This window comes from Pungitius pungitius, chromosome 6 (genome assembly GCF_949316345.1).
Source record: "Pungitius pungitius chromosome 6, fPunPun2.1, whole genome shotgun sequence".
NCBI classification, from domain to species: domain Eukaryota; kingdom Metazoa; phylum Chordata; class Actinopteri; order Perciformes; family Gasterosteidae; genus Pungitius; species Pungitius pungitius.
In genome coordinates, this window is record NC_084905.1 from 3,727,578 (window position 1) to 3,949,182 (window position 221,605).

At 45.2% G+C, this 221,605-nt stretch overlaps 17 protein-coding genes across 35 annotated transcripts; 10 read left to right on the top strand and 7 right to left on the bottom strand.

Moving 5' to 3' along the window:
* The first annotated feature begins 23,979 nt into the window (after positions 1 to 23,979).
* LOC119196432 (protein FAM180A-like) lies at positions 23,980 to 27,404 on the top strand. Its single transcript, XM_037452114.2, has 3 exons — positions 23,980 to 24,123; positions 26,819 to 26,916; positions 26,997 to 27,404. Exons 1-3 carry the CDS (start codon positions 24,003 to 24,005, stop codon positions 27,324 to 27,326), a joined length of 549 nt encoding a protein of 182 aa, XP_037308011.2. The 5' UTR covers positions 23,980 to 24,002; the 3' UTR covers positions 27,327 to 27,404.
* Positions 27,405 to 28,028: 624 nt separating this feature from the next.
* slc23a4 (solute carrier family 23 member 4) lies at positions 28,029 to 35,253 on the bottom strand. Of its 2 annotated transcripts, XM_037452113.2 has the most exons (13): positions 35,060 to 35,154; positions 34,645 to 34,698; positions 32,426 to 32,566; positions 31,944 to 32,101; positions 31,015 to 31,174; positions 30,338 to 30,519; positions 29,961 to 30,081; positions 29,714 to 29,870; positions 29,362 to 29,615; positions 29,081 to 29,245; positions 28,891 to 28,999; positions 28,705 to 28,800; positions 28,029 to 28,510 (listed from the first exon to the last, which is right to left on the bottom strand). In XM_037452113.2, exons 3-13 carry the CDS (start codon positions 32,516 to 32,518, stop codon positions 28,248 to 28,250), a joined length of 1,758 nt encoding a protein of 585 aa, XP_037308010.2. In that variant the 5' UTR covers positions 32,519 to 32,566; positions 34,645 to 34,698; positions 35,060 to 35,154; the 3' UTR covers positions 28,029 to 28,247. The 2 variants fall into 2 exon arrangements, with proteins under 2 accessions (XP_037308010.2, XP_037308007.2); XM_037452110.2 differs by lacking the exon at positions 34,645 to 34,698 and having other exon boundaries at positions 35,060 to 35,253.
* A 4,076-nt stretch (positions 35,254 to 39,329) lies between these two features.
* LOC119196172 (intestine-specific homeobox-like) lies at positions 39,330 to 41,805 on the top strand. The gene is made up of 5 exons (XM_037451669.2): positions 39,330 to 39,673; positions 39,773 to 39,829; positions 39,926 to 40,074; positions 40,669 to 40,782; positions 41,095 to 41,805. The coding sequence occupies exons 1-5, from the start codon at positions 39,454 to 39,456 to the stop codon at positions 41,251 to 41,253; spliced, it is 699 nt and encodes a 232-aa protein (XP_037307566.2). The 5' UTR covers positions 39,330 to 39,453; the 3' UTR covers positions 41,254 to 41,805.
* Positions 41,806 to 43,257: 1,452 nt separating this feature from the next.
* Positions 43,258 to 67,458, top strand: bicd1a (bicaudal D homolog 1a). Of its 5 annotated transcripts, none has more exons than XM_037451489.2 (10): positions 43,258 to 43,532; positions 57,044 to 57,256; positions 59,490 to 59,642; positions 60,314 to 60,802; positions 62,015 to 62,407; positions 63,077 to 63,829; positions 64,188 to 64,339; positions 64,457 to 64,667; positions 66,339 to 66,424; positions 67,170 to 67,458. In XM_037451489.2, exons 1-10 carry the CDS (start codon positions 43,317 to 43,319, stop codon positions 67,372 to 67,374), a joined length of 2,871 nt encoding a protein of 956 aa, XP_037307386.2. In that variant the 5' UTR covers positions 43,258 to 43,316; the 3' UTR covers positions 67,375 to 67,458. The 5 variants fall into 5 exon arrangements, with proteins under 5 accessions (XP_037307386.2, XP_037307388.2, XP_037307389.2 ...); XM_037451491.2 differs by having other exon boundaries at positions 66,349 to 66,424; positions 67,170 to 67,307; XM_037451492.2 differs by lacking the exon at positions 66,339 to 66,424 and having other exon boundaries at positions 67,170 to 67,305.
* Positions 67,459 to 69,791: 2,333 nt separating this feature from the next.
* On the top strand, positions 69,792 to 107,154 carry fgd4a (FYVE, RhoGEF and PH domain containing 4a). 9 transcript variants are annotated; one of them, XM_037451494.2, is made up of 18 exons: positions 69,792 to 70,046; positions 91,390 to 91,470; positions 98,023 to 98,175; positions 98,678 to 98,888; positions 101,096 to 101,543; positions 102,232 to 102,321; positions 102,460 to 102,605; positions 102,792 to 102,948; positions 103,179 to 103,317; positions 103,391 to 103,449; positions 103,556 to 103,702; positions 103,954 to 104,126; positions 104,357 to 104,387; positions 104,497 to 104,577; positions 104,665 to 104,790; positions 105,121 to 105,258; positions 105,355 to 105,495; positions 105,578 to 107,154. In XM_037451494.2, the coding sequence occupies exons 1-18, from the start codon at positions 69,971 to 69,973 to the stop codon at positions 105,845 to 105,847; spliced, it is 2,667 nt and encodes an 888-aa protein (XP_037307391.2). In that variant the 5' UTR covers positions 69,792 to 69,970; the 3' UTR covers positions 105,848 to 107,154. The 9 variants fall into 9 exon arrangements, with proteins under 9 accessions (XP_037307391.2, XP_062419075.1, XP_037307392.2 ...); XM_037451495.2 differs by lacking the exon at positions 69,792 to 70,046 and adding an exon at positions 74,520 to 74,683; XM_062563092.1 differs by lacking the exon at positions 69,792 to 70,046 and adding an exon at positions 81,779 to 82,010.
* A 345-nt stretch (positions 107,155 to 107,499) lies between these two features.
* On the bottom strand, positions 107,500 to 122,209 carry nup205 (nucleoporin 205). The gene is made up of 42 exons (XM_037451487.2): positions 122,091 to 122,209; positions 120,739 to 120,881; positions 120,442 to 120,613; positions 120,097 to 120,241; positions 119,830 to 119,989; positions 119,447 to 119,675; positions 119,163 to 119,327; positions 118,855 to 119,030; positions 118,629 to 118,745; positions 118,242 to 118,379; positions 117,929 to 118,079; positions 117,401 to 117,606; positions 117,130 to 117,312; positions 116,694 to 116,744; positions 116,202 to 116,411; positions 115,840 to 116,077; positions 115,553 to 115,742; positions 115,211 to 115,331; positions 114,723 to 114,804; positions 114,467 to 114,631; positions 114,239 to 114,363; positions 114,023 to 114,137; positions 113,623 to 113,772; positions 113,345 to 113,419; positions 113,022 to 113,179; positions 112,854 to 112,934; positions 112,567 to 112,758; positions 112,105 to 112,306; positions 111,894 to 111,992; positions 111,611 to 111,759; positions 111,290 to 111,481; positions 111,079 to 111,200; positions 110,639 to 110,771; positions 110,326 to 110,452; positions 110,130 to 110,203; positions 109,893 to 110,021; positions 109,566 to 109,692; positions 109,225 to 109,397; positions 108,961 to 109,090; positions 108,494 to 108,622; positions 108,296 to 108,372; positions 107,500 to 108,165 (listed from the first exon to the last, which is right to left on the bottom strand). Exons 1-42 carry the CDS (start codon positions 122,116 to 122,118, stop codon positions 108,013 to 108,015), a joined length of 5,982 nt encoding a protein of 1,993 aa, XP_037307384.1. The 5' UTR covers positions 122,119 to 122,209; the 3' UTR covers positions 107,500 to 108,012.
* Positions 122,210 to 122,548: 339 nt separating this feature from the next.
* On the top strand, positions 122,549 to 126,038 carry agk (acylglycerol kinase). The gene is made up of 14 exons (XM_037451496.2): positions 122,549 to 122,818; positions 122,919 to 122,958; positions 123,075 to 123,154; positions 123,264 to 123,339; positions 123,436 to 123,561; positions 123,641 to 123,735; positions 123,877 to 123,946; positions 124,203 to 124,282; positions 124,368 to 124,425; positions 124,726 to 124,873; positions 124,980 to 125,077; positions 125,206 to 125,276; positions 125,365 to 125,449; positions 125,559 to 126,038. Exons 1-14 carry the CDS (start codon positions 122,709 to 122,711, stop codon positions 125,691 to 125,693), a joined length of 1,272 nt encoding a protein of 423 aa, XP_037307393.2. The 5' UTR covers positions 122,549 to 122,708; the 3' UTR covers positions 125,694 to 126,038.
* A 994-nt stretch (positions 126,039 to 127,032) lies between these two features.
* dennd11 (DENN domain containing 11) lies at positions 127,033 to 134,367 on the bottom strand. Its single transcript, XM_037451634.2, has 9 exons — positions 133,404 to 134,367; positions 132,838 to 132,937; positions 132,560 to 132,718; positions 130,780 to 130,933; positions 130,512 to 130,650; positions 130,161 to 130,292; positions 129,898 to 130,048; positions 129,669 to 129,737; positions 127,033 to 129,510 (listed from the first exon to the last, which is right to left on the bottom strand). The coding sequence occupies exons 1-9, from the start codon at positions 133,792 to 133,794 to the stop codon at positions 129,315 to 129,317; spliced, it is 1,491 nt and encodes a 496-aa protein (XP_037307531.2). The 5' UTR covers positions 133,795 to 134,367; the 3' UTR covers positions 127,033 to 129,314.
* On the top strand, positions 134,361 to 138,570 carry wee2 (WEE2 oocyte meiosis inhibiting kinase). 2 transcript variants are annotated; one of them, XM_037451631.2, is made up of 12 exons: positions 134,361 to 134,471; positions 134,728 to 135,066; positions 135,161 to 135,369; positions 135,644 to 135,701; positions 136,045 to 136,214; positions 136,340 to 136,461; positions 136,537 to 136,683; positions 136,773 to 136,877; positions 136,955 to 137,040; positions 137,188 to 137,358; positions 137,482 to 137,630; positions 137,730 to 138,570. In XM_037451631.2, exons 2-12 carry the CDS (start codon positions 134,737 to 134,739, stop codon positions 137,890 to 137,892), a joined length of 1,710 nt encoding a protein of 569 aa, XP_037307528.2. In that variant the 5' UTR covers positions 134,361 to 134,471; positions 134,728 to 134,736; the 3' UTR covers positions 137,893 to 138,570. The 2 variants fall into 2 exon arrangements, with proteins under 2 accessions (XP_037307528.2, XP_037307530.2); XM_037451633.2 differs by having other exon boundaries at positions 137,482 to 137,598.
* Positions 138,571 to 138,671: 101 nt separating this feature from the next.
* On the top strand, positions 138,672 to 140,557 carry bida (BH3 interacting domain death agonist). The gene is made up of 4 exons (XM_037451635.2): positions 138,672 to 138,956; positions 139,087 to 139,348; positions 139,684 to 139,817; positions 140,114 to 140,557. The coding sequence occupies exons 2-4, from the start codon at positions 139,096 to 139,098 to the stop codon at positions 140,306 to 140,308; spliced, it is 582 nt and encodes a 193-aa protein (XP_037307532.1). The 5' UTR covers positions 138,672 to 138,956; positions 139,087 to 139,095; the 3' UTR covers positions 140,309 to 140,557.
* A 1,168-nt stretch (positions 140,558 to 141,725) lies between these two features.
* Positions 141,726 to 153,593, bottom strand: bcl2l13 (BCL2 like 13). Of its 3 annotated transcripts, none has more exons than XM_062562806.1 (7): positions 153,434 to 153,593; positions 152,301 to 152,501; positions 150,922 to 151,008; positions 149,515 to 149,671; positions 148,571 to 148,643; positions 148,320 to 148,448; positions 141,726 to 143,150 (listed from the first exon to the last, which is right to left on the bottom strand). In XM_062562806.1, exons 2-7 carry the CDS (start codon positions 152,440 to 152,442, stop codon positions 142,188 to 142,190), a joined length of 1,551 nt encoding a protein of 516 aa, XP_062418790.1. In that variant the 5' UTR covers positions 152,443 to 152,501; positions 153,434 to 153,593; the 3' UTR covers positions 141,726 to 142,187. The 3 variants fall into 3 exon arrangements, with proteins under 3 accessions (XP_062418790.1, XP_062418791.1, XP_062418792.1); XM_062562807.1 differs by lacking the exon at positions 153,434 to 153,593 and adding an exon at positions 153,102 to 153,122; XM_062562808.1 differs by lacking the exons at positions 150,922 to 151,008; positions 152,301 to 152,501; positions 153,434 to 153,593 and adding an exon at positions 149,791 to 150,434.
* A 271-nt stretch (positions 153,594 to 153,864) lies between these two features.
* Positions 153,865 to 157,801, top strand: atp6v1e1a (ATPase H+ transporting V1 subunit E1a). Its single transcript, XM_037452092.2, has 9 exons — positions 153,865 to 154,087; positions 154,517 to 154,582; positions 154,677 to 154,786; positions 155,547 to 155,613; positions 155,872 to 155,961; positions 156,050 to 156,118; positions 156,276 to 156,370; positions 156,494 to 156,581; positions 157,295 to 157,801. The coding sequence occupies exons 1-9, from the start codon at positions 154,055 to 154,057 to the stop codon at positions 157,355 to 157,357; spliced, it is 681 nt and encodes a 226-aa protein (XP_037307989.2). The 5' UTR covers positions 153,865 to 154,054; the 3' UTR covers positions 157,358 to 157,801.
* A 25-nt stretch (positions 157,802 to 157,826) lies between these two features.
* Positions 157,827 to 164,447, bottom strand: slc25a18 (solute carrier family 25 member 18). Of its 2 annotated transcripts, none has more exons than XM_037452090.2 (10): positions 164,084 to 164,447; positions 162,672 to 163,047; positions 162,351 to 162,476; positions 161,468 to 161,523; positions 161,200 to 161,290; positions 160,767 to 160,882; positions 160,387 to 160,585; positions 159,723 to 159,886; positions 159,284 to 159,359; positions 157,827 to 159,196 (listed from the first exon to the last, which is right to left on the bottom strand). In XM_037452090.2, the coding sequence occupies exons 2-10, from the start codon at positions 162,689 to 162,691 to the stop codon at positions 159,055 to 159,057; spliced, it is 990 nt and encodes a 329-aa protein (XP_037307987.1). In that variant the 5' UTR covers positions 162,692 to 163,047; positions 164,084 to 164,447; the 3' UTR covers positions 157,827 to 159,054. The 2 variants fall into 2 exon arrangements, with proteins under 2 accessions (XP_037307987.1, XP_037307988.1); XM_037452091.2 differs by having other exon boundaries at positions 162,351 to 162,473; positions 164,084 to 164,446.
* Positions 164,448 to 168,328: 3,881 nt separating this feature from the next.
* LOC119195552 (chromatin remodeling regulator CECR2) lies at positions 168,329 to 199,721 on the top strand. Of its 2 annotated transcripts, none has more exons than XM_037450555.2 (19): positions 168,329 to 168,600; positions 181,004 to 181,098; positions 183,213 to 183,396; positions 184,171 to 184,298; positions 184,541 to 184,624; positions 184,988 to 185,046; positions 185,174 to 185,334; positions 187,969 to 188,058; positions 188,269 to 188,422; positions 189,373 to 189,502; positions 189,590 to 189,627; positions 189,719 to 189,810; positions 189,936 to 190,062; positions 190,796 to 191,175; positions 191,263 to 191,394; positions 191,523 to 192,309; positions 192,776 to 194,777; positions 196,947 to 197,015; positions 197,237 to 199,721. In XM_037450555.2, exons 1-18 carry the CDS (start codon positions 168,454 to 168,456, stop codon positions 196,996 to 196,998), a joined length of 4,842 nt encoding a protein of 1,613 aa, XP_037306452.2. In that variant the 5' UTR covers positions 168,329 to 168,453; the 3' UTR covers positions 196,999 to 197,015; positions 197,237 to 199,721. The 2 variants fall into 2 exon arrangements, with proteins under 2 accessions (XP_037306452.2, XP_037306453.2); XM_037450556.2 differs by lacking the exon at positions 168,329 to 168,600 and adding an exon at positions 171,868 to 171,936.
* A 918-nt stretch (positions 199,722 to 200,639) lies between these two features.
* ada2a (adenosine deaminase 2a) lies at positions 200,640 to 207,182 on the top strand. The gene is made up of 10 exons (XM_037450560.2): positions 200,640 to 200,766; positions 201,215 to 201,542; positions 202,377 to 202,596; positions 203,137 to 203,350; positions 203,431 to 203,558; positions 203,644 to 203,734; positions 203,840 to 203,948; positions 205,910 to 206,067; positions 206,170 to 206,372; positions 206,456 to 207,182. Exons 2-10 carry the CDS (start codon positions 201,236 to 201,238, stop codon positions 206,544 to 206,546), a joined length of 1,521 nt encoding a protein of 506 aa, XP_037306457.2. The 5' UTR covers positions 200,640 to 200,766; positions 201,215 to 201,235; the 3' UTR covers positions 206,547 to 207,182.
* Positions 207,183 to 207,416: 234 nt separating this feature from the next.
* On the bottom strand, positions 207,417 to 209,739 carry ribc2 (RIB43A domain with coiled-coils 2). The gene is made up of 7 exons (XM_037450561.2): positions 209,462 to 209,739; positions 209,294 to 209,375; positions 208,812 to 209,108; positions 208,614 to 208,732; positions 208,084 to 208,290; positions 207,844 to 208,010; positions 207,417 to 207,701 (listed from the first exon to the last, which is right to left on the bottom strand). The coding sequence occupies exons 1-7, from the start codon at positions 209,576 to 209,578 to the stop codon at positions 207,632 to 207,634; spliced, it is 1,059 nt and encodes a 352-aa protein (XP_037306458.2). The 5' UTR covers positions 209,579 to 209,739; the 3' UTR covers positions 207,417 to 207,631.
* Positions 209,740 to 209,915: 176 nt separating this feature from the next.
* LOC119195555 (probable polypeptide N-acetylgalactosaminyltransferase 8) lies at positions 209,916 to 215,850 on the bottom strand. Its single transcript, XM_037450559.2, has 11 exons — positions 215,235 to 215,850; positions 214,109 to 214,433; positions 213,841 to 214,007; positions 212,994 to 213,180; positions 212,540 to 212,737; positions 212,225 to 212,339; positions 211,320 to 211,505; positions 211,062 to 211,199; positions 210,823 to 210,915; positions 210,514 to 210,684; positions 209,916 to 210,370 (listed from the first exon to the last, which is right to left on the bottom strand). The coding sequence occupies exons 1-11, from the start codon at positions 215,482 to 215,484 to the stop codon at positions 210,251 to 210,253; spliced, it is 1,950 nt and encodes a 649-aa protein (XP_037306456.2). The 5' UTR covers positions 215,485 to 215,850; the 3' UTR covers positions 209,916 to 210,250.
* Positions 215,851 to 221,605: the final 5,755 nt, after the last annotated feature.

Genomic DNA, 221,605 nt, shown 5'->3' on the forward strand with positions numbered 1-221,605 from the left:
TTCCTTGACTAGAAGCTGCACCCAGTACCAGCCACTCTTTCTCAGGCTGAAAGGGATTCACATTAATGATGCAATTATGCAAATGAGTTTTTTTTTTCTTCTTCCAAGCGGCTCGTTTGCATAGTATCAATCTTGTTAAGGAATGCAACAGCGAAAGCATCGCTGTGCAGATTCAGAGTGTACGTTTGCCCATGAATCTGAGGTTTCCTGAGAAATGGCAACAAGTGGCTTGGAAAGAACTGTTTTTATTGTCACTGGACACGTCCTGCTCACGTGGATTGGCCGTCAATCCGGGAGCCTCTTCTGGGGATCCAATCAGGTTTTTGGCTACGCAATGATTCATTTAAGATTGACTCTGTGATTTTGATTTATTTTGCGGTAGCCACAGAGCATTGTTTAAGCTATTCTGGTATCAAGGTGCGTTTTCCTAAAAACAGTGGCCAAATCTAGTGGCGGGACCCATATTTTCAATGGCTCTTCTTCATGTAATAGAGATGGGTGTATTTGCTGGATGTTTACAGGGCTTTGGGAGTACTGCTGTAGTTGGAAAACACCCTTTGTTGCCTTATAACAGGAGGCAGCGCCAGTTGGAGCAGAAGACTTCCAGTTTAAAAAAGAGAAACATGGGTGTTGTTATAGAATTTAGTGACCAACAGCTCGCACAACATTAGCCACAACTATCGTGGCACCGAATCTTTTATCCTTTCGAGGATGTGGTAACACATTATTTTTGAACCAGATAAAGAGCAACTGTGGTATTGCAATCACATGACAATCCCATAAGCTCAGGTCAGTTGCTATTGTTTCTTTTTTGTTTTGGAATCATGTGAAAAAGTCGATTGCCAAAATGCTCACTGCTAAACTAAAAATCCCTGTTTCATTGCCTTGAGAACATTCTTTTCTGGACTGTATTTTGTGTGGAATGATGATGCCAACAATGACTATTCAAGCGTCTTTGGCTGAGTACCACCCAGACATTGTGAGGCTCTGGGGTGGTTGTGGTTTGATTAAAACTGAGAGAAGCAGCAATTATAAACCATACACCTATGAGACCTTGCATAATAGCATTCCTCCTCTTTTCACCAGAGAAAACGGCCTCTGTGAGCCTGGAGACAAATCTGTGATTGTTTTGCTCCGATGTGCGTTATTACACAAGCAGTGCACAAAAGGGGCTCTTTTCGTTCCTTATGGTATTTGTGTTCATTTCGTTCTAACCACTGTCACAATACATATCATCTAAAAGCACAGCACACAACCTTCACAACAAAGGCAACCCGCAGCCTACAATCAGTCAGCGGAGGAAATGAATACTAACTAATGCTGGACAATCCTGTCTGTGTCTGAAAGGGCTTGTAAATGTGTGTTGAGGAGGGGGGGGGGGGGGGGTGGGGGTGGTGGTCTGTTCAGGGTTCCCAGGAGATTTCCCTCCCTTCAACAATGCCGTGGCGGCCTCTGAGTGTTTGCTCTTGTCATTCACCTGCCAGATGACGCCAGAGACGAAGTATCTTGAGTCAACTCCAGACTTTGATGAGTCGCTCTTCCCCTTCTGGCTGCTTCCGACGCGACGAGAAGTCACAGCAAGTCGAGCGGGTTAAGAAAGCGCGGCTGCCTTTTGCGGATGGGATGCTTTTGCAAGACAAATGCAGGAAAAATACTGAGCGTTAGGAGCATCTTTCAAATGTCTTAATGTGGCTGTGATAAATCACATCAACTTTAGTTTTACTCCCGTTGAAAGCGTGGTGAATAAAACTCTTCCTGTTTCCTCACACAGAGACATTTCATGTGATATATTGGAGGTAGAAGGCGAAACATAAAACACTTGCACAGGGGAAACAAGTTTCTCCCATTAATGTTTCACTGGATCATTCTTCTTCTCTTGAGAGGGTTTTTTTTTTCAGAGTAATTAACTTCCCCAGCAGAGCAACCAGTTAACAACTGAGGTTATGCAATGGCCCGTTAAACCATTGATATAACATTTAATAATTACTTGGGCTGCTGTTCGTTTTAAATGAGGAAATAAATATACACATGGGGTTACATTTAAAGGGTCACTTCATGTCGCTCGAGGTAAAAGAGTTCATCATCTGGGGACCATGAAGGTCCGTACCCAGAAAAACACAGAAAGCCTTCCAATAGTGGTTGAGATGAATCAACTACAGACCAACATTACTCTCCTTGGAGCCATGCCATTGGTACGTAGCGGCTCTCATGCGGCAGACAACTCAAAAGTCCTATTTTCTTTCCCTCAATCTTGTGCCCCCCTCCCTCTATCATGCGGCCAACATGCCCCTTGCACCACTGACGTGGCCGGTTGGAAAATTGACAGCAGATGAAAAGGCTGTAATCGAACCCTTCAACTCAGTAGCTCATCATCTAAATCCCACCGGCTTTGTACAAGGTCCACCAATATATAAAACATGCATTCCTATATTTAGATCATATTGTGATTAAGTGTCCTCCAGGAGCTCTGCGCTCCTTAACAGAATAATACATACATTATACATACAAGTTCTCCTTTCAGAGCATCCCTCCTTTTCTCTTATTTTTAATAATAAAATGTATATATTTATACAAAACAGGGTGTTTATTGACCACCTGATTTAGATCATAGACTAACAAGACGCCTTCAAAGCCTTTGCCCAGATCTTGTATTCACAGGCAGTCCACAGTTTGACTGATGAAAGACTTTTTCTGTTTTAGTGAAGCGTGCAGGTTCTGCCGTCTGCACGTCTGTCATAGCCTCACAGAGAATGTTTGGGGTCACAAACCATTTGCATGGGGAGTCTTTCATTCATGAGGAAAGCACAAGAAGTTGATGTCCTTAATGCTAAACACTGCTTAACGGTGCCAACAGGTATTAAATCTCATATTATGTATTACATTGTTACACACAGAAATGTTAGTTTGGACCTATGCTCACTAGTTGTTGTATCTATCCACCATCAAGCCAACAGGTGTATCCATGAAGAGGAATAAAGACCCTCCTCCCCCCCCCAGTGCAGCTTATCACCATGTGTCCAATGTGGGTGAGCGTACCTTCTCCCATCCTGTCACATCCTTTCCTGTCCTCCTCAGACTGTGACATTTCAGTCATGTCCCCCATAACAGAAAGACGACCTGGATGCTGTGTCCTGGGCCATTAATCTCCCTAATTGAATAAAGATGAAGAGGAACCACTGTGATGAGAAAGGGCAGGAGAGTGTCTGGGCTGTGATTTAATGACCCAGGTGATTCATGGCGGAGGATAACACCCTGCTTAGGACTGCACGGGTGGCGTGTCAGAGGACAGCTTGCAAAAAATGCCCTTTCTAGTGGTTCTCCCTTTAGTACTTCGAGGGCAGACTCCCCTGCTGGTCCTCGGCGTGGGAGACTTGGATGAGGAGCCGGTGAAAGATGGAACGCTTTATTTGGAGATGAAGGAGAGGAAATAACACGAAAGGAGATGGAAAAGAATGCAAGGTAAAATAAAAAGGTGAAAGGGCCAGGCCAGTCGTCATGGGTCGGTTCCGCTGAATTCCAGCATTAACTTGACAAATTAAAGGCAAAACTATGTGGAATCTGGTCCCTTTCAAGGTGCATTTGTGTAAAATCTGAATTTGTTTCACGTGCCGCAGGATGAATGGCTGCTGAAGTAGCGACTGGAAATCTACTGTGTGATTAAGACTTTGGCACAGGCTACCTCCTGGATTCGGCTCTGTGATTTGACTGATTTCATCCGAATTACGAAAACCACTGACACGTTGCAGTCTCTGGTCCCAAAAGCCGCTCAGGAGCGCACGTGAACGGAGAGGCCTCCTTCCCTCCAACTCCCTTGCATGACGGGGGGGTTTAATGACATTCACAGACGCAGCGTGATCACATGGCACGCTCCTGAGGACAAAGTTGGGGTCTCAGGCCGAGACGGGGGATTCATCTTACGGCAGGGGCAGCATGACGCAGGTGTTGAACGCGACCACCGCCATCTGCCCGGAGAGTGGCCGCTCCGCACGCCCCTGCTGGTGAGTCGGGTCGCACCACCGGCTGAAGTTCATAATGAAGCAAAGGGTTAAACGTGAGCAAGGACATCCGGGCAGACACACAGTGGTGTAACTGCACACGCAGACTTAGGCTCCTCGTTCACACACGAGGCCAAATGACTGCAGGTTGGTGATTAACGAGCTTCTCAGCATCCCTGAACCTTCGGGTGCGGTGGAACATTAGACCCTCAGACACAGTGGAAACTTTAAGGGGTGTCTCGCTGGAGGGTTTTTATGCAATGTCACGGGTGATTGTGGAGTCTTGTTTCAATAAATGTGACTTTGCTTTTAATTTGTTTATTGTTCCCTTTAATCCAACCTCAAGACATCTGGGCTCAGTCAGGAAAGATGAAATAAATTGAAAACAAATGCATATATTTTTAAATAAAGGCATCTCTTTCATCATTCAAGTTCCCAAAAGTAATATTTTGGAGTAGATGTAGGCAGCCTCCCCGTAGTGACGCCATGCCAACAAGGGATCAAGGGAGGAGGATGCAGCAGTGGGTTGTTGATGTAAGAAAGCTGGAAGATCTTTGAAACATTTGCTAAAACTGGAACATTTAGCAAAGCACAAGGCCGTCTCTGCAAGTCTCCCTTGGACCGTCTCCAAATAGTTGACCAGTCCAGTTTACGTATATTTCCCACCAGGATCAGGTTACATTTGAACTCATCCTTCTGCGGTCCGTGGGGAGCCCAAGGAAAAACTACTGTAAGAAACAACAAACATGGTTATTTCCTCTTTAAAAAAAATGTTTAGTTATTGATTTTATCTGACGACTATTATTACTATTTTTGGAAGCAACAGTGAATTAGCACATTTTACAAAGTAAAAAAAAAAATAGACAAAAGCTAACCCACTGTTAGCAAGGTTAACCATTGTTACCCTTGGTAACGGCCCTATCAAAACCAGTTAATAACCGGACATTCCTTCATTTTAAGCTTCCGATCATTGTAGCAACAGATAGACGTTGCACAACACCGTTTGTAGGGCTGATTTAATAAGAAAATGAACAAACAGCTTTTTGTTACAGCTTGTTTACTGTTTATGTGCATGCAGTCCATTTGGGTTTTGAGTTTGCAATTTGGTGGTGTTCTTCCCAGGTTGGAAATCCCACTTCAGTCAACAGTCAAGATCCAAATATCCAACTGGGAACTTGAAAATTCCAGCGAGTTGAAACAGTACACAGCAGTAGATGTTCCTCACACTCAACTTCAAGCAAAAAGCAATCAGGCCTTTGAAGTCGGCACACTTCATATATGCCTTTGACGCCCTTTAAAAAACATCTGGCCTTTGTATCACCTCTGGCGTCAAGTTATTTTTTTTCTTTTCCATTGTTTCAGGTGCTGTTTTTTTCTTCTTTCTTACTTTTTTTCTTCTTCTTCCTCCTGTTGATTTGAACAATGTCTGGCTCTGAAATTAAAGTCAGTTGTTGAAAGGAGGAGAGGAGCGCTTCAGGTCTCAGTGAAAGCTGATGCAACGAATACAGCACAAGACGAAGCAAACCACCTGTGTCTTCACGTCTGCCCCATTACATCCCTCGACTGTTTCATGACAAAACAAGAGAAGCCAGAAGCCAGAAGCCAGAGAGTCGTCACATTCACAGGTTTTTACTGGAGCTTGTTTGATGTCGCATCAAACATCTCGAGGCCTGACTGGAGTCAAAGCTCTGAAGTTCTCCATCAGAGTAATTGCCCCTCAGTGGCAGCTCTCGCCTGCAGCTGCACACTCTCTCGGAGTTCACATGTATTTGGCCCCCTCTTTGCCACATTTACATAAAAAGGAAGAGAAGAAGGCCAGACTGCGTGGGGACTGACAGTAAGAGCATCAGATGAGGGCACACCAGAGGATTTAATGCAGTCTCTGATGCATGTTAATGCAGAAGGAACACATTGCTCTCATTATTCTTACATGATGTCTTAAAGGGGGATTTGTGTATTCACATACTGCGTATAAAATGAATTATGCTCTCAGGCATAATTGAGGGGACATACTCTTGCTAGCGACAGGGGAATGCTGCATGCTCTCCGAGTCAATTACTGAGTAAGTCAGTGAGATGTGGAATAGGAGCGGCTGAGCCAAAGATTTAGAGCAGAGCTTTTGCTCGTATCTGAGATTAGAATTTAAGATTCATTCAGAGCAGGTGTGTGGTAACAAATGATGTGGAACATTCTTTAGCTATGCAACTTGACTAAAAAGAGTAAAGGTTGCACCAATGATGTTGCTGTTGGAGGGAAGTTGTTCTCATACCAGAATCTAGAGATAGAGATCTGGACTTGGACAATACTTGGATTTGCAACCAATTACTTGTGAGCATCTCTAGCTTCTCTGGGTTTGGAGAAGATTATAAGCAGCCATTAATAAGAAACCCAATGAATTATACAATAGCATTGTACTATAATTTATCAAAAAGGTTACAGTAATGATTGCATCCCTAAGCAATACTTTTCTATTATCCTCAGAATCATTGTAATCTATTTTTCAAATGACTCATCTGGTTGTAGTGATCATAATGTGCCCCAAGTCGAACCGTCCAGACGCCATTCAGCCGTCCCCGTTTATTTCTGATGTCTAAAGCAGAACCAAACATTAAAGAAACGTTCCTCATTAAGAATAGCCTTTCTTGTCTCAAGTTTTCAATATGGAAAACGTTTATAGTCTCTGGCAAAGATGATAACTATATAATTAATTATTTATCAATACTAACCCTGCAAATAGCTCAAAAAAACATTCACCACGTATAGTATATAATGTAAACAATGCAATAAACCCCAAAATAATACTTCTCTTTGTAATTAAATGACAATATGAACAGACATTTTAATCTTTTAATCAATGGAAATGTTATACTAACTAGCAGACATCTTTTGAATTACTTTTTATACTAATCATATTTTTCCCTCTTTCATGACCTTGTAAAGGTCAAATAGATTTAAAAAGCAACCTGTTTTAGCGGAGGCCTTCCTCTGTGATGACAGCAGCCCTCTTACAACACTCCAGAACTCAACATACCCTCAATGATGAAAATCCCCGCCTCACTTTGACAAATGATGATCAAAATGAAGCCATGAGCTACAGTGGCAGTCTAACTTTTGGATTCAGTCCCACCACGGATCAATCCAAATCCCTAAATACTGGATGCTTAAAGTGGTAAGCTCGCCTGAAGTCGCCGCGACGCGTGTGCCCATCTATGGACGTCACGCTTATTGAGTAAGAGGCTTTGAAATATTAGCAGCATTCAGATAGTCCCTTAGTCCCGGTAGCTGAAGACCGTGACAGACTGACGCCCAAAGGCCTAATCCCAGGTTCCGCTTTCATTGATCTATCAATCTATGCTGATTCCATAATGTTGGAATCTTGTTCATCTTTTCGTTCCCTCTACGTTGTATATGTGCATCCCGGTCTATATTCAAATGCTCTTTTTTAAAATGCAGAATTATGTGTTAGTCGAAATTTCATGTTTGTGTTGCAGCTGTCTCAGCCAGACAAGTGCCGAAGGCTCTAAATTATGGACAATTCTTTCTTGAATTATGCAACTGCTTAGATTTTTAGAGCAAAGACATCATTGTAGTTGTTAATATATTCTATAAGGAAACCTCTGTGTTACTTTCCAACCCAATGCCGTCTTACACTTATCAGCATTGGGAGCTAAAAATGGGAGATTTTTATATCAGCACCTATATTACATTTTCTCCTCTGCTATATGAATGTGAGGCTTCCATCCTTCAATTTTCTATAAGAGGAGGAGCACAAAGGTCCGGCCATCCTTCTTTGACTTGATTAAAACGAAAACTCCCTCAAGATAAAGCTGAAGATGGATTCCTTTAATATCTTTATCGCAACCCCACCAGGACACCTTCTCCTTAGCCTGCACTTCTCATAAATATCCTCCAGTCAAAAGGGATCTCAGCTCTGTGGTAAGCGAGGCCAGCGAGGTGCCATCGGAGCAGCTGTCCTTTCTCACAGGGCTTCATGGGATGATCGATGGTTTGTTGTGAGGCCAGAGTGGAAAAGGGCAGGATTAACACATGGGGCAACAGTTCTGGTTAATATTTGATGCCATTCAACCGCACCAGTCCATCAGGTTGGTTTGTCTACTTACAATGCAAACATGGAAGCACCCAAAAAGTTGAGAGGATAACGGGAATTGTGCAGCATTGATCAACTTCTTGGGTTGAATTCAGTGTTAGGTGCTGTAATGCAGATACTGAATGTGATGTTGCTGCGTGTACATCAGGCCATTTGATGGTTTCAAGGGTTCTAGCAGTAGACCTCAAGTTATGCACGTAGTTTTAACCCATGTTTTTAGTTAATGCGTACATTCTTAGCATGAAGAAACAACACCAAGGTTAAACTGGAGCCAATTGGGCTTTTCACAAAGGTCCAACCAGCTTCTTATCTTCAGCAGTTCTTTTAACATCTTTACTCCAAACGACAGAAATGAAGAACCAAATATTATGCTTTTCGATCTGATTCTGCCAAAAAATAAGATATGCATTCCACGCTCGCCATCACTTTGATGTTCTTCCTGCTCCCTCCGCTGCCCCCTTTTCAATTTCAATTATATTATGAAAACTGCTCACCAACAATGTCTATTAGAAACAGCTTATCACAAGGGATTGTGATCATTTTAAATGACGTACTTAAATGAACAGCATGCTAAAATGCTCATAACAACTAAATTAACATGATGATGTTGAGCAGGTTTGTTATTGTCAACATCTTAGTTTTAGCCAACTGAGCCAGTGACACTGAGCCGATGACGAAATGGAAAATTAAGATGTTACAATTGATCTCGGGGAAAAATGAAGGTCTGTTGGTAATACATCAGAAATGTGGCCCTTTAAGAGTAAGATAAGGTTTAAGAGGAAGATTGTTGCAAATTAAAGTTAAAAAAACTAGTCAGAAATATTCAATGTTTTAATCTCTAACTATTCTTCTTATTCATTTTCTGTTTTGTGTTCGTGGCACGTAATCAACCCAATAAGCCCACATAGCTTATATTTACAATTAACTCAAATCCCAAACCGGTTGGACCAAACACAAAAAAACATTTCTCCCCCGCACTTAAAAAACGATTTCCGAGCATCAAGCTAATGTTTGGGACATTCCACAATGGTGATGCGGTTGAAAACATCCTGAAGCTGCTCTTGGGGATGTCTTGGGGGAAGATGTTAAATCTTTTTTTTTGCCACTGACACACACAAGACTAAGAGCCTCTTCCTCCACCACAAGAATGTAAGTGAGCAGTGTGTTTTAACCAGCTTAACCATGGGCTGCTTCATTTAGCTGCGTGTCTTTAGGACTCTGCATATTCTCCTATCCAAAGAATGCAGTTGTCTCCGTTGTAGTGTCTTATTTTGAGAAGCTAACTGTTGATTCGTGGATTTTTCTTTGAAAGAAATATCTCAAGCAAAATCAGACTAAATAAAAAGAACTGCAGCAATTATGAAATCTGCTCAACAGTATCGGTGCACTCATATTGAACATGAGAAAAGATGACCCATTCATAAAAATGGTATAAATTAGAGTCATATGGAAGGCCCAAAAAAAAAAATATTGTTTACTTGTCTGTAACAACATGAATACAGTTTGGTAGTTTTTGCTTGGGGACAAAATGTGGGGTTATAAAGGTTCTCCAAGCCTCCCAAAAACTACACAAGCCTCTCTCTCTCTCTGTGCCGGATGGATATTTTTAATTATTCCTCATCTGAAGGGAGCACAATGAGTGTTTTTATGCTGGTCCACCCAGGGGCTGGTTTTTCACGTTGTCTATTGCCGGGTCTCTTGAACGTAGCTGTCAGTTTGACTCTGGCTCATAGTTGGGAAAGTGGCCACCTTCTCCTAGCAGACATGCTGGCTTGCCTTGGCTTGGGTGACAGCGGGCTCCCAGTTCCCAGTTGCCAGTTCCCAGTGCCGCTTCCTGCTCTCCGTGGCGAGCCCGGCTTGCTGTGCAGCCTGGGAATGGAGGTCGAGAGGTCGGAGTGGGGACAGAGAGGAGGGAGCGGAGGCTGCGGGGAGAAAAAAAAAAAACGCCCGGGATATTTCCTTTCAAGGCTTCCGCTTCTCTCATTTTCTCCCTATTATCAGGATGACTAGTGCCAGACCTCCAGCTTGATCCGGCCGAGGTGAGAGATGAAATACAAAGTGCGGGCGAAAAGCGTAGCAGCTGATCATTTTAGGATGAATGGAAAATGCCAGCGCCGGTAGCAAGGCCTGCTTTTAATTAGGTTGTTCCCGCGTGGTTCTCCCACAAGGAGGAGTTAAAAAAGAAGAACATAGCCCCCTTGATTTAAAAAAAAAAAATACAAACAAGTTATTTATTCATCTACCCACCCTCCCTTTCCTAAAACCTCCACTAGAAATCAACTCAATTCTTCATCAGTAGCTGACTCCCGTTCACATCTCAGCGTGCGCTGCACCCTCCTCCACTTCCAGTCGATCCACACAGACCCAACAAAAGCCCGTGCGCCCCCACTCACATCCTCCCGCAGTCTATCGGCTGTGTCATTTACAGTGCGCACTGCAGCTTTACGTTCACCGGCGGGGCTACTGCCCTCCTCCGCCAAAGCCTCAACCTTTGTTGGCAGCCGGGGACACGTTGTGCAGCCGCAGCCAGGCCCCCTTCATGCGCTGCCAACGCATTAGGATGTAAATGTGCTATAGGCAAAAGCCAGTCTGCACGGCGGCTGCTGGTTTGTGTGCCACGGGGGGGGGAGAGAGCGTCCAGCACACATGGGCATTCCAGACGAGCACATGCATCGCCACGGAAACCATCAAACTCTCCTCCGTCCGGGTTCCTTTTAGTCAAAATGAGCAGAGGCAGATTTGATTAAATGATGGCTCAAACTCAAGTGAATATACGAATATACAAGTATGCAATCATTAGTAAAGTGATTTAAAGTTGTAATCAAATTTGGTTTTCATCTGAAAAAAACGTCTAGACGTTTAGACGCTTGCCAAGCAGCTACTTTGTAGGAAGAACAACGTATGTGTTTACAGCTCTGCTGAAAAAACGGCCTAAAAATTTCGAAAGAAGGCGCAACATTTAGTGGCTTCATTAGATTAAGTTCAGTAGAGTTTGTGGAAAATGGAGCAAACAGTTATGCTGATTATATTGAGCTGGAGCACATTTGGTGTTTCTGTGCGTTTAAATCAGATAAACAATCAGCAGAGATTGACGGACTCCGACTATTCAAAGAAAAACTTGAACTTGATTCGCAATTCATTGCAACGTATTTGCTTTGGTTTATTGCTGAGTAGACGCCACACATGGAGGGTAAAAAATAAACATATCCTCTGGTCTATAGTATATATACAAGTCACAGTTGGCTTATTATAATCCAAATAGTATGCAATATACCGAGAAAATAGGTAAAACAAGTGTGTTAACATTATGGAAAATGTTGAAAATGTTAGTTTTTTTCATGGACACATTTAAGAGGATTGTTTGGATGTGTTGTCAAAATAATAATGGTACTAGAGTAAGCGCTGCCAGACCTAATCTCTCTCTCCGACTGTGTTCATTTTAAATGCAGTAACTCCATACGTATCCTTGGCAATCCTTGGTTTTCTTTCAAATCAGAACTTCAGCTTCACTGCTGTGCATTCGCCGCTCTCTATTAGAATGGATTGTGTGTTGAATCAAAAGTGACTCTCAGGAAAACAACAGAGGGAACCTGCTGACAGCTTGTGTGAGGACAAAAAAAAGGCTTTATCGGCTAGCCGCCACTTACAGTCCATTCGGAGGTTTTAAAAGAAGTCTTTTCTCTCTGGGCAACGTTAATGAGGTTCACCAAACTCCGCCTGTGGTATCCAGTGCTAATGCGCACGTGATTATTTAAATCCTACGAGGAGCATCGTGGATCGGGTAATGGTGTTTGGCAGAGATGTCATCAGCCACGAGACTCCAACTCGTGCACATCCGCCTTTGAGACATTGATGTTTGACTGTTTAACAGCAGAGCTCCGGCTGAACGCTGATCAGAATCAGTGAGATTTCTGCAGCCATTCCTGTGTCCCCTTCGCTATAAGTCACTGTCACTGCATTTGTGCCTAAATATATACGCCAGTGGAAAAACTCACAGTCTGGGAGTCACATTAAAGGAGCATCAGCGGGGATATTTTGCAACACACACACACACACACACACACGCTACAGCGAGAGGCAGAAACTGGAGAATACGCTCATTATGCTCTGTTGACCTCTGAGGTCAGGGACAGGAAAGACGCCGGCGGACAGAGCGCAAACCTGGAAAAGAGGTATTTTTCTGTTTTTACAGATAATGAGATTTATTATGTGGAAACTTGTTTATAAATGGTGAAGTATGTATATATATATTGAAGAGGTAACCCTCCCTATACTGCTTACATTGTGGGAAACATCTACAGTGGACAATAAAAAACATGACTTAAGGTTGACAGAATTCTTTGGGAATTAAAGGACATCCAAAGGACAAGATGGGCCGGTTGAGGGAGAAGACGAGAAAAATAAGGCGTGCACCTTTTATTCTTGCGTGTCTATTATGTGTTTCGTGATTCATAAATGATGGATTGCCCGTTTTACACAAACATGATGTAGTAGAACCGAGACTATTTACAGAAGAACATTAAATGTGGGATTGACTCAAGATAAACTACAGAGTCTACTTCAATGGTTATGAGGCAACATGTCATGGTGTGGCTGACTTGTACGTGATTTGTTTGTTTTAGATACAGAATGTGACAAAATCAGGACAAAAAGTATACAATATTCCCACACTTTCTTCCATCATGCTTTGGAGATAAAAGCCTTGGAACCGCTGCTCTTTAAATTTGAGTTGAAAATGCGATACATCCTTCATTCTGGTCTAAAACTAGTGTTGTGAATACAGTGCCATGAGCGCAGAACAAACCCACGTGTTAAGCATATTTATTTGTGCTACAATACAAACAGTCAGGAGATCAGCACAAGGCCGCACACACTGAAAACAGAGCCAGGGATTTACAGTAGAGACTAAATGCACATGTCTTGGAATCTAAATCATTGGTTTGTGAACTAAAAGTATTTCTTTATTGCCTGCAGTGGTGAATAAATGAATGTAAACTGGTTGCACCTCCCCTGACTCCCAACATCCGAGTCATCAGATGTGATGAAGCTTCGCTGGAAGGACGGAGGGGAAAAACTAGGAAGGGACAGAAAAGGGGGGGGGGGGCGGGATGAGTGGAGGGGGAGGAGGGAGGATGCAGTCTAGAGAGAGAGAAAACACTTTAGTGGAAATAAGACTGACGAGCATTGGGTGGGAGTCATCGTCTTATGGGAGAACTGGTGCGTTTCCCCACAACACAAGTATGGAGGACAATTCTCATGTCTTAAGACAGACAGAAGTAATCTGTATAAAGGTACCAGGTTACTACGAAATACAGTGAATATTATATTTAAAGGCATTTATGTCTTAAGTATTAACAGTCATTGGGTCTGTTTTAAATGATACAGAAACATGAGGTGTTTTTTTTCTCCAATACTGACTTTGCTTTGTCTCTCGTTTTTTGTGACTTGTGACAAGTTGTTATAATTAACCAAGACCAAGGATTGTCTTTGAACAACATGAAAGGTCTGCTTTAATGTACTATTGTTTTGTCCATCAATTTGGATGATGGTATAAATGAGGGTTATTCGAAAGGTATGGATACCACACACAAAATGTACTTTCTGCTGAAGTAACATGTTAAAGACGTCACCATGCTTCCAAAACACATGCAGGGAATTTTCCTGAACATTTCAGACGTATTGCTCGTGTGAACGGGACTGGAAGTGGGGGATTCTTTAGCTGTAGAGATATTATCACTGGCTATTAACATAATTTTCAAGTTCTCAGCTGCTCCTCCCGTAGTGACTCTGACCAGCAGAACCTTCAACACAGACAAAAGTTTACATTTACATATGTTTATTTACTTTCTTACTCCATCTCACGGTCACAGGGGTCTGGTTTAAGTCCCAGCATGCACTTGGTTGGAGGCCAAGTTGTGGCAGAATTTGATTTAAGCAGCGGGAGGTCTGAATCTTTATAGCATTCTGTGTCCAAACAGACAGGGAAACCTGTGTAACTACTTCCTCCCAGACTTCTTCTGGGACAAATTCTACACTAATTACACAGACAGTGTCCTTAAATCATTTAAATGGTTCAAATCTGCTGCATCATTTGATCAGTTCTACACAGAAATGTACATTTCGTGATTCAATTTAATCATCTAAACACAATTTTTTTTAAAAAGGGTGAAGTAACTCGAGCCTGGTTCGGGTTTGACAACACAATGTTGCGAGGTGATTCGTAACATCATGGTTGCTTTATCACCCCTCTCTGTGACAACAGCTGCTCCCTCACGTGACCTTCCACTTCCACACCGAAGGAGGGGCTCCGTGGGCCGCTGACGTCCACGTAGACACCGTCAGGGAGGACGGGGCGTGGCTCCCCCACGGTGGTAACGAACAGGTGAAGCTACAACAACACGCAGGAATCCTTCAGTGACACTTTAGTGAGGCGCTACTCCCTCCCTCCTGACAAAGCAGAGGAAATAATTCAATGCAAGTAATTCCATTGGGTATGTTCATCCACTTGTTCTGGAGGAGGCTGAATCATTGGCTTCATTCGTTTGTTTTGTACGTATTCCAATGACATAATCTTTGTCATTACCGGCGTCCTAGACAATCTGGCCTTCATTTTATATGGAAGTATGTTTTGAAATCATTATCTTAAGTATTCCACCCTCTTAGGAACTAACAACCTGTCCAACTGCACTGCCTAATGAGATTCTGCATTAGATGAGGCCATGAAACAAAGTAAGTGCTTTGTTTGTTTATTTTTTCCAGACAATTGAGTTACAGTTACACAGTATGCAACGTTTGGAAATTGGCAGAGTGCGAAGAGGAACTATTGCCTCTTCTCCGTTAAAAAAAAAACACATAGAGAGTAAATAATTAGCTACAAGCTAAGCGACGGTGGACGGCAACCAATTTCTATTCAATAGTAACAGCAATACTTCAAGATCTAGATTTTAGTTTGAAGCATAATGACACGATTGCATTGAGCTGTTTCCTCCCAGTAGAGATTTAACCATCTAACCAGAGGTCAGATATCCTTTTCTTACAATCAGTCTGTTGGCCATATCCTTGTTTCTACCATGAGTCAAATTACTGACCATTTAACTTTTACGCCCACCGGGAGACCTGTTAGCCAGGGTGTCCATCTGCGATTGCGTATAACATCGTTTCAATATCCCGAGTTAAATCAAAAATGTAGTTGTTATGCGTTCTATATTCCTCGTTTTGTTTCCATGACGCATACTTCACTGACACATGACAATAGAAGAGCAAGAAAATGACTAAGAGTGAAGTACCAAAGCATCCTTTTAGTGCGTGTAAGAGGTCAGACCACAGGCAGAGTGAGGCATCCACCCAACATTCCCGTGGACGGGAATAGTGTTTTGATTGAAACTGTGTTGCATGTGACGGAGGAATTATTGCTGAGATTGCACAAATCGGATTCCAGTAAAACAATGAGTTTAGCAAAAAGCCTGTGCAGTCATCCATGTGAGGCATTTTCATTATTACCCATCTACCTTTGATTGCTTTGGCAGAACTGTAAACTTCTGGTACAGTATTGTAGGCATCAACAATCAACAGAGGCAGAACATCTACAAAATACTGCAGTTTTCCACCTTTTATTTACTCTATGCACTGCTGTTACTTGTAAGTTTAGATTTCAATTTGTTGTGCTTGATACATTGTAACTTGGGTTATTGTACTGTCTCTGTCTCCCACTGATGTCCAACCGGGATACCCACACACAGAGGGGCAAGAAACACCAGTGCAGCAGTCACCTCGTCGCTCTTGCTTCATTGTGGCTGGATCCCTGCGCTTAGCGCCGCCCGGGTCCATGATTTCATTACACATGCTTGATTCAATACTAACAACTCGGGCGACTTCAGGTCAATTACTCAATGACAGCGCTGCAGGCAACGCCATCAATCACCTGCAACCAACCCTCATCTCATCTCGCGTGTAGGCTGCAGCACACCTTGGCCCGTTCACTGTAACAGATCACTCCGAGAATCTCCCCCCCCCCCCTTTTCAGCGCAGCTCGTCTGATACTGTACATAACGCTCACTGCAGCCCAAAGCACAGGCGCCAAGTGCGCAGCTGTGAAAACAATCATTTCACATCTCTAGCCCAATTCCACAAGCTTAAAATCGTCCCTGGCGAGGATTGAACCTGTACGTTCTCGCAGGAAGGTCGGAGTGAGTTGCCTTCTTGTGTGGGGAAAGACAGCGGATTGACTAGACAAGGCCCAAGGTCAGAGACTCAGGAAGTAAGACTCTGTGGAAGAATATGTGAAGAAAGACCAACTATAGCCATGCCAGCGTCTCCTCGGGGCCATACGCGGGCCTCAAGGACGTTTTTTTCGTGTTAGACAATATTTTGCACACCGGTCTTGAAGGTGTGGCTGATGAACACGATAAAATAAGCGACCAAAATAAACGTTTTTCAAAAAAGTCAAATGACAAGAAAATATATATATTTATTCTTTCTGTGGTGCAGCCTGATGGTTGGGACCTTTGCACGCTAAGCACGCTAAGCACAAAACACAAAAGGAGTGGCATATCCAGTCCATATTTCAGTTCTGACTGATTGAGACGGTCTCCTATGTCATGCCACTAGCATGGCAAGAAAGCAGGAGGAAAATGGAAGAAAAGAAATAGAGACAAAAACAGAGAGAGCTCAGATCAAGTGGATTAAAGGTAGAAGTAAGAATGAAGGAGACAATAAATCAACAGAGACAAATATTATCTCCATTAGCCTGAAAGAGCCCATATAGGAGATCAGTAGCCTTAATCGTAACTTTAATGATTTAATGATAAATCCTTAGGATATTGATCAACATGACAAATGAACTGGGGCAACATAAACAGTGATGCTTACTTACTTACTTCTAATATGACCACCTTTTTCAGTACCGAGTAATATAACGCATTAGTATGTCCAAACCAGTAATCAGTAAAGTATTGTTCAATATTGCCCAAAATATATTATAATAATATGATCTCCTCAGTAGCTGCTGTGCTTCAGCCCTTTCCTCCACGGAATGTCTGTCTATCATTGTGTTTACAATAAATGCCCATCGAATCCAAACCGGTGGCAGAAATGTCTCATCAGTGTTCATTGAAAGAGCCATTAACGAGGAGTTCTACGGATCTGGGTTGACGCTTTGGTTTTATTTTGAAAGTCCAGACAGGAAGTAGTGTTGTATTATACTCGCTGCCTCTCGCGGGAAGTGAGCGTAGTTTGGGCTGCATGCCTGAAAGTACGCAGTCGGTGCTGCAGGAAAGGCCGCGCTCATCTCACATCTGGACGAAGGAAAAGGGGGTTAGCCGGGTTTTACTTTAAGTTACCCTTTCAAAATGGGTTTTTACTTTTGTACAGATGAAGCAAATAAGATGGCATGTCCAAAAAGCCATAGAGGGCAGTTGGAATGGGCCAGCTGTTTCTTGTCGTTAAGTTAAACTCCGCTGACAATGTCTCAACTCCAGCTCTCACACACCCAAAAAAGCACTTCTTCCAGCCAGGTCCCGGCGTCCCGCCCAGCTGAATAATATGTGGTTTCTATTGGGCAACTCTCAAAAGGAGGCGTATGCAACAAATTGTCGCTGCTGCCCAATACAATCAGCTTCTGGGTGTAAGTTATCGATGGGTTTGACAAAATCTAACTGAATCCTGTTTAGAAAGGCATGCATGATGATAACCAAAATGAAAATCAAGAAATCTGTAAATTAACTAAGTTACTTTTTAAAGGAGTACTCAGTAGTCAGTAATCAGATTTCTTTTTCAAAGTAACCGTGGCAACACTGAACGTAAACACCAGCCTCATAGTCTATTTGATGGTATTGATATTTCATTGTGCTTGTGTGACAGTCTGCCGGCTCATTCTAAATATATCAAAGTGTGTGAATGTATGAAACTATTTTACTGTGTACCGAGCAGTTTTACAGACCCTTATTTTTCTTTGTAATATTTTGTTTTATGATTAAATAAATGATTTCCTTTTTGGCCCGTATGCAACCAGACCCCACTTCCCGGCTCCCAGCAGGAGTCGCAGTTAAAACAGAGGTAATGGCCTTGAACTGCAACGGCCTCCGCAGCCTGGAACAGATCCCCATGGTCACTTGCCCAGATTATAGAGCCATTACTGCAGCTCAACTAGCAGAAGGAGGTGAAACCAAGCTTGCTTCAAAGGGATGGAAGTCAGCTGGCTGTAAACCAAAGTATTCCCTTTTCAGTACCAAAAGAAAAATGAAAAAAAAAGTGTTTTTTGTGTGTGACTTTATCGTCATTGTATCAACAGCCCCGATGTTTGATTCCTCTGATCTTTAAGGAAGATGGTTGAAGGTGGATGGTAAATGTCAAGGTCGAGGCCGATGAACAGGGATGAGAATGAGGAGGTGTTAGGGTTCTGAAGGCCCCTCGAGGGAGATGGCACTACGATGAATCAAAAGAGTCACCTGGCTCAAATTTTAAAAACCAAAAAGTATTTAATAACTAAACAAAGTGATACAATGTGATACAAAAAGGAATACAATTTACAAAATGAAATACAATGTGAACAGTGATGTATTTCGCGAAATAGAGAACTGGTATTTGGTATTTTGAAAACTCCCGGGGGGGGTTATGTTTTAGGTGCATTCGATTTGTCATTAGCTTCTTCTTCAAAGTGTCTCCTCCCGGTTCATCTTCTTCACATCAAGGTGTGAATCTGCTGCAGTAACCTGAAACCTCTGTCTTATGTCTCCCTCACAATCCAATACACTCTATGTAGAAACATTTGGCTTTATGCCTCAATGAGTGAATATAACATAGCATCCAGTTTGTCTTCATCTTATAACTAGTACACTTCAATTACAACACAACATAAAAGATCACAGTTCTTCATGGTTTATCACAGTTTATGTGGTGCAGTACTTTGCCTCACTCGGCTGTCTTGCATCCAGTTGCCTATCCAATACCTGACAGAAGAAAAAACTCCCCAAAAACCCTCTTTTGGGGATAAAATTGGGAGAAATTCATAAAGGGCGGAAATTCGCTTCTGTCCCCAGGTTTTAACATTACATCGTGACAGGATGTTAATGTGTACAGTATTTATATGATTTACATGACTATAAATGGTTATTGATTATAATGCATTCACTTCATCTAACATACAAATGTCATATCTACTATCTAACATCACACAAACTACAATTCTACACTAAACATCACTACATGTAACATACTTCCCACCACTAGGTGTGCACTTCTACTTAAATCGGTAACTGAGGGAAAGAGGAACTTGATGTGTAAACGAGGAATAAAATACCGTGAAATTAAAAGGAGAAGGAGAAGTGAAAATCCACACCGAGGGCTGAATGCGAGTGGTGAGGGGCACGACTGAGGCGCTGCAGACAGCTCACCTGTTGTCCTCGGAGATAAGGGGAGGAGATGGGTCCAGAATTTGGAGGCAGAGTGTGTCTTTGTCTGCAGCCGGAGCATGCAAGACCAACATCTACGAAAAACTTCAGTGGATGAAACAGTTTGCTTTGAGGATTTGCTCGTAAAACATAATGTGTGGAAGTTCTAGACACGTTTAGTGTAAAGAGAGGCCATGGAGTTGAATTCAAATGGATGTCACCCCATTTGTGAATGGAACTGCGTGTGTCAAATAAAAATAAAATGAAAAGCAGATGTCGGATGAAGTTTTTGTTTCCTTATGCTGATACTAATCCCCAGATGGCGTGTGCAGTGATGAGCTTCATGAAAATCAAACTGTAAGGAAGAAAAATACATTTGTAGTTTGTATTTTCACATACGTTTATTTGTTTTTTGATTACTTAGTTTTGGCATTTGTGGTGTATTGTTTTACATAAAAAGACTCTTTCCTGAGGAGCATACTACTTACATACAATTACATAAATTCTCTGCAGATTTCAACCAGCTGTTAACTTATTCCCACACAAAGCGCTGCTAAACATATATTTTCTTTCTTGCTCTATCTGTCTTTGTGTCTCCCTAAAACCCGAGAGACAGAAAGACCATCAGACCATTTAGATTTATTCTCATGGCTCTGAAACAATGCAGTTTGATGTCCTGGATATTTCTTGCAACTTAAACCCCAAAAGCAAAAAACACAGGTCATTTGTCAAAGCCCCGTAAATGTCCTCTGGTCTGTTTCGTTCCCACGTCGCTATTTTCGATGCAAACTGTTACACAAAGTCACGTTTTGGCTGCAGCTGTGGGGATTTTTGAACTTCACCATGCAGTTAATTACAGTCATGGCTGTTCTCGCATGCTCTGTGTCTACGAGGAACAGATGGACAAAGGGATTGACAGTCTAACTCTGTGACACATTGCTACGCCAGCAGGAAATCTTGTCGGGGGGGCCGTGTCCCAGAAGTCAAAAAATGATAAAGTTAGTGTCATTAAAAAAGCAAGGGGGTGGCTGAACGGATCATAAACTGGGTTGGCCTGAAGACAGCAGAACACAATACAACCTCGTGGTGAGGACAGATGGTCTGTGGAAAATCTGGGATGTCTGCAGTACCAGGCTGTGAAATGGCCAATGCCCAGGATGTGTAGATATCAAATAGTTTGCCATGAGTATGTGTTTTTGAGTTAAGTGACTCAAGTATTTCTTGAGTTAAGTGATTGATGCACGATCACATTGTTTAATCATTTTCATCTTTATCTTGTTGGTTTTTGGGTATTCTACGTTTTTTTGCCAGGCCCCCCCCGTAAGTTAAAGAAAAAGTAGAGAAATACGGCCATCTAGTGGATGGGTGTGTATATTACATATGTAAGGATTTACTATTATTCTTTTGAGGTTCAAAGGGGGCATGTGATTTAATGTTGTGTTGCATTGTGGGTTCTCAGTCCAATATCGGCAAAGCGGAAATTCTTTGAAATATATTTTGTCACACAATATCTGACGAATGCGCAATGAGTTGTAGTTTCAACAGGGTTATTCTGATCCATAAGGAGGTCAAGGGTCAGTTGCAAAACATGTTTTTAAAAACGAGTTGTACTCCTCATGATGAGTAATCTGAGTAGCCTGTGTAAAACTGGTGAAATGCCCTTTACTTGTACTAAAAAGAGGAAAAATTAGGATATACAATTATTTTTTTAAATGCAAGGATGAAATTCAGACAGGGTACACCCTGGATCGGTCACCAGAAAGGCCACTGGGTGGAGTTGAATCCAGGACCTTCTTGCTGTGTGTCGACAGTGTTAATCACCACACCACCAGGGGTAGGAGGTTCAACAAACTCTAAATCAAGCCCTAAACTCTGACTTGATTTACCCTGATATAGGAAACTGAGTTTGGGGTTTCAGAACAGCGGTTTTGAAGTTAATTCAATCAACTCTGAGTAGGTTGACTCAGAGTTGAGCGCGTGCAATGAAGGCGGCATGAAAGGAGCCATGAAACGACGATTTACCATGGCAACGACCTCAAACAATCGGTCAGGATGCGTCACCCCAGTTGAGCTGGAAATATTAATGCAAGTGTACGGCGAGTATGAACCGTAATTAGAAAACAAAGCAACACGCTACGGCAGCAAAAGACAGAGAAACGTGGGAGAAAACTGCTGCTCGGGTCAACGCTTAATTTCCAATAAAGTGATGTCAGTTAATATTTAATGTTCACACTAATCATAATCCATACGTTTTACTAATTCCCAGGGGGAAAATTACATTTTTTACACTGTTAGAATGCCACATTCGAAAGGCCTATACAGATTAACTCTGGGTTTGTTGTCATACAGTCAGCGAATGTTTAGTTTGTTATATCTATAAGATGCTAAAAAAAATGTTAATGATTATATTTATAAGTATATTCAAACGTCTAAATTTACTCATTCGACTGACGGATGGATAGCTAGAATTATCCTGCCAGGGGCAGCCAATGGGCTGGAGCCGGCCCTGCCTGTGGATCTCCTCTTAATGTGTCTCACTGGTTTGTGTCCAGGGAACGTTTAAAAGACGTTTCAAACTTTATTTTGCATACAGGAGCTTTACTAATATTCTCCTTCACTGATGTTGTAAAGGAAAAAAACATAATACTAGGCAGACAATGTGCTCGGATGTGAGAGCATGTCCACGATGAAAACCTGCTCCCGAACCAGGTTAGGTTCACAGGCTCAGTTACCATGGCGACTCACCCTGATGTTTAGTTACCTCCCTTTCTGAAACAGACGACCCAGAGTTTCCCTCATCTCATGGTGAACGAACTCTGAGTTTCCACTAAACGTGCTTCTTGGAAGGTCATCCTGGCACCAACTCTTGTCACCAAGGTGTCACCTAGTATCACGTGTTGTACTTTGATAATTATAAATGTCAGTAGACACACATACACAAATACTACATTATGTTCGTACCAAAATACTGTATGTCTCCATAGCATATGTGATTTTCTCCAAAAAACTAAATATTTTTAGTTCTACAGAATGAGCCAATGGAAAGCCCCACCAGTGGTAAACAGGCCACACAGCTGCCTCATTAAGTCTTACTGGATTAGACGGTGACATCGCCGTGCTATCGACTGCAGCCAAGCCCTGTCCTCTTCTCCTGCCTTTAAACTTTTATTACCTTCCCCACTGCAAAAGAAGAAGTCCAAGTGTGACGTTAAACTGTAAACGTCCAACCTCGGTCATCATTGTTACTGGCACATTATCACTAACCACCAGACCCTTCGATTTCCATCTCAAGCTAATCAAAGGCGCGGTCCTGTCCCAGGGCGCCACCAGAGTCACTCCTCGAGCACACACACACGCAGGAGAGTAAACGACTCGGTGTGCAGCCTAGAACAACTCCTTCATTGAATTTACCGAATATCACGCGTTTGTTCAAGTTGAGTCTGCTGTAACTCTCGGAGGTTTCCCAGAGGACACGGCCTCTCTTGCCCCGTTCGGTGTTTGCATTCCTCTGCAGCAGCGCGACCGCAACGTCTCAATCTGAGGGCACAGCTTCCGTCGATTATCATCCCCACCAACGGGCACGGGAGTTCCTGAGAGCCAGCAGGATGGAAATGAAGCCTGTCGTGTTGCGTTCAGCCTGTTTGCCCAGATGAAAAAAAAAACTTTAAACTGGTGTTAAATACAACTTGTTTCATTTGGCTGCACTTGTGGTAGCTGTTGCTAAAGCTTGTGGAGAGGCTGAAATGTGCCAGGACGGGAACAAAGTCTCTCTTTGTGTTCTTTCTGAATATGATTTCTGTGCTGCACTCAGGGTGTGACAGTTCATTTTCCACATTCGGCCTCCTGCACAACATAAACTAAGCTGGTTGCAGTAGGTCATCCTGGCACCAACCCCCTGTGGGTAAAAACCAAAATGACTTTGACCTATTAGGTACACAAGCACATCCCCAAGGGGACAATAAATATGCTGTTTTAACCGAACAGTTATTCAGCTCACAAATGACAGCCAAGCTAAATCGGTCCCGCGTTGTTTTTGCACTTGATGCAGACCAAACATCAGCTTCTTCCAACAAGTGTACTACGTTATTTCCACAAGTGCGAAGTGATGAAATAACAAGCTACATTGAAAAAGCGGTACATGTTTTAGCCTTCACTGAAGGAAAAGGGCTCATAAAGTAAGACCTGTGTAAAGAGACAATAAGTAGATGGAGTATTTTACACAAAGACTCATCGCCACAAAAGATGACATACTGTAGGTGATAGACTAAGGACATAAGTGCCATCAACATACGCCTGTAAATAGTGAACCTGATCACAACCAGCTGAAAGCATTAAGAGAGTCAGCTTTCAAGAAGCAGAGAGGGGGAGAGAGAGAGAGTCACATCAGCTGTGGACGGGAGGGGCAGAGAAGGACGTGAGGGAGTGAGGGAGCGGCAGGGATCGAACCGCTGGACTATAAGAGGAGGGAAGACATGCGAGAGGAGTGTGTGCAAACAGGCAGAGACACAGTGGATGGAGAGGCTGCAGGTCCCCGTCGTCGAGAGAGTGACCGCCATGCTGCCCTGGAGGATGGCCATCGTTGGCCTTTTCTACTTCTGCATCAGAGCAGGTGTCACCCAATACCACAATAAGGGTAAGACTTGAACTGGAGCTCAGTATTTCAGTGCAGAGAAGAGAAATGTTTTAGTTTTTAACATTTTCTGGATTGTTCTTGTATCCACCTGTTTCGTAGCTTGGAGCTTTGATGAGATTGTAGCCATTTGATTCAGGGTCTTTCAATATAATATTTAAATAAAATGTTCTGTTTATAGAGCAGTGATTGAAACACTCTTGAATGTAGTGTTTTTTGGTTTTGCTGAAAAAAAGCAATCCTCGTCACTTTGACTTCCTGCCAAACTCCTCCCCTGTAGTTTTTACTGAAAACAAGGATACCAATGAAAAAACATTTTACAAGCATGCTCTTGTGACAGGAATGATGTCATGCATTAGACTCCAGAACATCCCAGACATTTCACTGTTATTCAGCAGGGCCGAAGCATGAAATTCGCTTGGTTTTGACGAACCAATCGCCTTTAACGGTGAAAATACTAAGAGTAACATTTGAATTGAATTGGACCAAACAGTCAGCATCTCACACTGACATTAATGCCGTGTCCTTTTAGGACTTTCCTTTTCACTCTGGTACAGCAACCAGATTCAGACCTCATCTGCACCTGTTTCTAATTCAAGGGAGGTACCAAAAGTGATGTAAGAGGGGAAACTAATATCCTCCAGTGAATGAAAAGCATACTGTGAGATATTGGAAGAATTCCTTTCATCTCAGAAGGTCGGCTCTTTTGTGATTTAGTAAGTTAAGGTAAAACCGTCCTAGTGGTTGCCTTTCTGGTTTTGGCAACAGACGTTTCCCCATTGACAGGAGTACAAATTAAAGAATTGAAGCAGTAATATAACAAAAAACTGGAAACACCAGTATTTAACAAATGTTTCCCAAAAAATGACCTCTCACTGCAAGCTGGGGCTGCCGAGCACGTGATTTTGCTCATGTCCCATGTGATCCAAGCACAGAGAACTTGTGATCTTCATTATTCTCTTCTTTTTACCACTTGGATCCACAGAACACGAGCTCTGGGATCCGCTCACACTGTGTGATTACAGCTGGGCTCATCCAATTTGCAACAAATACACTCAAAGTAATTTATATGGAAGGTTGATCTAATAAAAGATGTTTTCAGAATTTATGATGAGCATTTCATCACTGTGCTTCAAGGTAATAGAATGTATTGAATCATAGTTTAACAGACACAACAAAAGGAAAATATGATCAAATAGAACGAGCCCTTTTGACCTTTCTGGATTCAGATTACAGGACATCATGAGCAGCAGGGTCCAGCCGCGTCACGCCGCCTCGGGCCCGAGTTTGTGCCGACAGGTTCGCTTCCTGTCTGTCTGAGTTCATTGTTTGTTTGAGTTGCTCTTCTCTGCATTCCTACCTCCATCGTGAAGAGATGCACTGTGTGAGCCTCCAGGAAATCTGCTTTGATTCACCCTCTTGTTGACACTGAGTCAATATCAAACAGCTTTTATTTTACCGAACCGACAATGAATGAATTGTTTGTTTTTGTTGTTATAATGAGTAATATTGAATAACTTTGGTTGCCTTTTCCTCCACTTAAAATGACATCAAGTTTCAGGACAGGCAATAGGTGTATAGCATCAACTCTAATAGGAAAGGATAGTGTGTTTAAATCACTTCTTCCTAGAATTTCTGGTATATGCCTAAAACAAAGTTGCAATTTATGAAATGTAAGTCTCTGACTACGTCTAATCAAGATAATATGAGGTAATGATCTGGACCATATGACATACATGTTACTGGACAGTAATTGAGAACAATTGGTCAAAATCTCTGAAGTCTGGATTGGTCACTTGTGCGGTTATTTGCTAAATTTATGGAATTGATTTCTCTGTCATATAGACTTCCCCTCGATATTTGTCGTGAAATGATTTCATTCGTCCAATGAGCAAATACCCTGATGCATTACAAGGATTTGATATGGGAGATGTATACTTTTGTGTATGTTGACATATGGTTGTACTTCCTCGTGCTAAAACCAGCAACATGGGAAAAGGCTTTCGCCGGGGAGATTCCTTGGACCGCATAGGATTTTATTGTGCTTCCCCCATTCTGTGAAAATAAGCCTGAAATTCAAAGCCCACGTGCGCTACACGCTGGAATCATCTCCACGCTGTCGTACAATCCGCGTTGAAACACCATCTATCACTCCGCTGCTGCCTTTGAAGTCCGAGGTCACGTCTCATCGCCTGCAGGTAGAAGTCATCTGTAAGGTCAGAGGTCACAGAGTTTTAAAAGCACATCGTCGGCTCAGTCAGTGGGGCGACTCAGGTAGTGTTCTACCCAACGACTCAGAAGGTCTTTCATCCCAGCAGAAGTTTCCTTTTTGAAAGAACACCTTTAGGTTTATCATCTTTCTGATGTCGATCTTGTTTTATAAGGCATCTTCTGGTCTCGTGTGTTTCTTGTCCGTTGTGCTCTGTGGACTGTGTCTATTGTTCTCTTTCCCACATGGGGAAACTCATAAAGGTTTCTAATCTAATCTAAACTGCGGTATCTCCTGGTGAGAGCCCGATGAAGGAGAACAGTGTGCTCAAACACTTCAGTTAGTTCAGACTGCTTGTCTCGGGGATTGACAGGGTCTAGAAGCGCTTTGTGTCCACAGCTGTAAATTACCAGACACAAACGTGGAAGCTTTTGCAAGAGAAACCTTTGTATCTATTGTACCTGATTCTCACTCTCTATCTCTTTTTAGCTCTATTTCCAGCTGCAAGGAAAATTAAAAGAGGGTTGACCAGTGTGGCGATTCCCACCTTCCACAGCTCCTTCAAAGACGTTCATCTCTTATTTGAGGTGAGACACTTGAATCCACGAATGAGTGGCTGAAGTGAAATACAGGATAATACAACCGTTGACTTCCTTTCGTCTACCAGATCCTGCTGACCGGCGCTACCTTCGAGGCAAGCGGAGAGTTCTCGGTGCAAGACGCTGAGCTGGCTTCCCTACGCAAGGCTAGAAGCCTGCAAGTCATCTGCGAGGAGATCGTTCCCAAGAAGCTATCCGACGTATTCAGGCTCATCGCTGGCCTTTCTCATCACACCGGTCACCTGCGTCAGGAGGACTTTGAGCGCACCCTGCTGACCTTGGTGTACACCTCCCAAGCGATGGTCAATTCCTCCGATGAACACCAGCGGCGCATGTGGGCCGAGTCTTTTGTTAGTTTGTACAAAGCCATCCAGCTGGATCTGACAGGGAATAGCTGAGTGGATACAGATGTTGCTGCCCAATGGCCTCCTGTTTTCAATTCTGTTTTAAAGAGATTAGAGGGTCGTCTTGGTTTGTGCACCCAGAGAAATCTTGTTAGAAAATATAATAAAGCGTTAACAAATAAGTAAAAGTGAATTTATAAACACATTGTTATTGAAATATTACATTGCATTACATGTCATTTAGCTGATGCTTTTATCCAAAGCAAAGTGCATTTTAACCATAAGGATACAAACTCAAACTCAAAAGAATATGTACTGTCCAAGTAAAGTTAATGAAAATATGAGGCATTGCATAAACAATAATTGTAGGATTCATATGCTAATTGCAATTAAAAAAAAAAAGTGAGGATTGTGAGAAGACCAAATACATCCAATATCAAGGAAACTAAAGAATACCTTAGCTTTACTCAGGTGGTATGCTCTTCAATTCAAATGTTTGTAAGTTTGTTATATATACAGTATATAATTGATAATAATTATTAATAATCAGGTAGGCTACTTACGTAACTCCCAAAAGAAAACCAAATCTTAATCAGGTTTATGCCAAGTTCTCTCCATAATCGTTTTCATTTATGCTGAGTTCACACCAAACGTGAAACGAACGCACAAGTTGAAATATTTCTTTAAAAGCAATTCATCCGCTTTGTTCCTTTTCCCTCAAACGCGCCGCGTCTTTTGCGCCCCCCCCCCCCCCCCCCCCTCCCCCGTTTTTTAAAATGGCCTCATTCGTGACCAGACGCGTCGGTGCATTGACTTTGCATGGAATCCACTCGCGCGAATAATTCCCTTCGCTTTTGGTGTGAACGCAGCATTACAAGTGTCACGAAACAAGGGAAATCCGAACTGAGGAGCCTATGATGCATTTTGGGTGAATTCCTAATTGCTGGAGGGCATGCTGCGTGAGCAAAAAAAAACTCACAGAGCAGCCCCAACAATGATCTGGGAAGGCCGTTGGGGTCCAAGTTGCTGCTTGGACTCCAGGGCATCGAGGTCTGCTCCGTCCAAGGAGTCGGGCTTACCAGGAGGGCAGAAAGGGACGTACCGGAGCCAGGACGAAGAAGACAAGTAAGAGCTGATACCAAAGGGCAGGTTGTAGACGTCCCCGCTCTCCAGCGTGTTGCTGGAGTCGTCCTCGTGAGCTTTGTTCCACGCCACGATGCCCCGTTCATGCTTTGATCCTGTTAGACACGTGATGAACGTGTTAAACCGCGCTAATGCCCGACTACAAAAGACGACACTTTGACTTTTGTGCTGGATCTCTGGCTTAATCACCGATATGAAGTGTCGCATATTTTTGCTGTTGGAACATTTGTCCTTCATTGATAAGACGATTTAGATTACTTAAACATAATACTAATACATAGAAGGTTACCTGGAATGGTGTTGTCTAATATGAAGCCAAAGAAACCTCCCACAAACATACTGGTTGTCAAAAGCACCTGCAGCACCTGGTCGAGTTCAATCACACCTGAACACAAACGTTTCAATGAATTGAGTCCAAAACCCGAGTGCTTCATCGACAACTCAAAGATAATACAGTGGGATTTTGTTCATGTACCTGTAGCTATAGCTGTGGAATTTTTAAATATCCAGTTGGGAATGACCAGACCAGAGAACATGGAGAAGCCAAAAATGAAGATGTTTCGAGACGAATTCATATCGACATACTGAGAATATGGGGGAAAAAAAGGATTAAACCAACATTTAGGTCAAGTTAAATGAAACGCCCAAGATTTCAGAGTGTGTACCTGCAGATTAGAAACTCCTGCTGCAGCGATGACGCCGAACATAACCATGAACATGCCTCCGACCACAGGTGATGGGATCGTGGTGAATATGGCGGCCACTTTGCCAAACACCCCCATAGCGACCATTAAGACTCCGCTGGCTACAATCACCATGCGACTGCCGACCTGCAAAAAGAGAAGGTAGACAGTAAAAAGGCTTTTAAACAACATCAATAAACCCAGAAATGAAATACATTGGTTAAACTTGAGAAGTCTCCACATTTACTCATGGCTTGTCTTACCTTTGTAATTCCGAGGGCTCCGACATTCTCGCTGTAGGACGTCGTGCCGTTCCCTGTGCCCCAGGCTCCGGCCAGCAGACAGCCCAGTCCCTCAATGCCAATCCCCCTGTTGATGGCGTGTTTCGGTGGAGGTGGAGCCCCGGATAGCCTGGCGCAAGCGTGGTAGTCTCCTACAGACTCTATCATGGAGGAGATCACACCGGCCAAGATGCCAACCACCCCTGCCAGGCTCACCGTCGGCACCCCCCACTGACCTGAAGTTTGGATTATATTATAAGGAAAAAAGAGAGTTCAGAAACTGCAAACCGTTTATATTCTATTCTTCTTTTGTTTGAAAGTCAGCTGGGGTTACCTGGGTACGGAAAACTGAACCAGGGAGCTTGGCTCACAACATCTCCCTTTACATCGGTACGGGCCAGGTAGCCATACTGGTTTGGTTCAGTGGGAAATACGTTGTAGATCGTCAAAAGGTAGCAAATGAACCAAGGAAGAGTTATTCCAAGAAGAACCTGGGGCCACGAAGAAAAAAAGAACAAAGTTGAAAGACAAAATTCTTAATTCACTTCTTACATCTCAACCACGTGCTTGACGTTACTTACGGGGAGAATCTGAAAGACGTGAACACGGGAGGTGTGCAGCTTTTTCTCCTTGCTGAACGCAGGGAAGGGCACAGGTATGTGACGGAGGTACTGGGAGAACAGAATGATCAGGGCGATGGTCCTGGTGAGACAAGGACATTAACAGAACTTATTTAGGGCATTCAATTTGCATGAACTTCTTCTGAAAGAAATCTTCTTTAAGAGAAAACTTCATTTTCCTAAATGAATAATGTTTGGGTTGCATGCAACCTAATCAGAGAGTGATGATAAAATTAGAAAAACAATAGTAAGTCAGACTGTAAATGAATTGCTTTTATCTTTTCTGTACTCTGAAGCCTGGACTCTAAACTGACACTTTCTGAGGGAATGTTACCCACATGCTGGAGATGCCCCAGTGGTTCCCAGCACTGGATCCAGCTGAGTCAAACAGGGACAGTCCAATGAGAGCGATAGTGGGAGCGATGGTGAGAGGTCCAATGAAGCGCATGAAGAGGCCGATCAGGCCGGAGAAACCAACAAACACCTGGAAGAGTGAGCCCACCATAATGGACCCCTGCAGCTGTGGAAGGACAAGCACGATGACACAATATATTTGCAAATTACAGATTCGATAACTTTTTAGACCAATGGTGCTTTTGAATTCAACATTTAATTCATATGACAGGGCAGGTTTGAGAGAAAGCGATTACTAATGAACTTTACACTACACAATATTAGAGTCGGGTGTTTTCAATGGTTACAACCTTGTAAATCTCTGAGTTCCGCAATAAATGTATAAAGGAACACTACATTTGGTGGGTCAGTAATACAAATTTTATATAATTACAAGCAAAGGTTAGAGCGAATGCAAAACTCAATGTAACTTCTCACAGAGTGAATGCTTTACAACAAAAGGGAAAACGCTGATGTACATCAATGCTTGAGTCATTTTTGGGGAAAGACCTCTGCAGAATAATATTGTTGGGTGCCAGTGGCCTTTTTACAAGTGAACAAAATAAAGTTACGCCGTGGGTCGTTAGAACAAAGATCAGATGTTTTTGTTTCTTCTTCTTACAGCTCTCATTCGACTCTGCCACACTTCTATGAAGTCCGTGGAGGAAGTGTTGACTAGGCTGGCATTTTGTGTCCAAGCGGGACATGTCCACTCTGGCATGGACAGCATGGCCATTGAAGGAGCCAGCAGTGTGAATGTGCCACCTTGGAGGATGGGAAGTCTGGAAATGTCAAAGAGATATCGGGAGTGAGTTGAGAGAAGGGAGCCCGAGAAAAAGATAAGGAGGATTTCTATATCATTCTTACGCCAGATGTAACGATGTTAATCAACAACCAGAATCCTTTTTTTTTTTTTTTTAAATGAAACTTGCGAGACAGGTGCCACTCCTCCCAAGTCCACATCAAGAGTCTTCACACAGTCCTGATTACTTACACTCATAGGACAATATGTTAAGAAACAGCTTTCTGTTTTCATCTAGAAAGAAACCCAAATGCCGTTTAATAAACCTGCTGTTTTCCTTACAAGTGACCTCCAGGTATTTGGATGAAGAAAAGAAAGCAACATTGGTACTGTGCCAGAGAATGTCGATTTAGCAATAGCTAGACTCCAAACATAATAGGATTAAAATTCCTCCCGTAATCCCACTGTGACACCAATATTCAGGCAGCCTGCACACACACAGTGCAAATCAGAGCAACAAAACATGGTTGGAGTTTGTAGGTCTCTCTAGGAAAAACCCGCCATTGCATCATTTTCTAATGTGTGTGTGGTCTCTCCACAAAAGGGACACATCAGTACCCATGTGTAAGTTTTCCATTTTTCCTCTGGCCATCCCATAAATAAAATCTGTGATTGCTAACACAGTAGGATATTATCTTGCCCTATAAGTGAACTCTGACAGAAGAGGTGTTAAGATCCTTTTGATCCTTTGACAGTTATCCCCCAAACATTTTCCTGCTTGTTAAAATACCTCTCCATTAGTTCCTTACCTGACGCCGAAAGTAACTTGCAGCAGTGTGCAAATACCAGAGACGAAGAATATGGTGCTGATGAGGTGGCTCTGTGTGAGGCCATCAAACTGCAGACACAATCCCCTTGACAGGATTAATGGGATTGCGATGATCCCCCCAAACGCCGTCAAACAGTGCTAACAGGGAAAAAAAAGAAGGGGGAAAGATCATGATCATGTCTGATGAGTATAAGGATATTTACACAGTCAGCGGACGGCATAGAGAATTGAAATGACTGATGACGAATGCCGTAATGGAAAAGAGAAATGGAAATGTTTCATGTGGGCAAGTACAACTATGTCATCTCTTCAAAGAAGGTCTGAAAGATCACAGCTGCTAAACACACGAATCCTGTTGTCATGTTTGCATTGTTACATAATAATCAGAAGCTATGATACGTCTCCGAACAAGGACACGGCCTCGTTGTCAAACATGCCTTTGAAAGGCCGTTGCCGACGTACCTGGATGCCGAGGATGATGCACAGGTACCAGGGAGGTACGTCCGTCACACAATATACAAGCTTGTTGCTTTCCTCCTCCGCGGACGTGTCCATTTCTTCTCCGCGTTTTCTGTCGGGTAGATCGCAAAAGCGGCCCTCGAGCTTCAACGGGTAAGACGGAGATAGAGTGAGGCCAATTAAAAACACACGAGACATCAAACATGAAAATGCTTGGTTTTGCATTTTTCCCCCCCATGCTGCGTTCTCTCCCCTCTGCTCTTCTCCCTGTGCACCAACAGCTGCACCTCCAGTCACCAGTCCGTCAAGCTCCTGAGGTTAGTGGATGACCCCACCCTCATTGGACTGATCTCTGGTCAAACTTTTACTTTTATTTAAATAGTTTATTATATCCCCTAGCCCATAGCCTAATCTGTAAAACGGTATATTTGTAAATTGAACATGCCATTTCTATTTCGGATCTGTCTTGTTGTCATTGTCTTTGAATCTCTATTGAATCTCTAACATATTTTGGCAATAAATGTTCATGATTCCTGATTCCTGGTTATGTCCCTCAAAATGTGGAAAAAGATTGCAGTTGAGTGACACTGGAATGTAATTTAGTAGAAGAAAGAAATGTTTGGACAGGTTGTCTTACAATATTAGCATCCTCTTTTGTTGTACATTTGAGTAAGTTCCTCTATCATCACCAATGTCAAAGGTCACGTTCATCCTGAGTAGACGGTGATGTCCTTGATAAAGCAGGAGTCCCATGGTAACCCTGGAGGTGGACAGAATCAGTCCACAGGACAACTAGTAGCCCTGTCCTTAATGGACGAGTGGCAAGAAAAAAGCTGCTGTTGACAGCACCATAAGAAACCCTTTTTTCGTTTGAACGAGTTTTCCACAAGTCACGTGGGAGACACACCCAACATGAGACATAAGACCAAAACTGAACAGAAAACAGAACTTTTTGACCTGAGTGCCAAACGCTGTGTGTGTGGGACACCAAACACATCCCATCCCAACAAGGACATATGGTGGTCATGGCATAATTTCACACTCTCTCTTACACTGTATTTGACCTATTTACAAGTAGACGAAAGAGATAAACATCACAAGTGATGACAATGTCTTGTAACATCAATCAGGCATTTGAGTCCATCTTGAAAAATGGTGGCAATTTATTGAGAGCACTGTCCAGCAGTACACCAACATCTGGTTAAAGCACATTCCATCTCTGCAGCTTCCTGGTCCTGTTGGTGCCAAAGTGTGACTCTCATGTTAGTGAGTCCACATCTCGTTGGTGCAGCTGCATCCGGCTTTGCTGGCCCAGTAACGGAGGATATTCTTCCTTAGAATAAGAATTGAAGGACGAGCGAATAACATGGACACAATTTAAGGCTTCATATTTTCAAAATACTAACAGATTTAATGGCAATATAAAATTGAAGTGATTAGATCTTCTCATCCTTTAACACTGTTAAATATAATTCGATCTATGGTTTATATACATGGTTGCACGGTGTCTGTGGCAGGCAGTGGCAGAGCCGAGTTTTTCCCAGAAACGCCTGTAAATACACCTGAGCCCCCCCGCCCCCGTTTTCTTAGAGCAGGAGTGTTAAACTAATTTTAGGTTTGGACCGGATACCGCCCACTTCGATCTCAGGTCTGGGGTGGGGGGTCCGTAGGTCGGGGGGAGGGTCGTCAGGGAATTGCCACTGATTTACTGGCGTTTGCCACTCACCTGCCACTGCCTGCCACTCACCTGCCACTGCCTGCCACTGGCACTCACTTGGCACTGCCTACCACTGGCACTCACTTGGCACTGCCTGCCACTGGCACTCACTTGGCACTCACTTGGCACTGCCTGCCACTGGCACTCACTTGGCACTGCCTGCCACTGGCACTCACCTGCCACTGCCTGCCACTCACCTGCCACTGCCTGCCACTGGCACTCACTTGGCACTGCCTACCACTGGCACTCACTTGGCACTGCCTGCCACTGGCACTCACTTGGCACTCACTTGGCACTGCCTGCCACTGGCACTCACTTGGCACTGCCTGCCACTGGCACTCACCTGCCACTGCCTACCACTGGCACTCACTTGGCACTGCCTGCCACTGGCAGTCACTTGGCACTGCATGCCACTGGCACTCGCTTGGCACTGCCTACCACTGGCACTCACTTGGCACTGCCTACCACTGGCAGTCACTTGGCACTGCCTGCCACTGGCACTCACTTGGCATTGCTTGCCGCTGCCTCAAGGAGGATCTCGGCCCCGCTGCAGCCTTCACTGAAGTGGAAAATAAACCAAGAGCCAAGAGAGTGCGCTACTGTTGCTGTCACACAATCCAGCAGACCAGGATTATTTATTCATATTCATTCATCAACTTTTCTTCTAATGTTCCCGTGGTTACCGCTGGCAGCGCAGGCGGGATGGTATTTCCGTATTTGCGACGGTGTTTTTTTTACGGTGAGAGGAGCGATTAAAAGGGTACAACTGGGCAACATTTATAAATACGTCTCCACACCAGCTTACGCACTTTAAAAAGGAAAGCATCGGATTGTAACTTCACCTAGCTTTGCAATACACGTTTGTAAAAAAAAATTCTCAACATTTTCCGGATAAAGAATTAAGCAAAAGTTATACTTACTGCAAACGCGTCGATACCATGACCATTACTGTCCCTTCCTAACGTCATATCAAACCAAAGCCCCGGGAGGTGGTGTTGTGGGATTGCAAAAAAAAAAAAAAAAAAGTGAAGTGAAGTGAAGTGAAGTGAACAAACTGCAGCGCGAGAGGAGGGAACACACGCAGAGAGACGTGCAGGGTCTGACACGGGGAGCAACAGACTGCAGGGAGGAGGGAGCCGGGAACAGGGTGGGCTGCTCCTTGGTGAGTTTCGTTTTGAGAGCGGCTTCGGCTTGTTGTCGGAAATGAGTCCCACCAGCAGCTCATGTGAGCCCAGTTACGACGGTTACTGCAACTGGCCAATGCCGGGGACCACATTGTTCCTCGTTCTCGGTTTTACCTCAATCACAAACCTTATCTAATTACACAGCCCCTCTGAGACACTAGAGCATGAAAGGATGCAATTCATGTAGGGGGGGGATTTAGGAGCACAGCCTTCAAGGCAGTACACAAGTCAAGTCACATTTTGGGAGAGATAGTGAAAAGGGGAAATCCAGTCTCCCGGGCATATGCACCTCTTGCTCTTTCTGGCTCACTTTCCTTCCAATTCCATCACCTGATATTTATTGTATAGCGGACAGACCTTCCGGACTATCACATGTTGTCACATGGTGCAAATCTCTAACTGATGATGGGTCAACGGTCAGTGAATGTTGATTTCATTTATTCATTAACCATAAAGTTCTACTTCCCCTACAATGTACCACATGCATTCATCAGTCCACATTGGGAGTTTGATAGCGGCCCACAGCTACTTCGTTAAGGAGGCCGTGCTACGGCGGCAGGAAGCTCAGATTTTAACCCAATTGGCATCCATACACCATTATATCCGCTGCATGTTTTCTTGTTTCAATGTGAAGGTCCAGGTGACAAGCAGGCCGCTGCATGACCCCACGAGGAATACGAAACGTTTAATAGGCTACTTAAGATTAAAGGTAATTAAAGGAACAGATTAATCCCAGAGCTGCTGCTTATCAAGTTTAACGTTTTACCATTTGTGGATTAGTACTGCAATGACCTATACAGCTTATTTCATCATTGTAAAAGGGCATTTTAGATAGGCCTAATACATAGTTCACAGAATAACATTCCTTGGGCATGTATCACCTGAATAAGATGCTGGTCTATAACATGTTACGACCTAAAGTAAACTTCAATCATAAAGTAATTTAGGAAATATAGGAACTTTGAGGGTTTTTTTCATAATAGAACTAGCTTCTCCTTCTATTTAATACATTATTTTTTGCAATATATCATTTTATATATTTAATTAATGAACTTGGTGTACTGGAAAAATAAGGACCACGTGGTCGTGTTTTAGCTGCAAAATGTTTCTTTCAAATTGATTTAATTGTTGTTGAGACATTTCAATCCAAGCGACAAATGCCACCCTATTAGTGGAAAGGTCAGGCCATCGGACTGAGTAGATTTCTAGCACTGGAGACCATGCTCATCAGAACAGAGTTTCATCAAACCCATCAAAAAGCTGTCAAGATGTTTCTGTTCATAGCTGACTATTTGACAGAAAACAAGCAAATCATTTTCAAGACCTTCATGCAAGCGGAAACAACAAATTAATAAATATCTTTAACATTAATGCTCTCCTCAAAAGGTCTGTGCATAATTATACACACTATGACAACATCTTATAGAATTCCTAAAATAAGGAATGGAAGCTTTAAAAAAAGGCACTTAATGCAATAGAGAAAGGAAATTGAGTCAACATGAAACTTGCAAACCATGAGTGAAGCGGCACAGAGACTTCATAAGTGCATCTGCTCTGAGAGCATGTGACTGGAGGCAGAATCCTCGACAGGGACCCATCACATGGAATGGAGTGAAGGCCCGGGATGGCTGCTTTGTGAAAGCTTTGTTTCACTTGGAGGAAAATGGATCTCAAGAGTGAAAGTAAAGAGTTTAAAAAAGAATCATGTTTCCTGATTGACAAAACTCTGATGGCTACTTTTGAATAGTTTTGATCTTTTTCTTTGGTTTCATGGTTTTGGAATGTCTCTGTAAAAAACAGAAACTCTCTGTATGAAGTTGTGAAATGGTCCAGGAGGCTGAGCGGTGAGTCACAGCTACAGAGTCTGTGTGCAGCTGCAACGGAAAACTTTCTCCATTTCCTTTGGACAACAACTTTCAGCTTCTTCCTTCTAGACGGAGGTTTTAAAGATAAAATCAAGCCAGAATACTGTTATGCATGTGTATGTTGTGCCATGAATGTTTTTTAAACCCACAACCGGTAGTTGAACTATGAGTTAAAAGCTGCAAAGCCTTGTTGTGTGCTGGTCATTACAGCTTTTCAATACTATATGTGTAAACATGAATCATGTCACCAGTCACTCAACATAGCCTTTGCCGTGGGGAAAGAAGGAGAAACGTCCCTTGTTTCTTTCACCCGATCTGGGTTGAAGCGCAACCTTTTTTTTTTTACTCACAACAGTCACATCTGAGTGTTTGCATCGAGCTGTAGCTCAGAGTCACATGACCACATGAAAGCTCAGAGACGGTGTACTTTTTAAATGTGTGTCTGTGAGACCACTGCGTAATCAAATTGGGATAAGGTCAACGTGCAATCAATTAGTGGGTGGAAAGGAAATAATGTGTTACACGTGTAAGCAGGTGATGAATATTTTTTTCCTTTAGAGGTCCTAATGTGAACTCAGAGAAAAGGCATTTTCTCTTTCTCAAAATTAGTTTTTAGCTCCTTTCTGTGAGCATTTCCTTAAATATTGTTAAGGCTGGGAGACTCTTTTAATATTTTTTGTTGATGAAAAACAATATCATCCCAATAAAGCATTGATACTTTCACATTTTTGTAAGAAAATACAATCTTGTCCTTTTTTTAGGAAGATTTGTACTTTTCCTTTGCAATAGAATTTTTTAATATTATAATTACCAGAATCTTTTCAGAGCCATGTTGTAGGAGGATACTCTGGTTGCTTTTGATCACACTTTTTACAAGACCTTTATTCTGAAAAATAGACTGTTTTGTCTTGTGTATACATAAAAATATGTTGAATGACTCATGGACAGCAGGAAGAAAATCATTGCTATTTGAATGATTAACCTGTGTTAAAACGAGACGAGTTAAGACAAATGCAGTGATTGAAACAAAACTGCACCACTGAAACAGCAGCAACTAAATAAAGCTATTCATCCTAACTGGAGGAAAATTGCCCGAATCCAAAAGTTTTGTTTCTCAAAGTGTGGTTTATCCTGATTCTGTGTCTCATTGCATCTCGTGGCCATGCAAATCTTCCAGAGAATGCATCCATTTCCATATTTAAACCACTGTAGTGTGACAGCACTTAGTTTGCATGCAGACCACAAGAGACACATCTGGGTCACATTTAGTGACTCATGAGAAACCAGACAAGTAGAGAACAGCACCATTCCACATGGTAAGAGTGAATATCTGTTGTTTTTAGGCTCCGATATCTGCATGTGCATTGTGTGGATCAAAATCAAATATTTTAATTATATTCTTATATGTTTCACCTGGAGCTCTGCCAAATTAGGAACATTTTTTTTAGCTTGAATGAAATGTCTTCATGTCTTGAAAAGAGTCTACTTAAATCATCTTATCCTTGAGGTGACACGACAGAGACCCTCCTAATGTTTTTAGATGATCACAGATGAATGCACCATGGAGCCAACACCACTGGATGGAGACACTGTCCCCCACGCAGCACAAGGACTCCCTGAAGCCTGTTCCCAGTGCGAATGAAAGGTGAACTAAAGTGCAGGAGGGCATGCAAAGGCCAAGGTGATAACGTTTAGGATACCAATAACTCTGGTGATAAGATAGAGAAGCAGTTTAAATCGTTTTTTAAAGTTGAATTTTATCCAGGTGTTAATCAAACTCTATGCCCCCACAGATGTTCTGTCTAAAAGTTTTTTAAACTGGTCAAAATAAAGAAACAACTCAGTCATTTGAGATATTTTGTGTGTGCGTACCTGTGTGTGTGTGTGTGTGTGCGTGTGTGTGTGTGTGTGTGTGTGTGTGTGTGTGTGTGTGTGTGTGTGTGTGTGTGATAAAGGCAGATAATATTATCAAGTGTAAACATTTACAATGAGCACGCCTCAAATCAAACGCTCCTGCTAGACGCTGAAAGGAGGGAAAAAACCCTAGAGGTGAGGCAATTACACATTCTGCCAGTGGCTCCTCCCTGATAATGACCATGTGATGCAGGTCAAACACAGGATGACAGAGGTGGGGGGGGCAACCAAACTGTTCTCACCTTGCAGAAAGTGTAAGAAATATTCCAGAGCGGAGTAGAGGGTGAAGTCTGAGCCTGGGACCTGGTCATTGGAGGATATTCTAAGCTCCTGAACACTGGCGAGGTGCTGATGACGGGAGATACGCTTCGGGAAATGGGGACTAGAGGAGACGTGGAGAACGAGTCTCCCGTGGATCTAGAAATGGAATCCCAGCCACACAAGAGATTGTCCCATTCGATCGAAGAAATTCTAAGGAGGCCCACGTACGTCAGAAAAGAGAAACGGGTTCATCGTGACTGGTCCGTCATCACAGAGAACACCACAATATCCAACCAGCTCACGCGAGTAGGTACGTTACTCTTTTCTTTTCATGCTCCCGAAAGGACTTGATAAATTGTCATTAAAGTGCGATAACAAAACAAAAGATTGCATTTCTTCTTGCCAATAGAAACCGCACAAATCAGACAACTCGAAGAGCCTCCGAAAGTGACCACGGGAAGCTTATGTGAGTCTTATCACATCTGAAATAGGAGTAAAAAGAAACATGACAAAATATTATAATGATACTGATGACAAAGCAATGGCGTCAATGTGTTTACAGGTCAGAGGAAGAAAAGGCAAACCAGGGTCACTTTCACGCCCTTCCAGGTGCAGGAGCTGGAGAAAGTCTTCGAGCACACGCACTACCCAGAAGTCAGCAGCAAGGACCAGTTGGCCTCTCGCCTGCACCTCTCCGAGGGCCGGATACAGGTCAGCGCTTCACTGGTGGAACTGTTTGGCTCTTCATGTTATCCACCAGTCTTTAGAGAAGATGGTGTTCACGATGATTTAATAAAGGAATCCTTTTGGCTGTATTAAATATGACATTACTTATCAGGATATTAAAGTGAGGCAGGGTTTAATAATGTGAGATTATACTGTTGTGCAATTTAGCTTTCCTGGTCGAACCAGGATCCTCATTTTATTCATTTTATGATTAAGTTTGTGTCAAATCAACAACCAGCGACGGTTATTCACTTGTTTTTTCACTTGTAAACTGTAATTTACAATGGATATTGGGTATTTATTGGCTATAACAGTTTTGTGAATGTTCAGAAAGCAGGCTGATAAACAAAATAGTCGTCAATGGGACGAGGTCTTTAGTCAGCTGCTTAGGCCCCTCAATAACGATAAATGACACTTAACAGGATAACGGGGCTGACCAGAACATTGATCCGCCCCTGATGATTATTTGATTTGTCCTCAGAGGACAGAGTGATAACAAAAGCCTGTGGGTATTTTTTTTTATCTGATACTTGTACATGTATGAGTTGTGTAATTAAACGTGTTCCACGCGTGTTTCAGATTTGGTTCCAGAACCGCAGAGCCAAATGGAGGAAGGCCGAAACGTTGAAGGATATAGAACTGATGAGCAGACGGCACATGGCGCCAGCCAGTCGTCCCCTGCTTTATTATGAGGTAACACAGGACTACTGCTATTCTAAATAGTGCATTGGACATAACGATTGATTCAAATGCACCTCATATACATCTGCATGATAGTTCCATGGAGCATGGTCCACGTACTGTAAGTGCTGAAAATGTAAACTATATCACAAATCATTTTAGAAGGAGCTATGTATGCATATGTATCAACAATCAGCACCACAACCAGTAATGTACACAATCACATGCCAACTGAAGAAAAGTGAACATCATCAGATGATCATCAGTGAATAAATAAGGTGTTCCCCAGTTGTCGTGACTTCTCATCCGTATTTTCCGGCGCAGCTCTTGCAGAAGGCGGCGTCCTGGCTGCCGGGCGGCTCACCCCAACCCCTTCAATCGAGGCCCTTCCTCAGGGCGACAGGAGCACCCGGCGCGCCGACCAACACACATTCCCCGGATCACAGGACTCTGTATCTTTACCCGCCGCAGACAGACAGATAGCGACTTTTACTAGTCTTCTTAGAAATGATGACACCACTGTGTATAATTACATCAAGTCGTTTGTATTCCGGCTGATCGACTCACAAATGTCTTGCATGAACTGTGTTGACAACATGAACAACTGTATGTTAATGTTAACAACTGAACTTTTTTGGTTTTTAACACAATTAATGTGACTTTTAATGCCCACTGACAGCAGTGGGTTATTCTCAATAAAGGACTTTGGGATAAGTCTGTGCGGATACACCCGAATTGAGTCACAGTTTGAGGAAACCTGGTACAGTTCTTAGTAGAGAGCTGTGTTTTTGTGGGGAAAAAGCATTTTGATATTGTCATGACACCACACTTCCTTGTCAGAGATAAGATAAGGTTCTGCCATGAACTTTTTATCTGTTTGACTTTCTGACAACCTGTGCTTATCTTAATTTGGGCTGTAAATCCGTGTTACTGGGAGGTCAGTTTGTGGAAATTCAAGTGGGGAATCAAAGTGGAATATCAGCTGAAGCTATAGACAACTTATATGTGTCGGTGTTATAAATGTGTGTACATAATCGTGACGGATCACAAAAAGTACAAATACATGTTAATATTATTAATCTTTATTTATTGAGCAAAACACACACATCAACTGTATCCCCACCATTATGATGTAACACCACATGGACCCACTTCTTGTCACAGTGGTATTGTTCTGTTAAAAGGGTCCAACCATGACGGGACTCATGTCCCCTTCTTTCTGAGAAGTGTTAGATACGCATTCCTTCAAATAATCATCAATTATAGGAGCGATAACGCGGCATCGCCTTCACTATCAGTTCCATAACTCACTGGACAGTAAGTGATTAAGCTGCACAAGAGCGGTTCAACTCGTCCCCCCCCCCCCCGGTATCTGCTTTTATTGTGTGTGTCTGCTGTAAAATGGACTGTGCTCCTGGCTGCAGGGGCTACGGTTTAAGCAGAAACTTGTGATGCTGCGATTACAAACCAGCGTGTACAAACAGTTTAGAAGGCCACACAAACTGCTAGATGGGATATTTATCTGGAAGATATTACAATGTCCTTGAACATCTGAAGCAACAATCTTTTTCCAAGGAAGGTTGACTATACATTCAGGAGCCACACATAACCCATCTGATATCACTAAAATAATGATACACAGCTGTTGCTATCAGGGAAGCAAACACATATTAAAAACTTTAGCATCTGTTGTTATCATAGTTATCATTACTTTTCTGCTTATTATCTTTTGTAAATGTTATATTTTAAGTTTGTAACTGGTTATGGAAAGTGCTTTATAATGTAAAGTATAGTATTTTAAATTATTAATTTAGATATTTAGTCATTGTTATGTCTGTTTATCTCAGTAATACATTTAAAGACTCCGTAAACGTAATGCTTGATAAATACAATAGTAGTATTTGCAATTAGGAAAACGAAAGATGAGATAAAATATATACCACATTAAAACCGCAAAACTACTTTCCATTGAGGAATTATTATAATTCATGTTTTATCAAATGGTTTCGGCCGTAACCAGTGCAGCATGTTGGTAAGTGTGCTAACTAGCATGTGAAGCTATATTTCTCTCGCGCATATAATGCTAGTTTCTTACTATAAAAGGCACGTGCGTGTCATGTCCCGCAGCGGATGAAAGGTGGCGCACTTTCTCAAAGAAGGAAGAAAAACACGCTGCTCTCCGTCTTGCTGGTGTCCCTCACGAGACCCGATTCCACGTCGCGCCACTGCTTCCTTGTGTGTTATTGTTTCCTTCATTTACGCGCAGAATATTATTTTTATTTAATTTGACTCCCAGAAGAGGGAAAGGGAGGTGGGGGGGGCATTCAGCATCTCTCAGCCTCCGCCCGCCTCCGTGGCTCTCTGTCCGAGGCGACGGAGAGACCGGGGCGAGGCGCACACCGACAGGAGGACAGACAGACACAGAGAGAGACAGAGACACAGGCAGGAGAGAGAGGGAGGGAGAGAGAGATAGATAGAGAGAGAGGGAGAGGGAGGGAGAGAGAGAGAGAGAGGGAGAGGGAGGGAGAGGGAGGGAGAGACGGGCGATGGCCGCCGATGGAGTATGCGGGGAATCGATGGAGCAGTACCGGGCCGAGTTGGAGCGGCTCACCCATGAACTGGCCGAGGCGAACCGGGAGAAGATCAGGGCGGCGGAGTGCGGGCTGGTGGTCCTGGAGGAGAACCAGGTGCTGAAGCAGCGGTGCGCGGACCTGGAGATCGACCAAGATACACTCCGGACGGAGTTGGAGCAATTGCAGGAGGTAAGAGAAGAGGCTACTGTTGCTTTTTTGGGGGGTGTTGTTTTTTTTTTCTTACACCGTGGTAAGCGCACTGCGGACAGGTGTGAGATGAGCCGCATCGCCTCGGAGGGGGGACGTGACGGATGCTTTGTTAAATGCGTTCATGCTCATTAGGAAGTGGTAACAAGCTAAATGAGATGGTTCAAGACGTTTGATTTATTTCACTATCCGTCAATGGATGCCGATTCCCGTGATGCTAAAGGTTGCATCCACTATGAATAAGTTAACGCCAAAAACTGAATAATGTATGCTGTTTTTGTGCAGTGGAGTCATAGATAATGGCTCACCGCAAACATCTGTTTCGTGAGCCAGATTCCTTCTTGTGAAACCCTTCAGGAATTGGTTCTTCAAAGCAAGTGGGCTACACTTTGGCTCGGTTGTCCACAGATTCAAATGTCAGGAAGGTTGAAGTGTGAGAAGACACAAGGACACGTTCTGTGATGGAGGTTTTTAGATTACACGCGCATTTGCTGCCGTACCGAAACGCTGTGCTGTTTGAAGGCCGGCGGTCAACAACTTCACAGGTTGACATTACAAGAATAGTGCTACGTGAACAATAGGCCTACTGGCCGCGTTAATACATTCAGTCACTAATGCATACATGCATCGAGTAACAAGAGGCGGATGCTGACAGGTCTCACAGCTCAAGGTCACTTATGGTATGATGCTAGAGCCAAATGTCCAAGAAAAGAGGAAGCTGAAGGCTGTGTGTGTGTTTGTGTGTGTGTGTGTGTGTGTGTGTGTGTGTGTGTGTGTGTGTGAGAGAGAGAGAGAACTTCATTTATCTTTCATTCTTGTCGTTATTTGCACGTTGTCATCCCATGTTCATGTGAACACCGGTCAGTTTGGTATTAAAGATTTTAGGTGCCAGAAGATGCTTGACAAGGCAGGTTATTGTATTCTTGCAAGTAATCGTGTGTGTGTGTGAAAGAGAAATGGCCAAATAAACAAAAAAAAACATGATGCTCAGCCTATGTTATTGTGGGTGCATGATTTTCCACTTTCTTCCTTGTGCTCTTTTATTGAGCCTGCTTTCTGGCTCGCGGCTCACAGCAGCGTGCTGAGACAAAGAGACGGCAGCAGAGCACCGTCTAGCTGATACCTCACACTTATGGATTGTTATGGATGAGGGGCGATGCAGCGGATGACATGCAGAATATGACGAGGCGGAGAGGAGAAAGAAGCAGAGAGAATAAACATTTTAGCAAAGTATTTTGTATCCATGGTAACTAAGTAGTTCATATTGATAATTCTATGCCAGACGACGAAGCGACGATAGGATATCCAATTTCCTCTAAACTTTAAGATGCCACAGAGTGATCACAATGACCAGACAGGTGCATGTGCCTGCCGTACTGTGCCGGACTTTCCTGAGGATCCTGGAGTCACTTAACACACCATGTGGTGCTTTGACCCTCTAACAACAGTCCACTGACCTTTGCATCATTTTTCAAACCTGTGTAGCAAAACGCTAACTGTCAAAGCTGTAAAAATAAATGTCAGCTGCAACAGCAGCAGCTCTTTGCTGGGATCTGTCATCCGCTAACATCTGCACCCAATTGTATGCTCTGCTCCCCCACCTGCCCGTCTGTCTCTCTGTCCCCGCCCCCTGAGAGAGGGAACATTTTCCCGGAGGTGATATTACTTCCAGAGCAAAACACGTTGCGCTCCCTGTCTGTCTGCCGTGCGCTCAGGAGGGTGAGATGAAGCGGCAGAGTGCAAACCTGCCACTACAATAACATCTACAAAGGAGAGGCGCATTAGAAAAGGGGATGGAAACTGCAAATGGATTTTTGGAACTGCTTCTGAGACTGAGTGGCCTTCTCAGAAGCGGTTATTGTCTTGTTATTGTTATGAAAGTCTCATCGTTCTTTTTTTTTCTTCTTTTAGAATAGATTGACTGACTTGCATGTCTCACTTACTCGTACTCACCCCCCCCCCCCCCCCCCACACACACACATATAGAGCTTGATACATTTATATATGGTTAAGCTATTTAATATCAGCCACAATTTTATGACCATACAGCGCTAAAAAGGGAACAAAGAAGCCAACATCTTCCCGTAGAAAATGATTTTCCTGGTTGATACACAGATTGTTTTCCCCTTGCACAATGATTCAAAGCCCTAAGGTGATATTTTCAAATAGAGTATTATGTTTGAGGCAGTGCAAAAGCAACAGAGGGTTATTTCCACTTTTTCTGAACTGAACTGAAGAGTTTTCAGCCGTTTTCTTTGTCTCCTGAATCCCCATAAAATCCCAACCAAGAAGGAACAAACAAATATTTCCTTGATTTGAGGTGGTCTTCAGTGGATCTTACACGCCCATTACGTGCATTTTAAACTTTCTCTGTCCCTTAGTCCCTTAGAATGTTTGTCTTACTTTTAGAAGTTATTTTTTGCACAGCGTGTTGGTTCTGAAAGTCATTTTCTACGTATTTTTCCCTCACCCGGCCTTTACACTACGTCCTCCTCTCTCTCTCTCTCTCTCTCTCTCTCTCTCTCTCTCTCTCTCTGCCCACCGGCCCCATCGCTCTCTCTCGTTCCTCGTATCTCTGTGTCTATGTCTCTGGATCGCTGCCATTGCCCTGGTTCTGGCTTGTTAGTGCTGTCTCTGGGCAGATCAAGCCCAGCTAGGACACGGTAGAGGAGGAAGGAGGAGGATGCACAGCGGGGAGAGTTTTCATATGGCTCACATCGATGAACACTGTCAACAAGGCTCAGAACCGTCCAAAAATGGATGAGAGCACTAGAAGAGCGGCATCGTCCTCGTGTAGTCATGTTATGTTAGGATTATTTATTTTGTACTACGAAGTCACTGGATTTTTGTTTGAAAGTATTCCATACTCACCAATTCGTTAGTCTTTGTCTCTGCAACTCACAGGTGGAAGGAGGAGTGTGAAAAAGGAAGTTCTTCACGTGGTCGTAACTGAGTTAAAAACAAGCAGTTCACACACAACAGATCAGTTACGTCATCAAGACTTAAGGCTGAGAAAGAGGCCAAAAGAAATATTCCTCAAACTCTTCACATATCTGAAAAGAAAGATTCAGTCATGATTTATCAGATCAGTGTGTTCCTTGCAGCTGTGTGTCTCTTCAACACTTTGAGCACGTCCAACGTTCTCGTCTCACAGTATTTGCAGCCATTGAACTCTGTTGGCTGCAGCAAACATGCTCATCTAGGATTATTTCTAGATGAGATTAGACTCCGTGGAGTCACTTCGACAACATACTTGAGATAATGTGTTATTAATGAGTTTAGGAGGTTCTAGCTGGTAAATTTAGTGAGGAGGTGAATCCTTTCACTGTTAATAATACGAATATATAAGTCGAATATTTGAAGCACCAACGTTTTATTGTTGTCATTTAACTGAACAATGCATCTACTGTACTGTGTTTTAACAGTATTTATTGTTGTATTACAGAACATAACTGTATACTTTTACAGTATATCACAGTATTTGAGGCAATTAAATCTGTTATGGCCTAGTAGTATAGTAGGCAGGGGTAATAGTGAATATTTTACATGAAAAGCACAATTCCAGAATGTCATAATAATCTGCTACTAGATTCTCAAAACCTAAGAATAAAATCATTACTACATTTGCATTTCTTTAACATTACAGTTTGCATCACTAGACGCTGGCGTAGACATCCCAGGATGCAATACGTTCATAGCACAGTTGGGGAAAGCTCTGTAACATCAATATTTTAGATGAGCTCAGCTCACTAATTGTCGGCTGGTGTCGTTGAGATTGGCAAAGACTACAATGGTTGCATGTCTCCAGCCGGCAAGGGGGCTCTCAGGAGATGATGTGGTGAATAGGGCACATATACATATATTTATATACAATCTTAACAAGTAAAACCAGATAACCAGAAACATGAAAATCTATGCAAATCTTTACATTCCAAAGTGTGTTATAAATGAATATTATCGCCAAGAGGCAGCTGTCAAATCTGCAACAACAAGCTTGACTGTCCTGTCGGTGATAAGTTGCCGTTCCCTCTGGGACTCTCTGCACAGTAAATATCACGTCACGTCAGGCCAACATCACGCGACCGCTCGGCCATTGTGAGGAGCGTGTTAAGCTGGTATTGGACATGAAGTCCTTCAAAGTGAATATTGACGTGCAAGAGGAGGACCTGACAAAGTCACACTGGTGGCCAAACCTTCCGTGTCTTCACAGTGTAAGGAACAATGCAAGCAGAATGCATTAGAGATGAGGAACCACATTTCCAGGTGTTTCATATCTTTTCCCCCGGTGTGTTCGAGCGAGCCTCTAATTCAGGGTCAACAATTGCGATAAAGACAGCTGCTGTGGTTGTAATCCAGCCTCCCGGAGCGAGGAGAAAAGGATACTTTGCAGTGTTCCCTCCCCGCTGCTTCTCCTTTTGCCCCCGCTTCATCCTCTCTTACATTACCTGGGGTTCGAGGGAGGGCAGTTAACCTGGATGGAGGGAAAGAATCAATAACCAATGAGATCGCTGGCGCTCCTTCCTTTCGGTATTTGTGCCGCCCACCGCTAGCCCACCATCCCCCTTCCTCAACTCCAGCGACGCCCCCCCCCCAGCCTCCACTATGATCCCTCCCTGGAGTGAGGTTATGCATCGATCTCCTTCTCTGTGAGCTGAGCTGCACACTATTGTGCCAACTGTAGCGCGCATGGTGAAAATCAGTGCAACGTAGAGAAAAGCCTTTGAATCAGTCACAGGGCTCTTATTAGAGGGGACGCTTTTTAACGCAGGTGTCTGTTGGAAATAAAAGCCAATCAGGTTTAACGACACTGTATTTACCGCACTCAAGCGCGTCGTCTCTTAAAGTCATTTAGCCATCAACAGATGATTGTATTGTTCTTTCAGTTTGAATTGCGTTGTTTAGATTATAGGATCTGCAGGTTCGGTGGGTTGACCTCTGACCTAAGCAACAGGCTCAGGGAGGCAGTGGAGCTTACAGACGAGGACCCGTCTGCTCTCCTTTACGGGGCTGGTTGATGTGTGTGTTTTGTCAGGACCTGAAGGGAAGGTCATTTGTCTTTGTAGTTGAGTCACACATGAGGACCTCTTTTACTGCATGCGGGGATGGCTCCTCCTCCTGTTTTTTATTCCCTTCTGTGTGTGCATGCGGAGCAGGAGGGGTGGGGTTCGGCTGCGGATGTTGTGATTGAGACCGGAGAGGGGCGGGTCGAGTGGAGAGTGACTGGTGGTGAGTGACTCCGCACAATCAGTGTGGTTTCTTTGTTGTTTCAGGTTTTTATGGGTGACTTGACGCTGAATATAAGAGGATTTACACAACAGAGCTAAAAAAAAAAAAAATTCAAAAAAGGATTACAGTTATTTAATTATGACCCTCGTGATCCTCACGCAGGAGGTTTAGTGAAGCTGTTCTCTATGCGCAGACAGACCCGCCCGGCCCAACATAGATTATGTTTTTCAGAAAGCTCCTTTTTGCTGCAGTGAGGTACAGTAGCTGGTGAGAGGAAAGAGGGAACAGGACTCCCCTGCCTGCAGACTGCTGTATTGATTGGTTGTTACTCTAGCTGTCGGCGTCGCACATTGTGAAAGGAGAGCAGAAAAGGACGCTCACCTTCTAAAGAACGCTAGTTCTATGCAATCAAAAGATCTTTGACGAACGAATGGTTGTGCCTTCTGCCGTGTACATTTTTTGATGTTGTCAAGATGTTTTTGTTTTGTTTACCAATGAGTTCTTTAAAAGCATCACCGGATTCAGTGTCTAGACAATGATTTAAGCTTCATCTTTTTTCATGCCCATCAACAATTCATTGGTAAAGAGAAGCCACCCGTCTATGACCTGAGGCCATTATCCAGCTACAATGTAGAGCAATGACGAGCGCTATCCTCTGAAGCCTCCCCCAGTATGTGCACATGCACATCCTCACTGGCATGCAGGAGCTCGTGCACACTCAAACATGCACTAACAATGGGTGTGCGATGTGGTATCAGGGTCAGATGATCAGTCTCTGTCATCTCTACACTGTTAGGGGAAGTATAGGACTAAGAGGTATTAAATCATCCCCTAATTAACGGATTTAATTAACCCTATGCTGCATCACAAGAGACGTGATGTCACGTGAGGTCATGAAATGGAAAGAGCTGAGAGGGAGTAATATATATATATATATAATATATAGGTTGTTGTGGGCCAGCTTTTGAAAGGTTCTGGAAATGCTGAAATAGAACAAAGGAGTAAAACTGAGAATTGCAGTGACCACGCCTCCATTCTTTTGTATAATCAGCACAGCAATTATTTTCACCATCAGATCATCTGTCAATTATTTATTATTATCTTAATGCAGGAAAACATTACATTTCAATTCCCCCTGAACTCTAGGTGACAACACATTATTAATGCAAATGCAATCCTTTCACATATTTGAGAGTTAAACCAACGCGTTGAGGACATTACACTCAACTCTACTTCATTTGAAAGCCAGCTAGCAAGTGTGCGCATGCTAACATGCACAACATCACAGTAACCACATTTGAATCAACACCGTTTTGGTATTATTATTGTGAGCATGTGAGCATATAGCAGTTATGGGTTATAACAAACCATCGGGCAGATTAGTGAAAGATCTGGCACTCTCCTCTGTGAAGGAAGACCCAGATAAAACTATAAAATGTCCAAAGGATCTTACATACCCTTTGAAAATCAATATATTTCTAGTTGAAGAAAAAGTAGAAGGAGGAGGAGGAGGAGCAACCAACCTGATTGGACATAGATAACAGAGATAAACAGAGCGGGAAGAGCGTCGTAAAGACATCGTAAAGACCACCGACCACCACTGACCTTACTTTTATCAGTAGAGCCTCTGGGTGTGTCTGCTGCTACTGCAACACTTTTTACCTTTTGCATTTCTCAATGCTGTGCTCATTACTCCCGCACCATATCATGTTTTGTTTCTTTAATCCTTCCTTGGGCCATGGAGTTCTCCTTCCATTTAGTCAAAGAAAGGGAGGAAGGAGGGAGAGAAGGGAACATAGAGGAAGCAGAGTGGGTACATTAGCGCGCTGGACCTCCATCACCCCGTCCCTGAACACGTGACTCGCGGTGGAGACTCTGCACTTCGCCGAAGCCCATAATGGAAACGGTCCATTGTCCATTAAGGAGGACTATGAAGGAGGAAGAAACCACTTAAAGGAATCTGCACAAGGATGGAAAAAAGGATTTAACAGAAAACGTGCTTTGTGCTTCGAGAGATTAGAAGCATGAAAAAATAAACATACAACAAATTAGATGATGGGAGTGAAAAAATAAGTAACGTTCTGTTTGGGATTATGATCTCAGAAATCTACCAAATCTTCACCTTGTTTGTTCTGCTTTTTGGGGGTTCCTTCCTTCCTTTTGTCCATATCAAAGGCATTAAAGCCTCGGCTCCTCCTTCTCACTCTTTTTCTCCCGTTTTCTAGTTTTCCACTGCATCCCGATGGCTGTTGTTCTCTCTTTAAACAACTGGCTGGAGTTGGGGATGAATTCCTTTATAATGTGACTCCTATGTTTAAAAGGTATTTGATGTCCTGACAAAATGAACATTAGGTATAAGGTATAAGGGCTTGTCTTCGAGGCAGCACTGACTTTGTGTGCTGAAATTATGATCGTGATAAAGACTCAGGAGGGGAGGGGCATCGATTTGAGAAGGAAGGACAGGAACCAAAGAGACAAATGGGACAAATCTTCCCCCCGTGCACCCTCTCTGTCGACCTATTCCACGTCCCTCCATCCAGGCACAGCCTCAGCAGCACACATGAGTGATGGCATCTTTCTTTCAAGAGCAGACGTTATGCAAATGTAATCGCTTTAATAAGCCCCATCTTTAAAACAAACCGGGCCTGTGTACTGGCACACGACATACACGCATTGCGTTGGTGGGAGAGCAACAGATGTTTCTGTAACTGGAAGGGACTTTCCTTTATAAAGCACTTATTCAGCTATTATCCAGCAAAATAGATGTTACTTTCCTTGAGTGTCAGCATAATAGAATATTGTTATCAGAGAAATATCAGGCTTAGCTGTGCTGTATTACATTTCAACAAGGAGGAACCGAAAGCAGGACATTTCTGCTTGCTATAAAATGTGCGCATCACTCTAGCTCAATGTTTTTGTGGACTGTGATTCATGAAAAGAGGGCTTTCCACCAACTAAACTAGGATTGAAAGGGCGCTGTAGATCATGCCTTGGCAGTCAGCTTCGCTATGATACATGATAAACATCGCTGTTGCTTCATTAGTTTGACACACACACTCAAACAAACAAAGCAAAGCCTGTACTTTAGCAGCTCATTTAAAACATTGTCTTTGATAGTTGAACTATCTTGTGATTATTATTTAATCTCGGCCTCACAAAGGACACTACACTACATTGTGTATGCATACACAGGTCAGATTCTAAACATTGGTTTTGTTTAAGATGTATTTTCTAATCTGTCTATCTGTTTTATTTGTGATTTTTTTTGTGAATTTTGCCAATGCGACTGACCTCCATCCTTGCTGTGCTTTGATTTCACAGCTTCCCCTTGATTGTGAGAATGTGCCTGTGCGTTTAGATGACAGATCTCTTGACTTGGCACTTTTCCCCAGTGGCTGAGAAGCACAAAAGGACATTTCTGTGTCCTTGTGAAAGGGCGATGCACTGTATCCCAGGGCAAAGTTTCCCATAAACCTGCTTCAGCGTCGCCTTGTCATGGATGCAGGGTTTAAATACATCAAGTAACTCATTTATGTAGCATATGTAATGGAAACGGCATTAAGAAGAAGTCCTTTAATTATATTTTCTGTGGACGTGAAGGGAGCTTGTCATTGTGATGTCATCTTAGGGTTATTGACTAGAGTCACTTTAATTTAAAGCCTGCTTGACTGACAGGAAGTGTGAAAGTTGAAAGAAGTCAGTCTCAAATGAGAGACACTAACAGGTTTCATTGTGGGAAATCTTTCTCTCTAGAAAAGAGTATTGTTTACAGATATCTACATAATTATCTTGCAAAAAATAATGATAAACTGGGGAAATATAAATAATCCTTTTAGTTTGTAAAAGACAGAACACTTTTTCCTACAGTTGTGCCATTTTTTATTGCACTGCAGTCAAACACAATATTGTGTGCTTGTGTTTACTCCACACTCCTCAGGCATATGTGTGTTCGCACGTGTTGTCTTGTTAATTAATGATAGATCAAATGCTGCTTTATACTTATGTCTCACCCATTTGTTGGGCTCTTGATGTGATTTTTTACTAGAATTATTCTGATTGGTGGTCTTGTCAAATCCTTTTTTTAATGGATTTTTTGGCTTGGCCTCGAATGATTGCGATGGCGGTGTTGCATTTTTTTACAAATGATCATCAAGGAAGTGAATGACAGCAAGAGTCTGTCTGCTCCCACCCTGCTGCCCTGCACGCAGTTCTCCTCATGACGCTGCATGTCTCTCTCCATGGTGCTGAAATCCCTGACGTGGTCTGCTGGGCTGGCCATCTGGACGGGAAGCAACAGTGTGTGTGTGTGTGTGTGTGTGTGTGTGTCTCTCTCTCTCTTTTTGTGTATATGTCTAATCGTGTATGTCTGAGTTTTTCATTAGATTTTTCCCTGAGTAATACCCTGATTTCTGCTTCCCCATAACTTATCAAAATGATGTTGCTGCAGACAGAGATTAGAGCTCTACAAGGCGGCTTCTGGTTGATATTTGAATCAAGCCTGTGATCCAGATTTAAGGCTGTTGTGTCAGAGCTTTGATGAATTGATGAATAAAAGTGTCTCATTTCTGATCTTGTACTTTCATGAAATAATAAGACATACAACATAAAATTACATTTTTTGTCCACTGGACAATATAAAATCTGACTGTACAGTCATAATCGATAAATTAAAGAAGTGTCAAAGTGATTATTTTTATTAGGGAATCCTCTAATTAAAGTCCACATTAATTCTAACTTAAATACACAATGGCACATTAGTGAAGTTGCCCTCTGACCTTGCAAATGTAATCAAGTCTAAACTCCTGCTATTGTTAACAGTACTTTAAATAAACTTAACAGTGATTTTCAACCAGTAAGACCGTGTTTGTCCACTTAATCCTGTAAGTTCACACATTCCCTGTTAATGTAAAAATAGTTCACTCTTCCTCTCCCTTTTGGGATAAAAATAGATATCTGCTGTATGTACACTCACTGACAGGATCTCCCCTGACTCCTAATTAGGAGCTGCAAGATGCAGGGAAGGAGTTCAGGGTTGCTCCTTTCACACTAGTGCAGCGGCCGGTTTGTTCCCTCCGTCTACTCCTCTTTCCCTTGCCCCAGGGATGAATTTCTATAGAGTGGGAGGCTGTTGTTCGGACGTCATCCACTGAGTTACAGGAGGCCGAGGAGCCTCGAGGTTGAATGCATTACGGCGTTTTCACTCATACACAAAGGAGCAGGCTGCCAATCAGGGACTCAATCTTAAAATCATCCCGAGGAAATGGAATTACATTTTTTATTAAAAACACTGTTCTTCGCATGCTATCTGGCTTGAGTAAGTGTGCGATGCCTGCCAATCAGGTCACAGATGCAGGTCTGATAAGAGAGCTCAATGCCATTATAATGATAGAGCATGCAGTATTGTTAGTGACGTTCATGTGAATAGCCTGAAAAATGCAGCGCTGGCACGGTGTTATTTTTAGCCCACCCTGATGCTGTGGCGCACCAGCACCAGGAGGGCCAGAGCACTCTGTGTGCTTCTTTCCGTGTGAAAGCTGAGCCTCCGTCACCAGAGTCGCTCGCTGGGACTTCCCGCAAGAGGAGCGGTGGGCAGATGGAGCGAGCGCACTTTCAAGAAGCTCGGCTCGGCTCACGAAGGCGGGTCGCAATGAAACCATCTGCTTCACTTATGCATCCAAGACCCCGCCGTTCTCTGCAGACGAGTTGCTTCTCGATCACTGCCTGCAAACGTGGCAGTTCTTCTGTGTGTGTTGATTGGCCTTTGAGTCAGATGTCATGTTTATCAGGCCTGAATACTCAATTCAATTTCATGAACTAAGGTATACAGTTTCCAAAGTGCATTTTTTGTACACCTTTCATTTTGTGAAATTTTATAGGTATTATATTACAGAATATTATAGCTTCGGTGAAGCACCTTCCTGAAATACTGGCATGTTGCCTATGAAGCTCAAGAATCCTGCAAATACACTTAGTATGTTAAACCAGGAAGATGAGACATACATCGTTTATTAGTGAGATTTAGAGATTTGTATTTTGTCATCTTTGGACAGAGCAAGCTAACCTCTTCATCAGTTTTTATGCTAAGCTACCTGGCTTCAGTCCACAGCTTCACATGCAGGGCCAATCTTCTCATCATCCCATCCACAAGAAAATGACGAAGTACACACCTCTGCAAATTTTACAAAAGATATGTTTATATCCCTAAAACCTCTAACTAGCCTTTTCTAATTGGACCCCAGTCATTACAGTAAGTAAGTACATCTTTTGCTTTCACCTCCCACTTCATGGTGCTAGAAATCCAAACAGCTGGACACCGTGGGTCCAGATTATTTGCTCGTCCACCTGCAGGGTTCAGCTGTTGCTGAGAGGCCTGCTCGGACGCTGACGGCCTCCCAACCGACACCAGGCCGTGAGCTCATTCAGTCACACTGTGCTCTGAATTAATCAGCTTTTTTGTTCTCGAGGCCCTCCCTCTTAATCGTCCACCACAATCACACTGTGCCCCCCACCCCCCCCCCCCCCCGGAGAGCTAAAGAGGGCACGGGGGAGAGGGAACAAGAGTGAAAGAGAGCAGGGAATAAAAGAGAGGCAGTGAGGGAAGGAAAGTAAGACACGATTCAAATGCAGCATTTGTGCATGAGTGCTTTCTACTCATTATAAAGCAAATCCTTGAGGACAGTTTTTGTGTTTGAGGGCAAAATAGTCGGTATTCACAGCCATTAGTGGACTGATTATTACGGGCTCTTTCATATGCAAACTGTCCCATCTGCATTTCAGAGAGGACATCAAATTCAAGTACACGTGTGTGTGTAATTTTCCTTTACTTTCCCCATGTCCGCTCGATGGATGGCTGGTGTAACCCGCGTCTAGTGTTGCTGTATCCAAAACCGCAGGCCAGGTGTGACAGGGGCAGGTGGTCAATTGAGCTATCTATGTGAAATGAAAATGAACTGCTGGTCAATCAGCTTATCTCATTCATTCACACAGCCACACACACCAATATAATTAGCAGCAGCATGGAGGTGTGGGCGTTACACCATTTCATAATGGCTGAACACTCACCTCCTCCTGAAGCCGGAGCTCTATTTACTCCAAGTAGACTTCTGACTGTAATGAATTGCCCTCGTCCAACAACGGGACCTCAGCAACTCCCCTCTGCTTACATAAGCAGTCAAGTTCACTCATGAATTTTGAAAGTTGGTAGGAAGATTTAAAATGGGCCAATGGGAAGAAAAAGCGCTGCACATCGGAGCTCATGTTTTCTCCAAATAATGGATGCTGGTACCGTCTAAATGATTCATCCCGGGAGAAAACAGAAAATGTTTTTATTAAGTTGAGGTGAGGTTGGGAAGACTCTCTGTGAATTAATAATAATCCAGTCCAAAGTAAAAAGGCTCCATGGGGGATTTAGGCTGCATTGAACATTTGGACGGGTATAAATTGATAACTATACCTGCTGAATTGTTTAAAGTTTCATGTGGCAATCGTAGACCATAAAAAAAGAGTTTTCTGCGACAGCATTATTGATCAGTCATCTCTCTGAGGGGCCGCTGTGTGCAACATTTTATTTCAAGCTGATCTGCTGAGAAACTGAAGAATGGCTCATAGTATTTATTGAACCACCAAGACAGCTGCTGCGTGGTTGTTGCGGAGTGCGGCGTTACAAATCCTTAAAATTGTGTCTATATTTAGGTATCCTTGTCAAGGGTATAGTGCCATATTGCACGTTCATATGATATGTTAGTCCTTTAACCTTGCGCGATGTAACTGAAACTGAATTTCCCTTGTTGTTAGTCCATGCAGCTGAGCTCGGTCCACCACTATTCTTGTACGGTGGACTTTATAATCGGAGGCTCGTTCTGCTGTTGACGCGTGCTTTGATCTTCTTAATCAAGCCTTGGCTCCTCCATCATGACAAGTCAGCGCTCGGTGCCGTGAAAACCTGTGTCAGGAAAATGGGAACAGTGTGTCTATTGATCGGTGAAACATCACCTCGCATAGACAGGGGGCAGGAATTCTGGAGGGCCAGCCTCTGCACGTGTGCTGTCAGGGCAGCCGGTGGTCTACAGCACAGCAGGGGTACGCCTAGTGGCCTAATGAGCGCGCTGGCTTTCCTCTACATGCCCGCGGGTGCAAATCCCCCACATGCATCGGGATGTTTGTGTCCTGTGACACGATTGGGATCAGTGTCACTTTGAATTTCACTTGCCTAAAGGTAATAATTCCGACTTTGCTTTTACTCTAACCCTTCTTTTCTTTGACTTCAGGCGTTCGGCCAAGCTTACAGCAACCAGCGTAAGGTGGCGGAGGACGGGGAGAGCAATGAGGAGACGTTATTAAAGGAGTCGGCCTCCAAGGAGGCCTACTACATGGGACGTATTCTGGTGCTGCAGACGGAAGGCACCCTAAGCCGCTCCGTGGCGTCCAACGCCCAGGCCGAAAACGAGAGGCTCAACGCTCTGTCACAGGAGCTACGGGAGGTGAGCTGGATGTGTTTCATTTGCTGAAGATGTTTTCGTAATACGGTAGAAACTATAATGTGAAATGTAAGATGAGCAGGATGCATCTAGGTTTGGGAGTTTGAGTAAAAGATCTCCTCCATGGTTGTCACCAGCTATCGGGATGAAAAAGAAAAAAGTAAATCAGCATTGTCAGACACCGACATATTTCCTAATTGACACCATTTCCCACAATCTCATGAATGACTGTCCATTGACCTTCATGAGACCAAACGGTCACAGTGTCAGAAAGGGGATCGGACCTGACAGAAAGACGTGCGTACGTGCACCCCGAAGCGTACACAAGCGTATGCATTCATGCACGTCTGCAGCCACTGTGTCAGGCTGCGCAGGAGTTCGATCAGGGGTCAGACTGCCCCCCGGCCACCACACCATTGTGGGGGGCAAATCCGGCGCTAAGCTGGGGAATAAGTGAAATGCCCTGAGCTCGGCACATGTGTCCGGCCAGAGTGAGCCGGGCTGCTCTCGTCCCACAACAACCGCAGGGCCCACTTTCATTCAATCAATATCACACACACACACACACACACTCACACATGTCCACTGTTTGCATCGTGGTTGTGGCTCTTTGATGGCGTGTCCGTCGATGGCTTTTGCCTTTCTTTGAAATCCTCATTGCGCCGTGCCCTAATGAGGAGGGGTCGTCTTTTCATCTTGAGAAGCACGTTTTGCTGCTGCACCGGGGGACCAATCGAAAGGGTCCAAGCCATCTTTCACAAATACTTTCAACATAAGCAGATTTCCCAAGAAGAATTTATGCAAAAAAGTTACTGGTTGTGTGGTTTACTACCACACACAGTTTTTCATTTGCTGTGTTTCGTTGGTTTGAAGTTTGAAGCATTGAGTAAAAAGAATTAACCACCTAAAGTTTATTTTCACGTCTCATTAGCGTATAATTTTTGATTATATATTTTCTGTATTAACTTCTGAGTTATCACAGCTACAGTGGTGTTAATGATGAATGACCCCCACCATGAATCCAATAAAGCTGTAACAGACCCAGTCAGTGCTGTGAACTCCCGATGAGGGGTGGGCTGCCCCGCTGGGCTCATTGCCACGATGTATTGTGTAGTATTGTTTGCCGCACTGTCCCCGACGGCGGCATCTGTAGCCCCCGATCAGCTACGCCTCTACAGAGCCTCGCTGACGGATTCTTTTGGCCTCTTATCTATGTTCGCTTCAAACACGGCTCAAAGTAATTCCCTGCATGAACACGTCAATGATACGTCATCCAAATTGTACGATTATTTCTTTAGGCTATGAAGGGTTGTTCTTAAAATGTCGCTTGGCTTCTTTTATATTTCCCAGAGTTCTTCTAATAGTGTTCTCCGTGCAGTCGTACTGTACATCGGTGCACTTTGCAGTTGAGGCTCCATTAGCTCGAAAAGTATAGGAGCTGCTGTCAGCTACTGTACGAATCAGAAGATTCAGTGTATCATAATGGTCTTTAGTTTCACTCCAGTTGCCAGCTCTAAAAGCACACAAACTTGTGGAGGCTCAGAGCACAGAAGAGTGTGTCTCAGGTGTCTGAGCTCCTGTGAGTTTACCCCACCGGCTCTTGACACTGTGGCTCAGCACTTCTGCCATATGTGCTGAGCGCTGCAGTGAGACACATTCACGATTTATTGTACTTAATACAGTCGCATCGTGCTTTACGCATTTAGTCCAACGTGTTTTAACGCCGTCTAATCTGCTTGTTGTTACCGGGGCAGAGTCAAAGCAATGTGCTGCAATCCTCTTACATCATCACTGTCAACAATTAACTAGACTTGCTAGTGGAGAGGATATCCATCCGTTTTCCTATCCCGTGGTCTAAAACGCACAACTACCTGTTGTAATTGTGACAGATGGCTGTGCTCAGGTCTCAATGTATATTCCCAGTCCTACTGCTTAGGTTTATGACTTCTGTTGCATGTTGATGTTTCTATCCGTGCTCAGCAGGCGACCCGAGATATGGATATGGAGTCTGAACATGCTGACTCGTTGCATTTTAAGATCATTAAATGGTTTGATAAGCGTTGTCACCCTCGTGCTATCAGATAGGAGAAGTATCTACAGCCTGGTTCAGAGAGTGATCTGATTTTGAGTAAACAATGTGTAAGTTATAGCATAGTGCCCCCCCCCCCTCCTCATTGAACCCATTTTTGTGCCCCTGCTTTTTTTTCTTCTTAATCCCATTTTATCTTTGCTCCAGAGTAACGAGATGCTGGAGCTACAGAGGAGCCGGATGAGGGAGGAGGTTAAGGAGTATAAGTTCAGAGAGACCAGACTGCTTCAGGATTACACAGAGCTGGAGGAGGAGAACATCACGCTGCAGAAGCTGGTGTCCACGCTCAAGCAGAGCCAGGTCAGTGTCAACTGAGTCGACCAACATCTCAATTACACCACCCATCAGCAACTCTGCCTCAGGCAGGCGTGTCATCGCCTTCAATGATGAGACGCCGAGCCTCTTCTCGGTGGGGGGCGGATAAATCACTTCCCGAAACCAGCTTTGAATGTGGTCATCTTTACGTTTTTAGTTTCCAGGAGGCACTGAGTAAACACAGCGCTCTCATCTCGTTGCTCATCCTTTATTTACCTCGAGGTGCTGTAGTATCCTCTGTCCAGTGACACAGAGTCAAACAGTGTCTGCGTGGGACATGGCGTCCAAAAGAGTGACGGGTCGAAATGAAATGAAAACAAAACAAACCAAAATAACCAAATAAAAATTCATTAATAACAATTATTTTCTTACCACATCAGCTGGCTTGTTGAATATTGCGTGGAACCACTAAGTCAATCTACTACTGAGTCAAAAGAAGTTACGTTTTTGGTTTAAGTCGTCAGAGTTTAAACATATTTTCATTTTTAAACAAAGCGTTTGAAGGGAAAAACTCTTTTAATATCCTTTGCCGCTATTTGTGTGTACTCACTTCTTATTTGCGTCCCGGAAAGTGTCCTCATAATGCTTTAGAACATACAGTAATTAAGAATTAAATGCCTTCTAATTGTTTCTTTCCTGCTCCTGCTGTTCCTCAGGTGGAGTATGAGGGACTAAAACATGAAATCAAGGTCCTAGAGGAGGAGACTGTTCTGCTCAACAGTCAGCTGGAAGACGCATTACGTCTGAAGGACATTTCTGAGGGTCAGCTGGAGGAGGCCTTAGACGCCCTGAAGAGTGAGCGCGAGCAGAAGAACAATCTGAGGAAGGAACTGGCCCACCACCTCAGCCTGAGCGACAGCGTCTACGGAGCAGGGGCCCATCTGGCGCTCACCGTCACTGGCGTTGAGGGCCTCAAGTTTCCAGAGGAGACCAACGGAATCAACGGCAGCGCCATCCCCGCTGCTAACGGCAACAATGAGGACAGCAACCGCCGAAATGACCACGTTCACACGGGCACCGGATCGGGCAAGATGAACGGGGACTACCGACCGGGTCGCAAAGGAGAAGGCCTCCACCCCGTGCCGGACCTGTACAGTGAGCTCAACCTGTCCGAGATGCAGAAACTCAAGCAGCAGCTGCTGCAGGTGGGTCCTGAGGAGCTCCTACAGTGAAATAACCAAGAACAACCTCAGTAAAAACCAGCCGTGTTTGCTTTCTTCTTCCGTGTCATTAAATATTCATTTCATGATCAGCACTGACGCCACTTGAACGCGCGTTAGCTGTGTGTGGAGTTACAGTCTGAGGGGCTTTGATGCTGCTCCCGACCGACGTTAACCCCCGAAACGATGACTCGCTGTATCGATCCACAGTTTACAGTCCATGGGCCAGGGAGGCACCTCAATTGTCCTGCGTCATTTAAAAAACACATTTGTTAATTATTTTAAAAGCGACAGACCACACCTGTTCCATGATTCAGTGTCCATGCCTGGATGAACTGTAAATCAGAGCCCTGTCGGGGTGATTATCATCCAAAAGCCGCGGGGAGCAGGAGGCAATAACTAACTAGAAATTGACATGCAAAGACAATATATATTCCAACAATAGCTCCAACTTTGCATTGTTATAAGCTATTTCCCTTAAATAGTGTATTAATTTATAATATAATGTATTCATATAATGAAGTAGAGGGACTATATTTCTCAGTGCAACACGCACTCATACACAGGCCCATCTCACAAGTGCGCACACAGTGTGTTAGAATACATCAAAATCAATGATAGATTAGATCCATGCTAAAAATCTAATTAGGTTCATTTTTGTCCATGAGCTCCTCAGGGACACACACAATCACATGAAGGGCTGCTATATTAGCAGTGTGGCTTTCACTGTAAACACAATTACTCACTAATCAATCTTCTCTTTTGGGGGTATATTATTCTTTGTAAAGATGTCAACGCCAGCAGCGGCAGGCTTCTAAATTGCCTGTTAATTTGTCTTCTTTCTCAATATACAAAGAACATAAAATTGCACACAATTCTAATTTGAGTTTTCACTGTAATCATTTTTATTAGCTGAGCAAGTATTTGCTTGGCTTCCTCTCAATAAAGGTTAATCCTTTCAGCGCCGGGGGGAGCACACTCCGCAATAAGCATCTAAACAGTCTTTCAGTCCAAATACATGCTGCTATTGTTCTTATTTTTGGTGAAGTTTACATATATTTGATCTGCTAACATGACGGATCACATCCACGCATTACATAAGAATACATGATGGTTTTATGAACTTGTATCAGATATACAGCTGTACATTCTTCCCTCACTGTCTCGAATGCCTCTCGTGCGTCCGTGGTCCTGCAGGTGGAGCGCGAGAAGTCGGCACTGCTCATGAACCTGCAGGAGTCGCAAACCCAACTGCAGCACACACAGGGCGCCCTGACCGAGCAGAATGAGCGGGTCCATCGCCTCATGGAGCACGTCAACGGCATGAAATGTCTCAACGGGGACAAAGAGCTCGCTGACCCGCAGGACAGCGAGAAACCGCACGGTGGCTCCTTCCCGCCGCCGGCCAGCGGTCAGCACGATGCCGATGTCCACGGCTTCGAGATCCTGGAGTGCAAGTACAAGGTGGCTGTGACGGAGGTGATCGACCTGAAAGCAGAGCTCAAGGCCCTGAAGGAGAAGTACAACAAGGCCGTGGAGGGGCAGGGCGACAGCCACGGAGATGACAGGGTCCTGGCACTGAGTGAACAGGTTTGTCATCACAATAAGGGTTTTATTTAAGCAATAAGGTGGGAGAGGCTGTACTTTATCATCCAATCGTGTAACAGTCCGAGTCCGGGTGTTGTTAGGTACCTTAGTACCTTATTGCTTTTATAACACTGTTACCAGGGAAATTATAAATTGTAAGTAAATAGCTGCCTTTAAGTACAAAATAGTTTTAGCCACCAAACGTTTTGTATCACATTTCATCAGTCTAGAGAAAAAATAGTCCCTGTACGTGCATGTAAACAGCATTGGGTCTCGCACCGGCTCATTCATTCACATCGCTCATGACGTCCACCTTAATTGTCCGGTTGCGAAAGCTCGCAATGCCCGAAAACGATCATTTGTAGGATGTTTCTCCCGCTGCCTTTACTTTCAGTGCACAGCGATAATGGATCGCTCGGGTCAAGGTGAACAGCAACTGTACATTATCGCTCATCAATGCACCCACCGTGGCTAGCTCTCAACCAATCAGAACGCTGGATTTCATCAACCCGTATTATAATAATAATACTAATTATAAATAAAATCAAATACATAAATAGCAACGTCCACCTTTGCAATATTTCTTTTTCATATTGGACGATGTGACCAAAGCAGGTCTGTTTCCCTCTGTGTGATGTTGCAAATGTCCGATTGGACATTTCTCCCAAGCAGGTGACACACTTGGAGCGCAGCTACCGCGAGAGCAGGGACAGGGTGACCAACCTGGAGGCCGAGCTGCGAGCGGCCGCCAGCGCCGCCACGGAGGGCCAGGGCATGCTGAACGCAGCACAGGACGAGCTGGTGACCTTCAGCGAGGAGCTGGCGCAGCTCTACCACCACGTGTGTCTGTGCAACAACGAGACCCCCAACCGCGTCATGCTGGACTACTACCGCCAGAGCCGCGTGACACGCAGCGGCAGCCTGAAGGGCCCCGAGGACCACCGGGCCCTGCTCACGCCCCGCCTGGCCCGCCGCCTCGCCGCGGCGTCCGCAGCCTGCTCCCCCGAGTCCCCGCGCAGTCCCATGGACTCCCCGTCCAGGGACGCCCGTCACAATGAGACAGCGGCCATCGCGGTGGACTCCTGTCACAGCAGCCCGACCCGCAACCCCACGGGCCCCCCGGGCATCAGCGCCTCTCCTTGCCCATCCCCGGTGCCCTCCGAGGCTGGCGGGGACCTTCGGAAGGAGCCCATGAACATCTACAACCTGAACGCCATCATCAGAGACCAGATCAAGCACCTCCAGAGGGCCGTGGACCGCTCGCTGCAGTTGTCCAGGCAGAGGGCCGCAGCGAGGGAGCTGGCGCCGATCCTGGACAAGGACAAGGAGTTGTGCTTGGAGGAGATCCTCAAGCTGAAGTCTTTGCTCAGTACCAAGAGAGAGCAGATAGCCACGCTCAGGCTCGTGCTGAAGGCCAATAAACAGGTGAAAGAGAATTTTACTTTCTACGAGGTCTTTGACCTCGAGTTTTTCAGAATTGGCCTCTCAACTGTTTTGCTCTGGCACTGTTCTTGAGACTCGTAGAGAGAGATAGTAAATTTGTTTTGTACATCAGTAATCAGTCAGAAGTTGTGGTGCTCATGATCTTCCCATATTCGGATAAGGTGACATTTGTCAGTGTGACTGGTTCAAAGTGGTTCCTAAATCATCCTACAGAATACATATATATATATATATATATCAAGCAAACTCTGTTCCTTCTTTTTAACAATGAATCTCCTGATTAATGATTTTACACCTGGCATCGAGTAGAATTTGTTCTAACAAAAATGTTACCCTGCAGACAGCAGAGGGGGCACTGGCTAATTTAAAGAGCAAGTACGAGAATGAAAAGACGATGGTGACGGAGACTATGATGAAGCTGAGGAACGAGCTGAAGGCTCTGAAAGAAGATGCCGCCACCTTCTCGTCTCTCAGGGCCATGTTCGCCACAAGGTAAGAGGGGAAGTATTAAGGCCTCGCAGCTGCTAAAGTAAAAATGTGATATACAGTACAGACTGAATCTGTGTTTCTTCACTCTGTGTCTCTCTCTCTCTCTCTCTCTCTCTGTAGATGTGACGAGTACGTTACACAGCTGGATGAGATGCAGAGGCAGCTGGCGGCAGCAGAGGACGAGAAGAAGACGTTGAACTCCCTCCTCCGCATGGCCATCCAGCAGAAACTGGCCCTGACCCAGCGGCTGGAGGACCTGGAGTTCGACCACGAGCAGATTCACCGCGGCCGCGGCGCCAAAGTGCCCAAGATCAAGAGCAGCCCGCCCAAAGTAAGTGGCAGAGGCGCCTTCACGGCTCCCTCCAGCCCCACCAGGCTCCACAGCCCCTCCATTATCACCACCCACCCCTCCCTGACCCTGAGTAGTCCCCCCTCTGTAGAACTAACCGCCTGTCCGACCGCGTCGGCGTGGACTTCGGACACGCTTTCTGAAACAATCCAGACCGCGGCTTTAACTTTCCCAACCGACGTCAGTTACCCTCACGTGTCTCTTGGCCCCAAGCCCAACATGGCCGACGCCGAGCGGTTGACCCTAGAGTTCAGGCGACTCATTTACTCGAGGCAGGACGTAGGTCGCCTGTCCCCGTCTCGCGGCGTCGGTAGCCCCGGCTCAGTGTCTCCTCACGTTCGACGGAGGCGGTGACCGCAGCACCGAAACCCACCCAAAGCTCACAGAAGCCCCCCCGGATTACATGGGACACAGAGGGGAGGGGTCCTGGTTTCACATGTCTGTGGTTTGAAAATGCAGCAAGGAGAAGAGGGAGCTCCTGACAGCTTGCTCCATCGTCAAACCAGCACTCAGCCCTTTTCTTATTCTTAAGGTCGGACTGCAGATACTTTTCTAAAGGAACAATTCATCAGTGTGACGTCTGTCTCTGCGTCTGAATAGCGGCTAGTTCAAAATGTGACATTAATTACCCTTATTTTATCCAACCAAGCAAAAGAAAACAGCTATACTTGCTTCAGTACAGCGTGGCTCACAGCACCCCCTTGTGGCAGAGTCTATTGGAAATGTGGTATAATATTTATATTTTACACATTTATTTAAATGTCATATAACTGCTCTATTCCCTAAAATTTTGTGTGTTTTAAATTACATTTTCTCCAGTTTATTATTGCATGACTATTTTTACCACCTTACGTTTTGTCAAAAAGCATTTGACAGCTCGAAGGGTGCTACTTGGTTGTCGTGAGCGATGTGGAAACGAGTCAGACCTCCTCTCTGTGTCTCAGCCCCGGCATGGGCCTGAGTTCCCCCCTCCGCCTGGTTCACACTAACCAAAGAGAAGAACACAGTTCTCCCCACCAGATGACAGCCTTTGAGTACATTTCTGTTCTTTGCTGTCAAATGCTGATTGACTTCCCTCTGTCTCTCTTTCTCTCTCTCTCACTCTCTCCTACCTCAGATTATGGTAGAATGCATTGCATTTACAACATTTTTGGATAACACAACGCCATATAAATAAACAACGTTTAAGTGCAACAGACAAACATGACTGGTGGAGTTCATGAATATAAATGACTAGCAGCATTAGTGTTGAGCTGGACTGGATTGTTTTTGTTCCTTTTTCTGTACTAATCAATATGATATTGGATTTGTGATTGTAAATATGTCCATACTTGTGTGTCTTTGTTTCCATCTCCAGTACTGATTGTCTATTTGTGCAGAGGCTGCTCCCGTCAAGACAGGTCTAGTGACCTTTCAACCATGCAGACATGTGCTGCGAATGTCAGGCGGTTTACTGTTGACATCGTTGAAAAACACTGATTTCCACAGCATGAGAGAAACCAAATGATCATCCCTTACATTGTGTTAACCTGTTATTGTAGCCGCAAGTTGTAATCCCCGACAAGACCTCTCCCTGTGTTGTCTTTCGTGTTTTCTCCGTCCCGTTGTCTAACCCGGAGTGTCCCCGCTCTGTGCATTTGTCTAATTTATCAGTTTCTTGTAGATTGTAAGCAGCCTGCTGCCTCTGTACCGTCACTCTCCCCACAACTAAGGCGAGGGAGAGCCTCCCTAGCCCGCAGGTAACAAGCTGTGCAACCTGCTACAAGTGGACTCACGTGTCCATCTATCCACGACACGCCATCATGAACACGCCGGTTAATGCACGCATCTTCTGTTGATTGCACACCTGTATATCTGGAAGATGGATGGTCCCAAATCAACTCCGTTGGTTACCTATGAACAGGTTATGGCAGACGGAGGGAATGTAGAGGGTTCTACACCCTCTTTAACTGGATTCATTTAGTCACAATTCAACTTTTTGGATTTCAAATTTTCCAAAATGAACAATGTAGTTTCATGAGTTCAAGGTTAACTCTGGCGCATCAATGTTGGAGTTAACCGTCATGTCGGGCCAGATGTTGGCCACTAGGAGACGGCGGACATGTTTGGTTTCAGTGATGCTACTTAGCCAACATTCTCCAAACACGTTTCTCAACGTTCCGCTTGTCTTGAAATTATTTAAAGTAACCACCCCGCTTGTTCCTTGTTTCCTTGTGGTATTAAAGGAATAGTTTCACCTTTTGGGGAAATATTTTGGAGGTGTTTTTTGGAATGAAAGCAAAGTGTTTCACCAAAAAAAAGTTGAAATTTTCCTTTGATAAAAGCCGGCTCTTTTGCCCTCATCACATGCTGCATTTTCTTTGGTTTCTTGGTTTGCTGCAACCTCATTTCTAACAAACTGTTCCCGTGGCTCGGTAGTGTTTTTCACTCAAATCTCATCCCCCCCCCCCCCCCCTCCTCTCTTGTCTCTCTGCGTTCTTACAGTCCTAAATTGTTGGCAGAACTCCAGCGACACGGTACAGTCCGGTCCGGTAGCGGTAGTCTTCTCTCCCCCTGCGACCCTCATAGCAGTCCGGCCCAGCAACCGCGGCCCCCCCGGCACCTAACCTCGCTGCTCCAGGCCAGACTCTGGCCTCGGCCTGGAAGGAGTCACGCAGAGACGGAGACACTCTGGATGGGGGTTCCCTGAATAAAACGTCCTCCAAACTAGCCGCCCCACATGGTGCTTATTGGACTCTGTGACACCCCCCTCCTCCCCCCCCCCCCCCTCGACCCCGGCCCCTTGGCGCCACATGGTTCGTCCCTCAGTAGGAGGCCTCCCGGTTACCCGGGTCGCAGAAGAGGAGGAGGACACTCTCTTCTTCTCTGGATGTCATGTCCTGGAGAGGAGTGAACTGATGTGACGAATCATGGGAATATAATCCCCAATGCTTATTTATTGATTATTTATTTACTCTATGGATTATTTATTTACAAAATTCAATTGAAATATTTATTACTGGAATGTTTCTCTTCCTTCGATATGGAAACCAAGACGAGTTTTACTGCTGAGGTGTGGTGGGGACTTCTGTGATCACAGACAGATTTAACACACATAACACTGAACGCGACGATAATCCCGGACAAAGGAAAACCAAAGTCAGCCAACCAGAAGTCCAAAAATGTATTTCTGGCGTTTAAAACGTGTCTACCCATATCACACGCCATCTAAAGTGTTACAAATAGTCAGTATAATAATCAAAACATATGTATGACGCTTTTACATATAGTAAAAGTTGGGTTTGACTAATGAAGGTAAACATTTTATTACATAAATATTGTTTCTTGTGGTGGTGGTGGAGGTGATTGGTGGATTTCAACTACCTTTCTTACGTCACTAGTCTTTCCTATAGGTTGGTTGGGGTTATTTTTTATACTGAGATTCTCTTTTTTTGTGCAAAGAAAGACATTTTATACCTCCTATTATTTGTATTAACCTTTAAAGCCGACTCTAGCGACGTGGTTGTGTCTGTTATGTAGCTCTGGTCTCTTCAGAGACGGAGATAGACGAGCAACTGAGTTTTTTTTTTTTCTCCTTTAGAATTGCACAGGTTTAAGTAAGTGAACTGACTTCCATCTTTTTAACATTAGTTAAGAGGTGTCACTGTCAACACTGTATTCTCCCCATAAAGCTTTAACTCTTTCACTGTATTGGTTACCACTCCCCAAAACTGTTGTCATCACCTTTAGCGACTCGTATTGAAGGTGGCAGGATTTAACATTTTCTACGTGTTTCTGTCATCTTGCCCTCGCTCAGCTTCCTTCAAACAGTATGCAGTTCAGTCCAAGCACAATTATGCACTTTGCATTATAGCAATACGTAAAGTCCCGGTCGTAGGTTGATCTGATAAAGATTGACTCAATCTTTCAACCATTTCTGCCACCAAGAACTAACCAGCAAGCTCACAAGAAGCGCACGACAGCAAGAGTGTCACCGTGACACAATCGAGATGTTTCCAACATCGCGGAGCGGTCGGATTGTCCCACTGATGGATGTAATATGTGAAGTTTGTGGCCTAATCGAAGTATCATTTCTCAGTCTTTATACACTCATTTTAATGTCTTTGATGTTAATGTTCTCCTTGCTGCACTGAATACATATTATTGCCGGGTGGATATGAAATGGATTAACTGAAACGACATAGTCAGTATAGTGTTGGAATGACAGATAAAAGCCTTTTTGTTCGATCAACAATGAATGAGTGCTCATTGTGTTCTGTCTTTGTTAGCAGTGTGATACTTTGCAACTACAGAGCGATGCAAATATGTCTGGTTGAAAAGTAGCTTATGAACCCACGCAGGCTCATTGGTGACATAATGCTCTTGTTTGCACAATAAAGCAGTAGATGGAGGGAGACTAATCCAGTGAAAGAAATAAAAGGTTTAAAAACAACAACAGTTGTACTACAGTTTCTTCTCCATTTAAGACCATTTAAAATTGGTAAATAAAAGGCCCGTCCTTCCATTTGTATGGGACTTTATGTGTGTGTGTGTGTGTGTGTGTGTGTGTGTGTGTGTGTGTGTGTGTGTGTGTGTGTGTGTGTGTGTCTTTTTCTCTTAACTTATCAAAAAACTACACCGAGACATTCAATTTGTATCCATGCATTCACATCAAACATGAATCATTACCATTTGTTTTGTCCAGCCATTTACACAAAGTACTGTGATTCTGATTAGTACAAAGGAACAAAGCAATATGTTGCAGGAAAAGGAAGAGGTAAGAAGAGACATCCGCTTACTATATCTGATAGTAAGAAGATCATTAGTGTGTTTAGTACACTTAATAAGTCGTCTTCATGTTGGCTCATTCCTTATTAAATGTCTCTCCTTGAATCGCTTCACCTAGATTTTTTCCTACGACGCGTTTTACTGTAACCTCCAGCCATAATAAACTATTCTCAGTCTCAACTATCTCAACTATTCTCCAAATAACCGGAACGTAAACACGGGGGTGGTTGGGCGGGGCGGGGCTTTCGGAGATCACCTCCAACAAGGTGACTTCGCTCAGAGAGAACTTTCCGAAGCCTCGAGTCCCAACAACACATGTGCCGCAACTTGTGTTCACATAGCTGTTACTTATTGACCCGCGCATGCGCACACGGGCGGCCCGCGCGCAGCCGGAGACGAGCGACACCGATTTCCCGACGAGGAGATGACCGCGTTTCTTTCGATTCGTTCCGGTGGCTTTTGAACGCGTTTCACCTCCGCACCTCGATGCTCCCGGGGGCCCGGGTGCTCGCGACAGAATGGACGGCTTCAACAGAGTCGCTTTTCGCAAGAAGCCAGTCTGGGGTCTCGACACCGCGGAGCCCGAGGAAGCAGGTGAGTTCATGTGAGGAATGCTGGACCACATCTCCCAAAACTAATGCAAGCGACTTGAAGAACTATTACACAACCCCCGCGCGCCGCCTTAATAACACACACACACACACACACACACACACAAGGGATCCCTTATGGAAATGTCCCTGTTGTCTCTCCTGTGCAGTAAGAGCCTGAGTAAAAAGGATTACTACAGATTATAGGACCTTGAACTTGGCTGCTGGTGACTCAGGGTTCTGGCTTTTATCGTTGGGAAAGCGTGAAAATGGCCAGACTGCAACACACCTACAGCATAGCCCTTGTTTACGCACAACACGGCAGGAATGAAAGTCTCAAATGGCGAGCCCGGGCCTGTCGGCGCCGGAGGGGCCCTCCTTTCTCAAGTTCGAGGAACTTCTTCTTCTTCTTCTTCTTCTTCTTCTCAGGATGCAACTCGCAGGAACATCTTCTCTGACAGGTGCCCGTTCTGCGTCTCCCTCCTGAGTTCTGTGTCCCTGCGGGCTTTCGGGGGGGGGGGATCTTTTCCCAGCTACAACTGAACGTTTGCACAGGCTTCAATCCCAACTCTCGAGTATATGAAACGCTCCCAAAAAACAAGTCAGCACTCCTGCCCGCGCCTGCTGTTTGAGCACGACTGTGAACGCAGGGCGCTTCGTCTTATCTCGCAACTCCGAGGACTGCTCGTGGCGAACACGGAGCCGAGGGCACTTGTACCACGCTGGCGGTGCGACGTGACCTTTGCCTTGTGTTTGATAGTGTCCCTGTTTGGGATTAAGGGGAGGTGCACCCGGGCTCGGGACACACGCGCCGTTTTGCCAGCAGTCAGCGTGGGTCATGACCTGAGGGTTAATGAGCTGTGCCTCAGGAAGCGAGGTAAACACGGCAATAATCCTCGGATGTCGGCGTACACTGCGTGTTACCAAGATGAGCCTCTCTGTGAAGTTAATGTGCATCATCATTAGTACAATACATTGAATCGCTGATGCTTTGTGCACAAGACAGTATGCAGTGCTGCAGTGTTGGCTTCATCAGATCTGTGTTCTCTTATCATAGAGTTACAGCTTCTACCTACCTGCAGTCATCCCATTGTTTTTGCTCCACAGTCTAAATGTGAATATGTGAATAAAATATTGTGATGTTTTTGTAGAAATCAAACGGACTGCAAAGTGAAACTCGAGGTTCAAAGACAACTTCAATGATCCGTCTTGGCTGGCCTTTGCTGGCATGTCTCACCCCCATGGTTTCAGTAAACAGGCTGCATTACATTATTGGGTCTTTAAGCCTCCTTTTTGTGTTGACAATAATACGTTATTATTTATATCTATCTCGCTTTATTTTTCCAGAGCAAATGTGAAATCCTAAATGTCAAGTTTTCCCATTATCACTCTCGTGTGGAGTGGCACTTCCTTCGTGTTTGTAACACAAATAGCTTGGGCTTCGGTATAGTTTTGAGCCGCTGTTCTTGTGAGGAACGCTGTGTGTCAGCTTACGACAATGGCTCCGTTTGTTTTTCAGTCTGCTAAAGACAAAGGCAGTGGGGCTGAATGAACGCCGTGCGGCCTGCTAGCCTACCGCTCCTGCTCTGCTGTTCTGCTGCACTGGTGCTCATTCATGGCCAGCTGAACCCTTTCCTTGTCCTCGACTGGCTTTAACTGACTTGAGTTGATAGTGGCTCCCCTGTGCAGGCCAGTTGATGACGGATTAAAGATCGATTGTTTTTACATGGCCGTGTGCATGGCTGTACGCCATCAGTACCCACCCATCACAGCCCGGAATAGAGGGAACTCATGTGTGGGCGGGTCGGCCAGCAGAAACGTCTTGGCCCTTTAAAAGGAGAAGTTTAAATTTAGTATGACATGGCAACTTGGCGGACTTTACTCTATAGAGGGAACTGCAGTGGTCTAGAATTCAGCCTGGATGTGTTTCAGCTAGTTAGCTATAAACATACACTCACCGGCCACTTTATTAGGTACCCCATGCTAGTAACGGGTTGGACCCCCTTTTGCCTTCAGAACTGCCTCAATTCTTCGTGGCATAGATTCAACAAGGTGCTGGAAGCATTCCTCAGGGAGTTTGGTCCATATTGACATGATGGCATCACACAGTTGCCGCAGATTTGTCGGCTGCACATCCATGATGCGAATCTCCCGTTCCACCACATCCCAAAGATGCTCCATTGGATTGAGATCTGGTGATTGTGGAGGCCATTTGAGTACAGCGAACTCATTGTCATGTTCAAGAAACCAGTCTGAGATGATTCCAGCTTTATGACATGGCGCATTATCCTGCTGAAAGTAGCCATCAGAAGTTGGGTACATTGTGGTCATAAAGGGATGGACATGGTCAGCAACAATACTCAGGTAGGCTGTGGCGTTGCAACGATGCTCAATTGGTACCAAGGGGCCCAAAGAGTGCCAAGAAAATATTCCCCACACCATGACACCACCACCACCAGCCTGAACCGTTGATACAAGGCAGGATGGATCCATGCTTTCATGTTGTAGACGCCAAATTCTGACCCTACCATCCGAATGTCGCAGCAGAAATCGAGACTCATCAGACCAGGCAACGTTTTTCCAATCTTCTATTGTCCAATTTCGATGAGCTTGTGCAAATTGTAGCCTCAGTTTTCTGTTCTTAGCTGAAAGGAGTGGCACCCGGTGTGGTCTTCTGCTGCTGTAGCCCATCTGCCTCAAAGTTCGACATACTGTGCGTTCAGAGATGCTCTTATGCCCACCTTGGTTGTAACGGGTGGTTATTTGAGTCACTGTTGCCCTTCTATCAGCTCGAACCAGTCTGGCCATTCTCCTCTGACCTCTGGCATCAACAAGGCATTTCCGCCCACAGAACTGCCGCTCACTGGATGTTTTTTCTTTTTCGGACCATTCTCTGTAAACCCTAGAGATGGTTGTGCGTGAAAATCCCAGTAGATTAGCAGTTTCTGAAATACTCAGACCAGCCCTTCTGGCACCAACAATCATGCCACGTTCAAAGTCACTCAAATCACCTTTCTTCCCCATACTGATGCTCGGTTTGAACTGCAGGAGATTGTCTTGACAATGTCTACATGCCTAAATGCACTGAGTTGCGCCATGTGATTGGCTGCTTAGAAATTAAGTGTTAACGAGCAGTTGGACTGGTGTACCTAATAAAGTGGCCGGTGAGTGTATATTACCATATTAATAGAACACAGAGGTGCTCCTTTGTGAAGAGGTGCAATACTTCATGTAATATATTGTGTCGGGATTACTTTCCAACAGAGGATAGCGGCAACGAAAAATATTGTGAAATTCTACAAAGTATTTTAAGTGAAACCTAAAGATACTCGTCGGTTGTGACTGTTCGTTCGTCGGCTGAAACGGCGCCACGCAGCTGAGTCTTCACGGACTCTGCACTCAGCAGGAAGAAGCAAATACAAACTGTTTGTTTCACAAACAGCAGTATTTAGGATCAGGTCTGCTGTGCTCCAGTTTGCTCCAGTAGGTGGAGGTGCAGGCTCAGAAATGTTCCCCCCATGGGTCAGAGGGCGTGTGAAGGGGACCCATGCAAGGGTCATGTACCCCTTTGCAACAAAGCAACCATCCACATACACAGTAAGGTGGCATGATGTTGTGCTGCTGTGGCTTCCAAATCAATAAGAAAACAATCAACATTCATCAGTTTATTTTTAGATAAAACAGATGCTTTAATTTCTAATTCCAACACTAATGCATGATGTTTAAAAATGATGACCAAATGATGCCTGCTGCAAAAGCAGACCGCTTGTGTATAAACGAGCAAACGTCTCCAAAAAGAACCGAGAGGTAGAAACCAAGTCTGTTGAAAAAAACTCCCCGAAAGGATGACCCCCATGTTGTCACCCCCAAACCTCGGCTCGGTACGATACACTGGTCAACACTGTCAGGGTTTACTAGCCCAAATATATCCATCCAGGACACGGTGCAACAGCTTCCTGCCTGCCGTGTGTATCCTCCCCCCCCCCCCCCCCCCTGACTGGCATTGTTAGCCCATGAAGCTCTTTCCAGAGAGCTACCGTACCTCACGAGCTCGCTCCGACCTCCGAGAAATCTAGTCACGAAGGACTTTGGGGGAAGTAACTTCACCGAGAGGAAGATGTGGGGCAATGTGTTACCCAACCTCTTCGTCTCACCTTTGCGAAATGACGGGCTTCCCATCCGCGAGAGAAGAGGCTGACGCGAAGGTGTTAGTGGTTGGATGACTCGTCTTCCTCTGCAAGGCGCCGTTTTAATACCCTTCAGCGGTAGTGTAGCAGGTCTCCTCAGAGTGGCCGAGGTGTCGTCACCTTGGGTCGTGCGTCCGCGCCCTTCACCCCCTCCCACTGGTCTGGTCTCTCAGGCGTTCTGCCCCTCCGGCTTCGGGACGCCGCATGGACTACCTGGCCGCTGGATTCCGCAGGTGCCGTCTGAAATACGTTGCCTCGGGTAGGTGATGTTTACAGGCTGGACAACACAGTGGGGATGAACACTGTCTTCAGTCGGTTATATATGTTAGAAGAGGACCTTTTACTTTGTTTTTCAAAATAAAAGACAGTGAACTGACAATGAAACGACGACGCAAGTACTGGTTTTGGAGGCGGAGAGGTAAAAGCTCAAAGATGTGTCTGCTCTGCTGTTATGGTAAGACATTTGAGACTCACTGTTTGGTTTTTCACTGGAAAGTTATGGAGGATGATGCTAAATTATGAAAAGGATTTTTTTTTAATTCTTTATTCTGCCAATCCGCTTAGTGAAGTGAGTCATTTCCTATCACGACTTGCTTCATCGCTGCTATTCTGTTATTTTAGTTTGACAGGCATTTTAATTCATCTCTACTTTCTTTAATTCATCTCTACTTTCTACCAGTGAGCATACAAGTTATCATCTTATCTGACTGCTTATTCCTTATTCATTTTACACTGATATGTTGCAGTTAAACTGTAAATTATTGAAATGTTAAAAATTACCCGAAATACTTATACAGTATTTGTGTGCATTAATATGTTTTAATTAGGGTAATCGGTCAGTGGTCCACCAACTCATTGAGTGTTTAGTCAATGCATGTGTTTCAGTATCACGCCCCAGATAGCATGAGCATACTGGGAGTGAAATCACTGAGGCGCAGCTTCCGTCTCCATGTGGACCGGCCTGCTGCTGTGTGAGGAAGAAAAAAAAAAAGAAAGTTTTGTTCTCAGAGGCCTGGGAACCGTTCCCCCCCCCCCCCCCCCCCCGTTAAGACCCTCCCAATCTGGCCTTTTGGCAACGTCTCTGATGGCGCGTTGGCCAACTACGTTTGTTTGTGTGTGCCTGGAAGCAGAGTAGGGCATTGGATGTGTGATTCTGTGTGTGCTGTAACACTGCAAACCCTCAACCGAGCACCTTCCTCGGCGTGCTGTGTATTGTTGGTGAGCTGGGGGTGGGGGGGGGGGGGGGGAGTCGCTCCTTATTTATTAGCAGACGAGAGGAAACACTCGGAGGCATTCTGCTCTTATTCTCATGGGCAGGAAGGAAAAGGCTGGGACCACCGGCAGGCCTCAGTCCTTTCACCATGCTCATTGTTTCAACGTGGGAGAGAGGGGGGTCACAAGCACCAGGACCACAACCTGTCCCTATCAGTGTCTATGCATTCATATGTTTGGATAAGTCTTTTTTTTTTAACTTCTTTATATTTTAGCCCTCCAGCAGTTCGGGGTTGGGTGTGTTGTTGTCTTGCACCTTTTGACTGAATTGCTCGTGTTGAGATGCGGGTTGTCTTCATTTATTTTTGGATTCTTCATAATGTGAGTGAAGGTTTTTGGATAAAGCGTTTCCTTGCAGCTGTGTGGTTGTCAGCTTCTTCAACCGGAGGTGCCTCCAGGAAGTCTTTTCCTTTCTTTTCTCCATCATATTTTCTAAAGTTTTCTCTTCCATCCCCCGAAGCTTCTCTCTCTCTCTCTCTCTCTCTCTACATTGGTATGCATTCCTCCTGGAAGGCCTGCACCCTGACATCCTGCTCAGAATGTTTTATACTAACAGGTGACATTGAACAAAAACAAAAAAGACTCAGAAGGCATCATAGGACCTGTCATTTTGACTGTGGCCACCTGAGGGCAACCTACCTGTGCTTAAGAGCTGTTGTACGGATCTGTTGCACAATCAGCTTTCACATCTAACCGTAATGACCCCTTATGATAGCCAATCTCAGCACAGCACCGGTCTGAATCACTGGAAATAGACTGTGAACATGAGAGGCCACGCGGCTAATAGCAAGCAGCATTCTCCCCCTCGCTGTGTGCACTACGTGGCCTCTATTTTTGCTCCGGTATTATCGCTGCATCCGGTGCCTAGCGCCGCTCCTAAACAATTGTGATTGGTTTAAAGGAATACAAAGAGCGCCATAGTGTTTTTTTTTCCCCCAATACCAGAATGATAATGTGGAGGTTGCGCCCTCCAAATGCACGGCAAACGCTGTGAGACGGAACACAGCATCCGATCAGTCTCGTCTGCTGGGATTGCCCTGTACGAGCGTTAAATGATGTAGAGGGGAACGTAGTTAACCCTTTTAGGGTTAAACAAATGCGATTGATTAGGCACGCACAGAATATAATTTATTCAAACAAGCCGAGTAGAAAGGACAGGAAATCTAAGTCTGTGCTGTGAGTTCTTAAAGCACTGTCTAAGGAAGGCACATAGCTGATGATTGTCTTAAGCTACATGTTTGCAATGAGACTTGACTTGATGAATCTCCATCTTACAAGGATGGCAAAAACTGTATTGTAATTTAAAGGGCACTTGCTGTAGCTCAGACCTCTGCCAAGGCCGTTCTCACAGGTGAAAAATAATGCGTGTATGCGCCCTGTGACCTGGATCTGCTCCAGAGTGTATTGGGTTTTTTTTTCCCCTCTCGGCCCGTGAAACATCCTTCCAACAAGTTTTCTGCAAATCAGGCGCGTGCAGGCGGAGGTAACCGTGTGCAATTCATCCTGTGTGTACTGTGCACACATAAAAACACACACACACCCAAACATGAAAATAATAAAGTACGTGTCAATCTCACTAATCACCCTCAAGTGTTATAGCGAAGTCAGGGTGGATTATAGCTTATAGATTTCTTCTGTGTGTTTACTGCGAGGAAAGATGAGAACGATGAGGTGGGTAATGAAAGCAGCCAAGCGTCTCCTGGGCTGAGATGGTAAACTAATCGTTTAATCCATTTGGTGTCTCGAAATCATTATCCACCTCGCAGTGCATCTCAGGACCGACTGCAGCCAGCGTTCAGTTTTTGGCAGGTTGATTTTCATTTGACAGCACAGACGTCTCGTTGTGTGTCTGTGCTCGTCTGCCAGGCTGTGTGTGGGAACCAATCCAAGGTGGGTTGTTCATTTGATGCGGTTGCTGCAGCCGATGCCTGCTCTGCCCTGATGACAGGTGTGCCCTGCTGCTGTAGACAGAGACTAAGCCTGTGTACCTAGTTTGCTGTGTCTTTGTAACTTTTGTTCTCGTGTGTGTGTCTATGAACACGTGTGTGTCTGCAGACAATACCCGTTATTCATCATTGACCTTCATAATGTGCATGGCGTGGGCGGGGGGGAGTCAATGAAAACGGCCAGGGCTCAAAATGCGACGCGTGGGTGTGTGTGTGTCTTTGTGTGTGTGTGGGTGTGTGTGTGTGTGGGTGGGTGGCCTGTGGTTCTCTGCTTATAGAGATGTGATGGGCAATGGCCCCGAGCCATGCTGCTCTCCTCCTCTCTCCTCTCTTAGCAAGCCAAGGAGAGTGTGAGGGAGGGAGGGAGGGAGGGAGGGAGGGAGTAGAGTCACAGAGTAGGTGGACGTGTGAGAGGAGAGGGAAATGCCAGCTGCAGTATAAGGAAGGTACAAAACAAGTGTACAGTGGCCGTGACAGTGTGAGTGCGTGTGGTGAGTGGGAGGAAGGTGGTGAGACATAAGGAAGATATATGTACATATATTATGTTGTTTCACGCTTGAAAGGGGGCTGACTTAAAGTCAAAATGGACACTTGCAATGCACTGGGATTAATATTAAAGCCAAATGGACTAAATTAACAAATCTTTAGTCCTTTGTTTCTTTCTATTAACTTAAGACTAAGAAATATTAGAGGGTTCAAATGTATTGAAAATAACACTCATCAATGTGCAGAACCACACAGGAGCAATAAGCAATGAGGCTGTGAGATTTGTTGATTAGTATCTCCTGAAAGAATCAGCTATTAACTCGTTGAAACTTAATGACAGCGAGGATCAGAGTGGTACCAACACAACTACTCAAAGTATTGACTACACCCCCATCAGTAAATATATGTTAAAGTAAAATGTATTAAATCCAATGTTTGATAAAAACACAAGACATAACCCTGAATTACATATACCGGTGTGTGTGTGTGTGTGTGTGTGTGTGTGTGTGTGTGTGTGTGTGTGTAGTCTTAATCACATAGACACTCTGTTTTTATGGTATAATGTACTCTGTTGGTTTGCTTGATGGTCTGACAACCCTCTCCATGAAACTAATGTAAATGATTTTAGAAATGTTACAATGATCAAAAAGTAGAATTTATCAATGTATATAAAGGGCTCAGTTCCCAGAACATTTCTAATCAACGCAATAATTGCCTGAAAATAGTAGAATTTATTGCCAGTAATGATGGTAGGAGTTTATATAATGATTTAAATAATAATTCCCTCTTAGATTTGAGTTTGATTTGATAAACAAGTTTAAATTATAGTGGAAATGTTTAATTAGATTATACCCTCATAGCTTAACAAGCCTGAGCGAGTCCATCGAATGCGAATGCACTGATAAGTGACAGATAAACCCTCCATCTCTGCTGGAACTACATCCACCCCGTCAGAGGCATGAGGCTGTCTGCACGTCGGAGCATGTCAGACCTCCAGGGTCACCCGAGTGTGAAGACGACAGTTCCATTCCGGCAGAAATAATTAAGGTGCAGAAAACTCGACGCGGCGATCGCACATGATCGCTTGTGAATCCTAACCAGGTACCGGGAGGGAAGGCGCTTGACTTAGGGAGATTGTGAGACGTTTACAGCGTGTGACGACTGATTGATCTGTGGTTGTAAAAAGCACAGATCACCATGCAGCGTGTGCGTTAACTCTGCCTGTGTGTGGTGAAAACACAATCCATGCATTGTCTGGGCTGTCCTCATGTGCTGTATCCCAACCTATAGGACTGTAATGGCTGTGTGTGTGTGTGTGTGTGTGTGTGTGTGTGTGTGTGTGTGTGTGTGTGTGTGTGTGTGTGTGTGTGTGTGTGTACGGTGCACTCACGTCAAATTGCCCACTGTATAGAGAATACATAAGTGGGTCCATTACTCACTGTCTGAAAACCAATACCTCTGTTAAGCATCACTATGGAAACAATAAAACACATAGATAGTGATCGCCTCATAAGAGGTATAATTTGCTTGCATGATATTAAACTGTTCACCAGATGCAGGATGCTCTTTTCAAAAGTATTTCCTGAATAAGAAGTGCTCAGTTCTATTATTTGCATTATTGTGTTTGCATATTAATTGACCCACGCTGAACGTTACTGGAGCTTTTTGCTCTCTCTGCACATCCTCTGCAAAAGGCTCAATATTATAAATTATGCAACTTTTTAGCACCAATTAGACTGAAAGGCTGACAGGGACAGTGCATTAAGATCTGTTCAAGGGTTTCTTGTAATATTCTCACATCTTACTTTTGGTTAGAGGTCACCCTGGGGTTAGAGCACAGAAAAAAAGAGAATACAGACACAGAGGAGAGTTTCTGCAGATTCAGACCCCGCCACAGACCTGATTGATGATTGAGACGGCTTATTATTGCCTCAGTTTATACACTGTATTTTCGGGAATGATACTTTTACTTGAAGAAACCGCCTTGCTGGTTCCCGTTGTTAGATTCATGATGTCCTCTTTTTCTTTGGATAACCTCCTGAACCCCCACTACACTGTCTCCAACCCCCCCTCGGTAGATTTCATTAATCCTTAGAGCGGATACACACAATAGGCGTTAGACATGACACGACATGACAACCCATTACTACCAATAATTAAAAAAACATACATTACTTCAATAACTCACTGAAGGAGCTGCATTAGAAACCCAGTGTAATGGCTGACCTGCGACCTTCTTTTCAATCTTGTCCGTGTGTGTGTGTGTGTGCGCGTGCGTGCATGATTGCAGGCTTTCTCACAGCACTGACCTGTCTGTAGTAATGGCTCTGTGGGATGCAGTTATTTCTGTTGCCCGTGTGGTTTGAACACGCTCGCGGCCCACGTAGACATGCAGCCAGCGCACAGGACGCTGCTGGTGGTGACGTGTGGATGTCCTTACCTGCCTCGCTATGTGCACAGACTCGCAGTATGTGCGTTGCTGCAATCACCGGCACCGTAATGAATTTCCAGCTGCAGTAAAACACCAGTAATTGGGAAGTGAGAAGAAGAACGTTGAATAATAAATTAATGTTGAGAGATAAAAAGGACATTTGGTGACAATATAGACGCAAGACTATAAGACGCAGACTGCTTGCCACTGTAACACGGGGGCCGGAGGTCATGTTCACAGACAGGTTTGTCAATTTGGTAACAACCGAGTGCTCTTTCTCACCATGTCCACACGTCTATCGTCTATCGCTACCATGGCAACGTGCTCTCTCTATAGCAATACTTTGACAACGATCTTTATCAGGTTTAACGATGGCATGTTCACCATCTGTCTAGTTAACATGGTAGCATTTGGTTAAGCTGAGCTGATAGTGATGGGAATATCTCAGATTTTTGAAGGTATTTGGTCGAAAAAATAAGTATTGGACAATTTTCACTTTGTTGTCCAGTTGATGATGGCACTCTAAGAAAAGTGAGGAGCTCCTAAAATGTATTACAGTTCATCACAAGGGGAACATGGAAACGTGCACCAAATTTCATGGAAAACTATCCAACGGTTGTGAAGACGTTTTGCTTAAAACAATGTCAACGTGATTGGATCACTAAGGGCTCCTCCTCTGGAGGCCACGACTGTTAATAAAACTTTACTCTAGCGATCCATTGAAACGTCGTTAGATATCGAATCTCTTGTCAAACGGGCCAACATTGCCGTGCTAAACGCTAATAAGAAGCCATCTGGCGGAACTTGCGCAGCCTCGTGCATTGAATTTTAAATTGTGTCACCTATGGTTTGAATTCAAGGGTTTGAGCTTTGTAAAATACAGAAATCAACATACATTTGAAAGCAAAGTTTCTATAAACACGCCCTTCAGGCCGATACTTTGTAACACACACACTCAGCAATTCTTCATCATCTGTCTCACCAGATGCCTTGTCTTTTTGGGTGTGTGCCCCCCCGACTCCCCTCTCTTCGTGGAGGGGGTTGTTTTTGTGTCACGCTCAGCACCTATATCTGCAGCAGCAGCAGGGACAGCAGATGAGTACGGCCATTGGCTTCTTCCCCCATCACTGGCCCTCCCCTCACCCAACACAATGGGACTGATTGTCCATGCGACACACACTCACACACAGAGGGGGCTTTACTCTGGGGCTAAAGTGTCGCTCCCCCGCCATATGCCCCATCTCCGCTGGAATGTGACAATCTTCCGTTTGCCTTAGAGACGGAATGAGGAAAAGGGCTGAAAGAAGACGGATAGCATCTGAGAAGGCAAGACGGAGCTCGGTCCGTCACTGAGCGCGCGTGTGTGTGTGTGTGTGTGTGTGTGTGTGTGTGTGTGAGAGAGAGAGAGAGCACAAGAGAGAGAGAGAGAGAGAGAGAGACGAGGGAGGATGCAGCCAGCAGTTTAACAGAAGCCTAGACCTGACTGTGCGGGCGGCACAGAGAGAGAGACAGAGGGAGAGAGAGAGAGGAGAGGGAGAGAGAGATAGGGGAGGGAGAGAGATCTTTTCTCTTCAGTGTAGCCGTGGATTTTAATTCCTTCACTGGACTCCACCTCGTTCCTCTCACCGGACTCGACCTCCGCTCAGGTTAGTGCCTCCTCCTCTTTAAAGACCCGCTTACCGGTCTCGTCACGGAGAGCCCGGAGTCATCGAGTGCACAATGCAGCCGTGGGGGGGGGGAGGAGCGGCAGGGAGAGGGGTGGGGGGGCGGCGATGGGTTTCAGAGATGAATATGCGGGCGGTGCATGAGACCACAGAGAGACTGAGAAGGCGTTTGCTGTGCTGCACAGACACACACACACACACACACACACCCACGTCTCCTGCTGAGGCTGATGGTTAACAAAGAGAGGAGCTCACATCACAAAAGAGAAACCCTGGATCTCACCACAGGATGTTCTTCTGCCGGCCGCTGTCACTGTGGAAGCAGGCGCTGGTAATGTGTGTGTGCATGAACTATGGTGCGTGTGTGTGCTGCAGGTACTCTAAGCAGTAGGGGCTGCATTGGCTGGAGGCACTATTCATTTTGTCGAAGGCGTTGTTTGCTAAGCCTCTCGGCTGCAGGCTATTCACATCTGAAACTCACACGCAGACACACACACGTCGAGGCCACCTCAGTTAACTCTGTTTGCCATGATGTGCGTAATCGGCCTCAGCTGTCCTTTAGTGAGCTGTGGGAAAATATGCAATCTGTGTGTGTGTGTGTGTGTGTATATTGTGTCCTGGTGTTGTTGAACCATCTGCAAACTATGATTTAAAGTCACCTTGTCATTACAGCTGTAATACAATCTCCTTATGATAGAGTGCTCACTGCACGCTATCTTGGCTCCGAACAACATTAAAGCAAAGTGGCTTTGTACGTTGTAATTATAAAACAATAAATCGCTGCATTAATGATCTTTTTGAACGTTTGCCCGATGCTTTATTTCTCGTTAAGCTAAATATCCCGACGCGATCGCTGGAACTCGTTTGGCCAGCCCCCTCTGCAGCTGAAACCATTAACTTTATCTGCAGCAATATATTTTTCTGTGGTGCTCAGCGGTTGCCTCCGCTGCCGTGAGCTGGCCTTCCCCGTAACCTGCGGGCGGTGGCGGGCGTGTGACCCTGCTGTTTGGGCTCCGACGGAGGCCCCCGCTCGGCTCCCCACTCGGCCTGCGTGGTGCACATCATCCCGAGTGGCCGTAACGAGTCCAAGAGCTCCGGATGGAAAGAGAGAAGTTAGCAGGAGGAGAGGCCTTTGTGATTTTAATTAAGGGGAGAGTCATAAAAGTTGCCATGGATGTCTGGGGCTTGCTGTCAGTATTGGTGGCTGGACTTCTCTTTCTATCACATCCATTTGTTTCTGGTCTCAGTAAATGAATCGAGTGCCAGCCAGCATGACAGGACTGAGGCTCTAACTCTAACATGTTTTGATAAACAGACCCCAGTGGATTCGTGTACAAATGCAGATTCATAACATGTCCCTTGCAGCGAATGAAGAGAAAAAAAAGAGTAACAGCAATTAAGACTCAGCTCAAAGAAGCTAAAAGGAGGAAGGAGTGCTAACGGACTCATTGCAATGAATACTAATGTGCACACAAGGAAGTAAACATCGGGTTCCCAGAACTTTCTCACAGTGTGACTTGTTCTTTGTATTTTTTATCAGTTTTGTTGATGGTGTGTCTGTAAGCATGATACATACAGCTTAATCACTCTGGGATTCAGTCTCCTCATCTCGCTGCTTCCTTTCTCCTCTTTTATTTTTTACCCCATGGCATATTTTGTTTATCTTCTTCTCTAAAGGCCATAGTCAAAAATGCTGTGTCATGGGAGTGTGTCTGCTGCGCCTCCCGTGACACAGACCACAAATGCTGATACAGTTTGACACTTAATTCCACCAGGACGTGTCAGATTAAATGCTGTGTGTGCAGACGTGTGTGTGTGTGTGTGTGTGATGCAGAAGGTGACTCACTGTGGGTTTAAATGTGTAGAGCGAAGATCTGTCTTAAGGGAAGATTTTTGATATCCGTGGCAACAGAAATGAGGAAGCGAGGACATCATTTGAGTTCACCTAAAAGAGGAAGTTTCGGTCATTTGAAATGTTTTTTGTTTTTTTTCTTTCCCTCTCCCCGCCTCATTAGTGCCATGAACTTGGCTGCAGGCTCGCCTGAAGGCCCGCTTTCGTTTTCTGTGCATTCCTGCTCCGCGCTGACGATATGGGCAGCAGTGCCTCCGGTCAGAGGGGTTCATTCATACCGAGTACAATGATCCCGTTTGAGCCACAAGCTTTTACCCACGCTGTTTGATTGGCATTATATTCAGCATCTATTTACTTCTTCCATAATGCATCAGGTCAAATCTGTTCAACACTAATGAATCTGTGCTGCTTACTGCTTCTTCAACAATCAAATGAATGAGATAAACAAAGAAACATTTAAGGCGACTCAAAGCAAAGGATTAATCAAGAGTTTGATGCACCAGGCCTTATCAATACTGTTGATTTAATACTCCATAGTTCATTTTTCAGACCATGCCAACAACTGTGTTCAATTTTCCCCAGCGGTTTCAAACAAGAACTCAAAATTTCATAGCTACAATATTAACATAGGAGCTACAGAACCTTCCTTGTTAAAGGGCAAGACGTCCTAACGTATTCGAATACTACATATACAGTATTTTCATGTTTCTTTTACGTAAATTCAAAATGCTCAGAGGGAGACTCTTCGTCTTTGGAAGTAACCTTGATTCTGACAATTAGCAGGCCAAGCTAACATTTACAGCTCACATTGTAGCCTTATACAGTCTACGGTTAGAACAAATAAACATACCGTTTATTCATATTTTGACTACAGTCCCATGTGCATGACTTCAACATGTACAAAAAACATAGCTAAGTAACCGTTGCCACGCTACGATTGGTCGTTTGCTTTTTTGGGAGAAGAGCTTAGCCGGTCTGAATGGTCATGGTCATGATTACACAGTGTTGGATATTAGATGGTAAATGTGTTTGATTAGGCATGTTGTATTGAAGCATATTGTGTGATTATTATGTAATCAAAAGAGTGGAATGTAATGGCAAAAAGATACGTAACCCTTCAAAACGTTTCACACAAAGTTATAGATTGCAAGTGCTGGGATGGTGTGACTGAAAAAGACTTGCGTCTTGAGTGTCTCACACTGATAAGATGCCAGTCTCCTGGCTGTAGAGACACAACATGTTGGTCTGGAGGCCACCTGCAGGTAGAAGAAGCGCCTGGCCCTGTTGTGACGGGAGGAAGGCTCTTCACAGTCTACTGAGCACGTAGCTGCTGTGACCTTTTTTCCCTCGCAAGGAAATTAACGGAGAAAGACATATATGTGACTCAGAGCCTTTATTCTTATTTGCCGATTTTCTGTGCAAAACCTTCCACAACAATGGAGAAGAGAAGAGGCACGTAACGATGATTTCGGTTTTTATTCATAGAACAATCAGTGAAACCCCTCCAGCGTACAAACAACAGTGAGGAATCCTCATCTGAAATGTTTCTAACAATATATCTGTCCACCTCGACCACCGCCTCACGCTGTCACTCCTCTAACATCAGAATATCACCAAGAGCCTTCTTTGTTGGTTTTTTCATCTTTAGACTGCGAGAGTTGTTTCCAGCTTTAGATAGCAACAGCAACCCACTCGTCAGCATCAGATTTAGAGATTTCTCACGGGGTTATTTTTGGAGATGGAGCTTTTTTTGAAGTTCAGAAAGCCATTTACTTTTACTGAGAAATTTGAATAGCTATTTCTATTTCTATAAACATGTTGCCTAAAAACGGCATGGAATGGAAACTCAATTATGGAAACCCCCCCCCCCCCCAGTCTCCTCACTGAATTAATACACACACGAGTGTGTGCAGCAGGTTAGATTGAGTTGACTGTATTTTATTGCTTTTATGGAATAAAAAAGCACATTATGATTTCATTTGATTATTTTACACACAAAGATGACTGGTCTTTTTAAGCCGGACACGTCCCTTCCGCGTATCTGCAATCGATCTGTGAGACCTTTCAAAACCATTTGCTCCAGTCTTATCATGAAAGGGCACGCCGTGGATAAGCACTGCGGTTCATTTGTGAACAGAGGCCTGCTGGGGCCCAGTCAGACGTGGTGATCGGGCTGACAGGATATTGATTGACACGTTTGGGAGCTCCGGCACAGCAGCTGTGAGCTGTTGTCCAAGGTAGACAGGCAGGTCACATGGGGAGGGGGGTTAGAGGGGACTGAAAGAAGGATAAAGAAGGCGATAGAGAAAGCAACACCAGGCTGACAGAGAAAAGAAAAGAGGTGACAGGAAGTAAGGGAGATGGAGGAGGAGCCGCATGACTGGACCGTCATTGCATAATCTACTTCCATTAAATCGATCCTTTGCTCGGTTCCCAGTGATCGAGAGTCCACTGTTCCCACACTGCTGTTTGGATCTATACTAAGGGACTTTCAACTTTTCTCTCCTTTATTGTTGTTTTTTCTTAAAACAATTCCCTGAGGTTTCATAACCGCTCGGATCAGTCGAGTTACTAAATGCGTTTGCCTTCTGATCTCCAGAGCTCGATGAGATTATTCCTGCCGGGGTCATCTTTCTCTGAGTAGTGATTGCCACTGCAGTGAGTACCAGGCTGCATCTCATCTTTCTCTGCTTCTCCTTTTTGCTTTTGTTTCGTGTTCCCGGGCAGAAAGCACAGGATCCCACTGGTCCTGCCCTCATTAGACATGGGCCACAGAGCATGTTCAGATCATGCTAGAAGCTTATCTTTGCATGCTGAGGCAGAATTTGGGAGCACGCTGGGAATCGGGGAGTAGATGGACGGTGTCTGCACACAATGTACACATTTCATGAAGCACGAGTTTTAAGTTTGGCGGAGTGTGAGGAAGAGGAAGCGTGGTTATTTCTTTCTGGAGGAATCTTGCACTTGCTTTGGAAGACCGACACACCAGATAAAAGTTATTCAACATTTTTTGTACAAACATAAAAAGTGTGCAGGACAAAAAGAAAGCAAAAGCGAAGCAGAGAATTAGTTATGACGAATAGTGCTGTTACCCTTAGCTCTACTGTGTGTATTGGTGTATTTTCAACTACAGTATTACCTATGGATTTTTACACCATATAAAGTTAGTGACCAGCTGTTGAACATAGAGTAGCATTTAGAAGCATTCAGCAGAAAAGAAACCAGCTATTTCCATTGTCAGTTAGTAAAAGGCATGCAAAGTGTGAACATTGGACTTCTACACATTGCTGCTGCTTGTGTGCATGATGTATGTATATATATAGTCAATAGTTTGCCAAACATTTTCAAATGTCATTTTTGCAGCCTTTTGTGCTGCAATACTGCTTGAAACTAACTATAACCAATATTTTTATTTGACCTTAAAATGTGAATTATTACGTGAAAGGGTTTGATGAAGCCACAAATAATTACCATCTCATTCTGCACTTCATTATGTAAAAATTATGTGATTTATCAAAACCGGTGATAATGCTGACTGAAGAGCCATATACTATATATACTTTGCTATTATTTGTATAATAGTATATCTGGGAGCTGAAATGTTGAATGGAGAGTGAACGACATCATATGTCTATGTTCACTCTATGAGCTGGAGACAGAGGTCTCATCTGGTTGTCTTTACCTCATAAACCTCTACGAGGCCTTGTCATTTTCACTCGATTATGTTTGTGGCAGAAAACCATGACTCTATAATAATTGTCCATTATGGAGGCACAAGAGGGAAGGTAGAAGAAACGCATCTGGTCTCATTCAAAAGCCAATCTCTTCTGTGTCCAGCATTAAAACCCTGAGACATGTGCTCGCTCTCTCACTCTCTCACACACACACACACACACACACACACACATTTTTCCCAGTAAGAATCTCACTATGATTAAAGAGGTGTGTCTCGGCATATTATTATGTCCTTTCCTTTCCATTATTTATGAGTTACATTTGAATAGTGATCACAATCTGCCACTGCCATGCAAATGAGCTTGAGGTTACTCAGACCTTTTAAACAGAAAAAGCATTTTTTTCGACATTCAGCAGCCTCTGTTTCTCATGACAGGATGATAAGAAAAGACTCTCTTCTTGGATTTAGGTTTTTTTTCTCTTCAGAATCTCATCAATTTCTGCTGCAGTATATGAGGCTTGAAATGAGGTTATAATTGGGCTTCGGGTGGGGTGATTCACTCCGTCTGATACGGTTAGCGTGTGAGAACATGTCGCAAGGATGCACTTGCACAGGAGCACAACACAGGCAAAGAATAATGTGGATCATCATGGTAGAAATGTGTTAAATAAGGGGCTGTTAGACTGTTTGGCAGGGCGGCAGATGGTTAATTATTAACTTTTATGGCTGCTTTATTGACATATTTGTCTCGACCCGTTCCTCTCCCTCCTCTTTTGTTTTATCTGTTCTCTTGCCACTCCCTCCTTCTCCCACCCTGGAATGACTTTGATAGCTGGCTCACCCTCAAAACCAAATATTATAGAAATGATTAAAAGAAAGCGTGAATCAGCGTCTTCAAGAAAAACGTCACCCTCCTTCCTTCCGGCTCGAGTTTCTCCCTCACCTGGTGACTCTGGTTTCAGGGGAACCGGTTGGTACAGTCACCAGAGAGGCACTCCAAGGGTTTGATGGGTAAATACAGACATTAAGTAACCAGGCGACGGAGGAACTCGCGTCTGAAGAAGGGACTTCCATATTTTTTTCATAGACGCTGATGACAAGACCTCATTCTGGGATGGATAAACGGAGTGTGGGCTCCAGGATGGCAGAAAAGCAGCTGTTCTGGATAAGAGTGCTCGCAGGTACCGTGGGGGAGGTTTCTTTCTGTCCGACAGCAGAGCAGCTGAAAGGCATCGGGGAGGTAGAGCTGGTTTTGATTTCAGCCAATCGGTCGCTGCATCTTATCGGTTGTGGAGAAATGACTCGTCACTTGTGGAACGATGAATGACAAGTTTGAATTGTTATACTTGTAATCGAGTCTTAAATCCCAAATCTGGATTACAGGGATAGCAATTTAGGATAAGTATTTATTGGAAGAAACTCGACTAGGCAGAGCATTAATACAGCTGCGCACAACCGTCATCAGTGCAAATATATGGTAACGTATCGTCTACCTTCGTTGCATTTATAATGATTGTTAGTAGGATCAAATAATTGTGACTTTTCACAGGACCTGTTGACAACTGTAGAATTGTGTTTTGTCCGATGCTTGTTTTTTTGTTTGTTTTTTTCTGAGCGCATGTGGTGCGGGGGAGTACTTCCACTGCAGTGTAGACTGTTTCTGCTCTGGCTTGCGTCTGCTTCTACCAAACACACATAATGTGTAACATGTTAAATGGCTCCACATGTCTAAGCGGCTGAAGTGAACTGTTGAAGTGTAGCGTGAGGATGTATTTCTATCGGTTGGCTGAAGGTGAGGCTCGTGTTATAACTCAGTTGGTGTCGGGCGCCGGAGTCTTTAATTAGAATCATGAGAGGAAATGTGTCAATACCTTTTACACCCGTGCAGTCTGTGCGACGGCACCTGACCCAGGTGTGAACCCCCGAGCTCATGCCTGAGGTGCACGTTGTGTATGTGCACGGGATTTCTGTCGGTTTCTCTTTTGAGAGTTGGTCTGCTTAGAATTGAGGCTGATTCTAAAATATGAAAAACAGGAAGTTGACAGACCGGAAGAGGAAGTTGAGGGTCAGGCCGGTAGCTGGACCAGTAGAGTCTCCCCATCCGATCGAAGTAGGTCGACCCCTCTCAACAACACATTCTTTTGACCTTTATATCCTTCATGCTTGTCGTCACCTGTGTTCTGGTTGAGAGTTAAGATCCTCCTTGTGTTTTCAGGGCTGACACATAACACATCCCCCACTTCAGGAAACAATAGGCCCGTCAGGATTCTGGTCACGTGGCCAAGTTGGGGGGGGGGGGGGGGGGGGGCACAGTTGACGTGGTGGGTTGTCTCAATAGAAAAGCGTCTGATATGGACGTAATGCTTTTGATAAGCTGCTTACGTGTGTTGCAGAATATTCTGAAAAGAGAACTTATATAACAGATTGAGGTACAACGGATTTAGTGTTTACGCGCGTGTGTGTGTGTGTGTGTGTGTGTGTGTGTGTGTGTGTGTGTGTGTGTGTGTGTGTGTGTGTGTGTGTGTGTGTGTGTGTGTGTGTGTGTGTGTGTGTGTGTGTGTGTGTGTGTGTGTGTGTGTGTGTGTGTGTGTGTGTGTGTGTGTGTGTGTGTGTGTGTGTGTGTGTGTGTGTGGACAGGCCTGTCATGAGGAGTCCAGATGGTGAGTGGAGAAAGCCCTTCTTTAAGCTCTGGATATTATACCCCCCTTCACACAGACACACACACACACACACAGACACACACCTCCCCACAACAGTTTGCACAACCCAACACTGAGTTTGTTCACGTGTCACACTTCAAAATGTGTGTAAATCACCCCATAGCATATTGTAACAAGTAAACAATTGAATGTCTGGACAAGACAAAGAAAGATTCACGTCAGGAGCGCAAGGACTAAATTGACCCGTCATTGGTTGGTTTGCATTATCAGATGTTGTGGTCATTTATGAAGTCATTTCAAGCCTTAGTCATACACAGAAGATGATAGTGAAAGTGACACAAGCTGCGTAAACTAAGTCAATCTATCAGATTACATGATCATCGTCTTTTAACATTTTCCCTTCCAAAATGTGCACGATCGTCACTTAAATGCATGTGCAAGGAGAAGAGAGCCTAACGACCCTCGCACACGCCAACGGAGACCTCTGCCTGGTGCGTGTTTTTACACACGTGACGGTTTGGGGCGCTAGTAAATCTACAGTCATGCTAGAACTTCCAATAAATAACAGGGCAAGACAATGAAACCGGTTTTTGGCTGTTGTGATTGGTCGGTGAGCTGTCATCATCAGTTTGATGTCATTTCCAGCACAGTGAGTGCAAAGAAAAAGAATTGGGATAAAGTCAGCTCAACCTTAATTTGCGGGAACAATCGTGCAGCTGTCAACAGATCATCATCCTGCAGCTTGGATGCTTCATGTTAGATCAGACAGAGCGTGTGCGTGCGTGCATTTATGCATTGGGCCCTTCACTGTTCTTACTACGTTCCTATTTTCTCTTTAATCTTTTATGTGCATATTAAAAGGCTGTGTTGAAAGAGCGTTGGCTCTCCCTACAGACTGTGCCCTACATATCACAGACAGACCAATTAGGGTTTCCATCTCCGAGGGGACTGATATTCCTCTTGGTTCTCAAAACAAACACAAGTCCACCCCTGATCTTGATCGGTGCTTCAAAAACCGCCAATATGTCTAGCGCGCCGTCTCGGCTAGCCGAAAATAGACGAAGCTGCTCCTGCTACACTTAAAATGAAACTTGGGGTCGCCTGAAACTCTCAGATGTGTATTCAAGGCTTCTCTGGTTCTTTGGTGACTTGAGTTGTGTTTTGTTGTTGCAGAGAAGAAAAGCAAGGCTGACTGTTTCCCGTCCAAGAACGCTGAGGAGGCCTGCGTGGCGGTGAAAATTGAACACTCCCGAGGTAAGCGGCGCCCCCGTCCCTCCCCTCGCTGCTGCCTCCCTGCTTTTTCATCGCGTGAAGCAGCTCTGCGTGTTCAGCCTGTCGCATGTGACCTGTTTCTGTGGCTCGCTGTCTGTTTTTGATGCACTCCATGGCATGCAATGCTTTGTTACCTGTCAGTTCTCTGATTTCCCAGCGGGGGGGGGGGGGCTGCAGTCCTTTTCACTCTGAGAATTTGAAGCCTTTCAGTCATATTTCCTTATTTTATTTGTCCATATTTGCTCTTCCACTGCCGCAGTGAAGTGAACTTTAAGCCAAAGTTGATGTGATGCAGGATGATGCTGTGAAGGGCACCGCCCAGCTGCTGGTCTCTAAGCTATTGTCATATCACACCTGTGTGTGTGTGCGTGTGTGTGGCTCTGTGTGATAAATGGACGTGTTCTTCCAGCCCCCAGTGTCTCCATATTTTTGTATTTTTAAGAATATAGAATTTTGTCTCCTCTGTGTGTGTACCATGTCACTCCCTTTGTATCCTTTCACTGGTCTGTCTTCTATGTGTTGGTTTATTTCCATCGTGCTCCCACTGTGTGTCTCACAGTGTGCCTTGAGGTCATGTCTTTGAAATAAGAATTTATTTTTATTCGATTCCCAGTCACCAATTTCTTTCACCTCCACCATCAGAAACCCCCAGAGAGTTTTGTTGCCCTGTTTTCCCTCCTGGTGGTTCATCACGGAGGGTTCTAATCTCACGCTGGCCCTTGGATTAGAGGATGAGGCAAGGGTTAATCTGAAGAAAGTCTGGGTAGTTGAACACAAACCGCTAATCCCCCATGCCTGGTGGTGATAGTTATCTGTCCCCTTGTCTGTCACTCACACACACCGCCTGAGCCAACGCCATGGACGCAATGAACGCTTTGTGTACAAGAGCCTGACAAGAACTGTAACTACACACTATAATCTCTATGGCACCAGAAATAGTTAGAAAACCAGTTTGTGTGTGTCTGTGATTCTCTGTGAGTGACTACGTGAGGTGGGAACTTAGTGTTTAGTATCTGGTATGTGCCTCTGAAACTCGAAATGTGAGGCGTGGAATGTATTTTGTCTCATTTTTCTTAAAATGTTTGTTGTACCAACACACAGACACTTTCTGCTCTTCGGGATGCTCCATCTGTGACGTGTTCCTTCTCCCCCCAAATCACCACTACTCCTTATACAAGGGAGAGAGACAATTCATTCAACAAGATGCAGCTGAGGACGATTACACCTCATTATGTGTGTGTGTGCGTGTGTGTGTGTGTGACGGAAAGGAAAATGTTATTGTACCTAAAATAGACAAATCCACTGAAAATGGATAAATAAGCCACAGCTGGCTGATGATCCTCTCCTCTTCTTAGGCTCTGTCCAAATGCTCTGACAAGAAACACCTCAAAGCAGGGTCAGACCTAAAAAAAAAAAAAAAGATTTCGCAGCGTGAAAATCAAGGTTATATTGTGATTACATTTCCAGCATTTCCTGCATAACAGACAGAGGGTCAAAGGTTGCATGCCGCTGGCATCAACCCTGATTGATGACACGAGTCTTCCCTGAATGGACGTGAGACTGAATATTGCTGCACCACTGATACGTGTGGGCGTGAGACGTCAGTTTCGGTTCACCCTTGCACAGCCAACTGGGCAGTTGTGTCATCTTCGTTGCTTAAAGCGTCCACATTTTCCCCATTCATATCTGAGCTCCTGTCCTGCTGAACGTGCTGGTTGTCTAAATGGAATTTAAGGAACGGAATTTCTTTCCCGGTCGAACTGGTTTACTGGAATGCCTCGTTCCTTTTAATCCTCCTTGGTGAGCATGTGAGGCCTGTAGGAAAACATCATTGTGCGTGAATACATATATACGCATGCAAAAACAAGCGCACACAAACAGCGCTCACCTAGTTGCAAATAGCAAGGTGACTATTGAAGCCATATCAGAGCTGCTACAGTTAAATTAAGGCTTCCTGTCCTGCTGTAAGTCATTTCGTGCAACCTTCCTATAGCTCAGAGTTGGTGTATTTCACTACAGCAATAACTCCAACGAGCTAACTTGACCGTCTGAGATGCAAAGAGCCATTCTTCTCACAGCGGAGAAGCAGAACAGAGTCTGAAGTTGCACTTCCCCTGTAATGACTTCTGCAAAAGGTACGTGTAGCTCTTGGTGATAAGTGGCCTGCTCTCTGTGTCCTTTCCTGTCCACTCGTATGTTGTCGGTTATCAGAGGCCTATTCGCACACCTTCTCACTTGTGCCGTCCTGCTCAATTTGCGGACGGGTTTTTCTCGGTTTTCTAGTTTTAGTTTTCTTGTAATGTGCTAGAGGGGGAGAAGTTAATGAGGGGATGATATCAAACGATAGAATAGAGCCTTTGGGCTTCATAATAGATTCAACAGGCAGGTGAGAGAACTGGTGCGTCGGGCTCCAGGCTCGTCAATCATTGATCAGACTAATCAAACAGAAGGAGAAGTGAAGAGGGTGTTATAAAAGCTGTTTGTACACATACAGTTTTTTTAAAACGTAAATGTGCAGAAGCTACCCGTACAGAGGCACGGGGTGTAACCTGTGGCTATCTGTCGATTCCTCTGTAGCTTCTTTTTCTGTTGAAAGTCTCATGAGTGAGCGAGAGTGAAGGCGGAGTCTTGTGCAGCTCCGCGGGTCTCCTCTCTGAGCTGAGTCACTCGCCGACCCTGCATGGGAAGATTGCACAGGGACCTAAATTTAGTGCTCCTCTGGGACTCGAGTACGGTCACAAACAAACTCTCTACAACCATTTTTCTTCTCCGCCTCAAACTCCAGGGTGAGTCTAATAGCTGGGATTCTTAATTTAACAGAATATTGATACTGATACTGATTCCTCCTGGACTGCATCTGAAATTTAGGCTTCTTTAATTCTTTGTTTGATTTTAAAACGTGCGTGCTCTCACAATGACTGTTTAATGTGACATCATCAAATCAACCCATTTGAAGACCACACGGGAGGACATTGTCGATCACAGCTGCTTCACTTAAGCTCACATTTCTGTTGTCTTATCGAATTTATTTCATGACCTAGCTCTGTGGAGTCCATCTTTAATATGACGCATGTGTTAAGAAGAAGCAAAATTGGTAAAAAAATGTTTTAAAAAAAGCCTTGGTGTCAAACATGTCTCACACACACAGTGAGTGGGACACACTGCAGCACAGGAGTGTTTCAGGTTTTGTTTTTAAACCTTTTACTGCAGTTTAAGTGTTTAATTGAGGGCAGATTAACAGTGATGAACCTTCCCACAGCCACAAGGAATACAGTTTGTTTCTATCCGTTACAAAAAAAACAACGTGTGTCTGACTTTTGGTCTCATGTGTCTCAAGTCAGAGACAAAGGCATATACTTGGCAAAAGCAGAGACGTTCACTGACGACTGTCCTAATAAAGACGGACGGCAAAACCAAAAAGCAGTAGAGTCAAAAAACTGGTGGAACTCTCACTTCAAAGACAAAGTGGAACAGACAAAAGGAGCACACAGGGTAAACACACAATGGAGCTTATTGGATACAGGTGAAACTGATCAGGGCAGGGTGTATAATCACACACACACACACACACACGAGGGGAGGAACTAAACCGTGTGAAATGAGAGGCGAGTACCAACTGACCGCGGCTGGCCTGCAGCGACTCACTCATTTCAGACGCTTTTTGGTGATGCATTCCATGACAGGTAAACCTTTTAGAGGCAAGATGAACTTTAGAAGAGGCTTGGTTCTTTAATCTCGACGGCTGCACTACTGCCCACACCACCTGACCTTTGAGATGACACTTGTCGTTGGTTGCGCTCGCTGTGCCGTTTTGAGATTTCTTGAGATTGGAGCAGAGGCCTTCAGGCTCACCCCTCTCAGTGGGGAAGCCAATCGTCAGGAAGTAACAGCCTAGTTGCCATGGCAGCAAGTCTAAGCATCCTCCAAGGACGAGGAGGCGACTGTCTCGGTTTGACTCGTCAATTCCTCGCTTCCTTGACTGCAGCAATGTTTCGGTTTCTATGTAAATCAGATGAACTATTCTGTTAAAGCTCTTTTTAGTCGTGCAGTGAGGACCCAGAAGATGGAGGCGTGTATACAACATATAGTACTTCTTGGTGTTCTAAATCTAGCCATTGTCCAGGATGAATTCCTTCCTTGTTTCTAACAACAAGTCTCAGCCAAAAGGGCTCCTTTCGCTGCACACAGATGGAGGAGGAGAATCAGAGTGTTTCCGCAGGGTGGCGGCTGGCTGCTCCTCATTCACACCCGTCTGTCACTTGAGCCGAGCCAGCTTCAATTCTGAGAAGAGGCCAGAATGTGTGTTACCGGGAGCTGCAGTGCCTGCCGAGCAGGAGACTTCCCCCTCCGAGAGAGTAAAGTTCCTGTTTGTCCTGAAACAGAACTGGCTGCGCTTCCTTCCCCCCCCCCCCCCCCCCCCGATGGCTCAGAGAGGAGCTTAAGGGCCGTTGATCTGACCCTACGTTTGCATCTCTGTGCTTTACTTGCAGGGTAGAGGGGGACCGATCGGACCCCCTGCAGCATTCCAGGGTCAATGTCAGCAGGCGGAGGCTTCCTTTTCAGCCAGATGTGTGTAGTCGGGCACACACGTTTTTACTTGATAAATTCGTATGCTCCCTTGATGTGGCCACGGGGTGAAGCCGAGCACACGATCAAGAGAAATTCCTGAGGCAGACTTCCGAATGGATTGGTAATTTTGGGGCCATGTTCACAGAGAACCCAAGCACAGCATGGGGCTGTTTCTATTCAGACACTCGGCTCGAGCTGTTTTCTTACGGTTGGGCTGTAGAAACCGATGCCGTGACTCTGTGGTTGTTGTTGTTTTTCTCTTTCTGTTTTAAGACTAGTGAGATAAAGATCAATTTTGCGCATATGAATAAGAGGCTGTAAGCGCTGTTTGGTCAAGTAGCAGCAAAATATCCTTAAACAAACTGCATCTGGAAGGAAACACTACATCTATATTTATAATGTTTTTCACTGTTGTTCAGATACTTGATGGCAACACTAACAAAGAGGTTTCAATTGTTTTTTCAATTATTTGGCATATTCAAAGAAATGTATTTCATTATGAATAAATATATAAATAAATTGTGAAAGTAGCTGTCCTTCAAATAATCCATCAATTTAGTTTATCACATAAGACAAAAAACAGCAGCATGAGCCAATGGGCCTCGGTAATGGTAATTATTTGTAGCTTAACTAATATAATAGTTTAAGATGACTTTTATGCTAATGGCTTCATTGGCTAATTGTTTCATATAATCTTGATTTGTTTGTCCAGAAGAGCGGAAGACAATTTTTCTGAATGAGACATTTTATATTCATTTGGGCCTCTCAAAGACAGATGCTTTTAGTTTGATCTATTTTTGGACATGAGACCGTGTCTATCAAGGAATGTAGATCTCTTGTCAATGATTTATACAGGGATGGAAAATGTCTCTTTCCATATTAGCATCAGTGTCAAACCGAAGGGGAGGACCCATCCTTCCAGTCTGCGGACTGTGGCCCTTGAAAAACGGAGCATATACATATAGTTTTTTGCCAATGTAAGTCTGTATCTTTTACGCTCCACACTATTATTCCACTACACTCACTGTTTATTCATACCTGTTGTCCAAGCCTAGCTCCATCGATTTCTGCATCCAACTCGTACATCAGTGTCGCTTGTTGACCACCTTAAATGCAAAACTAATGGACTAATACCCTGTGAAATAATGAGAGCACCATACATGGAGATTTGCCTTTTAAGTGCACACGTTTCACTTGCATGTGCTTGTGCGTGTGTGTATGCCGTTTGGTTTAAAGGGAAAGAGAGACGTAAACACTGCCCGTCTGTGTCTGTAGCGCCATTAAGTCAGTCTGCTCTGTCTAAACACTGATGCTGTACCATCTGTAGCCAGCTGGTCTGCTAAAAGCCGCGCCGGAGCTGATCATCAGCTGGATGATTAGCTGGATGAACAACTGAACTGACACTCTTCAGTATTTACCCTGCAGCTGTTTATCATAAGCATATTTGCAGCCATGAATAAGTAGAGCAGGCCCTGTAGTAGGAAGGGAAGTGGTATCGGAGGAGGTCTTTCCGTGTGTGAGACTCAGTTCTTGGGTTTTTCCTTTTTTATTACTGCAATTCCACTTACTTTAGGTCAAATATTTCAAAACGTTGCGTTTCCGTAAGTCAGCTCTCTTGCATCAACCAGAGAGTTCCAACGTGGTGTAATTATCATACTATAGTGACTGAAGAAGAAAAGATGCAGCGTTGGGGCCTGTGTATCTACGCTCTGTCAATGGACCTGCCAAGTGTTTAGTGGTTCAAATGACACACTGTCTGGTGTCCAGCTGCTCCTGTCCCTTGTTAGCAATACATTTTAGCTTTTGCTCATTTTGAACGGAGGCTGATGAGATGCTCTGGTTGTAATGGTCTCTCTCTCTCTCTCTCTCTCTCTCTCTCTCTCTCTCTCTCTCTCTCTCTCTCTCTCTCTCTCTCTCTCTCTCTCTCTCTCTCTCTCTCCCTGTCTGTCTCTGTGTGTCCTTCAGCTCTCGGCAGCAGCCCGGCGGGCGAGAACAGCAACCCACCCAGTGTGCAGGCGTGTCTGAGTCGAGCGGGCCTTGGGACGACTGACCGGAGCAGAGGGGGAGTCAATGGAAGAAGCTCTTGGTGCAGGCCCCGGCAGCTTTCTAAACCCAAAGGTGCGCCCTCGACGGCTCACAACCATTAGGGTATTGGTCCATGAGTCACGTGTGACCCCTGATTGTTTGGTTCTCCTGCTGTGTGGCAGGAGGAATGTCAGTCTGTGACTCCAGAGAAATCTGTGAAAGCAGGAATACGCCTCCATAACGTGGCCTAGTATCGGTGCACCTTGAGCCTCGTTCTTTTTTTATTCGAGTTGAGCAAATCATTGTACGCAGATAAGGCGACAGACAGCACCGGCCTTACACAAAGGGAACGTGAATCCTACAAACAAGGTGGTGAGACTCACGTATTCTATGCTCAGGTCGGCCACTTGTCTCCAGGGAGTCAAGTAAAGCTCGGTGTGTTCTGTGCGAGGTAACAGTTGGGGGAGCTTATACTGCCACCTTCAGGTCCACACTTGGACTTTTTTCCCTCATGAGAAAAATATAAGACAAATCAGCCACCAATCTACCGGCATCCAAAGATCGTCTCTAATTTATACCGCTGTCTTCTGTGCAGTGCCTCCAAAGCCGCCACATCTCCAGAGCCCGGTGACGGAGGTCAAATCCCCGCTGGGCCACCTCCACAAAGCACCACTGAAACTGGGCATGGAGGAGGGAGGAGGAGGAGGAGGAGGAGGAGGAGGGGGGAGAGGAGCTGTGAACCGGGAGAAAGTCAAAGAGAAACACTCCAAGGTCTCAGACCTCATCAACCGCTTTGAAGAGAACAGGTAGGGCCTCTTTGTTTGTTGTTTTCACTTCTCAGAGGGAAACTTTTAAGGGAATAGAAGCTGTAAAAAAGATGTTATTAGATTGTTAAAGATGTTCGTCAGTGCAAGTGTACGATGCAACTCATTATCTCACCGCCTGAGACCGGCGATGCCTTTTGATTATTTTTTTATTTTTTTTAAAACCATGACAAATTGGTTCCGGTTGAATAACTCCATCTACGCTGCTTCACGGCTTTTGTAACAACACAACCTCACTCGGGCTGTCGTAACCGCGCTGACGGAAAACTTTAGTCTTTTCTTACGTTTCCTATACCGGTTGTTTCAAGGATGAAAAGCAGAAGTCCCTCGTTGATGTGTCTTCAGCCTGACTCGCTGATAGCAGCACAGGCGAGAGCCGTAGGCCGAACGAGACGAGATTAGCCGCTCGACGCGTTAGCGCAGGGGATGAAGGGAGATTTGTGCCTCAGTCGGCTGTGGGACGAGATGAAGCCCAGGAGAATGAGGTAAGGATCTCTCCGACGGTCTGAACTGTTCAAGCCTTTACTTTGAAATTGTAGCCTCCGTAGTTACGGGTGGGATTTAAGAGTTTTTTTGGCTTTGCTTTTACTACGTCTGTTGCAGGAAAGAAGGCTTACCGGCTTGATTTCTTACAAGTTTTGATTGGAGCTGCAGCTCTGTGTATGTGAGAGAGGCCCAATGAGAGCAGCAGGAGGCACAACAATGGTTGCCTTGTGCCTGCTCCTTCTACAGTTGAGGCCAAAAATATTCGATCTGCGGCAGAAGCAAAAATGTCACTCAGTGTCTTCGGTCTAGTAGCCTCAAATTCAAGACTCATCCCTGGCCTGGATGTCACAAAATCCAACTCCATCCAGCGCTTTCGCCCCAGTTTTTGTCACATTTAAAAGTGTTTGAGGCAATCAGTGAAATCGGGGGTATCCCTTCCATTCAGACTCAGCGGGGATTAGCCCTCCAGCGGAGAGACACGCCCCCAGAGAACAGAATTACCCTTGTATACTAATCTGGTTCACATGGCACTTGAAGGCACCTTAAAGGACTGCCACATGGCAACCGCAGGCGCTCTTAATTCTAGTCCACTTCAGCCTATTTTAAAACTCTGTCATGTACTGCAGCGCTTACTGTGCTATTTATACGCACAGCGGAACCACACCTGCACACAGTGTGTGCAGGATAGAACACCGTTTACAACCCAACACACCTGCACACACACAGTGTGCAGGTGTGTTGGGTTGTAAACGGTGTTCTATCCGGTGGCAGCTCATCGTGCTCACAGGCAGACCGACATCCCAGAAGTGAATAATCGGTGAAGTGTTTCACCAGCCCCTCGTTGTTCCTCTATTCATACACGCTTCCTGTTTCACTGTCTGCTCAGTGTTGTGCTCATCACTGCGCACCGTGATGAGCACAACAATGCGCATCGCACAGGCGGAAAATCTCCTGCTTGGCTGAGGATTTCTGCACGTTGGGTCACTCGCTTCCAGAAATAGTAAGTGCTTTCAGTTCAGCCCATATCCGATTTGATTTATTCTTCGAACCAGAAGCGAGAGCGGCAGAGGCGAGCCGAGCTGCAGGGTCTGCAGAAGGTCGCTGCTTGCTTTGAGACTGGAGGCCCGGAGGGTAGTTAACAGCAGGGAAACAGCTGGACTGACTACCGATGCAGGAAGTAGAGCAGCTGAATGGCGACATTGTGCGTGTTCGTACACATGCGGTGTTTGTGTTCTTAATCTGACTTCCGCTGAAGAGCCCGAGCTCCGAATGGTCTCGTGCAGACGGTTTCATTTTACCCGGGTTGAGGTGGAGGTGCTGCAGTGCAATAAACCACGCCGGTTCTCCTTGGAAGTAGGACAGCATGTACCTCTGGGGAGTAGCGCTGTTCCTCCTCCTCATTACTCTACCTCCATTCTATCTTTGCACACACACACACACTTCCTCTGCGGTACACAGGCCCTCAGTAGCCTCATGAGGCAGAAGGAGGTTTGTGCATCTCCAGTTTTGTTTTAAACTCTCTCACTAGGTTGCAAAAGCCATCTGCTCACCGACGAGGTGCACGCACCCCGACCAACGTGCCGGCTTGAGCAGCTACTGAAAAGCGACTTTTTTTTTGTTCTACTATTTATTTTTGCGTGAAGGGGGGGGGGGGGGGTTTGCGCTCTTGACCAACTTCCTCCTTTCCCCTGCGGCCCTTTTAGCGGCGCGGAGAACAAGAGAGACAGCTCGCCGCTCAAACAGATCAACAAGTCGTCGGACGGCAGCCCGGCTCACCGGGCCTTCCAGCGGCAGACGGAGCCCGGCGGGACTCGGGAGAACCGATCCTCTGCGCCCGCCTCGCCGCCCGAGGATGCCCACAAACCGGCGGCTAACGGGACGCTAGCTCAGATGGAGCAGGACAAGGAGGAGGCGGACGTCCCGGGGAGGAACGGCGACGGCGTGAGGACGGAGGCCGGCGGGCTGGTGAACGGGGACGAGGGTCACGGGAGCACAGAACCGACGGGCGACTGTTCACCTCCACAAACGGAAAGGACTGCTGCAGGAAGTGCTGAGGAAGAGAAAGAGAGAGAGGAGGAGGAGGAGGACAACGACATTGGGACTAAAATAGAAAGTGAGCTTAGGAACGAAGAAGGGAGCACCGAACCTAAGGTACGTTACCGTGACCCTTCTGTGTTGTGTGCATTCATAGGTCGGCCGAGGCCTCCTTGCTCTCTGAAAGGTCGGTATTCACTTTCCTCTGGGCTTCGGGCACAAGCAAATCTTCTGAACTAATTCAGCTCTGGGTCTCTCAAACATTGTATGGGTAGAGTTACAAGGGTGTTAGTGTGTGTGTGTGTGTGTGTGTGTGTGTGTGTGTGTGTGTCATTGTGGGAGTAAACTGGCGTGGGCGGCAACCGAAACACACACGAGTCCCATGAGCGTGTGTGGGGGATGTTTAGTAGGTTATAGTTATGGTTTGTTTTACATCAATTGGCCTCACACACACGAAGCGCTGGGCTTAATCGTGCCTTTGTTTGATTGTGATTTTGTGTAATTTCCTCTCTTCCGTACTTGAGCATCAGCTCAGTGTTAAGGACACACACACACACACACACCAGCTACGTTCTGCTGCACGCAGCAACAGTAGAACGAGGTTCAACACGAGGCTGTGTCCAAAACAGCCGACAAGTCACCTGTGCATCATGCAATAATCGCATGATGCACAGTGAACATTTAATAACTGAAATGCAGAAAACGCAACAGGTAGATGAGCTCGCTGGGCTCAACAAAACAGGAACTTGCAGAATAATCTTACTTTTAATACTACCAGATTTGTAAGACCGATGACTGTTTTCAGGAGACCAATGAACAGAAGCTGTTTAAGATTGCCAGCGAGCTTTTGCACACAGAGAAGGCCTACGTGACGCGACTGAACCTGCTGGACCAGGTGAGGAACTTTGTGGCCGCTACAGTTCACTTCTGTATTTCTTAACCGTTTCGCAGTAACGCAGCAGGGGAAACCTTATGAACTTTATCACAATAATTTGTCCCTCACCAGTTGTGCGTTGTATACAACTCTTTTCAGGTATTCTGTGCCAAGCTCATGGAGGAGGCAAATAAAGGCACATTCCCTGTGGACGTAGTGAAGAACATCTTCTCAAACATCAGCTCCATCAACGCCTTTCACAGCCAGTTTCTGCTTCCGGATCTGGAAAAACGCATGGGAGAATGGTGAGCTGGGGCCTGTAATGAAATGGGCTTCACTATCCTGGACATTGTCCTTTTTTTAAAACTCTTGAAACACTACTACAATGTCATGTACACATTAGCTTGAGAATTAGTTACAAATATGATAAATGTTACAACAAATAGAAAACTCCAACACTGCACTTTCCTAATTCTCTCTCTGCCTCACAGGGAGTCCACGCCTCGCATTGGAGACATCCTGCAGAAACTTACACCTTTCCTCAAAATGTACGCAGAGTACGTGAAGAATTTCGACAAGGCCATGGAGCTGCTGAAACAGTGGACTGATCGATCGCCTCAGTTCAAGGCCATCATACAGGAGATCCAGGTACTACACACCCACTCCCTGTCCAGGAAAATGCATCCTGAGATGGAGCTCAAAGGTCAAGGTCACTGTGACCTCACAAACCTCGCTTTTTGGGGTGATATCTTCACTTGCTAATTGTGTAATGGGATACCTGCTGGAATTTAAGACTGAGACTGATACTAACTGGCAAAATGCAACCTGATGGGTTGGCTGAGACGGTAATTGTAGTTTCTGGGGTTCTTCCTGTAAAGAGTCAAGAGGTGTGTGGCTTCCTGGCGCTTCAGCACCACATGTTGGAGCCCGTGCAGAGAGTCCCTCGCTATGAGATGCTGCTTAAAGACTACCTGAAGAAGCTGCCTCAGGACGACCCGGACCGGCGGGATTCAGAGAGTAGGTCTAGATGCACAGTGTTCCCACTGTAGAATTTCACTATACTGAGGTAACCCCTCTCTGTCCCCCGCAGAATCATTAGAAATTATCGCGACAGCAGCTACTCACTCCAACAGCGCCATTCGAAAATCCGTAAGTAAAGACGTTTAAAATCATTTTTTTCTTTCGCAGTTAAACCGAGGGACTATTTCAGACGCATTAACATCCAACTAAACTTAATGGTGGCATCCTCATTTAGGATAACCTGAAGAAACTGATGGAGATATACGAGATGCTGGGTGAGGAGGAGGACATTGTCAACCCCTCGAACGAGTTCATCAAGGAGGGCCACATCCTGAAGCTGGCGGCCAGGAACACCTCGGCCATGGAGCGGTACCTCTTCCTGGTGAGGGGAACCGCCCGGCATTACCACCTCTTCTTGTCTAATGGGAAGAAGAAGAAAGAAGGAAAAAAACGTGCTGAGGCGAGACTTACGTCCGGGCTGTTTCTGATTAGCCTCAGGCCCAATGTTTCCCGTCTGCGCACAGGTTACCTGCAGCGCTGAGCGACTGTGCCATGAGCCCCTACCGCCGCAGCGCTGATTCATGCACGGGGAGAAAAAAAAATACAAACGTTTTTGCTTCTTTTTCTCGCCAGTTCAACCACATGCTGTTGTACTGCGTGCCCAAGTTCAGTCTGGGGGGCACCAAGTACACGGTGAGGACGCGGATCGGCATCGACGGCATGAAGGTCCTGGAAACGTCCAACGAGGACTACCCTCATACCTTCCAAGTGTCGGGAAAGGAGAGGATGCTGGAGCTACAGGCCAGGTACGTTTTACACGGAATTATGAGGTTCTTTAAAAAAATATATTTTGGGGTAAACTGCAGAAACATAGCCCCTCCCACATTTAAGTATGTAATCTGGAACATATACAGTATCATTTCACATAGAAAACCAAAATGCTGAGTGCTGTGTTGGTATGAGCTGGTGTTTCATAAGCAGATAAACCTGCATAAATAGGTCTGAATGTTTATGGTTTTTATTTATCTTTTCGCAGCTCGGAGCAGGACAAGGCCGACTGGATTAAGGTACGGCACAATAAACATACTATTTTCCTGTCATCGTTTAATGATGTGTGTTTTCAAACTCCCTGTTGAAAGAGTGACAGGTCAGTCTGACGTTGTCTTTGTCCTCCAGGCTTTCCAGGAGACCATCGAGATCTTCCAGCAGAAAAATGAGTCCTTCAAGAACGCACTGAAAGACGTGGAGGAAGTGTCGGTCAGTTTCACATCCGAGCTGTACAGACACCGCCCTCTGCCCTCGTACTGAGTGTACATATATATATGTTTGTTTATTTTGCTACAGAATGCAGAGCTGGGGAAGCGGGCCCCTCGCTGGATCCGAGACAACGAAGTGACGATGTGTATGAAGTGCAAGGAGTCTTTCAATGCGCTGACGCGGCGGCGGCACCACTGCAGAGCCTGCGGTTATGTAAGTCTTTAAACATTCAGAGCATCAAATGTGAAAAATCTCCCTACCCTGATTATTTTTTTAAAGGTCCCCTTTTGAATAAAAGACAGACTTTAACACCTGAACTTTTACAGTTCCCACAGTTTTCAGTCAAAAAATGATGATGCCATTGTTTTTTTTCCAGCTTTCTGCTGCTAATCAAGCAAAAAGCCCCAAAATATGAATTAATTAAGACATCAAGTCATGGTCATAGCGAAATAGTCACATGTGATTCCATGATGCTTAAAAAAAAGCTGCATTTCTTTAATGAAACAAGCAGCCCTCTCTAAAAATGTCTCTTCTCTCTTGCAGGTGGTGTGCTGGAAATGTTCAGACAACAAGGTTGCGCTTCAGTACGACAACAACAAGACGAACAAAGTCTGCAGAGACTGCTTCTCTATCCTCACGGGAGAGACGAGATCCGAGGGCAAGAAGAAGGGCATCCTGGAGGTGAGGGGGAGACGCCGAAGCGTACACCTACACACACCCGCGCAGAGATTTCCCGTGGTTTCTGTGCTAATATATGCCCTCTTCCTCGCTGTGCAGATCGAGGCGGCTCAGATCACAGGCAGCAGCATCATGTGCGGCTTCCTGCAGTACTGTGAGAAGAACAAACCTTGGCAGAAGGTGTGGGGCGTCATTCCCGAGAAGGAGGGTCTGGTGCTCTACCTCTACGGCGCTCCGCAGGTACAACGCACGCAGGCCTGAATGTCTCCGTCCTTCGAAATCCTAAATTAATCCCTGATCTCCTCCCCCCCCCTCCCCTCAGGACGTGAAGGCCCAGTGCACCATCCCCCTCCTGGGCTACTGTGTGGACGACAGCGCCCGGACCACGGACCCCCCGGCAAGCTTCCGCCTCTCCCAGTCCAAGTCCGTCCACAGCTTTGCTGCCGACAGCGAGGAGCTCAAGCAGCGCTGGCTCAAAGTGATTCGAGTGGCGGTGACGGGGGAGGTGCCCGAATGCCCTCAGACCAACGAGGGCAACGCCAACCTGACGGACAACAACAACTCGCACGACGCCGGCAGCGACAGCTCATAAAGGGGCGAGAGAGACGCAGGAGGTGCAGACGTGTACTAAGTATAGAAGCTCACCCTACGTGCTGTCCTTGAACTTGAAGACAAGTGTGAGGGGGGGGGGGGGGGGGGACTCGAGGATCTGGGCTGGATACGCTGCTCTACCTTGCCCCTCTCGGGTTTCCCCCCCCTTTTGTTTTGGGTTTTTTCCTTAAACCCACTCAACGACGCTCTGACTCACTGCTGGAGCTGTGCAGGATGACTAAAGGACACGACTAGTGCAATTGACACTAGGACAGAGGGGACTTCCCTCAAACTGGGGCCCATTAGGACAGCTCAAAGTCTTGATGTGTTCCTCTGGAGCTGGTGGAGTACCACGGACGTACACCGCTCCCTGTACAGGATGTGAACTACAGCAAAAGGACAGAAGTCTGCGTCTGCTGGTGCTGTGACGCAACTCTGCGGACGGTATAAATGTTTTTTTTTTGTTTGGTTTTCACAGAGTAACATTTGTGTTGTGTACATAAATCAATCTCAAACTTTTGTTTTGATAACATAGAAGACATATAAGTACGATAAAGTATTTACAGTATGTGCCCCGTTCTTTGCTTAAGATGGTTCTAAAGCTGTGAAAAAGAATCATGTGGTTGGATAACGATGACCTCATCTCCCTCTCGCGTCCCTCGGTGAGGCCTCCTCGTCCATCTAACGCTTTCCAACACTCTGGTGCACGTAGGCTGATCCGTCGTAGTGTGTCTTCTATGCAGCAATGAAACCAGTTTGCCAATCGAACCGTTTTTTTAATATTTAGGCATCCATCCATAGCAGGGATCAATTGTGAGGGTTTTATATTTTAAACAAAGCAGCAGAGGCTGCGATAACCTTGTATACGTTTTATTTAAGCCAACTGGAGCCTAAAATTCCCACAATGCAATTTAGCAGCACCTTTCATAAAGCCTTGTTGGCCAGCTAAATGCTGAGGCTTTCATGGCCATACCAAGAGTCCGGCCTAACTCCGGATAACCCTGAAGATGTCAGTGACATCATGGGGGGGGGGGCTTTAGCAACCGAACAAAAGTAGTTCTCTCCATGACGGGTAAAAGAGGAACTTTGGTAGAAATAGCACACGGCAACCAGAGCAATGTGCTCTGACATGTGATGGAAAATGCAAAAAACTGAGGATGAATGTTGAAGCTTAACGAACAGGACACCTTTCATGTGGAAGGGAGATGAACCGGGACCATCAGGTTTTCTATGAAAAGCCAAAGCAGAACAATCACGGATCAAGAAAGCTGGCGTAAGAAATGTACATGTTTTTTTTAATGCTGTAATTTTATTTAAAGTAATTTATAGAGTATGATGAGCACGATGTTTAAGAAGTAGCACAAATTTGTTCCATTAAAGAAGCAAAGTAGGTTGATTGGCCTTTTTCTCCACTAACCCATCGGCTGTAGCTCCAGTAGACGAGCCGAGTTCACCTGGAGTTCCCTCTGTGCTCACCTGAGTCCTTCCTCTCTTAATTTGTTCCCCTTTCTAACTATTCAAATAATAAAGAGCACAAAACATCTCTGAAAGATCTGAATGTATATCCACATTTTTGTCCTCATCCCCACTGACATTTGAGGATCAACGCACTTTACAATCTTATAAAAGTGCGGCTTAAAATAAAAACAAGATTAAATATGCAATCTTGCGTGTTTGTATTGTATGAATTTCTTTCTACAAGACATTGTAGCTCAAGCATTGTTATAAGTGCGACATCTGGTCACAAATCAGTGATGCTACTTTCACAGAGAAATGTCTTGTTTTGGTTCCTCGTTTCACTTCTCCCACTGAGAGGACATGCACAAGTTGAAGATTCTCCGTGGTGTCAAGAGTCAAACAGGAAGAACCTTTAAACTATCCTCACCTTGTGCATGGCAACAGATAATGACCAGTATTTAACGGATTTAGAAAAGTTTTATTTTCACAAAAAAAAAAAAGCATTATCTTGAGTAAAAACTCGTTGCACTAGTTCAACAAAATTAGGACAGGTCACCGATGTGCTGAGATGGCATTTAGATCTCACAATAGTCAAAAGGAGTGATGATCCCTGCAAAAACCACCCGATGGTGCTTGAATCCATAATTTTCGGGTGTTGCTTGGCAACAGTTTTGAGTCGATTTTTGGACAGTCTTTGTGTTGTGCGTCTCAGCTCTTGGGCTGTCGGAGCAGGCCACGGATCCTGCGAACCAGGGCCTGGATGAAGGTGTAGCGGGATCGCACCTGGCTGTACAGACCCTCCACCTCCAGCAGCTTCCTCTGCAGAGCCTCTCCGAAGCCTGCGGCCATGTCGCTCTTCAGCTGCAGTCAACAGGGAGCAGACGAGGGGCATGTCGGTGAGAACACATGTAACCACGTGCACAACGTTTGTCTGGGCACCGTGCAAAGTGGATATGACGTGTTGTCGATGCTCAGTGGGCAAATCTCTTACCAGGTCTAGGTCCTGGCGGCTGACTCTGGATAAACTGATGCCACGACCTCCACTGGCCTGCAAGCCGCCAAACGAGTCTGAAAAACGTCAAAAGGGAAATGAATGAAGTGCACAGAGGTTTGCGTGTGAGTTTTCTGCGCACTGCTCATCGTGTCGGGTTGCTTTACACGTGCACACATCTGTGGCATGTTGTCTCACCGTCTGTGAGACGAGATCTATACAAACTGGCTCCGGGCATCAGGGCGTCTTTGGGGTCGGTGGGAGTACAATGCAACAGGTAGTACTCCAGGTGGCGCCACAACACAAACAAACAGGTCTCGATGACGTCTGAGGCAGGGCAGGTTAAGGCAACTCAACATGTGGCACTTCTACATGTCTAGCTAGTTGTCAAAGACAGTTAAAAAAATGTATATATATATTTTTTTTTTTAACACTGCCACCCTAGGAGAGGGATCTTTATTCTGTCGCTCCCGCAAATGTCAATTTGAGGGTTCCGGGAATAATGTTATGCAGGCCATTATACCAAATTATACCATTATACCATTATACCAAATTGGCAAATTGGTCATTTGTAATTTTGGACCTAACAAAATGAATGGAATTGAATACTGGTGGACAATATGAGAGTCCTGTGACTAACACTGTGCCAAAGGGCCAAAGGATACAGGAGCACAGGGACAGCAGCTTGGCTCGGTTGTTGATCAGCTGGACCAGTCGTCTCTTGGCCAGTAAGCTCCTCTGGACGGATGAGATTTTCTCCACCCCTCCCGGGCCCAACACCAGGCCTTGGCACAACTGCAGAGAAGACACTTGTGGTTACACCTCTGGACAATGCATGCTTTTGTTTGCCTCCACTTCAAAAATGTGCCTTTAATGTACAGCAGTGTGGCGAGCGTGAGAACGAATCAGTGTCGTTGGTCCGGCTTTACCTCCTTGAGCTCATCGGGAGGCAGCTGATCCAGGGTCTGCAGCTTGCCCAGGCTTTGTCTGTGACTCTGGTGGAAACGGAAGAAATCTGCAGTGCTGTTCTTCAGCAGGTAGAGGACCAGACCCAGGCTGGGGACCCGGGAGTAAGCCATCGACGGCAGAGTGGAAGACAGATCTTAAAAGAAAATCAGAGCTGCGGTTCAGTCTCATACTTGTAGAAAGGGTGCTGGATATGACATGCTAATTTGTGGTATAAAGTTAAAGGAAATAAGAAAATTTTTTTGTGTAAGGAACAATTCAAAAACAGGGGAGGATTCTTCTTGGTAATGGCAGCGTCACCGACCTGTGCGACCTCCGTCCCTGCCAGCTGGCTCGCTGCCTGACGGGCTGAAGAGGCAGATGCTGAACTGGGCCTGGGCTGAGCTCTGCAGCAGCAGCGTTTGGCAGTACTCCATGATGTTAGCACACACCTAAGGACACAGGACAGCACCGCTCAGGTCAGACTATGCAGTACTGAGGAATAATCATGGCAGCGCATTCGTGACTCAGCAGACGTTAGGTTAGTGGCATTTTTACTGTTGGAATATACGCAAAAGCTGTAGTTGGTAGACTCCACCACCCACACCATATAGCTCTCACCATTTCATTTATACAAGACTTTATGACCGACCTGTTGCATGGCAACCTCAATCTCCTCTCGTCTTTCTGCAGAGTCTCCAGGTGCAGCGATCTCGGCCTGCTTTAGCAACCTCTCCCGCTCGCTTCCCGCCAGACGGCCAAGCAGCGTCAGACAGAGACGCTGAAAGAATAAACCCACGCATTATCAACCGTACAATTCACACATTGGAATGGGTGTGCAGTAGCAAGAAGCAAAAAATGCATTAATAAGATACATGACGGGGCTCACCTGAAATCTGTTGATGTGTCCCTGGAACTCCATGAGAACAGCACTGTTGACCTCCCCACTGGTCTCAAGGGCTCCTGAGAGACAAAGTCGCACATGAACACCACCATTCGCACAGTGTCTGAATGTGAACATCTGGTCTGCACAATGGAAAGAGAGCAAAGTGATTCAGCAGGGAAGAGGGGCTGTAGTACTGTACCTGGCAAAGCGGTCTTACTGATGATGCCAGTGAGCAAAGAGAGCTCCTGCAAAGCTCCCATGCTGAGCTCCTGACAGCGCAACAGCGACTGGATGGTGTCGGCATGCACTATCAGCCACTGAAGAACCTGGACACACAAACACACACAAACCGAAATGAAAGATAACACTGCATTATTTGATTAATTAAATAGTATTTCAAATGAGCATTGATCAGACTGGGGTCTAAAGACACAAAACAACATGTTTGATGTAATTGATCATCTGACTCTTTTTATAAAAGAGATAAGAATGGTCAATAGTATTGTGTTTACCTGCGCTGCCCCCTGCTGGTGGTTCATCGTTGTAGAGGTCAAGATCACTTGAAAGAGCCTCAGGGTTGGGAGGAGAATCTGTCTGTAGCGGTCCATGGGGCTGGGGATGAAGCCTGACGGGTCCCTCATCACCCTGTGGACCACCACCAAACACACACAAGTCAAGGCGATGCTAACGAGAGACATTGTAAGAATAGACGTCATCTGAACAATTTGAGGAAGATCACTCACTCACTAGAATAACTGCCCCCCTTCTATTGTGTTGCTTTAGTCAAGAATTACAAACCCAAGACATAGTAGTAATAGAAGAAACCAAATTATTTTTGGTGCATTTTAATCCCAAATTACTAATTTGAAGACCCTTTATTGAGAACACCTTTTCACAGTAATAAAAGCTCACACACTCCGCCACCGCTTTCCTTCTCTCTTCACCTCCATACCTGTGTGCATCGCTGTCAGGTACCATGTCAAACACCTGACACTCAATCAGCTGGGCCACCAGCCCACAGCGCAGCAGCTCCACCGCTCCCTGACCCGTTTTAGCCACACGAGTGAGCAGAGCCTGAGAACACGCAGCAGAGGTCCTGCCTTTAAAATCCTGCAGTTATCGGCCTACTTTGGGGGGGGGGGGGGGGGTTGTTTTGTGCTCACCATCTTGCTCTCATAAATGTAGAGGGGTTTGAGGAGTGGTGGCTGAGGTGCGAGAAGGCTCTGCAGCGCGGCGTCGTCCTGCCTCAGGCTCTCCACTAGCGACCGCAGGTAGCCACTGTTGCAGACGTAAACCAGCCACTGGTTCTGGCGGTCGATGGAGAGGATCCGGTCGAGCACCGCCAGAGCCAACATCTGAAGGACAGGAAGAGGAGACAAAGCAAGCGCAGAGTGAAGACAAAGAACTGCCAATACAGGAAGGCCCTACTCTCAGCTCTTTAGATTTGTTCTTGTGACTACTTATTCCATAATGTTGTCTCCTACCCGGCTGATTTCATGGCCGTCACAGGCGTCCCGACACACAACCTCCATGAGCGCCTTGCCGTAGCTCTCAATGATGGCGAGGTTCTCTCTCTGCAGTTTGGAGAAACCGTCTTCAGGGGCAGTGAGACGCTCCCACATTGCTTTCCCTGCTGGAGGGATCGAGGGGGAGATTTTCTCAGATGACCGAACATCTGTACATCGGCCCTTTGACATAACGCCCAATGAACGAGTTATCTGTTAAAAAGAAAATTGGCCCTAAAGAATTCAGACAACTGTGTTGTACCTGCTTGCAGAGTGTCTGGTTCTTCTGGCTTCTGGGCGATTTGAAGGTAGTACAGCAGCGAGCCATACAAGTGAGCACGCAGACGCTGGTATCCACCTCCTGAAAGAGATATTAAGATTTTATAAAGATATAATGAAATCTAACCTCACCACCAAGGTTTATCTGAGCAACATATCCACCTTGAGAAATGTGGGTTTATAGCTTCACTAACCGGTGCTGAGGATGAAGTCCAGCAGCTTGCGGAGAATCAGGTGCAGGGCTGAGTTGGCAATGGAGGCAAAGCCAGAGGATGCTTCTAATGCCGCCCCCTGCTGCTGCTCGGACAGGACTGATTGGCTGAGATGGGCTGTCAGAGTGAAGACCGCCCCAGCAACAATGGGCATCAGTTCTCCTGCAGCCTCCTCAGACAACACCTGGGAAAGGACAGCATTTACATTCAGTTAGTACAACAGTAAGCTCCTATGGGAATTAACCACGTCACAGGTTTTTCTCTGCTTTGATTGATTTAATAACAATTTAATGACACCCTTCTAATATATTACTTTTGAGGGGAACGGGGTGATTCATATTGTAAAGAGTCAAACCTTTGCATTAACGGCTTCTTCAAAAGTACCATAGAAATTTTTATTTTAAATTGGATTTCTGCACTAATTTGCCAAACATCCTCACTGACCTTTTCATGCAGGTCTAGCAGCAGGTCTCTGATGATGAGCTGCCTGTCATCGGCAGGAATGAGATCAGCGGGGCAGGCGGTCAGCAGCGTCTCCACCAGGCTCCTCCAGGACCGCAGTGCATGGCGCTTTGCACTCAAACTCTGACGGACACGATTGCGCTCCACCACCTGCTGCAGGATGGAGTTCACCTCCTAGACGGATTAACACAGGGTCAGATATGAGTCAATTCACCTGCTAAATTACACACACGCACTAAAGGAAGTCCTATTTGTTCCGGTTAACTGACCTCCATCAACAGCGGCCTCTGGCCAATGGCTGCCATTCCCTGCAGTGCATTCACCTCAGCCACCAGCACTCGATGTAGCAACTGTGAGAAATGAAAACAAAATAAGACACATTAGTGGGAAATCAACAACACAAACGGGAAGTTGATGGTCTCGACCTGAAAACCTACCTTCACGTTGCACACAGTGTGTCCTTGCTCATTGATGTGTTCACAGTTGGAGATCACCTGCTCTATCTGAGTGCGCTCAAAGAAGTCCAGCTGCAGCAGCTCAGGCATGTCTTGGCTGAAATCGATGGCGTCTAGCACACTGAGCAACTTCCTGCGCACTGATGGCACGAAGCAAGGATGAGATGAGAGGAAAAGTTAGCACCCATCTGGTTTAATTACAAAAGAACAAGAGGCTTGATTGGCAGCTAGAATGTTTGTATGTGAAGACTCGTTTAATGTTGAAGACTGGATTGGTTTAAATGTGTACTTCGATGTGCACAAACCTTTAGAAACTGTGTCAAAATGCAGGAAGCCACTGACTGATCTGGTTTCTTCTTCCATTCCAGATTCCCCATCAGCTAGGAAGAAAAAAATAGGTTTTAGATTCATGCATTGAAAAGCCGTCACATTATCAGGAGTTTGAATGGAAGGAAGAGTGTGGACTTTTGTATATTTTTATCTGTACTGAACTATTTTAGACCATAAAAATGAAGGGCCAGAATAATTTTGTTTGTTTTTCAATACATGTAAATAGGTGCTTCAAGTGGATTTGACAACACACCTGTATGTTGAGTGTGTGGCTGGTCATCCAACAGGAGGCTGACAAGGCGTTGAGTGTGTGAACGCTGGCGGTTCAGTGAGGTCACTCGCAGCTCAATGGCAGCGGTTTTCATGAGCCACGACATTTGGGAGAGGGCAGCGATCTGATTACCTGAGAAAAGCAGGCAGTAGAATCCAATCAATGAAAAGAAAACACTAGCTACAAAAAACAAAAGATCTACTATAACTGTATTTTCATTAACACACACATTCACATTGAAACACTACACAAAGCTAGACTGGATTCGCTTTCAGCCTAAAAACAGAACTACTCATTTAGAGCGTGAGGGTATCCGATCACATCCCTTTGCTTTATTATATATTTTTAGGACCGAGAGGATAAGCCGGCATACTGTACACACTGGGAAGGATGAAGGGTAGGTGCTGCAGGTGAGAGAACAGGAAGTCCTGGCTCGTCCTCAAATAGCGCATGGTGGGTCCTGATGTGTCTGGACAGGCACAGAGCTGGTAGATCACCTGAGAGAAGGAAAAATAAATCAGCTCACACATAGTCGCCATACACTTTAACCTACTAGGTAAAGAAGGGGAGCACTAGAACGTATAGGATAATAAGGTACTTGGTAGCAGAGCTCAGCCAGGTGTGGTGCTTGCTGCGTGAGTACAGGTCCCGATCTCTTCTCCGTGCCTCTCTGCAGCAGACTCAGGATGGCGTGCAGGCAGCTCCGAGGGCACCCCAACACACCTGTAACACAAAAACACACCGTCAACTGAAGAAGTTCACTCGGTGCGAACGAGAAGCACAGAAACATTCAGAAAATCCAAAGTGCAAGAGCCAAGGCTCTCACCGGGGTCCTGGAGGTTGGTGGAGGAGACCGGCTTCTTGACTTCATAGCCCAAAAGATACAAGGCCAGGTTTGGCGTCTTCAGGTCCAAGGAGGTGATGAGCAGGTTGAGCATGTGGATCTGAGTTTCATGTCGGATTCTTGCAACCTTGTTTTGTGAGTCGGAGTCTGAAGGTTTGGGGATAATGATGTGGGTGTGTTAGAGTGTGACTGTTATGATAACAGGTTTATTTTATAGAAAAGAAGACTCTTCTCTCACCATCCCCATTCTCTGTTCCTTCCTCTGCCTCTTCACTGTCCAGACACTCCACAAAACCTGCCATAAGCTTCTCACTCACAGACTAGAAAGACAAAGACAAACATATTGTTCTCAACTTCACAACAAGTTTCCTTCATGACCACAGTGAAGATCACCAACTTCCTTAGAGCATCTTTCAGCAAGTCTTTTGGATAGTATCACAGCATAAGTTATTAGTATACGTGTTCCAATACATTTTACAGAAAACTTCAGTGTTTATGCTTCACATACATTTGGGATAAATGTAATTAACATTGAAGGGATGTATACAAAGTAGATTGGTCTCCAGGATTTAATTCTAGCCAATTAAATACATAAACACAAAGATATAAAGTTACTGTAACAACATTCAGGTTTTGTTTTTTTGCTCACTGCTTATTATTTTGTGAAATATTGTAAATTGGTGTGAGAGTGTTTGTGTAAAAATTGAAACTTAGTAAAAAATATACCTGGTCGTGTGTGAAATCTCCCACCAGCCTAGTCTGGATGTTGGGGTAGTTGGCGATACGACGCAGGATCTTTGCACTCTGGAAAGCAGCCTCTGGGTTGGAGCTGCTGTGGTACAGATACCTGCAAGGACAAACATAAGCCGCCATTAAGTGACACTTAGTCTAGACAAATTAGTATTTTATTCATTTATACATATATAAAAAATAAATAAAAACTTCATTTACATGAACTAAAAAGGCGTGGAGAGCAACAGGAACAAGTTATATGGGAACAGACACAACAACAAAAAATCACGACCATGGCGTCATTGCCAGTTTGTATTAAAACCTGGATGCTCTTACCTTGCAATATTGACAATGTGATCTGCCCTCCGAGTTTGAGGACTGACCCCCTGGAGGAGCTGCTCCAAGGGTGAAACCAGCATGGAGGCCTGGCTCTCCCTGAGGAGGTCCATGAACACCACCTCCTTCTGCAGGGCCAAGTCCAGCAGGCACAGGCAGCGCAGCACCGCCGACTCCAGGTGCTTCTTACCTTTAAAGGGGAGGAGTGACGGAGCATGTTGTCAGAACATAAAGACACGTAGAAACAATCTCACTTTCCCCGACAGCAGCTGTGGATGATCTCTCACCAGGGAATGGGGCGTAGGTGTCCAGCTGGCGTACACCCTCCTCCAGCAGGCTGAGGCAGAGTGCCAGCATGGGCGAGTCGTTGAGCAGGTGGAACATGATGCAGTGGCCTGGTGGCTTGTGGGCCGCGACCTGCTCACCCTGCAGCTCCACTACCTCCCGGACAAAGTCTGATGGCTGGGGCTCGTACTCCCGCAGCAGCTTGTGGAACACCTCCAGGACACCATCGGCAACCTCCCACTGAGGGCGAATGGAAAAACAACAGATGAACAGATGCATGTGAAGTTAAAAGAGGCATACATGCATACTGCAACTATATTTAACCACCTTTTGGGACACCAGGGAGCGCAACACAGCACTTTACCTTCTCAGCTGGATGGCGGTATGCTCTTGTGGGGAAGGGAAGGAACACAGAGTCACGCAAGAAGTCCAGGTAGGGCTGAAAGCCTGGCACTCGTAGTCCCGCCCCTAGGTTGACAGGCAGGCTGCTCTCCACCAATGTGCTGATCAGATGACAGAAGCCTCGTGTCAGGGGATACTCTTCAGAACTTGACTCGATCTCATTAAGCTCCACCTGAAAGCCAAAAACCAAAACAAAGAAGTCGGGAAGTTTGTCATTCAAATGTGAAACCTACTTTACAGGTTATACAACTTTTAAACAGGAAGTGTTCACTTTGATGAGACAATTGTTTTTGTTTTTTCAAACGTAACTTCGCTAGATTCCGTTTTAATTCAATGAAAAGCAAATGCAGCATTTTTTAGCATAAAGACAGCACATTTGAATCTTTTAAAATATTGAACTATTCAAATAAGAAAGACAGAAAAAATGAATAAGCCTTCCAAAAAAGAATTTCACCTCAATTCCCGCAGCCTGCCTCTGTCCTGGGGCTCGCACTGTCTGAAGGATCTGTGGTAAAAGAACACAAAGCCATCAAACTTAAAATGAGAGTAAACTTTGAAAATAAAAACTTGACATTACAAGAATACAACAAATTGTAGCACTTGTAGGAATGTTCTAAATTGTAATTATAATGGCTCTTATCTATATCAAGTTGTAAATCGGCTTATTTGATGAAATTGCACTTTCTTGTTTTTCTGGGTTTGTGTCCTTATGGTTGAAATGCACTTATTGTAAGTCGCTTTGGATAAAATAGTCAGCTAAATGACATGTAATGTAATACACCCACCACTTGACAAAGATCAGACAGCCTATGTGATTAAGACTAAATTAAATATAGTTTATACATGGCAGTTTCTTCCAAATTGTTTTGTTCATAAAAGTAAAGGCTAACCTGAGTGTACTCCAGTGACTGCCAGAGTGAGGCAGCGACCTCCGGAGACTTCCCAAAGGCTGCCAGGCAGCGCAGGAGCTCGGCCTTCAGGACGGGAGGAACGCTGCACTGCAGCAGACCCAGCATCACTACAACCGGGGTCCACTGGGGATGCTCACACAACGCCAGTCGAGCATTTTCACTCTAGAGTAAAAAAAAAAATTCATTCTACAAAACACACCCCAATAAAAGTTGGATAAAAGATCTTGGCAAACTGAATCTTGTTCCGTACCCATGTGATGATGGTGGTGAGTAACTGCAAAAATGAAGTGAGTCCTTCCAGCTCTCTTTGGGTGATGCCCCTCAGTGATGGGTGGCGGTACTGTGATGCGTCTGGATTGGGGAAGTCTCGCCGCAGGTTCTCATGGTAGAGCATCAGGGAGTGAAAGAAATGTTCCCAAGACACCGGGCTGCCCGAAACTCCCTGGATGTTGTCACCTGCAAACATGAGCTTAATTGGCATTCACTTGGATTTGAGCGTGGTAGCAGTAGGTTTTTGGAGTGATGTTTGGATCACCTACATCTGAAGTTATTGAAATGGTGTTTTTACTGGACAGCCATACAACATAAAAGATAGAAAATATTCTGCATTTGTACATTATTCTTTGTTTCATGTATGCACCACACACCATGACAACTTGTTTGTATGTCCAACATACTTGGAAAATAAATGTTTGATGGCGATTCTGATCATTCTTATTCAATGCCAAATGACAAAATGACAGCGCTTTTTTTCTTGAAAAGATCAATCTGCTCTTACTGTGTGTAGCTCCGTTAGTTTTAAGCAGACTGAAGGAGTAGTGGGCACACTGAGGCCCATTGGCGAGCCCTTTCAGCATACGTAGGTAGGAGACATAGAGGGTGGAGGGCAGGAGGTCTCCCATCTGACGCACAAACTTGGACAGAACCACCTACAGTAACGCGTAAGAAAAGAGAAACCTTTAACAGAAAGCCACAGTACAAATCCTGCATTGTAGAAGTGTCTGAACGTTTCTCCACCTTTTTACCTACTACAATTCTTGGTGTGAGGAGAAATTGATTTGAAACAAGGTTCCAGAAAACACAACTCCTACCTGTTTATGTGGAGGTCTTTGCAGTGCCATTCCGAGGTAGGATCCATGCAGGGAGGTGTGTTGTAGAGACTCTGTGTGACACCAGAACTCCAGACCCAGCTCCAGCCCAAATGAGTCCTTACTATAAAACTCTCCAATCTGGAAAAGAAAAAGCAGGAAGCAACACTGTTAAAAAAAAGGCATTTTTCTTTTTCAAAATTCCCCAAATTCCACTTGTTCTCTGACTGCTCAGTAACATTTAGAAGAGCATTATCAGTTATGGATCATAGAGGACGTCTGTGCCTCTGTGAGTGTGAGTGTGAGTGTGTGTGTGTGTGTGTGTGTGTGTGTGTGTGTGCGTGTGTGTGTGCGTGTGTGTGTGCGTGTGTGTGTGTAAAAAACACTCACGAGGACCATGAGGTGGTCCAAGTCCTTGCGTAACGATGATGGAAGCTCGCTGTCCATCTGTAAGGACATGTGCACGAGCCGGGCATCCTCATCCGCACGGTTACGAAGCTGTTTGACCTACAAATACATGTTCATTAAACAATTGAATGAATATCAATAAAAATTACAACCTGATAACTTACAGAGAACAGTTAACACTACAGTAGACATCTGCAGCATCCCTCACCTTCATTGGCATGAGAGCCAGGAAGTCTGTGATGAGTGAATGGAGGCGGCGGATGTAAAACTCTTCTTGGGCAAAACTCTCACACCCCAGAATGCCCTCCTTCATAAACAGGAAGACATCGCCCAGTAGAGCCTGGTCAGCCACAGCCTCGTCTGCCTCCGTGAACTCAACCAGGGCTGCGCATCAAAGATTTAAGAACATTACTCTTTTAACAATGGCTACTATGTTTGAGACCGCATTCAAAACAATTAATTCGTTCCACTCCTGAAAGACCTATTTAATGCACATCCCCAACAAAAGGACCTTACCGCATCCCTGTGGTAGCTGAGAAAGGACCCTCAGAGACAGAGCCCAGGCCAGACGACACACAGCCTGTAGACCTGACAGCTTCCACGGCTGGCCATCCATCAGTCGGCTGTGTATAGCAGCCACATATTGCTTCTCTGTCAGCAGCGGCAGTGTCTGGATTAGATCTAGAGGATCAAAAGAGAGAATCCTTGACAAGCTGCAGAAGGAACTAACAGCAATCGTATGCATAGCAACAAGTTCTATGTTAAATGATACACATAATATGTACTTAACATGCTCTTACCTTCTCTATCTTCTGTTCCCTGTTCTACAAAACTGACATCCAAGCAGTAGAGTAGCGCCATGACCAGAGCCAGGCTCACACTGTCCAATGAGCCGTCAGCTTGAGCGGTCACCGTCTCCAGGTGGCCGATAAGAGCCAAGGTGTCATCTTTCGACAAGGGCGATTGGCAGGTCCATGAAAACAGGCTGTCTGCCAGGGCCTGTCGGGATTCTTTAATGAGATCCGAGACCTGTGGACAAGAGAAAGTGTTAATTGTGGTGCATCATCCAAGCCTTCTTCAGGGACAACAAAAACCTCCTGGCTTTACACTAATCAAGTAAGGCAGAACCTATTTAAAGGATAATTATCTTGGTTTCAAATCAACACAAAAGATTTGCCCCCACCTCTTTCCTGTGCTTCTCATTGCCCAAGCCGCGCTCCTTCTGCAGTCGTTCAAACTCACGCGTCACATTAATCTCTGACACCAAGGTTAGGATGCGTTTGGTGAGACCCTGGATCATTAGTTCATCTGTGAAACGCGTTGTCAAAGCCACCAGCTCTCCACTGAGAAAAAACAAAAGTACAAGTCAATAAAAAGTAACGTGGGGGTTGACAGGGAAAAAGCCAGGACAATAACATGCTCATTTGCTGGTTGTAGAAAGCATTCTTACCTCAGATCCAGGGTGAAAGTCTTGCCATGCCGTGATTGGATAAGTGTGCGCAAGGAGTTGGCCACACAAAGTTTTCCATCCCAGTAGAGCAGCACCGCGACCAGACCTCGTGTTAGACCCGGGAAATGGGGCTGCTGTTGCTCACCTGGAGACAAATGTGTGAAATGTCAATGTCTACTATCATGCATTTGATTAAGACAAACTTAAGACAAAATATACCTTTTAAAATAATTGTGATTGATGTATTTGTAACACGAAATTCTACATAAAACAGGCCAACAAAATTCACCCCATAACTACCTTTATAACTTTTTTCATGCAGTCATGCATTTTTGTCCACTTTACCTGCCAACAGAAGCTCCAAAGCCGCTAACTCCCCAATATCAAACAAATCGCTGAGGATGAAGGCTTCTGAGAGTAACTGCTCTGGAAGGAGCCGTGACCCCTGCTGACCTTGGATGGCGATGCCCTCAGTGCTCGCTTTACGCACCTTCTCTCTCTGCTCAGCACTCTTTGGCTGAAAATGAACAGAAGACCAGATCCTATTTATAGAAGAGGCCTTAAGACACACTGTAATTCAACATGAATCTGTCTGCACAAAGCAAGTCATTACAAATGGATTTAATCTGGACAGTAGCTCACCGGGTTTTTATAGAGTGAGAGAAAATGCGGTTTGTGTTTCTTCAGCTGCAAGTCGAGGAGGTGGACGCTCTCAGGCTGTCTCCTCAACACCGCCCCGTCCACTGTCTCCCACAACTCCTTCAGCGGTCCCCACAGACTGGCTCCTGGCAGGGTAAATGGGTTTACAAAGGGATGTTATCAGTACACACACAACAGATTCTCTCAGTTCTATTGTGTTAATTTCCTAGAACAATACTTGGCATTGGTTGGTGTTATGCATCTTGAGCATCTCACATATGACACATGACAGATTCAGCAACATAATTCGCACTTTTTGATGGACCCCGAAAGCGGCAAGTAATTGAGGTGATGGTGTACTTTTGTGTGGACATACATACATTCTACTCACTGCTGTAAAAAGTTAGTCTACTGCATACAAATAAACTTGGTATTAAAATGAACATGGCTGCAGTTTACCAAGTTAATCAATATGCTAGGTAATGACAAAGACGTTCAAAAACAACGGAACGTATGTTTACGTTTAAGTTTCTGGCAGAAAATGTTCCCAACCAGCTGCATCCAGGGCCCAGCTGAGCTCGCGGTGCATAGTCTTGTTCTCAACTACATTTAAGTTCCCCAAACTCCCGAGCCAAAATTCCCGTGGAAACTTTCCGGAAATTTACCGGAAACTTTCCGCCCCTTTGCAACCCTAAGATTAAGTCAGTAATAGTTTAAATGTATTGATTCCCAAAGCGATTTATAAAATAACCAGGTTTATACAAATACATCTGACCGACATCACCGGTATTCAACTGACTCTCTGCAGGTGTTTGAAACCAGAGGCCACATTGAATCTGGACGTTAACGTTAACTGTTGTAAACAAGCTTTTCTGGGAATTGGGCGTGAGCAACTTTGGAAATCACGGTCAGCATGTCAGGAAGTGGTGGCAAATATATCTTTGCTGGTTCCAAGTTGAGCTGTTTCAGTTTTGCTTCCAGTGAACCTTTAGTAAACTCCTCTGCGTACCCATTTGACAGTGATGCAACAGAGAAGTCATCCTGACCTAATGTATGATGTGGAAACACGATAACGCTAACCGTTGTGTAAATATTAGTCATGTTAAACGCGTTTACCCACTGAATAACAGACATTAGCTGAACTAATTTTAACGTTAACGGAGTTGTAAACTATGCTAATTTAGCTTAGCGGTCTGCTATTGAGAGATCCATCGCCATGTGGTCAAAACATCATATTCAACTAAACTGGCACTGAAAAGAGAATATGCCAGTATTTACTTGTTAAACAAACATTGATAACCACTGCTAGGAAGTAACACAAATGTGCCACGGAATGAAAGAAATCTAGTTCATACCCGAATTTACCGCCATCTGTGCCGCCATGATACACTCGGAAAAATTGTACAGGAGCAGGTTCTGGATTTGTGCCGGTGTGCAAATTGAAATTGATTAATTGTATAGACACATTTTGACTAAATTGGCTCTGATAAAATTCCACAGTTTTATTTATACCTAAATATTATATAACTTTTTCGGGGAAAAATGTGAAACGTTACCTTATTTATGTTTAATCCCTTCAGGCGGGGTCCTCAGACCGTAGGAACCATAGGAACCGTTCAACAGTTAGCCGGATGGGACTTTCACTTTACCAACGCAGACTAACTCAAATATAAAATTGAAATTGTAATGTACTTAATAAATTCGATTTTGTCCCACATGTTTTTTTTTCATGACATTTGGATAAACCTCTACTCGTTTTACATCAAAGGCATGAACCAACCATAACATGTATGAACAATGGTTCCGCCTTGTTTTGGAACGTACCGTTTTGACGTAACACCAACATGTCCACGCTCCGCCTGACAGTTCCGTGACCGCTGCAGTTTGTCATTCATGAATATAACATTTCGATGCTGTTGTAAAAGTACCACCGCAGTCTAAATCAAGGGTTTTGGAATATTATAATCAAAGCTATGGCTCGTGTTGTGAAAATGTTTCGGACTCTACGGAATAACTGGAAGAAGTCCACATTTGCTGTGTGCGTCCTGTCTTACGGGGGCCACTGGCTGTATGGTTTACACGGGTGAGTATTTCATGTTATGATATTTCCTCAGATTAGAATAAATGTACAATTCTATGTTACCGTTGATGTGACTTACAAACTGTGTCTTGTATCTTATCAGCGACAATGTTCTGCGGAGAGAGGCGTGTCTCATTGCCAGGGTAAGACATCTCTCATTCTTTCTTTTGTGCTGTCAGCATTCAATGCCAAATCATTTTCACGGGCCTATAGTCATACAAATTATCATCATCATTATCTTCATAATATCCTATAATAGGAATTCGGGCGTCATCAAATAGGACCTCAGGAGCGTCTGAGGAAAGCAACAGTGATTTTGAACCCTGCAGCCTGCAGTGGGTAAGAAGACATATCTCTCCCTAATCCCTCCCACTAACAAGTTTGTCTGGACTTCTTAGAAACAATGTCTCTCTGAATATTTCCACGGCGCTCTCTCAATCTTCTGCAGGAAGGCCAATAAACTGTTTGAAAAGAATGCTGCTCCCCTTTTACACCTGGCCGGTGTGGAGATTACAATAGTGAAGGTATTTCACTTTGAACCCATCAGCGCGTTTAGTGGCTCGAGCAGGAGTCCCAACATTCGACGCCGTGATCATATGTTGCCGTTTCTTTCTCTACAGACCGATTATGAGGGCCAGGCAAAGAAACTTATGGAGCTCATGGAACATACAGACATTCTCATCGTGGCCGGAGGGGACGGCACCTTGCAAGAAGTTGTAACAGGTTTGCTGCGAAGACCAGATCAAGTAGGTGTCACTTTGCAAGATGAATTAATTCCTACTTTCCTTCAAATTGATGTCACTAATGTATGTTTAATGACTACAGGACACAGTCTGTAACACTCCAATTGGTTTCATTCCACTGGGGTCTCACAATTCCCTAAGTCCAAGTCTTCACCTCCTCAGTGACAACAAGGTCAAGTAAGTACCCCTTCAATATCATGAGGAACGTTCCACATTTTACTGTCACATAAGCTTATATACTGTAAATATATGTGGTTATGGACATTCTAGGCGTATGCATGGTACCACACATAACACCCATTTTTCCACCCCCTCCAGAGACATTACATCAGCAACACTGTCCATTCTAAAGGGGGAAACCGTACCTCTGGATGTGCTGCAAATCAAAGTGAGAAACTGCCTCAAAGTTATCGACATTGTGTTTGCCTTGAATTCATATAATTACTTAAATCCGTTTTTGTTTTCAGGTTAAACAAATATCTTGAAAATGATATGATTATATTTTATTTTATACTTTATGGTATGCTTGTCAAGCAGCATAATGAAGTTTTATTATTACAAACTATTTTGTTTTGTCTTTATGTAGGGAGTTAATATGATTCAGCAGATGGACATGAATTAAAATGTGAGCGTGTGTTTTGTAGGGAGAGAAAGAGCAGCCAGTCTTTGCTCTGACGGGACTTCGTTGGGGGGCTTTTAGAGATGTGGCTGCAACAATCAGCAAGTAAGAATACACAATCGGTCACTCTTGATTATAACCATCACATAATTCCACACACAAAAGAATGACCATCCATATTTCATCATAGGTATTGGTACCTTGGGCCACTGAAGACCAGTGCGGCACATTGGTTTAGTACACTACGGGTAAGTCAATTTATTTTCTTGAAATGCTCGGATGAGAAATGTGCATTGAACCTGTGTTGGCCTTTTAAAATATCTGATATTGGAAAGCTACCGTCGATATCGTAGACGCCCTGTTGTGAAAAAAGCATAATTTTGCTTGTTGCTTTTTACTTATGGGTTTTTATCGCATGATTCTAACTGTTAACTAGATACAAATATTTTTTAAGTGTAGGTTTCAGTCCAATCCTGGTATCCTATAGTGATCCAAAAGGTGCTGCAGGGCTTTCAATCCTGACAAAACGCTGTTGAAAAATCTCTCAGGAGTGGCCCCTGGTCCGTGAGGTCTCAATGTCCTACCTGGCTCCCAGCCTGCGGCCCCCTGACCTGCCCCCTCAGAAGCCCCCCCGACCCAACCTGCTGCACCGCATCATCCGCAGGCTCCAAAACCGCTGGAACCCTCCGGTAGAGGGTACTGTTTGTGCTTTCGTTTATACCTCTATAGCAGCACGACTTGTTGATGCCAAATCCCAGCAGTCCAATACTTGTATCTTTTGATGATTTGTGCGTGTGCTCAGAGCCTCCAAAAGTGGAAGAGCCAGAGCAGTGGAAGGAGGAGCATCTGTCGACTTTAGAGCTATTTATTCACACGCACAACAAGAACCCAGTGGAGCGGGTCAGTCCAAAATTATTACGTTATCCAAACTGTGTACCGATTAATTCTAATGACATGATCCCACTAATGTGCCTGGCTTTTCTCTTGGATTGTTAACATAATTTGGTTTTATTCATTAATACTCGCAGCGCATAAATGACTCCCTGGTGATCTGCGCAGAACCGGACAACTTCACAGTGGGCGAGTACATCACAGTCGGGTTTGTAGCTTCACTTCTTCATCAGTCTGCTGCAAACTGAGGCAAAACATATTTTGTAAAAAAAAATATATATATATGTTCATTACAGAAGTAAAAAAGAAGAGGACCCGACTGTATTCACCAAAGACTCCACGAGACTGGAAGCCAGTGCTTGCCAGCTTCAGCTGCCAGAGGTCAGAAACCAACTATTCAATCACAACTGTTTAGGGATTGTGCTTATAGTATCAATTTACTTGCTAAAGCTTTTTCATTGACATTTAATACGATGTCACGACCCCGCAGGGTGCCGCCGGCTTCTACAACATCGACAACGAGGAGTATGAGGCCATGCCTGTAGAGATACGGCTGTTGCCACGGAAACTACGTTTCTTCATCAGCGCGGAGCGCCGAGAGCAGCTCCTCGCAGGGGCGCAGTGATGAAAAGACATTGAACCCCAGAGAGAGGACACGAAAGGCGAGACGAAAACAGATTCAAAGAGAAACCGAAAGTGAAGAAGCTCGACGCCACGAGTCTCTGAAGTCAGGCGGATGTCGGCTTCGCCAGCTGTTGAAACTGCTCAACAAGAACCGATGGATTCTCTTACCAAACGCAAACATTCGGTTGAACAATCATGAGGATTACATTACATGCCGGCGTGTTTTAAAGGACCAATGTTTGTTTCTTTAAGCCAGTAACCCGTGTACAAAATGGATTTGTGTTTACTGAAGGGTTTACTGTACCCGTCACATTTGAACTTGGTCAATAAAAATAATTCCTGTCCAATTCAACACAAAGTAGTTGGTGTTTTTTTTCTAGTACGTTAGCATTAAGCGAATGCATGGTTTTAAATGAAAAAGTGCAGGCGTTGGTCAGAGGGTTTGAGGCGAGGGGTCACGTACAGGAGAGGGACAGAGAAGGAAAGAACAGAAATGCTTTGAGCTCGTTGTGAGCAGGTACTTGTGCTATGAATATTATTGATAGGTTTTAGATATAGAAACATGAATGAGATGCTGCAGCGTTCCTAATGCTTGGACAACGTGGCAGACTGGGGGGAGGCTGCATCAGACTCCGATTGATTTGTTTGCTCTGGAAAACCCAGAAGAGGCTCTTTTTGATAATGTTGTGTCTCGTGGGTGAAAATCCTTTTAGAGGATTGCAATGACTACACGGGTACAATTCTAGAAGAAAGTATACCTAGCACATTTTTAGGCAAATATTGTAACTTTGTAGTCACTACAACACAAATGCCGTATCCTACATGTCCCATAATGCCCCAGTTTCATTCAGATCATATGTGCCTCCCTTAATGATCACCTCTTTCAACAGTTTGTAACAAAGGCTTTCTGTCAAAAAAATGTGACTCCAAAAGGCTTCTTCCAAAGGAGAAGGAGCCATTCAACTGTTTTCAAAGGCTGGAGTAGTGATTACAAGTGAACTAAAGTTTTGACTATGTATTTAGGCAAGGCACATGAACCAGTAAATAAGGTAGTTAATAGTGGCTCCTACAACTACAACCATGAAACGCTGCTTACATATTTATGATCCCATTCTAAAGATCTCATAACAAAGTACATATATTAACTGAGAAATTCTACTTTTAATAATGCAAACACATTTTGATTTCATACTTGGATGCAAACAAAAATCAAGTATATATTTCTAACATTTGACTTAAAGGATCTACATATTAAACTGGACGAGGATCCAATCAACCTAAAAGTTGCTTTGTCTTTTCGAAAGAAAGACATTTGAGATCCTGCTCAGTGGAGAGGAAGAGGAGGGATGTAGGTGGAGCAAGATTACGAAGGACATGGAGAAACAGTTATGCAAGGCCAGAAGCAGAGGATCCAAACACCTAAACTGTATCAATGCTTTATTGTGTTACAATGGCAGTACAGTGAAATAAACAGTTGATCATGCTATTGAGTTCATGTTTACATTATTGACATCTTACAGTGTTTCACATTAGTAATTAATTTACTTAATTTGTTATTCTGTGACTGTACAGTACTTGATTTACATCACAATCAAGGAGGAAACAGTTACACAACTTGGATGTGTTGTTTGCATGTGTGCAATACTTTAGCGTTCTTTGACATTCAATAGAGTGACGCGCTGTACAAAGGACTGCTGGTACACATCTGTGAATGACTCCACAAAAGAAGGCATTGCATACAGTGGTATGTGTTGCGTACATTCCTTATTACATACACCGGAAAGCAAACACTGTCACAGGCAAGAATATTATGCCTGCTGCAAGTAAATAGAGTCAACAGGTTTAACTGGACACGGTGAGGTCCTCAGTGTGACACCACGCAATGAGTCAGTCACATTGTTGTGAGTTGGAGAGGATGACATTTTCATTAAGGCCCCATTTAAACAAAAAAGCGCTTTCAAATACAATACTTTGTGCACGTTTTCACTTTGTATCCAACCCAGAAAACCTCTTTGGGGTTCAAGTCAGAGGACAGCAGTTGTCAAAATTCAAATCCAACCTCGGAAAGATCACTTTTGGAATGTGATACCAAATCAAAAATGGGTCTTTGTAGATGCTCCACAGATACGACTATGTGTCTTAGCTTGTTTAAGTGGGTTCACGAGAAGGCTGAGAACCAGTACTCGAAAATTATAGGAGACATAAGGCTTGTTGTTATGTGTTCCAACATGGAACGAATTATTACTCCGATTAGCAACATAACAGATTAAATAAACCACTCAGGATAATTCAAAAGACACAGTTGGATTTACTCAGTGGGACTGAGATAAAAAAAAAACCAGAAGAAGGAAGAAAAAAAAAAAAAACCCTCAGCTACAACAGATGGAGGGCGGCGGCTCTTGAAGCGTCTGCCCATTCTTCACTGTGAACAACACCGGATTTCCTAAAACAAAGAGATCTCTGTGAGGGACGCAGAAACGCAAAGAGGATCTCTTTAAAGCTGCTCAACGGGTAAACCACAAGCAGCTCCATCAAGAACTCTTCACTCCCGCACGATCACAAGATAAGATTGGCTGCCGTTGATGAACTAGCCCGCAGTTGGAGTAAAAAAACAAACAGAGAAAAACCGTGTACAGTGCAACACACAAAGCCCCCTCGCTACCAAACCACTTACTGACTCAGACTGTTAGTCAAAAACATAGCAAAGAAATATGCACCTTAACCACAATCACTGTGTGCATCTTGAAATATGTCAGTGGTGGCGGTGCAGCATTCGTGATAAGTTAGTGGTGTCATTGACGACAACAACAACCACCTCAGATTAAGGTAAGACATGTAACACTAACACAAAGTTTCCAGAACGCATTTGACAGCGATCAAACACCTCATCAGATGTACCTTGTGTTAAAGGTGCAGTCCCCATCGAAAAAGAGGATGTCAAACATCCTCCAGCTCACTTTCAGTAGTGAAAGAAAGAGTAAAAACAAGAAAAACAATGAAACATGAAGAGGGCTGGTGCTATTGCTTCCATGTTGGTAAATAAAGCAATCAAAAAGCATTTGATTCACCAAGTAGGTTATTGCAGCAGGATGAATTTGTTGCACATTATGATGCCTAGAGCTTTCTAAAGAAAAATCTATTCATAGCACACAAATTCATATTCAGCAGTACAAACGCATCCACATATTCTGAATCTTTTTCTTCAAGAGGAAACGTATGTGGACCCAAAGGCTGCGGGACCGCGGCGGTTTCAACGACCTCTTCATTGTGCTTGGTGCTGCGAAGAACGACCGATCCTCCCGCAGGAACGTCCCGACCAAATCCATACCTCCCCCCGGGGAGCGGTCCCACAACGTTAACCGTCTCCAGCATCCGCACTGTTTGGAAACAGTCTCCGCGGGTCAGATGAGACGCACCAAGAGGGAAAACAGACACCCAGGAGGGGACAGCAGGCGACAGATGGAGGTCCCAGGGTGGAGGCAGTGTCTACGTCGTCTTGTCGCGACTGGGCCGTAAAGGCACAAGTGTTCCGTGGCGCTCAGAGTTTCCCAGGCTGGTGGGTGAGGATGGAGGGAGGCGCGGGGGGGAGGGGGGGGCGGGGGGCCGTGTTGGTGGAGGGGGTTCAGGAGCAGCAGAGGTTGTCTATGACCAGCGCGACGTCAATCTGGTACACATCCAGCAGGTCCAGCAGGAAGAATCGATCGCCCTGGGGATCCAGCCCCATGGCCCTCACGTGCTCGGAGGTGAGGGTGGGGTCGGTGCTCCCTGCTACATCAGACAGGATCTGAAAGATGCGGTTGTTGAGCTCCATGAAGAACCTGGGACAGGATTAAAAACACATTAAAAGGTTTTATGGTCTTGCGCATCACATTTAAGAGAGAAAAACAATATGAGTGAATGAGTCTCCTGACACACACTGACTGTGATCAGGACTCTAGTACACAAGCGGCCGTGAAGACACTTGTTGAGGACTCACAGGATGAAAAGATCCTCTTCATTTGTCGTGCAGTCTCCATCCACCTCCTGAGTGTAAAGCAACATCTGCCTGAAAAAAAGATCATTAATGATGTTTGAAAAACACATTTTTGCCCCTCATGGCTACTATCTACAAGTCCATGTTAATTAAGCAGCTTTATGGTGATCAATTATTAATGCATGTTTCATATTTGAAAACCCCCTCAGGGGTACAGTATCTGACAGTGTACCTCTGTTCACTCAGCTTCCTGTACTTCTCCTTATCCGCTGCATTCAGTCGAAGCAGCGGCTGCAAATGGCTCCTGTGCGTTTTCACGTTCTGGTTATCAACATAGACGTCGTACAGCTCCTTCTTCTCCTCAAAAATCTTCTCTGTGGTGCCTTAAGCATCATTTAAAAAAAAAAAAAACATGCATGATTAAAATGAGTAATTTCCATAGATTACATGTAGCGGTCAATCGGCCATTTTAGATGCAGCCAATGCGTCACTCACAGGCCACGTAGGACAGCTCTGTCTCCAGGGCCGGGATGTCGGCTATGTTGATGTAGAAGAAAGGCCGCAATTCCGGCACAGAGACGCCAATTCCAGGTAAGGAAACATTGGCCAAGCAGCAGCAGCAATACACTGAGGAAGGCACGAGAACATGGGCAGTGAAGGATCTCCATGGAAAAAGAAAATTACACCCCAAATTGTACACTCTTCAGGGTTTACAGCTTCCCTTACAAGCGCCCCCCCCCCCCCCCCCGCCCCCGTTACAACGGCAGGGGAAACACTGCACTTAGTGCATGCACCCTGACCCATTTGTTTAAGGCAAAACAGTGTGTGCGCGTTGGAGCTTCTCACCTCTGTAGCAGACGACGCCGATGGGGGGAGGGGAGAAGATGAGGACCCGTTTCCTCAGCAGGGCAAACTTCCACAGCACCATGATGTGCTCCCCAAAAAACTGGATGAACTGGGACATGCAGCCGGCCGGGTGGGTGATCTGCAGGGTGAGAAGAGAGGACAAGTAGGTTTTGTTGTGTCGCTGCTGCCGCTGCCGCTGCCGCTGCTGCTCGTGCTCGTGCTCTGCAAAACCGGCCATCCCCAGCAATGTGCTCTGCTGCTTTCACACCTTCATCTCTGGGTGCATACAGCGGTTGATGGTGGTGACACTCCATGTCGGGCAGGCGGTGACCAGACCATTTCCTGTAGGGGGAAGCACGGCCTTCTTGTCCTCATAGAAGGCCTCCAGAGGAGAGTACTGGCCCGGGCACTTCAACTGGTGCCTAAGTGGAAATGTCAGAAAGAAGGAGGAGAAGATGGGGAGGTGCAGAGATAAAAAGGAGATGAAGGTCATGGATGAGCCATGCAGGCCTTTTCTAAATGTGTGCATTGGAGCCCAGTGTGCTTGCTTGAGTGCTTTTTCATTATCTGTCAATGTTCCTCAACCATGAACACTGGCAGCTCATGCTGAAGGTTTATAAGACAACTACTAAGGCACTGCAGCTTCTTATTTCTTTTAGCAACGTAAATGGAGCTCTCTAAATGAATTGCAATTTCAGTGTCTGACACTATTTGGCAGAAGTCAAGATCACATATTGTGCTTGGACAGTAAACCTTCAGTGGTTTTTAAATTGCATTGTGGGATCATTCGAGGCCACACGCATGCCATTTTTCCACATTTATTTTAACCACCGCAGCCATCCAGTACTCATGCTTGACATTCATATCTAACACCATTTGAGGTATCTGCTTGCTGCTGTGGAGTAGCAAGCAGATACATAAAGCCAGTTACCACACATAAAAACAAAGCCCTGATTACCATACACTTGGAGGCAACCTGTTTTATATGTATTGGAAGCTGTGTCATGTCACACGTGTGTGTGTGTGTGTGTGTATATATATTAGGGCTGTCAATAGGACAATTTTTTTTTAATTAACTAACTGCCGCACATTTTCAAATGTGTTAATCTCATTATGGTATGTGGTTTTTCATTAATGTTGCAGGCAGAATCCCACTGGGTGGAACATGTTGAGCCAGCGACTTTTCCTGCGGTCCTCGTGCACTTTGCTCTCAACTCTCCATCATTTAATGGCTGCGTTTGACCTCCCCACATTTAGCCAGGATGTTTTCAAGGGACACAGTGGTGGTCCTCTGCAGACTGCGTGCCGCGCAGGGTAACGTTGTTAGATGGAAGTAGCCTAGCAGCTAGCTTAGCCTAGCAGCTAGCTTAGTTTAGCCTAGCAGTGCTGTAAGTGGTCTGTTTGCCACTCAGCCCCCTTCTGTTTGACTCGTGGAGTAATTCCTCTGCACAGTTCTCCGCTGTATGTCGCGCCTCCGTTTTATTTTACTTCGAATCTCTCCGTCTTGATGTAACTGACTGCAGCTAGCGGCCGCGGTTTCCGCGGTCAATTTGGAAGTAAACCGGAAGTACTGCGTTAAAATATTTTGTTGCTTTAATCTCTGCCACATTAACGCATAGATTAATGAGTTCATGTTGACAGCCCTAATATAATTGTGTGTATATATATATATATGCACAATGTACTTCCGGATATCTATATCTATATCTATATACAGTATATGCATGCACATAGTCAGATAAGCCTTTGTGAGAGAAGTGAGGCAGAAGAGCAGAGTCGCTGAAGAGGGCAAAGACTGTCCGGGCACCTTTGAGCTTAGGACCGTATAAAGAACGACTGAATGGCATCTTGTGACGACAGCTGTAACCTGGACTCTGGATCCATGTCTAAGACACGAGTAAAATTTTAACAAACGAGCAAGAGCAGGGGGTTGGCTCCGCAAAAAAACAAAAAGCCCAAATAAAAAGGAGGTAAACGGGACACAAAAAGGTGATAACATCAGATAGAAATGACAAACAGACCCCCGGGTGAACCACAGCATGTCTCACCTGACTTGGTTCTCCAGAAAGTGCATGTAGCGGTAGAGGAGAGTGTAGGAGGGAGACAGAATCCCCACTGACTTCATCCTCGCCCCTCGCTCCAGCTCACTGTCCACGGGCATGTTGGCAAAACAGGCCAGACCAAAGTAACAGCCTTTACGGAAATATCTAGCCAAAGGCAGAGCAAAGACCGGGGGTAAACAACTGGGAGTGAAGGATGTAATAAGGGCAGATTAAACATGTGTTCACGTGAGTCACGATGGGTGGGGGAGACTGGGAGTACATACATAAAGTCACTGGTGATCCGGTGGGAGCCGCTAGCAATCGACTTGAATTCAACTCCATCCAGGTTGATGTCGTGAGGCAGGCACCACTCGATCATATTCCCTGTCATCCACACACACACACCAAATAAAATGTCCAGTCACTTTCCATTTTAGCTTTTTTGAACCCAGCAACTTCCTCCAATTCTGTATTTGAGTCATGTAGCAAGAGGTCAGGGACAGAAAGAAAGCTCTGAATCAGCTACTGTAACAATCTTTCCATGTATGAACATCCTGCTGTTGTGGCCTGTTCTAATGGGAATCGGGTACCAACAACACTTGGGTTATTTCTGCACAGTGGGTCGATTGGAACCATTTATTTGGGTCTTGACATTAGAGATGTTTGATAGCCCCTCCTGGACTGACTGCAACAAGCAACCTACCCTTCACCCCCACGACGCAGTAGAAAGCTCAAAAGAACAAACGTTATAGGACAATTTGGGGACATCTAGTTATCTGGACCACACATAACACTGTTAAAAGGACGGGGGGGGGACAAGAGATCCCTCGCGACATACTGATTTGCTCACCTGATCTTGTACCAAAGGTGACCACAAACACCGCCACGATCTGGTCTTTTTCCTCCCACTGGTCCCTCGACGAGAGGCCGGGGAAGATAGCATTGCGACCGGGGCCGGGAGGCTTCGTCCGCGGGCGGCCCGAGCTTCCGGTCCCGCTGGGGTCCGCGGCTGTCGCGCTGCTCTCGGGGCTGTGGGTGACGGTGGTGGCCGCGGTGCTCCACCCAGTGCCAGCCGCGGTCACCGCGGGTGGGCGCCGCCCGTGTGGCTGCGAACTTTTCGGTGCGACCTTCTCCTCTCTCGACGGCAGAGGCGGATGCTGCTGCTGGGCCGCCTGGCTCGCATCGGCCGGTGGGATCTCCTCCCAGTCCAGCAGCGGGGCTCGGTCCGACTGCTTCACCATGGTGCTGGTGCCGCTGCTCCCTCGGAGGTACTCGGGGAAAGAGAGAGAGAGAGATACAAAAAAAAGGGGACGAAACTTCGCCGTCCGGTTGAATCGACTGCACTATACGAGGGGCTGGAGTTGGATCATCGTGTCCTGCTGCTCGCTGGGTTGTTGTCTATGTATTTGTAAGCGTGTCACATCCACTGATGGGCTGCTTCTCCTCCGCCTGTCTCACTGTTTTGATGACGTCGCTGACTTCCGCCCACGTGTCTTTATTACTATTTCATACCGTGACCTAATTTTGGTTAAGGGATTTTTATTTAGTCCATCATAGATAACACATTCACATTGTTAAGTCATTCGTATTGGCATCCAGACGTAGTGCACCTGTTTTATTTAAGTATATTATACACTTTTACTTTCAACGTGTATTTTCCGTTTTCTTATAATGCCACTATTATCCATATGCATAAGCATCCACATACTTTGTATAGTTCTTAGTTTTAAGGAAACGCAGTATTAACTTGGCTACGCAATTAACAACCATTTGAGAGTCAAGTGTGTGGTTTTCAGCCAATCTGAGAGCTAGATTGTGTTACTCCCGCGGTACAGTTTACTTAAGCCGGAAGTAATTAGCCTACTAGGCGCGAAATTCAAGCGTGGCTGTGACGGTGGTGAGGAGATGCGCCTTGATAGTGAGTATTCATGGCGAACACACAATATTACTCAAACTTAAATTACAATCTCATCAGTAAGTCAATGGCTGATGCATGACGCAGCTGTTGAGCTTTCACATCATTTTGTTTGGAGAATGAAATGAGGGACTTTTGTTGTGAAAGTAGAAATCTAATTGTACTGTTGTTGGGATTCATAGCTTAGAAATGGCACAGTGGCATTTTTGCACTATGAATGAAGTCTGATATCAGATTCATTATTTTTGCCAAAACTTAGATCCCAAGCATGGCAACGTTGTTTGACGAGATCAGCCAGCAGCTGGACTTCACTAGCTGTGGAGAGGAGGGGACGAGCAGCGGCAACAGCTCCGACGACTGCGCCCCGATGGTCCACAGTCCCCGGCTCCACAGTCCCCGGCTCCAAAGTCCCCGGCTCCACAGTCCCAGGCTCCACAGTCCCAGGCTCCACAGTCCCAGCTCTGCCTGCAGAACGCCCAGGGTGCAACGCCAACGCAGTAGAAGCAACACCTTGTGTTCCCCCTTGCAGTGCACAAGTCCTATACCTTACGCAGCCTTGAATAAACTGAGGCTCTGCGACTCTCCCAGCACACCCAAGGTGAGGAGTAATTCAGAATGATGCCCATCTGGTCCACACCAGTTTAAATTCACTAGTATGAATTGCTTTTGTCCCCCCCTCCCCCCACCTGTAGAGTCTTCTGTCAAAGTCGTCCCAGCCGTGCTCCAGCACCAAGACAGGCCGCCCTAAGCGAACTTTGTGTTTCGCCTCAGCTCGTGTTAACTTCATCCAGGCACCTTCTGTCAATGTGAATCCTTTCACGCCTGAAACCGTGCGCAGGAGCAGCGAGCAGCAGTGGAAGAACCGTTGTAGGAGTGATAACGATCAGGATTATGGACGCAGGTAACTACGCTGCATGCTTTATTGTAGATTTGCAAAGGTTCGCGTAGAGCCCGTAATGCGCCTGGCATTTTTACACATAGGGGTGTGACATTTGGAGAAATAAGCCCCATTTTCATACAGCAAACATTTAAAGATGTGATTGCTAAATGGATACAACACAGTGCACCATGGATAAAGAGAAAAAAATGAAATGGTTTCTGTTTTTACCCTCACACAGGCTTGACTTTTCTATCCTTTACTAATGCAGTTTACTAAGCCCTTTTCATCTTTTCAGGTTGAAACACAGCCTAACGTCATCTGAGGAGGATGATGACGCCTTTCTTCCTCCTAAGGTGAAGTTATTTTTATCCATGCTTTTGTGGCGGATATAACCATATATCTCAAATACTTGATTTCATAATCTGGCTGGGTCATCTTTGTCTGCCTCTTCACTTCTTGTTTTGCCCAAAATGACGCTGCCACTCCTGCTTCCGGGATTTCTCAAAGGAATCTCCAAAAGAAAAAATCCGTCAATCTTTTTTCTCATGGAAGTGTGACCATATTTGGTCACACGGCGACTACGTCACTCGAGACTGAGCGTTTGTGACGCGAGCTCCTCCGTTCAGAAATGCGTTTTTTTTTTTTTTTTGGACATTGCGATTTTAACACAAGGCCCTCCGTCTGTTTTTCTGGCAGAGACGAGCTGTCCAATCCCTCATGCTGTCGCGCTACGAAAGCGAGTTCCTGGAGCTGGAGTGTATTGGTGTGGGGGAGTTCGGGGCAGTTTACAAGTGTGTGAAGAGGCTGGATGGTTGCTTGTACGCCATAAAGCGCTCTCGCCAACCCCTGGCAGGCTCTACCAATGAGTGAGTCAGCAGAAAGACTCTCCTTTCCAGAGACGGAACAGTCCGCTTTTTTACAATTTTGCTCCTGAATTGATCCAAATTTTTCTGACCCTTTCTTTCTTTCTTCCTTTCTTGTGTCCTCTCAGGCAGCTCGCCCTAAAGGAAGTGTATGCACATGCAGTACTTGGGCACCACCCACATGTTGTTCGGTATTATTCAGCATGGGCAGAGGACGATCACATGATCATTCAGAACGAGTACTGTGATGGTAGGTGTCCCATTTACACCGAAGGCGCAATTTAAGTCAACTTAAATAAATGATGCAGTCAATGTCTGCTGCCAGGTGGAAGCCTCAGTGACGTCATTGCGACAAGGAAGATGCACGATGAGATATTTTCAGAGGCCGAGTTGAAGGATCTGCTCTTACAAGTGTCCATGGGTTTAAAATACATCCACAGCTCCGGCCTCGTCCACCTGGACATCAAACCTAGTGAGTGTCATAGAGCAGTTCCTCATGATGTACTTCAAGTCTAAACCTTCAGTCTTTTGTGCCTTCAAACAGTTTATCTCCTTTCACAGGTAATATATTCATTTGTCAGCGCCCCAGTGCAAGTGCAGCGGGTGAAGGGGAGAGTGAAGAGGAAGATGACCGAAGCACTTCAGCGGGAGTCATTTACAAAATTGGTATAGTGTTGCGAATTTGATACATTTCTGCCGAATGACTGTTGTTTGCTCTAAAGTGTGGGACTTGTTTTCTGCAGGGGATCTGGGCCATGTGACCTCTAGCAGCAGTCCTCAAGTTGAGGAAGGGGACAGCCGCTTTCTGGCCACAGAGGTCCTGCACGAGGTAAACATTTTGCAAAGTGGTCGATGTCGAAGGAAAAGTAGGCTTATTTTACATGCTTGGCATGCAATTTGCAGATTCATCCAAATGAAACGCAATGCATCACGTTTTCCAAGCGCTTCCTATCACTGCTGTCTCTTTGCTCTCTAGGACTACAGTCACCTGCCGAGGGCCGACATCTTTGCTCTTGGCCTTACAATTCTGAGGGCCGCCGGTGCGCCGCCTCTGCCTCAAAATGGAGACGAGTGGCACAGACTCAGAGAGGGAAAGCTCCCCAAACTGCCAAAGGAGCTGTCTCCTCCTTTCAGAGGCCTGCTTCAGGTAGTCTTATTTCGGGATTAGTTCTTTTTTATTATTGAATTCGAATATACATTTTTTCTTTGCAGAGACAAGAACTCTCTTGGCTTGTTAAAAATGCCTTTTTTCTTTCTTTTTTTGCGTCAGTTGTTGCTGGATCCTGACCTGACAAAGCGGCCGTCTGCCAGAGAACTCTGCAAGCACGCCGTCCTGCGGGATGATCTGACCGGGAGGGTCGCCGCTCGGCTGCGTAGAGAGCTTAATGTAGAGAAGTTCAGGACAGCCATGCTTGAAAAGTAACCAGGGAAACATGTTCTGGTCTTTCAAGCCCTTGTCTTCTTCTTAATCATTCATTCAGTCTTGGATGCATTAATTTATTTCCGTTTCCTCCGCAGGGAGCTGCAGGAAGCTCGTCAGGCAGCTTTATCGCCAAACCAGTACCACTGTCCTGGGCTGAAATCTGCTAAGATGGGGTCTTTACCCAAAGCTGGAAGGAGGCTTGTTGGTGGGAAGACGCTGCGGTCCATGAGCTTCGGATACTCTGTAAATGGAGACTGATGTGACTTGATGACGCCCACATGCTTGCCCTTTGCTCGGGTGATACGCGAGTCCTTCTGCAAATGGGCTGTGGTTAAAATGCACAAAGTCTTTCAGAGGGCCAAATTGCAACACGCAATAAAGATTTGGGGGGGGGGGGAACTGGACATAATTGGATTGAAAGCTCTAAGTGTGATGCAGAGGTTAATTTTCAAAGGATCTGACAAACTTTTTTTGTGCCAGAAGTGAGATTTAACTGTGGCAGTTTAATGTTTTTTTTTTTAACTGTAAATAAAACTTTTAACCATTTTATCAGCTGGCTTTTACTTTTTAACTTATTTTCGTCTAACACTATGTAATCCAAACGGCCCGTTAAATAGACTGTTGGACTGAGTCACACAGGGACTTTCCACTGACTCTTTATCTAGAAGTGCAGACCGCTGCATTACTAGAGGTGGCCTTGGTAGTCGCTATAAGCCTTTCCACTGCCTACTCAGTGAGGCAAGAGTGGGGTGGTGGATTTGTTATTCGTGATGTTCTGCCCTACTTATAAAAAACTTTAAAAAAAAAACACTGGCATGTAAGTAACTATCTGTACTATAAATTAGTTCAAAAGCTGTCCTGGAGACTATACAAACACTGGATCTTGCAGAGTTTGTTTTTGGTTGGATACATTACCTTTAATAAATCCTACGTTTTTCCAAAGGTTCTTGAAGGCACCACCCGCTCTGTGATGCCGCCCCTTCCCTCCTCCACGCACACAAAACTGAGGCGATGCGCCGCGCCGTGGTGACCCGCACTGATCCTTCAGCTCGCGCAGCAGCCGGTGCTCGATGTTGCGTCGCCAGTCAACAGTTGTTTTGTAGGAAGAGCCCGAGGCTCCCGGCGAAAGAAAAGCCACCGTGAGGGACATCAGCCACACGAACAAACCACACATCTGGAGCTCTTCTAGCCTCACGTCAACGTTTTACGCGTTATGGCTAATGTAGCATTGCTGAGTTAACGTTAAGTTAGCTTTGGCTCGCGCTCTTCACTTGATGCCGTTACGTCAGCCGAGTTGTGCTTTGTAGTTGACACTCCTAAACGTGAGTCCTCCACTTTTATAATATTTTATGAGCGCGTCAGCTGACGTTGGATGACTTTTGTTTGATCGTGTCCGTGAGTGTTTTAAAAAGTACCCCCCCCCCCCCCCCCCCCCCTCCCACTCTACGGCAGTGATTATCGATGGATGCTCTGGGGGAGCAGAAAGCCGCCCTGGTGGTTTTGGCCTTCCTTCAAGCCGACTGTAAGTCTCCGGGTTACAGGAAGGAGCTCAACGCTTTGGGCGAAGACTTCCAACTGACCCGGAACATCGACCTCGGTGTCCCCGCGAGAGACGCGCCGGGAGACGGGGACCTGGAGACGGACGGCCACATAGCCAGCTGCATCACAGGTGCTCTCGGGGACATCCAGCCCTCCGTGGAGCTGCAGTGGCCCCGTGAGTTTTTGGATGGGTAACGTTAGATCTTCTCCCATCGCCCCCCCCCTCCAACAGACCAGTGAGCTGTTGCGTAGAAGTGATCGCACTTCATCACAGTCGAAGTTGTTTTCCAGTGACAGTAATGAAACTACTTGTGCCTTAAAAGCAAAGCAGGAAGTGACAGCTGTCAGCCATTTCATGTTGATCACTGTTGATGCAAACTCATATATTTTGATCATCTCATTGTATGGCTCAACAGGTCAAATGTTGGATCTAGTTTTCCAGAATATTAAAATAGTTTAAATCAAGATTCCACTAAGGTGTGCTGATTGTTTGCATAATCTTGTTTTAAGGTAACCACAATGAGGCAGAAAATCTTCAGCAGATCGCACGAGGGCTGCGAGACATCGCGGACCAGTTTGAACGCAACGTTGTGGCCGAGGCGACCGGCAACCTCAGGAGGAACATTTCGGTCTCCCCCTCTGAGGTGAGTCTGCTGCGGGCACAGGAGATGCGGATGTTGTGATGATCACTGCCTGCGATGGATAAGACTGTAGATAAGGTGCTGATTCATCTTGGGATCCATTCAGTAGGTGGATGATGGCGGTAAAAGTCCAAGTCACTAAACACATGGCTCTTTTCTGTGTAAACTGCCTTTATAGCAAAAGCTACATCCACCCTCTTTGCACCCAGTTGCCACCATGATGGTGGGACTCAAATTCAGACTCCAAACGTCAGCGTCTTCTAGACTTAAGGCGTCCGGTCCCTTCTGTTCACTTCCAGGAGTGGAAAGACCACCTGACGTGGGAGGTGCAGCGAGTGATGAGGCGGGGCGTCGGTCTGGAGCACCTGCCTCAGGAGCGCGTCGCCGTGGCCCTGGCGCTCACCCTGGTGAGGGGAGTGTGCGAGCAGACCCCTCGGCTGCTGAGGAGCCTCTTCGGCGCCGTGTTGCAGTACTTCTACCCGGCTGCGGAGTAGAAGATGGAGCGGCTGGATTGGAAAGGGGTGTCCGCTTATTTTTTTATGGCCGTTGACAGTGTACGAGTTTAGTTATTTTTTGAAAAGGGGAAATAGAAGGTTGATTTTGAGACTTGAATATCCATTAATTGATTTGTTTACTATTGCTTAAAACAGTATTTTATACTAAAAAATATCATTTTGTATTTTTTTTTTTCATGTACATTTATGCGATTACTGTGCAATTTGATTAAATCTATTTTCCCAAGATTGAGTGTGTTGATATTTTTTTCCCATGGACACTTTTACTCACCAAAACAACCACACTACAGAAAAGGTTCTCAAATATTGTTTTAATTAATCTCATCTGAAGCTCAATGTAAAATGTCATGTTTGGGGCCGTTCTTACCGTCCACCTGATGTCAGTGGGTTCCTTTTGAAAGCATGAAATCCATCATCGACACGAGTGGAAATGTTTCATCAAGCGATGTTCTAACAGTAAATTGTGAAGGTTCATAGAAAAGGTCGAGTCTTTGTTTGTTAGATATCTCGCACTGTGACGAATGTTGACTCACTAACTGCAGGTGGCTTTTATTGCTGTGTGAAATTCACGCAGAAAGTAATTTCATAGCAACACAAGTTAAAACTTACTTTGCAAACCTAATCTTTCCATCAGCTTCTCCGTTAATGTGAAACCATAAAGGAAAGTCAATGCCTTTAAGAACAAACTGACCCGATCGTCATTGGAAGGTGGTGGCAGGCAGTGTTGTGCCTGAACGCGTTCATTGAACGATAGTTCATGAACTCGTTCATATTTTGGGCGAACGTGAACTGAACGTACTGTATTAATGCCCGATGAACGTCACTGTGAACTCGTTCATTCTGGTGTCTATGAACGGCACGTTCTTTCAGGTGAACATCGTTCAAATAGGGTGCCAGATTCCTATAGAAAACACACCGTAAACGCGCCTTAACAAGTAGCGGAAAAAACATCCAATCTGGCAACACCAGCCTCCAGTGTCGCACCGCGCATGCGTCATCAAAAAAAAGAAATGTATGAAGGCGACAGCTGCGTGTAGCAAAGAGACGGCGTAATAATTTAAGAGTTTTATGAAGTTTCTTTGCAAACATTTGCACCTTAATGATAGCTGTCGGGTTTTTATTCCTTATTTAAAAAAGAGCATTCAAGCAGCATGTGTTTGAGAATGTACTGTAGGGGTGAACGCTGCAGCTGCTGCTAGTGTGGAGTGAATGGACAGCAACATTAAAGCAACAATCCCCTTAATGCTAATGTCAACCCTGGTTGGATAAGGATTCAAAACTGGATATGAAGATGAAATCTGATGCATAGCTTCAGTGTTAAAACTGATAAAATAATTGCAGTCTGTGGTTCTGGGCTGTGGCAATAATTTTGAAAAATAATAAGCTTGCAGCAACATATGGGAAAAAAAGAACTGAACTAGTTTATGTAGAAATTGAAGTTTCCCAACACTGGTGGCAGGACTCTGGTACATTACAAGTGGAGTAAAACGCAGAAAACTAGAAAGAAAAATGGATGTGACTTCGCTGTGTGGAAAGGGAGGAAACGATTTGTCTCACTGGAAGTGGAATGGTGGACTTTGAGGGTGTGAGCAGTGAGGACAAACTCCGAGACAGGCTGAGAGGAGAAAAACACCAGGAGGAAGGAGCATGATCAATCGCTTCGTTGGAGTCACAGTAGTCAGGATGTGCATGAGGTGACGTCTCGGTTCCGTAGGGGCCATTTTTACAAATTAAAAAACCTTTCATTTAGTCAGCCCAACACAACTTAGTAAGAAGAGCCCCACCACGTGTGTACTAATACATTTATTTCTACCTCAACATTGTGTAATTTACATTCTTTAACCCTGGATGAGATTCTCTACTTCCTCCGGTAGCTCATGACACCGTATGTCAACACGCCAGCGAGCACCACCAATGCAGCGCCTCCGCAAAGCATCGCTTGCAGCCCGGATTCGGGTTCCGGCTGCGTCGGGGGATCCTCGGCTGGGGGCTCCGCAGGGGCCACTAAGGCCTCTGCGAGAAGAAGCTCACCCGGCGCGGCCTCTCGTTCTGGTTCTGGCTCCTCTGGTCGGGCAGCCACCGCGACAGGCTCCGCCTCCCGTTCCTGTTCGGAAGCGGCTTCCGAGATGGCAATGGGAGCTGCCGGGGTTTCCTTGGCTACAGACAGGGGGGCCGCGTCAGAGGGTACCAGGGCGGTTTCGGCAGCCAGTTGTGTTTCTGGCTCAGGCGCCGGTTCTACCGCAGCAACGGATAACGCTGCTGCTGCTGCTGCTTCGGGCTCCAAGGAGACGAGGGACGGCTCCGCCGACAAGCTTGCGGGCGCCTCCATTACGACGGGCTCCTCCAATGAGAGTAGGGAGGCCGGATCCGCCGCGTCCCCCCCAAACTCCTCCCTGAGCTCGGCCAGCTCGCTCTCCGTGCCCAACACGCTCAGCATGCTCTCGTCTATCGCCCCGACCTCGCCGCCCTCGTCGAGCAGCTCGGCGTCCTCGCGCTCCACGTGCACGATGTCGGAGTTGGAGGAGTTGTTCTCGCTGCGCTCCTCGGCCAGAGCCGCGCCCTCGTTGCTGTCCAGGCTCTTGACGTCCTCGGGGTCCATCGCGCCGACCTGCGCCCACGACTCGTGGCCGGCCAGAGAAACGGGAAGGCTCTCCGTCTGCCAGGAGCTCTGCTCACTGCCGTTGTCTCCCGTGCACAGCAGCGAGGAGGGGGGGCTGAGCTGGTCGGGATGCTGATCCCCCGAGAGGATGTAAATGTCGTTGCTGTCTTCGATGCAGGCAGCGCCTCGGTCCTCCTCGGGCTCGAGGTTGAAGATCTCACCCTGGGGCGGACAGAAGGGGACAAGGGGAGTCAACACTGTGCTAAAGTGTTTTTTTGCATCTGTGGGCGCAACATGGAGCTTTATTTAATCCCCCACCATCTCTAATTTAGATAATGCCATAGCCAAAAAAGGTTCTAAAGTCACATCTCCAGGGTGGCAGTCCACCTGTGACACTGCACTGCTTCACACCTTATGTTGGCCTCGTATCGCCACCTAGTGGCTCACAGATTAATCAACAATAGATCTAGAGCCATCTGCCAGCCTCTTCTATTACATAACGCACACTTCTCATATGGTCATACGCAAGAGGTCGGCTCGCTGAAGCAAAAACTATTTCAATTAATCAAAAAGGTAGTCGGCTGGAATAAATACATCTATTTTTTGCCTAGGCTACTTTTAATGTCACTATTTCATATAACTGCAGCAACAAAAACATGAGGGGTCACATGAGAGAATACATTTTGCTGACTGTGCATTGATGTGACGCAGAATTCACAGTATAAAGCCCACAAATAGGCTGGCGGGTGTTCACCATGAGCAGAAAGGAACCGGACACATCACGACGTGCTCACCGTCTCGACGTGGGAATATAGAGGCTAATGACACCTGCTCTCACATGTGTAAAGGTTGTGTGCTACACTTGAATCTTGCATTTGAGCAGCTTTGTGCGGCTGCTCTTCTACCCAGCTGTGCTTTGAGGTTGGATGAGAACTTCAGCATGCTGTTAACAGGCTGGCGTTTAGCATGTATTCAGCATTTAGCTTTGGTTCATGTCATATATATGAGCTTTGGTATTTGGTCATAAACCTGAAGAACTAGACAAAGTAAATTAATTAATTAATCTGATGTACTTCTCTCTACAAAACGTCACAGCAACCTATGCAATTTCTGTTGAGATATTCCCCTTAAAACCAAAAATGTGTAGTTCAATGTGGCCTTGGAGGAAAAGCCAGGGGAACATAAATGTCTGTCGGCTTCATCCTCTGGGGACCATGAATGTCCAGATAAAGATTCATGCCAATCGATCCAATACTTGCAAAGGCAGTTCAGTCTGGATTAAAGCGGTGGGCTGATTGTTAGCAAAGACTAAATAGGCACAAAGAGACAAACAAATGCTGAAAGTAGGTTTGGGTTTACGTTAAAAAAAAATGCACCTGCACCACGGATAATACCGAGCTCCCCTGGGGAGCAGGCGACTGTCATGTTTCTATGCACGTCACAGAGGTGTCACCTGAACGCACGGGATGCAGACAAAGAGGGGGACAGACAGAGGTCACACCGGGGTTTGATGTACGAGTGCAGCAGACTGAAAGGTCCCACTCAGCCTCTTTGGAAAACATGATGAAATGTTCTGATGTTCTTCACACAGCGCTATTGACTGACAAATTTGTATCTGACCCACACACACACACACACTGCGAGAAGGCGTACAGCATGGAAATGATTATTGACCTGTGTGAATGGAACTGATAAATGAAACGGGGAAGCTGTGAAGGTCTCTTCCTAACAAGGACACTACGTTGGTGCAACGGTCGCCGAACATGGCGAGGCAGAGCGGAGATTAAATCTCACAGCGCTGCGCTGTTATCCAACATTTGCTCTTTGCATAAGCCGATTTGCATGTGGGAGAGACAAAGTGTTTCACGAAACCCTTGGCCTCAGGAAATAAAAAAAGGTTGCCAATGGCATACAGGAACATCATCCGCAGGGCTTCGCTGCATTTAGTTTGACGTTAACGCCGCGAAAAACAAAAAAACAAACATGCGCCAACCATAAACAACTTGTTGCATAACTTTTCCACCTATTTAATTATCGTCGTTGGAGAAGAACAACGTGCGGCTAATCAAAAAAAGTCAATACCATAACAAAGCATAAATCCTTATTACACACCTGAAGGTATTCTCACACTTAGTCCCTCTTTAACGCTGCACGTTGCTCCTCTGGGTGTTGTTGTGTTGTGTTGTGGGGCGTCTCCCACAGTCCTTCACCCAAAGGCAAGCGCACAGTAAACGGGTTCACATTCCTGCTGTGAAGGCGCGGGGTGCACAGTTTACTTCACAGTGACACAACACCAGGCGGTTACCACACAGCCGCCCCGCCCCAGAGGACTCTCACAAAAAAAAAAACCAAACGGTCTCTAAATAAACTCCCTTTAGGGAGACGAAGGTAGGCTCCACATTCTTGTGACGGTTACAAATACCTTGCTGCACCGCCATGCTGCTGCTTCCAAACATGAGTGGTTTTATACAATCGACCAGATGCCAAACCCACGAGAGTACCAAACACACCAGGTTTCAAAGTTTCTTTGATACTTGAAAATCCCTTTTGGGATAATATTTTCACGTGGTAGTGTCCTCTAGACATGTGTGAGGATTATGTCATCGCTGGTCCTGACAGACAGGCGTTGAGGTCACAGCTGACAGAGAGCGACCACTGGACGGCTCGTCAGCATCCATTTGTACCGTCAATGCCCTTTCACACTCGGATACTACAAAAACCCTTTTCTTTTTTTTAAAATGCTAATGCCGTCTCCATCAGTCCAGGAGACCACCAATCCCACTTCTTCATCCCCCCCCAATAAAAGCTATACACACCCTTAAATGCATTATTTTCCTACGATTGAAGCTTTTTACTTAACAATGGAAAAGAAAATACTGCTGATTTTTTTTTTTGTGGAGAGTGACGCGAGGACGAAGAGGGATAAGCAGCCGTGTTTAGACCTGGGCCAGCTGCTGCTGATGTGAAAGTGGGCCAGTCTAACCCCTGGTGACGATGTATTCAGAAGATTAGGAGTTATTTTTTTGGGGGGGGGCTTCCTCAGGCTACAGCAGCACTCTACTCTGGTCAAGTCTCGTACGAAAGCATTGGCACAGTGATGCACGTGTTCCTGCCCCCCCGCTGACATGTGGTGCTTACATAACACGAGGGTGAAGAACCGTTCCGATGTGCAGGATGTGGCGCGACGTGACGCGGCAGCCCTTGAAGCACCTAAATGTCATCACTGCACCGTCGCCACCTTGGCAACAACAACAGCTGACGTCAGACTGAGGGCATGCACAGCGCGCTTTGCCTTTTAAGATGTGCCGCTTTGACTATCAAATTCACAGCAGTACAACAATACACAGACTCCGTTTTCCCGTTCTCTTGCCGTAACGGTCAGTGCGCCACTTTCAAACGTCAGGAGTCACGTCACATCACACTCACAACGACGGGTACGGGTGAAATGGCTGTTGTGCACACTCGGCTCTCGTCCAGGAGTTTTCACTGAGGGACAAAGGTCTGACTCCTTGGCAGGAAAGAGACCATACAGAGACACGTTCGTAAATACATACATACATACATACAACCCAGAGAGCGACCTAAATACAAGTTCTTCCCTTTCTTCATTTTAGAGTCTGTTTCTCCATGGAGGCCATTTTCTTTTCGCTCATTTACCCCATTGCAATCTGTCGTCCCCCTACCTGCCCCGGGCTGTGCACTGTCTGTGGGCTGCTGGTTTTGTTCCTGCCAAATGAAGTGTACAGCACATTAAGGTCATAATAATCCTTATTGTGTTCGGATGTAACCAACGATGGCATGATGAGTGGCCGCCTGATCGAGCAACTTCACTGGAAATTGACCACGCTGGAACTAGTCTGTGCAGTCAAGACCGCTTTGTGTCGCTTCAAACAACGAATGGTGTAATAAATAAATTAATAAATGTGATGAATACAATAAACACATTTTTGCTCTATCTTCTCTAAAAAGTAGTACTAAAAAGTATAAAGGTACTTGATGTTCCTCGTTTAGTAGCAATCAATACACATTTTCTATTGTACTACAATAATAATAAATATACACGTACAGTATGATCACATAAAATAAGAACTAGCCCTGCACACATTAATAGAGTGGAGAGAGACACTCGGCCCAGAGTTAGCCCTCTTTCTCGGAATTACAACTTGCACGCAAAATCCGTCCAGACCAATGAGCTCCCTCTGGAGCAGCTTCAGCATCACAAACCAACCTGCCTCCACGAGAAGTCTCGGGTCCCGGAGTCTTTCGGACGGACCGTGGAGCGGACGCAGAAAGGCAAGTGTGCTGGCAGGCAGCTGTCGAACCAATGGAGGTTTCACTTCCTTCTCCGTGCCCACCCCCTTTCTCTTGCCCCTCCTCCTTTGTATTCCCGCCCCTCCTCCTTTGTATTCCCTCCCCTCCTACCGGCGGTTTCTCCACCCCCTCCCCTCCTGTCTCTCCAGCCCGCCATCGCAGATACTCAGCCGGTCATCCCCGGTGACCTGACGCAGAGTGAGACCTTTGCTTTGTTTTGGAGCATTATATTCAGAGCATCAGGACAATGAGGCAATGACGACAGCAGTGGTTAACGTAAGTCATGTGACCCATAGTCCATCGGCCATGTTCATCGGGAGCCATCTGTGTTCCACTTATTACAACATAAATGCTCGCCGATGTAATAGAAAAAGCACATCTATTTTTAAATGAAGCTGCAAAAGTTGACAATAAGCAGAGCAACGCCATTAATAAACACGATTGATATAATGCTCACTCATTCAATGCGTTCACGAGTAAACAGCACTGCAGCTGCTTTATAGCAGGTTGTTCTCCCAATGAGGACATGTCAGTTGCAGCTTGCATAGCATAAATGCAAACTGCCAAGATGATTGGTCAGCTCAAATCAGAGGTCATGTTGTAGGGTCGTTAAATATGCTTAATTCAAGATCCGAGGAATTTCTATAGCCGCAAACTATTTGCCATGTAAAGATATGCTGGAGAAATGGTGTCCTCAGCAAAGTATGAAATCACGAGGCACGTGACGGGCATGCATGTTGGTGCACGAGTCCCGGTGTGTTGTGCCCTAGTGGCTCTCTAACAGCAGCCACTCGGCACTGCGCTCATAAGGCGGTAAAACGGCAGCTTTGTACGTCTTATATTGCAATAAAAATAATAATAAGTAGTGGGTTCTCTTGGGTATAAAACATCTGTACAAGTAACTCACTCATGCCCTCATCAGGAAATTCTGAGTTCTGCACATCTCATTATATAATATCCAAGCATGGTTCATGTGAATGACAAAGAAGTATTTTGACTTCCAGGTGAACAAATATTAAATAAAACAGAAGGCATTTAATGAGTGTCTTCAATTGTTCGCTGAAAGACAAAGAAACTCACCCATCCTCCTTGCTGGATGATGTAAGCAGCTTCTTCCTCCTCCAGGAAGCGCATGCCCAGATTCAACAGAGCCGTCAGTGACTGGCCTTTGCTTTGCAAAGCCTCGAGTAGCACTAAAGGTACTAGCACCTGGGAGAGGGGAGTAGGTGGGGGTCGGAGGCGTGGAAAAGAAACATACGGATGACAGAGGTCATTAACATCTGAAATAGAAGATTAAATGTCTTTCATGGAAGTCCCCTAAGACGACTCACCTTGCTCCAGCCTCCCTGTGTGTGTGCCGAGAGATCCTGTGTTGTAACTCTGAATCTCTGGTAGTCCAGAGGCCTGAAAACACACACCACAATCAGGTTTGTACAACTTAACATCCAAGTGAGGATCTAAAACATGTGGGCAAATTGCAAATACATGTGTCAATCTCTTCAAACGCTTATCCGGGGTTCACTAGCTCCGACTGGAGGATCCCAAGGTGTTTCGGGGCCAGTGTGGGGATAGAATCCCCCCCCCCCCCCCCCCCCAGTCTAGGGTCTTCCCCCGAGGCCTCTTCCCAGCGGGCGTGTGTGCTCACAGGGCTAACCAATGGACACTTGTGCACACTAGCTGGGGATGCCTTGCCCCCCACCTTTGGATTTGCTGCTGATCATCAAAGCTTTGGCTGCATGTCCATCACCTGTGAGCATTATCAGTCAGAGTGACCTCACCTTTCTAAAAGATGCCTGAACTTTTCAACGCTCTCCGGTTTTAAAAAGTAGAAACCAATGTGTGTATTTGTGTGAGTGGAAAAATGTGGGTTATGACAATAAATTCAAGCAAAAGCTCGTTATCTTGTCCAATTGGAACTCATTCAGAGTTAAATACAATCCTTTCAATCCATTTTCGTGCAAAACGGTCCTTTTGGCCCTGAAGGTTCAGGAGTTCACCGAGGAGAAAATGAAATAAACAGCCGCTCGTCAACATTGACTTTGTCATTCCTATGAGATTGTAACTCTCCCACTGTGGACACGCACTATTCAACATGTGAATACAGTGGGGAAAATGTGATTAGTATTGAAGAGCGTCGCCGCTGAGCTGACTCCCGATATTCTGCTCTTGGGTGAAAAACTAAGCGCCAATCATCCCGAATCCACACTAGCACTGACGGGAAAAATAAACTTATTTCCGATGATTAGTGATGAAAGCCAGAGAGGAGCACACTGACCCTGCGAGGAGTGTGTCTACAGCTGCTGCCAGGTGTGCGTCGAGCTCGGCGGCCACGCGGTCTCCCATCGCGGCGAGGCAGTCTTCGATCGACGCCTCTGGGACGCCGGGGTGAAACACCGGCGACGTGTGCCGGTCGAAGCCCGACGTGGAAAGAGCTAAGAACACACGGAGCACAGGAGGGGGGGGGGTCGGATCTCTCACATGGGGTTCATTTTTGATGGAATTACTTCCACGGCCCCAAAAAAAACAGAAAGCTTTAGAAACATTTGCGCACCTCCTGATGATAACTCCAAAGGTCGTTCATGGGACCACAGTAGAGCTCAAAACGCTCGGGGGTGGGGTGGGGGGGGGGTGGTTCAGGCAACGGGGCCTCAGCTGTAATCAGTTGGAACGAATTGTGTTCTTCCCACGTATATACGGAGGACTGTGGGGCGACGGGAAAGAAGACAACGCAAGACGAGAAACACGTCCTTTATGGTCTGTGCCTAGAAAATCAGAACCGTGGTACCAACCCAGAGCGAGTGACCTTGCCTCTTTGCGCTCTTAAGAGAACTCAAAAGGTTACACACACACACACACACACACACCTTTCCCATGAGCGGGGGAAGGGTCCTCGGGAGACAAGAAAGCTGCGGTGATGTAAAGAAGCCAAAGTTGTCTTTCCCTGCATACATTTCATGTTGTACTTTGACCTCCTCCACACAAGGGAAACAACTGTTTGGACAAAGAGAAGCCGGTGTTCTACAATATTGAGGTTTATGTAGGCTTTCTTTTACCCATCTGTACCTTGAATTATGATATTTGTGGTTGGAATATATATAGCTGCACTAAAATTTCAACTCAGAACCATATCTACAGGTGAAACTCGAAAAATTAGAATATCGTGCAAAAGCTCATTCTTTCAGTAATTCAACTTAAAAGGTGAAACTAATATATTATATAGACTCATTACATGCAAAGTGAGATATTTCAAATATCTCACTTTGCATGTAATGAGTCTATATAATATATTAGTTTGTGTGTGTGTATATATATATATATACACACACACACACACACACACACACACATTACACACTAATATATTAGTTTCACTTTTTAAGTTGAATTACTGAAAGTAATGAGCTTTTGCACGATATTCTAATTTTGAGTTTCACCTGTACTTTCTCTAATATATTAAGGAGACTTGACTCCTTAATGGTTAACTTAAAATCAGAGACCCTCATACTTACTTAGTACAGTTTTTTAACTAACAGCGGACGGATCACTACAACCCCTCCTCTCCAACCCCCACACCCCTCCCTTCGTCAGCCGTTTGCCCAACTACTCCCCCCCCTTAAAGTTGGAAACCTAAGGAAACACTAGTGTGTGTGTGTGTGTGTGTGTGTGCGTGCGTGCGCTTTACATGCAGCGATTTCATCATCCAGATGTCTCAGCTCTTCCTCGTGTTCCCTTATCACTGTGCGCCTCTCCCTCTCGTGTTGGCCGTCTCCTGCGAGAGATAAACACATGACAGATGAATCAACGGTCTCTCTCGCTCTATCACACACGAACAGGCGGACTGCTCACAAAGACTCTACACAAATACTAGACAACCACAACAAAAACTCTTGTGCGTGAACATACTATTTTTGTGGCCTTAGGTACCACCAATAGCAAGGCGGAAATGACAGGAAGGAAAAGGGAGACCCCCCTTTTCCCCCCCCATTCTGTCTGTGTCCCTGCAGCTCATACATGAACACCCTGAGGGGAACTGTTGGTTTTTCCCGGGCTTCTTGCCGCGTCAGCATTCAGTCAGACAGCCAACGAGCCAACTATTCCGCGTGGGCTCGTTGGCGTGTGAGTTATCCTGCAGTGATTACACTGGACAGCCTGTCAGAAATTGGACCCGGTCAAGCGGAAAGCCGGGATCACCCTTCTCCGCCCATTCTGAGCACGCACAAAACAACTATGCCTCGCTTTTGTTTTTCTTGCTCATTATGCCAACATGTTTTTTTCTCAGATCTTTGCTGGTCCCTGTGACAGAGGGAATGACACGCATGGCCTACAAAAATGTCCTCCCTGCAAAACTCTCTTTCCTTCCAAAAGTTTGTCCCTGTGTAACCAATGAGATGCATTTCATCACATGGCCTCGCTGTGGCACAAAGCAGGTCTCTATTTGCACATAGACGGATTGAAGAATTTCAAATGTGGCATATCGAAATGTGTCAACGAGGTCAAAAAGCACTGTTGTGTGTTTTAGCATGCTGGGTGTACAAGGGGCAGAAGTGACTACGGCATGCTGCAAGCCCGAGGGCCTGGTGCAACAGGCTATAAAAGCCTCTGTAAAGAAAGAGCAGTCTCCCATACTTTGGGACACCATATTGAAAGCATTGTGGCCTCACGTATCATCTATTTGTTTACGCGCAGTGGGTACTTTCTAAGCGCCCGGATTGGTGGCCACAACAGTCTCTGCGTGTGCCAATGCTACTGAAGGCTAAATTGAGCAAGAAAACAGGTGGCAGCCGGCCTGCACAACCGGGATATTTGTAGTTACTGCCCTGTGCTCAAGTGCATTCAACTCTATTTGCGTACTGTGTGAAAGCACGTCTGGGGTTTGCTTAAAGATATGTGTGACACACGAACGACATGCAGGCCCCGTGGAGAGCAGGGTGTCCTTGACAGTACGTCCCATCAGCGAGAATGGCCATTTTAATAACCGCCTTTACAGCAACACATCACGTCAGGTCACAATTAGGAGCGCAAAGATCATTTAGCCACTAATCTAAAGCCCTTTCTTCACACCTTGAGAAATGATCAGAGGGTGTGATCTCCCAACAGGCAGCATGGCCAGGTAGTTGAGCACGATGTACTTGGTTTCATAATGGAAACCCTCCGGCACAGAGGCAGTGATGGAGGCAGAAGAGGTGGGGCCCGAGGTAGACATTGAACAGACTTCAGACTCTCAGGCATACGAGTGGTTACAGTCAAAGCTGGACGTCTCACCTGAGGAAAATCAGAGCCAGGAGGAAAAAGTGTTTTTAGTTTTTACACATCACACTCAACAGTTCTGATTACATCTGTAAAATAGCTGCTAGGTGGGTAAATGTCCCACTTAGTGTGATCACACGCGAAAAATTATCAATGTGCAACGTCGACCTGGTTACTCCCCCATCTCGCAAATGGGGGAGGGGGGTGTGAATTGATCACCAATGCTCTGTGCCTCTGGGACTGCACGGCTGACCCTACGAAAAACACAGAGGTCGATAGAGCCAAGACACGTTTATCTCTAAATCGGTACTTCAACTCGCATGCGGTGTACAGAAGGGGGGTTGGAAATGGCAGAGTGTGGCTTTACTAAACTTGTATTAAATGGAAGTTCAAGCTCAGCTCACATCGTAGCCCAGAGACGAGTTAACATCATGCGCACCAAAAGTGAAAAGATCGTCAAGTTCGACTTATTAACAAAAACACTTTCCGGATTGAACTGTCAAAATAAAACCTCTCACCGCCGAGCTGGAATTCCCGAACCGTGTAATACCAGCGCGAGTGCGGTCAGATAACTAGTGGATAACTAATATTACCAGTTAAAATAAAAAGCACTACCTTTATCCTGCATACTTCCAAAGTGACAGCATGGCTGCAGCCGACTGACGTCAGGACACGATAGCGTCATTCCGTTACTACATGAAGGGACTTGTGTCTCTTTAGATAATTAACTATTAGGGTACTGTCACTTGACATATTCAATGTTGGTATTTGTATGCAACGCTAACAAAGTACCTTTTTGGTCGTTTTCGCCCAAACACCTTCGCACACATTCAACTTGTCAACGTATTAGCTAGCTTAACGTTAACGTTTCACGTCCAAGATGCTATTCCGGAGATGCAAAACTTCCATTCAACTTCCATTAAGCCAAACTAGAGTCGACTTCTTACCGTCCTTGACCAAAGGCAAACTGCTGCTGACAAACGACAGGGAGAATGGAAATATTCGACACAGTTGATGAAGCAGTAATTAGAGCAGACCACCACTGTCAGAGAACAGCGGCGCTAGGACAGCGTGTGCTCCGAACGCTACACAAGCTAGCGGCAATACACCACTGCTTTTCCTGTCAGAACCTTCAAAATAAAGCACGCATCAGTGAAGTTCGGCGGAACTTTCGGAAGCGACAATGCTGTGCTCGATATATCCGTAATATGTATCATTCGTATAACCATAACTAACTTTGTGGTCATTGAATATGTGCTACATACCATCAATATATGGGCCAATCAAACCGGAAAACATTTTTGACAGATGTGTGTCTGGGGTCTGTACTTGCTGAAAAGGGGAGGGGATAAACGCCCTTACCTGTCCCCTCGTACATGGTTGACATGTCTTGTTTTGAAAATATCACCGGATGTTGTTGCTTATCTCGCATCGCTAGCTCGACTTTAATGCTAAACAGGAGAACACGCATAACGTCTGGTGACTTTTTCCTGTGCAACTGAACTACTCCAGTGGTCGGGAATTCGTTTTTACAGTCTTATGATAAACAAAGATATTTAAGGACAGACATGGCGCTCACAGATGCTGACGTAAAGAAACAGGTAACGCTAAAAACTGTTATGTTTAACCACATTGATCCCAGAGACTAACCTAACCATAACTTAGCGGATTTTAAGTCCGCTAACTTAAACATAACACACGGTAAACAAAAACGAACTAATTGACCATCGCGTGTTAACGTTAGTTTCATAAACCTTGTTACGCATAAACTTTCGTAACTGTTCGTACTTTTGTTATCGGTCCATTTGGCATAAGGTTAATTGTGTTATCTGCCGCCAGCTGTTAATTCACTTGCACGGGCACGCAATTAAACCGCTAATTTAACTTGTCCTTGCCCGTCACGTGGTCTGGTGGCGTGAACTCAAATAAAGTCTAATGATAACTTAGATTAAATAATTCAATTAAAAACACTCTGTTCGAGCCAAAGCCGTAGTTCTGACTTTGATCAAACTATTCTGTGCTTGCGGCAGATCAAGCACATGATGGGCTTCATCGAGCAGGAGGCCGGGGAGAAGGTGGAGGAGATCGACGCAAAGGTAAGGTGCTCCCTCTCCTCTCTCCCTGTCATGCTGGAGATGTCCTCGGCGGGGATCGATAGTAAGGGCTCCCCTCCCACCCCTCTGTTCACAGGCGGAGGAAGAGTTCAACATCGAAAAGGGGCGTCTGGTGCAGACCCAGAGGGTGAAGATCATGCAATACTACGAGAAGAAGGAGAAGCAGATCGAACAACACAAGAAAATGTCAGTAGTTTGGTCACGCTGCCAGCTTAGGAAAAAGAAATCCCATTGGCAGAGATAACGTTCGTACACACCCTAAAAGTGGGAGCAGTGCTTACGCGGTGCCATTGGAGCTTTTCATTATTCTTATTTTTTTTAAATCGCTGATCGGGTTTATCACACAAAAAAAGGAATATCCTTTTCATCACACATTTTTGTTCTATCCCTTTAAATCATCTTTTATGAGCATCTCTAAATAAAGGTGAAAGGCCGTCGCCTTCCTATATCTGGTGTTCAGGGACAAGGACGTCACATGACAGCCACGGATCACAAACTACCTTAGTGTGAAGGCGCTCTTTGGCCTGGAGGTAATGCTGCACCTGTTTATTAATTTATCGTCATCATTTTTCCCACACGTTATCCATAATGTTTCATTTGACAATTGCAAGCCTTCCATTTTGGCCGTCCCCAGATGGATCGAAAGGCTGTTAAACTAATGTCATAGCAGCGTCAAAATATTAAATCGGTTCTTACCAGCTGCAGGTTTTATTTCCTCCCTCAAGGTCTTTCAGACACTTTGCTGCTCTGTTACTTTGTCGCTATGAACTCCTTGTCCCTTCACTTTAAGCACAGTTCTGGCTTAAGTTAACTATCTCTGGCTACATCTTCTTCTCGGAAATGGACATCATCAGATGAGCTTTAAAACCCAGTTGGCAATCAGTGTTTTGCATCATTGTTTGTATGATGATGTGTTACTTATTGAATGTGCTTTCCACTGTCACAGCAAGATGTCTAACCTGACCAACCAAGCGAGGCTGAAGGTGCTGACGGCCCGCGACAACATGATCACGGTGATCAATGCTATTATTTTACACACATTTCGTTTGTGTCAAGCAACTTGCACATAACGTTCTCATTCTTTGGAACGTTTTGTCTTTTTCCGATAACCGCTGAATTAAATCACCCTCGTTTGTGTTGGGTTCCAACAACCTATAAACACTATTTATTGCAGATATCTAAAGACCAGCTTATGAGAGACTAGTTCATGTCGTTAAGGCGATCTAAATGATTGAGTAAAACCTCTGCCCTCTACTTTTGTTCCTCCTCAGGACTTGTTGAATGAGGCCCGTCAAAGACTTGCAGAGATTGCCAAGGACCCTGCGAGTTACGCTTCCTTACTGGAGGGCCTGGTGCTTCAGGTGAAGTCGCTCTCATGGGAGCCAACGGCTTATTAACAACTGACTGGTTTCTCTTGGCTTTTCTGAGTGTACTGTCATCTTTTTGAAGGGTTTCTATCAACTGCTGGAACCTAAGGTGACCATCCGCTGCCGACAGCAGGATGTGGAAACGGTTCAGGTGAGGTCGAGCTGCATAGTGCTGCATCATGTTGCAATCATTGGGAAGAGTCTGTTTCTAAAGTGCAGGCAATTACACCAGGCGCTGCATCCTTTTTTTGACATTGGGACAGTTGGTAGTGTCGTGTTTTTTAAATGTTTGTTTTATTGCTTGACAGGCCGCAGTAAATAAGAACATCCATATCTACAAAGAGACGCTGAAGAGCAACATAGTCGTCCAAATCGACCAGGAGCGCTTTCTTCCATCAGAGATGTAACAAGATGCACCCAGGGCCCATTCTTACTCTTAGATTTTACATTTTAAATGATCAGGGGAAGAAAAAAAATAAAATGAGTTTGGATGTCTCATCATTGCAACCGCTCTCTGTTTTAACAGCTGCGGAGGGATCGAAGTGTACAACGACAACAGGAAGATCAAGGTTTCCAACACTTTGGAGAACAGGCTTGAGCTGATGGCACAGCAGGTAGAGTCACGTTGATCATTCGTCCAAAATCCAAATCCGTGAATGCACACACTGCGATAACCCTGTGAGTCTGTGCAGCCGGCCTGTGGAGGGCAGCAGAGCCCGCTAGTCTGAAGTTTGATTTGGTGACACTTTATTGAGCACCCTTGGAAGGGATTTGTTGAAATGGGTTCTGCCGCCGCGCAGATGAGAGCCTCATCACTACAGAGGCTTCCTCAGAACGATTTATTCTGATGTATCATATATATATATAAAGAAATATGGTAAGAAACATTCCTTAACTCTCTTGATACCGGCCTTAAGCATGGAGATTGTAAGGAAGATCATGCCTAAGGGGTCTGAGCCACACGGTTTGAATCTGAAGTTTAGCACAAGCTAGAAGTAAGATGAGGAAAAATGTTTGTTTAATATAAACAAATTGGTGGATTACATGTCCCTCAGCGGTCATGTGTGCCACCAGACACACAATGATATAGATGATAGTGTGGTTTCATTGTCTGCTTCCAGATATTTCATTTTCAGAAAATACCTAATAAAATAAATTATATTATTATTATTAAAATAACCACTATTTATTTCCATCAGAGGAAAAGAAAAAAATGAATAATATTGAAGCCCCTGTGTTTGTCCCGTTTCTCCACTAGTTTACTTCACTCATTTATCACTGTCTTTCTTGTGTGTACTTGCTTGTGTGCTGACTTTACATCTGACAGATGATGCCTGAGATCCGAGTGGACTTGTTTGGAGCCAATCCCAACCGCAGGTTCACGGATTAACAGTGGATTGGAAGAGCGCTGTGTGTGAACCTTGAGGGCCACCAAAGAGCTTCATCACAAGTCTTACAATCCCTTACCATTCAGGGTATGGGAGGCTACTGCTGTGTTAATATGTCTTCTTTTTCATTTTTGCACTTATTGACTACATGATATTATTTATGTGCCCTTTATTTCACCTTTAAATATACCCGTTCCAATTGTTTTGGAAAATCTGTTACTCTTTGATACTTTATTTAGGAAATCAAAGCTTTATAATTAGGTCACCAAATATACAAATATTCCTCACATGCCTAGTCAATTTTTTTTTTTTTACAGTAAAGCCTATGTGGTTGGTTATAAGGCATGTTTGCCCAACAATTCCTTTTTCTGTTTGATTGCGTGTGCGTTCGGACAGAAAAAGAAATGTCCATCATGGTTGTGAAGCTTCTAACATAAACAAAAACAAAAATAAATGTGTGACACTAAGAGATGAGAATGTAGGAGATATCTTTATTTACAGCGTGTAAACAAACCTTTTACTCAGGCTATGTTCAATCTACAAAGAGGAAAATGTAGTAGCCTTGGTACAACAGCCACATCAGAATGTGTCTTACATTAAAAATGTAAAAAAAAAAACATATTTTAGTGCCACGCAGTGGATTTAAGTGATGGCAAACAGTTGGACAAGGTGCCGTACTCGTCCATGGGCCTAACAAATAGAATTGTCCTCGCTATGTTGGACTCACTTACCAAATCAATGATCCCAAACTCCCAATTCCACTGAATTCATTCAAGACATACAGGTTTTATGATTGAAGAACAACCAGCACTCATAAGGCTTTAATTTAATTGTTTTCTTTGCACATGATTTAAAGCAAAGCAGTTTTTTTTTTCTAACACAGTAATATATGCTTCAAGGGTTTTATTTAAGCTGTGTGGAGAAGAGGAAGTGAAGGCTACGAGACATTCAGCAGTCTAACCTGACCTGAGCAGCAAAGTGAGCTGTGTGTTAGGGTACGTCGTACGTTAATGCCGGGATTAAAGCATCACCATCAGATTAACGACTGACTTGAGAGTTCCTGGCAGCCGGCACCTCCCAATCTACTGGGAGAATCCAAGATTACAAATCAGACCTCGGGGATTGGGAGGAACGCATGAGAGGGCAGGCCGAAGGAGATTAAGCTCATTTTTTCAGAGAAACACGCCAAACAAGTCTAATCTTTTGCATTCGATGCCAGTTCACGCTGCGACGTTCACTGGGACGCAATGTAATTTGCTGATGAAGATTAAAGGGGGACTTTGTCACTTACATAGGACAGTGCACACTTCCTCGTCATGATGACACACATCTTGCCCCCTCAGGTGAGAGCCTAACCCGAACCCTAACCCACACATAACGCAGCCAACTCCTTGGATCGACCCGACCTTTATGAACCCATACGCTCAGCTTGCTCACACACCTACACGTGACCCTGTTGACGGCACGTAACAACCTAGAGAAACTCGATTAGTGATTAGAACCCGCTGGTCCACGTGTTAGCAAATAGACCCCTTCCAATGAGAGACCACACCCCTTCCTTTGGTTGGCAGATCGCGGCCGTGTCCCCCCTCCCCCCCCCTTCTCTCTCTCTGCATCCAGCGTTCACCCAGTTGTGTCATTCATTCAACTGCAGAATAAAGCAGCAGCGACGAGGGACATCCACCGAAGCCGAGCACTGCTATCCCAGCAGACCTAGCAGCGTCTCCCCCACCCCGAGGAAGTAGACCCCCTGGGCGATGCCAAAAAGGGGAGCGATGACCAGTGCGCGGCATGCGGCACCCTTCAGGAACGCTGATGGGCCCTCGCGCATCATGATGCGCCTGCAAAGGGAAGAACATGTGACGTGGCGCTCAAGGTTTGGGAAACACAAAAGGCAATACATGTTTCCTCACAGGCTGACTTCTTACCGCGTGCAGTCAACAATCCCTTTGTACGTGTCCTCGCCGTCGCCTTTTTGCAAGGTCTGCAGGCGAGTCTTTATGACTGCGGAGGGATTCATACCACACACTGTACTGTCATTATGTGAGATCAAAGAGAACAACAAGGTTTGGTTTCTTACGAATGAGGCTTTTTTCGTAAGCGAAATGACGAATGTGTTATTTTAGTTTCATTGTATATTTAGCAGGAACAATGCAAATCTCGCCACATTCTGTATAGCTAAAAGCTCATTCTCTTCCATAGTCCCTGGGCCGAGGCCACAAAGGGAAGCCGGGTCACAGAGATTAGCGATGAGGTGTATCACCGGATGTATGTATGCACCTGCTATCTCTGTGAGAAACTCCAATTCCTGCCCACGCCGCCACCTTCCATTCGTTCTCACTTTGTGTGCATCTTTCTGCCACTTACCGTCCAACGGTGTTACAGCCACAGCTGCCACTGAGCCTGCGCCGCAGCCTGACACAAAAGACTGCCAGAACGGCGCCCGAGTCTGCACGTCACCCACTGTCTCCCGGCCCAGCGCGTTCAGGTTGGCGAACAGCGGGAAGTAGATCATTGAGAAGGGCACGTCCCTGAAAATAAGGATTACAAAACATGTCAGGTTGAAGGAAAGACAGAGAGGAAACAATCGGAGATGGAGGCTACTACGGCATACGGGGGAGAGGAGATGTGCTCTCAAACATGGCCCCGTTCAACTGCAGCATGACAGCCAGACATAGCTGCAGGAATCTATTGATCCGCGTTGATTGTCAGAGTTCGACAGGAAGTGCAATGAACGGGTTATGCAATGCGAAATCAACTCATTCAAACAGAGATGACGGAGTTGAATGGTGGGAGAGGACACTACAAAAGGAGCTAAATCAAAGAACCTGAATGTCACAGACTGAGAGCCACCACAGAAATAAGGAAGAGGAGGAATTAGAACGGAGACCAGAGCAGTTCAAGGATTCCAGGAAATTCCAAATTGTGTGAAATTTGGGTTTAACCTTTAAGCCTTTTTTGCCTTTTTTTCAATGTGTGCGGATGAGTGTGCGTGTGTGTGTGTATGTGTTGATGTCTTTGTGTGTATGACCTCATTAAGGTTGCTCCTGCCCCCCTGTAGAGGCCTGCCAGTCCACGAGTCTTCAGCAACTGCACAGTGATGCTGGTGGCCGAGGTCCGAGGGGGAGGGGGATGGGGAGGGGGAGGCCTCACTGTTGGGGGGGGGCCCAATGATTGAGCTGTACCAGAGGCTGCCGCCTGAGCCGGAGTCGTAACAGGCCTCTGGGCCGCTGATGGTCAAACACAGAGTGTCACAGGTAAGCAACACTCAACAACGCTAACAACACTCACAATAGACTTTAGTTTGACCAAATCAATCTTTGTATAGATATGGGGAAAAGTTGCATTTTTCCAAGTTGATGTACTTCCCAAAGGAAGAAAATCATTGAAAAAATCCAGTAACCAACTAACCGAGCCTTCCTGCATCCTGCAGCTGGATCTTAAGCATCTCCATAGGAGTGGTGACGACCACCTGACAGGTCCCGGCCCCACAACCTGCCAGCACCTCCCCCCACAGGGGTAAATGCCTGGAAACACAATAGGGATCAAAAATGCAGCAATATCAAGCGCATAAGGAGTAAAAGGCGGTATATTGAAGAGAAAACACACAAGCTTGAGATTTTAAAGTTTTTTTTGTTTACTTGACACTTAATTCTTTTTCATTATCTTTGGCCAAATTACATTAATCTAAGACCTTAAAGTGCTTTAACAAGGGCAGCAAACGCATTCGTCACATGTATGAGGAGATTATTGGATCCACAGTAATGAGTACGTTGGAGCTGTACCTATTTTATGTAGCTTCCTTATATGATGCACCTTTTGAAGGGGCGAAAATCTATTTTACCCATCCTTAGAGAGCTTCTGTCTGAAGACGTCGTTGGCGGCCAGCTTGATGGCTTTCTCCGGCGTGACAAGTGTGAGATTCACCGCGGCGCCTGGAGAGGACAAACAGGCCGAGGAGCACAATAAGAGCCAACCTGCACAGAGGCTTATGGCTCACGCCCAAGAAGCAGTGGAGCCCACTTGTTATGACCATAGGGCTCGCAGGACAGACAACAGACTAGGTGGGTGGATTAAGTTCGTCGCAAGGATTAGAATGGCAACAAACGCACCTCTGTAGCATCCGAAGTAGCCCTCCGAGCGGATCGTCTTTGCGAGGCAGTCCAACCTGTAAAGACAAAAAGGAGAAGGCAATTTTCATGTCGTCTGTTTTGTCAAAATGTCTTATTAGAATATAGCAACGTTCATGTTTCAGTATTCAGTCTACTGACAGACATTAGCGTTGAGTCCGCAGAGGCCAGTGTGATATTAGTATTAGCAGTTGTGTTGAAACTCTCTTTTTTTTTTTTTCTTTGCAAAGACCAAGCAGAAAGTCAACCTTGTGACTGGGCTTTGAAGGGAAGTTATCCAAGCAATTTTTCCATGTCTGACTCAGAGTGGAAACCCGCAGTCTAAAATGTGACGTGTACTGGGACGACCACACCCAATCAGCCGGCAATGCCCACCAGATGTGCGCGGTTAGAAATGTTGGGTCGGAGCGCAGAAGTCTTTTGCTCTGCGTCTCCTCAGTTTGTGTCGGTTAGTTTCTGTGCATTTGTTTCATCTGGTTTAAGTTACCAAAAGAGGGCATCAACTAACGCACTGTATTCCGTCTTTCCCTTAACTCACATGACCCCCGTGAGTGACAAAAACACTGTGCCAAATATGGGGAAAGTGTGTTGAGCGGTGCCGACCCCACCCCTTTGTGATTCAGTGGAAAATATGTCGGCATCATGTAAATAGATCCTGCTTGTTTGAAGCTCAAATCAGGGTGCTGTTACCCAGAGAGAACGTTTTGTTATTGTACATCACCAGCAGATAGTATTCAATGGTTTCTCACTTCAGAAACTTTTTCAGATGAACAAAAACTATAAAAAGGTCTTGTTTAGGGATGCCAAGACAAACTGTATACGTGTATCGGGTTAACCTGGAACGGGGGGGGGGAGTCCTACTCACATTCCATTGTAGACTTGGACTCCCTGCTGGTTCTGTAGGCGGGTCTTGGCCAGGTCAATAGGAAATACACAAGTCACACCGACCAGGCCTGCCACGCCCCCATTAATCAGCTTAGCAGGGAGGCTGCTGAGGGATCAACAAAGACACGGTCCCACACGCATGCAGGGAACCATTCAAACAGAGTCACCCACCCAGCTCATGCAAATGACACATCCATTCAAGCACAAAAATAGAATTGGAGAGGGCACACCAACCAATCACCCGCTCACGTTACGAATGCATTTTCCTTTTCCATTGGGCTGAACAGAAGAAGATACCCACCTAACTTTCTTCTCCGCCATCCTGCTTGTGTTTGGGCTGCAGGCCCAAGACCACTACTCCTCCTCCTCCTCTTCCTCCGTCTACCCCTCCTCTTCCTCTTCCTTTTCCTCTTCCCTCCCGCACTTTGGCCCGCCGCCTAATGTTGTCAACCACAGCTTAACCCTCACCTGCCCGCCCACGCCACAAATGCAGATCACTGCTCCTTTTAATATGGCAGCAGAGGGACCGCCTCCGTTCCCCTTCGTGCTGCGGGGGCGGGCGCCCTTTTTTTTTCTCTGTTGAAACCACAACGGAATCTGTTGAATCTGTGTCTTGTGGGCCGCCTTCCTGCTTTGTTGTAGCTCACAGCAAAATTCGACTTCAAATCCCCCACACCCTGAAACACAAAACGCATGTAATTGATCAGGATTAAATCACATGAAAGGGAACAAGGGAGAGCAGTGTTTCTCATTGAGATGGTTGATTGACACGCCGCACCTTAACTAGAGAGGCCACCAATCATCATCCAATTTAGATCATTGATAAATGGGAATAGTTTATCCCACGACTACCGCATCGAGACAAAACATCTTCAGTTCCTCTAATCTGCTTGCTAAAAGGGATCAGAGGAATTGATCTAGCGAGGCGGGGCAAACTTCAAAAGAGGGGCTTACCGGTATTTTTTTACCCCATTGGAAATCCAGCTTTTAACAAAGGATTGAAATGGAGATTTGAATAGACATGAAACAACTAGTTTGACATATTTTTGTTCTGGTAGTACATTATTTTGCTGTCGGCTCAGAGGAGATAATACAAAACCCTGTTGAAACCGTATGTTGGTTTGGAGCCATTTATAGCGTTTTCTTTGCTTTTCTCTGTTTCTCCAATTCTTTTTTTCTTTTTTCCTCCTCTTCCCCCTTCGGTCAGCTCTTTAATTAATCTCTCTCTTAATCTCTCCGCATCCATTCCACCTCTATTTGCTCCACTGTAAACCTTCACTCGATCGTTACATTTCATTATCAATCCCTTTCGCACTGTTTTATCTTCTCATCTTGATTCGCATCATTTTTCATCACCTCAACTTTTTCATCGCATCATTTTTCTCTCTTCCTTTATTTATGTCCATGCTCGTACTCTATATTTTCTTTTCCATTGCTGAACGCTGCTCACATTCTACACATGCCTTTTACTGTGGCCCTTTCTGTGAAACTTTCTTTCAGCTCAGCTCCATTCACACACAGTAGTGACCCTGCCAAAAACTCAGACAAGGGCGCCTCACCCCGAGCCAACCTCCAGCTCCCGGACCTCTTTTCACCCCTTAATATCTGCACCGCATCACCCCACACCTCACACAGTGCACACGGCACAAGTCCCCATGTGTGACCGCCTTACAAATAACACAGATGAGAGCAGTGGAGAATAGTTGGTCTTACCTTTGTCGGTGCATCCCACACACTGGATCAAGCTGTCCACTTTCTTTCACTTCAACAGTGTGTGCAGCAATGGTAGTCGAGCGAGAGCGATCTGAGAGAGCCAGCCGTTGGACAAACACCAGCATTGTGCTGCTGCCTAAGTCCCTCCCTCTCGCGGTGACTCGCTTCTGTGTGCCACAGGCCCAGCAACACGGCTCTGCACTAACACAACTCGACATAAACTCATGCTGCTGCCACAAGGAACCCAACGGACGCAGCCCGGGGCAAAATACCCACGGGTATAACTCGGTGTGTATTTTTTTCTAAGAACCTATGTTTGTATACAACATGAACAGCAACCACAAAAAAAGAGACTTGCCATCAGTAAGGAGCTCTCTATTCAGCAGCCCTGGTGTTACATAATACGTCTAGGCACACATGAATTCCACAAATGTTAAGAGTCTTACAGTTACATTGTAACAGGGATTTACCATTATGATTATCACTGTATGGGATATATTGTTCAATTATATTTGAAAATGTGTAACGGTGGGTGATTATTAGAGAAGTTATGTAAGAACATTAACAAAAAGAGCATGTGACTGCTACAGCAACTACTTATTGACCCTCAACTAGTTTTTCATGAGCATTGATTGATTCCAGTTGATGGAAAAACAATTACTATCAGTGATCATTTCCTTTATCACCAGGAAAGAATTGTAAAATATATATATTTTTTCAATTTCATTTCCGTGAATACTGTGTTGTTACGACCCTCTGTGCATTATGATGTCAGTTGGGAAAAAAAATGTGTGCAGTGTTTTTAAAAAATAATAGAATAGACCAAATAAACATAATCTAAGAAATATTTTTTAGGGTGTGTTGACTTGACATTCTGTGATGGTCTTCCCCTCTTCTTCAAGACTTTCCTCTCATTGCAAAGGCAACTTGCAACTTCAGCTTTGAATTTTAGCAAACTATGTTCATCTTCCTTTGGGACGCCACGGTTTTTGACAAAAGTGAAATACATGATGTGGAACACAAATCTCCTTGTGGGGCAGTCAGCAAAAAAGGTTTTCAAAAGGGTCCCATGATGGGTGAAAGCAAAGAGCTGTCTCAAGACCGTTGCAATTGTTGCAAAACAGAATGATGGCATTGGTTATGGGAGCATTTCTAAGCATCTGAATGTTCCAGTGAACACTGTTGGGGCCATAATACGGAAGTGGAAAGACAATCATTTAACCATACATTTTTTTCGACCAGGTGCTCCTCGCAAAATTTCTGAGAGAGGAGTGAAAAGAATTATCAGAAGAGTTGTCCAAGAGCCAAGGACCACTTGTGGAGAAAAGAGAACTCAAAAAGACCTGCAATAAGCAGGTACTGTTGTCTCAAAGAAAACGGTAAGTAATTCACTCCACCGCCATGGCCTGTGTGCACGCTCACCACGCAAGACTCCATTGCTGGAAAAAAAAAGCACATTGAAGCTCGTTCAAAGTTTACTGCACAACATTTGGAAAAGCCAGTGAAATACTGGGAGAATGTAGTGTGGTCAGATGAGAGCAAAATTGAACTGTTTAGATGCCATAATACACACCATGTTTGGAGGAGAAATGGCACTGCACATCACCCTAAAAACCCCACACCCACCAACACCATACACAAAATTGAAGGAAGAATGAATGAGCAAATTTACAGAGACATTCTTGACAGAAATCTGCTGCCATCTACCAGGATGATGAAGATGAAACGAGGGTGGACATTTCAGCAAGACAATGATCCCAGACACACAGCCAAGGAAACTCAACTGGTTTCAAAGAATGAAAATAAAGTTGCTTGAATGGCCCAGCCAATCACCTTACTTAAAGGGCTTTTGTACAAAGTATTGAATAAATATCCGTAAACTTCTTTGTTTTGGTTTCTTTGTATGTATGTATTTCTTGGGTTGTTACCAACATCTGGTGAAAATTTCATGTCAATAGCTCCTTTGGAAATAGATTTACTGAGAAAACTGTTGACGTGTTCAATACTTATTTTACCCGCTGTATGTACCAACTTTCAGTCCAATGTGCATGCACATACATTATTTCCTTACTGACCACGTGTGTTACAAAGTGTCACGATCGCAGCTGAAGCAGGATGCAGGGAGGACTCAGGCGCAGAGTTTTTCCAGTCAAAAGTGCTCTTTATTCTCAAACTAATAACGTGCTCCAACGACGAGGGACATATAGACAATGACGCGACAGGAGACAACAGGCACACAGGGCTTAAATACACAAGGGAGGTGCAGGTGATTGGACACAGGTGGAGACAATCACGCAATCACAAGACAAGGCAGGAAGTGAAGTTACCCAGGAACACAAGAGACATGAAACTTCAAACTAAAACAGGAAGAGAGGCCAAACCGTGACACAAAGGCTCCATTTTGAAATATATTAAGAAATAAAAAATCATAATTGAGGTCTCCAAAATAATTTCGAATATTAATTAATAGAAGGACGGAATAACATCAGGAAAATGGGCAGGAAGTATCAAAAATACCTAATACACAAAATCATACAATCGTAATATGTTATTCATGAGTACAAGAAGCGTTTGAATGAAGCCGGTTGAGGTGGAGAAATATCGAATAACTTATTATACAATTATACAGCTTAAAAGGCAATAAAAGTGTTTCATATATTATACATTTAAATATAAAAAACATTTAATAAGTGTACTTCAGTACAGCACATGAGCAAATGTTCTGATGGATTGGTAAAAGCAACTTTCTGCTTGGTCACTTCGTCTCAACCCAGACCAACCTGTTCCAAAACACCTGTTTGGTGTTTTGATGGTGGCGGGTAACCATCATCAAAACACCAAATGCATGTATTTTAGTAGAATACGCTTGAGAGAACATCAAAAAAAAACATTAATGTGGCCTGTGTATGTTTATATAGTCATTCATTATATATGTATAAATCATTTAATTAAATGAGAATTGTTTCCAAACTCCTATATATATATTATAATTTATATATAGGTATATATATGCTTGAAATTTAACAGGCTCCAAAGTCAATATGCTCTTCTCGAAAAATCATGAGCTTTCCTCTTGCACCACCTTGAGGCCAAAATGTTACTGTTTACACTGGATGTTTAATTAATTAGATCATTTAATTGAATGCCATTAAATGAAATGCTTCGAATGGGGTTTACGTTTTGAACATGCAGCATTTTTAGGATGTTATCTGACTTTTTAAAAACTAAAATAAATATTCTTAGGTAATCAAAATGAATTTATGCATTAAGTAAACTTTCAAATGAACACATAATTTGAAGCTTCAAGCTTTAGGAGGAAAATGTTATTTAAGGAAAGATGATTTAATCTATTTTTATCTAAATCTGAAATTGCGTTTTAACCAAAGTGCTTTTTACCATTGATTTTTATTCATGTGGCGGACAACTGAGCAAGACAACTTAGGAAATGTGTGACTTTCTCTTTCTTAGAAAATTAGGATATAATAAGAGGTAACTGTGAGACAACAGCTTCCCGACTGAGTGGCAACTTTGGCACCAACTGTCACCGAGCGCAGCTGCTGTCTGGCTGAATGCACTTTTTTACATATTGCGATGGAGGGAGCCCCTGTGCAGTGTACAGGCCAGCTTCCTCCACGCTGTTGTTGACTAAATCTAGCCTGCGTGTTGCTGGCACTTTCCTGTATACGACAATGATTAGACGAAGGAGACTTTCAGATTTGTGATTGATCGAGGAATGTTGTTGCTGTCCTAAGTTAAAGCGAAGAGGTGGTGGAAAAACATTGAAAATTTACAACAAATTGACAACAAGGAGATCGATCATGATATAGAAAATGTGCGAAACGACTTAAAGACAAAACAGACGGCTCAGAATACACGAACGCTACATTGGTGTAACTTAAAGCAGTTACCTGGCTCATATCTGGTTCATGTTTTTATTTATTTGTATTCATTCACCATTCACAGGCATTCCCTTTAAACGGCGGTTGCACTACCAAACCATAGGGGTAGTGCCGACGTTAGACTTCCGCTCCTGTAATGAGCAGAGTGTCCAAGTGCACATGTATTCAACATTAGTGAGGTTCTATTATTTAAAACAAACAACACGGTCGACATTATGTAGAGTACTTGTTACAAGTTATAGTTGTATTTATAGTAATGAGTAACCGCCCCCTCTTCCTCGTCATGAGATGGTATCGTCCTTCCCATCTGTTCGGCTCGGGTTGGACTCTGATTGGAACAGATTGTAGCGCTCTTCGGGTCGCAATGGCAACCGCGTGAGAAAGGACGACACCAGCAACTTTTGTCGTGTTTGTAATGTTACGAAGACATTGCAAGTCGCTGAGGAAACTACCTTCTGATGTGAACCACAGATGTTACACACTATCTCAAGTCCGAAAATGTCCCAGGGATGTACAGTTTCTGTGGAAGAGATCCAGTCTTGGTGGGAAGTCCCCGCCATAGCCCACTTCTGCTCGCTGTTCAGGACAGCGTTCAACCTCCCAGACTTTGAAATAGAGGTAAATTAAAACTCTGTTTGCTGTCGCTCACTGGAATGTCTTCCATTGCGGAAATGAAAAGTTGTTTGTGTCAGCTTTTTGGTGTGCTCGGTCCGTGGAGCGCGTTTTGCGTAACTAGCTCTCCGGTTAACCAGCTTAGCAGCGCCCTCTGAACTTCTCTCCTTTCGATCCTGTTAGGTAACGAGCTAACTAGCACAGCTAAACGCTAACTAGCTGCTCCCAACTGCCCGGCGATGGCTCTCCAAAAGTGGCTAAAAAGGGACATCGGGGACATCCGCTGAAGTTTTCGCGGTCACGTTGGGCTTTCATCGTCAGATATCCGTGATCAAAGTTTCGCGTGGCTTTATTGTGTTTTATATTCATGGTGTTCCCGAGTAACTTTATGAGAAAAGGTGCTCCTGTAACAACCATGTGCCACTCGTTTGTTTTCATTCGGCCAGAGCTGCGTGTTTGTGTCGAAGAGCGACCCCCATTTCAGGTCATTCAAACAGGAAAAAAAAAAAGCTGACGCGCGTGTTTGTGTGACTGTGAACATTTCAGCGATAACGCGTTTGTTTGTTGTTTAGACCAAATTTTAACGCGACGCGGAGAACACTTGTTTTAAAGCCCTGTGATGACCTGACCTGCCGCCCTGCTTGGTGCAACCGTGGATCGTGTTTGTGTTGATTCCTTCTCATCGTCGGTGGACGTAAAAAGTGAAGTTGATCGCGCGAGGCTGGAGTTTATTGTCTGGCGGTCTGGAGCCATCTGGCTGGAGGAGCCACGGGGACGCAGATGCCGCTCGGGCATTGTTTGCTCGCCACGCACTGTTTTTGTTTTTGTTTCAACACGCAATCGTTTTTTAAAGAAATGCGCGTTTCCCCACATCGGCTGAGTTGGAAAAAGCTGGAGATGTGAGAGTGCACTAAACGGCGAATTACCCGACCATTGAGGTACACAATACAACTTTACCACTCGACCCCCCCCGCCCCTAACACACACACACACACACACACACACATGTTTCTTTTAAAAAAATGTATTCGCACTTCTCAGAACAGCTTAATTTCAGCATGCATATATCTGAGGAGCCTTCAGCAGCACAGCCGACGTAGGTTGTCTAATTGATCGAGGAAGGATTGCATTTTAGAGGGATCGGTACGGTCAACATCACGCATCAACAGCCTCCCATCACTCATTCATCCCCACCCCCTTCGGGGGAGAAGCACACGTAGGCATCGCTTTGTTATTGAGCGGGGTGCGAGCCAGATGGGAGGGGGGGGGGGTGTTTACATGAAAGTTGGGTCTATGGGGAGGGGTTCTTGTCCTGTTGCATTTCTCCTCAAGGAGATATTGCATCAAATACACAAATGCGTTGTAATTATGTGTTGTCCACCTCAAAGGAGGCTTCCTGGTTGTGACTTTACAAGTGACTGAACACCGTTCTGAGGTCATCCTGCTGCTACCCACAGCTTCGTCTTGAAAGGCATCACTAAGCATGCAGGTGCCCACCCACCCCCACCCCCCATCGCAACTGGCTTTTGAGAATATATTGAGATTGATGTAGTTGTCTTGTACTTTGACATCTTCATCAGTGTTGAAGGTCATTGCTCCTTTGGTTGTCAGGCCTTGTATTACGTGCAGCTACATTTATGATTGTAATAGCCGGGCAGTAAATGGTGAGAGAAGCTCAGCGCTTTTGGTGCGGTGATTGTAAGCCAACGGAAATATGTCTTCCGAGGTGCGATGGTGGCGCATGGAGTGGTGTGATGGGCTGGGAATCATAAGGTTGGTGGTCCTGAATCCCAGCTGCCCCATGTGCCATGTCGAAGTGTCCCTGAGCAAGACCCTTAATTGCTCCCCAGGCTAAATGTAAAGCATGGGTTATAATGCAATGTAAGTCGCTTTGGATGAAGGCGTCCGCTAAATACGTAATGAAACACAAGCGACATTGTGTGATTGGAATGCGGTGTCGGTGCTGAAAACCACATTTCTCGGTTCTCATTTTGTCACATCTTTATTGTATTAGATCCGTGTCCACACCCCTCTGCTGTGTGTCATGTCATTCCCCACCTCTTAAAATAGTTTTATTTGTTTTAATTGACCTGCTTTCTTTCTAGGGATGTTGTCTCTCAGTTTGAATTATTGGAATACTTAGACAGGCACATGTTTGCCCACTTTAGTTAATGGTTTGTTTCCTAAACACTGTATCCCACACAGACCTTAGGGCAGCCTCATGCGGTCTTTCGGGCCATGTTGCCCTTGAAGCCGTGCTTTTAAGTGCACCGTGCCATTTGGTGCGTTAAGTGTGCTTTTGGTCAGCAATCAGGAAGTTATAAAAAATGATCCAAGGGAGACCACCTCAGTCAGCCCATCTGTGTTTTCCTGCACAGACACCAGGCAGACTGCACAAATAGCTGCCCTTCAGATATGACGACATGAAGATAAAAGCTCAAGGGGTCACTTAATTTGCTTACTGCGTCGCTCTTCTGTGCGTTTTTGTAAGCTATTTTGCATTCAATCCGGACACTCGATTAGTAGTGTTCCAAAGCACTTACTTTTGGATCCAACGTGTTTACTTTGAGGCCTTCCAAGAAATGAGCAGAAACTGTTGGGTGGACATGTTTGTTTTGCTTAATGCCACATACCAGCAACCGGACCAGCTGGCTATGCCACTGCCACACATTTAGTACGTTGTGCTCTCTCTCTCTCTCTCTGTGTTGTCCTTTCATCTTTTTGTCTTCACATACTGCCGTAGAGTTGAGGAAGTTGATGAGCCAATTATACATAATGCTCTGTCATTATCTGTTTGACTCCAAGTCTTTTAACCTGGTGTTGCTTTTCTTTTACTTTAACATGCTGTTGGCTTCAATTGTGTAAGAACGGTTGGGTAATGTCAGCCAACTCCAGTTACAATCTCTGCATGTGTAGGTTGAATTACCTAAGAATCAGGGGTGGCAAATTGGGGCAGGAAGCCGCTGTCATTGGTCGTGACGGAGTGGGGAACGTCGAGTGATTTCACTCTGTCCTGGGCTTCAGGGTCAACAGCCTCGGACACAGCGTCAGGCCTTTGTTGTGGACACAGTGTTGTATTGGCTGCCGCTGTCCTTTGCTCCTATTTGCTGGACAAACATGTGGGAATGTTTATATCCTTAAGTAAATCTATGCAAAGCCTTTCTATATATATTTCCTTCTTCGACACCTATTCTGTATTTGACCTCTGGTGGCATCTGTGGTATGAGGGATATGGGCCGTGCCTGATGTTACCTTCGGGGAACCAATGAATGATCTGCGCCTTCGATCGCACATCTGCACCGGGACTTAAGAACTCCACCAGTTAGTAACAGTTATTGGCAGGTGAGGATGACTGAGGCATCTAACTTAATATCTGCTGCCAGTTTGCCAGTAAAACAATGCTTTCTTTTTCTCGTCATGAAAGCTTTTGTAATGGATTGCACATTTGTGGTCACAATGTCTTGTACTCTGTGAAACCTCTTCCACGGTGGATGTTGGCAAACTGAGTCTGACAGTACTATTGTTGTACCAATCTTTTCTTTCTGCGGTGCTGGTCAGTGCGCATAGTTCCACGGCTGATACACTTCGGTGACACTGTTGCCCCTTTTTCCACCGACTGCAGGCAGTGAGCTGGAAAAAGCAGTGTGTCTGCGTGGCTGAGACAAATCGAGTGGGTGAGATGGAGAGAATGAGAATGAGTGTGTGGGGGGTGAGGAAGTGGAGAAAAGTGAAGAAAGTAGGAGATTGGGGGTTGGCTACAAAGTGACAGGACATTGGCATGGAAGAGTGAGAGGGTGATCTTTAGGAAGGAGTCCCAGGGTCAACGCGCTTGTTCCCCCCCCCCCCCCCCCCGCCCGGCTTGTTGGCCTCTGGCAAATGCGCCGTCCCTTGATCCATGATGTCTGTGGAGTAACAGCCGCTGGATTCTGAACCATCGACGTGTTTGGCATTTGTTGCACACAGAGATGCCCGTTATTTGTGATTAGATCAGACACGCGGGCAATTTATTAGCCTTCAAATCAAACTTATGCCCCGTAGTGCCTTTTTTTCCCCCCTTTTTATTTACAAATTACCCACATGGCTTTGTGTAGTTGGTCAGAAAAAACATATCTGTGACGTGGCTCTATGGATGGCGTTGTGCTTGAGCGGTGTGTCAGTTCGCCCGCCACTTGGATCCAATCTGGAAATATCTAAAAGGGTAATGGATGTAATTCACAGATATTATCTATGTTCTCACCCTTTGAAACTGCTTTCCATCTGCTTGATGGATTGGCATTAACATTTGCACAGACACCCACAGGATGTATCTTAATGGGTGTGGTGGTGACCTGTGGTGATGTCACAGCTCTACTTTGTATTTGCTGCCAAATATCAACATGAACTGCATAACCAATACTGTATTCATAATAAACATTTAACATGATGAACATTATTGTGATGTTACTACCATTTAACACTGGGCCCAGAGCTGCCTCGCTCTGCTGATAACATGGCTTTAGACTTCAAGTGAACATTAAGCTGATTGAACACAAGCATCTAAGAAAAAGTAACTCCATTGAATCTTTAGCGCCAACAGGGATGCCGTGTACCTGCCACGTGCCTTTTTGTGCTTAATATTTTCATCAATTCAAGCCATTGTGTGAACCCTGAAGCTGTGTCTATACCTTATGTTGTGGGCCATCTTTAAATTGTGTTTTCTATGTCACCTTGTGCGAGATGGAGGGCGGTTACTTTTCACAAGTAACTGCAGCAATTGAGTAATATCTATTGTCAAATGTGCTTGAGCCATCTTGCTAATGTCCTAATAACTATGGCACCCAGCTTTAACAGTCACCTTAAGTTTTTGACCTACCCGTTTATTATTCTCTTTTGTTTCGATTTTGTAATCCCAACCGTAACTTGATTTTCTTGTTCTACCTGTTGACATTATGAGTCTCAGTATCTCACTGTCACACACATGCATAGTGAGAGTGAGTTAGTGAGAGTTAGTGTACAGATCGACAGCACCGTCACTCTCCACTCTCGTTGAACCTGTTGGTTTCTTTATAATGCCATATCATCGTCATTCGTCCATTGCAATGGTTCAATAACACTATAAGCCCGACTTCAGCCCGAATCGGCGTCTAACCTGCCGGGTAAATTGGACACCTGCGTGGAGGGGTGGATCCTGTTGTGGAAGCATTCCTTGGCTTCTCTCCTCCTATTCGTGTGGGCTGCAAAGTGTCGCCTCACTCGCCATTACACGCCGACCACAGCTTCATCTCCATCTTGTGTTTACCGCCTGTTTGTTTGGCCTTGTTTCGAAGGCCTCTCCTCTCATTCTACCTCTCCCGTTGTCTTTGCCGTCACTTGTCTCACTCCAGCACACCCATTAGACGTGGCTCTGCCCCCGTCGCTCTCTCTCGAACCCCGGCGGCCTCCCTTTCCCCGAGCCCCAGCCCCCTGGCATCACCGTGACTAAACCCCAGATGGTGATTCATTCTTTCCCATCCCCCTGGAGGGTGGAGGCTTCTCCACTCCGACTGGGTGCTAGCTGCCGCAGCCCCTTCTGGGGAGTGGGTCCTATTTTTTTTTTCTTTTTCCCCTTCGCAAAGCCCCCAGTGCGGTTGTAAGGGGAGATTTATTCCTATTAGATGTGGTAGATAAGCAAGAGCGGGCGGCCTATGAGCACATCCATGTTTCTGTTGTCTCGAAGCAAATGGATTAACGGGGGAAGAGGATCAGGGCTTACCCGTTCCTCCGCCGTGGCCCCACTTATGCAAATTCACAGTTTTTGTGGATTATAACTGTAGAAAGCAGTTTCTTTATGGGACTTGCCAGAATTGTGTCAAAATTGGCCCAATGTGATGTTAAGATGTTTGTTCACTTTTTGTAAGCAGAAATGCACAATGAGGATGAGGGACGGCGGTGACTGGCAACTGGCTCGACATGTGAGGGATTTCCAAATTTAAAATGTGAATTCTGTTTTTAACATGTACAAATACCAGATTATTACTCTCCACTTGATATTTCAAGTTTTTTTTTCCTGCCAGTTTTATCCACAATTCGGATATACAACCTTTAAAACATGACCTCCAATAAAGGATTCTTTTGAGCGAACGCCGTGATTGGCTGCGGTGATGGTGTCTCCCATCAAAGCAGAAGGTGGACTGTGGAGCTTTCTCCCGAGTTTGTTCGGACATCAGCGCCATCATCGGGGATCAGTGCCCACCCCCTCCCCCCCCCCCCCCTCCAGACTCCAACCTCTGACACTCTCTTGCCAGATCAGTCTCCGCATAAAGCCGTCGGGACTTTTTCACACTTTGGGAGATCACCCCGCGAAGATCAAGAACATTTTTTTTTTTTTAAATGCCCTCCCTCACAGGCAATGCGATAGGAGGCTTTGTAAAGAGCCCCCCCCAGCCCCCCCCCCCCCCTCCCCTACACCCTTCCCAATTGTGATTGACAAGTGAGAGCAGCAGTACATGCATCAGATTGCTTTGCATGGGGAGTGCATGCACAGGGGGGGGGGGGGGGGGGCAGGCACATACACCAGGGTTTGTTTCGTGCCGGCTCCATTGTTGGAGCTCCCCATGGTTCCCCGAGTCTGTCTCCAGTCTGGAGACGACGCGGGAGAAACCGAGCGGCGAGAACTTTTACCAAAGCAGCTGCCCTCCAGTGGGAGTCTGCCGAGTCACCAATTAACACTTCTGGCGTGCGTAGAAACGCCGTTCTGGTGTCGGTGTTGGACGAGGTAATAAAGGCAGCTATTTACTCATAGAAAAGAAAAAAAAAGTAGTGTGTCAAAAAAGAGAGGGAACGGGATATTATTCCAAATGGTCGAGTTTGGCTTTTCTCTTTTCTTTTTAAGCGTGCCACAAGAGCGCCGGCACAAGGGGAACGCAGGGGTAGGCGTCTGCGGGGCCTATTTCGAGGTGCAGACTGGCACACACTTGGCAGACTACATAGATCGCTCGGGAGGGGGGGGGGCAGGCCCCACATGCTTAAGTGAGGATTTGTGGTTGGCACAGTTTGAATGTTCCCAGTCCCCCTTCTTTTACACGTTTTGTTGTCAAAATATGAACTTGCAAGCCAAAAGACTGTTGTTTGAAAACGTTTGTTGTCAATTCTGACTGGCATTGTGGCCAGTTCGGCCAGTGTGGACACAATTAACCGCGTCATCCAGTCGTAGCACAAGTTGAGCCCGGTTTAACTGTTTTACGGAGGCGTCTGCATCAGATCATTAAATTGTGACCAATTATATTTTTACAACTTTATTGGCTGATTGATATTGCGGTGTTAATACTTTAAGGATGCATCGTCTCACTCACCACGTGAATGTCAGCACGTCCATGCCCAAGGGCATGCTGGATCCATGTTCTATGAATACTTGTGCATATTGTGATGTTGTTGTGTGATGCACAACTGTGCTCTGCTGCAGTCATTTAAATCTTATCTTAACCGATACACAATTCCGCACACTGAATAGAAATATGCCACCGCTTGTCTTGCACATTTTGGAAAGAGATACAAGATATACTGTGTTCTCAGTGTGTCGTCTAAAACATACACAATTAAGCCACTTTGATAAAGGTTACTTTCCTCTTGTGAGGCTGCAAGCCATCTGCTTTATGTTGTTTTTCTCCCTTTCAAGACTCCTCCCTCCGACGTCTACAACCAAACCTGCTCAGGGACCGTTTTCCCTACTCGGGGCCAGCAGGCATTGTGTGTGTGTGTGTGTGTCTATGCGCACGTACAAGCGGGCGCATGTTAAATGCAGTGAGCGAATGAGACCGCAGGGATGTCAGCTGAAGCAGGAAGCTCCATTTTACAGAAGTTGATGATGCGGTTTCCTCGGAGCTGACAATGGAAGTATGGGAGGCTCGGGGCTGCACCAGGTGGCCTCCCATCTCCTGTGCTTAATGACTTTCACCCATATACTGGTGAGGTGGGCCAAGGCAAAGGCTCGATCTGCCGTCCGTGCCTCCCCCCACACGCATAAACACACACACAGACACTTACTCGGCTTCTTCCCCACTCATAAAGCCCGGCCACCTGTCCTCTTAACCCTGACACACTATCATACAACTCCGTAAGAAGTTGGAATTGACGATAGAGGAAAACAAGGTTTCATTTTTAAATGATCTTTTAGCTTTCTAACACTGTCGCATTTCCCCTGCGTAGTGTGCGAGCTGTATTTAGTCTTGTCACTGTTGCCACATGGTTGTGGCGCTCCGTGAATCAACTGTTGTCGTTCTTCCTGTTCACATATTTTCATAAACAAATGGTGTCCTTCCCCCGCAGGCTCTAGCTGTGTTCTGATGCTGGTTAAGACCGGTGCAAGCGGGACATGGACTTTCCCCTATGGCTCAAACGGCAAAAGTGTTGTAAATGAAGAATACTCGTCCGGGCCTATCGGCCTCCAAGTTGTGTTCTTTCGATGCGTAAGTCGGATGCCCGTGCGGCAGCAACCCGAGAGACGTCAACGCTCAGCTCCTCCTCCAATCAAGCGAGCGGTACATCCTGAGGATGCGAGGGCGTCTTCCTGCGGCGTGTGTGAGAGAGAGAGAGAGACTGGGGAGAGGGAGGGGGGGAGGTGTTGTCAGATGATGGCTCCTGGAGGAGCCGAGTGGGGGGAGGAAGAAAAATAGAAACAGCAAAGGAGAGGAAGAGAGGCCTTTACACAACAAACAGGCATCCCAGCCCCCATCATGTCCCCCCCCACCCCCCTCCTCCTGTCCCCTCCTCCAGCTAACTGTGCACACATCCTCGCAACTGTTGGTGATATAGACCCCGGAGGGGCTGTTAACGGCAGTGGCATGGAAAGTATCTGCTGTGAGACGAGCCAGAGAGGCCAACCCCCGACGCTGCAGTTTTTGTGGATCTGCCACAACCTTGGGGCTGCTGATACATCTGCCGCTCCACTGACTATCACAACCCCATGTCTCTCTCTCTCTCTCTCTCTTCGATATGAATGGGACACATGATGGGGGGCCATTGGTGTTTCATTTTTATCTGCAGATGCAGATGGTGTTTTCCACCTTGAACTTGGTTCAGCCTTGATGTCTCCTCCGCGCCTTCCTCAGATGATTTATGTCAAGTTGTCTCGTAACATTTTCCGTCCTGGTTCCCAGGTCAAGCAGAGACCTGGAGTCGCGTCCTCCGAGGCAGAGGCTCGTCTTCAGCTTGGCTTCGTTAAAGCCCTCTTTAAACAGCACATGTGCGTGCACTATTTTCTGAATCCGCATTCGAGCCACGTTCTAAGAGTTATTTCGCTGTTTTTGGGGAGTCTGTCAAAGTCTGTTGGATGTCAATGTCTTTCAATAATTTCCATCCATGCGTCTGATGGAGAGGCATGGTCATCACAGCCAGGCATTCAACCCAAACCAGTGTTGGAAGGAGGGAGCTAATTGAGAATTGACTGAATCGATTTTTCTTTTTTTCTTTTTATAAACCATCCTGACTTTTGACAAACCACATGCATGTTGTTTGTGGACTGGACTCTGCACCTTTTCATTGTTTGTTTTAGCCTCAAATCTATCCTTTGCTGAAACGAAAGCCCCACAGCATACCCACTTAAAATACTGAACCAATGTCCGTACCTGGTATCTATACACATCTGTACCCCCCCCCCCCCAACCCCCCCCCAACCTCCAGGTAGGGTGAGCCAAACTGACTTTTTTTTTTTTTTTTACGAAGGATCTCCCTCGTCAACATTACACGAGAGGCGCTTGAACAGATCACTGGTGACAGGTGTTACGTCTTCACACTGTCTCCCCTGAGTCGAGGGAGAGGTGAGACTGCACCTTCAACAGTTGTTTTTGATTTGAGATTTTCCAACCGGGGCGCGGGGGCTGTTTTTGTTTTTCACCACAAAAAAATACTGTCCTCACCTTCAGCGCAGCCAGCCACCGGCTCTTCTCATGGGATAAGGAGAAGGCGAGTAGGGTGGAGGACGGGTGTTGTAAGAGGAGGAATAATAGAATGCCTCGGAGGCGACATGCAGCAAGACAGGGGGGAGGAAAAAGGGTGCGGAAGAGAGGAGTAAGAGGTTAAGCCAGCGAGTGAAGCAGCCTGGGAGACGGGTGCGAGGACTAGCAAATACCTTCAGGGCAAACTGCTGATTGCAAGGCCGCCCTACAGAAGGACTGTAGTGATGACACACCTTTTGACAAGCCTTGACTCTCCCTCCAATCTTTGTCCCGTGAGCGCCTGTGTGAATACGAATGGCCTGATTTGTTTTGGCTCTAGGATTAGTGCCCTTTAAAGTTTATCGCCCATCCAGCTCTCTTATCTACAAGTCCCATTGATCATTAATGTGAAGCAGGCAAAGTACTGCAAAGTGTTTATTCTGCCGAGACACGTGCACGCGTGCGTGTCTGTAAAAGTGTGGGGTTTTTTTGGGGGGGGGTGTCTGTTGCCGACCGTGTTTGCGGGTGGTGTCCTCGTTGGTTCGATCTGCCGACGGAGGCGGTCTCGCAGGACGTGTCCAGCTGCACAGCAGGGTGTCCTTCTCAGCCCGTCATCGCGACAAGGGTTAGTTAGAGCCAGGGCCCGAAGAAAGGCCACAGACACTACATCAATTCCCCACCCCCCCTTCCGTCTGCCATCTGAGAGCCAGTGTGGCACTTCAAAGGTGGAGCAGGGCGGCGTTAATCCAGGGGCTGTAGCGAGCCCTCCAATCTGCCTCCTCGACCCTCCACTCGTCCCCCTGGCCGTGCCCCCGCCCCCCCCCCCCCCCCCCCCCTCCACCCTTTTTCTTTTTTTTCTTCTTTTTTTTTTCTGTGAAGCGAGATCAAAGTGCAGTCTGTCTCTGATGGATGGCCTCGGTCCGGTTCGGAGGCCGCCAGACGAGGGGGGGGGGGAAACCAGGAAATGGAAGAAAGCGTGACACAGGATCTCCGACGCACCCGCACCCTTTTCCACGCGGGGACACGCATGCTGCCTTTCCGTCCTGTGAGGATCACAGGTCACGGCCATGGCACAGCTGCGCGGCCAAACAGCGAGACGAGGGCCGTGCTGAAAAAAAGTCCCTCCACCCTTAGACTCGAAATATCGTCTTGTCCGCTCTGGCCCTTGCGTTGCGTGTTCTGACCCACAAAGCCTTCCTGCCTACGGTGTGTCGACGAATTGTTTGATCTTCTTCAGACTGCGTCGCATTTGCTGCTGTTTAACACAACGTTTGATTTGTAGACTTTTAAATGGGTCGTTACAATGTGCTCATGAAACCTAATGAACTGTTCTTCATGTGGTTAGTGCACGTAGCATATTTGTATGTCTCGTCATCGCGATGGCTCTCCTGGTGTCTTTTTTTTTTTCTCCCCTTTTTGTCTCCCTCTCTTGTAGCCTCGTATAGAAACACAAATGGTCTCTTTCTCAACCACCACTCTGCCCGCCTCCGTTTGTCATCGTCCTGTCATGTTGGCTCCGGGCTTCCGGTTGCTTACCTACCGCCCGGCGGGGAGGTGTGTACGCCGACCTTTGGCGACCCCTATGCTGGACCAGGTTCCCGCTAGAGAGGGGCGGACGGATAAGAGACGAGTGCGCGATGATTGAGCATGCCGCCTTGTCCTCGAGATGATTGTTTTTTTTGTATTTTTTTAACCTTTGAACCTGTAGTAGTACATCTGTGGATGATAGGGGGAGAGTGACACACCCAGAAGGAGAGAGTTTTTGATCGGTCGCTTGTGTAAGAGGAAGGAGTGGTCAGATGCAGGGAGGCACGTTCTTTTTCCTGTTTGCTTCCAGCCTCGGGGGGATTGTTTGTGACCTGCTAGAGGGGGCTTTAAGTGAAATGGACACTTGGCTGACGGAGCAAATGCATTTGCATTTCTGCTCTTTCAGCCTCTCTCTTTCTCTCTGTTCTGTTCTACTCTACTCCAGACCTTTTTGGTATCATTTGGGGGAAAGCGGTGAATGCTGGGAAGCCGTGTGGGGCGCTCCGTTGTGGTTGGTCAGCAAAGGGAGAGGAAGGTAGGGGAGGGGGTTGGGAGGGCATGGCTGTGTGTGCAGCTCTAGGCCCCTACTGCCTCCCATCTCTCCTTGGTGCTTTCAGGTCTTTTAGAGTTTGCTCTGCCGGTTATTGCCGCTTCATAAAACCTCAATGGCGGAAGCACAATGCCAGGAGAGGGGTCATGGCTGAACTTGAACCTCTGCTTCAGCCAAACAACCACCGGCACACCAAGACCTCCTGCTGTCTGCCTCTGCCAGCTTAATTTACCCGGGTACCAGTGGGCTCAGTAATAGTCTTCTTCATGCAGTATCTTTCCTTTTCTTATCTTATCCATCCGTGGTTTGATCAGTCAAAAATGTCAGAATTCAGAATGGCAACCATTGATATGTTCTACAAGCTAATTTCTACTCAGGTCTCTGGTCTGTTGGTTTTCCCGTGTGTTCTAACCCTCCTGTCTCTCTTGTTGTGTTCATCCAGGAGTTGGAGAAAGCCCTGTCAGAGCAGGACTTGGACTTCCTCAGGGACCTCATTGCTTGTCTTCTGCAAGGCTGCTACCAGCGCAATGACATCACGTAAGATTTGAATTTAAAAAAAAAAGGCAAATGCTGTTGAGAGGCTGTGCAGCCTGTCCCAAAAGTTAGATGAGGTTTTAATTTGGGGCCAAAGGAGAATTTGTTGTTCACTGGCGTTCATGATATCAACACTTTGACTGTTGCCTAGCAGCAAATGACACCAAAGTTTAGCGTTTTACAATTCGATCTATACGTTTAGTCACGTATAGTTTGTGTCATAGCCTGGTTTCAGCAGTGCATTAGGGCGGTTTGTGATAATATACCAATATAAAATTGATATGACCCTTTTTGTTTCCATACGAGAAAAGTTGATGTTGCTTTAAGAAACACAAAAATATTGAACAAATAGGGCCCAAGTCCGAAATAATGTCCCACCACAAGCAGCCAAATAATATATTTACTTATTTAATACTGTTTAATTTGTTGAAAAAGGGTTTATTAGTCACAATGCCTTCTAACGCAAAGTGCTTAAAGCCGTACTCCTGCACTCTAGGTCTTCATCTTACCAGATCTAGCATAGTGGAAGCAGCTCCTGCATTTTTTTTAAATAAAACATTAGGCACGCCGTAAAAATAATCAATACAAGTCCCTCCTCCCCATCTTTTGACATGTAGCTGCAAAGATAAAAGCAGTATTTCCATCTCCTCTTTAAATTAGTCATAGCACCCCAGAGAGCCTCCATAGGAAGTCTGACTAACCGACGCGATGAGTCGCTGAGGCGTCAGAATGTACGCGCCCTACGATGTCATAAGGTCTGCGGTGAAAGAGTGCTCCTCCACTACAGCAGCGTACACTTTGTATACAGCACAGGCACGGAAACCACCTTTCCCCCCCCCTCCGTAACCATGTCAGAGAGTGAGTTTGAACCCAAATCCCAACATGGGTTTACTCTCTGATGAGGCTTCCCTCTGAGACACCCATCCCCGCCCCGGGCCCATCATTTTGAAAAGTAGCGCAGTGGTCCCAGTTCTTCCCCCCATGCGACCGGTTACAGGAGGACAACCTGCCTTATTGGACTGGACAGGCGCTGGCATCCCGGGGGTTGCCGCCCGGGACTAGCCTTTCACAGAGCTGCCCTTTTCATCCGCATGTGTTAAACGCTCTGCCGGAGCGGGGGAGAGAAGGGAGGGAGCATGTTGGGTGGGAGGACGAAGGACGGAAAGTGGGGAGTGAGTGAGGGGGGGGGGGACTGCAGCTGTGTGAAAAGTGCACGCTGCTCTTTCAAGATAAGCCATTTTTCTGGCCCTCTTTCTCTGAGCCCACCCCTGCCCCGAGCCCTTGTTCCGTTCAGCCGAGTTGGAGCTGAAAGGTACAGATTAATCGAGGTCTGAACCGGAACCAGCGTTTATTTACCAGCTTCCACTGGTAGAAGAGATACGACTCTGCCGTCATTCTAAGAAACTAGTCTTCCCTTTTCTTTTTTTTTCCCAGCCCCGGTCCAGTGTCCTCTGAAGCCGATAGGCTGGTTTGACCTTTTTGCGTTCGAAAATGACACCTACTGGATTTTAAGATGTGGAATGTTTTCCTAACAATGGGCACAAGGCATTTGCGATTGTTTAGTCATGCTGACAGATCTCTATTGACCCCCAAAAAAAACTGTCTTAATTTATTTTCATTATTTGTTTTAATATGCATCTTATTATTGTATTGCCGTTCTTAATAACCTCATGATCCAATAAACATTTAGACAACAATCAAATGAATGAATCCAACCATCCATTATTTTGGGGTGGCAAATGATGGATAATATTATAATAAAATAAGTTATTTAAGTTGTTATCTGCTCAGCAGGCCCCCGACCTGAGGTCCTAACTCCTCCACAACTCTCCATACTAACAATACAATGGAAGAGCTTCAGTTGAGAGATATGAGCCAGTATGACTAAACAGAGAAATAGATACTGACACCCAATGGAACGACCACAGCATCGGCAGGAAAAACTAAATATGATTATGATTATGATGATGATGTGTGTGTGTGTGCGTGCATTGTTTTTTTAAATATATATAGGTGTTAAAGGTTGTCAGTCTTGCCTTCCCTTTGGCACCTTCCTCTGTTGTATTCAGTTTCTCATCCGTTTGTTTTCTTTTCATGTGCTCGCTCCGCCCCTTTAGCCCACAGGCATTTAGCAGTTACCTGGACGACATCATCAGCTACCGGTGGGAGCTGGAAGAAGGGAAGCCCAACCCACTTCGAGAAGGTCCCTTTGAGGATCTCCCTCCTCGCACTCAGGTGGAACTGCTGCACCGGCTGTGCGACTACCGTCTAGATGCCGCTGATGTCTTCGACCTGCTCAAGGTAAACGCCCATGGGGACCCGGCTCAGACTACATGACGACATATTTGTTTCCGTGCACACGTTCCGCTCTGTATTTTGCTCCGGTACTGGATTGAAATCAAGAGATTTTTGGAACTACTTATTGTAACACAATAAGTAATTACTTATTGTGTAAACAGCTTAATTATAACCAACGTAACCTGTAAGCGTTGTGTTCCATTAACACTAACAATAAATAAAGCTGCCGCTGCTTTAATTAGTTCAGATATTTGTCTATAAAAATCTTTTTTGCGGATACTATATGTATAGGGCATCAGGGTTTCTGCCCAAGCTTCTTTAACACAAAACAGGTTGGAGAATTAAAAAGCACCACGCATTTTCATTCTTTTAACCAGCATTGGGATTCTTTTCTGCAAAGGGTGAAGGATGAGATGCATGCTGTATATTAATTTACAGTTACACCTAAATTTGTAATTAGAAGCAATCACACTTTTATGAGACACCCTAGAAAGCACGTTGGTGCATCTAATAACACCATAGCCATAATACCTCTGTTTATACGCTTCCTTTAATATATTAGTTTTTCCAGGAGATACATTTTTTCCAAAATGAATAAGCAGATCTATGAATGTGCTCTGAAAGATGGTGAAAGTGGCCCATGTATGTGTATGATTCATAGCCATGTGGGCTCAAAGGACTGGATGACATCACCTGCTAATGACTAATGATTTAAAATACCAGTCTTACACATGATTTAAGTGCAATGCCCCCCCCACCCCCTCCCTCCCCCATTAGGGCCTGGATGCAGACAGCCTGAGAGTGGAACCGCTGGGGCAGGATGGAAATGGAGCCCTCTACTGGTACTTTTACGGCACTCGCATGTACAAAGAAGAACCAACCAAGAGGAAAGCAGAGAAAATCAGGTAAATATCTCTGGCCACTGTGTGTGGACTTTCTCTACCCACGCACTGAGGACAGATGTTAAGTCACTTGCCACGTTGTCTGTGCTTATCTGCATGTGCTAAGTGTGTAATTGCAGTAGAAGTTTGACTGTTATTTACAGGCCTGTTAAGGGTTAATCATAGAGGTCTCCTAGTGCTTATTACTTGGTCAAAAGGCTATAATTGTAAAGACTTTCTTTCTACTTTGTGTTTTTTTTCTTCAGCGAAGGCACTGAGCTGACGTTACCAGAGAAAAAGAAAAGGGGAAGACCACCAAAGAAGATAAAACTGGAAGGGCCTCAGCTGTGGTGAGATATTCAGTAATATTTCCCAGTAGTTATCTGTAGCAACAGCATAAAACGGAGAAATGCTCACATCTGCACGGTTATATCTAAAGAAAATCTGCATTATCATGCTTATCATGGTAGATGTAACGGATTTATAGAGCAGGTATTATTTCAGTATGTTTTCCTAAATCTACCCTCATCATAGCTACTGTATACTGTGTTGGATTTGTCTGTAAGTGCAAGGCAGTCGAAAGGCTAACGGAGTACATTTAGAATATAATTAGGAAACTCTGTAATTTTCAGTTTGTGTCCAGTTGCAGATACAGAAAGGAATCCAATTGAGAGTCCCAAAAAAAATAATGTTTTCTTGTTTTTACCTTTCAGTGAGCTGGAAAACGAAGTGACAACAGAAAACGAGCCGCAAGATCCTCCCCCTAGCACAGGTGAGAGGATCTCATGGACATAAGGACATTTATTTTCTGTGGATTTGTGTGTGTTTTTCTCCTCACTTTTGACTACCCGTTTCAATTGTCAATAGAATCAATGTCTCTCTCCTCTTGCTTCTACCAGGCCGCAAGCGAGGTGCCTGGTCGCTCGTGTGCGATACGGAGGAGCAATGGGTCAGTCTGGTCGAGAGCATCCAGGACAAACCCTCCCCCCAGGACCGCCACCTCCACCGGGTCATCAGCCAGAACTTCTTGCCCGAGATCCGCAGCATGATCGAGCACAAGGTCAGATGCCAAAAAAAGATGTTGTTCCTATTAGCTCCAATTACAGCGGTAGATAATCCTTGGGCTGCGGGGTCCAGTTTGTCAGCGATTATTACCGAACGCTCGCTCATCAACAGCAATTACAACCAGATATGCCAGTGTTTTAATTCCCATTTGAGCTTAAGATTAAACTAATCTTATCATGAGTTGTATGCAGCATATAAGGGCCACGGTAAGTAAGTAAAAAAAAAAAAAAAAAAATCCCTTTGTCATCGGTTTCTTATAACCTCCTTTCAGAATCAATGTTAATTATAGTCCCTCCCCGTATGACTTTTCGGGCATTGGCAGGAGCAGGACTAATGGAGCTTGAAAGATTGGGCAATCTCTCCTTGGTTACTTTGATGTTGTAATAGATCACTGTCTCCCTCGAGGAGATTCTTTCATGACCCTGGACTCTTTAGCTGGTGCAGCTGCAGCAGAGGTGAAGGTAAGGGAAGCCGGTCTGTGCTTGCCCTTAAATCTGCACACCAGCTCAGTGTAGAAGTTGCCCCTGGGGCAGATGGTGGAGAACTACGCTCTCCTGTGAGTTTGGTACAATGAGGATACAAGTTCTCTACTCCTCTTTATTGGATTGGTAACTTTGCCACATTTTCTTCTGAATGTGTGTTAAGGACCTCAGATCATAAGAACACATATCTATGGATATCTATAGTTTCACATTGGGATTCATTTTAGTGATTGGATGCTACAGCTAGTCAAAGCTGAACTTGGTCCCTGTGTTTATTCCACCACTTGTATTTTTTTCGCTCCTGTGATTCTGTGTAATCCATCATCCGCTAAACTACTCCTACCCATGAAATGTATCGTGTTTAAAAGGACCGGCTTTTTTTTAATGCTTTTTTAAAAGTTGTGTGTGTAATGGAAGCCATTTTACGAATAGAGCTTGGTAAGCGCTGTTTAGCTGAGCAGCATGTTGGAGACTTCTCCTGTTAATTGGCTCTTGTGTTTAATCTGCATACGTGTTTTAAAGCACACCTTTCCACTAAGGGGCGTTAAACTTATTATGTTACAAACAGAACTAACCATGGTTTCTATCAGACCTTTCACAGTGTGAAAGAAATACTTCGCTCAAAGAGCTGTCCCATTTAAATGGAAGTGCCTTCCCCTGATGCTTTTTTGTGCAAATACGTTCCACTGATGTTACACAGCTGGAAATCCAATCAGAAGACTGCATTGATCTGCAGTTTCTCTCTATCTTATTTTGAACAATATGGCATTGCTAGGCAACGGCTTCCTCTCAGCTTCATGTGATTCATATCCACGCAACTGGGACCCTTCTGGAATGGTTACGTTTTCAACTGTGACATGGTCTTTGAAACGTAATTAAGAAGTGATAAAAGCAACCTGAACCATGCGATATTGTGTCAATTATTGACATGAATACATCAACCTTTATTTGTGTTAGTGGGTGTGTTTGTGTGAACGTTACAACAAGTCAAATACAGAGTGTGTGTGTGTGTGTGTGTGTGTGTGCTCTTGAATCCTCTCCTCCACCTGTCTCGGGCTGCTGTCAGCGGCCGCTTCATGGGCCTCTGATAGCAGGCAGGAGCTCACCTTGAGGCAGGGCGAAGCCTCTTGAGTGACGGCTCTGCTGCGCTGCAGGATTCTCTCGACCTCTGCGTGTCGACACCAGAGGCACTCCATCATGTCTGTGCGTTGGGTGGAGGAGGGATTTAGCGCTGGGGGTGACATAGGGAGGAATTGCGGAGCCCCAGGATATGTCGGGGCTTCACGCTGAGACGAGGCAGAGATGGAGCGGGGACAGAAGAGCTTCAGATGGCACTATAGATCAGATCATGGACATCTGTCTTATTTTCGTCCTCTCTGCCCACCGTGTCTCCATTCTCCTTCTGCCGCCCCGCCTGCACACGTCCGCAGGCTTCACGCGGCTACTAAAGCATTCTTTAGGCCTCATTATTGTTTTATGGATGACCAGAAGCCTGATTGTGACACCTCTCAGTGCCGTCGGCCGCTCCAGGCCGTCAGTTGTTCACAGTCCATCTTCCCTGATGAACTCTGACGTGAGCTGCAGATGCCGGTCCCTGATGAAGACGAGCTTTCAAGGGATCCATTTAGAGCTCTCTGCTGGCTGGTGTTCCTCCCCTCCTGTGTGCCATATCTGGATCACAGACTGGGATGTAGATTATAGGCAGTATTTTTAAGATGCATAGTGAGGTAAATGAAATACTGTGCTTCTTAATGGGCTGCACTGGCTATCCGGTGCTATATCACTGCATAGTGTATTTGTCAACCAGACTAAGCTGGGCTGTCAGCGGGACGGCAGGAGGGAGGGAGGAGGAGGGGGAGGGGGAGTGGAGAGCCAGTGACCTGTCTCCTCACTGCTCCTCCCCTGGGCCAGGCTTGTGCATGGCTATATATCTTGAAGACTCAATCAGTCATTTGGTGACGATACTGTAAATGATATGTAGGTATGTATGTGAGACGTATGTTGGAATTTACTTACAACTGTAATTCTTAGGAAAATAAGTACTAATAATACTTTAGTTCTTAGTTGCCTTGCTTTATTGATTGTGCCTTTAATGGCAAAGAGGAGCAGAATAGATATTCATCTTTTTTTTCTTTTTCTTTCTTCAGGAGCAGGAGCAGAAACAGAGGCTACTGGACCCTGCCCCAGTTCCCATATCACAACGCTTCTCAGGAAAATACTTCAACCGAGAGCACGAGGTGTGTGTGCTTGTGTTTTCTCTGCGTGCATGCAGTTTGGTAGACGGGAAATCCACAGGTGTACTACTGCAGAACTAGACTGATTCAAAGAGGTGTTTTTTTTGCACCTCCTTTTGCTTAGGGTATGCCAGTTAGCACATTTTTCCTGTTGTTGCATGATTAAGACTGATTTAGTTATCAGTAATAATAAACGTGCTTCTATGTGTCCAGGAGAATGTGAGGGCCATATCACAGGAGGAGGAAAAGAAGAAAGACGAGGAGCTGGACAGGCAGGTCCTGCTGGCCGAGCAACGGCGCGAAGAGGAAAGGCTCCATCAGGAGGAGCAGCAGAGAGAAAAGATGGAGAAGATCAAAGCTGTAGAGGGTAAGATGGCTGTAACACAAATGGAACTGTGTCAAACTTCTGTCGGTTCCCAAAATTCCTTGATTTTCAGATCTGAAGCCCGTTCCCCATGTACTGCAGCAAGCCCACATACTTATAAGTCAGCTATGCTATCTAGAGGGGTTACAAATATAAACGAAGCTCAGTGCCAAAAGTCAAATATCAAAGGAGCATCAATAATTTTACATTCTTTCATCAGCGACCTGGAAGCAGCAGGTAGGAGCCTTTCACACTCTTCTTACATTCTTGCGAATGGATCAACGGCAGAACGGATTGTGAAGGGCACCTCACCCACATAGCTTCACCTTCACAACAATTTAAAGATCTACAGTAGCATAGCGGCGCTCTGAGCCCTTTGATTTATGTATAATACACAGAGACTGTGAGCGAGAACGTTCAGGGCTTTGAATCAGAAGATCAGTCCCAGGCCCCCCTCCTCCACCCCTCTGATGTCACCTGTCAAGGGTTAGTGAGCTGCTGATTGTGCTTCGTTGGAGGAGCCTCATTAATGTATTATAGATGAACAGCAGAAAGGGCCCAGATCTCTGTATGCATTGCAAATGTGGGATCCTCCCTCAAATCTCTTAATTTGCACGGCAGGCCTCTAATGTTAAAAGATAAAGCGGCGCTGCACTCGCCCTCTACGCTGCACTCTTTTGATCTCCCCACCCGAAGAAAAGATGTCTGACAAATGGCTTTCTCCCTACATATCTAAGCTGCGGCTGTTTCTGATGGCCGAGGCCTGGTTTTCATTGACTCACCTGACAGCCTCAATCGACAGCAAGAGAAATTGCAACTGTAGTTCAAGAGCCTGGGAAAAGGAAAAGCAATTAGAATCGGCCTGCAGTCTCCCGAGAGTGGTGCATCTTATTTAGTTTTTATTGGTTGTGCTTCTAATTGCTCCCCCGCCCCCTGCCATTCTTCTCTCTCAGAGCGAGCCAAAAGGAGGAAGATGCGAGAGGAAAAGGCCTGGTTACTGTCTCAAGGAAAAGACCTGCCACCTGAACTCCTGAATCTGGAGCCTTCTTCTCCCGTCCATAGAACACGCAAGAATAAAGCGTTGTAAGAGGCGCCATCCACATTTGACCCAAAAAAAAAATGACTCACAGTTGTTTTGTTTTTAACCTGTAGTATGTTTTGACATTTCAGCTATGAAATAGATGACGACTACACTACCCTGTACAAAGGTATGCTTGTAAGCAGTTACTAAAGGCTGCTGCTTCATCTCAATCTGCGTTGATGTCTGTTCTAATGTCCGATGTGATCTCTCCTCTGAAGTGCTCGAGGTTTTGAAAGCCCATAAAGATGCGTGGCCTTTCTTGGAGCCTGTGGATGATTCCTACGCCCCCAATTACCACGAGATCATCCAGGTACTAAATGCAAGGACAATGATGCCCCGGCATCTGACCGGAGTTGGTGATATTTTGTTTGTCTGTGTCTACTTTACATCCCCACTAACCATTGAATATCTTATTTTTTATTCCAATCCCCTCAGACACCAATGGACCTGTCCACCATTGAAAAGAAGCTCAATGATGGGGACTACGTCGCTAAGGAGGAGTTCGCCGCTGACGTGAAGCTCATGTTTGAGAACTGCATTGAGTACAACGGAGAAGACAGCGGTAAACACACAAACCAGCTCTACAGTGCAGCTTCCTCCCTCCACACGTTGGCCCCAGTTTGAATGCTAATGAAAATCAATTTGAGTTGGGGTCTGTTGTGTGAAGAAGTGCATATATATATTTTGGAGGGGGGGGGGGGTGACTGCGGGAGAGAGAGCCAAAGAAAAGGGGGCCGGTCTAAGTGCTGTGTTGGGGGCCGGGGCCAGGGCAGGCCTGACAGTGATTAATGAGGAGTGATTGAGCTGTGCTCCAGTGCTCAGGGGGATCTGAGCCCTGCAGTGCCAGAGAAACATTCCAGCTCCTAAGCCCCCTGTCTGGAGCCATCCATCCAACTGAATACTCTCTCAAGGGACAGGGGGGAGGAGCGTAGTCAGGGGGGCCCTGGGTGGAGCAGCAGGAGGAGGGGTCATCCTATGCCCTCTGACCTGGTCAGTTGGCCGATGCTGGGATGGGAACAGAGGAGCGAGTGTGTTGTCCATGGGTACATGTTCCGTTGTGTTTGGAGTGCATTGGAGTGAGGGGTTGTTTGTGTGTGTGTGTGTGTGTGTGCATGTGCGTGTGTGTGTGTGTGACTGGCAGGATGCAAAGCTGTTCATTTGAGTGACCATGAGTGGATACGCTACAGGCAGTATGTGTCTGCGTTTATGGGGCAGCAGAACACAGGGTCGTTTGTCCGAGCTTTGATGCGTTTTATCATATGATCATAGCTGATGTTTTTTTTTTTTTCCCACAGAGTACACTAGCATGGCTGAGTCTCTAGAACGGTGCTTCAGCCGGGCCTTATTGAAACACTTTCCGTCCGAGGACGGCGACACGGACGAGGAATTCCACATCAGCAGTGAAGACAAGGAGCGCAAGGACAAAAAACGCAATCGTGGCAGCAGTAAACATTTGGGACCTGGGAGTCTGATCAAAGCCACCGAGCAAGTCCAACGTAAGAGAAACTCCCAAGGGGGCAAGGGCAGCTCCCACTCCGATGAGAACAACAGACGGATGCGTCCGCCTCCTTCTCTTCACTGGGCCAATGCCCCCCCTCATCCCCAAAGCCTGCCTCTGAGCCAGCAGCACATTCACCGAGGAGACATGAGGGGCATGTACCACCCAGGACAACAGGTATCCACATGTAAAAAAACAACAACATCCTGTACCTAATTCTGTCTGAAATTATGAAGAAAGATTGACAATCTCCCCTCTTTCCAGCTTCTTGGTCCTCATGGCCCACACATGTATGGCCAGAGAATGGCCATGGATCCCCGCTTCTCTTATCCAGCTCATATTCCCAGGCATGGCGACCCCGGTTTGAACCGATTGCCACACAACTTTAACATGCAGGTATGCAAACCCAATTACACATGTATACTCATTCACTTAATTGTAACAAAAGGGTTTTATTGAGAGAACCACCTTATTCTTGATTCTTATCAGAATGTCTAACTTGATTTCTTTCTTTTCCCCCCTAGCATCGCATGGTCGAGGGACGGCACATGGGTCCTAGGTATCCAATGGGCCCAGATCCTAACCAACACCAGCCACAGCATCCCTACATGGGTCCAACTCACGGCCCGTCCCTGGGCCCCCGGCCCTTGGGCCTCCAGCCCGAACCTCCTCCCGAAGCCAGCATGTATCCATCCCACCACCGTCCAGAGGGACACACCATGCACCCCTTGGGGAACAGATTCCTAGGGCCAGAAGGACTCCCTCAGCATAACTACCTGAGGCCTCCCGGTATGGGCCTGTCTAACATGTGGACTGGTATGAATCACCAGGAGAGACCCAACGGGATGGGAATGCAAGATCCCAACATGGTGAACCAGCGCAACTTTAGTCAGGGCGGAGTTCCCCCTCCAGTGGGCCATAAACCTTGGCCAGAGGCGGCTGGATACCCCCACCCCTCGCCCAATGCCCAGTATCAAATGTCTGCAATGGTCGGCTCCCCGGGCCCCATGTCCTCCCGCCCCCCTGTTCCCCACCCAGACTCCTCTGGCAGGACGCGCTTGGCTTCTATGCTGCAGAGCCCGGAGATGCTGGCCCTGCAGCAGCTGTCGGCCTCTTCTGGACCCCCTGCTGGCACCCCTCATCAGCACATCGACAACTTTCAGCCGAGTGGGCCCCCATCAGGAATTGGCAGCATCCCAGCTCGCCCCTCTCAGCAGCCTCCCCCTGCCCCTGAGGTTCAGCTGCTGCGTCCCGCAAGAGACAATGGGCCAGACAGCCAGGCTTCTCAACAAACAGACATGCGGCCCAAAGGTAGACGCGACCTTCTCTTTCAGTGTTTAACCGACCATCTCTACTCTGCATTAAGCAGACTGACCTTTCTGAAAAAAATAAGCGTTGTCACAAATGTGTATTGTGGTTGCTCGGTGGATTTTTTTTTTTGGTTTACCCTAAATGTTCACTGCAAGCGGCTCATGAATATTCATTTATTTAGTGAAATTTCTCCCTTGCTGCTTTGAGTGCACAAAAGAAAGTGACATTTCTTTGGTTAAGCTTTACGACTAAGCTTCAAATCTCACTTTTAAGTGGTATATATTTACACTCCATTATCTGATTTTGAAGATTTTATTACATTTTTTTAATTTTCTTTGAAACAACAACCAATGGTATTGAGTTTATTAACTGGTCTTGTAATAATACTCTGTGGATTTCAATGCTAACCTCCTCACAATTCTTCTTTCAATGCTAACCTTTCTTGCATTTTGCCGTTGGTCAACAGAGTCAACATCCGCCAACATTTCGGATGAAGCCTCATCACACCAAATCGCCGCTTCAACTAACCAGGAGCCCACGTCCATTCGTAGCCCCACAGAGAGACTCGCTGGGCCAGCAGAGAGAATGCAGAGCCCCCCAGCCTCTAACTCGGGCAAATCAGAGGAGAATCCGTCCGGACTGAGGCAGATTTCAACAGCGAGCCACCGGCCCGAGGCAGATGGCCAGAGACACTCAGCCAGCCACTGTCCGACTGAACACATGAGGGCCACGGGTGTCTTGTCCTATCTCAACTCCAGTAACAGCAGCGCCACTGACCACGCCCAGCCCAGCCACCCGCAGCAAACACATGACAGTCCACAGCAAAAAGCTCGAAGCCCTGCCCTTCTTCACCAGAACTTACCACCACTGCGCTCCCCGCCGCTGCGTTCCCCTCAGCGAATGTCGGAGAGCAACCCGTCACGCGTGCAGGATGCACATCGGCAAAGTGAGCAGCACGACATCCAAAAACAGCAGCGACCTCAGTCCAGCCAGAGTACACCGCCCCAATGCCCCCCTCAGAGCTCTCCCCAGCCGATGACCCAGAACACGCCGCAAAATACTCTCCTTCCCCCTCATCACGTCCCTCAAAACACCTCTCCACGTCCTACCCCCATGCACGGGATGCCGCACAGTGCCGCGCAAGGTGCCCAGCCTGGACCCCCTCAGCCAGTTCCCCTCACCTCGCTGCCACCCAGCCGCCCCACCCCTCTGCTACCATCCCAGCCGAGCCCAGCAGACCATGGAAATCAAAGACCGAGCGAGCCTACAAGTAGAACGGACACGGACGGCAATGTCGCCCCGCCGCTGCACATGATGAAATCTGGGCCTCCAAATGGCGTTGACAAACAGCAGGCTTTTAGCCCCAATCCCCATCAAACTCAGGTGTTGGGCAGTCACCCAGGTATGCAGGCTCAGGGAGGGCCAGCACCTGTTCACAATCCAGCCATGCCTCCTCAATCCCAGGGCCAGGCAAATGGAGCCATGGGTCCGTATGCCATGGGGAACAATCTACATCCACACTACAGCCGGCCAATGCCTCCATCCGCTCACCACCCGTATCACAACCAGGCCATTAACAGCCTCCACAATCCAGCTCAGCACCTCGGCTACCGCCAGCAGGGAGGGGCCGCCTACCCGTACCACGCACCAGGCCAACAGCACCCTCAGGCCCACCCCAACATGTACCCGAGTCATCAGTACCAGCAACAGCACTACTTCCCACAATCCCACTCCCAAGTTCAGATCCACAACCAGGCCAGCAGCAGAGGAGGTTACCCTCCAGAGGAGTGGCATCGGCCTCCTTATCAGCCTCAGCAACCAATGTCGCCCAACGGCTACCTACCTGCAGCTGGCGCCAGGGGCAACGCTCAGCTGAAGGAGAGCAGTGTGTCGCCGCTGGGCTCCGAGGGCTCCGGTCTGATGTCCCCCGGCCCCGTGCCCGAAGTAGTGCCACACCCCGTCGGCCCTGAGGAGAGGAAGTGCGAAAGCCCCGGGAGCAGCCCCGCCAAGCGGGCCCACGAGGAGAGCTCAGAGCGGCCTGAGAGCCCGAAAGAAATCCTGGACCTGGACAGCCACAACGCGGCGGCCCGCCGCCGCAACGCCCAGTCGGCTCAACAGCACCACCCTGCCTCCGCCGCACACATGGTGTCCGGCTTCATGTTCGACCCTGGTGCCGTGCATCCCGGGATGCAGCGCGGCGGCGTTCCTCCGCCCCACATGATGTTTCAGACTCGTGGAAACGCCAACGGAGCTCCCTACCAAGGCCGGCCGTACCCGGATGCCGGACGCTACGCCGCCCAAAGACCACACCCGCATCTGATGGAGGCGCTGCAGCGGCCCCAGCAGCTGCCTTACTCGCCGGGTCAGACGCGCATGGTCATGTACAGACACTCTCGGCCCGCGGGGAACTTCCAGGGCATGATGATTCAGCAGAGGGGCGTGGCACCAGAACACTTCCTACACCCAGGGTAAACGGATCCATTCAGTCTGTTATTCAATCAATCAGCTCTTTATTACAGACTCAAAGTCCAGATAGTACAAAAACAGTAAATATATATATATATAAATAAATAAAACACAAACAGGGTCATAAGCTGAGTACATAGACCTACAAAGGCCTTTTGATAAAACAACTGTACCAATGTCTCCACAGCTGGGACTGGTATATTATATTTATATATTATATTTGACAAAGCCACGAAAATTACATTTTCAGAGATGTTAACACGGCAGATAAATTTATACACAAGATTTCTTAATACAGCTTTGAAAGTGTTAACTCCTGCAGTGACAAACATATCACTGGCACTACACTATCTAGGCCTCTTTAGCAATATTCGCATGGCATCATTATAAGCTACTTGGAGTCTCTGTAGACTTGCTTTGTTATAATTGGACCACAGGTGTGCAGTATAGAGTGGTGTACAATAAGCTCTAAACAGAGACATCTTCACTCCATCTGTACACATACCATTTGCGCAAAGGAATGTTGTGCATATATCTTACGACATTAGCTATAGCGATCATCATCATCATCATCTGTTCTGTAATAAAATGTCCAGAAATTTTACCACAGGCAACGAGGTAATTATCAGACAATTTAAAATTAGGGAGTTTTAGAATTCTGTCTTTTGTTCTACAAATTAAAATAGCACTCATACTGGCATTGTATTTTATATCATGTTCCACACCATAGACAGTACATGTACATGAGACCAGCACTGCTTGGGCTAAAAATCACAAGATCATCTGCATACATGATATGATTCATGAAGGCATTACCAATCATGCACCCAGTATTACAGGCTTTCAACTGCTTGGAAAGATCATCAATATATAAATCAAAAAGAACTGGGGACAAAATCCCTCCTTGTCGGACACCATTGGCGACCCCAAATGGGGCTGAGACACTTTGGCCCCATTTCACTTGCATTGTCTGGTGGGCAGACCAGTAGGCCATAATTCTCACAATGTATTTGGGGGCACCTCTTTGGCTCAATTTTTTAAACAATTTTCCATGATTAATACGATCAATAGCTCTTGAGGCATCAATAAAACACATGAGAACGGATGAGTTTTGATCTCTATATTTGTTTGCAATTTCCTTTAAGGAATATATACACAGGCCAGTGCCATGTTTGGCTTTAAAGCCGAACTGGTTATCTGAGGAGTGAACAAACCCATTTAATCTGTCCATTAGGATTATTTCACGGACTTTTTATAGAATACTGGCCAAAGCAATGGATCTATCTAGACTACCTCCTTTACCAGCTTTGTTTTTAATGGCCGGCACTAACAGAACAGACAGCATTGAGTCTGGTAACACGCCATGAGTCATGAGGCCAGTAAAACAGATGGCACGAAGAGGAGCTATCCTCGGACTTGCATATTTAAGATGTTCAGCAGTAATATGGTCTAGTCCACTTGCTTTGCCATCAGCCAGCTTGTTTATAGCTTGGTACACCTCTTGTGACATAATCGTCATTTGCACATTTGTCTCAATATCTTCCAACTGGTAGAAGTCCCCACTAACACAGTTAAATAAGGTTCCATAGTGCTGCCTCCATAGCTCAGCAATATTGTCAACAGTGCACGGCAGAGATGTTTCACAGTTAAGAACTATTTCTATTTTTTTTTTTTACACAAATGAATCAAATGGCATACTTGTATCTTGCATAAGTGAGTTTCATGTACTTTAGTACCGGCCCTTGTCTGGGTCGCCCTGCAACAGCACAGGATTTAAAAGGCGTCTTATATTTATTATTGAGTTGTATATGTTTATTAGTTTTTGCTCAATGTGAGGGGACTCATGACATTAGACTCGCAGAAAAATCTAACTAAATGCTGTTCACCTCGAGGAGTAATTGAACCATGTTACTCCATGGACAATAAACAAAATGATACAGCCCAAATACTGGAAAATCTACGCTGTAAATGATCCTTCTCCAAAACATCCACTGCACTCATGTTATGGATGTGATTTGTCTGAAACCGGAGCAACAAGGACCATTTACCCCTATAAATGATACAAATACTTAGGCAGGAGGACAACCTTTTATTTGTGCCCGGGTGGCAACTGGACTTCTTCAGTAACGGCAGTAATGTTGACAACCTTTTCTTTTTACCCGTGGTCCCAGGCAGCAGATGATGGCGGCTCCAGGCGGCCCTACCAGTAAACAAGGAGTGTGACAGGAACTGTTTTCGGAGTGAGTAAAAATAGCGTTTGACGCACTACATGTTAAAAATTCTCGCACCTTCTAGCAATATCATATTTCCTCCCAAATGGTCTCGTCAGAGCCTAAGGGGTGTTTTCCTAAGAACATTCTGCCATAAGGCACTGATTACATTCCAAAGGGACCAGAGGACAGACATGAAATCATGATGTGCTCAATGGGAGAGGTTTTTCTAATTGTCCTTGTCCTTTCAGGTATATTACTATCAATCCTGAGCCAAAAGGAAAAATACGTGGGTACGCGGACTGAGACTGTGGAACGGACCCTTTGCTTCATGATTTTCTTACACTGGACAAGAACCCTTTGGCTCGATTTGCCCACCACTGAACTTGAGGATCCAACCAGGGAGCTGGTAGACCTACGTTTTATTGAGCCCTGGGGAATAATTCTCTTTATGCTTGCCATCCTTCTAATGGAGCCGTCACCACGAGAGCTTGAACCTCAAAAAGGCCGCCGCCTCCAACCCGGCCGACACACAGGGCCAGCTCTCAAGAACACTGGACGGCCCTCTGCTCTTTGAGCGATTGGAGATATGAGTAATAGACCAAGGGTCACTGAACACAGCCTGCCTATGTTGTCCTTGGGACTGTCCTAGTTGATGGACCGTTGATCTACTGACCCAACTGAGCAGGGTTGTGATGAAGATGAGAGGGACTGCTGTTGTGGTTGTTTTGTTTTTTTACTGTTATTTTCTGATCCAACCTTACATTTAAACTCAGGTGTAGAAAAGGAGGTACTATTAGACTGTCACCCTCACCCAGTCAAAATCACAGGCCCCTTGTAATTGCCTTGATTACCTTTTTGTGAATGTATGAGTGAATGTGTAGACAATAAGGTGTGTACATCAGATTATCTGCGTGTGGAAGTACACAAACACTGATCATTTGTCCAAAGCGGAACCGTCCTGAAGAAGAGAGCCCAGTTACTGTCCATTTCCACCCCAATGCAGATTCGTAAATATTAATAATAGTAAATATGTGCACCTTTCAAAGCTGCCTTCATTGTCAAGAATGTCTTGGAATTACAAGGAGGGACTGGCAGAAATGGTGCAATTTGTATCCAGACTCTACATCACTCTCTGGGATGCACTGTGGATTTTAGTCTGTGGAGTTAGTGGCCTTTGGTAGTCCTATTTTTAGTCCTACACATATACTATGTATGAAAATATATCCTTATCTTCTGTCCCGGACGGGGGGGAAATTCTAAAACGACACATTCTACTATCTGGTGAATGCACATCCACAGAACAAACGCCTAAAATCATGCGCTTGTTTTTAAATTTTTTTTTTACAATTGTTGCATTCCACATAAAAGTGTGTACTTTCTGTTTTCATTCGAGGCTCGTCCCTCTGCGTGGTTGATTCTTTTGAGTGCTTCCTCTTCCCCATGCGATACTAAACAGGTCCTCAGGGTGTACAGTTTCTATATACGGGTATTTGTCTGCATTATTTGAAGGAGGAGCAGCATGAGGAATAAGGGACTGAAACTGTGGCAAATGGGTCCACCTCACGGCCACCTGTCTTTTTATTTTTATCAAAGTGAAGTGAGATGGATCAAATTTCGGTTATTCCACATTCCTGTTGATAAGATGTCTGAGTTTTTAAATCCCAATTATTTTAAGATTGCTTCGGACACATTTTTAAAGGGCTACCAATGCATTTTCTAATGAATTGAAGATGTCCGTCCTGCACCTTCACCCCGTCGTATCCACGTCGCGTCTGTGACCCCCACTTGTGCAGTTTAGTGATGACAGTAAATTAATCTACCTCATTGGCATTAACTGAGTCTCTGAAACTTCTTTCTCTCGCTCCGCCGGACACCTGCGGGTCAACGCCTTGTGACCAGCCGATGATTTTCAGCACAACCTATTGTGCAGTCTTTGAGAAATGAAATGAATGAAATGGCCGTACGATACACGAGCCTCTTTGGTCACAGGTTGCCAGGTGTCAGATGTCATTGCCCACCGGCAGACGTTTATGTAAAGGAATCCGTCCTTGAATCGTTTTAGTGGGACAGCACTTTCATCATCTTTTAAATGGAGTGTTGAGGAGGATACAACGCTGCACGTCTGTAACAGGAGTCTAAATTGGTCTTAACTTGTACGGATCGCATGCCTTTTGTCAGAAGCGGTGTTCCAGTCTCAGGTCTGTAATAGACTGCGTAGAGTTTGCCGTCATTATGGGTTTACTATGTTCTTTGGTAGTAGGTACCTAAGGCGTTGAGGAAATATTTCCGGGTGGTGGAAAAGGAAAGTTCTTGAAGCTGTGAGCAAAATGTTCTAAATGCGTCGCACAAGACTATTTGGTTGAAATAGGCAGTTGTTTTCAGTTGTGCCCAATAGGTCACTTTTGAGGTAGTCTGTTCACTCGCGCTGTCTAATGCATGAAGGACAGTGTGGATGTTTGAGGTCTGAGGTTGTACATATGTTGTGAGTGTGTGTGTGTGTGTTTGTATGCGTGTGTTTCTGGTGTAGAATCGGCACCAGGTGATTGGAAGTGTGCGTTCATCTCTCACTTTTACTCTGGGGTCATCTCTCTGCACTAGTGAAAACCATTTAGACGTGATTTAAATGTGAATCATATTTATTTTCCTTCTTAAGCATCTTTGTACATTTTATGACTTGTTTTAATATAAATGTGGTGTACGTTTCTATTTTTTCTTTTTTTTTTTTTTTTTCAAGCAGTACCTCAGTAGCATGGTGGCGTTTAAAAAAGAACTGCGTTTAATTTTCAGTGACGTTTACAAGTTCTTATCTGACTGACATAGAATATTTTGGAAATGGAAGAGTATTTTCTATACTGTACATTTCTTAGAAATAAATTACTTTTCTCCAACAAGAGTCACTTTAATCATTGTCAATTAAAAAATGATTAGTCAGAAAATATAGTTTTGTCTTCATGTCACGACACTAATAATATAACGGGTTATTGGACTGCGGTTGTACTTAAATTCACACTGCTGTAAAATAAATATACATTAAATAATGTTGCCACTCCATAGCATTAGAGGAATATATCTCATCCGTTAAAGAAGCAGAAAGGCCGAAACTAATTTAATGCAAACAGACAAAACTAGAAGGCCAAGGCCAGACAATGTGTTAATCTATTAGAGCACCGCACACCATCTCCTTCAATTAGGGCTTTCCCGCTTGACGAAGACCCTCCTCAGATTGTATGCAGCTTTGTTTGACCCTTCTCATTTCTTCTGTGACGTCAAGAGGAGGCTCCTCGGCCTTCCTTCAAAAAGCTGTACCCTGAATTCAATTAGCCCATCTGTTGAGATATGTAATGTATAAAAATGGGTAGTTATGTGTCTTTGAATTACAGTGACTGGATCAAGAAATGAGGCCCTACACATGCTTTATCTTGCTTTATTTGCTCATCTTTAGTTTGTTGGTAAATTAAGTACCTCATACAACATAATTTTTTTTCTTTAACTATGAAAACAAAAAACAAGCCATAAACTAGGGCGTCCTTAGGGTACATTTCGAAATCCCCGTGGTGCCAGTCACAACCACAGCGCCCCAAACGCTCCACCAATCAAAGGATTATCAGGATCGAATCTCAGCCAATCATATCGGGGCGGAGGCGGAACTTCAGTTCGTCACCCCAAACAGGAAAAAAACACACACTATCAATCTCTGCATTATCGGACAAAGACTCCTACTACTACATCGCTGCTCGTTGGCTTGTTTTTCTTTCTTTCGTGACACTGAGCTAATAAAGTAAGATATTCGACAAAAGCACACACTCATTTCGAGCTGGTCCTGATTGACGGGTTTACTCGTAGTTTTGTTTGTTTACTTAAACCGTCGCCAGCTGTCAGCTAACGTTAAGCTACTCAAGCACTAGCTATCCTTTAAACTGCAATGTTTTAACCTAATAAGATTTAAATGACACACCTGTTTTGTCTCTTTCCAGCCTTGTTAATGACACGTGTACAAATGTCTTTCTCAAATTAACACCGCTAACCAAGGCTACTGTTTTGTATATGATATCCCGCTGATGATTAACTTACGGTCAACAAACACCTGCTCTCATTTCCCCTTTTATTTCGGCTGACGTAGGTTGAAAGTTCTCGGGTTTTTTTTATTGTTTTTTATTCCGCTGGTAAATAAAAACGGAACCAGCCTTTCCCGACTAACCCAGTTCATATCTTTGTCTCTCAAAAAGCCCCGTAAACTCAGCGGGGCCATGGTGTCAGTGTGGCTACAGCGCCCCCCTGCGGCCGCTGCCTGCCTGCTCCTGTGCTGCCTGGCCGGGGGCCTGGCCGCGCCGGACCCCCAGCAGAGAGAGGCCCTCATACGGCGGGAGGCCTCCATGCAGACCGGCGGCCGGCTGCAGTTGAGCGATGCCGAGCAGCGGCTGGACGCTGCGTTGTTTCAGATGAAGCAGAAGGAGATGGGGAGGGCGGACTTTCCTCCCGCCATGCACTTCTTCAAGGCCAGGCCCCTCATCAGGACCAGTCCCGTCTTCGACCTGCTGCGGAAGATGCCTAAAGGTGTGTCCAGCGGCACACCTCAGCGTGTTTTCATAGCCCTGTGAAGCACTTCTCACCTTTTGAGCTGTGGGTTTGCCGTGGGTAGCTTTTTAAATGAACAATAAGCCTTATTTTGACACACTATTGTGTAAGTGTAAAATGATGATGACCTACTTATGTTAATCTGTGAAAACCAATGGATTGTTATCAGTCAATTCCACCTACAAACTAAGTGCCCATTTCATTACATGTGATTAAGCTGACGCTTTTATCCAAAGCAACTTACAGTAAGTGCATTTGAACCATAGGGATATAAACCTAGAAGAACAAGAAACAAGAAAATGCAATTTCATCAAATAAGCCTATTTACAACTGTAGATAAGTACATTATATTAACATTATTATAAGTACAATTTAAGTGCCACAATTTGTTGAATGTTTTTAGTCACGGTACGGTCTGAAGAGATGTGTCTTTTGGCGGAAGATGTAAAGACTCTCTGCGGTCCTGATGTCATCAGAGAGCTCATTCCATCATTCAGGAGCCACAGCAGCAATTGATACATTGAAATAAATAAAGTGGTTTGATAATTGATGAATCTCTAAAACTAAAGTTATAGCTCCTGGGTAGAAAGTGAGGAAAAAAAGTTACGAGCCGCTCTGGTTTTGTTTCCCTGGAGAAGGTCGTAGAGAGGACAGCGATGATAGATTTCTGCTGTTGTCTTCTCAAAAGTTGCTGGCTAATCACAAAACGTCTGATGTTTGCACACAGGGGATATCTATGTGCGGTCAATAAAACCAACCAGACTTGTACTTGGAGTCCAGGCTCTTCACAGTTGTGTAATTCACTGTTTCAAGGGGGAGCTCTCCACGTCCACGACTTCGCCATGGTAGACGTGGAGTGGCTGGTGAAGAACGCCACCTATCGCCCCCACTGCTACATGTGCTCCACTGACAAACGCTCCGTCAGATTCGTCTTCTCGTCCCGATTGCCCGAAGCTCTGCCGCGGTGCTCTCCCTGGACCCTTCTGGAAAACCTCAGGGCCAAGATGGTCAATACCACGGATCTTGACAACAGGTGGGGTTTTCTTTTGGGTGAGCTTCACATATTTCTACACATATATGACATCTCTTTTTTTAAATGTTAGTTTCTGTGTGTTAAGTAAACTTATTCGCCTCTTTTACCATGAAATGTGCCAATGTGCTCTCATCCACCAAGTGTGTGACACTGACTCCAAATGCATCGATGTGTCATCGTGTTCGGTATTTAGTGAGAGATATCAGGGCTTGTTGACATTTACGGCCACTGACGCCGTATTGCTCCCTTTTTGTCGCATCTGTTGTAGCATCAATATTATATGCATGTCTATTACCTGAAACCCTCATGGAAAACAGAGTATGTTGAACACATGACTCCAAGCAGACTATAGTGTTAATCTCGGTTTAGAAATGACTTGTTGGTGTGGATGGCAGTTTGCAATAGCAGCTAACTTTAACATCCCACACAAATACCCAGTTACTCAGTGATGGAACAAAAATGTAAGTGAAGTAAATGTATTTCCACAGTAAATGATCTGATGATCTGATCTCATGGGATCACATGTCCTCCCATCCACAGCATCATGGGCAACATGACGCTCTTCACCAATCAGGATCCAGACATGCTGTACCCCTCACAGGACGTGGTGTGGGATAGGTTTGAGCAGGCCTTCGCCGCCTTGTGGGGCCTGGTCACCTACGCGCCTGTGTTCAGAGACTATTATTACCAGGGCCTCACCCAGTTCTACACGGACAACGTCATGTACCTGGAACTGCGAGCTTTACTCCCGCAGGTACTCTAGAGTCCCGCCCCGCTGCAATCGCTCGTCGTCATGGCGGTAACAAGTGTCTCTCTGTTGCTTTTGTCCCCCAGACGTACGAGTTGGACGGCAGCACTCACGACACAGCCTGGACTCTGAAGACCTACCAGGAGGTCACCAGACAGTTCACGGCGGACCACCCGAGCTTCTTCGGAGCGAGGATCATCTTCACCATCCAAAGGTGACTTCCCTTAGAATACATGCGTCTCATCAGTCTGAATTAGGACGTTGAAGTAATCATCGGTCACCCACTGTGCTGATATCAGGCGAGTAAATGCATCAGTGATGGCCAGCGCTGTGGAGGAGGCCATGAAGCTGCAGAGAGACTTCCCAGATGTCATGGCGGGCTTTGACCTGGTGAGCATGGGTTTGTCTGTGTTTGCGTGGACCGATTTTTTACTTTCATTCTACTGTTTTAAATCTAAAGCTTTGCTTTACGTGCGTGGGTGTGTTTGGGTGCAGGTGGGCCGCGAGGACAAAGGCAGACCCCTGTGGTATTTCAGAGATGCCTTGTCACTGCCAGCAGAGAAAGGGGTGACGCTTCCTTTCTTCTTCCATGCCGGAGAGACCAGTGAGCTCATATATACATATTTATACATATGTACATACACACCTATAAATAGGCTTTACCGTATTTTTTTTTCTCCTCAAAACACGAGAGTGCGCATTATAATCCGGAGCGCCATATATATGGATCAATTGGTTGATCCATACTGGTCAACGAGGATCTATTGGAGGGAAAGTCTGGTGCCAGCAGCAGCGGTATATATCAGCTCCAACAGCGTATATTAAAGCTTGTAGTTGGATGTCGGGATCGAGCTGACGGTCCGAGGCGCCACCGTCTGTCCCAGCGCTGCCTCTCGGTGCAAGATGCACCAAAGCATTTGCCAAGAATGTTTTCATTAATCAAGAACGAAAGTTGGAGGTTCAGAGATATTGTTCATGTCCACATTAACGTTTGAACACGTTACCATGGGAGTGAACGCTTAATAACGTTTGATTTAGCACAGCCCGATCTAGTGGATGCATAACGCAACCCCCCCCCCGCAACGTTTTACTACATTATCTTCTATTCTATGCACCTTATAATCCGGTGCGCTCTATATAGGAAAATAGTTCTAAAATAGGCGATTCATTGAAGGTGCGCCTTATAATCCATTGCGCCTTATAGTCGCGAAAATACGGGAGTGAATCTTTCGCACACACTACCGTGTGTGAATATGTATTTATCTTTGTATATATCTTGTATTTATATCCTTATCTTTGTTCTCTAGATTTTGGTGTGATGGTCATTACATCTAAAAAGGATTGTAAATTTGGTCGATTGAAAATTGAAGTGATTGTAGAACCTTCGATCAAATAAAACAGAATTTCCCAAGAAATACATTTTGTCCGGTGAAGGTTTTGAATAGCAAGTCACTTAAGAAACCCAGAGATTCACTGAATGTTCTAGTAAACATGAATAAATACTGCCTTTAGAAGACCATGCAGATGTAATCTACCGTATTTTCGCGACTATAAGGCGCACTTAAAATCCTTTTTTTTCTAAAAAAACGGCGCGTGCGCCTTGTAATCCGGAGCGGCGTATATATGGCTCAATTGGTTGATCCATACTGGTTAACGAGGATCCATTGGAGGGAAAGCCTGGTGCCAGCAGCCGCGGTAATTCCAGCTCCAACAGCGTATTGTAACGGACTGTGTTTTAATGTTCTGGAGCGGCATTGCACTTTACAGAGTTTTGGGATGGTCAGTGAAAGGCGCACTATGTGACGTCACTCATCTTAGTGCCACCTATGGGGACGCGGGAATTGTTGTTGTTTTGGAGAGCGATGCTGCGTTTTTGTTCGGGGTAGGCTACGGCCGACAGTAGCCTGTTTCTCGACAATAAAACCAGAAGATAAGCACATTGTCCAGAGATTCATTAGCGAGAGTCGCTACAGTACATTAAAGCTCGTAGTTGGATGTCGGGATCGCGCTGACGGTCCGCCGCGAGGCGCCACCGTCTGTTCCAGCGCTGCCTCTCGGTGCAAGATGCACCAAAGCATTTGCCAAGAATGTTTTCATTAATCAAGAACGAAAGTTGGAGGTTCAGAGATGTTAATATCCACATTAACGTTTGAACAACGTTACCATGGGAGTGAAGAGTTTTCAGAACGCTTAATAACGTTTGATTTAGCACAGCCCGATCTAGTGGATGCATAACGCAGCCCCAGTCAAACGTTTCACTGCAGTTACTTCTATGCGCCTTGTGATCCGGTGCGCTCTATATATGAAAATAGTTCTAAAATTGGCGATTTATTGAAGGTGCGCCTTGTAATTCAGTGCGCCGTATAGTCGCGAAAATACGGTAATGCAAACCGGATCATAATTATATCTTACGTCATCTTTTTTTCAAATTGTTGCAAAACAAAAGAAATTCAATCACAATGAAATCGTCAACATGAGTGGAAATCAGAGGGAGGAAATCCAAGTGTGTTCAGAACAATCCTATTATGTACAAAACATCCCAAAACACCTCTCTACTAAATATAGATCTCCAGGGCACAGACGTGGACCAGAACTTGTTGGACGCTCTTTTGTTTAACACCTCCCGTATTGGCCATGGATTTGCTCTGCTGCGACACCCACTGGCCAAGGAGCTGTCCCGAAAGAGAGGGGTGGCTCTGGAAGTGTGTCCCATCTCCAACCAGGTACACTATCATCTATAAACCATAGCGTGGTACTCTGACCTTTTCCCGGGGTCTGCACTGTAACACATGAATGACAATGGAGCCTTTCACCCCCTCGATCAGGTGCTGAAGCTGGTCAGCGACATGCGAAACCACCCGGCAGCTGCACTGATGTCAGAAAACCACCCGCTGGTCATCAGTTCTGACGACCCCGCCATGTTCGGTGCCTCTGGACTCTCTTATGACTTCTATGAAGCGTTTGTGGGCTTTGGTGGGATGACGTCACACTTAGGCTCCCTCAAAGAGCTGGCTATGAACTCTATCAGGTGAGCTTGAGACGAGAAAAAAAAAAAGAAAAGACAATTGGATCGTTGTGAGCTCAGTGACATCTCCCCCGTCTTTCTTTCAGGTACAGTTCTCTGACTACAAAGCAACAGGAGATAGCCGTGGCTCTGTGGCAAAGAAGATGGGATGAGTTTGTCTCCGAAAATGCTTTTTAAAAATAATGTTTTGCCTTTATGCCTTTTTTGAGAAACCTTGAAGCACAGGTACATTTTCATTGATAATAAGCAGAATGTGGAAAACAGGGATCCACAGGATAGCAGTATGTAGTAGCAACTAATATAAGACAACAAAGCTGTTGTGGGGGGAAAAAGCGCTGGGATAAATAAGGAAAAAGTGATTTTTGATGTTAATTATAACATGATTATTTGCCATATCTGCTTTGAAAGAAGCCCATTCCTCATTCCAACAGCGCGGAGGTTGGCTCACGCTTGACATAGGATAAATAAACCAGGCAGTGTGAGACACATCTGACCTGTGTACAATTTAGGGGGGATTACTTGAATGACGCATGTGAGCAGTTGTATTACAGGTTGAACGCAATTTCATTTTACAAAGCTTATTTAACAGAAGATTACAGCCACAATTAACTATTTTCTGCCAAATATGTGTTCTTTTTTGCACAGATAGAACTTTATTTTCATTGTGCTATCAAGATGGTTGTCCGTTTGTTTGTGTCTAATGTAACATTCTGCTTTACTTGAACATGATTTTTTTTTTATTTAATTTTTTGATAAAGCACAGGCAGTCACAAAAAAGTATTTTGTGGCACTGGAGCATGAACATCTTTTTTCCCCCCAAAGTGGATCGTGAATGAAAAACATTTTTGGAACCACTGTTTTAAACCAAAAAAAAAATTCTACGTAGTATTCGAGTTTCCTTTACATGTACAGTACCAGTCAGAAGGGTGTCCTAACTTTTGACTCGTAATGTTTGTAAAGTAATTCATTCATTTATAGCCTAAGTGGGAATATGGAATAGCAAAGCTGATCGTTTGATTGTGTAGCCACAACTGACCCATGGCAAAAAAATTCCCTTGAAACAAAACCTCTATTTTAGGCTGCATTTTGTGTACAATCAACTGTCTGTGAGCATCATCCAGACGTATTTAAATGTCTTCAACTACTGAAAAAATACATTTGACATGATTTAAAAAAAAAAACTGCTGATGTACGGTTTGTTTATTCCATTCCTTGTTTTCACCGTTATCAATACTCAGTCACTGTAATGAGCCGCTCATCCATCATCTGCTGCAGGTGTTGAATTTGGAGAAGAAGCTGTCGTCAATGCATCCTCTTTTAATGTCCGGCTTCCTAAAAACAACAACAACAGCAGTTAAGAGACCGAATGAGACGCCCTTTTTGTCTATGCCCTTAAATCCACCGTGTGTGTGTGTGTGTGTGTGTGTGTGTGTGTGTGTGTGTGTGTGTGTGCATGAGTGAGTGAATAACTGACTGTTGTCTGTGTATTTCCGCCAGCTGGACATTGGTGCTGTCCAGTTGTCGTCTCAGCTGCTTGTTCACTTTGGCTTGCTGCCTCTCCAGTAACAGAGCCGTTCGCCCCGAGTGCAAACGGACGCGATCGTGTTGCTCCTCGTCACGCTTTTCCTTTTCTTGGGCCCTCTGCAAGATGCACACACCTCCAGTGAGCAGTTGTTTGAATGATCAGAAAGAGCATGCGTTTTTACCCTTTTACCCTTTTCTCCTCTATCTGATGTTTCTGGAACCGGATGGTCTCCAGGAGGCTTTGCGGAGGTGCTATCATATCACTGCTAGAACCCCAACCAGGCACTGCCACTCCGCCCTCGGGAGGTTGAGCGCCGCCACCTGTCAGCTCTCCTCGCAGATGGTTTGCGGTACCCACGTCATTGTGTTGTCCTTGCTTGTAGCACTTGGCTTCAATCTTTGCTCATCCAGAGACAGAAAAAATGAGAAACGTTTTGTCAGTTTTTTTCCCATTGTTTTCAAAAAACAACATAAAAGAAAGAAACCTTAAGGAAACGGACTCATTAAAAGGGCAAAAGGTCTCATGCTGTTTGGTACCACGGTGTGTACCCAATGAACGTGGACCACAGAAAAGCACAGGTGTGTACATTCTGGAGTTTTTTTGCAATCACTAATCCCCACATGTTACTTCAAGCATTTGTTAATAGAAGTAACATCAATGTGAGTGTTCACATAGCAAGTTCAACCACTTCCCTCTTGAGCGATGACCGGGCGACTCACCGTGGCCCGATTGTACTCCGTGGAGGCCACAAGTGCCGCTTTTCTCCGCTCCACCGTGATGCTTTGAAGCTGCAGAGCTTCGTTGTCCATGTCTCTTCTGCTTTGGTCATAGCGGCGCTCTGAAGAACAGCGGAGGTGACGAGGTGAGGTGATGTGTTTGTGACTGACCCGAGTATTGGTGACCCCGGACAAACCTACCCTCCACTTTTTGTTGGTGCCTCTCGGCGGCTCGCTCCCCTTGCTGCTGAATGAGCCACTCCCTGAGCTGCTCCTTCTGTCTGTGCCGCCTGCTCTCACTGTCGGGCTCCTCGCCCACCAGGCCGGGGAGCATCATCTGGGCGTCACCTGGGTCCTCCAGGCCCGAACCCTGCTGGCACAGGGGCTGCTGGTGCTGCCGTCGGTAGTCGACAACGGCCTTTCCCATCGCACGCCTCTCCTTGAGTTCTCTGCTGTGGAGGAGGGTGGCCACTCTCCTGTGATGCAGCGTAGCAGCATCTGCAGGGAGCACACGAACCAGAGGTGTCCAGGATTAGTTATTGGAAGATTCAAAATGCACTACTGGGATGCACAACCTTTTTTCTCGTCAGTTTAGTTTTGACGTGGTATTTTCTTTATTTTCCTAAAGCAATTTACCTGCAGAACAGTCAGTTAACATGAATGGTTTAGGTAACCCTACTCACCATGAGCGCTTTTTTCTTCTTCTGCTGCCTCTTGTCGTCTCTCCTTCTCTTTTATCTGTTCGTTTAAGGATTCCTTGTCAACCTATTAAACAGACCACGGTGAACACCTGAAGAAGGTACGGTAGCATCATCGCGGTAGTTAGCATCGCTGTGCTATGGTCCGCTTACCCCGATCGTCCTCACTTTGTCATTAAAAATCCTTTCTCGTCTTTCCGTCTCTCTGTCGCGACGTATTTGCAGATTGGTCCTCGCGACGCGGTCTGCGGCCGATTCCGGGTTAAACATGTCGACAGGAGTGCAGTTTGATTGCGGAGTTACACTTGAACTGGACCCCTGTGAGACGCTGAGCTAGTTCTTGTTTGCACACCGGTTGCTAAGGAACCAAAAGCCGCGAGCTCTCGTGACCATTTGTTTATTGAGTTACTAAAAACCACCTCAGCTTGAGCAGAGGATCGGTCAAATAATCACACACGATGGCTTGAAGAACTAAACATTTTTCATTGAAATTATTTGACAAATACCTCTTTTTTTGATTATCAAAGCATTGTGACCTCAAACATTAGCATTTATGTTGTGCATGAATTACAAACCATGGTTGGGATCTAGATTCAAAGTTTAAAGTGGGATGTGGTAGTCATGAGTCTTTGTGACTATGACTAATGTAGAGAGCCATCATCAGACTATTTAGACAAATCATTATTTTTTATTATATATTCAGAGAAAGGTGCTTTCATGAAACACAAGTTTATTCAGAACCATGTGAACAAAATATTTATCACACCTAATGTAATGAAATTGATCAATTTATTTATCATGAGCAAAAGATTATAGTAAAATAAAATAATTTGACCACTCAGTATGGTATGTCATAAAAGCACGTTTTAAAAAAGGCAACAGAATAATATAGAAACATATATAGAAAGACAAGTGCACTTCTGGATGGCCACAGACACTCTGTTAAAAGGGCTTGATTATGTTTTGGATTTCCCATCTTTGACCAGAGCACTCTTGTATTAGAAGTTTGCCCTTTTTGATCTCCAGACATTTTTTTGAGTCTCTGTTCTTCATTTCTTTGCCCTGGAAAAGACGGTGTCAAAGTGTCAAGAAAGCTGGATGCAAAGTCCTCTGAAACATTCAAATTCTGTTTACTTGAAAACAACGTCCTCTCCCTTGTCTTTCACAGACTTTGCTTTGTGTTTTGATAGTTGAACTTTTATTACCTGAGTGAAGTCCCAGTAAATCCCCATCCCTTTTTGCATAGCCTCTTTGCAATTGTAAAGGCCAGGCTCTGTGTCTTTTTTCCCAACATCAGTTACACAACGGTTGTCATTGTACTTGTGGGACTTGATGCCGCCGATATAAAGCTCACCGTTTGAGCAATAGTAGGTGAGCTGTAAAATATACATATTTTATAGTTAAACAGCAAGCGGATAGAGTGTTCGAATATGATAACAGCGGCAATATTAGAATGTGTATTTTTAAGAGACTTAATTGTTCATCTTTAAACCATTTCAGGTTGCTTCACTCACTTGAGGTCCATAGTAGTAGCAGTTGTAGGCGATGGGTGTGTTGCCCGGTACTGGGCCTTGGTCTAAGCACATTTCAGCATCAAGATTCTTCAGCTATAAATGGGGAAGTTCATCATTTTGTCAAATCCACAGGTGCACGTGTGAATTAATCATATAAAATGAATACATTTGGCAATGCATGTGGGCCGTGAGACGTGTCTCTACTACCCGAACAAAGCACAACGTGAAACTCAACTTACTCCTCCATAAGCAACTATGTTGTCCCAGGGATCCAATTTGGGATAAACGTTTTCCAGGTACCATTTGAAAGGTTTACATTTTAACGTTTCCCGGAGTTTCTTCCTCTCTGAGATGTCCCCGATGTCAATTCCGTGATTCTGTAGACAATATGGACAGAAGTGTTCTGATATTAAAACAGAAGAAGCTCAAACACACGCTTAGATGTGTGTGGGAGCAGGCAAGGATGCCCAAAAAGGGCCTCATCACTTCGGTTCTACCTCAAATGGCAAGTTCCAAGCCAAGTTGACGTTGTGTTTGTACTCGTCCATCCAGATTTCCGCGACCCTCAGGGCGTTTCTCTTCATGGCGTGGCTCAGGTCGGGCATGTAGGGCTTGTGTGCCCTCTCGATGTGAGCGATCCGGGAGCATGGAACTACTTCTACACTTCCTCCGCAAGTCCACACCTGTGAGAGAAAATAAAACGTGAATGACTCATTATTGACCAACGATTATTGTGCCAGTGAAAACATTTTGTTTAAACGTGGTCCAGTGAGCGTAGCCGAGTGGCTGCTCCTCATCTAACCGTCAGAAATCAAGTCCCTCCAGTGCGCTGCGATTGGTCGGGTAGCTGGTTTAAGTTTGTCTTCATGTACAAACCAACCACAAATATTTGAATTAAGTTGATTTCACTGCAGTGATATTGACCTCAAAGGAAGGAAAGCAAACCAACCAGGTAATATACGCACAGCACGAAAAGATATCTGTGCCACCCTGTGATGGGTTTCTCCACGAGGACTGAACAGCTGACTGTAGTCTCTCTCGTGACTAGATTACAACGCAGCATTTGATTTGAGACTTGCGTGGGGTTTCATATTTTATAATTGACGGTGCTTATGGAATAGGTTCACTTGCACAGGCACAAATAAAACTGCCAGTTTGAATCCTCATGATAATCTATAGGTGAAGTGGGATGTTTAATGATGCCTCTCGCGTTTCTGATCCCACTTTAAGTCACACAAGTGACACACAGTATGCGTTGCCAAATGCCTCTTTTCACAACGTGTGCATGACACGTCCTCTACATTCTCCTGTACTCTTTAAACTTTCCCCTGGGTAATCGGAGCCGGGATCTAAAATCTTTTTTTTGCCGATAACTACCATGAGGTGTAATATTTGTACTCACACGAATTCCCAGCTCGACATTCTCTCCACCGTATACTTTCATGCCTTTGTCGATGACTCCAATTTCTCCGAGATACTTCCTGTCAGCCACTAGGATCCCCATGACAGATGGGCTTCTGAGGTGAAAAAAGAGAACTGTAACAACCGTCATCCTTTTTATCAGCATTACCGTCAAATAAGTCAAACTTTCAGATTACCATGATGCGATAAATCATTGATCGTATCTTTTGTACAAAACAATTGTGTCATGAATCATTAATGTGAGCATTGGGTTTGATTTCTTTGTACATTGGCAGTTGATTCTGCTTTTACTTACTTCCCTGGCAACGAGGCGTCCTGGAGTTTGTAGTAGTCGTCTGAAAAGCCCTCGTACATGCACCATAGAGCCCAGTCGAATGCGTGCGATGCTGGTTGGTATTTGATCACCTTGAGGTCATAAAAGTTGATTCTATCAAACACGGGGGACGTCACCACCGTCCGGTCACCTTTGATCTGTGTGAGCAGGGGTTCAGCCCTACAAGAAGGGAGCAAAAGGGAGTCCATTTTCAGGATATTTTAAATATTACATTTACAAAGAAACCAGTTTGACTAGTGGTGAATAGGAGGAGGAATTGGAGTTAGTGTATATTTGGGACAACCCTAGTGGTATAGATTGTATAACAGTATACAGCACACACCTATATTTGCTTAAAAAAAGATTCAAACCACACCAAAGTGAACTTTGCTGGACACACTGTTAAACTACAAATGGGCCTGAGCTTTGTTCTCACCACAGCTCATGGACTTCGATGTGCGCGTCCAGGATGGCCACCACGTCAGCCGTAGCCACCTCCCATCCAGAAGCTCTGGCGTGTGCGAGACCTCGCTGCTCACTGTGCCTCACCCTCGTAATTCGGAGACTCGGGTTCTGCTGCTCGATCATCTTCATGTACAGATCAAGGTCCTCCTTCAAGTCATCTGACATGAGAGGAAAATGTGGGCTTTCTGTTTAATGGCCTTGAATTGTACAGGTAATTTATTATGTGTTTATAAAGGAATTGTAGTTTTTTTTTCTGCCAAGAGATTAACATCAATGGCCATTACGACCATCTGGTCATAACTTAAGATATTGCAAGCATTACATTATTTGTTGTTTGCTCATTCATTTTTATATTAAAGTGAGAGAGACAGAGATTATTATCTTTTCAACTATGCAGAGCCATGATTTTACTATTGGGCAATTACTGTCCATTTCGGAGAAGGCAGATCAAAGTTTACGATTCTTTATGCTGACGTAAGCTTATCTGCTGCTGACTGTAATTCCATTTGTTTAACAGTGGCATCAATATTCTTTCAAAATCTTGGAAGTAAATTTAAAATACAAAACTAAAACATTAAAGCAGAAGAATTCGACTAATCTTACTCTGCTTTTTAAAGCACACATGTAAATCCCACAGACACATAAAAATGTAGCACATCAATAATCAAAAATATTTGAATGAAACCTTTATGTTGCAATATCAGCAGGAGCTGCCAATGCCATTGCACAAATAATTTATCAGCACAAAGAACATTTTGGAACAAAAAACAGGACGAATTTTTGTTCATCAAATGTAAAAACATTTGTAGCCAACCAACCATTGGAGCTGTTGTCATCCACCAATATTATTTCCTTCAGTAGGTTTTTCGATGTGCGGTCGATGATGCTGCGCACAGCTCTTTTAATAACAGACAAGGCCTCGTTCAAGTAGATCAACACCACACCCAAACTTGGCAGGTCCTTGGGATAAATCTTGTTCATACACCTATTAACAGGAAGAGACACCACATGAGCTGGAGGGTGAAGAGCTGGTCAGATGACTTCACTGTGTGTCACAGGAAATTGAACGTTTGGATTAGAGTGTACCTTTTGTCCCTGGTATCTGGAAGAGCTCGATCCAGAGGAAGGCGATCGCTGAGATAAACGTTGTATCCGTACTTCAAATACAAACTCTGTGCCTCCGTTTGGACGTCCTCGGACAGGTTTTCCCCCCACTGCTTGAATAGGGCTGAGTCTGGGAACAGTTTGTTTGACTTCTTCTCCTTGGGGGGCTTCTGTTGGTCTTTAATCTCTGCGGAAGGTTGCTCCGGCTGTTTTTTGACGTCCGCGGCTGCTCTCTGATCACCTTGGTCCTCGTCAAGCATTTTCTGCATGATTTTCTGCTTTTGCTCAAAAGCTTGGAGTACATTGACTTAACAAACCAATGACAAGGAGAAAGCAAAATGAGCTGAAGATAGCGGAAAATGAGGCAGTTTTTCCATTTTCCTTGAGATTAGTTTTATCCAGATGGATTCCACACAGCTAACCCAGAGAGAAATTAATCATCAGGACATGTCAGCACACAAAAGACACAGGCTTCAAGAAAACACAATAATGACTGAATGGAACATTGCTTCATTCATTAACTCAGAAAGGTCATCTTTTTTTCGCTTAACAAAAACACTTTTGTCCAAGATCCTAATCCATGCCATACCATGCCATATATTTTTCTGCTGACATGCGTTATGTACAAAAAAGTCGAAATTATGAGAAAAAAATTATATTATAAAAATTATATATAAATTATTATGAAGATATGCGCATGCGCAGGCGTCTTTCCAAACCCTATTGGCGACTTTTTGTCAAAACAACCTGTGACGAATCGAGCAATCTGGATTAATTGGAAACTTTTGTAGTGCCTGACGTGAAACTACATGTTGTTTTACAGTTATAGGGCTCAGCGAGTCTCACAGAAACCTCAAAATTTGCAGCCGTCATCACCACAGAGGAGCCACACGTCACGTCCAGACTGACAGTCACGCGCGCATGCGCAAAGCCGCCGCTGATTTTGCAGCGTCTTTCCTCGTTGAGGAATAGGTCACACTGGTTCCACTGGTTCCTGAACTTTCTTCAGGACTTATCAGTCGTTACTTATGACAACTACTGAATTACCATGTTAAATTTTAATCTAAATGTTAAGAAAGATAGAGATAAAACCGTTGCTTCAACTCACAGATATCGCTGATGTTTTTCTGCACATCCGAGAAAAAGCGGATAATCCGCGGTTCTTCCAGCTCTTTGTCAGCAGGTTCCTGCGTGCTCCTCAGAAACGTGCTTAAGTAGAAGACCAGCCCAAAGCCCCCCAACACCAGGACCACCCGCTTTAAAACTAATGCCCTCATACTGGAAAAAAAAGAAAAACACGCCAACCGATCGTCAAACACGACGTGAGACCGCGTGAAGTGACTGCGCGGCGCGCGCATTACAGCATCATCAGCACCTTGAGTCGTTAACTGCAGGTTATCCGCGACTGATTAACGCAGGTGTTCCCACAAGGCGAATGTTGAACGTCACCTGCTAACACTCAATCTGGAGAACTAACGCCATCATGTCATTGTTGGAATGCAGTGATGCAAGATTTGGCGTAAACGTTTTTTTCTAACTTTGTGTGACTCCAGCACATCACAACATTAAATATATTGCAATCCAGTGACACAACAATCAGTTTCAGTAAACATCCCAGTATGATTCAAAGCAAAAAGGTATTAACCTTTAACTTCATTTTCTAGGAAACGTCGGACCAGTTGCGACGTAATGTTTTCAGCGGCGCTTATGTAGTTAATAAATCAGCATTTTTTTCCTATTGGTCAAGGTGGGGCCACGTCCCATTGCCCTTTATGGACCAGCCGCCACTGCAGAGGAGACACTTAACGCACTATCACCCTTGAATAGTGCAGATATGCTGAGCTCAGATGAGATAATGAGTGCTGTTTAACACAGGATTTTGCCTAGTTGTATTGTTACGACCGGCTCGTAAGCTGCAACATAAGGATGGACCACAATGCCAAGGTGGAGGCCAAATCCCAAAGGGGACAGTTATATTGCGACACAGGACCAGCATAAGGTGCAACTCAAACTCGAGACCAGGGTCTAGTGGCAGGCAGAGAGTGATGGCGAAACAAGGAGGGCCTTATATATGTGAGGTCCACACCTTCATCCAGATGCCCTCCATCACTCATCAGGGAGCTGCACCTAGGACACAGACATCGAATACACACATATGCACATAGACACACTTTCACAGCAGGACATAGCATTACACGTAACAGTATCTCCCGTCTTTTACAGACCAACAATTTTGTTCTACAGTTGAGAACAAATTCTCATTTACAATGATGACCTGGCCATGAGGCGGTAGCACAGTCCACACAATTGACACAAACAGCACAGATACAATACAGTACGACAAAAAAAACAAAAAAAATACTGGAATGTCTTTGCAAAATTGGAAGAGAGAGAGAAATGGATATTACTAGGCTGATGGCAGTTAGTTCAATCCAATCCTTTTGAACAAAAAGCCAATACTTCTACTACTTTCAATAAAAGCAGGGACATGTAAACAAAAGTGAACCCTTTTTGCCGTCCACAATCTGCTTTTTGTAATTTGCTTGGGAGGCAATCCACCACAAAAAATTCTGTCTGTTCAGGTAGTTCGTTCATACAAATTTACAAAAAAGTGTATCAGCAGAGGGAAGACGACAGAATGCAGAATTTAGTGCAAACAAAAATGACTGAAATTTGGCGAAAGATTGGAACATATCCTAAGAATATGTTCATGTGGACTAGTTTGTGTTGACCAATCAGAAGACACCCCTTTACAACCAGGACCAGCAACCAGACTCTTTAGAAATGTACCCTTTGAGACCCTTCCCCTCACTGTAACCGTTAGAAGTTGCAATTAAACACTGTTCCATTTGCACCGGCAAGAGATTGAAGTGTGCAAAGATCAGCAGAAGGACTTGGATCCGCATCTGCTCCTGTGTTTGCCTGTTTTGGGTCAGCGGGAAGCTGAGCCGTGCACAAACAGCTCAAGATCTGCATTGAGAAGAGGTGTGTCCAACAGATCAGGCAATGAAATGCATGTCTGTTGCAAGACTTCGACACAATCATGAGGTGTAGCTGGGTTAAGGACATAAGGGATAAGTCACTTGTTTTAGAGCAAATTGAAGATTTTGTAGGCTAGCCTCATCTACATAGTTTAGAAGGGCCAATTTTTTAAATTATGATACATTTTTATCAAACAATGCATTTCCCACTAAGAGCAACAACAACTACCACTACCTTCTAAATGGCCTCAACGTGACCCAAGGGTTTTCCCTGCAAAGCTGCTCCATGTAATTGCGCATGAAGTGGGCGTTTCCTTTTTGGAGTATTTTGAACGACAAGAAAATTTCTAAATTTCTCTGCCAAGAAAACCTCTAAAGGGAGGCATTCTTTATCAGATACCAAATCTCGCCAGCTGACCCGCAGAGCTGTTCGGGTAGGCTCGCTTGAGCCTACTATCAGTAACCCTGTCCCCGCATAAATTGAATGATTACATAAAACCAAGACCTAAAAGAAAGCTAAAGTGTCAGATGAAGTACTTTGAACAGGCTGTCAACTATTTTTGCCAATACATATAATACTTTTATTCATAATTTCATCACTCGGCGCAATTCCTTAACTGGTAAATCATTGTTTCATAATATTCATTGTCCTGTTGAGATTTCTGTTGGTTCATATTGGTTTGACATGGTAGCATCCATCCACTCTCTTCTCTTCTCGCCCAACTTTCTTTTAATACTCAAACATAATAGTCCCGCGACACAACGAATCGATAATGAAATTCGTTGCCAACGCTTTTGATAATCAATTTTGATCGATTCGTTGTTGCAGCCCTACTAGTTTTTCTGCATCACTTTGAGACAGGAAGTTCCTGATTTTCGATATATTACGTAGATGAGAAAAGGCAGTCCTTGAAGTCTTCTTCATATGAGAGCTGGAGGACATATCCTGGTCGAAGGGAACTCCAAGATTTCTGACGGTGCTGTTGGATACCAGAGCAATTCCATCCATAGAGACTGTATCACGTGACAGCTGACTTCGAAGGCGCTCTGGGCCTATCATGACAACTTCCGTTTTTTCCGAGTTTAACATCAGGAAGTTGCAGGTCATCCAAGTTTTGATGTCTCCAAGACAATCCTGAAGTCTAACAAGTTGGTTGGTGTCCTCTGGCTTGATCGATAGATACAGTTGAGTATCGTCTGCATAACAATGGAAGTTTATGCGGTGTTTTCTGATAACGTCGCCCAAAGGAAGCATGTACAGGGTAAATAGAATTGGTCCAAGCACAGAACCTTGTGGAACTCCGTGACCAACATTGGTGGTCCTTGATGATTCACCGTTCAAAAACACAAACTGGGATCGATCCGATAAATAAGATTTAAACCAGCTGAGTGCAGTTCCTTTGATGCCAATCAAGTGTTCCAGTCTCTGCAGCAGGATACGGTGATCGATGGTGTCAAATGCAGCCCTGAGGTCCAGCAATACAAGAAACAAGTCCTTGGTCCGATGCAAGTAGAAGATCATTTGTAGTTTTCACCAGTGCCGTTTTGTAGAAAGTCACATAATTGATTCGTGACAGATTTCTCAAGGATCTTAGCGAGGAAGGGAAGATTAGAGATGGGTCTGTAGTTAGCCAACACCTCTGGAGCTAGAGTAGGTTTCTTAAGAAGAGGTTTAATTACAGCTACCTTGAAGGACTGTGGTACATGTCCTGTCAACAAAGACAGATTTATAATATCCAGTAGGGTAGGCTTAGTTGGATTCGGATCCAGGAGACAAGTGGAAGAGTTGGATTTCTGATAGGGCACAGTGGGTGATTATGCTTTTGGAACATCTTATACAAATTTTATCACGTGCAGCTAAGGAGTGGTACAGCACCAGCTGACTGTAAACACTGGATGTTCACATAAGCGCGTGCATGTGAACCCTGCACCCCTGACACAGATGTTGTACACATAAGCGCATGCTTGTGAACTTTGCACCCCTGACACTAAATTTCTCTGCCAAGAAAACCTCTAAAGGGAGGCATTCTTTATCAGATACCAAATCTCGCCAGCTGGCCCGCAGAGCTGTTCGGGTAGGCTCGCTTGAGCCTACTATCAGTAACCCTGTCCCCGCATAAATTGAATGATTACATAAAACCAAGACCTAAAAGAAAGCTAAAGTGTCAGATGAAGTACTTTGAACAGGCTGTCAACTATTTTTGCCAATACATATAATACTTTTATTCATAATTTCATCACTCGGCGCAATTCCTTAACTGGTAAATCATTGTTTCATAATATTCATTGTCCTGTTGAGATTTCTGTTGGTTCATATTGGTTTGACATGGTAGCATCCACCCGACGCTGCAAGTACCCGAGTCACCCAAACAGAGCGAGGAGCGGTGCCACTGAAAATAAAGTCACTTAAAATGAACAGTATTAATCCTAATACTTTCCTTTGCCGAACTGTGATCCCAGCATTTTACTTAAAGGATGTGTGTGCATTTGTTTGTTTAATTTGTAGATTATATTCTAAAGTTAACTCACCCAATGGAGTGTGGTTTATGAGGTCTGTGCTGATCCATCCACCTCGCCCCCCCCGCTACTCCTCCCCTCCTCCACCGCTGGTGTGACCTTCTTGGTTCCAATGTCCATGTTGCCATGGTGGTCACGCACAATATTCTCAACTGGTGTGTTTCAAAAGTCTTTGCGCATCAATGTTTCTTCGTCCCTGGTACAGCTCCTCTTCTCTGCCCTCGTCAGGGCTCTTACTTTGTCAGCTCAGAATCATTTGTGCTGACAAGACTTATGTTGTTCTCTAAAAGTTCTGCTTCCTTGACATTTTAATTTCATGTCAAAGTCCAAAGGAGTAAAAGTTCTTAAGACTCACCAAATGAGTCCTGGTTTCTTTGCTCGTCAGACTCCTGTCGTCTCTCGTTCAGATCATCCAAGCATTTCGTAATGTTCATTGATGGGGCTGTAGTTGTTGGTTCTTCTTCTTCATCCTTGCTGTGGTGAGAGGTTGGTGGTACCGAGGGAGATCACAGCGGGTGGCAAAGCGGAGTCCAATTCAGGATCCACTGGAACATGTTCCTCATATGATAAAAACAAAAACAGTTCTTTTATCCATTTAAGATACATATATTTTTTGTTTACGGTTTCTTCACTATTTATCTTTCTCATTTAGGAATTGCGCTTAGGTTAAAAACATTAATGTGTGTATATATCTAGATCTGTATTCTATTACCATTAATGTAACCAAACCAAAAAATACTTGTAAGTTGACTGGTGGTCTAGGTGGCACCATTGCACACCAATCCCCAGTGTATCCCCAGGGATAGTTCACTTTCTACATGAACTAGTTCAAAGTTCAGTTCACACATTTTTAAAATGAACTAGTTTAGTTCATAGTTCAAACTTAAAAGTTCCAACTAGTTCAGTTCGTTTTTTCCAAACGTTGCTGTGAGCTATTATTTTTCAAAATTATTGCCACAGCCCATATAGAACCACAGACAGCAATTATTTTATCAGTTTTAACACTGAAGCTATGCATCAGATTTGATCTTCATATCCAGTTTTGAATCCTTATCCAACCAGGATTTACATTAGCATTGAGGGGACAGCATTTCCCCATTGTTGCTTTAATGTTGCTGTCCATTCACTCCACACTAGCAGCAGCTGCAGCGTTCACCCCTACAGTACATTCTCAAACACATGCTGCTTGAATGGTCTTTTTTAAATAAGGAATAAAAACACGACAGTTATCATTAAGGTGCAAATGTTTGCAAAGAAAGGTCAGATTCCTCCCATCCTCACCGACCTTGTCAGTAACTTCATAAAACTCATTTAAATTATTATACGCCGTCTCTTTGCTACACTCAGCTGTCGCCTCCATGCATTTCTCTTTTTTTTTTTATGATGATGCATGCGCGGTGCGACGCTGGAGGCTGGTGTTGCCAGATTGGGTGTTTTTTCCGCTACTTGTTAAGGCACGTTTACGGTGTGTTTTCTATAGAAATCTGGCACCCTATTTGAACTATGTTAACCTGAAAGAACGTGCCGTTCATAGACACCACGAGTTGCATGATGTATACTTTACAGCCGCCAAATTAAATATATTAGGCACAAAAAATATTTAGATTAGATTTTTCCAACATGTTTAAGTTACTGAATTATCGCGGTGGTGCTCCCGTGCCAGGCCATGTCGCTTTTGCATATCTTACAATCAGACATGTCAAACCTCCCGAATTTCAAAGCCCCTCCCGAAAATATCCCGGACCGACCTTTCTCCCGATTTCCAGCCGGACAACAATATTGCTGCACCATCCGTCACTGGGCGCGCTGTTTCAGACCGAACAATAATAAAGGTTACACCTTGAAGTCGAGCGCGGCGATTAGAACGGAAAAAGATGGCGCTGCAAAGAAAACCGCAGCACCCCCCCCCCCCCCGTTGCCCGCTAGGACCCGCACCCCCCATCTCAGTGTGAAATACCTGGGAGGATTTAGGTCGCATTGG

Bases quoted from the DNA above. Each gene is read 5' to 3' on its own strand.
- dennd11 (XM_037451634.2), bottom strand. From the start codon at position 133,794: ATGGTGAAGCAGTCGGACCGAGCCCCGCTGCTGGACTGGGAGGAGATC. The intron at 130,293-130,511 runs GTGAGAAGCTCC...TGCCTTCCTCAG, and splicing joins CGGCGTCGTCTGCTACAGAG to TGTATTGCTGCTGCTGCTTG. The intron at 129,738-129,897 runs GTACACTGTCAG...TCTTTTTTTCAG, and splicing joins AGGAAGCTGAGTGAACAGAG to GCAGATGTTGCTTTACACTC.
- bcl2l13 (XM_062562806.1), bottom strand. From the start codon at position 152,442: ATGTCTACCTCGGGCCCCACCTCTTCTGCCTCCATCACTGCCTCTGTG. The intron at 151,009-152,300 runs GTGTGAAGAAAG...TATCTCTCGCAG, and splicing joins CCCTCTGATCATTTCTCAAG to GAGACGGCCAACACGAGAGG. The intron at 143,151-148,319 runs GTGAGTTTCTTT...TGTCCGCCCCAG, and splicing joins TCATCCAGCAAGGAGGATGG to GGTGAGATCTTCAACCTCGA.
- wee2 (XM_037451631.2), top strand. From the start codon at position 134,737: ATGGCAACGTTGTTTGACGAGATCAGCCAGCAGCTGGACTTCACTAGC. The intron at 135,067-135,160 runs GTGAGGAGTAAT...CCCCACCTGTAG, and splicing joins ACTCTCCCAGCACACCCAAG to AGTCTTCTGTCAAAGTCGTC. The intron at 136,878-136,954 runs GTATAGTGTTGC...TGTTTTCTGCAG, and splicing joins GGGAGTCATTTACAAAATTG to GGGATCTGGGCCATGTGACC.
- LOC119195555 (XM_037450559.2), bottom strand. From the start codon at position 215,484: ATGCGCGCGCCGCGCAGTCACTTCACGCGGTCTCACGTCGTGTTTGAC. The intron at 214,008-214,108 runs GTACACTCTAAT...TCCTGTTAATAG, and splicing joins CCAGATACCAGGGACAAAAG to GTGTATGAACAAGATTTATC. The intron at 210,685-210,822 runs GTGAGTGAAGCA...TATATTTTACAG, and splicing joins GCTACTACTATGGACCTCAA to CTCACCTACTATTGCTCAAA.
- LOC119196172 (XM_037451669.2), top strand. From the start codon at position 39,454: ATGACGGGAGATACGCTTCGGGAAATGGGGACTAGAGGAGACGTGGAG. The intron at 39,674-39,772 runs GTACGTTACTCT...TCTTGCCAATAG, and splicing joins CAACCAGCTCACGCGAGTAG to AAACCGCACAAATCAGACAA. The intron at 40,783-41,094 runs GTAACACAGGAC...TTTCCGGCGCAG, and splicing joins GTCCCCTGCTTTATTATGAG to CTCTTGCAGAAGGCGGCGTC.
- LOC119195552 (XM_037450555.2), top strand. From the start codon at position 168,454: ATGTTACACACTATCTCAAGTCCGAAAATGTCCCAGGGATGTACAGTT. The intron at 168,601-181,003 runs GTAAATTAAAAC...GTGTTCATCCAG, and splicing joins TCCCAGACTTTGAAATAGAG to GAGTTGGAGAAAGCCCTGTC. The intron at 194,778-196,946 runs GTAAACGGATCC...CCGTGGTCCCAG, and splicing joins GAACACTTCCTACACCCAGG to GCAGCAGATGATGGCGGCTC.
- ada2a (XM_037450560.2), top strand. From the start codon at position 201,236: ATGGTGTCAGTGTGGCTACAGCGCCCCCCTGCGGCCGCTGCCTGCCTG. The intron at 203,351-203,430 runs GTACTCTAGAGT...TTTGTCCCCCAG, and splicing joins TGCGAGCTTTACTCCCGCAG to ACGTACGAGTTGGACGGCAG. The intron at 206,068-206,169 runs GTACACTATCAT...CCCCTCGATCAG, and splicing joins TGTGTCCCATCTCCAACCAG to GTGCTGAAGCTGGTCAGCGA.
- slc25a18 (XM_037452090.2), bottom strand. From the start codon at position 162,691: ATGGCGGAGAAGAAAGTTAG. The intron at 160,586-160,766 runs GTTAGTTGGTTA...TTTGACCATCAG, and splicing joins GCAGGATGCAGGAAGGCTCG to CGGCCCAGAGGCCTGTTACG. The intron at 159,197-159,283 runs GTAAGAAGTCAG...TTCCCTTTGCAG, and splicing joins GGGATTGTTGACTGCACGCG to GCGCATCATGATGCGCGAGG.
- agk (XM_037451496.2), top strand. From the start codon at position 122,709: ATGGCTCGTGTTGTGAAAATGTTTCGGACTCTACGGAATAACTGGAAG. The intron at 125,078-125,205 runs GTCAGTCCAAAA...TAATACTCGCAG, and splicing joins ACAAGAACCCAGTGGAGCGG to CGCATAAATGACTCCCTGGT. The intron at 125,277-125,364 runs GTTTGTAGCTTC...TGTTCATTACAG, and splicing joins GGCGAGTACATCACAGTCGG to AAGTAAAAAAGAAGAGGACC.
- fgd4a (XM_037451494.2), top strand. From the start codon at position 69,971: ATGGACGGCTTCAACAGAGTCGCTTTTCGCAAGAAGCCAGTCTGGGGT. The intron at 70,047-91,389 runs GTGAGTTCATGT...TTGTTGTTGCAG, and splicing joins CGCGGAGCCCGAGGAAGCAG to AGAAGAAAAGCAAGGCTGAC. The intron at 104,127-104,356 runs GTACGTTTTACA...ATCTTTTCGCAG, and splicing joins ATGCTGGAGCTACAGGCCAG to CTCGGAGCAGGACAAGGCCG.
- nup205 (XM_037451487.2), bottom strand. From the start codon at position 122,118: ATGGCGGCACAGATGGCGGTAAATTCGG. The intron at 110,453-110,638 runs GTAAACACAATA...TTGTGTGTCCAG, and splicing joins ACCAGCAGGGGGCAGCGCAG to GTTCTTCAGTGGCTGATAGT. The intron at 110,022-110,129 runs GTGAGCCCCGTC...TTATTCTTTCAG, and splicing joins GACACATCAACAGATTTCAG to CGTCTCTGTCTGACGCTGCT.
- bida (XM_037451635.2), top strand. From the start codon at position 139,096: ATGGATGCTCTGGGGGAGCAGAAAGCCGCCCTGGTGGTTTTGGCCTTC. The intron at 139,349-139,683 runs GTGAGTTTTTGG...TCTTGTTTTAAG, and splicing joins CGTGGAGCTGCAGTGGCCCC to GTAACCACAATGAGGCAGAA. The intron at 139,818-140,113 runs GTGAGTCTGCTG...GTTCACTTCCAG, and splicing joins TTTCGGTCTCCCCCTCTGAG to GAGTGGAAAGACCACCTGAC.
- ribc2 (XM_037450561.2), bottom strand. From the start codon at position 209,578: ATGTTTAACCCGGAATCGGCCGCAGACCGCGTCGCGAGGACCAATCTG. The intron at 209,109-209,293 runs GTGAGTAGGGTT...TGCTCCCTGCAG, and splicing joins AGAAGAAAAAAGCGCTCATG to ATGCTGCTACGCTGCATCAC. The intron at 208,291-208,613 runs GTGAGTCGCCCG...GGATGAGCAAAG, and splicing joins CGGAGTACAATCGGGCCACG to ATTGAAGCCAAGTGCTACAA.
- LOC119196432 (XM_037452114.2), top strand. From the start codon at position 24,003: ATGGAGAGGCTGCAGGTCCCCGTCGTCGAGAGAGTGACCGCCATGCTG. The intron at 24,124-26,818 runs GTAAGACTTGAA...ATCTCTTTTTAG, and splicing joins CACCCAATACCACAATAAGG to CTCTATTTCCAGCTGCAAGG. The intron at 26,917-26,996 runs GTGAGACACTTG...TTCGTCTACCAG, and splicing joins ACGTTCATCTCTTATTTGAG to ATCCTGCTGACCGGCGCTAC.
- bicd1a (XM_037451488.2), top strand. From the start codon at position 43,317: ATGGCCGCCGATGGAGTATGCGGGGAATCGATGGAGCAGTACCGGGCC. The intron at 60,803-62,014 runs GTGGGTCCTGAG...GTGGTCCTGCAG, and splicing joins TCAAGCAGCAGCTGCTGCAG to GTGGAGCGCGAGAAGTCGGC. The intron at 63,830-64,187 runs GTGAAAGAGAAT...GTTACCCTGCAG, and splicing joins TGCTGAAGGCCAATAAACAG to ACAGCAGAGGGGGCACTGGC.
- slc23a4 (XM_037452110.2), bottom strand. From the start codon at position 35,107: ATGACGTTAGGAAGGGACAGTAATGGTCATGGTATCGACGCGTTTGCA. The intron at 32,102-32,425 runs GTACGTCGGCAA...TTTCCCTGTTAG, and splicing joins GCATCATCCTCGGCATCCAG to CACTGTTTGACGGCGTTTGG. The intron at 30,082-30,337 runs GTGGGTAACATT...TTGTCTCACCAG, and splicing joins CACTGGGGCATCTCCAGCAT to GACCATCGCCCTGATCATTC.
- atp6v1e1a (XM_037452092.2), top strand. From the start codon at position 154,055: ATGGCGCTCACAGATGCTGACGTAAAGAAACAG. The intron at 154,088-154,516 runs GTAACGCTAAAA...TGCTTGCGGCAG, and splicing joins ATGCTGACGTAAAGAAACAG to ATCAAGCACATGATGGGCTT. The intron at 154,787-155,546 runs GTCAGTAGTTTG...CCACTGTCACAG, and splicing joins ATCGAACAACACAAGAAAAT to CAAGATGTCTAACCTGACCA.